Raw genomic sequence first — 208,918 nt, 5'->3', positions numbered from 1 at the left:
CATGTAGTGTGCGTTGCTCAATTCTAGAAAAAATAAACATACAGGTAAATAGATGGATGTTCAGTGTCTGACCGTTCAGACGCTAGCTTGTTTACCCCATGTTACATCATAGTTTTTTGATGTGGAAATAAAATCCAGTGAATTTTTTTTCCCCACCAAAATCATAAATGCAATTTTACCTATGCTCTGATGAAATACTCCAACCTGTCATGTACTCTTCAGGTATTTTATTTATTAACACATCAATAATGAAAGAATGTTACATTTTAATCTAATAGTTTGTCATTTTTGTCTAATTGTTTAGTTTTTGTGTCATAATCATAATCCATTTTTGTCACATTTTTAATGTTGACTTTTTATTTTAATAACCTCTACTCTGTTGTATAATTCTGACTTTCCATGAGTGTTGTTTAAATGTTAAAGTTGTTGTTATATTGGCATAAATGAGCTTCCATACAGTTGTTGTCATCGCTGGTGTCAGTGCAGCCGCTGGCTGAGGGGCAGGACCGGGCAGTGACCGTCCCGCCGAGGACGCGCGGTGGGCGGGCGGCGCTGCTCAGACCGGACCGGACGCCTCCTGGAGCTCGGGTTAGCTGGCTAACTTACTGCTAGCTAGTCCAAAGCCTAAAATGTTGACATTACAGCGCCGTGTTGTTGGTGTCTCCGAGGCCTGAGTTATGCTCTCACGAAAGAAAAGCAAAAACGAAGCGTCGAAACCAGCCGAGGTGCCCGGGAAGTATGTGAAGAAGGAGACGTCGCCGTTCCTGAGAAGTAAGTTACTGGTTAGCTACCGCGAGTTAGCATCGGTTAGCCCGCCGGAGAAAGTTAAATATATAAATAATAAACCCAAAAACTATAACCGACAGGCTGAAGTGAACGTCTGGGATCATTTATCCGCTTTATTGTGGGTCACCAGCCTGTAACCAGTTATTAAATTAACGTTTTGTAACCAAAACCAAACAAGCTGCTAACTTAGTTTCATTTCTAGCTAATTGGTTAAGGAAAGTTGTGAGGTAACAACTGTAATATATGCTCACTAAACTGTACAATTTAAGATTTATTGGAGTTATAGTGTTTGTAAATGTTTTCTGATTCGGTGGTTTATGTCTGATGTTTAACGTCCATTTGTACAAACTGATCGCTGTAAACTGCTGTGGACTGTCTGAACGATGTTAAATAGACAGTAGTACTACTGCTACTACAAGTAAAAATATACAAACATTATTACCAAAACTATGAAGTAAAATATTAAGTAAAAATACATGCATGTGGTGGCAAAGATATATATTGTTTTGTTGTCATAGGTGCAAGTGTCCATGTGGAACTAATTTTAACACAATAATTGTGTTTACTACATCCTTTGTTTTATTTATCTGCTTTTAGCTACAGTACATTCCTTAAACATAGTGGAGTAAAAAGTACTGAAATGAAGTGTGCTTGGGTTTGCCTTGTTCAACTTCAACAGCAGATCTTATGCCATCAGATCTCATGCCATCATTCATTCGTCATGGACCCACTATTCCCAGACGCACAGAGGTCCCTCTGCCAGAGATGGGGCCCTCCGCCTACCCTGTGGCGCCCAGCCGGGAACCTGTGGTTTCCCATAACAAGAGTTTCCTCCGTACCCCTGTGCAGAGGCCTCCCCATGAGGTGGCCCGCAGAGAGAGCCACCGCATGTCAGCACCCCCGTATCTGCCTCGCAGTCTAGGAGACCTGCCCCGCGAGTATGGAGGCTCCTCACAGTCCTTCCTCACAGATGTGAGTCCCATGTCTGAGAATGGAGATGCTGCCCGGTATTATTACCCCTCTGAACCTTACTACGACAGCCAGCAGCAGCAGCAGCAGCAGCAGCAGCAGCAGCAGCAACAACAACAGCAACAGCAGCAGCAGCAGCAGCAGCAGCAGCAGCCACAGCCACCTCAGCCTCAGCGCCAGCCCAGGAGGGTCCCAGACCGCTTTCCCGAGGACTATAGATACTATGAACATAATGAACACAACTTCCAAAGACTTCCCCAACAACACACTCCCCCAGCTCCAAGCAGACCTCCTTCAGGTAAATGGCAATTGGGTTTTTCCTGGGTTTTTCTTGAGTTTCTCAAAAGAGCAATTTTATTTCAGTTTTCTTGCTGAATTAAATATTTGGATCTTATTACTCCACATTGCAAACATCAGGATAAGTGTGTAGTTTTCATGAGATTAAATGTCTTAAGGACTCAAAAGAATTGTCCAGCCCACCCTAAATGATAGAGAACCTTTTATTTTGTGGCAGACCTGCCAGCACCACATACATGGTTTAGCATTATTTCAGGTCTGCCTATCACACATCATAGAGCCTTGTTTGGAGTGAAGTTAAACAAACATTACGCTCTGCATTTTTCACTTTTGTGTTTGCTGAAACTTTCTGCTGGCAAGCTAGTAATTTGCAGACCGCCCCCAGCCAAACTTCTCAGCCACAGAATGCTTACTGCTATGAATCATCTGTGTACACAGGTACTGTTTTGTGCATGCTCACATTGCACATGAAGGCTAATACACTGAGTTGTAATTTGGGCTGTTTTGGTGGACTCACCCACCTGAGCTTGGCAGATTCTTCTTTAATAACCAGCTTATGTATGGACAGTAAAAATAAAACCTCTATAAATGTGTTAATATGGGAAACAGTTTAAATTTCAATGACCTTTCCATGCAAAACTAAAATCAATAAGCTTTATCTGTTTATTATTATTTACAAATAATTTGTAAGAATGCATTGTGCTCACTGACTGTTTCTTCAGTACACTTACTGCATCTCTAGTTGTAAATGTAGACTCTTCCTGATGGTATCCAGTGAAATTCCTGTGATGCACCGAGCTTTGAGTCTGGAGTGAGTATGGCCCTCTGCCATTTTCCTGAAGAAAAGGGCAGATATGATGATGATGAGGTGGTGGAGGAGGAGGAGTGCATTTCTAGAGCACATTCCGTCCCTTCACTCAGCAGCTGGTGAAGAGCTCCGGCTCTGTTGCTGTCACTCTCGTGCAGAATTTGTCCAATTGTAGCCGCCATTTTGCTGAGAAACCTCCACATTTTCAAGCCTTTTTGGATCCCGGCAGACTCATTTGTTTTGAGTTATGATGCTTCTCACTCAGTCTTATTCATCCACACAGCTGCTGGCTCGACATTCCTCGCCAATGTTATCCACCAATAAAAGTGCAGGACCTGTTGGGTGAACCCACTCTGCTGCCTGCTCTTACAGAGTGTTTGCTAGTTCGGCAGTTTGTTCTCTCTCAGTGAAAACCCCCGTGTATATGTCAGGCCATGCAAAGCTCTCTGCCTTCCTGTCCAAAAGTAACGACACTCCCATTTCCTACTATTCATCAAACAACTTTGCTCGGAATAAGATGTTCAAAGAGTGGAAGAGATAAAGCAACCGTGTCCGCAGTCACTGGAATACTTAAAACAACATCGGTCATATTTTCGGTAATGATTCATTGAATTCCAGTCTTATCCTGCTGTATGTTCAGTTGCCACATCAGAATGACCTTATAAATGCTCTGCATTCCTCTCCTGTAAATGACATTTTCCCACACACAGTGTTTTTAAGAAATTACCCAGAATATTTCGTCTTCCCCAGAGACACTGTTAGTTTGCAGCTGATCCTGCTGCATGTTTTGTCAGACATATCGCCCTCTCCTCCAAGGGTTCTAAAAAGAAATGTTTGTTTTCCTCAGGCATAGGTCGAATACAGGCCAAGTCTCTGGGGAACCTCTCCAGTCTAACGGGAGAGGACCTCCCACTTCCAGCGGGCTGGACTGTTGACTGGACCATCCGTGGCAGGAAGTACTACATTGACCACAACACGAACACTACACACTGGAGCCATCCTCTGGAGAGGGAAGGGCTCCCTCCAGGCTGGGAGAAGGTGGAGTCAGCTGAGTTTGGGGTCTACTATGTGGATCACATCAACAAGAGGGCACAGTATCGTCACCCCTGTGCTCCAAGGTATGTTGCTGAAAACTGAAGGATTCTGTGGTAAATTAAGTTGCATATTTTCCACTTCTACTGTTTTTTTTATGCAGTTGTCCCACCATCTACTATTCAGAGGACAAACTGTAGTAGGTTTTCATTTCATTTAAGCTTACTCATAGTAACCCATCTCATATAAGGTATAGATAATCAGTTTGGCATAAAGTACTGTCTGTTTTTTCCAGTGTGCCTCGTTATGATCAGCCCCCACCGTTACCACCGCCTGTGACCTATCAGCCACGTCCTGCAGAGAGAAACCAGCCGGTGCTGGTGCCAGCTAATCCATACCACACAGCCGAGATCCCGGACTGGCTGCAGGTGTACGCCCGTGCACCGCTAAAGTGAGTACAGTGTCTGCAATGCATGATAGATGCATGAAATATAATCAGGGTATCTGTAAGTCTTTAACAGCACTGTATTTAGTTGCCTAAAACAAGTTTAAAGGTATTAAGAAATCTTAAATTTTAATTTCTAAATGGGTTATTTATTGTTTTTTGTTGCCTGTGGTTTACAGTAATGGAAGATAAAAAATATCATGTCTGATCCTGGGCTGTAAATTAAACTTGCCTTTCTGTCTCTAATGCATTATCAAGCAAAGGCTAAAAATAGAAGGCCTGCTAATTAACTAAATGACTCCTTTTTGTCTCATTGTTTACTGTTGGCATTAACCCTTTAAATGCAGCTGAGACTGTAGGCAGTGGGATTTAAGGCACATGGATGTAAATAACAAACGTCATTCCCAAACAAAGATTAAAAAATTAAAAAAACGTGATCTTAAAATAAAAAACTGAAGGTGCAGCTCTAATCTTAATATTGTTTATGGTGTTATGAAGATGATGAGGAAGACATTTAATTGACAACCATAAGTTTCCCTCTAAGGGATACACATACAAGTTTTTTTTAATCATACACATGCATGTACGTGAACAATGCTACCTCTGCCGTAGCATTGGGATCTATCTTGAAGTTATTGCTGTGCAGTGCCAGTAGTGGACAGAAACTCCACATGGTAGTGATCATTTACAGTCAGCTCCTTCCCTTTCACATCAGGTATGACCACATCTTGAAGTGGGAGTTGTTTCAGCTGGCAGACTTGGACACGTATCAGGGCATGCTGAAGCTGCTTTTCATGAAGGAGCTGGAGCACATTGTCAAATCCTATGAGGCATACCGGCAGGCGCTGCTGTCCGAGGTGGAAGCTCGCAAACAGCGGCAGCAGTGGTACGCCCAGCAGCCCAACAAGAACTTCATGGGGAACATGTGATGTGTGTGTGCAGCAGGCACGTCACGCTGCCACACCTCTCTGAGGTTTCCACAGTTTGGGAGCGGTCAGGGTTTTCTTTGAAATCATGATTGACTCTTAATTGCTTCTTTACCAAACACATCTGTGCCTTCGCTTGATCCAAATATATCAGCTAGGATGTCAAGACGCCCATTGGTGGGGGTTGCCCCCCCCCCCATATCTCATACAGTAGTTTATGAATGACTGAAAAACTTTCCAATGAAGAAGAACCTATGATGTTCTACATCTGGGGAAACTGCATGTGGTGCCCTTCACAATGGCAGCCCTAAGAACTGAGTTGCTGTCAGGATCGAGGGGGACGGAGCCTGAGATTGTGCCTTTCAATAAATAAAACAGCATTTTTTTTTACAGCGTCTGCTCATATTGTGTATACACCAGCTGCTCTGTCATGTTTTCCTGTGGGAGCAAACAACAGGCATCTTGAACTAATTTGTTCCCAAATGAAATACATGACTATTTTTTTCCTTTGCTTTGTCACCCTCATAAACTGAAGCCACACTCTTTTATATCAAACAGAAAGTGTGCATTGTTCTTTTTATGACATACTGTATACCAAATGGTTAACAGATATTTAAGTTTTGTTATGAAATGTGTCTTTATTTAAAGACCGTTGATGGATGAAGCATCACATTTGATGCAGTGGTTTGAGCATCTCTCGGCTCTTGGCATTACTGTAGGTCAGGAATCTTCTTGTGTGTGAAACAACGAAACATAAATAAGCTACTGGAACTTTAAAAAACACTTCAGAAGACATATTGCTAAACAAGTGCAATTTAGTTTCTCCTTATTTCATTTTCTTTGGATATTTCTTGCCTTGGTAATGCCTTATTGTTACAGACTGACATGTCTCTGTTGTGATTACATGGAAGTGCAGGTTCTTGGAAGCAGATTGATTCCCAGTAAAATTAAACCTTTTTAGGATATTCAGAAATGCCTGAACTGTCCAGAAGCTAGTTTTGTATTGTTCTTTGTTAAAATGTTAGGAAAAATAAATGGTTTTTGGCACTACCAGGTAAAAAATAATACCACCAGGACTTAGTTTACAGCACAAAAAATCTAGCTTATAGGAAGTCATTGCAAAGAACATACACTTCTGAATGTCCTAGAAGGGTTTAAAGGGCCTTGGGTTTCTCTTCAATGAGTCTTTCACTATGCAAGAAGATCTTAATCACATCTGGTCACAATGATGTTGTTAGTTTGTACATACCTTACTTTGTGGATTGTATATAAAGGACATAAGCAATAAAATCTGCGAAGAAAAAGAAACTTAGGCCCCCACAGTTGTTGTCTCTCACAGCCCCTTTTACTTTGACATGGATACTTCAGTAAATGGAATTTTAAGGTAAAACAATTAGTCAGTGATATTAAGGGCTCATTTATAGAAGCTGTAGAGAAATCTCACTTGAATCTGCACTGAAAATCATCAGTCGTACAATTTGTTCCCACTGCCCCAAATGGCCATAAAACATAAGTTCTGTTAATCTCACCAAATACCCTTTTCCAAAGTCTCCCCAAAATGTGTGTTATTGTTACCTCACTTGATGTTTGGCCTTAACTGTGCAGAACAGTAAGGTCTTTTTAAGGTTTTAAGTGCAGAATGAATATGCAACATTTAAGACTAGTTTGGAAACTGATCATGGCCCAGTGTGAAACTGAGCACACGTATAGTGAGAACAGTTGATCATGTCTTATGTGCATATTGGATAAATTCTGGATTTTTCAATGAGGGAGAAGGAGTAGATGGAATTTTAAGAATTTCTAAAATGTAATTTAGCAAAAACTGTCAGAAAAAAATGTATCTGATTGTTTTTCCATCTCAAAATGAAGGAGAAATCTTTAAAGAAATTACTCAAGTCTAGTTTTCAATAATTTGGTCCAACTTTTATTCATTTCTTTGTAACTGAAATGTCGCGGTGCGTGTGCAGAAACTAAGCAGTGTTTATTTGGAAGAGCTCACCAAGAGGTTGATTCATTTGACCTTTCAGTACGCTGAGGCTCCCACGACATCCGGAGCTGATTTAAGTGTTGATGACGGCAGCTTTAGGAATGAATTGTTCAATCCAAGAAAAGTATGCTTTCTCTGCACTAACTCTCTGTCTAACAAGACAGTCTTCAGTATTTAATCAGTCATGTAAATGCAACGCAGCGTCAACAGATGCTACTTTTCTGACTTACAAATGGGCACAACACTCCAACATAGTCGAGAAAAAATGGGATTTTAAAACCTCACGAATCTTAAACTGGACTTAGATGGTTATCTATGTGAAGGCCTCACTGATGTTGATTATACATTGTGGAAGACTCGAGAACCCACTCTCCTGCACTGCCTTTAAATTTTGAACCCTTGAGGTCAAACCTCAGGATAAACTTGCTAAACATGCACGACAGAGTTTTTTGTCCTGTTGGTGACCAGATCGTCAGAAAAGAAACGATGCTGCAGCTGTAGGTGATGGAGACGTTTTACAGTGCTTTGATTCTGGCTTAGTGAATGGGCTAAAAACAATCAATACACATACAAATGTACAGTAACAGTCTACAAAGCCAAAGTATTCAAACACCAAAAAGTGCTGTCATCAATATAAGCCTTTTTGTTTACAAATGCAAGCTGTTCTGGAAACACAAAAAGACAGGGCCTGAACTCTGTCACCATGCAACAGTTTTTCACACATGATTCGACTTAAGTGTGTGATGATGATGATGGAAGAGATGTGGAATGAGGATCCTTTTCCAAAGCAGGCCTGTTGCCCCGAGTAATAGCATCTAGCTTTGATTCCTCGGTGGCCACAGAACAGCTACATTCCTCGGATCTGCTCGAACATTCAGCGAGAAACACAACAATGGTTGCACTCACCACCTCTACGTCACAATGGAAACAAAACACGCTGTTTCCCTTCAACCTTTAAGGCCAAACACATACAGTGGATCACAGGGAAGCTGTGTAGTTACAAAACTGCAAGCTGGCTGTAAAGTGAAAGAAGATATCAGCTATGTTGTGTAAACTCTAAACTGTGGTTACTGTGTTTTTGCCGTTCCGCCCAGCATAAAGCTACTCCCCTGATCCAGAACTCTAAAGTAACACCAACCTCCAAAACAAAACATACAGTTTACAACTAATAAATGTGCCATTAGGTTTCAGCATGTAGCCAGGCTGCAGTAGATGTGAAATCATTTTTACAGGTTATGGCACAATACCACTTTGTTACAACCATTAAAACATTTTTTATAAAGTATACCTGGTTTTAGAGCTCAAAGATGACAGACATTAACCATTTACCATGCTGATGATGCTTGTAACGCTTCATTATTTAACATACAGTACATATTTTGGCTTTCAAACATCGCAGATCATAGATAATGTTTCTTATAAACAGCACTGAACCTCAAAGAACAGAACAATAGTCACAAATGGAGGTTTCACAGATTTGGCTATACTTTGAAAACCTTCGTCATTGACAAATGAGAAAACCCGTCTTATATGAAATAAACAGCTGACTGGAGGTTGGATTTGCCGAGGTCTGCTCTGCCTACAGCATCTGTACAGGTGTTCGTTTTTTCACAGACAAAAAGTGAAAGACAGTGAGTCATGGAATTTATCGCTGAAAAGCAGGCACCTACTGAATAGATGCTCTGCCAAAGCCAATACATGAACATGATACAGTCTGTTATTAGGTTTAAAGTAGTGAATGCACTGGTGTGCTGCACCAGCTGATACCAGAATAAGAGTCCCTGATGGTTGAGTTGTTCCTCCATCTCCTCCCCCTGTGCCCCATCCATCAGGAAGTCCCTGCTGTGTCCCATCTTATCTAATCAGTCTCTCTTCTTGTCCGGCTCCTCTGCAGCCTCCTCCACCTGAGGCCCGGGGAAGGCGTGGTGGTACAGGTGCCTGTGATTGGCTGCTACATTGTACAGCTTGTAGAGAGCCTGTGGAAACGGCATTGTGGTTAGAGGGAGGAGATTTAACTCCTTCACATAGCGTGAAGTCTCATGATATGTAAACAGTTAATCAACTCTCAGAGCAGTGTGGATGTTTGGAGGAACAGCCAGATATTCATTAAGCTTCAGGGTAAAACTGAGGTGCTGGGTCCTTGTTAACCCTATGTCTTCCACTCTGTATGCAAAGTGTATAATCTTTCCAAGGGTGAAGGTTTTGTTTCAACAATGAGTCAGGCCCTGAGAGGCAAAACCAAAGGCAATAAAAGGCTGCAAGCACTTGCAGTAAGCTTGTTAAGCTCAGATGAGTTTATCATTTTAACATTTCGATCAGCTCAGAGGTTCTAGTACATGGACTGTGGTGGCCAGGAAGAAGACAATTTTTTGAGGAAATCAACTTGCAACTATAAATGTCAAGGGGACAAAAATAGGATTATGAAAAGTGAGAGTAATGTGCCTCCAACCCACAGTGGAAATTACACCCTTAACTGCTTTTGTGGTAGAATCTTACATGGGCTCAGATTTACATTCATTTAGAAATATGACACATGAAAGCATAAGAGTGAAGTAATGAAGCTCTTAAAACTAAATTCATACTCAGTGAGTTGTTTGTTGCAGTGAAAGAAGCAGGACCCACCCCGAGGGCCGTTACCAGGCCAGTCACTGTGCGTCAAAGGCCACAGGGCCATGAGCAGACTAGACAGTGTTTTCAAATATATTCAAATATGTTTCCTCTTTTTATAAAAGTACATGTTATGAGAGTCTCTGTGTGCTCCACCATGTCTTTGTGAACATTAACCACCATTACGTACCTCATTTGTGCTCCCCTGCAGAGGCATTAAAAAAAGAAAATATACATAGTATGAGCAATTTTACACACACACACACACACACACATATATATATATATATATATATATATATATATATATATATATACAGTATAACACATAGGGTCAATAAAGATAATACAGGTAATACAGATTGTTCAATAGTAACCGATTGTTGTAAAGGATCAGGACTTGGATGGATTTTCTGCCACTGATTTAAAGGAGACTCTTGCCCTCTAGTGGTTTAAGGACACTATATCACCTAATAGAGGTGTACTTGTCTTCACTGTTTATTCACTTAGTAAATTAACAGTTTTAACAATGTGTTATTTTTAACATTTTAGCTCTGGGTTCAGCTTTTTAAATGTGAACACTGGTTTTATTTTTCTGTAGTAGTGAACTTAGTATCTTTAGGACAGTTGATCAAACAAAACAAGCAATGTAAATGATTATTATTATCATTACTTCAGGAAAGTGTGATTAATATAGTTTGCAACATTTTATATTTGCAGCCTTTAGCTTTTTCACCCTGATCCAGATCCAGAATCAGGATTGGTCCCATAATCTGGACTGAACTACAACCCTGAGAAACTGATGGAAACAACATCCAAAAGCAGCAAATTAAAACCATAACTGCATCTTGCATTATTAATAAATTTACTTGAACATGGTGAGTAGTGATTTAAGTATTGATCAAGTTAGAGAATCAAATTAGTTTTTAACTTTATTAAAATTCATGTTTTGATTGATTTACCTGATCCCACAGCGCACCAGCCACCTGGTCGATAACGGCGCCGAGTTCTCTGTATTCCCCAGAGTACCGGATGTAGGCCCAGGTGCAGAGAGTGATCAGTGCCAGACCCAGGATCATGTTACACAAGCTGGCAATGATGTCCACGCCTACAAAGCCTGTGATGCCCGCAGCCACGTACATGACAAAGATGACCACAAACAGTGTGGCCGGTGTGCGGGCTGCGTGGAAAATGTTCTTGGAGTCATTGTGCTTGATGTACTGGACAAAGACCTCGTCTATCTCTCCCTCCAGCTGCTGCAGGTAGCGGCGGCTGAACTCCTCGCCTCCCATCTTCTTCACACCCCGAAACACCTGCAGGGCCTCCTCTCTGATGACGCTGTGCCGGGCTTGCAGTTCGCTGGGGGCGAGGAAAGGCCGATCACCACCACAGACCTGCGAGCAGAAAGGTGAGGAAGAATAAAAAAAGCGATCATACAGATGATGGTCAGTTTGTGATTTACACTTGTTACCTACCTCCTCCATTTTCTTGTTGTACAGATCTTTAGCAGCTGCAACTGCTGCCAGATTATTTGCCTCTGCTGTGGCCTGAGAGTCAGCACATGGAAATATAGTGTTAATTTCTTTGGCATAACATAAATAATAACTACAAAATGCTTTGAAAGAACATTAGGGAAATAAAGTTGCAATATATAATTGGAAGTGCTGTAAACAGTAAATAGCATCATAAGTTAGTAGTCATCAATATGGAAAGACACTGACCTGCAGCATGGATTTTGGATGTGGCAGCTCCTCGCCCTGGTAAATTTTGATGTATGCCTGAGAAAACAGCAAAAACAAAAAACACAGATATACAGTTACTGTTACAGGTTATAGAGGGACAATATATGTCGTTGTCTACAGTGCAGTGAAGGGGACAGAGAGAGTATAGTGGCAGATGTACAACAAACATTTAATATTTGGCATCTGTGTTGACTCTCCAGTGTTACAGGAGCAGGAACAGAAGAATTTTATAGATCCTGAGTTGACTTATGTATTTCACTGTACTGTAATCCTCTGACCTTGAAGTACTCCACCAGGCCTCTGCAGGTGATTTTGCTGCCGTTGATCTCCTTCACATCAATGTTACGTGGACTGAGGAGCCAGGGGACCAGAACCTTCAGGTTGTTTATGAACTCACCATCGATTTCTAGACAAAGAGGAGAATCCATGGCTGGTGAGTATGTAAAGTATGTGCTGAAATCTAAGAGTGTTGTGAAATGTACCTTTAATTCTTCCATCAAAGTGTGGGTTCGTGGCCACTTTGAGGCCGGGGTGAGGCATCAGGAAACAGGAGATGTTGGTAAAGCAGGAGTGGATGTGTTTCCGCACGTTCTGCAGCTCTTCATGCTGGTTCTCTGAAATCTGCACCACAAACACATCTACACGTATTACTGCTGTTTTCATGCTGCTCTATCAGCAGAACACTAAACACGTCACTGTGGAGGAAACTGAAAGTCTGAAAACCTCGATAACCTCAGTGACAACTGACCTTCAGTCGTTTCTCGAGGAACTTCATGCCACCTTCCTGTCCATAAGGAAACTCGTAAGGAAAACTCCAGTCTCGAACAAGGAAAATCATGGACTGTGAAAAAGAAGATTGTGTCATGTGACTCTTGCAATAATAACATCTAGTTACATCAAGCTAATACCACTAGAGATGCTAACTAGAAATACCATCTATAAATGTACTAACGTTTGTATTTAACCAACACTTTGCAGTGATTGAAAATAATACAGTACCTGGAATGGTTTGAGGAACGTCTCCTCCATTGCTAGTCTGCCATACTCAGTGAAAAGCTGAAATCAAATGGATAAGACAGAATCAGTGGGGAAAGATCAACAGGTTTGTGCCAGTCTAACACTTAAGATCTTCTGTTGGAAGCTGAATACATGTTCATTTTGCTTTATTACAAGTGGTCACTTTAAGGCATAAAACCAAATATACTTTGCTTTTTGAGCTTTTTACCTGCAAGTGCTGAAGATCGTCCTCTTGTACATTCTGTGAGATGTTGTAAACCTGAAACAGACCATTTATTTACAGTACAACATATTTAAAGTATTTCTAAAGGGGGGAGCCTATTATAGTGATATTTAATACTTTGATTTTAGCATATGACAACAAAGGGACAGCCACAGAGAGGATGTACAGGAATGTCTGACTGGTGCCAACATCTGCGTGCTAACATCCTCACATCCTAATAGACTAACCATAAAAATAATGTTTACCATGTCAAACTAACAGTGAACACAAAGTACAGCTAGGACTGATGGGAATGTGTTCAACTTTGCAGGTATTTGGTCAAAAAGTATTACTTAAGTATTAAACAGATTAAAACGATGATCTGGCACCATGAAAAGTTGAGATGCATGTTACGGTTCATGCTGGGAGGAACATTGTCTTTACTACAGTAACACTGGGTCAGGGGCATTAAACTCATTGTACCTGCATGGAGCTAATCATGGTGCTCAGAGCAAACACTGTGGCTGAATCCCTCAGCGTTGACTGGCTGTCGAACGTGCCCTGGGTGTCCATTAGCAATACAGCCACCTGTGTAATGAGACAGATGAGAACACTGACCTCTGCTGCAGGGCAACCTGTATGTTTCTCATGTTGACATGTTTCTCTGTTGTGCTGAGCAAAAGGAGATATGGTGTAGTGTGTGGAAGATTTGACAGGAGCCGTAGAGGCAAAGTGTGAATGTGTGTAAGTGTAGAAATATAAAAGAGTTTTGTCTGATGATCAGTAAAGTATAAAAGAAGCAGTTTAACGCATTGGAAAAAACATGATCATAGCATTATCCTGCGTCATAGTGAATCATGTCACATTAAATACAAACTTCACCTTTCTTCCATCTGGCTTGTCCACCAGGAAAACCTCACTCCAGATCTGGATCCCAGTGGTCTCTCGCTCTGAGCCCCCCCTCCAGGAGAAGCCAGTCAGAGGCTCGTCTGCATTTCCAAGCCAGTCCTCAGATGCCTGAGCATCATGAGATCAGAGGGGTTAGTTCATCTTATGTTATCAATTAAACATTAGATACTGGTGTACATGTGGTCTCCAAAAAATACTGCACCAACACCAAAACTGCACATGTGATACAAGTAGATGTGTGTAGATGTGTGACACAGACTTTTCCACCCTAAAGAGACTAAATTTATATGAGAAGAATAAACATTACCATGTACATGAAAACAGAATAAGATGAAAACACTAGATGAAAACCCCAGTAGAAAAACAGCAGTACCAGTTATAGTCAATAGTCCCTCTTTAAAACATGGAGCTGTCACATTTTAAGTTTACCTTTGAGCAGCAGAAACAAATGTGTCAGATTTCTAAGGAAGGAGGACCAAAGCTCACCTCCATCACTTGTACAGACCAAGATACCTACGTGGTTGTACATGTAACGCAGCATGAAGTCCATGAGGAAGGACTTGCCCTTGCGGAAGGCGCCGGCGACAGAGATGGCCACCACTTCACGGTCTCTGACCTCCTCTGCCAGCAGGATGCGGCTCAGTGCCGCCTCGTCCAGCTCGAAGGTGTGGTCGTCTTTGACCAGCAGCACCTGGACGGGCCGGGCTCGTCCATCTGGCTCCTCCTCCTCCGAGCTCCAATCATACACATTTTTGTCACTGAGGGACCCTGGGGGACACATCACAGGGGGAAAAGATGGCAATAGAGTAATGCTCAACATATTTTACATGCAAGAAGTAACATGTTGATGATGTTGACGTTGAAGTTTTTCTATAATTACTTGTAAATACCACTCAAAAGTCAACTAAACTGGCATTAAGTGAGTGAGTGAACAACCAGAACTTCTTCACAGTGATGATAAGCAAATATAGCTGTCCATTAGGAGCAGAAACAGGGAAGTAGAGTGCATTATTCCTTCCCGTTTGCCCCAGATCAATAGCTTCGCTTCCAAGCTTGTTAATAATAATAATAATGAATCATGTCATGCTATCCATCCCATCTGTTTGTATCCAATAAGATCATGTGCATTCAGGATCTTTTCCGGAGCTTTCCAGGGAGTGACTCAGTGTATTTCCCATCTCTGCTGTCTCATGTAGTGTGTGCAAGCTGCATCACTGTCCTGATGCAGAGGTTGAGGGAATTAATGTATGCTTAATGCTACAACAAACCTGTGTCAGACCTTGTACGTTCTGCAGAGCACAGAACAGGATCTCTTGGGGAAAACAGGAAGATCCCCTCTCTCTTTCTTACACACACACACACACACACACACTTAAATCTCTTTGGCTGTGATGCTGATTTTAAGGATGAAACTGTGAGTTAAACACACCTATAGGTCTCACAAAGGCACAGTGACAGGCAAAATTTGGGATCGTGCTAAAAGATGCAGGGAGCCAAGAATGCATGGTGAATAATTTAAGGAGGACTCATCCAAGACGTCCCCTCAGGCCTGAAGAGGACCATCAGTTTGTCTTCACATATCCTGCAATGGCCTCACCCGGGTCGGTTTGAGCCTGCCTGGTTAACCCGATCATGTTGCTGATGCTCTTAAAAGAGCCAAAGACGTCAGACGTACTGTCTGCTTAAAGTGGGTCAGAGCAGATAACCTCTCTAATGACAAACAGCAGCATTTTCCCCTTTTCCTTGCTGCTATTACAGTGATTTAACAACCCCCTCCTCTCTCAGCCCTGTGCCTGAAGTGAACCTGAGCCACTGAGTGATGTCAGTGACAATTAGGATGCTGGTTGTCATCATAGTGATGGTGGTGGAGGTGATAATGATGATGGCAATAATGACTAGGGCAAACATGATGGTGATGACTATTATGACAAGCTAGTTACTGATGCAAAATTACATAATTTCATGCCAGATGCGCCAGAGCTCGTCATAAAAGAATCAGAGTCAGTGACAAACACCATAATAGCTGAAGGTTTTTTCAGGCCTTTTGTGGCCTGGACCGCCCCACGGGGCTATTGCATGTGTGCTGATTATTAAAAACATTTAGGATATTTCATGTTGAAAGATATTTATCTTTTAAAAAAGTCTGATTTACCGAGATTCTTGCAGTAGCAAATGCAAACACTGTGTATTTCTAATTGGCAGAGAATTTGATAATAATCTAAATAAATACACACCGGACACCGTTTTGTCGAAACGAAAACAAGCGTTTCATCATGGAGGCTAAAATAAACGTTTAACTGGCTGCACTGCTCCCAGCCTCGCCTCGACAGGAATAAAAAATTATATGTGCGTCAAGAAAAGCATTAATTATCAAATGTACGTACACTCACCCCAGCTGTCTCTGTCTTTACGGTGCTTGGCCATAATACTATCCTTATATCCCTCTGTTAGTCCGGTTAATGATCGACCCTAGTCGGTAGTCATGAGTGGCTGGGAGGATGCCCTATCTCCACCAAAACGATGCTCGTATCGCAGGAAGGATGATGGAGCTTTTTATTCCCAGTGTAATGCAGGGGTCAAACATGTCACCAGGGGGCGCTGGTATTTGCTGTTCAGTCTTGCTCTGGAGTATTCACATACCGGCTGAATGAGAGATATTTGACATCACATTCAAGAGTCAAACTTGGTTGTGGTGGGTGCGCTTATTTTAACAGAAAGCGGGGCGAACCACGCTCATTTTTTCCACATTGTTATGGAAGTGTGGTATCAGCTGCCGTCGACAGGTGGCGCTAATTACACAACCATTAGACCACTTGATGCCTTCGTGAACAGTCATAAATACGATTTGTGGTACAAAGGGTGGAGTAGTGAGGGGAACTAAGTACCCAGGAACTCAAACATGGGAAGAGCCATCGAAAAATCTGGAAATAGTTTTTATCTTCACTAAATACTTGTTTGTGCCTGTAGGTTCAGGCGTTTATTTTGTACTGCACGAACTTTTTTTTATAGCGTGCATAGATTTTACGTGGAGTTCCTGAATGCACCATAAGGATCCAGTTACTGCCACTCCACAGAGATTAGCATACCGCTGCTTTTTCGAGGTGGTTTTTGGAGTAGAATTTAGAATAATATTTGACATTATTTTGGTAGTTCACCGTTAAAGTTCTACAGATTAGTCTGATGCGTCTCTAAATCTGCCACCGGGGGGAAATGACATGTCAGCGGGTAATTTTAACGCTGACATTCTTGGGGAGACTCGACCCGACTGTAACGTCTGTGCTGCGGTTGAGCTGAAGGAGAGACCCGCTAAAGTTTATTACCGTTTCCTCGATAACAAAGGGGGCCGCTCTTCTTTTTGTGCGATTATTCGACGCCATCGTACAACTGAAAGCTAAGAAAAGTTTTAAAATGCAAGACGTACTCATCCGCGGTGTTTATACTGTAAAAGGTAGGCACTGGTGAAGTTATAACTAGCGGTGAAGCTAAGTTAACGTTTGCTAGTTAGCATTAGCTCCTTTGACGCTAAGCCCCTAACTCACTCACATTAATGTAGCCTGGCTCTGGCTAATTGCTGGAATGACCAGTGTTCCTGGCAGCGTAACACACAAATTAATGTTATTTTTTTAGGTCGCTGGTTTGTTACGTGTTTCATTATGAAACTTTGAGAGCTGGTTTAAGTTCAATTTAATACCAGAGTTAGTACTGACTGTCAGATGCTACGCTATGTCACAAAATGTTGTCGAAACAGTCTCATCTTTTGTTTTCCACAGAATAAATGTCTGTCAGATTGCTGTTACTGTTTCATGCAAATGTTGTGTTAAACGTGTTTTAACACTTTGTTCCAAAACCTTTCTTGTGTCTGTGTCAGGATATGGGGCACGGAGAAGAACCGTCTGAGTAACAGTGATTAACTTCTGCTAAGGAGTTTTGCTTCGTCAAACCAGCACCAGATTTGATCAGGCCAAGTGAATGTAAAGCAACGTCAGGCTCAAGCTACCATGGATGCGTTTCCCCGGCCAAGTGGTGAAATCCAGAGGAGAAACCCTCAGCATGACTTTGAGCTCGTCCAGAGGGTGGGAAGTGGCACATATGGAGACGTGTACAAGGTACAGTGGTGTTACCGGTTCCCACTGCCTGTCATTAGCTGGGAAACCATCACATGACTGATCAACTAATTTAAAACAGGGAGTTTTTTGTTTTGTAAGCTGTAACATGTGGAGAACACATTTGATAGTAGCTGATGTGTAAGGGCCAAATTCTGCATCCATTAAAGTAGTTTCTTGCAATAACAGTAAAAAGTCAGTAAGGAGAAGAAACGTGTAATTTTCCATGTAAACTTCCAGAATAGTTGTTCAGTTGAAGATTCTCAAACGTTGAGCTTTGCTAGTTTTTCTAGTCATATATCATAATAAGTGAAATATCTTTGAGTTTTGGACTGGTGGTTGAACAAACAAGTGATTTGAAGGTGTCACCTTGAGCCCTAGATAACTTCGATGGATATTTTTTGGCATTAAAATCTACAGATTAATCAATAATGAAACAGAAGCTGCACCTGTGCTGTTGTTATTGATATTAGTAATATTGTGATACACCTTTTTTATTGCTTTTATGTGCTGCATTGTGGTTAACTGAAACAATTTCCTGAGCATGTTTGACTTTTCAGGTTAAATGAAATGAGCAATGAATGCTTGTACATACTTATCCATGTTATCCAGGTCTCTTTCTATAACGAAGATAATGCCATACATTCTTCATCTAAAGCAGCAGTATTAAATTACTTATTACAACATCAGTAGCCGTTCTCCAAAATTGATATTAACTTACTGTCAATTATTGAAAATAAATACTTAGATTAAAATGTGTAACTAATTGTTAGGCCAAGACTATAAATTGAACTTTATAACAATCACAGGTGATTCTGCCAGACTATCAGCTACAGCATTTACTGTCTCTGTAACTTCTGTGAAAATTGAAGGAAGAATTCATCTACTCTATTTATGTGTTGTCTTTAGATGCCCTTTAGTTTAGTTTTTTAGTTAGTTTAGTTTTTTAAAATACTTGAGGGGAAACTGGGTCACTCAAACCATAAAATGTATACATCACTAGTCAATCAAGACTCGAACACGCCGTACTGCCTAAAAGAGCACCGTTGGAGTCTGTTGTAAAGAAGAGTACACCTCTGGCTTACAATAGCTTTTCAATTTTTAGACTGTGCCACAAATGTTTCAGTTAGTTTATTCCATTCTATACAGTCATAAAACAGTATTGCTTTGTGGCTGAATTAGTGAGTGTTATCATAACTCAGGAATGATTGTAAATCCTTCATTAGCATTTTATGGAGTTCAGAGATAGCAACTGTAAACCATAAAGTCCTCCAGCATGGCCATATTCATGTATTGCCCCAACAACTTAGTGTCATAATAAAACTTGAATGATGTCTATGCAGAAACTGTCTGGCCAAACAAGATTATTTATCCAGTTTTCCCACTTTTTCTAGGCCATAGTGAGGTGTGTTTCTCTGGAGAGGTTTCTTGTTTATCCATCTGCCACAGACAAAGAAATGAGGTGTGATAGTTGAGGCAGCCTGTCATGGCCCCTCTCCATACAAAGCTACTTTGGCCAACCCCCCGCCCCCAGACAAGCCACTGGTGGAATGCTGCGCCTGGTATTCTCCCAGAGCTTCCAGGCTGAGGGCTGCAATAGGCTGAAATACGATCAGGCCCCTGTCTAAACATGCGTTTCACTGTGGGTGTGTTTCTGCACTGCACTGACAGTGGAAACCCCTCAAATTGGGAGAACTCCTCCTTCAGCCTGCTGTGCTCATTTTAATGGGCACAGCATTCCTCACTTTGAATGATTTATTACATCAGATTATATTATTTTGGGAGTCACATACTTTTGCTCTTGTTTACTACTTGTCATACTAGTCAATTTATCTTCATGATGCCATACCCTTGGCTCCCAGGGCATTTTATTGTTATAATATGCCTTAATGTGTGTCTTACTAGACATTAGGCTGGGAGTAAGATTTTAGGACTTGTTTGCGCCAGAAAAATATTTTAGGCAAATGTTTGAAGTTTGGTCTGCTGCATGGGAGGGCAGTAATGTTGTCTCTGCAGTACTGTAGGAGATTGCGTATTGATAAAAGCTGTTTCTGTTGGTGTGTGTGTCACAACAAATGTTAAATAAGGAACCGAAGAATCCTGCAAGGTACCATTTCTTGAACAATATTACACATCAGTGAGCCTTTAGAGTGTGCAACAACTTTGTTGACGTGGTTAAAAGTTGGTTGCAAACAAATATGTGCTTATTTCAGGGAAACTTTTCACGTTTTCACTACAATTACCTTAGATCTCTGTAGAAATCAAGGCACACCTGTGGTCTCACAGCCTCACATCGTGATTGATCTTAGTCACAGCTGAAAAAACACATTTTAAAAGTCTCAAAGCTGAACGTGTCTGCTGTAGCACAGGCCCACACAGCAGAACAACAGTCCCGTTTTATGATTATTAAGTTGTTTTCTGTTATGTTTTTGTCTGGGTTATTTTTTGTACGTGCAAAACAACAGCACATTCCCAGTGTTGAAATGTGGCCATGCTGGAGGATTTTATGGTTTACAGTTGTTTAGCTGCTCATTCCATCACTTCACTCCCCCAGATTAGGTGGTATCCCATCTTGACCCTAATTTTGAGGTCAGTGCAACCTACTTTGAAAAAGAAACTTCACAAATGAGTAATGAGTAATTGTTTGTATTTCTGTACATTCAAATCAAGTTGTTGGCATGATAAAATGTCACATTTTAAAGCTGGTAACGCATAAACAAATAGAAATAAAATGAATGAACAAAAACTGTGTCTCTTAGACTGACTAAATCACAAGTGATGTACAGCAGAGATATTTAAAGATTTGTAGTCATAGTAGACAGTGTTCAACCTCGCCTGGTGACTAAACACTGCCTTTGTGTTGACCTAATGACCTCTGGGGATGATTGTTTAGAAAGACTTTTGGTTTGACATTACTTGGCTTATTATGGAAATAAAGTAGAGGGAACCAGTCATCAGGGCGCTACTAGAGAATCTATTATTGAATTGTCAGAGTTGTTAACAGAGTTGCTACAGTTACATTTATTACTCTAAAAACCCCACAATATTACTTATTTTATTATATAGAAGAAAAGTAAGAGTTATAGGGAACTAGGGATTATACTTGCTTGAAAAATTGCCTAAATAAATAATCATAGTTGTTTCCAATATTATTTTTTCCATTGGCTGATCACTTTGACTCTGAGAGGCTTAAAACTCGCAAAAGTTTCTGATTTTTCCTTTCTAGATGATGAAAACCCTTATCCATGTCACAATTAATCAGGCTAGACTAGTTAAAGGTTGACTATTTTCTGATAATTCTGATATTTATTAAGTGTTATAATGTTTATAGTTTGGATTAATTTGAGTTAATATGTTTAATCCTGCTCACAGTTGTGATGTTGTGACTTTCAGGCTCGAAACATACAAACTGGGGAGCTTGCTGCTGTGAAGATCATAAAGTTAGAACCAGGTAAGAGTGATCATTATTTTATCTCAGGTTTTCTCATCAGTAAAGAGAAAAGATGCTGTTTTCTTTCTTTTCTTTTCTTTTTTTTTGTCAGAGATGAAAAATGAGTAGAAGTCTGGGAAATAATTCTGTCATTTTCCAGGGTTAGAATGGAATGTAGAAAAAGTGCTAAAGAAACAAAAAAATATTGTTGTGTGGTGCCAATACTTACAACAGCAGATATTTATGTGTTTATAGTCCCAGTACTACTTTACATATTTTTTTGATGTAACATGACAATCTTTAGGTTCTAGATACCCTGTGCCCTGCAATCTATAAATCTATAAACCAGACTGAGTTTATGAAGCGAGAAAGGCAAACACGGCTGACTGTCCCCGACTTTGGGGCCTGTGTTGGTGATGACCTGATGACTGAGTTAGTGAGATCCAGATTAGTGAGATTATGAAGAGGGCTTAGTTTCACCAGCAGCCAGACAGAGCTAAAATGATTACCAGGCTGTGAAGGAAGAGATTCACTTCTGTGTGTTTTCTCTTCTCATTCTTCATGTCACTGCTGGTGTAAGGCCTGAGGTGAGAGGATGTGAGACTAGTCTTTATGTCTGAAGTTATTCTGTTGTACATGTGTTTTCAGTTGTCATTTTGTCCAGTGTTCAGTCCACAAACTCAAGATAATCTGTGCTTCTGTCATTTTTTCCCCCTCCCGGATTTGTGTCCATGTGAGTGTGTGTGTGTGTGTGAAGTGAAGTTGAAGATCAAAAGACTTAGCTGCAATTTGCAAGAAAGGCCACGTTTTTTGTCATTTGTTGAGATCAGCCAAAGAAGACGACCCAAAATTATTAACCTAGAGATTTTAAAGGCTGGTTCTTTCACTAGCCTTAACCATCACAACTAAATACCCAACCTCAACCATTAGCCAAACCCTAACTTAAGCTTACTTCTAACCTCAAACCTAAAGCTAAGTGCCAGCTGTTAAAGAGGTGTCTGAAAATGTGACGACGAGCCAAAATGTCCTCACTCTGATGGAAACAGAGATACGATAGTACAAGTACACACACAGCAGCAAAGCCAAGGAGGAAAATATGACACCAGCTTAATGTGAGCTAAGTCATACGCTTACTGCTTACTCAAGTTACTGATACCTAGTGATACTGTAAGTGTGATGCAGCCATTGTGAGCTGAAGCTAATGAGAGTCATTTGTCAAAATGTAATATTTTCAGTTGAGTTCAACAGGCAAACATTTGCAGGAAAACCAACTGTCAGCTGCTTTGCCTGTGGTCTCCCAAGACCTGCTGATAGTAATTTGTTTGTCAACAAGCTACAACTAAAGCTCACTGTTTGAAATGTATCATAATTGGGATGGTTCCTAAATTTGACAATCTCAGAAGTTTAACAGGGAAAAGATCAAGGAAGAGTGGAGAGGTAATTAATAGGAAATTCATGAAAATGGGGCTAGTGAAAGATTTAAGATAATCTGAAAAACCGGTTTAGAGCAGTGTTGGTGTTTCATTGGACAGATATGAGTCAAAAATGTCCAGAGATTATGTACATGTTGCATGTTCTGCCTCACATTCATCATTGCTCTATTCATGTTTGCTTTATCTCTGAGATGAAACAAGGATTAGCTGAACCTGAGTCACAATGTTAAAGCAGAACACACTCTTCTTTATGGCCCTGTTTGAGGAGTCACTCCTTTCTGAGCTCGAGTTCAGGAGCTTTGGGTGGAGAATAGATTCAAACAGGTTTGACCAGGAGGAATGCCACTGCCCTGTATCAAGACAGGGACAGGAGTGGTGAAGTGCTCTGCCTGCAGGGGCTGTAACACACAGAGCAGGTTTATCTGATCAGTTGCAATGTACAAACTTTTGGTACCCAGCATTATTGCGTCCCACTGTTGTACTTATGACAGTTTCTTTTTTGGTTCCTGTTCCTTCCTGTGAGAAATTGTCACCAGCCTATTGTCAGTTTTCATAAGGGTGTGCAACAATGCCTCTGAATTCTGCACATAAACTCATGTTTATTACGTCTTTATTACCTCTCAGCAACTTTGCAGCACATACCATTCAGTTCAATTAAAATTTATTTGTATAGCACTAAATCACAATAAAAATTATCTCAAGGCAATTTACATAGATGAAGCTTGATTAGACATTTGTGTTTAATTTTTCAAAGATGTTATTTTATGACATTATCTTATTGTAAGATTGGTCAAACCTTAACATTGACCTAACTTTTATACAATGCACTGAAACATGAGGTGATGTGCACAGATATGTACATATGAAGCGAGCAGAGGAAGCTCTCCGTCTGTGAGGAAGTGGCTACAGTCTTAGGTCTCAAGTCACCAAGAAGAGAAGATTGTGGGGGGGGGGGCCAAACTGAAATTTTTGTGATTGCTCATACCTTTTGCTCTCTGTCAACAGATATATTTGAAAATGTCTGTGATCAACAGTAGTTCTTAATGTGACTTAACTCTAAATGGAATAACACTGAAATTATGCTGTAATATAAACTAGTGTCGCAAACTGTCATTTTCTTGTCCTATTTTGTAATGTGGAAAAAAGATCAATCGAACTGTAAAGCCCCAGTTTCTCTGAGACAGACAAGACAAAGAATTTAACTTCAATTTTACATGGATGACCTTAAATAATATGAAGTCTTTTTGATGTATCGTAGTTTGACTATTCATGTTACAGATGTAGTCAGCCTGTTAAATAAGAAATACAAATAGACTCATGTGAATTTATTACTGAGGCCATGCCTCAAGCATGGGACTGGATTGTGACAGGATGCTGAGGCAGAAAGGAGGATCCGAAGTGGAAGTTTTTTGAAGTTGTATAATAATAACAATACCTCAGTTCACGTCACACCAGTAGGTTTTATTATAAACGTCAGTCATACTTCTCCTCATACACGACTCATATTTCTTTCTGCACATTCAGCATCTTAGGGCTTTTTTAAAAAATAGTCTGTGTCATGGCTCCTCTCCAGGATCGAGGCCTTGATCTGATGAATCTGATAAAACGAAATGTCCTGTTTCATGTTTACCTGCAATGTATGAAGGTAAACATGGTGGTTCTTTGCTTTACACTAGTCATGTGATGTCACTCAGTGCTAAAATTAGTAGCTGCTGGGTTTACAGTTTATGGAAATTTGCTTGTTTTTGTTTATCAGTTTGGTAGTTATGCATGTACATTCCAGCCAGGCTTTTATTCAGACACTCACATGAGAGAGCCTCACCCCTACCAGACAAATTGAAAACAGAACTGCTCGTTATGCTATACAGCAGTTGAATAAATGAGCACAAACTGTTGATGTGCTTGGAAAAAGAACTTCTGAGGCCCACCAGGTATCTGCAGTTATATGTTCATATATGTCTTGATCTGCCCCAGTAATACCTTATTGCCTTGCTGGTTCAGTTTCTGGAGCTGGGCACTTTGGTAAGATTTAGGTCAAGACCTACTTTTGCTCCTCAGGCCACAGTTGGTGGTAGTTGCGTCTTGAGTCTTGTCAGCCACCTGATTTATTTATTTTTTCCTTTGTAATAGAAATCAGCGATGAAAAACCCTTTGTTTACATGTGACTTAGTGAGCAAAACTGATGTGCTGCAGAAAAAAGAAAAATTGCTTTGTTGACAGAAACTTCCACCTCAAATAATGTGCAGCCTGTTTTGCTTTCAGTGTTTTTGGCTGAGGTTGTGTCAATCAAAAGGCCTTAAACTGGACTGTTGCCTGTGATGGCAGTCTGTTGATAGAGCACTGAAGCTGGCAGTCTGTTAGATCCTAAACCCCTGTTAATGTATTCCAGCACCATATCTCAGCACAATTGGGAGCAGCTGGGCTAACATACTTTAGTCTTCCTACTTCCTACTGGTCAGATATGTTAGAATGTTTTGCTGAAGTGGAAAGTCACCTCACTATTAGCCCATATAAGAGATTAAACAAAAATACAAGGTTCAGTTGTTATTGGCTGGTCTAAATTTGCCGTGTTTACACTGAGATGAAATGTGAAACCCTATGGTGACAGGGATATATTGGAAGATTTGTTTTGTTTTTTTTTTTTTTTTAAGTTTGGCAAATCAAATGGAAAGATTTCATTGTTTTCTAAAACCTAAAGTTTCAAATTCAATATAAGTTCGAGTGTAAAGAGACAGCAGTTTTATAGTGTAGGTGCATCACAATGTTTGTGTTCAAATGTAAAATGCTTCATTTTGAAATGAAACAATTTCCTGTACAGAAAATAAAAATAGAATTTTTTTTATCCATGTGTCTTTTCCCTCTGTTTCCAGGGGATGACTTTTCCATCATACAGCAGGAAATCTTCATGGTGAAGGAATGCATGCACCACAATATTGTGGCCTACTTTGGGAGCTACCTCTGGTAGGGCCTGTTTTAAAATACTCCTGTTTTGTCATTTTATACTTTCCCATCGTTCGCAGCCAGTTCAAGGTGTAACATTTGTGGAACATGTGTTACTGTCGGAAGACTTTTATGAGCCACTGCCTGAAACTCACATGACATGTTTAAATACTTAGTCACACCTGTGTGTATGAATCAGGCTCTTAGGCTGATTGGTGCTGACTAGGCCCGTCAGTGCCAGGATGCAGCTCTGATGTTTTAATGGAGCCTATGTTTTGTGGCTGCTATCTGGGAGGAAGCAGGGCTAGTCCACCCACCACTGCCTCAGACTTCCAGCAGGTTTAACTGGGACATGAGCCTATGATCCTTTTTATATGGCAATTAGTCCAAAAAGATGCACGTCTTATCACAGCAGGTTTGTCTTATACAGTCTCACCACACAGAGAACAAATGGTTTCTGTAAAACATTAATGAGCAGCTCATCATGCATTAATTACTATTAAAGCCGCTTAATTCTATCAGAATAACCACAGCTTTATTATGGGAAGTTCAGATTTCCTTTCAGACCTGCTTCCTGTCCTAATATAATTTCCAAGATGTAAAAAAAAAGATAGAAACAGAAAAAAAAGAGGTGTGATTGGGAATCTGGGGCAGTGGATATTATCATTGCCTCTGGACAAATGTCACAGATTTATCACATTAGCCTTTTTAGCTTTGTATCAGAACATTGTTTTCTACCAACCGTGCTTTTCTTAGATATGTTAATCATTTACATTACCATTCACCTCTTGCTTTTGTTCCTCTGAGTAATAGCAAATATTATTATTTATGGACATATATATTGGAAAATGTTAATATGTGAAGTTATTTCAGGAAGGATGGATAATTTACTTTCACTTACCTCATTAAACAAGAAATCTATGTCAAATGTTTGTGCAATCAAAATATTCATCTCCTTAGCTGCTGGCAAAGTAACACCTAACAATGTTTTTTTTTTTTTTTTTTTTTTTTCAGTCGGGAAAAGCTTTGGATATGTATGGAGTATTGTGGTGGAGGATCTCTGCAGGATATCTATCATGGTGAAGTTTATTTTTCAGATGCAGTCATAAAATAGTTTTAATACTGTGCACATGTACAATCAATTTGTGCCTTTGTGTTCTTAGTTACAGGACCTCTCTCAGAGCTTCAGATTGCCTATGTCAGCAGAGAAACTTTGCAGGTAATGGCACTTTTGAAAATTATTTTTAAGTATTTAAACTTTAGTCATTTGATTGGATTCCCACTAAATAAATTGTTTAACAGGGTTTGGGATATCTGCACAGCAAGGGCAAGATGCACCGGGACATCAAGGTATCATCATTTCTTAGTTGTTTATTTAGTTTCTTATTATTCTTATTTAGAGGAGGAGGAGTGGAGAAAAAAACAACTGTCCTGCAAAACTATAAAGTAAAGTCACAGAAAAAAGCATTGTACTCACCCTGAAGCATGTGACCAAGGGTGTTACTTACTGCAGTTTTGAGGTTGACCTCAACCATGTCTGGTTCATGCACATAGACTGGAGCCTCAGCTTCATGTGTTATCAAAGAAGGTCAGGGCTGGACCTATTATCTTTACTCTGCTCTACACAGCAAGCACTTCCTGTACTTCCTCTGCTCTCGCTGCAGGATGCCACCAGAGACTGTCAGTCATAGCTGACAGAAACTCTATCTGTAGAAGTGTCAAAAAGCTGTGATACCACTGTAACATACCTGAGCAGTTATTGCTCCAGCCAAACCAGATGTTACTGAGGAAGTTTGACACAAAGTTAGCATGTTCTTATCAATCAGTTTGCAAACAGTATTATCTCAGATCAACATTTTATGCCTTGGTTTCATGGTACTAAAATATTATTATGGTCTCTTCAATGTATTTTGTCAATTAAATATTGGTGGGACTTTTTAACAGGGTGCCAACATACTTCTAACAGACAACGGAGATGTGAAGTTAGGTGAGTTGCTCTTTAGCATCTTAATTCTTGAACTTGAACTCCTCAGTAGCATTCAGGTGTTTCTGGATTACATAATCTGAAAAGCCCTGTCAATCCTTGTTACAGCTGATTTTGGAGTTGCAGCCAAAATAACAGCCACCATTGCCAAAAGAAAGTCCTTCATTGGAACACCTTATTGGTGAGTGTGTCACTGTCACGTAACAAGCTGTTGACCCTTTAACATGCTTTGGTGAATAGAAACCATGAATGGCTTTTTTTTTTTTTTTTTTTTTTTAGTCAAAGCATTGATGAAATAGTTTTGGTCTGTATCACCACATTTTATCAAACAGAATCTAGTTTAAGATGACACAGTGTACTTGTGGTTCGACAGATGCTTCAATTGACAAATAGAAGTTCAAATTACCAGGTTAGCTGAAATGAGAAGTACTCTGAATCTACCAGCACCAGGGCCACTGTTACTCTCTAACCATGGCCTCTGAAAACAAACAGGGGGTCGGTATAAGGATCAGTAGAGTTTCTCATCATTAGAATCAGTTTTGGTCGTCACCTCATGGAAACCCTAACCAAGCTTTCTTTGTTATTTTGTCTTAAATGTGTCTAGGATGGCTCCAGAAGTAGCAGCAGTGGAGAAGAATGGTGGCTATAACCAGTTGTGTGATATCTGGGCTGTTGGCATTACATCCATAGAGCTTGCTGAGCTACAGCCTCCGATGTTTGACCTGCACCCAATGAGGTCTGTTGTGCTCAAAAATGATCAGTCAGAGCTTCCTCAAACGATTCTTCTGCTGTTTCCTGCATTTGTGTAAATTTTCAGCACATATTTTAATTACTTGAATGGTCATCCTGTTTTAGTCAAATGATTACTGCTTGTTCTTTTGTCTTCCCTAGGGCCTTGTTTTTGATGTCAAAGAGTAGCTTCCAGCCACCCAAGCTAAAAGACAAAAACAAATGGTGAATGTCTCATAATATTCACAGTATTTTTCTGGGTTAGGAGTATAAGATTTTGTACTTAATTTTACAACACTGTAATTACAAAATAGTTTTGTCTTTCATCTTGTCCCTCAGGTCCACTGCCTTTCATAACTTTGTTAAAATGTCTCTGACAAAGAACCCCAAGAAGAGGCCCACTGCAGAAAAGCTTCTATCGGTAATCATTCTTGTTGTTGTCCTAAGGAGTTAGGTAGATGATGTCACATTTCCAAGAGATTGCACTGTTCAAAACAAAGAAATGCATTGCAGTTTTTGAGCTTTGCAGATTAATCTTTTTTATTGTTGTTAGAAATGTGTATAATTTGTTTTGCTTTTGCAAATCAAGTAGAAGATTTTATTCTGACCAGATTCAGCAGGATCTCAGTTGGCCCACTGAGCTTCTGTGTGGCCTGGCTGAATTTGTAGCTGTTTGACTTATAGTCAGTCTCTGGCTCAGAACTGGTGTTCAAGGTTCAGTCATTATATATTTATTTGTTAAAGCTTTTAACCTAAATAACTAGTGTTCCTCAGCTCATTGAAGAAGAAGAGGAATGGCACCTGTCTCTGAGGACAGGTGTCCCAGCCTAATAGTCTTGGCACCTGATGTAATTACTTTGCAACAATGAAACTAGGATGTAAGTCTTTCCCTTGACAGGTTATGATTCTGCACTTAGTTTGATGGACCTTATATGTCAGATAAGGGATGTCACATAAAATGTCTTATTCTTAAACTGTGCACAGGTTTATAATAAATTACAATTCTTGTTTCTTGCAGCATGTGTTTGTGGCTCAGACAGGCTTGACAAGGAGGCTTGCTGTCGAGCTCCTGGATAAGATGAACAATCCAGAAAACCACCAGCAGTATAGTGAGTTGGACGATGATGACCTTGAGGTAGTGTGTGATTCTTTTGCCAGTACACCTCAATAATACCCTTTGCTTTTAGAAATTGAAAGCTAAATTGAAGACCTACATGCAATGCAGTAAACTAAGATACACATGCATGGAAAAATATTTAAAAGGTATACCTAACTATATAAAATGTTTGCTTCATTTGTTTTTAGCTTGTTTTAGTAAAACTATCTGTTGCAAATGTAAATATTAGCACAGCAGTGAATATAAATATTAGCACACCATGTTTTTGGCAAGGAAAGGTGAGGTTTGCTGAAATGCGTTGTCATGCTCCCCTGAAATTTCCCTTCCCCCTCTTCTTGATTCTCTAAATTATCATTACTATTCCAACTGGAATGAGCCTCACATCTTTGTGGCAGCCAAAGAGGTGGTACCAGTGCCTTTTAAAAGACCATTGTGTTTTTCTCCCCCTGACAGCAGTAGCACTGTCTTGGCCATGATGAATGAAAAAACCCTGAAGGCTATTTACTGCTAGCAATGGAGCTTGTTGCAAACAAACAGCCACTGTTATGCATAATAATGTGACGATGCACAAGATGCAGTACAAAAGTTCTCAGATCTGCTTTAATATAATGTCGAAGTTTCAGAATTTGTTCTACAGGTTATAGATAGATATTTTCTCCAGATGTGTAATAATTGTGCTCTGTTGTCACACAGTTAAAACCTATTTACTTATCGTAAAATCTCTTTTACTCTTGGTTTCAGCCTCTCTCTGCAGTGAGACACACCATCCGCTCCACCAACAAACATGCCAGAGCTGAGAGAACACGTTCAGAGATAAACTGTAAGTGAAGAAAAGGCCTTAGATCAGCCCCCTGCCATGATTCTGATCTGTCATTGGCCGATGTGTCAGTCAGCCTTTCTGGCTGTTCATCTGAGGGTCATGCCACTAATCCTGTACAACTAGCTGGCACTTTTCCAGACCACAACATGTGGTAGTGTGCATAAATATAGTTTCACGGAAGAATGGTGGAAGAATGTGGATTTAGTGGAGCCCATTATACCGTGTGACATGTCTTCTTTTAAGTAGCAAGTTAACCGTCCCTCATCTTTTGCTATAGGAGTAATGTGAAGTAGCTTGTCTAGAGGGTTATTAAGGTTTAAGTCAGCAGTGCTACTAAATTTGGTATAAGATCCAGCTTAATCATCTGTGATGATTTGCAGCCCTTCAGGGAAGTTGCTGTTTGTGTTTGTGTTGTCTTCATTACGGTGGTTGAACACTGTTGTGCCTGTGGTCTCACAAGGCTGTGGCTTTTTAGCAACAGGCCAGTGTTGAGATGTGTCCTTGTTGTGTAGATATATATATTTATATATATTTATATTTATTTATATATATATATATAGTGATACGTTTGTGCTTGTGTGTTTTGTGCTCTTTTTGTACGGCTCTTGTTTGTACGAAATGCACTTCCTGTTTAGTTTTATGTGTTTCTCACATTTGACTTTCCCTCCTATATAAAGCAAACAATGGGCCAGACCAAGGAGGGCAATACTCAAGTCCTAGCTTCACTGTGGTACACAGGGGTGATGCAGGTCAGTGACAGTGTAGTGAGACAGTGTGTGTTTGTATAACTCCTTAGTTCACTCCTAATATATCCTGAGAAATAGGATAATGTAGCACATAACAGACCATTTTGTTAGGGAAACATTGGGCACTAATGAGACGAGTTCCTCTGAATGTAGTGGCCATTTGCTGCAGTTTTAGCTTGAATAAGGTTGAAAAATCAGGGCACTGGGACATTTCAAATCCTGTTAGGCTGATAGGAAATAAATTACTATGTAGCTCTAACAAGGAAGTTTGACTGAGGCGTCTCGCACCCGATTCCTCAACCTGACTTTCTCAAATGTTTCCCTGTACGTTGCTTTCATAAGGCTGTTTGTGACTCACCTCTGCACTGTGTGTGTTCTAAGTCCTGTAGCATGTCCACATTATCAGCATACCTTAAGCAGAAAAACACCCTAAAAAAAGCTTAAAAATACAACAACACAATACAGCGTTTGTTTGGTAATGAGAAGCTGATTATGTGGGGATATCAACTGTTTGACAGAATGTGACCTCAGATCTAAACTAGGAGGAGGCTTTCCCATGATTTATTTCTATTTCTTTTTCTCTCTTTCCCCAAAGTGAACAGGTCTGGTTAGTGTCTGTTGTCATCTGTGTTTGTCTTTGGTGACTAACTTGCCTTCATGCTCCAGACCAAATTGTAGCACAGTAAATCAATGGAGGATCTCTGTGGCGTTTTGGTAGGTATGTTTAATAGAAGCAACTGATTGTTATATTTCATCATAAGAGTGGGCTTCTGGTACTAATACACAAGAGTGCTACTCCCCAGGCATTGTGCCTGTTAAGTGTTGGGCATTAGTGCCCTCTAGTGCGTAGAGCTCTATACAAGAAAATTAAAATAACTCCCCACAATTTGTCATTCGCAGTTGACCAGCTCCAGTTTGAACCACCACTCCGAAAGGAAACTGAGGCTCATTCTGAAATGGTGATAACCATATTCAGTTTAATCAGATCTACTAGTTATCTGTAATCAATACATTTATAGGTGCATGTACAAAAAGAAAAAAATATATATATATATATCCCAATTAAAGAATACAAGTATGTAAAAACTCTATTTTTGCTCATGTGTGACTTTCTACAGGATGTGAGTAAAGAGAATGACTTCCCTTCCCCCTGGAGTCCCTTTGCAGAGGGAGGAATAACAACCAGGTAAGTCATGGAAACTGTTGTCATGGGAACTGCTCCTGTTTAGCCCCGCACTCTCTCTGTCGCCCTGTTCTTACTGGCCCCTTTTTATTTAGATGGATGCATTTCTGGAGATGAATGAAGAGACAGGAAACAGGCACATGGTTAAAATGTTGCTGTCTTTATTTTACTCCTTTGGAGACTGTTTGTAATAATAATAAAAAAAAAAAAAGTAGTCCTAGTGGTAACGTAGTGTACCAGTGCATTAAAACTTGATGAAAAGACTGCGTAAAGCATGTTTAAGGATAGAGAGTCATGGTGTTGATATTGAGGTTATCTTATGGATGCTCCTCACTTTCTTTTTATTAACCTGCTTCCTCACTAACCTGTGTTTGTGCATGAGCCCATTCTTCCCCTTCTGCAGTTCAAAATATTGCTTTGGCCTCATCCTTCTCACTTGTCCCTCTGCTTTGACTGTTTTTCTTCTTCCACTTCTCTGTCCTTTTTTGGCTGTCGGTCTGTCTGGTCTTGTCCCTCGAAGGAGCCTTCTAAAAAGCGTTGAGGATGAGTTGTTCCAACGGTAACACTACTACTGTGTGTGCTGTAGTCTTGTACTCTCCTCCACCTCTTGCTTGGTCACCACCCTTTTTTAGCTTTGAGGTTTAGCACCCACAATGTCCACAAATCACCCTCTGTGACGCCCTTCATTCACCATGTGTAGAATGGTAATAGTTGTTGATCAAAACTGTGCACTATGCTGAATGCATGCTGTCTTTTTCTTCTTTAGTCTAAAGTCAACACAGTAAGTGGTGATTGACCCAAGAGATATTTAAGGTTCTTGTTTAAAAATAGAAAATACTTTAATGCAGTTCCAGAAATGTATTTTTGGGACTTCAATCCAACTGCCCATGTTGTTAGCTAGAGTTTAGTAAGAAAACAAATATATCTCCCATAAACATTTGCATCATTAACACCCCTCCTGAGCATTGTTTAGTATTATTCCCACTAATGATTGTGTTTGTTTCCTTCAGGGGACATGTTGCTCATCTACAAAGTCTCGATAACGAAGCAGAAATGTAAGTGATTTTAGTAGGTTAAAATTTTATAATGGATACATAAACATCAGTTGTTGTTGTTTACACCCGCATATATACCTCTGTTTCAGTTCAACTCTCAAGCCAGGGGTTCCTCCTCCACTGCCCCCGAAGGTGTGAGCTAAGACTCTAAAATGTTTTTACTGTGTTGATTTTTGCGGTTTGTGTTTACGTTAAAATGCTATATACTGCAAAGTGCTATGAATTAACACAAAGTCTTTCCACTCTTCCTTATCCCCATTATTTTCTTAGCCACAGTTCATCAACAGTTCATCAGAGGAGCTTGGCCTTAATGATGAGAGATCTCTGACCGTGCGGAGGTTTGCTAACTCAGAGAACAAACCGAGCCAGGCGGCTCGCAGACAGAGCACACCTGAGCAAGGCAACAAAGTGGCGCACTCGTCTGCAGATTTCCTCTCTGCAAGTGTCAGCAGCCCAGGCCTTTTGTCTCATGCCTCTGATCCTGGTGAGTCTTAATGTTTTATTGGTTTTTTTTCCCCTAACTTGGTCTAAATGCATGTGTATGAATGCCTTCCACTGGTGTCTGCCTTTTAAAATCAAGTGTCTAAATGAATTCTATTTAATTTTTACAAGCTCTCAATAAACCTGAATGTAAAGGTAAGGGGTCCTGATGTAAATGTGTCGGTGCGTGTTTTACAGTATCATATTACTTTAACATCTAATGTAATTTTCATGTGCCTGTTTTGTTTTTGATGATAGATGATGATTCAGATGGCAGTGTGAATGGAGGCAGTCCCAAGCCACTACCCAGCCAGCAGCACCGGAAAGAGAAAAAGGAATTCCCAGTAAGTTTAAAGCTATTTCACAACACAGTATGTTAAAATACATGTAGATGTCATGAATGTCACACTGCTTATTTTCAGCTTTGTTGTCAAAATGTACGTGAGCTTATAATCTGTATTTTACATGTGGCTGACCAACAAGTTGGCTGACCTTCCACTAAAAACCTCAAATATGTTTTTCCTTTGCAAGGTCCAAACACTGGAAGTTTGGAATCCACTCATTTGAGACCATTTAATTGATTTTGACCGGACACACACATTTTTGAATCAGTGTTGAGACAAGAGCTAAATTTGGCAGCAAAATTGAAAATAATTGTTGCTTTGTCTGTGTCCTGCATCTACATCTATTATCTAATGATTTTTTTGTTTATTCTGCTCCTCTTTAGAAACCAGCTATTAATGGCCTGCCCCCCACTCCTAAAGTGCTGGTGAGTTTATCATCTGAATTGTCCAGACCTGCTGGCCTGGTTTCATGGGCACTGTTACACTCTGAAGTGCAGAGTTTTTGAAGTGTAGATATTTGGGGTCCACAGAGCTTTTTGCTCTGTCGTTGCCTCTGCTCTGTTCCACTCATTAAACCCTGGCTGACATTTTAGTGCGTCACTGAGCCTGAGGCTGCCTGTTTTGAGCTGTGCTGCTTTTCATTGCAGATGGGAGCATGTTTCTCTAAAGTGTTTGACGGCTGTCCTCTGAAGATCAACTGTGCCACGTCATGGATTCATCCAGACACCAAAGGTGTCAGCTTTGTGCAGGAAACACCATACACAAATGCATTTAGCATGTTTTTTTTTAAAGCTAATACAATTATGTTTTTTTTTTTCCTCCTAGATCAGTACCTGATCTTTGGGACAGAGGATGGCATCTATACACTAAATCTGAATGAGCTGCATGAAGCCACAATGGAGCAGGTAACAGCAAGTGAAACCAATCGAAATAACCCATATTAGAACAAGTATTTTTTAAAAGAATGACTTACTGACCACCCTCAGTAAACTTGGACTGCATTTGTCTATACCACCCAAAACTAATATAGCTAGTCACTGATGTTCTTTTTGACCCTGCACATAACACTTGGTTACTACAGGAAGTAATAAGTTACTTAAATAAACATGCTGAAAGATGCAGCTTATGCCCGAACAGAAAAAACATATCATGAATCCATTCCTTTAAGTTTCACTGTTTTCTTTTTGGTTTTGACAAGCCAAGAAAGGAACCTTTAAAACCTTTGGGAAACAGTTTCAACCCTGTGCACACGTCATCAACATGTGGAGACATCCAAAGCTCGACTGGCCAGCCGTGTCTTATTGCAGCTGCTAAGCTATGATTCGCCAGTTCAGGAGAGGAATTTAACAAACGTTCAGTATAGAAATTAATGTGCATTCACCCCTTCTTACTCTCTCAAATCAGAACAAATGGCCGACTGTATTGTGATTGTACCGTCTTTTTTTAACTCCCTAATTTAGCTGTTCCCAAGGAGGTGTACGTGGCTGTATGTTATCAACAACAACCTGATGTCTTTATCTGGTAAGTGATGGACTTATCACAGCCTCCTGCTCTACCGGCCACTGTCATAACCTGCTGCTTCTTTGTCCTGTGTTTTTTGACTGCCCCTGAGGGCAACACAGTCACTCCATATCTGCAGCCCTAATTTACCGGTTTCTTTTGTTCCCTTCAGAGAGCCTCAGAAAGAGTTGTGTCCTTGTAGCACAGTGAATCATGAGTGACACGTTTAACTGTACAGCCTGTTGCGCTGAAGAACTACTCATATATTGATCTTTATAGGTTGTAATGTATAATAGCCTCAAAGACTGAATATAGCTGAATCATATATTTAATCAGGCGTGCTACTTGTTAGAAACTCAAATAATTTGAAGCCAAACTGTCTTCAGTTGGCTCTTATAAGAACCGAAGCCTTTTCTCAGTTGGACATTTGAGGATGGGATTACAGAGAGTGAGCTCTACTTTCGGTTTTATCTCTCGGTATACTTAACCTCTGTTCTCTTCCCCTCTTCCCTTGGACACTGTCCATCCTCTTCTGTCCTGGCTTGATTTGATATTCTACTAACTGGCTTCATCAGAAGGTAATCATGCTTCATATCATCATCACACTTCTGTTTTTACCTCTGTTCACATCTAACCTTTCTACATGTGAAGGCTGCGTCAGGGGATCTGGGTTTCATTCAGAAAATGTAGAAATGTCCAGAAAAAGTTATAATATTAAACATTTATGCCTTCAAATTTCAGATGAGTACATTACCCACTGCTTTTACTGAGGAAACTGATGAGTGATTGTATCTTGTTCTGCTCCAGGGAAAACCTTTCAGCTATATTCCCACAATCTCATCGGGCTGTTTGAGCAGCTGAAGAAACCTGGCCTGGCTGCTCAGTTCCAGACTCATCGCTTCCCAGACAAGATTTTACCCAGGTGAGACCAAGAAACCTGCGGTTTTGGACTCAATCTTGTCTCATACTGCATGTGACAGCACAATTTACCAGCATTACCCTTGACATTTTTGTGAAAAGGTCACAACTCTGCCTGCCTGACTTAAAGCCTGTTGCAACACTCACACTGTGCAGTCTTTTTGTTCTTTACCATCTACCATCATGACAAATGACAGCGTTGGTGGAGAAAAAGGAGAACCACTGGCCAAGTTCCCTGATTACAGACGTCATCCGCTTTTTTTTTCTTTTTTTTTTGGGCTATGGTTGTAACAGCTTGACTGTTTTTCCTCCACAGGAGGTTTGCCTTGACAACTAAGATCCCTGACACAAAAGGTTGTCACAAGTGCTGCATTGGTGAGTGGCCTTTCTCTCCCACCTACTGAGTTTTATTTACTCACCCTTCCATCATATTAAACTGTCATCATATTAAACACATCTGGCTCATAGACGAGTCCTTCTTTACATTGCTTTTCTGCTATGCATTAATCTAAGTAATAAATGAAAAAACATTTTCAGTCTCTTATACTTCTTATATAAATTGTTACGTAACTCAGCCCAGTCTCACATCTTAATATTGTTTTCCTATATATTTAACAGTGAGAAACCCATACACAGGCCACAAGTACTTGTGTGGAGCATTGCAGTCTGGGATTGTCCTGCTGCAGTGGTATGAACCCATGCAGAGGTTTATGCTCATTAAGGTCAGTCCTCTACTGTCTGTCCTGTCTGAAATATTACTGTATCCCCACAAATGTCCCCAGTAGGAGTATTTATTTTACTGCTGAGTTCTGCTGTGTCTGATTGTATGATTCATATTTAAATTACAGCTGTACAAAGAAACTAGAAATGATATAACTTGAATAAACTAAAAATTCAAATCACTCTTTTGCTCTTAAACTTAAAATGTACATGTAACAGATGTTTTTGTAAGCATATCACAACTTTAACTAAAAAAAAATAAATTCTAGGCCTTATTAATCATCACAACTATTGGCACTCTCCCTTTCTGTGGCAGCACTTCGACTTCCCTCTTCCCAGCCCATTGAAGGTGTTTGAGATGCTGGTGGTCCCAGAGCAGGAGTATCCTCTGGTGTGTGTGGCCATCAGCCAGGGCATGGAGCCAGGCCAGGTGGTCCACTTTGAGACCATCAACCTCAACTCTTGCTCCTCCTGGTTCACAGAAATGGGAGCAAGTAAGACAAATATGTAGCACTGATGTACAGATCATACTGTATATAGGCAATGTTACTGATGTACCTTTCCCTCTCATAGGTAATCAGCAGGTGGACGCGATCCATGTCACCCAGCTGGAGAGAGACACAGTGTTGGTGTGTTTGGACAGTAAGTACAATCTCTTTTTAGCAGTTTCCAACCAAAATGGGTTTTTTACAGTCGAGATCAGACAGCTAAAAATGTTCTGCCACACCATTCAAATAGACATTTATTTTTTCCAGAAAATTTGAAGATTGTCAATCTCCATGGCAAACTGAAGTCCAACAAAAAGCTGGCATCTGAGCTCAGCTTTGACTTCTGCATCGGATCTGTTGGTAAGCTTTCAGACAGGTCACTTCAACATCTGGATGATGAAATAACAAGGCAGAATAAGAACAGTTCATGTCAGTGTCAAAAGTGAAATTACTAAATGAAAAGGTAAATGCTTAAAAAAACCTCCAGTATGACAGTCTGACAGATCTGCTGAAAGGTTTTTACTTTATCCAGCAACGATGCTTTGAATTTAGGCAAGTGTTTTTTGTAAACACAAACAGAATTGTTTAGTGCACAAACATACTTTGTTCATCTCACAGTCAACAATGTTTGATGTCCTCTCTGTTAAACAGTGTGCCTTCAGGACAGCGTCCTGGCCTTCTGGAAACATGGTATGCAGGGAAAGAGCTTCAAGTCGAATGAGGTAAAATATATTCTACCCACTACAGCTGTAAATTTAACTTTTAATACTTTTCATTAAGCTTCTTTCGTGGTATTCTTGCAGTTAAACATATTTCTATATTCATGTTTGTACACTGTAAGGCTTATAGTTTTTTTTTTTTTTTTTTTTTTCCACAAGATAACACTGGTTCTCTTTGCTCATTTAATTGGATCAATATCAAAACATTTAAAAACAAATGCCACACATCACATTTTTGGCATATAGTGTTGATACAGGCAGTTTTTGTCCTTGTGTGTGAAAATTCCATTGTAGCAGGAACTGTATGCTGGGAGAAAGGCTCCTAGCTGAATTTGATGGTGTAGTTATCATGCAACCTAAAACATGCTCCCTTTTTAGAGAGTTTTGATACTTCAACAGCACCGATAGCAACATTTCAGTGTCATTTTTCATGAGTCTCCAGTGGCTACGGAGTAAAAAGTCTGAATGCAGTTTGTGTCACCCCCGTGAATACAAGCTTGTTTGTTCTACACATGAACAAACACCTCTGGCTCCCATCAACAAAGACCCTGAGTGCTGTTGGTTTGTGTGTGCGGCCACATGATGTAGGTGATCCCAGGAGATTAGCCCTCACGTGGAGCCAGACAAAGTGTCTTTGTGTGAGGCCGAGGTAATGAATTTGTCCACCTTTCAAGAAGGGATTCAATGTTAACCTGATCATGAGTTGCTCTCAGCAGCAATAAAAGTTCAAGAGATCACAGGGAGGTGAAGCATTCTGTTTTTATGAAACGTGATATAGTGACTGGGGCCGCCCTTTAAAAGCTCACTGTGTCAGACGTGGTCCTGCAGCACTCAGATGAAACAGAAGGTCCGTTTGCCCAGCCCAGCTTGACAGTTCTCCATAGCAAGGATTTTTAAAATGTCAGCAGCCATGTAAAATTCATGCTCAATCATAAACGAAACCTGTCACACAACAGGGAGTAGCACTAAATAATTCAGCCTTTATCTCATTATGATTGCTCTCAAAAGCGAAGCCATTCAAAGGGGCCAGGCCTGCTGATCCGTGCTTGCCTCGGCGGGAGCTCCTCTGAACACCCGAGATCTTGTTCTCGTTTAGGCTTAAACAGATCAGATCTCTCCCAAGGCCAAGGACTTACACGTAGCAGGTGTCACCTGCCGACTATCCAACATCTGTCGACAAGTTTTCATGTCACGTCAACAAGAGAGTGTGTTTTGAATGGGTCCGTGTCTTTCCCACTGTCAGGTGATGTGACTAGAATAGGTGAGCCCCAGGATTATACACAGGGAGACTAGAACCAGCACTCAGTCACTTAGAATCTGTTAAAAAAACATGACGTGTTGTTAAAGGCCTGATACGTGAGCCAAATATTTGCAGTTGCTCCCCCCGCCACAATTAAAACGCAGGACAGGAACCTGCTGTCTCTGAATTTGATAGACAGGTCCGAACCTACAGAGACGTCCACTAAACATCTAAATATGTTGTTATTTTGGGATGTTTTGTGATGCATTAAAGGTTTATAGCAATACATTTTAACATTAAAGCAGTTCTGTTATTCAGTTTAAACTAAAGCAACTCTACAGTGTTAGTGCGGATTATATGGTCAAAACCTGCTTGAATAGGTAAAACACTGTCTGCATTATCTCACCCGTCTGCAGCTCTATAGTTTTATTTTCTTTCTCTCTCTCAGTAGAAATGATCAGCGGTCTACCTCTTGTCAAAACTGTCCTGACTGTGGTCATTTTATATTTTATAAACTTCATTGAATGGTCGATGGGGGCAGTGTAAGCCTAAAAGTTGTGGAGCTGATTAAAATGTTTAGTTTGTGTAAATCCAACGCTCGATCAGTAAAAACACACCCAGTTTAAGACAGGTGCAATGCTTGCTGAGGATTTACCTGCATGGCCCTGAGGAGGTGCTGTCATACAAGGCAGATGTGTAACTATGGTTCATTATTCTTTTCCATGCTCCCTCTGCACCACCAGCACTCCTAACATACAAAAACCAGCTGTCATATTAAAGCAGGGTTTTTCCATTCCCAGGTGACCCAAGAGATTTCTGATCCAAGCAGAGTCTTTCGCCTCCTGGGGTCTGACAGGTTGGTACAGAGATATTTCCATCTTTAGCTAAATTGGTGCATGAGTGATCTGATGTGATAAATAGCGCATGTTACACAAAAATCCCTAAGGCCTTAAAAACATTCCACATTATAAAAGCAAAGAACTAAACTGATTTACAAGCGACAACAGTCTCTTCTCTGGCCCTGTGTCTTTTCTAATTTATCCATTTTCCTAAAAACGCGTCTTATGATTGTTTCAGTCCTCAGGTTTACTGTGTTTTCCTATAACCTGGAGACCAGCAAACCACCTGCTGTCACAGTGCTGATGACCTCAGTCTGTTTTTCTATTGCTGTATTTTAGTCCTTGATAGATCCAGCCCAGACTGACCCTGAATGCATCCATGACATTATGACTCTCTCTCATGTGTCTTTGTTTGATGCCTGTTGCCTCAGTAGTTCTGGTGGCAGGGACATGAAGGACGAGCCACAAATGTTAGTAGAGTTTTAAATTATCTTCATCCTGGATTAATAGGTTAACTATTTTTAGTTATATTTTAATCAGTGATTAGGTAATTAGCCCATAATATATCACAAGCTAATAAAAAGCCTGTTCTCAGAGCTCACTCTCACATCTTGCCCTTGTTTTGTCCAACCAACAATCCAAACCCTAAAAATCTTTAATTACTAATTTTAAACCTCACATTTGAAAATCTAAAGTTATATGTTCACTAAATTGCAGATTAGCTTTCTGTCATTCAATTAACTGACAGATTATTTCAGCTGTGTGTGATGTCGTGGTGGCTGCAGTCAGCTGCACACACAGCAGGATGTGATTTAGTTCACGCAGACTCACACAGACACACCCAGTCACTCGGCCCAGGAGACTGTCCCAGCACGGCAGCTCAGGTGGAGCCGCGCTCCCTGTGGTTTTGGAGCAAAGCCTCTCCCTGCCCAGCTCATCCATGTTTTATTCACCACCTCCCGGGCACTGCCAGCTTGGTTTGAGTGTCTCTCCATGCCTCTGTAATTTCATCTGATGGAGCGGACAGTATGGACTCTACCTTCCCTACTCAACTGTCACCACCACGAGACAGGCGACATCCGAAGATGCATCCAACGCCATCCTGTCGATTAACGTGCCGTTTAACATGCACTTCTGTGTCGCTCTGTCCTCCAGCTGATGCAGTTATATGGTTGCAAGTCGTTAGTGCTAATAATTGATGCGATTCAGTTATTAGCAAGTTTCCTGTCAATCACCTTATCAATAAATGACATTTCTAGAAGCTGCTGGTGACACTTTACCCAGCTGACTTCATGTTCATCCCTACAACAACCAGTGTAAAAACAAAGGTTGAGCTTTACGTTCCTGCTTGTGTATGAGTTAGTCTGATCATTTGTCAGTTTTAATATTTGTCTTTTTAGAGTCACGCCAAGTTTTCCCCTTAGTTCTTACGCTAAGCTCCAAACCTGCTGCAGTTATGAAAGTGATGTCAAACCTCTCATCTGTCCCAGAATGAAGATGAGATAAGATAAATGTGTGTTTATAGTATAAACTGGAAAAAGTGATAACTTTCTTTGTAGATTAGTTCATTTCTAGATCATTGCCAGATCAACTTCAACAACAGACATTCTCATCTGTGTTGTTTCATTTAATATCTCTGTGTAACGTTCTCACTGCTGTTGCTGTGCTCCGTTTGCAGGGTGGTGGTTCTGGAGAGCCGACCCACAGACAACCCCACAGCCCTGAGCAACCTCTACATTTTAGCAGGTCATGAGAACAGTTACTGATCCTCTGACAGAGACTGGAGGTTCCCAGAAAGATGGAAAAGGTGTTCCAGTTTTGGGAGGAAACTCCAGACTTCTCAGGTCTCTGTCAAGGGAAATGTCTGGTTTAAGTCGTTATTTGGGAGCTTATGTTACTGATCACAGGATCGTCGGATCAGTAGAAGCGGAGCTTCTTCCGTCTGGATTCATGAGTAGCCTTACACCAGCAACACGTAGCTCTGCTCGTCACGAGCATCGAGGAAATAATAAAAGCTCAAACATTGCTACTTAGCAACTTCCTCACTTCTCTGTACTGTGGACTGAGTTGTAACTGAATTATCTAGAGGTATTATTGACAAAAGTGCCATTAAAAGTGTGATTGTATTAGCAAAGTATGGGAGATTTTTTTTTTTTCTTATTGTATGTAAAAGTCATTTCCCATGACAAACGTCATTAGGCTTGAAAGATTTTTCAACTCTGTATTTACATTAATAGATCAGTTAAAGAAACCCATGAGCCCTGTGGGTTATTTAAGCAATATTTATTAACCTCCTGTTGAGTAATATGGTATATTGGATTTACAAACAGTGACAGCAGCCCTGCTGCCAGAGGATTAACTACCTAGTGAACAGGTTGTGAGCAGCTTTGGGTTATTTTACTACTATGTAATATAGTCGCATCTCTCCTGCTCTGCTGCATTTTTAGACGTTGGGATATAATGTACATTTTTTTCTTTACCCTCTTTTATAGACATTTTACTTCTTATTTGCACCATGTAAGCACTTTTGTACATTTTTTTAATTTAAAGTAAAATGACAAAATGAGGGACAATGCTAGGTTTTGTTAACAACTTTGCATTCCCTTTGCAAAATGTTTAATGTATGCTGTCTGTTTTTGTAATAAAAGCAACGCTGTTGTTAACAAGGTAACTCAATGTGTGTGTGAGACTGGGTTAATGTCACAGGGTCACACCTTGCTGATTCTGGGCTTCTGAGGATGCACTGATTGTTTCCATTATTTCTCTTTAGTCTGTCATCCCAGTGACTTCACCTCTGTGCACTAATTGGTCTCTGTGCGACAGGGTGACCCACTTTCATACTCTTGTTTATTTTCTCACATGCTGAGATGTGTCAAACTAGTGCAGATTTGGAGTTTGACAATATGAAACAGACTTTAATGTGTAGAAAATCAATCATCTGCTGAGCTGCACCAACATGTTTATCACTGATTCAACCTAGTTCAGATGTTTGAGGATTCAGGTTTTTTTCTAGGGCATGAGAGCAGCGAACCGTCCCCTGAGACTGAGTTGTTTACCTGCGCTGGTGTTTTTCTTTTTTTTTTTTTTTCTCTCTGGCTGGAGGAGGCCTCTTTATTTTTAAACTCTGACACACAGTCCACCAGTTGTGAGCATCTACAAAAGCCCACAGGAGTCCTGCTTTTCCTGTTATTAGGTGGAGGTGGAGTCAGCTGTTCCTATGGGGACTAGGATGGAAAAGGGAGAAACGCATCAAGTTGTAATGTGACCATCCGGAAGTGCCTTCAAAATAAAACATACTGTAATAGCAGTTTTGGTATCAGCTGATTGACAAGAATATTACCATACAGTTATAGTATTTTAAGTTAAGACCCACCTGTCTTGCTGTGGACTGGAGCCTTTTTTACAGTTCTGCCATGACAAAAACTGTGACAGTGTTTCCTATTTGAAAACAGGCGTGCAAAAAAAAAAACTTAACACTAAGTAAAATATGTCAAATAAAACTTTGAAAATGAAAGGAAAAAAGCCTTACTATAGTTTTGCTTTTGTAAATATGCCTCAGTATAATGTGAAGTAATTAACTCAAAAGGCCAAGATCATAAATGTGATTAGGACGCTACATGAATACACTGTTAATTGTAGTAACTTTATTTTCATATTTCATACAAAGATATGTAAACAGATCTCTATGGTAAAATTAGGTTTCTAATGTTAAACCTTATATGCTGTGTAGTGACTTGCCCTGCTGACTGTGTTTTATTTTGAAAAGCAGAGCGGGATGCGCTCGACTCGCCCTGACGCCTTTAAACAGCAGACTCTGGATCTGCGGGGACAGACGAGTTGTGATCGTCCACCTCCCTGTCGGTGTTGGAGGAAGAAACAGCTCCTCTCTGGTTCTGACTGAAATCTCTGAAGACATTTTCTCTGAAAGTAGGTTTAATTCTTACCTTTTATGACAAACAGGGAGTGTTGTGACTGAAATATTTCCCATAGATGAATTCAAATGTTTGTACTTTTATGATCAACTGGTTTCATGAGGCAACTTTACTCAGACTGGATTAAAATAACAATTTTTTCATCTTATATGAGCATCAAACTTTATTTGTCCTTTTTGCCGTTTCTTTAAAACTGCCCTGTTGGCTGTTTGTAAGTGCAGCACTTTGATTTTACTGCCGTGCCTGTTCACTCTCTCCCTCTGTGTTATTTGTTTTTGCTCCATATCCCCTCAGGGAAACGACCTCATACACTTTGGGTTGCACATGTTTTTGTGATGCTGTCCAACTGTTGGAAACTTGTGTTATGTTGCCTCTCAGCAATTAAGTCTATGTTTTGGAAACAGTTTAAGAGATTCCCTTAACGTTTACTTCGCCAAGTTCAGGACGTTAAACCAATCTAAGCTTGGATGCAGGTATTTTAATAGGATTTATAAATGAATAGATGCATGCAAAGTCTTTAAATTGCTATTCAAATAGTTTTGCATGACACTTCAGTGGGTTTTAATAATGACTCATTGTCAGTGATGCAATGATGGAAATCAAAAATTCTGATATCAGAACATGAAAAGCCACATAGATGAAGTCTGTTCTACCTAAGAGACTCTGACCTTCGTGTTCTCCATTTTTAGCTTGAATATGATTTTGTGACCTATTAATGGAAGCAGCAGGTGGTAGATTTACCCTCACTGCTCTTGTTGTACCCCTGCTGTGATCACCTGTCTCCCCTTTATCCAATAGGCTGCGCAGACAGCCCTCCCTCCCCGGACGCTCCTGGAAAACAGTTTTTACATTCGATGACAGCTGGAGCACACTGAGGATGGAGAAGTACGAGAAGATTGGAAAGATTGGAGAAGGCTCCTATGGCGTCGTCTTCAAGTGCAGAAACAAAGACACGGGGCAGATTGTCGCCATCAAGAAGTTTGTGGAATCAGAGGACGACCCCGTCATCAAAAAGATTGCACTGAGGGAGATCAGGATGCTCAAGGTAACAGCGCAACTTGGCTAAAGTGGTTATCCTCACAGTTATGATGATAGTACCTCAAAGTTTGTCTTATTATATGTCGTAATTATATGATCTAATCTGATAAAGACAGAATTATAGTTAATTATATCAGTTTCTGGTTGATTAAGTTACATTTATAAAAGAAAATTACAAAAGTATTAGACTAAATTTTGAAAAAGTGTAAGACAGCATTGTAAAAACTACAGGAATATACTTTCAGATAAAGAGAGCAGGAAAAACGCAGTTTAATTATGTCTTGCAATTACAACATAACAGTACCTCCTAGTAGATAGTAGTCCTGTACATACTAGTCCTGTTGTGCAGAGCAGCAGGAGGCTCAGGAAGCATTTCTGTAGCTTTGAACACTTGGATTTAAATGAAGGAAGAGCCCTGCAGGCTCCGGGTTAATTAAAATGTGAGTAATGAGAAGCTTTATAAGGTTCATCTACTGAAACTGCTTTGGCACCAGATAAACACCTTTGCATGTGTTTGTCTCTTTAGCTGTTGAACAGTAAATTGGCAGCTTAGACTCTGACACCAGACAAATATTCCAACAGTTAATTAATTCATCTTTAGGTGCTGTGTGTGTCACCTGGCCCCCAGAGACCTTAAATCAACAACAAAAACAGCAGCAACTGTCTTTTTCTTTGTTTGCTTTGAGAAACATGAACAAAAACATGAAAGTATCCCACTGCTTTTGGGTTTTACTGTCACTTTTGGAAATAAAACCAAGATCAAACCAGTTTTTACTGTTTTCTTGTATGTTGCATGATAATTATCGAAGATGCACTGGTACAATTGTTAGTGGTTTAATTAGTCATGCAGTAGGTGGGAGTGTTAGTGTCCTGCTGGACACCAGGAGCTCATAAATAGGACAGGATGGGGGCACGTTGTCAGGGGCGACGCATGTTTATTACCATCTGTTAACAGTTTGTCTGTTTGATACGAGCAGCCCACAGGCTGTGCCCGTCTCTAAAAAACACACTTCACTGTTTGTGAGGATTTGACTGTATTTCCGTGATAGTGTGTGATATTTAATGTCCGGGCTCTTTGCTTTGTGTGTCTGCAGCAACTGAAACACTCCAACCTGGTGAACCTGATTGAGGTTTTTCGACGTAAGCGAAAGCTTCACCTCGTGTTCGAGTACTGTGACCACACAGTCCTCAACGAGCTGGACCGCCATCCCAGAGGGTGAGTGACTGTTTACCTGTCTGAGCATGAAGTGCAGCATTAAAGCTGCATTGATAGAGGAAGCTGTAAATTCTGCCTCATAAATGGCCAAACAGCTTAATCAGATTCAACATTTCAGGCTGGTATCAGGCATCACTTCCTTACCTGTGCCTACAAAACCAGACTTTAACTACTTCAGGCTGTGGCTGAAAATTGGGCCAGAATTCCTCCACAGCGACGTGAAAGACTCATGGCCAGTTATCACAAACGCTTGATTGTCGTCGTTGCCGCCGAGGGTTATTATGTTTAAGGGGCAATAACCTTTTCACCCAGGGCCAGGCAGGTTTGGGCGGCTTTGAAATACCATTTTCTATTTATCTAATAATAATTATATGAAATAATAATAATATTAAAATGAGTTTGATGATCTGAATCATTAAAGAGTGACAAATATGCAAAAAGAAATAAAGCAGGAAGGCACTGTAGATAGACTGGAACACTGAAGATGAACTTCTGAAAAGGATTTAGCTTCTGGAGGAACTTTAAACAAATCAGTCAAATAATCTGTGGATTAGGAAGATTTGGATCTTGTGGCCGTAAATAAAATCATCTGAACAGCAACTGTACTTTCTCGTTTTAGGTAATTAGCAAGTTAAACATTAAAGCTCTGCTGTTCACACACTCATTGACTCACTTTAGCTTTCACTTTCTGAAACCACTAGTAAATGTTGAAGTGAAGAAGTGGGAGAGAAAATTAGCTCCAGCAGGCTTTACATAAACAGAGAGCAAGTCACTTGTTTGTAGTCTGCTCCACATCTCTGAGTCTCTGTCTGATGATTCATTCTGGTTATCAGGCTGAACTGTCATGAGTGATAATCCAAAGTTTGAGAAAGATTGTTGACTGAATGGTCTCATTTAGTTGCTGTTCTGAGGCTGTCATGGAATCATAGACATTGAAATGTCCATTTTAAGGACTGAAACAACAGCCGCTAAATGGACGGTTGGTGTGATTGTTTTGTCGGCTGCTGTTTCCAAAGTCGTAACAGTGTTAAACACGTGAAACACAGACACACAACATACCAGGCGAAACAATACGAACTTTATTTTTTCTGTTTTATGAAATGAACACACAACTGGCTGCTACTACACACACACACACACACACACACACACACACACACACACACACACACACACACACACACACACACACTGTCACCCTGAAAAACCCAGAACATAAATCTGAGTTTGGGTGTTTCTCGATACACACAGTGCTCTGTGTACTTTCTATTACCTCTACATTACATACATACCATACTCTGCTTTGTCCGGCTCCGATGGGCACCACGCTCGTCTCCGAGGAGGCTGACCCGCTCACTGTGGTATGTTTACTGTGATGCTCTCCCAGAATGCTTTGCAGGCAGAGCACTGTCGGGCCTCTTTAGGTTGGGCCACATTTTATAGGGAGTGTTTTCGCTGTCTGGTTTCCCCCTCCGGTTCTGGCCTGAGGCCTTCTGGGTTCAAAAGAAGAGAAAACAAAGTGTAGAGAAGGGGCGGAGATTGTTATTAATTGCCAGTCACAAGGCTCAATTTATCCATTTCCCTGGTAACAGGGATATATGATGGTCCCTGAGCCAACAAAGACTCAGTGCTGAGGGTCGGGGCTCACAATGGAAACAGCGAAGCTGAAAAACCAGAGCTGCACACAGGAAAAGTAGAAAGCAGACAGAAAGAAGAGGAGAGATTTCCAAGAACAAGGTTATTTCTCCAGTCTGTGCTTCTTTCTTTAGATTCATCTTTTTAGCTTTAGATCCGGCCGATTTTTACCCAAATGTGTGGATCCAGACCTATTTAGTCCTACAGCTGTTCATTCCTTTTGTAGTAGGTTAGATTTTGTCTGTACATTGTCACAGTGAGAATCAACAAAGACATGAAGAGCATCTGATCCCCAAACTAAGACCAGAAACCAGATCCCTGAGCTGCTTCTTAAAACTTTTACTCCCACATATTTAGGTTTTTGTTTTTCAGAATCAGATGAGTAAAACAATTAATGTTATAATCATAAAACCGTTAGTTATTAGCTCCACCTTAACCAGCTGCAACATGGAAGTGATGAACACATTAAATAAATTCATGTGAAGGGGCCATTGAGTTTTTTACTCTCTAATGCTCCTCTTTCTTTAAGAGGCTACAACTCACTCAGTTCCCCTTCACACACTGGGGATTATCAGCTGTGTCTTGAGCTGATGTGGTTTTTATGCTCGGGGTGTTTCTTAGTGTGAGCTTTGTATGAACCTTCAAACTCAAAGTGTTTCCTTTCTGTCCGGCAGCGTTCCAGAGTCCCTGGTGAAAAGCATCACCTGGCAGACGCTACAGGCTGTCAACTTCTGTCACAAACAAAATGTAAGTGACTCACTGTGTAAACTACACTTTCCACTCTTACCTGTGTCTTTGTGTGGGGGTGCAGTATATTCTCCAAGTGTCAGGCCTGCGGTTCAACCTGTTTTTGAATGTTTCCTCCTCCTCCCTGCTCCAGCTCCCACCAAACCTTCTGTTTTATGGCTCTTTCTTAACAAGAATTCCTTCCCCTTGGCTGGCCAGCAGTTAATGTGTCGCCTAGACACAACAAAAGCTGCAAGTGCTTTTATTTAACATGGAGGCATGAAGTCCAGAAAGCAGCGTTTCTCCCACAGTAACATCTGTTTCTGTCCGTGCAGTGCATTCACCGAGACGTCAAGCCGGAGAACATTCTCATCACCAAACACCAAGTGATCAAACTCTGCGACTTTGGGTTTGCCAGGATTCTCAGTAAGTTTTTAATGTTTCATCAACAGTTGCTGTTACATATTTCACAGTGCCACCTACAGGACACGGCTGAACCTACATGTTCTATTCAGTGGTGGTGTATTTGTAGTGGAAATACTGTTTCACATATGCAGCTGCAAAGGTTTTACTGAAAGAAGCTGCACATAACTAGTGTTGGAGGTTTTGTTGCCACAAAATTAGAGATAGTTTGTCAGTAGAAATGTGTAAATCAAGAGCCCACAGGAAGAAGTTAACATGCAGGAGGAGTCACCAAATTATTTAGTGGCTAAAAATAAAAATAACAATAAAAAACAAATACATGATCATTTTCTGTATCCTTAGGAGGTCACTGAACATATTCATCATTCAAAGTTACACAAAAGTGAAAATGTTTGGGTGATTTTCAAACATTTGAATTGTCTCACTGAACAGATAATGATGCAGGTTAATGAAGAACATGTACAAAAGGTCTTTTTATAGTTGTTTACATGACAGAGAGGCTACAGAATAAAAACAGTGAGACGTCACTATGACCTGATCGTCCCTGTGCTGTGTGTGTGTCCTCAGCTGGGCCCTGTGACTACTACACAGACTACGTGGCCACTCGTTGGTATCGGGCCCCTGAGCTGCTGGTGGGAGACACTCAGTACGGCCCACCGGTGGACGTGTGGGCGATCGGCTGCGTGTTCGCTGAGCTGCTGTCAGGGATTCCTCTGTGGCCCGGGAAGTCCGACATGGACCAGTTGTACCTGATCAGAAAGACTCTCGGTATAATAATACACTTTATTTGTAGAGAATCTTTCTAAACAAAGCGAGAACATGTCAAACTAAAACAAACAAATAAAACTCAGATTTAGAAAAAAACATGGGAAAAGTTAACAGGAAGGCCAGTCTGTAAAAATGTCAGCTGACCTGACTTTAATGTGTCATCACAAAGCACACAGCATGTGATCCATCTTTGTTTTACACGTTAACTAATACAGCAAATATGTCAATAAAAAGTGGTTTATTAGGATGAGGACATTATCTGAGTGTGAGCGCTTGTGATTAAAATGTTAAAGGCGGTGTGATTTATGTTTGTAAGAGCAGTGTGAGACAGAAGTGGAATACATCTGAGTCTCTCTTCGTCTTCTACTCTGCAGGAGATCTGATCCCTCGACATCAGCAGGTCTTCAGCAACAATCAGTTCTTCAGTGGAGTTTCCATCCCAGAGCCACAAGAGATGGTGCGAAGGAAAAACTGCCCATGATGCATCTGAGCGCCATCTTATTTCATCATGAGTGGATGCTGTCATTTCTTATTTTGACCTGTGTTTGTTGTTTCTTTGTGTAGGAACCTTTGGAGCAGAAATATCCGAACCTCTCACACCAAGCTCTGAGTCTCATGAAGGTAAACCTGTGGTTTTAGACCATAAAGGTTCTGGGAATGACTGTAATGCTAATTGTGATTGTAAAACAGACACCTACACTGTGTCTCCTCTCACTGATGGTTTGATGGTGTAGGGTTGTCTGAGGATGGACCCGTACGAGCGGCTGACCTGTGAGCAGCTCCTCCAGCTTCCATATTTCGACAACCTGCGAGAAAAGAGCGACAGCATGTCCCGAGAGCAGGAACGCTCCAGCAACAAGAGGATACGTTTGCCTCGCAAACACCTTCCTACTGGGGTAAGAGCAGCCTTCTGCACAAAGCACATCAACAATACGAAGTTAAAAGAATCCATGCAGTCATAACGCAGTCATAACGAACTCCTCTCAGACTTGTGCCTGAATCTTTATATTTGTATTCTACAGTATTTACCGCAGCTGACCGGCAGCAGCATCTTTCCATCTCTGGACAATAAGAAGTACTACAACAACCTGCGCAAGTTCAACTACCACCTACCAAACATCTAATCACACTGAGCCTGAATTTAACTCTGAACACACGTTTTCTGAAAATCTCAGGAAATGAAGCAGATTCTGGTAGTAGCTTGGTTTTTTTAAAGCAGATACCCACTTTTTACAATGTTGATTTTCCACACAGGTCGTGTTGAGTATCTCTTGATACTGTTGTCAGTCTATGCACTATTTCCCAATGTGTTGATAAAACACGTTGGTTTATGTATGTTGCCTACATTTCAAGCTGATGTTGTTGTGTTTTGTACAGATGTGTAAAGACAAAGAGCGACGTGTTGCTCTGTGTGTAGTTACTGAATAGACTGAAGGTAAAATTACGATGTACTGCCTTTACCTGGTTTGCCAAATGTATTTTTATATAATGAAGGACTCTGTGAGTGACAGAGTGACATGTTTTGGTAGAAAATTTTGCGTTGTTTAATCGATGAAGTCAGTTATAATGTAGGACATGAACTTTGACAAAAAATGACTCGTGCGCATTCTGAAAATAATATTTATTGATGTCAGGAGTGAATACAGTTGTAAACATTCATTTAACCCTCCTTTACATTGTACACACATTGTACTTTATCTCTGACCTCTGGTGCTAAGGATGTTTTCATCCATCTCTCCATCCTCAGATATTATACAAATGCCAAATTAATGTAAAAAGAAAGAATCTGAAACTCTCTTCAATCCTTGAAACCCTCAGCATTTTCTTTAAACTCTTGGATGTTGAGCATAAAATAAACTACTATTCTATCAAAGAAAACAGACGTCGACAATATAAAGTGCTTTACTATTTCTCTTTGCTGGACTGTTTCTGTCACATGTAACATACACTTCAATATTTCCCATTAACATTTCCCAGACCTGTTAGGTATGCATAGTGTTACGATTAAAGACCAGCACCTCCAGTCTGTAACATCTTACTTTGAAAATCTTTGAATGGTGTCCATGCATTTGAATTACAACAAGCTCTCTTAAACAACGAGTTGTTTCTCAGTCAGTCCAGGTCCAGCGCTATGTCCAGCCGTGGGAGTGCTGTCTGGAGTCTGTCAACTGTCGTCTGTCTGTCTTTGATTCCCGGCAGATCACTGAGAAACAGATACTCCAGATTCCTGTGTGTAATTTATACTTGATTACTACAAAGGTTACACATTAAATGAACAGATATAAAAGGACAGTGCACTCACCTCAGCTTGTGCAGTGAGATGACGCCCTTATCGGTCACATTTCCACATGACACCACCTCCATCATGTACAAACTCTCCTGCAGATTCTTCAGTGAGCTCAGCCTCTCCAGACAGGTGTCTTCAATGTAGATGCACTTGTTGAACTTGATTTCCTCCACATATTTCAAACCATCTAAAAAAAAAACAAACCCAGCATCAGTATATACTCCACTATTTAAATGAAAGGAGCAGAGAAGGACTTTACACCAAAATAAATGTGTGGACTCTGGCTCCCAGAAAACTTTTTGAGCTCTGCAGCCACCAAGGTCAGGGACAGTGTGTATCTGTGCTTGCTCAGTGTAAAACATCCCGGTCACTTGCGTCACTTTGGGATAATCAGTCTGAGAGGTGCACTTTCACCCTCACCTTTCCTTTCTTGTTAAAACAGAGTGGAATCACTTTCAGCTCAACACTGAGGTCAAGCTCATGTTAACTGTTACTGCAACTTTCTGAACCTGGCTTTAATCAGCTGCTGGCTAATGACTGCTACAGCCTCACTGTGTTTGTACATGACCATATGGAAGCAAATGGTAATGACACTGGGACAAGTCACAAGGACAAGAACATAATATTCTCCACACTGTAACACTGACCCAGGTGGTCAAACCCTCTCTGCATGATGCAGGATTCGGTAGCGTCAATCGCCTGGATCTTGTATCTGTCCAGAGGCCCAGTTGGCAGTCCGTTGTAGTCATGATGCCAGCGATCGAAACCTTGGAACCTCACTTTGGCACCACATCTCAGCAGCCACTCTGCTGCCGCCCGGTCTGGACCTACAGCTTTGATCCTCTCATAGTCCACCCTGAGTGAAGATCAACAAACATTCAAAGTACATCACATTCGGCTGGTGCTGAGAAGCCAGGAGTCAAGAGGGTTACAAAAAAAAACAACCCTGTTAAATAGACCAGCTACTGGAACTTAAACAAACCACCCACTTATATTTGTTTGGTTATTTACTAAGTAAAAATACAAACTTTACAACCATGTTGGTCACTGAACTAAATAAACAAATACTTATTTTTTATAAAAATAATTGTGCAATAAATAATGAGCTAGCTCAAATAAAGAGCAGAGTGAAAACATCAGTGCAACAGCACCAAACAACATCCTCCAAAATTACCACTGAACAAGAAACATCTGTGAAACAGCAAAAACTAAACATTGAACACTCACATGAGGTGGACACATTAATAGAAACACATCTGCAGTCCAATTAATACAGTCCTGTGCAAAGGTTTAGGCACTAAAAACACACAGGAGATGCTTTTAACATAAATGACATAAATAGTTTGTCATTTATCAGGTAACTTCATCCAAAGTGCAGTAAAGGGAACCAACCCCAATCTAATCAGTATTTGCAGCTCTGCCCTTTGCCCTTAAACCAGCAGCAGTTCTCTCTGGTTTGACCTGACACAGTTTCTCCTGGTGCTTTGCAGCACCTTGGAGAAGCCCCCAGTGTTTCTGTCTCTTTGTGTGATCCCAGACTGACCCCACACTGCCCAATGCTGGTCTCTGTGGGGGTCAAAACCACCTGCTGTAGGCTCTTCTCGCCCCTGAAAATAGTTCTTCAAGAACTGTAATGGGTTCTTTATGCGCAGTGGGCTGCACTATGAATCTGGGATCGATCAGATCCCTGATGGTGTGTGATAAGAGTCTATCCTGCCTAAAACCTTTGCCCAGTCGATGAGTAACATCTCTAAAACGATGCCAACACAAAACACATCACCTAAGATGAGGAACACATGTGTAACTAACTAATGTGTGTGTGGTTTCTAGACCATTTTCCTTTGTCTGTTTGTAGACTGCTAATATTAGTGTGCAGGTATCACACGTGTGTAGTTAATGGGCACGTCTCACTTGTTGAAAACCGCATTGAGCCAACCCCAGAAGTGTCTGCAGGTCCAGTCCTTCTGGCTCACAGCCCCCTGCACTGCCTTCGATAAGAGCCTCATGTCTCTGAGCTGAGAGCAGAGAACAAACAAACAAACAAATAACACTGTTGCTGGAAAAATTCAAACCCGCTGAACAAACTAAACAAACTGCGACACAGGAGACACTGAGAATTAAGTCCCTCCTGCCCTCCAACAAACCCGATTGTTTACAACGGGGACGCACTTTGACCTCAGAACGCAATAAAAGACGTGCCTCCCGATTGGCTGGACGCGGTGACGTACAAGCGTTGCGCGGGTGTGGCTTCTCCTCGACGTCCAGGGCCGATAGGCTGGGTGGGCGCTGCCGAGCCAGCTTAGGGACTCTTGTCTGTCCGTTGTATGATGAAAAAGCGAGTCTGAGCTGCTTTTAAGACGCTGTGACGATGATCCGGACACTTTGCGCTGCGTCTTTTAAAGTTGTTGGCGCAGCGCAGCCGAAACTGCTGACGGACGTTACCAGCAGATACCTGCACAGGTAGGGTGGGAGCGGGCTGCTGTCGTCTGGTTTATGAGGACTGATGTTTTGAATTCATGCTTTAACTTCACTCCCTGACAAACAAGCGGGTGCCTGCTCGAATCTTCACTTTTAATTGATCCAAGCTGCTGCCAAAGACCGTGGACGCCAAGAACCAGATTGCGTAACCTGATCTGCACAGCTCCCCGACTGTTTACTCGCACTGTGGCAGGACTGCTCCATCCACCTCTGCAGAACCTTTTAACTTTGTAGTCTGACTTAATTTCAGTCATTGACGACCTGCTCTTAGGAACCTGTGAAATACAGAAGTTCTAATTATTGTTATATTGATTTATACACAATTAGGTAACTTCTAAAACCAAGCAGATTAAATGTTCTTTAAGTTTAAACAAGAACAGCTGTATGAGGTTTTATACGTTGTGGCAGCTCTGTCTTACTTTACTTATCTAAATGCTTTGTCTTCAAAGTTTCTTTCTAGAAAACACATTAAAATCACATTAAAAACAGTCTCTGAGACTTAAACATTGTGTTCTGTGTCTCTTTGTAAACGCTGCATTATTTGAAGTTCAGCAGTGGGTTGTGATCAGGTTGGATGTGTTTGAGTTGCCCCGGGCTGTTAGATAGAGTCAGTCTTAGGTCTTTAAATGGATTTATTCTGGCATTTCTTGTAGTTACCAACAGCCTGTTAACTACAACACCTGTGTCATAGATTTTCCTATTTATCAGTTTCAAAGGTCCGTTGGTTGCTAAAGTTGGACGTTGAACCACTGACCTAAATGTTCTGCTCTGCTTTCAGCCTTTTGGAACCTGTAAAACCAGTTGTCTATGAATAACCATCTTAAATTCATCCTGCCTGAACGCTCACCCCCTCTCTGTCTTTCAGCACATACGATGTGGCCGTGGTGGGTGCTGGCATCGTGGGCTTGGCCACAGCCCGGGAGCTCATCCTGCGACACCCGTCTCTCAGCTTCGTCCTGCTGGAGAAAGAAAAAGAGCTCGGTAGGTGGAGGTTTGAATGTGGGCGTGGTGATGAAAGAAGAAGTGATCCTAATGAAGAACAACATGTTCTGTGTGTCACAATGATTAAATCCATTTACACTGTGAGTATTTTGCTGTGTTGGCTCAGTGCTCCAGGTCTAGGTGCTAAGTTACACCTAGAATTCAGTGTTATTAGGTGACATTACTCCAATCACAGTCCTGTTATTGTCATGTGTAACATCCTGTTTGACCATATAGTTATTGTTTCACTTCAAACAATGATCTGGAGGCCTAAGACAAAACTAAGGAAACTGTGTCATTTGGAAGTATTTTAAAATATGAATTAAAGAAATCTAATTTGTGTGTAGGCATGACAGCTGTATCAAACTGCTCATCTCACTCTACGATAAAGGAAATAAATGTATTTCCAGCAAACATGTTTCCTTTCAAGTGGAAAACTTGTATATTTGAAGAGTTAATAAAACCTCCTCCTGTTTCTTCTTCACCAGCTGTACACCAGAGTGGGCACAACAGTGGAGTCATTCACAGTGGGATCTACTACACGCCGGGGTCTCTGAAGGCCCGTCTGTGTGTGCGAGGAGCCACTTTAGCCTACGAGTACTGTGAGAAGAAAGGACTTCCTTACAAGAGATGTGGAAAGGTCTGTTCTAACCTGCTAAAACATAAAACAGCAGGTTTACTTTGGACGATGTGCAAGAGGTGCACAGGTGTTGGGATCAAGACATATCCATGTTATATTAGTCCTGAGACTTTTGAATGTTTAGAATACAATGAGGCATTGTCAGTTTGCTGCCTCTATTCAGATAAGTGACTCCCAAACAAAATCTGATTGTTGAAAACCGCATTGACAAAACCGCAAGTGCAAACTTATTTTTAAATTGGAATATTTTGTGGTAAATATTCATTGTTAGTTTAAATTAAGTTCCTGACCGTGGAAGTGTCAGGCTCATATTGCAGAGCCATACTTGGGCCTGTTTTCTGCTGTAGCAAAAATAGTCTTTTCTACACCGAATTTGAAAGATCAGGATGTTCTTTAAGAAGCATTTATTAAAAGAAACCAAAGTTCTCACATGTCTAAACATAAAGACATTTGGTCAGTTTCCAAAGTGTATTGAGATGTAAAACTAGATGTCATATGGATGGTTGCACTGTGTGTATCAGTACTGATCACATGTATTTCTGCATTGGCAGCTTATTGTGGCTGTGGAGCAGGAGGAGATACCAAGACTCAAAGCTCTGCACGAGCGCGGCCTGAAGAACAATGTGCGTGACCTCAGTATCGTTGATTCCAAGGGAATCCGTGAGCGAGAGCCGTACTGCAGGGTAAAACATTTTAAGACTTGTCATCTGCACAATAGAGAAGACAGCAGTGAAGGTTTACAGTACACCATCTTTTCAGGGGATAATGGCTTTGGATTCTCCCTATACCGGCATTGTGGACTGGAGGATGGTGGCTCTCAGGTACGGCGCAGACTTTGTGGAGACAGGTGGCAAAGTGGTAACTGAGTATGAAGTCAGTAACATTTCCACGGTGAGGGAGAGCCCAGCTGGGAGCACTGAAGGTAGAAACAAAAAACACATCCTGTACATCAGTGTGTCAACACACATTCATAGTTACCCATAGTAAAAAATGTGTCTTTTTTCATGTCTGTTTATAGGAATGAAATATCCAATCGCAATTACAGATAAAAAGGTAAAGCTCATACTGTACAGATAAAAGCAGATAGACTGTGCATTGCTGACATTGTATTGTTTTCATAGGGTAATGAGGTGCGCTGCCGTTATGCGCTGACTTGTGGGGGCCTGTACTCAGACCGCCTGTCACAGATATCTGGGTGCAGTCCAGAGCCACGTATCGTCCCCTTTAGAGGAGATTATTTGGTCCTGAAGCCAGAGAAACACTACTTGGTCAAAGGAAATATCTACCCTGTAAGTCTGCTAAAGCACCAGTTGCCCTGCTCTTTACACTGTGTAATCCACACAATTCATAAGTTTCTAATTTAGGCTAAATGTGTTGCCGTTCATGGCGTTTTCAGCTGTCCTTGGTCATTTGGTTGAATATTTGAAAATTAAATATTTTCCTGAGTGAAAGTTCAAGAGGCCAGTAAATCCAAATCTGTGGAATTGTCGACTGAAGCAAAAAGAATTTCATAGCTGGTGAGTTTTGAGTATTGAGTATTAACTATTCTTGTATAAGTGGAATTACTTCAAAAACAGCAGAAGCAGATTTGCAGTTTCAGGTTGTAGGTTTTACTTCATCATCATCATCATCATTACAGGTGGGTGTAGCTAGGAACTGAGGATGTTTACATCCATTGACATGGATCATTGTTAGATTTTACAAGCTCATTGATGCAACTGAGCAAACAGCAGCTCTACTCTTGTATGTTGAAAGTCAGTGACCCTTCTCTAAAAATTAATAGATCCAAGTAATGCAGACTTTCTATTCCTATAGGTCCCTGACCCTCGTTTTCCCTTCCTCGGAGTCCACTTCACCCCACGGATGGATGGAAATATTTGGCTCGGCCCCAATGCAGTCCTGGCCTTCAAAAGAGAGGGTTACAAAATGTTAGACTTTAACATCCGAGACTTTGCAGATGCATTGTCTTTCAGGTACGACATCACACCTTATCTGTGATTTTCTGGTTTATGTAGTTTTCTGGGGCTATTTTGAAAAGTTCATTGTACATGAAGATTGTGATGATTATTAAACCATGAAGAAAGACTTTGTCTTGATGGCTCCACTTTACAGTAGCATTAACACTGATTCTGAAATCATCCAGTTACTGTGTAGTTGTATAAATATTTTCTTTTATGCTGCTTACAGGGGCCTACAGAAGCTGGTGATGAGGAACCTAAGCTATGGGATTGGAGAAATGTACAGAGGGCTTAATATCAGGGCTCAGGTTAAAAACCTGCAGAAATACATCCCTGAAATCTCACCGAGTGATGTGATCAGGTAGACAAGTTACACAAGATTTAAACATGAATGTATTTTCTAGAAATATACATATTTGCTTTTTCAAGTTCGGTTGTGCTTGCAATCACCATCAAATAATGTTTCAAGTCCAGCAAATCAAGTCTGTCTTTTTTTGATGTTTTGTTTGCTTTACCCCTTATTCTATCTCAATGGCAGTGGATCCCCTGGTTTATAGAAATACTTAGCAGTTTACTAGGTGCAAATAACTCTGGAGATCAAGTGTTTTATGTAGTTAACTAAAATACTATCTCAAGTTTTTTTTTACCATGTCATTGTCCCCAGGGGTCCAACAGGAGTTCGGGCTCAGGCTCTTGACCGGAACGGAAACCTTGTGGATGACTTTGTTTTCGATGGCGGGGTTGGGGAGGTGGGCAGTCGGGTGCTTCATGTGCGTAACGCCCCCTCACCAGCAGCCACCTCCTCCCTCGCAATCGCTGAGATGATCGCAGACGAGGTGGAGAGTCGTTTCTCGCTGTAGAGGAGCATGGTGAAGGGAAAAGAGAAGAACAGTCCAGCTTAGGGTCGTCACTACAGTGTTGTGTCAAGCTGTCACTACCTCAGTATCAGTGTCACCAATGAGACATTTCCTTAAAGGTCAAGCCTTAATTCAAAGGGAGCAAGTCACATAACCTTCGGTTAATTGCATTTTTCAGACTGTTCTTTTTTATTAGAGGTGAATATTATTTTATTTACTCCCAAAAATGTTTTTCTGTCTAAAACAAATCATTTCTCTTAGTGAATATGTTAATCATATTCACTATTAATCATATTCGCCTTTAGCTTCATTAACTTTACCATCAGTTTGAAACACACAGCCATGTTAAATTGAATGTAAAGTTAACATTTTAGCTGAGGGATTTTTAAGAATTTAATTTTGATATGAAATTTCTTCTTTTACTGCATTATGTTTTTTTCTCAGCCACCGTATATCTGAGAGTGGTTTGTCTGTGTTTGAATATTTTATATACAAAATGCAGTTTTTTCCATTTGGGGAGGTTTTTTGGTAAACTAAATAAATAAACAAGTTAAAGATGAGATTTTTATAAGTATCCTTAATTTTTACCAAAAGCCATACAAGTAGATGGGTGTCATTTTTTTAATGATGGGCCTCCTTTTGGAAAGAAACTCTTCATGTAACGCACATTTATACCTACAGAATAAACAGTTTACAGAGGAAGCTGGTCTCTGCTTACTTGATTTCACAGTTTTATGCACTGGACAGATTTATCTGCCAAAATAATTTTGATATTAAAATGAATCTGAAATTCTGCCAAGACTAAATATTCTTGTCTTGTGTGTTGTATTTACAGTACCAGTCAAAGGTTTGGACGCACTTTCTCATTCATTTCAATGGTAAAGTGTGTCCAAACCTTTGACTGGTAGTGCACATTAAGACGAACTGAGAATAAAAACTGGTTTTTAGACTTTGAGATCTCATGTATTTCAGCTGGAGTTTGCTAAAACTGGCCACATAATGTTCCTACAAAGAAAATCTCATATTTGATTGCTGTTATTTAAAATTTAACATTTATTTTTTGGGGGATTTTAAAAATGTGAGTTTTAAATATAGGCTGCCTATTCTTTGTTATGTCAGTCAGGGGTGTTTTTTTTTTTAATATTAAAAGCTAAAGAAGGATCTTTGGTACAAATTCACATATGAGGGGACATAATAAACAAGAAAAAACTATTGTGTTTGAATGTGTTCTTTAAACAACAGATAATACTTTAGACTTTTTTTCTTATTTTTTATTTTAGCTTTCTAAATTAAGTACTTATACAATTTGTCCACAGGGAGGCAGAATCTCAGCAACAAACATACTATGAGCTCCAATGTAAGAACAAAATGTGCGTAAATTAGTAAACCAGTTCATTTTAAAGTTTTGTACTGTCAGTACAAATATATTAAATGATTATTATTTAAACAATTTGTGCGTAAATCAATTTGTCTAATAAAATGCATGTAATAATGTTTGGACACTTCACCACAGAAACAGGGAAGTCAACGAGTAAAAGCTGATTTTGTGTCAACTACCACATAACTGAAGATGTTTTTAGCATTAATCACGTGTCTGTGATTCTTCGTTGTAACCAGACAGAAGTCCAGCCTCGTTTCCTCTGTCCAATAAAATGTGAAATTACGCAGCGTGCGCGCATGACAGCGGACGCGCGGCGCACGGAACAGCGGAGTTGGTACGAACATCCTCGACTTCACAAACCAAAAACACCTCGACTGCTCTGCTCACAGATATGCCCCGGACCGGTCGCCGTTTGGGGGGTTTCCGCTGGATGTAGCGAGTGCGATCGTCGCGGGAGAAGATGACTAAATGTGAAGCAAACAGCGCCGGAGAAAGTGTGCCTTGTTTGGAGCTGAACGGGTCGTGTGCCACAACATAAAACTCAGAGCGCACCGAGGCCAGCAGCAGCCCCGTAGCACTGGTTAGCTCGTCGGCTAACGCTAGCCTGCTAACGTTACAGGTGTTTAGGCAGCAAATAACCAAACGCAACTTGGAGCTGTGGTTAGCTGACGACAAGCTGAGCTCCCGTGTTGTGACTTAACACTGTATTTACTGTGCCTGTTATAAGACTTTAGTAAACGACAGGGAGCAAGTATAACACTTAGCAGCATTGTTATTAGCCGTTAGCTTTCGGGTTAGCCGTGTTTACAGCAGCGGCAGGCTAACTAGCCACCAAGCTAGCGAGTTAACTTTCTAGCTACATGTGCTTGTTTTGTTTTCTAGCTGATTTTTCGCCTTTTAGCCCGGGTCGACCCAGACCCACAGCGTGGTTTAGTGATACTCGTCACATTTGCAAGCGAGCAAGTTTAACTTTTTCCGCCGTGCCTGCCCTGGACTGACCCACCCACAAGGACTATCTACCCGGGGCCGATGCTGACAGTTCAGCCCGGATCACGGCGATGCCAGGAGCCGCTACAGCGATGCAGCCCCAGCAGATATACGACTTTTCTAGTGACGAGAACAGTCACAAATGGAGAGGCCTCTTCGTGCAAGCTTTACGAAAGGTAACACACTCATACACACACACACACACACACACACACACACACACACACACCAAGAGACTCATTTGTGTGAGATACAGAGCACTGGATTCATCTGCATGCAGACTTTACTAACACAGGGTTGTTTCAAGCTGCCAAAAAAAAACCCACTATATATACTGTTAGTGTTCTTATCATGCCTTATTCAGGAAAATCTCCCCATTTAATTCACAGTAGCTGCTCCTGGAAATCGGATTAATTAAAAAGATTTCTTGTTCTCTTGGTTATTATTACTGCATTATTACATCTGCCAGTGTTAAAAATACTCTTCTCATCCTCTTTGGCTGTGGACGTGTCTACAGGCTGATTAAGACATCCATCAAGTTCCCCATAAAAACTTTTTCCCACATTATGTTTGAAGAAGTTCAATTCTGGCCAGTTTTCACAGTAACTTGATCTGTTCTTTGGTGTTTCTTACATTTCAGTGTCAACAACTATACTAAGAACTTATACTGTACAGATGTTCCCTTTGAGTTACATACCAGTCCTGGGACGAGAACACACACACACACACACACACTTGTGTGTGTTGCTGCCAACCTCTTTATTTGTTTTTTTATTTGGTCTTAGGGCAAAGATGTTTCATGCTTGCAGAGCAGAGATCATCTGCAGCTGCTTACATGTCAAATTTCCCTCCCTTTTCCTAAGAAGTGCAACTGCATTCGCACAAGTCGAGCTGAAGCTTCTAGTACAGGAAACCTTTGGATTTTATTGTCTTTGGTCAGCAGGACTGGCCCGTATCAGTTCCTTCTTGACTGTCCCTCTCTTTCCCTTTTCTTGCATCATCTTGGCGTCTCCCCCTCATCACCAGGTTTATTTTCTGTTTTCTGACCCTCCCCCTTTCCTCACTCCTTCTGCTCAGACTTGTAAACTCATGACAGTGTAGTACTGACTGCTAACTGAAAACCACAACTAATTGCCGATTACGTTTTACCGTCAACGTCTTGCCTTGCTCTTCCATGAGATCACACATTGTGTTCCCTTCGTATGTTCGTTCTGTGTTCGTCTATATCTTTTTATATGTTTACATGTCCTGATGTGGTTGGAGCTCAAAGGGGCATTGATGGTTTAAGTGAAGGACTGTGATGAGAAAGCTGTGTTGTTGTCAAACAGGACTTTTTAGCTTGGTTTCCATGTTGTTGAGATACTTGTGTTGTGCATTAAGCAACTGTAATATAAGCTCATGATGTAATGGTGCAGTAGGATGGCACTGCAAGCAGTGTTGCTCGCCTTGACCTGCAGGTGTTTTCGGTTCACCCAAGCAGCAGCAGCAAGCCCACTGTGATCTGCACATTTTTACACAGCCAGTTGGGTTTTCTCCAATTACACCTCCCAACATATAACTTACTATTTAATCTTAAGAGTACACTTGTGCAACGTAGAGTCACTAGAGTTGAAACTTCACAGCATCTGGACCTTTTTGGAAAGGGATCTTGTTTTCAAATGCTGCAACATTAAAACAGATGAAAGAGTTTCAGACCAAGTTTGTTTTCACAGCAATAAAGTCCATGTCTGTACCTTGTATAACAGACCTCGCAGCATTACTCACTTTCTGTGCTTTGATGAAGTTGGTTAACAGCCTTTTTTGTTTAAAGTGTAGCAGATCAAGTGTCTACTTTAAATTACCGACACACAAAATCTGTTCATTCCCTTTTGCAGTGGTTCTGGATTTGTGTTAATGCAAAGTAATATTAAAACTATCAACCACCGCCATTACTAACATGTCAGTTTATAAACAGTACTTTGTTCATTTGGTATCTAGTCCTCAACGTTGTATGGCAGCGACTACATCAAACATTGTTATGATGTGGGCTTGTAATGTGTTGATCTCAGTAACACAAATAGTGTAAACCAGCCAGGGAATTAGCCATGAAGCAACATCATGTTCATAAGAAACACAGGCCTTTTTCTGTCAGTTGTCCGTTTCACTGAGCTGGGGTGATGAATCAGGTGAAACTGAGAGAGCAGGTGGTGGGCCGTGGTGCAGCAGTTTCTTTGTCTCAACTTGTTACACAACTGCCGGAGGGAAAGCCTGTCAGAGATTGACGCAAGAGAGGTTTGTTATGGTTCTGACAGACTGTGACTCGCTGTTTTTCACAGCTGTCTACTGGGGCGACGGGGGGGTTTCCTTGTCAGAAAGAGCCATGGTGGATGACTCCACCCCTGAGAATGATTTAGATCATTGTTTATATGCTAGATTAAAGAAAACCTGGTAAAAAGAATGCATTCCTCAGACCTGGAGCAGGGAAGAAACTCAAACAGCTGGTGGTTGATCTCTTTCAGAATTGCCTCATAAATGACACAGGACATTTACTTACATTTGACAAATGACTGTGAAATCATTCTGCTGATAATAGGAATAGAAATCATTCATTGATTCATTGATCAATAGAAAATCTGAATCTGTAGGTTGTGTATCAAACACAAATATCAAACATTTGTTAGTTGCAGCTACTCAAGTGTGAGGGTTTGCTGCTATTTTTATCCTTATCATAAACTGAATAGCTCTGTATTTTAGCCAGATAGAGAATCTGATTTGAAGCTGTCACTCTGGACTCTGAGAAACTGTGCTGGGATTTATTCACTTTTTTTTTTTCCTCAACATTTTGAGCAATAATTAACCCTTTGGGACTCAAAGTGCACTGGTGCATTGATGTTTACCTGGTTTAGTGCACAGTAAACCTTGAATAATCAGCAACGTAATTGATAATGTAATGATTTGTTTCAGCTTTGCATGATGGTATTTAAACAATGCTGTTGTTTTACTTCTAAGAATGCAAGCTTAACTGCACATCTGTAATAATAAGGTGCCTTGTAACGTTGCAGCTGTATGTTTACATTTCACTGTAGCTCCACCGTGGCTTCGAGGTTAAAGGTCCCACCAAGTACCCTGATGGAATATGGCTTGGGACCTTTTGTTGCATGTTTTTTCCTCTTGCCCTGCCATTTTAGAAATTACATAAGAACAGTACTTTATAAAAAGGTTAATAATGTCCACATGGAGCCTTTATTACACTTTGATCAATGGAGCCTGTCTGTTATACCACCAGCACAAAGAAGATATTTATTATGCTGAAGGTAAAGGCATAAAGCTTAAATTTCCAGTCACATGTGCATCTGCCTGTGCCGTTCATGCTCCCTGGGACATTTCTTCATGGACCAGTCTGGTGTTTGTCCCCTGGTCTGCTTGTCCTGGTTATTCTTGATCACTGCAGCTAGTGGCCGGTGCTATGCAGGAGTGTCATTTTGCCCCTGACACGCTGGTGTTAATAATAACTGTGCATTCCCCAGGTCTGCTGTTTCACTGGCATCTAGAGAAAGGCCAGAGCTTTGCTGGGAACATGTTCATTCCATTGCCATGTAGAGTTAATGCAGTTTTGTGCTGCTGAGTTCACAGGGCTTCGCTCTATGAGGCACAGGCCCGCATTTAAAGCTGAGATTGGTCAGGTTACAAGCATGCTTTGTTTTTGTGTGTTTTGCCTCGTTTATGTGCTCAACATCAGCAGGCAGTTAAATTCTGACAGGATGACTTAGCAAAGGGCAAAATGGAGCGCTGAGATTGTGTTTTATTTTAATCAGATGGTTTTGATGCCACTTTTATCCAGGCTACACCAAGATGTTGTCACATCAGAATCACCGTGATTTATTACAGGCCTCCGCTCGACTGCTCTACTGCATCAGGTCCGATCCAAGTGTGATGCAGCTGTGCTTGTCATCTGTACGTAACTTCTCATTTAGTACAGTTAATACACTGATTTATTGAGTTTGACACTCATCCTGACGTGAAGCCCAATGCTGTTATATATTAAGCCAACTGTTAATGTAGTTTGTGAGCACAGTGACACACATCCCTGCAGGAACTGTTTGGTTAAGGAAGTGACACAAATATACGCAGGTGAACTCATCCCTACAGCCTCTTTCACCTGATTTCATTTTCACTTTGTTTTCTTGATTTCTTCAATAAAACACAGCGTGCACAAATACTTGAATATGATAAAAGTCCAGAAACTCCCTCTAATTCAGTCGCAAGTTTCATCAGCCAAAAAGGGCAGAAATGCTAAAAATAAATGCAGGGGGTCAGTGACAAAATTAGATGTACTTTCTTTTTGAAACTAACTAAAGGAAAAGACCAGAGACACTGGTTTCATGAATTGCTGTCTGTTCCAATAACCGTCAGAAGCAGAAGCCGGTCCAGACAAGTTCATATAAGTTTATGTGTGAGATTATTTTTAGCACCTTATCTGTCTCATCTTTAATCTGTTGTCGCACTGGATAACTTTCACTGTTTGAAGGTGACTAACTTGCTGACCTGAAGTCACTCTGCTGTGTGCTAACACTGAAACTACATTTGGTGCATTCACAGACTGCTGCATTAGTGAAATACCAATATTGCCGCTGCAAGCCATTAAGTGGCATTCCTGTATAATGACTATATACCGAGGTTGTAAGTTCACTACCGAATGCAGTTTTCATTTATTGTTTTATTTTTCTACAGTCGGTAGTAAATCGAAAATACTACAGTACTTTATACTACATTTTTGACACGTTAGAGACAAAATGATTATCAGAGAAAGTCAGTATTCATTAGTTGCAGTCCTAATACTCCTTCATTCGTATGTTTTTACCCTAAAAAGTAAAACACTGGTTTGGTGAGTGGCCTCAGCATTTAACTAGTTGCTATTTGGCTGTTAATTTCTGCCTGTCTGTGGATGTTTCTCTGGTTTAATGCAAAAAAGTCAAAGCAATAAATACAAAGGAAGTACAGCAGGCAGTGACGATTAGAGCTTAACAGATACCATCTTCTTCTTTCAACACTGAATAATGTGGATTTGTCTGAGGGATGAGCGTTGTGTGTTCGGATGCTCCTGGTAAAAGGGGCAAAAGTATTGTACTGATTAATACACAGTTTCCCAGAATATTGAGTATTGAATCAGGCCTGTGAGCAGCAGTTTGTTCTCAGATGAAGTTCAGACCCAGGATGGGTGGATGCTGGCAGGCAGGGGTCACTGGGTCAGGTCAGACTGAGGTCACAGCGAGGCCACGTGCTGTCGACAGCACATCCACTAGCTATTGTCTTCATGATGTGAATGTGAGGGTGGCAAGATAAATGTCATGGGACGGCTGTGTGTGTTTATGGTTGCAAATTTCTTTATTGTGTATTTAATGTGTGCCAGTGTATGTTTGCTATAAACTGGTACATATGTTTTTATTTTCTGTTGGGGTGTCCAAATAATTATCTCTGTTTGTCTCTTTGTCTTTGAGTGTGTGTGCGTGCGTGCGTGCGTGCATGCGTGTGAGTGCGTGTGAGTGTGTGTGTGTGAGTGTGTGCGCCTGTTGTCTCAGGGTTGATCTCTGCCCTATGGTTCCCCAGACAGTCTGGTTGTAATGGCAGATGATGTCATGGCATGAATCACAAGCAGTGACACATGCTCGGGTATAATAACAAGCCCCTACCTCCACACGCACACGCACACACACGGTCACATTACCTGCAACCTGAGCCTGATGCAGCCCCGTATACACAGCCAGGAGATTAATCAATTAAATTAGAAATGTTAACCCTGTATTAACACCATCCAGCCTTTATTATTGCCTCCATCCTCTCTGTTCTGCTGCCACTAGCACACACAGAAACACCTCATCATTCTGTGTGTTACACTTCAGATGTGCATGATGTTTTTTATACTACACAAAATTCAGGAGTGTGGTTCCCTCTGGTGTAACAGGATGACCTGCATCTCTGTACTGTACATACTACACATACTGCTCAGATTTGAACTACTACTTCATGTTTGGCAGCTCCGTAGTACTTGTACTTCACAGCAACGGTTTTGTCAGTTTCCATTTTTCTGCTGTTTTCCACTTTTAATGATGTTGCATTTTGGGGTAATAAAATCTTATTTTGCGGTGAAATGTCTGTGGTTTGGATATTTGGATGAAAATGCTGTGTGCGCTTTTCCACTTCAGCTCTTACATTTTTCCCTGTAACTTTCACTTATAAGCTGCACAGTTCCCTCCATTGTTGTGATGTGTTGTGTTGCAATGTCATGTTTAAAATACTGTGTCAATATAGAGTATTTCACTTAATCAGTTTTTGTACAGTGTCAGAAAATAGTCAGAGCAGGCATTGCAATTGATTATGTCTAATTATCAATCAGAAAAGAATATTCCACTAATTGTGTAGGTTGCTTGAAAGTAAAAACCCATATCATTCTGTGGTTTCAGCTTTCATAGTGTGATAATTTAAACATATTTTCACTCTTTCAACCGGTTTTTGCTGGGTTTTAAATTGTTGGTCTGTCAAAAGGATGTTCAAACATCTTCCACTATGAATATGTGATGGACATTTTTTACTATTCTGTGACCTTTTATAGACTAAACAATTCAACAAATTCATCAGTTCGATGAGAAAATTATCTGCAGGTTATTTAGTCGTAACATATTGCAGCCCTGCGTTGATGATTCACATTTCCTGCTATAACTAAACAGGACAGTTAAACAATATCAGAATTTGTGTCAACAAATCATGATTTTCCAATTAATCAATGAATTTAGTTTCTTCAGTAATCAGTTTTTTAATTTTTCAGTATTTTGTCACACATTGTACAGTTTGATGTCCTCTCTCTGTAAGCCCAAAGATACTCTGATCTCTGTCATGTTCAACAAAAAGCAAACAGCAATCCTCACATTTCAGTAGCTGGAAGGAAATATTTGAAAAAGGACAGTTATTTGACTAAAAAACTAGTGAATAGTAAAATTAATTAGCTAATTGTTTTAGTTTAATGATGCTACTGTGCTGCTGATTCCCAGGACAATGGCATTTATACATTCATGGATGAGCTTTTGTTAATTATACTGAAGTACCCGTGTAGTGTGTGTATTTATGTGGTCTATTGTTTGTGTTTTGGATACGTGGATGCACTTAATGGTCCTCCAAGATGCTGTGGATAAAAGCTTGATTTTTTTTAAATTTTTTTCCTGGTAGTAGTTTTGTCTCCTTTGTGAATCCTGTTTTCCCCTCCCTGGGCTTCAGCTCTGCTCCAGTCTGTGTGTGCAGTACAAACCTGCTGCTGCCGCCTCCTCGTCCACGCACATCAATACCTCTCAGTCTGCTGCTATGATCTGCTCCCCCCGGGGGCTTCGCTCTGTGTCGGTGGAGAACAAGGCAGAGGGGGGGGTGGACGAGGGAAAGTGAGAGTGAGCGAGCGCTGGGACTTCCTGTACGCTAGCTTTCCCCTCCTTAATGGAGCTGACCCATGAAACTGAACACCTGGACCTGGCACAGGAGGGTGTGCATGAAAGCTCACATAAAATCAGGCTTATTGCAGTGGGAAATTAACTGTTGAATAATTATCTATCTATCTAGATTTTATTTATATATATATATATGAGAAACAGACAAAATAAAAACATTGAAATAGCTAAAGTTCACCAACAAATGTAAAATTCAGTATGAGACCATTAAATATTTGTGATTCTTGCTTCAAAAACGAGCAGAACAATTATTTGTTGATTCCAAATATTTGCTGATTACTCAGTCTGATTGTGTTTCTGACAAATGGCATGTATTTTCTGTTAACTGTACATTTAACATTGTGGAAAATATGGCAAATCAATTAGAAGGACTGCTCAAAGATAATATTTAATTTACTCACAATTACTAGAATTATCCAAAAACATGTGTTTATTCATTAAACTTTGTCAGTTGTCAGATTTGTAAAGATTTGATGCTATAAAATGACCTGTGTTGTAACCAGAGCTGAAACAGTGATTTGATTAAGTCGCTTGGGCGACAGAAATTTTTCAAATTGATGTCGTTTGGGTGCTGAATATTGTGGGGACCAACTTTCCGAATCTTCTGACATTTTATACACTGAAAGGTGTGTAAAATTTCTTACTTTGGTTACACTAATATAGAACAGAATAGTTTTTTTGTGCTTGATAAATGACAATTAATGGATTATCAAAGTTGTTGTTTTGTGTATTGGTTAACTGATTGAATAATGTGTTGATTGATTAAATCATTTCAGTACTAGACATTGCTACTTTCCACTGGAAAAAGCTTATGACGTGTGATAATTTGACATTTACAGCGATTTCCCGGTCGAATCTCTTGTCTTGAGGTTAGTTGAGTCGGTGTACGTTCAGGGTTGCAAAGATGTTTTGCATTGAAAAGTTCTTTTTCCTATCATGGGAAACCCAGTGCCTCTTGTCTCTCATGTTCTGACCTGAGAACTTTTCAAATTCAGGAGTTCCCCTGCTGTTTTTCCACTCGATTGCTTTCACTTTGCTTGCATTTACTGCAGCACCCGCCGCCAACTATATTAGACCATGTTACATCCATCACCCATTAGGATCAAATTGCAGTTGTACTGTTAAATATACCAAGCTGCAGTCATACCTGCACATGGACCTGGTCTGTTTTCACTCCTCAGTTTGGCCTTCATCATCACTCAGAACTGCCAGATTAACTGAGTCCAGAGAGGATCACTTAAAGTGTCATTTCAAACCAAACATTCAGACAGTTGCACTGATTTGGAAATGCTTCCCATAACCAGTTTATTTACTTTAAATCAGGTAGAGCTGCAGCTGACGATTACTGAGTCCAAACTGATGTACATAAATGTCTCGTCTTGCCTGGAGCAACAGTTCAAAACCCCAAATTATTTAGATTGTATTGAGAAAATATTCACATTTTTACTAAAATATCTTAAATGAAAAGTTGATTTTTCAGAGTGCTTTAAAAAAATGACTTCAGAAATCAGTAGAGAATGAAAATTGTTGCAGATTCATTTTCTATTAGCTGACTAATTGTTTCAGCCTGACAAGGACTAAACAAATAACAGGACTTTCATGTGTTGACAGATGGATCCAGCAGTTACTGCAGCAGGTCATTCTCTACCTTGACATCATTGTTACACTTGCATGCATTGTATTGAAGTTCACTTTCTATTATGTTTATATTCAAATCGCAACCAATTTTGTGTATTTGTGTTGCTTTGTGTCCCATCCTGACATTGTTGGAGATAGACGACACTTGTTGGATGTGGGCCTCTCAGAAACAGCCCAACTATTCTGTGAATGGAATCAGGGGAAACCCCCGTAGTTTCAGTGTGGTGACTCACAGCTCCTGGTGTCCTGTGGAATTTGGTCAAGTGCCTATTTGTGGTTGAGAGGATATATCTCATAATCTACTTCTGCTTTGATATATATTTTTTTTCCAAATAGATTTTCAACTTGCAGCTTATTTAAAACGGCTAGGTCTTGTGAGCGTGCATCAAAACAGAAATGACGTACAGGAGCATAAACAAAGCCAAGTTGTGGCTTCAAATTTTCCAGTGCTTCTTGTTTAAAAAGTCTCTGAATGTTGTTAATGAATCAGAATGTGAATCCACAACAGATTTAGGCGAAGAGTCTTTTATAATCACCCTGCTCTGACTTTTCTACCCCTCCCTTTTTCTTCTATTTGTGATTTTATCTAAAGCAAATGAACTCAAACTTCATACAGAGGGGAAATCCTGCATGTCCCTGCATCTCTGTTAAGTCAGAGCACAAGAATGCCTGAAGGCCGGTCTGTGTTGACCTTTTAACGCTCTTCACATTCCTTAATCTGGGGGTAATGTTTTGTCATCATAACGCCCCTCTTTAGTATATGCTAGGGTAATTCCATCACCAGCATGTGAACAGTCCAAGCTTCTGTGAGTCAGTGTAAATGTGAGTCTCTCTCTTTTTTCTTTTTTTTTTATCCACATCTTTTCTCTTTCATTCGCTCCTACAGTTTTTCTTCCTTCCCTCTAAGTCTGCTTTGGGTGCTATAATAATATCTTAACTGACAGCATTCCAGCAAGAGGGCACGGCCCAAATGACAACTACTTCTGGGCGGATGGAGGGTGGTTGGAGGGGTATTCTTCTCTTTTCAGTTGTAGGTCTAGTGAAGCCGCACCTTCTCTGCTAAAAACACACCATCTCCCAGGCTGGTTCCACCCACACAGGTCCCATTAATGAGGAAACCCAGATGACTTAATAAATCAGCAGAAAAGAGCTTTAAATCCCTTTTCTTCTCCCCCTTTTATGTGGAGGATATTGATTGACAGGCTTGTTGCATTGAATTGTGTAGCAGTGTTTTTCAGCCTAATTTGAGACCAAAAAAATGTTCTTGATGGAAATTCTGGCATTTGTCTGTTGTGTTTGGATTCTACAGAAGATGCCTGTGGATTTGTGTGCTGCACCCTCACAAATGGCAAATACTGCAGACAAATCATTGCAGTTGCATGATTTTAATTGATTTTCCACCACTGATTCATTTTAGTACATTGAAACTTTTAGTTTTGTAAACTTTGTCCTTGTGGTGCGTTCAGGGACACACATCCAAGAAACTTCCCACTGCTGAAAAGTGTTGCATCACAAATTATGTCTTTACAAGATCAGACCCAGAAGCTACAATTTACAAATAGTGAATTCTGTTTTCTTGCTTCAGTGTTAAACAGAAACATGTTTATCTCAAATGTACCATAGTGTTCAGAAATTATGCAGTTTTGTGAATATAGTACCTTGTGGAGCTGCAGAGCACTACAAACACATCCCTCATCAGTGATGTTAGATCATGAGCAAGGCAGAAAAAGTAATAAATGAAACCTCAGCCACATTCTTTGGAAATGTAAACAAGGTTTTTACCAGCAGGAATCCAAACACACACCTCCTGCTATGATACCGCTCTGCTAACTGCAACAAACTACAAGCAGTTTCATATAATGTGGAGAGAAAGGAAAAGCATTTCGTATAAAACTGCCTTTCGACTGTCTGACTATTTGAAAGCAGCAGCAGCAAAGATGTGTTACTAAATGTTCCCTTCAGTAAAAAGTGTGTAGGTCAACGACTCCACAGATTAAAGAAAAACTCACCACGATGAACAATCAATCTGACATTAAAATCACTAAGAAATAAAGTGATCTAACAAAGAGTCTGCTATGGAAAAATAACCAGCTATAATGAATGTGTGATTTGTAGTTAATGGACTGAAACTGAACAACTGCAAATATAACCCCCCAGGACCAAGGAAATGTGTGTGTGTTTTCAGTCATTGTCTGTACTTGCTGTCTTGACGTCATTAAATGTCACGTGAGCATAATTGAGGTGCATCACGACAGGTTTTACAATGTGTTTCACATTCATACAGTTTGACAGTACATTACTTTCAGAGAAGACGAAAGCCTCCAAAATTTCAAATTAAAACCTCTTTTTCTCTTGGTCTCAGGTACAGAAGCAGGTCCATCCAAACCTCATGGCGAAGGAAGATGCCCTGCAGCACATCGAGGAGCTGATCCTGCAGCTGCTCAACATGCTGTGTGTGGCCCAGCCTCGCTCTGTGCAGGATGTGGAGGTAAGGCTGTTTCTATGTGACACACAAACTTGTGATAATTTGTGAAATTGATGAAAAGCATAGGAAATGAAGATGATTCAGGAATCGTAACTCATCCTGATTATTTTTCCCCACTTCTACACCCAAATTATTCCACTTAGTGATGTGCTAGCACATGTTTCCTAAGACACACAACTAGTTAATTTATTAAGCCTTAAGAGAAAAATAACTTTCCCTCTTACCAGGAACGTGTCCAGAAAACCTTTCCCCACCCTATAGATAAGTGGGCGATCGCTGACGCCCAGTCAGCTATCGAGAAACGCAAGAGGAGGAACCCCTTACTTCTCCCTGTGGACAAGATACACCCACTGCTTAAGGTAAAGACTCCAGAGGAGCCACACGAAGCTTGACACTTTGAAATGATGCTTTGATGATTTTTGTTTCTAACAACTTTGTAATTATTTAGCTTTGTAAAAATGTCATCATTTTGTCCCAATAAAGTGTATAGATGATCATTTTTCACATTCTTATGACACAGAGTTGACACTGATGTGAGTTTTCCCGAAAGTTTCTGCAGTTGCTGGGAAATGTGTATAATCCAATTTAGTGTGCTGTTTTGACAGCTTGATTCAGACTAATTAAATTGCCCTGAACTGACCTGGGCCTTTACGCAGTTCAGGTTCAGGCAGACACTACAAATAAGTCTGAACTGCTGACTCCCCCCTGTGTAATAACTAATGCATTTTTATCCTGCTGTTCTTTTTTTCAACAGGAGGTTTTAGGCTATAAGGTGGACTACCATGTTTCCCTGTACATCGTGGCTGTTCTTGAATACATATCGGCAGACATACTGAAACTGGCAGGAAATTATGTTGGTAACATTCGGCACTATGAAATCAGCCAGCAGGACATTAAGGTGTCCATGTGCGCAGACAAGGTGAGTATTTGTGTGTTAATCCCACCAGCTCCTTGTTTATTAGATGTAGTTTTTGAGCAGACTATGAAAACTTAATTTGGAAAACACAATGACGGAATTTCAAGTCACTGTTTCTGCTGTTTTGTTTTCAGGTATTGATGGACATGTTTGATCAGGAGGAAGACATCGGCCTGATGTCTCAGTGCACAGAGGAGCCTTCGTCTTCTGGGGAACTCACGTACGACGACCTGGTGAGGCTTGAAATCGCGGAGGAACGGCAGTACCTGCGTGAGCTCGACCTCATCATCAAAGTTTTCCGGCACCACTTCCTGTCCAACCCCAAAATCTTCACGTCTCAAGTAAGAAAGATTCACACAGTTAATAGAAAAGCTGCAAAACTGCAGTATTTTTTATTCTCAAGATGAGTTTAGTCAAAGAAGAAACTATTTTGAACCTGTCGCTCTGGTAAACCTCTATTTATCTAAAAAGAAAATCAGTAGCACATTGTAAATTGATCCACCTTTACTGCCCAACAGATTTATTCACTTACAGTTGTCAGTGAATAAATCTAGTACTGTCCATATAGTACAGACTAACTGTGCTCAGTCTTACTCTAAAGCTCATAAACTAATAACAGGGTTTCCATTTCAGCCAAATCCAGTGTAAGAACATTTAAAGATTACCAACTCAGTAATCAGCCTACTGGTGATCAGTACTATGAAGTACCCAAACAGACTTTACAGTGTTTTTGTTTCGATTTACTAAACCTGAAGTACTGACAGCTTCTTTTCATATAAGACTTTTTAAGGTATTTTTTGGGCCTTAAGACAACTAAGACACTGAAAGTGCTCTCACTGCTTCCACGCTGCATGCTCTGTCAGTGCAAACTCAAATATCATCTGTGATTAAAGACAGTTGTCTTTCCTGGTGGTTAGCCTGGCAGGCATCCTGTATGTGGAGGGTTCTTTGGAGCAGCCTCTAAGTCCATGTCTGATTAAGAAGCCCCCCAACACTTGAGCACCATCTCCTGAAGTACTACCCACGTACTTCGACTCAGTAAACAATCCAGTCGACTGACAATAATATCTGTCACAGGGGGTTTACCAAGGAGACAAATTAGTAATTACCCCGTGTCTTGATATGGTAATTAAATGTTCTAAATTCTCTAAAACAGAAAGGAAAAAGTACGGGTAGTGGTAGGGAATTGAACAGTGAGTGTATGGGTTGAGAAGAAATGAATGGAAAGTTGAGTTTAATGGGTCGCTGTGGCTTTGCATATTTTGGGTTGGGTAATTTGTGGTATCATTGGGTGAGGAGGCTAAACCTTTGTGAGGCCCAGTGGAATGCAGAACATGTAATTATGTTGAGACAGGAACAGCATCTGCAGCTTTCGCCAAAATAACCTCAATTATGTCTGTTGAAACGCAGCATAATCTGAAATTACTCAGAGATGTCAAGAAAGTGTTACAGTCGAACAATGACAGGACTGATGCCGTGTTCAGACTTAAGCAGTCAGTAATCACTCTGTGCTATTTTAGAGCTCTCATCTGCTTGACTAATGATTTCCCTGGGCAAATTAAGCCTGTTGTTGTTGTTGTTGTTGTTGTTTAGAGCTCATGCTCACCACTAGTTTTCAGTGTTTATACATCCAGAGCAGGCTGGCAGAGAATGGGCGCTGTTTGTGCAACATCCTGCAACACGCTCATATGGTCAAACACATTCAATCTGTTTACATGCACTTTAGTAACCTGGTTCTTTTCTGTGGTGAGATTTCATAAACATTGTTTAAAGAAAAACCTGTTTTGCTTTATGGGTGTAAGACAAGGGGTTTCAGATTCTGACAGTGTGGGCCCCACTTCGTTTACATTTACGTTGCAAATTGGCTCCATTAAAATATGCTGAGTTCAGTCTTAGCAGTCTCTCTTTGCAGGAAAAGAACTTAAATATGTGAATATTCCTTGACTCATAAGGTCTTTTTTAATGATTTATATGCAGTTAATTGATTGGTTAGTATTTATCAGATATAGGAGACAGCATCTCTCAGAAAGTGATTCAAATTGCAGCAACTGGTGCTACAGATTTTAAAATACCTTCATTGCTTTCATGAACTTCATTGCTGCAGCTCCAACTGTGAACATATAATACAATACAATACCTATAACAATAATATAACCTGACTCTTTGACCTCTGTCTGGTAGCCCGTGCTGTTTGAGAAACATGGGTGATGAAATTTGATATTTTCAGGGGGAAATTTCTTGGTTACACAGATGCAGAACCAGGTTTCTAGTCAAATTTCTACATGCATGAATGTGCTTGAAATAGTTCTGGGCAGGAATTCTGTGGCGACAGCATGAGGGGGGTCACGGCAAACATTCCCGGTTATAGCCGAATCAAAATAATTGAGAGAGTCTGACCAAAACTGAAACTAAAACTCAAGTTGAAAAAAAAACAAACATTTTTCACAGCTGCATTTATTTAATGGTCAGTTGTTCATGGAGGCAATAAGTCTTCAGTCTATAATCACTGAGCAGTTTAAACACATTTTCAGGTTCATGATGGACAGGTTTTTTGAAAAAGCATCAAAATCGATGCAGCAGAACCAGAAGTATCATCAGAAGGAGCTCAATAGAGTAGTTAGTCCAGTGTCTTAGCTTGGGTAAGGATTCACACTACCTGATCTACCATTCTAACTTGCTAAACAACCTGCATCATGCTGTGTTGCTTTAGGACGTGGAGGTGATATTCAGTAACATCCTGGATATCCACGAGCTGACGGTGAAGCTGCTGGGACTGATCGAGGACGCTGTGGAGATGACAGCTGATGGCAGCCCTCATCCACTGGTGGGCAGCTGCTTTGAAGATTTAGCAGAGGTATAAAGTTTCCCCAGTTTGAAAACCTTAAAAAATGACCAGTTCTGTTTTGTCTGTTTGCATTTCTGAGTTTTAACTGTAACACTTTTCAAATTAAGGTATAGACAAATAATTGTCTTTATTTGTTTTTATTCCCCTTATTTATTTTATTACCTCTTTATAGGAAAAAGATCTTCTTTTTTTTTTTAAGCATGTACAAATAAATTCTATGTGAACCACTGTTCAACTTAAAAATCAACCAAATTCCTACAAATAGCAAACTTGTCAAGTCAAAGTAAAACGTGTTATTTTGCAAATGTGTCAATAATGTGATGTTGCAATGATACATCAGTTTATTCACAGAAAAGCTTTTCAATGAAAACAGTGAGCGTGTAAGTTTAAGGCTCTGTTAAATAAGACACTAGTTAATGTAAATCATTAGTTCATTAGTCTAAACGTCTAAAGTTATTCCCTGTCCATGTATAGGAGCAGGCGTTTGACCCCTATGAAACCCTGTCTCAGGATATCCTCAGCAGGGATTTTCACGAGCACTTCAACAACCTGATGGCACGACCAACCGTAGGCCTCTACTTCCAGGTAAGATGATTAAATCAGCCTCATGAAAGGCATCATCATCACCTGCCATGACCTCTACCGAAGAGCTAAAAAATAAGAGCTAATAAATCTAAAAATGTCATAAAGCTGAAGAGGAAAAAATGTTTTTAATATGAAGGTACAGTACAAATAGGTCATTTTATGTATTTCCACCAAGCAAAGCAGCATTTGTTCCTGTTTTGCCTTTGAAGTTAACCTGGGTGCCTGGTGGAATTCCTCCCAATATCGTTTGAGGGCATGTCATGACATATTCAACCTCCTGTGTACAGTTTATTCACTGCTGCTGCATTGTTTTATTTGGACATTCCTCACAAGAATAGCATTGAATTATGCTCGGCGGGGTGCTGTTTGGCAGCCTTTGAAGGCAAAATATTTTCTGGTGTTTTCTCAGGCCAAAGACCAACAACTGTTCGCATGAAGCAACATCAGAGTTACAAACTCGCCACAGTACTTACACCATGAGGCGGTTTTCTGCTGTCCTTTTCAAGGGTTTGATCATCAGAGTCTCGTGAAGGCTTCATGTTAATAGACTCGATGTATCTTCCTACGCGGTCGGTGCTGCAGTGAAGTCGTAAACGGCCCTGCTGACAGACCGACCTGCAACCCTACTCTACCTCAAACTGAGGCCTCACTGTGTTTACTCTCAAACCACCGGCCTAACTCCAGTTACATCAACACCACTGGCACTGTCCTCCGGTTACCCACACCCGCTGTTTATTTTCATATACTCATTGTATGAGAGTAGGGGAAAGGGCACACGAGTTAAAAATAAGCTTTAAATATATGTTGTTTTGATAATATCAAGGTATTCTGTTAAAAGCCTTAAAAACAGAAGCAATATGTAGTAAACAGATGTTACTACAACTGACTCAACAAATTTCTCTCTATTTTTTGTGATATAAAACTAAAAACAATAAAACAACTAATAAAAATCTCAAAGCAAAGTCTAATTAGTAGTAGTTCTGTGGTTTTCAGTCACATCTTCCTCAGCTGGATGCATTTGCCCAGTTTCCCTGGAATGAACAACTTCCCTTTTTCCTGAACAGTGTGAGGCTTGTGGTTCATTTTGTCCTAGAAGTAGAGGCTGAATTTAATTTATTATTTACCGATTGAGATTGATTGATTCAGACAACATGAAAAAAAAAAGGTCCTTAAGCTGCTCAGAAAAAAATGGAAATTGAGCAATACATGAGAAAGATCTTTGACTGCATCATCAAGATAAATAATCTAATAATCAAAGAAGAAAGTGCAATAAACTATTGAATCTTATATTAAAAACATTTAGTCATGTATACATGTCATAGAAACTATTGTGGAAATTCAGATTCTGCTTGGATGTAGTCAAAAAATGGTACTTACTATGCTGATTGGCAAAATTCATTTCGCTCTGCTGTTAAATCTCCTGTGTGAAAGTGTGTGTGGTTTGATCATCAGTGATCTCAGGGGCTGATGGTGTAATTGTCTCCATTCTCTCCTCTTAAACCTGCTCCTGCCCCATTTCTGCACAGTGGGCTAATCTTATTTTAGAATCTCTTATGTTGTGTTTTGTCTCTGACCTGCTGGATGTTTGCGTCCTCATCAGTGCTCCTCCTTCTCTCAACCACACGAGCCGTGTGGACACTTCTGTCCACAGCACCTGACATACATACATGCATGCTTGTTAGTGTTTGATGTAATAGGGATTGAGCCTCTGGCAGTGGGGTGTCATGCTTTTGCTCTCCCTCTTCAGCTTTTGTCTCACTGCATGTGCTTCATCTTTCTCACTCCATCCTTTTTGACTTTCTCCCCCCTACTCCCCAACGGATAGATGTGTCTGTCGAGCACTCAGCCCCTGCACTCTGCAGCGTCTGGTGTTGTGGGTAAATTACATCGCCTTTTAAAAATAGAACAGGCAGCCATAGTGCAGGCCATTTTTCTCCTGGGGAGGAGTGGGGGGGGTGGTTAGCCCAAGGCGCATTTAATGTTGAAAATAAGCTGCAAATTAAGACGGCTAAAGACTGTGCCGTGGGTTCAAGCAGCTCTGTACCTCTGTGAAATGGGAACATGCTGTTCACATGGTTGGCGTGTACCTTATTTTCACCACACCGTGTGTTTATATTTAGGCTGCTGCCACAGTGATGTGACGGGCTCCTGTAGAGAAAGAAAGTGTTCTATCAATCTTATCTTATTAAAACATTAACTTTACCTCTATTCCTTATCGGGGGTCACGTATAAGTCAGCCTTCACTTGAATTGTAATACTGATAGAAGTTGAAGTAGAGCTCAAACAATACTGTTTTTAAGTAAATCCTGTTATCAGTGTTTGACAGTGAAATGTCACTAAGAAATTATATATCGTTTAGGGCAACTAAAGAGCTGAAACTAATGTCTGTTTTTATTTGTATTATTATTAACTGTAGAGTCTTTGAATGCCATGTAAAAACTGCATTCTAAAGATATTCATTGTCCTCTTCCTTATATATGATAACAAAATCAGCCAATAAGTGAATGTTGTGAAAGCAGTAAAGTGTCTTTTAAAGATAAATATAAATAAAATCAGGCCAAAACCTGGAAAAATCAATTATATTTATACCTGCAAATGTACCTTATAATAGAAGCTGAAGAACAATGATGGTTATTATACATCTAAATGTTCAGCCCTAATGCACATATACAGTTTGCTGACATATCAATAACATGATCTAAACTTAGGTCATTGGTCCCTGGGTGTGCATCAGTGTGCGTCAGGCAGCTGATATCTTTCTTTTCCATGCACACAGACCCTCTTCCTTGTCTCCCCCCCCCCCAGGCTTCTTCCCTCCATGCAGACAGTGTGGCCACTGCTGTGGAGTTTGAGTACAAGCATATTGATTCTGACTCGTCTATCAGGGGAGCAGGAGGTTCAAATGGATACTATGACGGGCCCCTCTCCGGTTACCCTGCAGCCTTACTCTGCCTGTCCCTCCCTTCTTACATCACTCGTCACCCTGTCGACTCTGGTCTGATCTAATTCGGCCTCGTTTATAAACCCAGACGTACACGTTTCATTTCATCTTCACAGTTCTCGTCTATCAGTTGTGAATTTTGCTTCATTTATGCAGAATCTTTATTGAGCAATAACATGTTTTCAGTTCTGAATGTTGTACTTGCTGGTTCTTTTACAACCTGAGACATATTGCACACATTGTTACCCATGATGCATTGAAATATGAATAAAATAAGATGTGTCTTTAGAGAAACTTGTACTAGGGCCACGAAACCCAGGCAGACAGGTTTAAACACATCGAGACATCTAAACTATTTATTTGTAAGTGAAAATGAAACTAGATGTTAGTTTTAGCTTTTATCTTTTCTTAAATCAAACTTCTTATCTCTTCCCTAAATTTTCTCTTTCATTTCATGCTGGTTGTTTTTAAATCTGTTCAGAATTTAACACTGCAATATACTAACTGTTATGTGTCTGTATGTGTCCAGTCTGTGGCAGAAGGCTTTAAAGAAGCAGTCCAGTATGTCCTTCCCCAGCTGATGATGGCCCCAGTTTACCACTGTATGCACTACTTTGAGCTTCTACAGGTATGTCCCGATTTCTGATTGACAGTAGGATCGATTTCCCCTTTTGTTTAATCTTTTCTACAGAAATTATTACCCTTTCTTTGTTTTTGGTTTATTATTTACCTGTCTGGTCAGTGGTTAATCATAAACACACCTGAATGATTTATTTTGTGTCTTCATGTCAGTTCAAAATGCAGGTTATTGAAGCTTTGCTACATTTGTTCAATGAACAGTGATTTGATGCGTGGTCAACAGTTAGCCTTATTGTAGCTGGCCTGGCACTCGTTTGTATTGTAAATGCAGGTTTCTTTAAACTATTATGGCAAATACTTTTGACCTGTGAAAAAGCACATGTGATTCTGATAACATTAACAATGGCTCATTTCCCAGTCAACCACTCATGCACTGGAAAACTTGTGCTGCTCCTGTTGTGACATGTTAAAATGTCTGAGGTGAAAAACGGTGTAAAGTTTTCTGTATTTATAGTTTGTGGCCAAATTTGGTTATCTGATGTTTGTTTGTTTGTTTTTCACAGCAACTCCAGGAGCGCAGTGAAGACCAAGATGACCGAGAATGTCTGAAACAGGCGATCACTGCACTGCTCAACCTTCAGAGTAGCGTGGACCGTATCTATGCCAAGCACCAGCCTCGCCGTAAACCTGGGTACATCTTCTCTGCCAGTGTTTATGAGTAACAGTCATTCACTAAATCAGGGAAAATACATTTGGTTTAGAGTTAAAGCATAAATGTGATATTCCAGTGGTTTAATGTGCGATTCATGTACTGAGCTTTTCAGTTTAGTGATACCACATTTTATTCCTCTCTCACAGTGAGCCAATGTACCGCCTGTACAGCAGGCAGGTTCGTAGCAAACAACTAGCCATCAAACGCATGAACGAGATCCAGAAAAGCATCGACGGGTGGGAGGGGAAAGACATCGGTCAGTGCTGCAGTGAGTTTATCTTAGAAGGGGCGCTTCTACGAGCGGGCGCCAAGCATGAGAGACACAACTTCCTTTTTGACGGCCTGATGATCAGTTGTAAGGCCAATCAGAGCTCACGGCTCCCGGGGTCGGGCAGCGGGGCTGAGTACCGCCTGAAGGAGAAATTCGTGTTGAGGAAGATCCGCATTGTGGACCGAGAGGACTCAGCAGAGCTGCGACACACTTTTGAACTGGTAGGCAAAGATGAAAACTGTGCAGTTTTCTGTGCACGGACAGCAGAGGAGAAGGCAGCGTGGATGGCAGCGCTGGTAACTCTGCAGTACCGCTCCACTTTGGATCGCATGTTAGACACTGTGCTGCAGCACGAAGAACAGGCACATCCTCTAAGACTGCCCTCTCCGGAGGTTTACCGCTTTGCTGTGCAGGACTCTGAAGAGAACATAGTGTTTGAGGACAGGGTGCAGAGCAAAACAGGGATCCCCATCATTAAGGCCGGCACAGTGGTCAAACTCATAGAGAGACTCACCTACCATATGTATGCTGGTAAGCTCCATCAGACCTACTGGTAGAAAGACTTTTGAAGTAATTCAATTTATTTTAAGTTTGTTTATCAAAAATCCATTGTGGTGCAGTTTGTCTGTGTTGTGATCTAATCTTTTTAATCTTTGTAGATCCTAACTTTGTGCGCACATTTCTTACAACATACCGATCATTCTGCAAACCACAGGAGCTTCTCACCCTGCTCATAGACAGGTACGGTTCAGTCAGAGCAGCTGCCCTCTCACCACTGTCTTAATTTCTGTAACTGATTACATTTTTTTATATCAGTAAAGTGGCAGCGTGGCTGTCTTAGCATCTTAATATGTCACATATGATCATTGTTTTTCTCAGAATTGAGATCCCTGAGCCACAACCAACTGAGGAGGACCGTCATGCTCTCTGGAACGGTGATCAGCCGATGGCGGCCGAGCTCCAGAGGTTCAGGAAGGAGTACGTGCAGCCGGTCCAGCTCAGGTACATCCAGTCAGAGCTGATTCAGGCTAAACATGTTGCTCCGTGAAGCTCCCAGAGTCAAAGAGAAGCAACTGCATGGATAGGACAAATTAGGGGAAATATCGTAAACGGGAAATAAAAGTGATTTCAGAGAAAGGAAACTTAATGTCTTTCTCTTTTTTTTGTTGATTCAGAAGTGGTTAAGTTTGAGTTTTGGGTATGACTTCTGTTTACTCGGAATGCAGTAACAAGGAATAATCCTTAATTTCTTTAATATGATTTAAAGTTTCAGTGTCAGTGGAAAATCAACTCAAGCATCATAATTGTAAAGTTACACAACAAAAAAGGCCCCACAAGGCAAAGTGAGGCATTGAGATGAGCTCTTTTATTGCTCTTTTATTGCTCTTTTGACCTTTAATCTGCAGTATTTAACTAAAACTGAAGTCTTAAATCATTGACTAATGTCTGCGAAGATTACGTCCAGACTTTGCTCTAATATGCAGCAGAAATTTGACCATTGGTTCCTAATATCTGGGCAGCCAGTGTTCCCTTGGGCTGTCTTTAAACTGTAAAAGTTAAAGAATCTTTAACTGCTTTCTTTTGTTTCCTAAAAAGGACTTTAAAATGCCACAAGATTTCATGTCTTTGTCTTCTGTTGTTGTTGTTTGACTCTTTTACACTCTCCTGTTAAGGCCTGAATGTTTTCACTGCACCACAGAATTACTTTTGTACTTTGTGTCCTTATAAGGAGCAACAGAGTCAGAGACGGTCTCATAAGAACCATTAAAAACTGAGAGCTCTCAGTGAGAGACTGCTGCTGTAGTTAATGACAGCTGCAATAAAACTCTTCAAACTTTAGTCACAGAAACAGTTAAAAAAAATAAATAATCAATATTTAGTATCCTAATTGTTTTAAGAATAAACAGGGGTAATAAGGAGCTTGTCGTGCATGTGTGTTGTTAAAACAAGTTTTTCAATGTTGTCCAGCCCTTTAACCAGGATCATCAAAGTAGTTGACAGCACCTTTTCAGATGTGACTTTTGCCCTTCAAACCACAAAACATCTCTGCTGTTTCAATATTGAAATACCTGCTCTTTAAAACCAGTTCCGTGATCAGGGTAAGCACTGGGCACCGGCCAAAAACGTACAGGTCTGTGTTAACATCTTCATCAGGTGATCTACTTTCCCTTGGTTTTCTCTCTGCATCTTTACTACCCAGTGTCCAGTAAAAAACACCAAAATACAATGTTTAAAAAATATATCCAGACACTTGAGGGGGGGTGAACATATTTATTTTCCATTGTTATTACTCTGTTGTCCATAAATGGAAAGTATTTTCAGTGTGTGCTGTTGTCTAAATGTCATTACAAATACAACTGCAAGTGTGAAATATGCAACAGAACAGTTAGATCATGCTGTAATGTGTTCTTGATACACAGGGTTCTCAACGTTTTCCGTCAGTGGGTTGAACATCATTTCTACGACTTTGAGAACGACCCGGAGCTAAGAAGTCGATTAGAGGAGTACATCACCAGCAAAATTCAGCTGCGAGGTCAGTCCTACATATGTTATAGAACCTCTGCTCCACTAAATACAGACACTGATACAGGCTGCTGAGCAAGACCACTGACATTATATAAGCAGATTCTTACTGGATCAGGATTAAGAATATTTTTAAGACCATTAAATTTACTGTGATTTTTAGGTAATAAAACTGAGCAGGGTCACTTAGCAACAATAGACCGTTTGTGTTACTACTAAATTATTATTATTACACCTTGTTTCCATTTAGGCAAGTCAATGCGAAAATGGGTCGAGTCCATTAATAAGATCATCAAAAGGAAGTTGCAGACGCAGTCAAATGGTGTCAGTCACAACATCACCTTTGAGAGCCTGCCTCCTCCCATCGAGTGGCACATCTGCAGAGCAGGACACATGGAGATGTTTGAGCTCATGACCCTTCACCCCATAGAGATCGCCCGGCAGCTGACTCTTATCGAGTCTGAGCTCTACAGGTGAGTGGGTGAAGAGGCTGGAGAGCAGGCTTGTGACTAGACTGTCATTCTTTTAAATCCAAATCTGTGTGTAGGAATCTGTTCATTTCGGAGTTTACAGGTTCAGATCAGATGGTTGTTTTCTTGCGTGGTGTTGTCTGTCTGAAAAATGAAACCGCTGCTTCTTTCACAGAGCTGTGCGGCCGTCCGAGCTGGTTGGCAGCGTCTGGACCAAAGAAGACAAAGAGAAGAACTCACCGAACCTGCTCCGTATGATCCGCCACACTACCAACCTCACACTGTGGTTCGAGAAGTGAGTCTCAGGATTCAAAGGCAAACACCAGTTTTACACCCCAGCCAGAGAAACATGTCGTTAACAGTGTGTGTCCTTCTCAGGTGTATTGTAGAGACAATGAACCTGGAAGAGAGAGTAGCAGTGTTATCACGGATCATAGAGATCCTACAGGTTTTCCAGGAACTCAACAACTTTAACGGTGTGCTGGAGGTGGTCAGTGCCATCAACTCTGTCCCAGTGTACAGGCTCGACCACACATTTGAGGTGAGTCACGCTATGACAGTGATTAGGCGTCAGAAACACTGACCAGAAAGAATCACACTAGTAAGTTTACTCCTTTTTATGATTGGAACTATGAAGCTGCTGTTTAATGCACACAAGCTGGGGGCAAAGACTGGGTCCATTTAGTGTTGCGCCCTGACTTTAAGGATCTCAGGCTGAAATATTTGGGTACAACAGATATTTTTAGAGAAACGTCTGCTGTTTGTCAAACATTCAGTCTAAAACTTAATTTATAGGGCTTCTTTCTTCCACTTCTACCCACAGGCAATACCCGAGAGGAAAAAGAAAATCCTGGAAGAAGCTGTGGAACTGAGCCAAGACCATTTCAAGAAATACTTGGCTAAGCTCAAGTCAATAAACCCACCCTGTGTGCCTTTCTTTGGTAAGTCTTCTGCTGTGTGAGTGTGGACACAAGACTATGAGAAGAATATTTGTGTAAAACCTTTTGAGTCACCCATATTTATTAGAAACCTATAAGTTTTGACTCAATATATTCAGGAAGGTCAGTCTCTGACTCTCTGACTCAGTTCTTCTCTTCACCACTGTTAAACCTTTCTTTACCCTCAGGTATCTATTTAACCAACATCCTGAAGACAGAGGAAGGCAACCCAGACTTCCTCAAATGCCACGACAAGGAGCTGATCAATTTCAGCAAGAGGAGGAAAGTAGCTGAAATCACAGGCGAGATCCAGCAGTATCAGAACCAGCCGTACTGTCTGAAGGCAGAGCAGGACATCAGGGTGAGCGCTCATTCACATCATCGGGTTTTGATGGTGTAACACACAGATCCTGAAAACATTTGTCTTTTTCTTGTTGCACAGAGGTTCTTCGAGAACCTGAACCCAATGGGCAACAGGAGCGAGAAAGAGTTTACTGACTACCTTTTCAAAATGTCTCTGGATATTGAGCCACGGAACTGCAGGCAGCCTCCCCGATTTGTAAGTGTTTCCACCACAGTGAGGTTCTTGTTGCAGCAATGTTCTGTTTTAGTTTCATTTTAATGCTTTGTTCTAGCCCCAAGTACACTTTTACTGCAGATAATAGTATAAAAACATTCTTTGGATCCTTAATGGTCATTTTTTTGTTTCTGTGGCCATAACATTGATTTCTAGCAGTAGCAGTAGTAGCAGTAGTAGCAGCAGTAGCAGTAGTAGCAGTAGCAGCAGCAGTAGCAGCAGCAGTAGCAGCAGCAGTAGCAGCAGCAGTAGCAGCAGTAGCAGCAGTAGCAGCAGTAGCAGCAGTAGCAGCAGCAGCAGCAGCAGCAGCAGTAGCAGTAGCAGCAGCAGTAGCAGCAGTAGTAGCAGCAGTAGTAGCAGCAGTAGCAGCAGCAGTAGCAGCAGCAGTAGCAGCAGCAGTAGCAGCAGCAGTAGCAGCAGTAGCAGCAGCAGTAGCAGCAGCAGCAGTAGCAGCAGCAGTAGCAGCAGCAGTAGCAGCAGCAGTAGCAGCAGCAGTAGCAGCAGCAGTAGCAGCAGTAGCAGCAGTAGCAGCAGCAGCAGCAGTAGCAGTAGCAGCAGTAGTAGCAGCAGTAGCAGCAGCAGTAGCAGCAGCAGTAGCAGCAGTAGCAGCAGCAGCAGCAGCAGTAGCAGCAGCAGTAGCAGCAGCAGTAGCAGCAGCAGTAGCAGCAGCAGTAGCAGCAGCAGTAGCAGCAGTAGCAGCAGTAGCAGCAGTAGCAGCAGTAGCAGCAGTAGTAGCCGCAGTAGTAACAGAGCTGGACTTGGCAGCTTTGCTTGGCAACTGCTCCATTAAAAATTGTTGGAGCTTCTCTACCTTCATTTAAAGTTCTAAGTTATGAAGTTATTTATATATAATCTGTTGTTACTTGGCTTTTTTAGAGTTCTGTTTTTTCCCCCGTGTCACCACTTGATTGAACTGAACAGCAACATCTTGTTCAGAAACAATGTCCCTTTTACAAAAGTGACTGTGAAGTGTTTACACAGGCACAGTTTCAGGGACAGTTTGGAAATTTTGCAACTTCATAACAATAGAATTTAGTTTTGGCAAACGGGGGCACTCTACACAATAATCCCTACTGAATTATATGGGAAAGACCGGTGGCTTTTTCTGAAATGTCATCTGTTGCTATGTTGAAAACTTTTCCCAAACCCTGTGAAGACATTAATTTTCATTCTCAGAAAATGAGTCGTGCAGGTGATAAAGTTTCTGTTTCTTCTGCTTCAGCCCAGGAAGACCATGTACCCTCTGAAATCCCCGGGGATCCGGCCTGTGCGAACATCTACCTCTGGCACCATGAAGGGCCATCCCGTCCCTCTGGAGAGGGAGCCCCCACATAAGATCACCTTCCGGAGCATCGCAGAGACCGAGCCAGAGACACCAGCATCGGCCTCAGTGCCCACCTCTCCGAACACGCCGACCCCTCCACAGTCAGCCTCCTCAGACCTCAGTTCAGTGTTCATGGAGCATGACCTCAGCAGCTCCTACGGCGGTGAGCTCAGCTAACGTTCGAGTCCTGCAGCAGTCCATCGTTCAGTTTCTGGAATATCAGGAAATGTTTTTAAGACAGATGGAAAAGTTTCTTAACATCTTTGCAGGAGCCTGCAAACATTAGGGAATATAAGAATGTGACTCTTAACAGTAGAAAACTGCACATTTTAGAGGTATTTTTATATTATTGTGTCCATCCATTGATTTATTACACATTAAAATTTGAACAGGGGACAGTCAAGTTACATTAAACCATTTGAAGTTTTTATTTAACAAAGAGTCTGTAACTGTGGCTTAGTGGACAGGCCTACTCCAAATCACTGAGCTTCACCTTTTTTCAAAAAGTGATATTGATCTAAGACTGAGGTGTATTTTTACACAAGGTCGTAAACAAAAAGTTAGGAAGCAAAACTATAGACATTGAACTGCCCTGTTGTTCACAGCCAAAGCAAAAGCCAAACATACACATTTATCTTTATCTTTGTGTTCACACTTTGCAGGCAGTAACTCCATATTTGTTCCAGTTCTTCTGCCGCCATCAAGTGAGTGTGGAATTATTTTTATTACTGTAGTTTGGTCCTGTTGGTTTCTATTTTTCTGTTCTTTTATTTTATTTTTTTTTCTGTAATTCAATGACTGTTTCCTTTTCCCAGAGTTGCAGTCTGCGTCTTGTGGTAGCCTCCATCAGCTCGGAGAAGAGCTGCTGAAGCCGCCACCTCTACCACCGCGGAGGAAAGACACCATGTCTGACGCTAAAGTAAGAGCTGGGCATCGTTTTTCAACAGTTCTACCCATAATTACAACAGCCAACTTCAGCAAACCAGCATGTGTGGTAACGGAAAATCCAGCGTCAAATTAAGATATAATGTAACTCTGCTAAAACACACTGTGGAGTACAGAGAGTGTCCAATGTGGTTTTATTTATTTAGTATTAAAGTTTAAGCATTTTCTCTGATTGAAATGAAACTGTTCAGAAACATCCAGCTAATTATTTGGCAAATCTCAGACATTGTTGCTTCACTGACACTTTAGACAAGATGAATTGCAGCATGTGGTTCGTAACTTTCTTTGACCTGACATTGTCTGTTTGTCCTGAGATGACTTTACCACCAGCTGTTATCACTTCAGCTAATTGTCTTCAACAGCATTTTGCAATTTACCAAAAATATTCAAAAGAATGAGCAGAACTTTGGACAGGTTGCCTATATTTTTCTGTTTTTGTCGTCTGTTTATCAACTCAAATTTATCTTGTGTGGGTCCAACTCCCTCTGGGACCCACTGCTGTGCCTAAATCGTCACCTGCACTGTGACATGCTTAGTGTTGTTCTCTGTTTCAGCTGAGCTCCATGTCCGACAGCCCTCCTGCCATCCCTCCCCGGCTGCCCCCTCCTCTTCCCAGGATCCAGCCTCGACCACTGGTCTACAACGGCCCCCCCATCGACAGCCCCCTGCCCAGCCCGCCCCCTCCACCTCCCCGCGACCCTCTCCCCGACACTCCGCCTCCTGTTCCCCAGCGGCCCCCGGAAATCTTCATCAACTACCCTCTCAACCTGCAGCAGCCTTCCCCCGTGGGCCGATACCAATGGGACTTCAACAGCTCCCCCAGCTCCCCCAACACCCCGCCCAGCACGCCATCACCTCGCATCCCCAGGCGGAGCTGCCCGCTGAGCGCCAGCCAGAACAGCCTCTGCCCTCTGCCTGTTCCCATCACCGCTCCACCTGTCCCCCCACGGCACAACTCCAGCTCACAACTCCCCAAACTCCCACCAAAGACATACAAAAGGGAGCTGCTGCAGACGCCGCTACAAGGCCTCTCATTGGTGGAGAACACCGACAGCAGCCAGTGAGTCTACGTTGCTGTTTTCTACTTCAGGTGATCCTGAAATGCAAACTTCAAACTGTCTCTTGCAAACTTACATCCCAGTAGACCTAAAGCTACTGATCAGAAAGAATAACACTGCTCCACACACACTCTTAACTCCACCCGCCCGCCCCTCTGCATCGACCAGTCACACCCCCGATGTGCCTCTCAGGCGTCCAGTAGCTCCGCCTTCATCATAAACTCTGTGCCAATGAGAAACCCACACCGGTGTGCCAGCTAATCAACAAAAGGAGTTGAGCGTTTGTGCTGATCAGAGCAAGGGGCCATCCGCTCCTGATAAAAGTTCTCACCCCTCACACACTTAACTCACCCCACGTCACCCCCCCCCTCATCACCAGGGTAGGGTGAATGTGGGGACTTGGACTTTGTAGCCTCAACTGTCATGCTTGGTTTCTCTGGGCATTGACATCTTCTGGAGTCATGCTGCAGCTCACAGATTTTTAAAACCTCTCCCGTCCTCAGCGATCAACGTAGCTCTTGTCACGATGGGTCTGAGCGTCAGGTGTTTCCACTGACTCGTTTCCTACTAACTGAAAACAAACACTTGCCAAAGTCTTATTTTATGCAGAGGGATAAGGGATTTTCTTTTTTTTCTTCTTTTAGACAAATGTGACATTAAAATAAACGCAAACAGGAGGCGACACTGAATCTCACACCTTGTATCTGTACACTGTGACTGTAAAGACGCGAGTCAGACTGACTGTTTTTTGTGAGAAGACAGGCGTCTCCACAGCCACAAAACGTTGCCTTTAAAAATCCAACAGCAGTGACCTCTGACCCCAGGCTCCAGTCCTCTCGGCCCGGGATGGGAAAACGAGAGCCAAGAACACTCCATTTGCACATCGAGCTTGGGAAAAGTCAGCAGGTTTCGATTAGACTATTACAAAAAAAAAAAAAAAAAATCACTCTGCAGTGTGCGACAGAGGGAGATCTGCCACGATATCAAACAGTACCGATCCAGGACAAAGAGACAAGAGAGCACAGGTTTTTCTCTCTTTGAAAGCTGATGTCTTAACTGATCCCCTTTATAAACGTCCACTGCTGTCTGACACTGTGCTCTTCTCCAGAACCCTCAACTTTTTCTTCATCGGTATTCAAACTCAGCACTGGAAGCACGCAACCTCCCACCAAAGCTGGGCCAGCTCCCCCCAGTGGCTGCTCCAAATAAACCCTTAAAGCCCAGAAAAAGAGGAACTTGATAACCCAGCTTCTTCTTCTTCTTTATCTTTCTTTCAGCTTGAGACGGTTTTGTTTCACTTTGGAAAGACTGTAATAATCCATGCATCATGCTCAGATGTGCCTTTTTATTTTCTTTTCTACTTTACAGAAATAAGCAAATGGTGTCTAAAATGCTAAAAAATAAAGTTGCCTATGTAATGTTTAGAACAAAGCTATACACTATGAAATTGTACATGTTTGTGGATACTGTGTATATATAACATGTATACACTAACTAAATAATTTGTATAAAGTGACAAGTTTTTTTTTTTTGTTTGTTTTTTTTTTCCTTGTTGTATTGTACCCTCATCCGCATCTGTTCAGTCAAATATTGCCTAATAATCCAATGCTGCTACAGTCGGATAAAAAAAAACAAAAAAAAAAACAAAAAAACAAAACCAAGAAAAAACAGGTCACTGTCACTAACTTACTTACAGACAATCTCCAGTTGAAACACTGGGAGTATTAACTGAGGAAAGCCATTTTTCTTCCCTGCCCCTTAGCTGTTTTAAAGCAATGAAAGTAATTATACAGTTCGATATGCCAAGCACTTACTTAGACGTGTGCTTCACTTTGTACATCCTACTAATTGCCTTTTCTCCTTTTCAAAGACTTTTTGATGCTAACAGTCATTAAACAGAGGGTTGGAAATGTATTCAAGCTGCAGGTGAATATATATACAGGCATATATTCAGTTGCAAGTATTTGAGCATCGTGAAGAACTGGACTTTTTTTTTCCTGAGAAACACACTTTGTGCACTTTAGGCTGTACTGTTGATGAGCCACAGTTGGTATAGGGCATGTTTGTAAATGCAGTGGTCCTATGCAACTGTTAACTCACTTTCTACATGGATCAGGGCAGAAAAAAACGAGTCTACAACCTCACTTTGAACCCCTCGATGTTTAGACGAGACGCAGGAGAACACCTGACGGTGTCTGATGACCACAAGCTGGATCTCAGCAGATTTTTAAAAGTCACTTGTGCCCTTTTTCCTCCTCGCTTTGCTCTGAATATACACAGAGCCCTCCTCCTCCTTGCTGTGTTTTATGCAGGTGATGATGGATGGTTAAACCTCGGGTTAAACTAGAAATAAAAGGGGTTTTGGAGAATTTTTTAGGGACAGCTGAAGTCAAATCACTTCACCATCTTCGCTCATGTTCTCAAGTTTCCCAAGTCAGTATTGGTTGGAGTTAACTTTTCTTTTTTTGGTTTTCTGTGTTTATTTTGGAAACCCCAGCCCATTCAGAGTGACAGGTTTTCCTCCGGTGGCACTGTAACAGCTTGATCCAGCATTTGGTTTATTTGATGGTATGTGGCCTTTTAACTGCTTTGTATTAATGGTCTTGATGAGATTAATAAATCACCCAGTCTTATTTTGTACTGAACTACTCATTTCTCTTGTTTTTTCTGTTACCTGTAAATCCATCTCTTTTCAGGCTAAAAGCTAATAGGTTTTCCTTTAACACTGCCTTCAAATATTAAAATCCAGTGCTTAAATCTATAGAGTACATTTTAATTTTTTAGTTATGTCTGAGATCGCCTCATCACCATCTCAGCTCCAGTTAAAAAATATCCCCTAAAATATTAAATTGGGATATTTCAAATATAAATCTGGTAGGAAATGCATCAATATTTAGCCTAAGTTGTGGTCAGAATATATGTTGTTTTCATAGAGGTGTGTGACGTCATTTTGTAGCCACAAAATCCCCTAAAAACAGTGACATTTTTATTGAATATGCCAAAGTGTAGTCCTAAAAAAAACAAACAGATGCAGGAAAAAATCAAGAAAAATCGGATGTCTTCAGGTGTTGAAGGTGTTGAAAAAAAAAAAAAAAACATCCATGGCCACTAACGTTTGGTTGTAACGTCAGAGTTTAGTGTGCAGGACTTCTCAGCGAGCCTGGCCTGCCCTGGGTCAAACTGTGCTGCAGGGTCCTTCGCTGTCCTCACTGTCATCCCACAATCCTCCACTGCTCATGGCTGCTGCGTGATTCCCTCGCTGAGCCGGGCCTGGTCTGCAGACACACCACAGGTAAAAGTAAATTCATTAATCGGATCAGGTTTTCAGGCCTCATCCTCTTGAGTGTTTTGATCCGAGCCTCATTGTTTCGCGACCCTACCTGAAATTAGAGAAATGTCATTGCCGATATAATTCGACTGGATAAAGCCTCTCACCTCAGATTTTCTCTGCTCGCGGTGAAATTCTGAAAGCTCTGCCTTGTTGGAGCCTGAATCGGAATGAAGCCTTGTCTGTTGTCTTTTTCTGGGGCAGAGTCAGCCTGGTCCATGAAGTGATGTGGAGACAGAGCAGGTTTAGACAGAGCAGAGAGTATGTGAAATGTACAGATACAACATAGTGCTTGTGTTATGGAAACTTAAATACCTGTTTGCACGGGTCATCCCAGATGGGCCTGAAGGCACTTTTTGGGTGAAGAGGAGGTGACCCCTTCCTGAGGCTGAGCAGCCTCTTCCCGTAGGAGGTGACGAGACACGGTGTCGGCCCGTTCACACACGGCCCTGCTGTGTTTCTTAAAGGAGGATGAGGGGTTAATCTGGGAATCTGCCACCTCAGACACACTGTCCTCTCTCTGGGTGCGTCTCTGGACTGCTGCTGCTGTTGGTTGTATGAGGGCTTTAACAGCACGGGCACCTGACTGTCCTCCTCTTCATCCTCCCCACTGTTGCTGCCCATCATCTCCCTGCGCAGGGTGCCATCAGGGCTGCAGGAGGTGACGGAGGAGTAGTCGAAGGCCGAGGTGTCATCAGGGTCTGTCTCGCAGTCCTCCAGGCTGTTGCTCCCCTGTGGTGCCTCCATCTCATTGGTTCCTTTCCCCGTGGGCTGGCTGAAGGTACCCTGACCAGAGTCGCTGTTGTCCGCCCATCCTGCAGTGTCTGGAGTGAGGAGGGAGCAGTAGGCGTGTCCACAGTCACGGGCCGGGGGGTTCTGCAAGGTCCGGTCCCTGCCACAACTCTTCCTCCTCACTGGACTGCAGGACCAGCACTCCAGACGCATCGAGGGGTGTCCGTCCACCCCGTTGGTGAGGTTAACAGCTGCCTGCTCGTCTCTGGGGGAGATAGGAGCATTTTACACCCAGACGCCGGGGGGGGAGTGGCAATTAGTCTGTTCTATATTTACTCAGATACTGGTCTGTCATTTTCTGACACTAACAGTCACTTGTTACTTTGGAGATTCAGATTTAACATTCAAAATGAGATAAGTTCATGTTTATATCATTTTTTAAAAATGTCTCAACAACCTTTTGTTCCTTCTGTCATTTCCTGCTCCTTTAGTTTATTCTTTTATTACTTGTATCTGAGCCAAGGACTTGAGAGTGTTTCTGTTTTGGGGCTGGGGACGATGAACATCAGAGGGATGGTGCTGCTTTACTTACAGGGAATTGCAGATGTGTGATTTCTCTGCAACTACATGAGTCACAGCTCTGAATGTTTTTCTTTGGCGTTTGGTTAGCAGCTGCAAGTGCACTTTGCAAATGTTACCGTAGATGTATATCAGCCCCTAATCTGCATGATGCTCAAGTCTCTGCAAGTTGATTTTCATATTGCTCTGAAATGGGAGGATGCCACTGATTGCCCGGAAGGTAGGCACTAAAACCGCTTGTGCTAAAGCATGCCACAAATCAGATCAGGCTCCAACATTTTTGCATGTAACTGTCACTGAAAAAAACTCTTGTCTGAGCTTGACAGGAGCATTTTTTTTCTGCAGCTGTTGTTTCATCTGAGGCCAACAGGGGGCGACACTCACCTCTTAGTGGCAGAGCTGGACTCCTCCCTGGTCTTTGTGCAGCAGGTTACAGAGGATCCACCAGCGGCAGCCTCACAGCAGCTGCTGTTCAAGCAAAGGGTAAATATCAGTTTACATTTTGAAAAGGCACTGAACATAAATGTGTCTGAGACCACCAGGCACGGCTCACGAATGAGAATGAATTCAACCAAAACCAGAGACGTCTTTGAAGTAAACAGTGCAGCCACCTGAGACTGGAGAGATGGTTCACCTTTCAGCACGACAGTGACCCAAACCTGGTTCCCATCCAACCTGACAGAGGTTGACGGGATGAACTCACCCAAGACTCAAAGCTGTGACTGCAGCCAAACCAGCTTTTACTAAATAATTAATTCTCTTAATACTTTAGTAAAGCACAGATCCCAGTTTGTCTGTTTAACATTATGTGTGCAAAATGTGAAGTGGTCTGAATATTTCCTGAAGTAACTCTGTATTATTGATGTGACAACATATCCACAGTCATGTCAGGATTTCCTGACCTTTGGCCAGCTCCTTCCTCTTCCTCCCATCGGACGTCTTCCTCCAGGATCACATGACAGCGAGATAAAATGCCCCTCAGCGCTCGCTCGGTGCCTAAAAGGAGGCTGCAGTCAGGGTGCTCTTTCCCAGTCCACTGCAGCAGGTTCTAGAGATGGAACATTTAGCAAAGATAAGTCAGTGTTAAAATGAGCTCTAGGTTGGTTAGATATCATTTTCTTGATTTTCTTATTCTCCTCCTGTGTTTGGTTTCATGTTGGTTTCACCTGATGACTCACCTGAATGTGGCTCAGGTAGCTGTGTAGACGAGAGACAGGTGCCAACAGCAGGGAGAGCAGCTTCATTTCCTCTCTCTCCATCTGGCTACTCTGTACAGTCAGATTAGAGTATTGTCAGCATTTGTGGTTTGTCAGGCACCTCGTGTTTGTGCTGTATCTCCTGAAATACCTGCATTTTGTGGCTTTTCTCAAGATGATTCAGTCTGTTGAACTCCAGTGAGAGAAATGACGCCAAAGTAGTCGTGTATCCAAGGTACATATCTGAAAAAGCTGTCTGAACAACACAAATGAGGATAAACACAAGCGCCCTGTACCTCAGTGCTCAGTGTAATGAACTGAAATGATAACATGCATTTAAAAAGCATCATCTTACATCATTTTGGCCAATAAGCTGCACCAGGATGTCTCCGACCAGAGACTTCCAGTGCTCGGCAGATAAACGCTCCTGCAGGGTGTTTCTGAAGAGCAGATGTCGCTGTAACAGCTGCTCCACAAACTTCACATAAGTCTGACTGAATCAAAGAGAGATCAGACTCACAGTGAAACATCACCGCACTGTTGAACAGTGAGTGGGAACTGTAATCCAACTGTCTCTGAAGTCATTCATTAACAATGTGATATAAGCTCGTCAGCACTTACTGTGGCTCCACAGTCATCTGGTGAGCTGCTGGTGTCTTGTGTTTGTCATACAGCTGGTTTAAGGTTGAAACATACTCCCATTCAGAATGCAGAAGCTGCATCGCCACCTGATGTCGTGCGTCTGTGCAAAGAAGATAATGTTGAGCAACACGGAGCGTAAGCTTTGTCGCAAGAGGTCAACACCTTAAGTAAGGGTTTTTCTGTTTAAGTGCAAACTCTGACATTTATGACTGTACTTTGCTTTGATTATCTCTGCATTAGGTTCATGTTTCTGTGATGTGGGAGCTCACCTGTTCCCTCGCTCAGTCCGGCTTTGAGGCCCTGCAGGAAACAGTGGAGCAGCAGTTTTCCTCTGGACACACAGGCTGCTGCAGCAGACGAACAGTCACACTGGCACCGTCCACTCGCCTCTGCTGGATCACTGCACAGACCACACCATGCATGTAGTCAGTGCTGTTACACCTCTTATCACCACCTCCATTTTACTTCTGCATGTTATTTACAGATATTTACATAATTCTTAATGTTTGCGTGTTTAGTGTTTATCCATCCATCCATCATCTATAACTACCCACTTATTCCTTAACCAGGGTCACAGGGATCAGCTGGAGCCTATCCCAGCTCTCTTTGGGTGAAAGGCAGGGGTACACCCTGGACAGGTCACCAGTCCATCACAGTTTTTAGTGTTTATAATAATAAAAATAATAATTTGTAATTAAACTCACATTTCAGTTCAGCAATGTGTCATTTCACACTCTTAACACAATAGGAAAGTCTTATATATATGTAATAAGACACACACTGGTAGTCCTAGTGGTATCAAGCTGAGGTTTACTTGTGTTTTACCTTTCTCTCTGTTTTGATGTGGAGCTTTTTTCCTCCTGCTGAAGTCTCTGTCTGTTACTGTACAGCTGTAAGATCTGACATCGCATCACACCGAGTTCTTCCTGCAGAACGACAGAGCACTGGGTCTACATTCAGCTTCAGGACATCATCACTCTATACTGAGTCATATCTGTTATGGATGAGAAATCCCTGCAAAGCTCAAATGTTTCTGTTTATGTGGCTGTTTTTAAATGTATGTTTTTCTTTCTCCTTGAGTTATTACGTGTATATAGTCAAACTTTATACATTTATACGTCTGACTAGTTAAACTAATGTGAGCCTCACCCTCAGTGACTCAACCAGAGCTTCCAGGCGAAGAGCTTTTTTCTGACAGCTCCTCCTGTTCTCCTCCAGCTCCTCCCTCAGGAACGTGTCTCCATGCTGGATGTGACTCAGCTCCAGGAGAGCGCTGGTAAAACCAGTCTTCAGCTCCGAGACCATGCATTGTAACTTTAGACACACAACATGTGCAATATATTAGGTCAAAAACATTTATTTTGTTTTTTATTTACATTTATTGACATAACCTGACAGCACTAATCTTTGTTGGACATCAGATTTATCTAATTTTGTAAATAACATGAGCCCAGAATTTAAAGTGAACTGTGTCTTTAACGAAGTGAGCAGGGCTGATAAGCAAAGGTACAAAATACCTTTGAGATTTCAGTGACGAGCTCAGTCTCCTGAGGCTTCATGACCTGTGGAGAGAATCACAAACAAGCCTGTGTGCAAACAGTGTTTAATGTGCACAAACTGGAAAGCCTATAAGTCCTTTTTGAGACGTCGAGCAGCCAGAAAGCTGTTTGTCAGTGTGTTGAATTGCACCAACTCTGTGCAGAAAAGCATGTTCTCTTGTGCAAATCACTCTATCAAATGTTGATCAGATAGAAGTGAACATACACAACAGGAAGAAAGCAGATAAGTCAACCTGTTTTCTCTCAGTAAGGTGAGTCCCTAACCCCTTTCAAGACAAAAGCTCTCAGACACAATAAGAAACATGCATTGACTAATGATTTGCATGAGGTTTGGGAGAGAAACAACAATACTTTCATGTCTATACAGTCATTTGTTTACGGTACCAGGTCAGATGTTGCCCCTGCCAGCAGCCCCTCTGCTGAGGAAGTGGCAAGCCAGCCAAAGAGCTCGGCCCTGCAGGAGAAATGACCGCAGGAGCCAAGATCCCTCCTTATAAGTCTGCTGACAGAAGGACAGGCACAGATCAGCAAAAAACTGGAAAATACAATATTATATTTTCAACTCAATTCAAATAAACCATAGAAAACCATTTTTATAAAAATGAGTAACAATTCTACTGAAGTTATTTTAGCTCAGTTTTCTGGAATCAGACTATGTTAAAAATCTGTTTATTATAAATTAAAAGAATATAATAGACAGTGTATACTTAAAAACATGGCCTGTGGTAATAGGTCTATTTCCAAATGTACCAATAAAATATCAGTGAAGTCCAAATACAACAATCATCCAAATATATGTCTAATCAAAGAGTAGCTGTTGAAAGAAAAGACTCACCTCACTCGAAGCTCTTCCAAGCTGCTTCTGCAGACATTTTAAAAAAACGTAGCGAGTGTTAAAATGTCCAGTTTGTTGTTTTCAGGGGGGAAAGTTGTTTTGAAGGCAGCAGCCTCGTGTTGTGCTGTGGCAGCTCTGTGCAGGCAGCAGAAATCCTGCAGGACGCGCACTGAGCTGCTCTGTGATTTACTGGGGAAGTCACTGCAAGAATGAACCACGTTCATGTCCCCATGGAAGAACCTGTTAAATACAGCAGCAGAGTTTTTGTTGTTCATCTGCTTAACTGTGTCTTGTCAGTTTTGTGTGCGTGTGTTTTTAGTTTGTGTACAGTTTTCAGTATAAAAATAGGAAATTTTTTTATTGGTTGTGAAATTTCGGTGGGAATATAAGATAAGATTAAATTAATTAAACCAACCATTAATTGGCTAATGGCTGGCTAATGGTTAATTAAACCAACAAGTAAACAGAATTTCAAGTTTACAGTAAATTATATTTGTTCTGTCTGTTCTCATTTTAAAAGAAAGTCAGACGAGCTGAATTATTTTGGAGGTTATGCATTGATGGGATTTGCTGGAATAAGGTTTGGCCTCACATACAGAACAATGCAGCAGCATAAACTCTCTCCTATGTTGACACACAGCACCAAACACTTGGTAGTTCATTTATTTGTTCTAATGCAAAAAAAGTCTTTGTACAGAAGCAAAAAGCACTGCAGCAGAAACAGATACAGCTTCTTTTCCCCCAGGACTGATTTGTTATTATCCTTTATCATGTGTGTGCATCTGCCTTCTCTTCATCTTGTTATATTGATGTTGTTGCTGAATTGTAGTTTTTTTTATATAGTTTTTATTGTTCTGATCATGTTTTGCAATAAAAAGTAAAACAGTTATTTAAAACTTATACCCCGCCCGTGTGGATCACTCCGTAAACTAAACCGAACGCACACCTGCATGCGGTGTTTTTGAAAGTGGGCGTGGTCAATCGCGGATACTTGATTCTGATTGGCTGCAGGTGTGATAGCGATTTCAAATAAAGCGGCAGCTGTGTCAGCAGTCAGGACCAGAGGTTGGTGAGGGTTAATCAAAAACACATGGTTGTACTGCGGGTTTTTGATAAATGACTAAAGCATGTTTCAGTCTTTGTGTACTGGTTGACGTGCAGCACCACACCTGTTGTGTTTTTAGCGACTGGATTGTTTCTGTTTTACCTCAGTCTGTCACCTCCTGTTAAGAAGACGTGGAAAGTATCAGCGTCTAAATATCCTCATGGATGTTTGTTATATTATTTCAGTCTTGGTGGATGACAGAGCTGCAATAATGAGTTTACAGAAAGTTTAAAAAACTCAGAAACAAACTCAGTATCTCCTGCTTTTTGAACATGTCACCTTGGACTGAGGGAAACTGTAACATGCATTTGACTATTTTCCGGCAGACAAAGCAAATGAGAAAATAATCCGCAGAATAACTGATAATAAAAATAATCTTTAGTTTCAGGCCCAAAACCTGCATGTTTTATAGTAAATAGACTAAAAATCAAAAAACACACTCAGAGTTGTCAGTTTGTTCTGTGACTGTCAGCACTGAATGTCTTTGTTGTCTCCACAGTTTCGGGGGTGAAGCCATGAGGACGGGTGAGTTTGACTCCTCCTCTGAAGACGAGGAGGTCAGAGAGGAGCAGCTGACTCCCTTCCACGTCTCCTGGTAAGTCTCATCAGTTCTCCTGTCCTGTCCTGTCATGAGCCAGTAAAAGCTGTGGGTCTTCAGTTTTTAAACTCAGAAATAGAAAAGGTGTGTTAATATTCAGAATATTTTGTTTTGGTTGGCTTTGAGGTTACCTCTGTCCACGGTGGAGTGCTCGCAGCTTCTTGGGATTTGTGCACTACCAGGTGAAACCACAGTTTATCATGTCACACCCTGTATTTTGCTCTACTTGTTTCTAAGGTTTAGTGCATCTGATTACAGGTTGCAAATACAAAGATATCAACAGGAGCCTGCCAAGAGATGTTGGTAAGAATACACTGATCTTTACTACTGTTCACACAACAATATGAGCAACTAGAGCCAGTGGCTAATGTGTACATGTATCATAGTACTGTATAATGATTATATTTTGGCCCAGGTCCTGGGAGATGAGAGAACAAGGGTGTAACTAATATACATATATATATATATCAATCAATCTGTAGGTGTTGGTAAATGCTTTGCTGTCTTACATCTTGCTGTTTGTCTTGTTAACAGAGGAGCTCCAGAACCAGGGCGTGCAGGACGTGTTTGTTTTCTGCACCAGAGGGGAACTAAATAAGTACAGGGTTCCCTCCCTGCTGGAGATCTACGAGCAGCAAGGCTTCACAGTTCACCACATGCCCTTTCTAGACGGAGACGTTCCTGAGCTGGACCAGTGCTGCCAGATCCTCGAGGAGCTGCAGGTCAGCCTCAAGAACAACAGGACCACGGTGATCCAGTGAGTGAAACCATCCAGGTTTAGCATTTAACAAAAGAATCTTGCATCGTTATTAAAAACATATGCCTGCAGGAAATAGAAATAACTGACTCAACAATGTGTGGGGGCATTAACAAAAAAAGAGGAGATGTGAAACAAAAATTTGGAAGAAAACAAACCATCCAATCATATTGTAGTGTATTGCTGCCATCATGAGCCAAAGACCTGGTATAAAAATAAAATCATCTTTTTAAAACATGGAAAGTGTGAACAGTGAACAGTTTTCTGTGGCAGCTAATCACTGTTGTAGGAATGTTCTGCTGTTTACATGAAGCTGTTGCTAAAGCTGCTCAACAGGCAGCAGGAGGAAACTGTTGACCTGGACCCACCTGACGTTTGACTGCATTTAACCACGTTAAGGTGAAATACAGCATTGACCGACGAAAACCTATTCCTGGTCCAGTAGAGGTTAAAAATAGACAGAGACACTTTCTATGACGAGCCCTTTGTGTTTTTTGATGCTTGAAGTATTTTTTTAACCTTCTGATGTGCCAGACATCTGTTTTCTGTCAAACACATCAATCAGCTTACACAGTTGTTATTGGGTTTCCAATGTTACACCTTTACACCGTGCATTTGATGGGACCATGCGCTTTTCTTTTCTCTCCAAGCTGTTACGGAGGCCTGGGTCGCTCTGCTTTAAGTAAGAATATTCTCCTTCTGCTCGACCTTCTAAAACTGGTAAATCCTCTGTGCTGGTTTTGTCACAGTTCTAATCACTTGACTGTCTCATGTTTTCTGCTGGTCAGTCGCTGCTTGTCTGCTGCTGCAGCGCTCTTTAACAATGACAGCAAACAAAGCCATCGAAATCCTCAGGGAGCACCGAGGAAGAGGAGCGATACAAACAGTGAAGGTGAGAGATTATGCTTCTTCCACTGAATCTGTTTGTTTTTCTTCCTGTTTGTGTGTTTACATGTTGAACCCCATTAATTAAAAAAAAAAAATGAACACATGCATGTAACGTTACACCAATAAGTTTATAATTTTATTTTCTTCCTGTGAGGCAAAATCTTTAATTTCAATAATCTAAATGAATGAAAATGAATGTATAGAGACTCAAACGCTGCTCAACATGTGTAACCCAGTCCCTGAGAAAATGCAGAAGAATTTTCTGTGTGGAGTCTGCATGTTCTCCCTGTGCTTCCGTGGGTTTTCTCCAGGTACTCTGGTTTCCTCCCACAGTCCAAAAACATGTATGTCAGGTTGATTGGTGACTCTAAATTGCCCATAGGAGTGAGTGTGAGTGTGTGAGGTTGTTTGTCTCTATGTGGCCCTGTGATGGACTGGTGACCTGTCCAGGGTGTACCCCTGCCTTTCACCCAAAGAGAGCTGGGATAGGCTCCAGCCGATCCCTGTGACCCTGGTTAGGAATTAGCAGGTATAGATGATGGATGGATGAGTTTAAGGCTGGTCCAACATTAGAAATCTGGCTGCTTAAAAACATTCATGTACCAATGTAGGAAAAACAATAGGAAAACAGAGTTGGAGTGAAAAGAATATTATAAATTAGAGCGATGGACCAATGAATTGGCAGTTTGATTATTGAGATATGTAATAAGAAAGTTTAGTATAGAAATGCTAAAAATATGTTGCAGTCATTTAAACAGTCTTGACATTGTTTGTACATCCACGTAGAGAAATGAGGTAATAACCAAATTTAAAGGACACATAATAACTGATGCTTACCAGAAATTGTGGCCATGTTTGGAAGTTGAGTGTGATTCCATATTAAAATGACTGTCAGGTGGGAATGCAAAATAAAACATACAAAACTGAGTAATGTGTTATGAAACTGTTAAACTGCTGCTCATGTTCTGTAAAGTGCTTCAGCTTTTCAATAAAAAAAAAAACTAATGGTTTAATTTTGTTTTTGCACAGCAATACAATTTCCTCCACGAGTTTCGGGAAAGATACGCAGTGTATCAGGAGAGCAGAGATGTCTCTTCAGAGTGGTCTGTGTCCCAGTGATCACTGTGTCACTCTGCCAAATGTGAGGTCTGAAAATATCTCTTCAAGCTTTTCAGTGATTGCTTTCTGATTGTGTAATGTAATTGTATTCTGACTGCACTTTAAAAGATTACTCCAAATTATCAAGTAAATGACTTGAGGGAATCTGGTGGTATTCATGTCATTTATAAAATAATGGTGCATTGTTTTTAGCTGAGGAAAGACTGTCTGCTGCATCTATATGCTACTTTAATGCTTCGCATCAAATGTAAATTGAACCAGGTAGGAACCTAAGAGCCACAAACTGAGTAAAATTATAATTCACCTTGAATAATTACGCAGTTATAGGTCTTTCTATAAGACTTTTGTTTTCCTATGTGTAAATGTTTTTACCTACTGATTTCCTCTTAAAAGGTCCAGGGTTAAAACAACATTCAGTCCAAATTAACAGAGTAGGAGTTTTATTTAGTTTGAATAAACTCAAGTTGTTTCCTAGTGACATGATGGACTCTTAATACATAAGTATCGAATTGTATGTGACAAATTACCATCTGATTCCCTGATAAATGTACACATTTGAGAATTGGAATATTTTAGTGCTTCTGGATAAGTTTTAGCGGCCATGACTATAAAAGAAACAAAAACATCACTTTCTAGATTTTGATCCTAGAAATGAGCTTCACTGCGAGGAGTGCTTGATATCGTGGAGACTTAAAAATAAAATGAAAAGCATTAAATAACTTAATGCAGTTCTTAGCTATGTAGAATATTTGGTGCTGAAATGAACAAAATGCACAATGACAGAACAGCTGAGGAATTTCCAAAGGTACATTCAACAGTATGGCACATTGGGGGTTTCTGCCAAAGCTCAAATGCAGAAAGCAGAGAATAAAGTACTGTTGGTTCCTAAAGCTGAATATATTCTCGTACTGTTGAGTCTACCTTTTAGCTGCAAGGACGAGTCTACAGAAATGCAGGTTACATACAAGTTGCTTTCTATTCAGGATTCACAGATGAAAGATAAAGTATTGTCACTGATCTGAACAGGGATTATATGATTTCAACAGAATGATAGATCTGAAGTATGGAAACTGATGTTACAAGACTACAATTGTTTCTGTGCAACACACTTCAACTAGTGATAATTACCCATGCACTTCAGCCCTCAATATATTTAACTCAACTTTCAAGTCCCAAAATGTTCGTTTTATGACCATAGTATTACAGTTCACGTTTTGCTGTTTGTTTTAGTGACGTTTATGAATCATGTGGCAGATATAAATTAGCCGTTAAAGCCTAATTCACAGAAAAAACAAATGCAGTGCAGCACACAGCTTAGATTCTCACAGATAAATGCACACCTGAAAATGTCCTAATCCTAATTTGTAAACACTCAAAAGTTGGGAACCAAGAAAAAAAAACAAAACAAAACAAAAAAAACTATTTAAATCCCAAGCATCAAAAATCACACCATTAAAAATAAAAAGGAAAACTTGTCCATTCTGGTTTGTCCTTATTTTTCCATAAAATTTAAACTATAGTGCTATGAGAGGAACGCTGCGACCAAGATATTCTCTTAAAACGGGCTACATGTTTCCAAAATGACACTCTGCGCTGTGTGTGGGGGTTCAAGAGTTCGTCCGTTTAAAATGTGGTCTTGTGGTCTCCAGCAGGTCCAGTGTTCCAGCACTACGATCATAGTGTCTGGTCGTCTACTGTACATGCAGGTCCTTTTCCTTCATTGTCCGGTTTAAGAGCTCACCAGAACATAGATCATCCTATAAAAAAAAATAATGATAAAGTGGAACAACTGATTAGATATTTTGCTTTGGTTGTAATAATATTACACAGACTCGTTATTACAGGGTTTTTTAAATACATATTTTTATATGTTTTGTTAAACTGAGATACATGTGAAACTATAGCTACAGCTAATTTAGCATTTTGGGAAATACATTTATTCACTTTCTTGCCAAATGAGAGAACTGATGACTTTACAGTAAATATAAAACTAGAGCCAGGAGAGAGTTATCTTAGCATGAAGGCTGGAAACAGCCAAACAAAATTCCCTGAGCAGCACCTCTAAAAGCTGACCAGTTAGTATGAGGTGTCTGATTTGTTTATTCTGTAAAAATACTACGCTGGTAAATGAGTTTTTTTTTTTTTTTTTAAGTTGTGTGCTGGATGATGTCTTGGGACATTGGTTGGGAGCAGTTGCCTTTAACCAGCAGAGACTCCATGAAGAATCATGAAAAAGTTTAGCACATAACCAAACTTTAGCTTTTGTATAGAGTAAAGCAAGGTACAACATGTAAAACACCTTCACAGGTGCAGGGAGATGGATTCTGTCACCTCTGACAGACCCAAACTGGGGGCAGTCCAAAGGTAATACACAAGATTTCTCTATAAATCAGAAGCAGCTCATTAATGCTTAAGGCAGAAAAACAGGATAGAAAAACAAATATGTACCCGTAGAGATAGTAGAAGAATGACAGGAGGTAGAAAGCCAGCTTGCACCAGCCTTCTTTTTGACAGTAGGCCAGGATGTCGGCATTCATGATGGTTGTTGGGTCATAAAGTCCTGGACAGCTCATCACAGGTCTGGTCATATACCTTAACGATTTAAGCAGCATTAATGATTTCAGAAAGGCCGATTTTAATGATATGATTTTTTACTGTAAAGAAGTTGATTTATGTCCGATACGCACCTCCAGACATGGTAAGCCAGCAGTGGTAAGTTGAGACAGAGGGTGAGCCACTCAGCCGCACAAAAGAACATCACGCAGAAGAAGAAATGGATGAGATACTCTGGTAGCACCAGCTGTAAGAGCAAAGGTCAGAGAGAATGTCAGAATCCAGATTTAGTTAACAGTCTAATCCCATTTAGTTACAGAGGATGTACAAGTTCTTTAACTGTCCATAGAAAAGCTTTTTACCAAGTGTAGAGTTGCATGGAGGAAATGTGACATGTAAGAAGTCAAAGCACATAAATCCTCAAAGGCAGTCGGGCCTTTTTACAAAGAGGACGCTGAGCTATTTAAAGAGCAGTTAGCTGAGGGAAGGAATGAAATACAGCGAGATGCTTATTTTAAATCTACTTTTGTACAGACATAGCTTCCTAATTTTTATATCACCAGTTAATCCTCTGGCATATCAGAGAGAAACTGTGCAGAGATGGTTATGGCAAGATATTGTGCTGTAGATAAAATACATGAACTACTTTTTCAAACACCGATCTGACAATGTGTAATACAGACAGGGTGAAAAATTAAGACCTACCATCTGCAAATTGGAGAGCTTTAAAATTTCAAACTTTTCTTTTTGTGCATTTTTGTCTGTTATGGACTTCAAGAATATTAGTTACTGGTAGTAATCTACTTCGACACTGTTGCAAGTGAGAGATGAGGTTAATTTCCCACCCTGGTCATATGTCATGCATCATCAAGTCTGGCCACAAGTAGAAGGGGAAACCCATTAACAACTCTGGAGAGTATTTGCACATGTCAACAACATCATCTTTTGTAGCGAGGGCAAAACTATAGATCACCCCACTTTCTGACAAATGGACTAGGCAACACACTGGAGAAGGACCATGCTGTGAGCAGTAGTAGTGTCAATGCAGCAGCCTGCTTTAGGATGACAGAGTTTGGACTGGTGAGGGGTTGAGGGGGGCAGATGGAGGCACCACATGGAAGCCATGCATTCAAAAAGAGCAGAGGGCGGAGGGGTGAGGGCAACCAACAGCCCACAGATGGAAAGGTGAGGGGCATGTAGGACAACGAAGGTGTGGGGGCTATAGTGTGTTGAAATCCTGCACTGTGCTGCCAAATAAAAAAACAACTGATCACAGCACAAAAACAAGATGTGCCAACTAAGCTGAATGATCCACACGCAAAAAGACTGCCGTGGTCAAAACTGCCAATTGGACTGTGGAGTGCGTCATTGAATTAGAGAAAGGGGAATCTGTACTTTTAACTAAAATAACTCCTCCTACTAGTAAAATCACTATCCAATCAGTGGTCAAAAATATTGCTGAGCTGAAGAGTGTTGGGATTGTGCAGCCATCTGCTCTGAACCCCAGGTGATGTAGGTTAGTGCCAACACTGAGCTCATATTCAGTAGCTTACTTCTGTTAATTGCTGAATCTAACTGTAGCCGCCTCCTCACAGATTAAAGTAATATTAAAAACGTATTTTAAAGTAGAATATGAAAATCTCTTTCTGGCACCACCATGATACACAACTCATTCTATCCACTGTCATCCCCCTTTGCTACAAAATCCAATTACCTAATCTCTCTCCCTGTGATTTCCATGAGTAAGATTATGTAAAGGCTCTCTGGGAACAGTGTCATGTTTTAAAACTTGAGGCAAGTTGCCTAACTTTCTGAGTTTACTGGGAAATTATCTTACCAGTAACTCTAACACTATATGTAAACAAAGGGTAGGTTGTAATAAAGATCATGCATGTTTTGAGCATTTGCAAGTCTTTTCAGTTAACAGCTATACTTGATCAATAATAACTTTGGATAAGGTAACCAAGATAGGGCTGTTATCACACTATGCTACAGTACTTCATACTATTTTTATGCTTCTGATGAACACAGTGGCTGCTATGACTAAAAAGCAGTTTAGCAAAGCTTTGAACACAGAGTCAGTTTTATTGGTTAGATGGAAAAAGACAACAGAAACCAAAATCCAGTATCTTAGTGTAAATGCTTACATCATAATAGCTGCACCTTGAGGCTTACAGAACAGAAAGCAAAACTAATATTCTTGAATTCCACAATTCAAAATGCACAGAAAATTAAAAGAAAGGACAAAAAAAAAAAAAAAAAAAATTTACAGCACAACAGTAAAACCCCTGAAGCACAGGTAGCACAGATCTAATCCCAAACTGAACTCTTTTATTTAGAGATTAGTTAACTGAAAAGACGTTTGCAAACACTTCCCCGTGCAAAATGACAAGACTGAGTTGAACTTAGCGGGCATTTCAAAGAATGGTACAAACCTTTAATGCAATTTTGACTCTTTTAATCTTTTTGACCTTTTCAACTGTCTTTTTGCCATTAAAGTGTAAAAAAAAAAAAAAAAAAAAGCAGATTAGGAAAAACAAAACAAAAAGTATTAGAGTTTGACAGCTGACAAGATCACTAAATTCATAACAGGCAGGTTATTTAGCATAACAGTGCAGAGAAATGATTGAAAAAGACAAGATAGGCAGCTAAAGTTGACCTAAAACAAAAGAAAGATCTTTCAGTAGAGCATATCTGCATGCATCAAAGAGGCAAGAAGGTTTTGTCAGATATTGTAGTATCACTTACCGGATTTAAAGTGTTACACTGGTCTATAGGATTCTTGTAGTCAGTCTTCAGCTCATCAAATGCTATTATCTGGAGGAAAAAGATCACCAGAGAGCAACTAGGAATAAGTGTCTAATTCAGGAACATGCAAAAAAAAAAAAAAAAAAAGTAGCTTTGACGTGAGTCAGGAAATCATGAAAATGGTTTATGAGCAGTTCCTAAAGTCTTATGCTGATGCCTGAACGATAACCTTTATCGACCAACTGACCAAACTATTTATTTTCATTGACAAATGTCAAAAAGCAGCAGATCCTCACATTTAGGTCGCTGGAAATTAAGAACCGGCTGCAAGTATGATTATTTAACACCGATTATTTTCTATGAAACTTAAAACTGACAAAAAAAGCCCATTACAACTTTGCAGAAACTTCAAATGTCTGTAGCGTTATATATTTATTAGTGAGTTGTCAATTATTTTTCGGTTTATTTCAGCTCTAAAAGAATGTCTGCCAAATAGCAGAACTGTTTTGGGTTATTTTTCTGGATGACTAGCTAGCTAATCACTAACTACTAACTGTTACTGTCCAAGTAGCTTAGCGTTAGTACACTCGTAGTAACGTTGGTACTGTTTTACATCTTATTTACATGCTTCTTTTCACAATAATACGTTAACAATGTGCGTTGTGGAAACATTATCTAATAAATTTGAAACTGCTAATGTTGACCTTTTGACAATAAAACCAAAAATAAATATGACCAAGAATGACAGAACCTTGTGTCGCTGGAGGTTAGCTAGCGTAGCTAGCTAAGCTAAGCTAACGTTAAGCCTGCTAACGGTTACTAGCTAAGCCTGCTAACTAGCTAACTACAAGCTATTTGAACGCTAATCATCGGACAAGCTTGTCAAGGCAACACACGTTTACCGTTAAGTAACCAGCGGTTAATGAAATGTGACCGGTGTAAATAATCACTTTAAAACTAAGGTGAAAATGCAGGTGTTTTGTGTTTTTAGTGTAACCGTTAACTTTAGCTCGTGGCTAACGGCAGGGTGTGTTCCATTCATTCTAGAAAGGCTGTGCTCGCCCTGGGCACCGTTTCTATGGCTACGTTCGGTCCAGACGTCGCAACATCGGGGAGAGCTACGTAAAACCCCGAACACAGCTGCGAGTATCGGGGAACAAAGCTGGCCTGGCGTTAGCCCGGGTCTTTAAAAATCCTTTCTCACCTATTGCACTGACAGGCCTGCGGTCTTATCTAAAGTTGTGTGAGTTTGTACTTACATGCCAAATGGCGAAGAAGATAAGCGCCGCCGTTAGCAGCAGAGCAAGCATATAACAAAAGGCCGCGAATGTGAACGCCATTTTTTCTCCGGTTCTGCTATTCGGTTCCTGGCTCGTCCGGCAGATGATGCAGGCAACTTCGCCACCAATTTGAGATTTGTCGGTGTCTTCTTCTTCAGTGAGTGTTTAACTAGTTGGTTTCCTTATTGCTGCATTACTGCCATCTTCTGGAGTTATTGTCTTTCCACCAGTACTGTTCCCCTCATAAAACTCAAACTTCCCCTGATTCCCTTATTGTTTTTGGGTATAACCTTCTTACTCTTCCTTTTAATGTCACTACACAAAATATATTATTTAATATTTATCTTTATGTTTTTTTATGTAATGCTTAGTTAAACATCCACTGTAACTAATTACAAATAACCCTAAGTTTATTAGGTACATCTAGCTAATACAACAGTCCTGATCCTCCATGAAGATGAAAATGTTCAGTTTTTTGTTCAGTCTCCTTTAGATAAATAGCTACTTATTCAACTGTATGTGAATGTATTTTGTTCTACTGAATTGTATTGTCATGTTAGCTGGCGTTTCTTTTTTTTTTTTTTTTTTTGGTCCACCCCGTTTCTATGTCTAAGCTAAAAAACAGAAACACCTCAGTTCACAAACTGTATCATCATCCAGGTTGATGATACAGTTTCAACACAGAAACTGAACATCATCATCTTTATTAAGGGGGATGATTTATTTCAGGGCTGTTGCATTAGACTGCAATAGTTCTAGGAATGTGAACGTAATAAATTGAGTATGTGCAGTTTTATGTTTGTACCATATTACACGATTTATTGAAAAAAGTAAATACAACCCCTGCAGCTGACTGATATTAAATTGCACACTTTAAGATACCAATGCACTATTACTTTTTAATTAATGAGCTAAAACATAGAAAAGAATACCCAGATTTTGACCCTAGTACATCAGTGTGGATTAACCCTCTTTTCTGCTTTGGAGTTGTGTTTTAGCCTCACAGTCCCCTGACTTCAACATAATCAAAAAGCTGTGGGTGGAGCTTGTGTTTGCATGTATTGACTAGTGGGATGAGTAGGATGCTAAAATTTAAGTTCATCACAATTTTAGAAATGTGACTGCACTCTCATTTGAAGGTTAATCTCTTATGTCTGCAGTGGTTGTATTTTACTTAAAAATTCCAACAAAATATATTACTCCCTCAGTGGTATATAAACCAAGTGAATGTATATAAACTTCATTAAATGTTGGTTTGAAAACACCTGGAAACAGACAGGTAAACATCACTGTCATTTTATTTGAACAACAGGACAATAGACACTTTATAAAGTATGGGAAAATACAAATATCTCAAGTTTCACTGATGCCATGAGGCAGCTGGTTATGGTACATGTTTCAGGTGTTTCTGTAAAAAGGAAGGATAATAGGTATTTGATCAGAGGACACCAAAAGCTGAACAACACATTTGCAGGTTAAATAAAAAAAAAGACTCAAGAGGCCAAATATATAACAAGTTCACCACATAGGATGGAAAGCTAGTAGATCCACAGGACATAACCAGATACATGGCTCAAAGTCAGAGAGAGCTCAATAGATCTTGTATTGGAGAAGTTTTTGTTTTTTTTTAACACGTGACCAATGTACAGTCTGTTAAATCCCATTTTTAGGAGAATATATAATAGAAGAGGGTCATTAATAAGTAAATATTTGAGATACAAATAATAACGCAGATGAGATGCACCTGTATCTGTCAAATCAAATTAATTTAATAACTTAAGATAAATCCTCTGCTCTGAAAACATGCAGCAGAATGTGAATTTCTTGAGTGTCACTTTCTGTCACACTGATGCTTGGACATCCATCAAAGCATGCACTTCTTATACAGTAGCTCTCCACATTTTAGAGGTTTTACGATTTTCTTCTTAACAAGATGAACATCTAAAAATGTTTTTATATATTCACATCAAAACCAGTACATTGCACATAGTTTAAATGAAAAACAAAGACTGTTTCAGAACTAGCCATTACTGTGCTTCCCAAACAATCCTTATACTTCACTCAACAGACTTCCTTGAAAACAAAATGACTGTTTAGAGTTTTGCAGGTCTTAGGGTCATAGAATCTCCTCTGCCTATAAAGAATAACATACAGCTAACTGTACTCAAGTAAGAACAGAAACCATTACAAACAGAAGGATAAACCATGTGTTAGTTATGTTTTCTGCAACACTTATAATACTGGAAAAACAAGTGAAACAGTTATATCCCATTGTTCCTGTTGGATTAACCCCTGCCAGACATGTGAATCAGAAATGATTGTCCAACGTTTGACATCAGTAAATGATTTACATGTCATGGTGATTGTACGAACATGTCATCGAGTCTGAGCTGTAAAAAAAATGTTGCTGTGAAATGACCAGGATTATACTTGGCGGTGTCTCAGAAATGTAAAAAAGTATAGTCCCCACAAAGCTTTTTCATACCGTACTGTTTTTCTACATTTGTGCCATGTTTTCATTTTGTCTTCATGATTTTTCAAAACAGTCATAAATATGATTAAAAAATTAAAGTCAAGGCATTGGTATGGTAGACTTAGTAGATGACATCATACATATGTGGCTTACTGGCTTAAGACTTTACATCAGCCACAACCCCCCTTATCAGTTTGTAAAGTAGGAGTTAATAAGAGACGACAGTAATGAGAGAATGTGTGAAATTCATGTGCCTATTATTCTTCATTAGGTCAGACCAATATATTGAGCTGATATTAGTTTTTAATTCAGAATAAGAAAAGTGTGGTCCCACTAATGCCTGCAATACAGTTTTCTTTGCAGATTTTGAGTGTTTTGTAGGTCAGTCTGTATTGAAGAGCTGCTAGGCCTTAAATTATTATTTTTGGTTTCAAAGTGTATAAGTGTAATGTTGTATTACAGGATTTTCATCAGGAAATAATGAACTGTTGTTTCTGGGCATGAAAATAGTCACGTATATAGAACATAGTGTTTGGAAAGTTAGTTTTTGTTGTTTTAGCTTTGTTCTCCAACATACTGGATTTAAAATGTGCTATAACTGAATATCTGGCTCTTTAACCTCAGTCTGTTTTTAATTTGAAACCCAATGAAATAGAAAACAGATCAAATGCAAAACAAAAAAAAAAAAAAAAAAAAAAAAACGGTATAATACAGAGTGTAATTTATATTAGACATTGGCACAAATTATGAGCTGCTGGCACATTCAATTCAAATTTCAGCATCAGCTTTCAGAAAGCTACATTGGTCAAACCCTGTTCTGTATAGAAAATGTAAACCACCCAGATGTAAATTGCTGTCCTTCACCTACCAAGTCTAAATATTAAGCACAACTGGCATTAGGAGACGTTGCAGCCATCATTTTCAAAGCTGTAACCACTGCAAAGCAATCATAGTGGCTTTACATCAGAATTAAGCATAACATTCATAAACACTAATAACAGTAGAAGCTATAATGCACAATATTAGCTAACAATCTCCCTAAAGACACAGTAACCCACTTATAGAGTAGCCCAGTAGATTAAAAAGGACAAGGAATGCCACCCTGTGTGCAGTGTTTTCAAGACTGTCATGGTCACTAAGAGGTTTGTTGTACAAATTGTTGAGTCTGGAATGTTTCAGTGGAAATATTGTTTCCTGGAGTGTGATATTATTGTAACAAATATGCAAGGCAAAGGCAGACTACAGTTTTACCCATGATTCACGCACTTTCTTCTCTGAATAGAGGTGAAAAGATGAGATCTGTTGACGGACTCAGAGGGGCAATCCTGCAGCGTGATAAGCACCACTTCATGGCTTCTGCCAGCCTGTTCATGTGCACAGAAAAAGGTACAACAACTCATGTACACTGTAAGTTTGAGCACTGCTTCTTGTCAAATGGTCTTTGTCAGACGGGAGTGATTATAGAACTAAATTATAATTTAAATGCCCTTAAATATAAACTTAAGGAGAAACTGGCTGAAACAGAACTGAGAATTGTAGCAGTGATTGTTCAGATGTAATGGCAGGAAGTTTGTTTTTCACAACAGAAGGAAATTAATGCTATAAAATATGCTCATAGATACAAGAGAAAAAACTAAAAAGTCCACAAATTATGAAAAATTATTAAACACAAAAAGGTTAAAAATGGTTTGGAGTTGCAAAAAATGCTAGATGTAAACTACTGAAAGAAAGACTGTTGTTAAAATGCTTTTAAATTTTCCTGAATGAACATACTTAGGAAGGGCAAATGAATAATATCAATTTCTGTCCACGTCAAGAGCTATAGGAGTGTTAATGCAATACAGATACACAACTGGCACATGAAGAGATTGAAGGGATACAAAGACAGACCTGTGTCAAGTAGTATTTTCAGTTTTAGGCAGTCAGATGGGTGAAGTTTAGGTAGAGCTCCAGATGTTGGTCACAGAAAAGTAAAATCATTCAAACACCTGTTTACGTGAACCTTTGAGCACACTGTCAGTTGTAATATACCCTAATCTCCACCAAAGATGCTTAAAACTGAGTGCAGAAAGTATCCACAAACACTATTTGAATCAGGTCTGATACAAAGAGAAGGGAAACATTAACTGTGGTTTGTTCGCCCCAAGAGATAACACATGTTGTGCGATCTCAATCCTGCTCATATCCCAGACCTCTGGTGAGACTTTAGCGGAAGAAGCCAAGTTTCTCTCTAAGCCATTCCTCTGTTAGGTCCTCTGTGTTCCTGATCTCAAACACCTGGATAAAAAAAAAACAAAACAAAACATGGCAGCAATTGTTAATGCAATGTGTTAGATAATATGATAAAATACAATTAGATAGATAAAAAAAGGCATGAATTATATGACCACTACAGTATTAATTACCTCAGTTGACATTCATACTAATGTTAGATTATTTTAAAAGGTGACATTAGAAGATGCTATCACAGTACCTCATTAGTTATACCCCAACACTGCTTTGTTATGACTTAGCACTAACACTAGGAATTAGCTCACTAACCTTGGTCAGTTCAACAGTTTGCACCAGTTTGTTTTTGCTCCCTGCGTACATCATCTGCTGCTCTGGTCTGCAACCTGCCCGATGCAAATCCACCAACATACATCAGAGCAGTACAGCAAACAGTATGTAGTTGTCATACTTTTTACGTGCTGCCCTAAATGTATAATCAAAGAGGTGTTCTTACCCACTGGACTGGAGAAGATGAAGCAGAGGGGATAAGACACACGTCCATCATCATGTTGGTACTTATAGCTGTAGACGATGAATGTTCCTAGTGCTAAGGATATTTCACATTTTTCACATCAGCATTGAAAAGAAAACAAATTCACCTTAAAACTATTTAAAATATATTGGACATGTTGCAGGAGGGCGAGGACACCAAAACAATTGCTGTACTTACAAGTGCATTAAATGCACTACATACATACATGGGGAATCATTTAAATACTGTTAAAATAAGGTCATTCATTAGAAGGATATCTCGGCTGTCTCTCAGGCAGTTCATCCTTCAGATCATCAGGAGAAATGTCCTAAAAAACAAAGACATGTAATGAAAAGTTCAGTGTGTGTGTTACTTTTGTGCTGTGGTGCAGTATCTTAAGTTACACTTTATCTAGACAAGTGGTTATCAATTAACATCCAACAGTTGATGAGATTTTACACCAGGGCAAGTTTAACCACATATACTGTGGTTCAAATCACTTTTTAAAAACCAGCAGCATACTGTTTATTTAATTACTAAAGAATTCAGTTTGGTACCTTTACATTTATATAGTAAAAGTTAAACATGGACCTGTGTTGCATTATGTTCATACATAAGAGTAAAGTACAAGATATGACTGTTTAATGACAAAGTAATTAATAACTCACCTCGTGTTCTTCATCAAGAATAACAAGCTGCTTGTCTTTATCGATCTTCACTGAAGGGTATAAGAGGAAATGAAAAGCAGCAATCAGGGAAACTTTCAAATGAGTTCATTGATAGCTGTAAAAGCAGTGGTTTAGTAAGTTCATAACTTTAAGAGAATAAAATATAGAGAAAAAGACAAAAGCAGCAGAAAATCAGGGAACAGGCCTGAGTCTGTCCCTGAATTATAAAGTGCAAAAAAATTAAAAATTAAAAAAAAAAAAACAGCTTCATTATAAACTAAATTCTGTTTCTGAAAATATCTGAGGCAGGAGGAAGCAGTGAATTTGGATGAATTCATTAATCAGTTCAGGAGTTTACAGAGGCAGTGTGTTGGCCTCCATTTTGTTCCACACAGCAGGAGGTAGCGACCAATCTGCAGGCTGTGCAAGCATTGATGATACATTCAGCCCACAGCTACTGGCTTAGAGCTCAGGCTTTATTGAAGAAAGGCAAATTTTGGCAGGTGACCCAATTCTGCAAACTGCCAAGCTTTTAATGCTGGAACAACAAAGATTTGCAATGTAGCACACAATTAAAACACTAACAATATTGGCACCTTCTGACACATTAATAACAAAAATATTTCGGTGATTCCACTTGCACCTGGAACGCCCCATCATCCTTATTATCGTCTGACCTAGAACACATTAGCAGTAAACATGCAAGGGAAGGAAAAGTACTCACTGACGATGGCTGCATTATTGGTCGCCTTACGGAAACGGAACTCCCTCAACTTTTTCACCAGATCTTCATCCACATCACACACCACCAGTGACTCACTCTGGTTAAAAAGGGAAACATGCAAAAACATTTTCATATTCAAACACAGCCAAATTAGCTGGTTAAAATTGAGCTAGCCAAAGTTTAATGCATTTAGCCTAAAATAAAACCCCTAACTTTTTACAAAGATATCACTATGGCCATGACTTTAATGTTCTTTAATTGTAGCTACAGCCTTGTTCTTTGGGTATTTATGTGTAAAATGTGCTTGACTCTGTCCACATTTATTTGTAACTTTATCATCCAAATAATGTACAAAAATGTACAAATATGGAACCAGCAGGACACTGTAGGGCAATAAGTCTGTGACCTTTGACTTTATTTTGTCCATCACGTATGTCCTTGCCTACTGCAGCACTAACTTGACATTGAATGTCAAAATCTTTCAACTGTCTTTCTGCAGGAGTTCACTCTGACCCTCAGGCTCTATCCAGGACAGAAAACCATTTTCAATATGATTTGGTTGGTCTGAACCTCTGTCACGTCCACATTATATAACTCCAGCACAAAGGCATAAACTCTTCAGGAGTCTCTGCAGAGTCTCTGAATTCTATAATTACACCTCCCTGAACAGATGGCTGGTGGGAGTCAGGATTTCACTGAGCTCAGAGAGATCTTCACAGATTAAGAAGGGACTGAAGTATCAGTGGTTGGAACTCTTGCAAAACAGGATGCGCAGGAAAATGAGGAACAGGCAGGACAATAAAAGCCGGAGGTGGCCACAGGTTAACTTCTGGTTTACATTCCTCCAGCCACAGACAGCTAGCTCGCTAGTTTGACTGCTAATTCAGTCAGGAAATAGGAGTCGATTAACTTGGACTATCCAGTTAATTTAATGCATGGGGGTATATAGAAACAGGACAGTAACGCCGATGTGATGTTGGTCTGCGCTGTGCGCGGTGAAGCTGTCATGACACGCAGTCAAAAACCCAGAGGGAGGCATTATTCATGAGGCGAGCTAGCGTTAAGGCAGCTCCCCAAACCAAGACGTGTTGAAACCCATCACTGCTAAGCAGAAAGGCACTTCACTACAGGAAGCCCGGTTGTTCGGCCTTCAAAATAAAAGCATGAAGTGGTCTGAATTTACAGGTGTTTTGTCCACAATACTTTTCAATTTCCAAATTCTTTATTGCAAAGTAACTAAACACAAAGCTCGATAGCGCAGTGAAAAACTTCACATCACATGTTTTAATAGTCTATTACTGTAGCCTCTAGATATAACAGCTTGATCAAAAACTATCTAAATTATTTTTGAACACTGGATTAAGTGTTGCATTAATAGTGTGGTTTATATAATCATCAGAAAGTGATCGATATTGACTGGTGTGATTGACATTGCTGCTTAATATCACTTATTGATACAGATCGCTGTAGTTATCCGTGAACATTGCTGTAGTTCTCTGAGAAGGTTAATATGTAATGTATGATAGTGTTCAAAGTTAGGTGTAAAGCTTTTTGTTTTCAGAGTTTTAATAAGCGAGTCTGATTAGTCAGTGTAATCTAATAATTTCACCACGATTTTATTTTGAAACCCAAACCCGGAAACCCACCTTTGCTTTTCCCACTAACTTTACACAGGACAGAGGGTGGAACTAGTGCTAGGCTAGCAGGCTAACGCTAGCCAATCTGCGATCTTACTTTTTCTCAATAGTCCTGGGAATTTCACATTGTTGAGAGCACACGATTAATAAGCAGGAACGAAAACACAGACGGCTCTTTCTGAAGAAGACTTAACAACTTACCATTGTTGCAGAGTTTAAATGTCTGTGAAGCTGCAGCTGCTGCTCTGAATGATAGGGACGCTTTCTATGTTTTTTTTTTTTTTTTTTACTTCACAGCATCTTGTGACTGCTTTGACCAATCCCACACAAGCGCCCCCGTCCTACAAAAATTGGCCATAAATCTTTTTAGCGTAAGACAATTTGATGTTAACCCCTGTAAAAACTCAAAGAGGTTTGAAGTACTTTATTTATAAATCAGCAGCACTAAGTTAGGTTGCTTGTTAAACTACAAAGCCACACAATTTGTCCTCACTATAGACACTGAGCAACTCTACTTTATGAATATGTAATATACATATTTTAAAAAATCATATTTTGCTATTAATTTAACTGATTATATTAATTTAACCTGTTATAGTTGATATTAATTTTGTTGAATTGAACTAGATTCATATTATTTAGTCAGTCAAACCTCAGGGCATTTTAGTCGTTCACAGTTACTAATAGGCAGTAAAAATGTTGTCTGAGCATTGCTATGGATTTGCAGCTGAATGATGTTTGGGTCTGGAATCTGGTCGTGCTGTCGTGACGCTTCCTGAACTAAGCCTCCTTTCTGCAGGCTCTTTTTGACAAATAGAAAACTGCATTTTACTAGTTAGAAGTATTTTAACTCATCAAATTTAGGTTTGTAGTGTAAAGTATATAACAGCAAAAATGCACTGACTCAGTAGAGGGTCGTCTATTTTATATGTGGACTAAGTACGTAAATAAATAAGTAATAAGTAAACGAATCACTACTTAAATAATTGGACTTTTAAAATGTAATGGCATCCTACATCTAAGCAGTTGTTTTATTCATAGTAAAACACTACACCCGAAACAAATGAACATTTATCACATGCTATAATCACATAAGTACCTATAGTTTATGGTATGTAGCCTACACACAGTAGTCACAGCTGGGGATTGCCTGATTATTTCTTAACTGCTGCGACTTCCTTTACGATTATTCAGTTACAGTTTCCTCAGACAAAACAATGCCTTCGTTTTACCGCACGTTGTTTCTATTTTCAACTGTCCATGATCCTAAAAACTAAAAAAAAATAAAGATTTTTTTTAATAAAAAGCTACAGGCGCAGATAAACCAGGCGCGCTCCCGCGGACCGCAGTCAGCTTGTGACGGAGGATCACCGGAACGCGCCCACCCGTCAGATTACGTCATCAGCCCTTCCTTTTCAAGAGTTGTAGTTGAGAGCAGAGCTAACGTTAGCTCGGCAAGCTAACTGGCATCCATAGCTGGACAAATCATCAGTCACCCACTATTGTCATTTGAGAGGGGCCCAACTTCTGGCGAGGTAACATCAAATATCCGTTTTTACTTTATAATCACTACATGGAGCTAAAATAAACAGACGCGTGAACCATCTGAATGTTAACCTGCAGTTAGCTTCTGTTAGCTAGTTAGGTTCGTAGCGAGCTGTTTAACACCAGTTAACTTGATATTTTATTAAACAAATCCCTGTTAATATGAGGTTAAAGTCAGTGTAACTTAAGTTTACTGAGCCATAATAATAACCAAGCTAAGTCAAGCTATTTCAGGTCTGCTCAAATGGTTTTGTTGATCAAATGGAAACATTTACTCGGCTGTTCGAGCCCATATGTGACATGCGTTTCCGCTGTGTGACAGCTTGTTAAAATCGGTTGCTATAACTGAAAGTTGTGCCTTGTTTTCTTTTAGATCATGGCAGATTTCTCGGTGAGTTCAAAGGACTTATACACAATTTTATGGTGTTTTCATTTCCTGGCAGCCAGTGTTTAATCAGATACTGTAGAGTCACTTTTCCTTTCTCTTCTGTTTTAGCTGGCAGATGCTTTAGGAGATGACTCGCAGGGCCAAGGGAGGAAAGTAGGCAACACTAACCCATCTGCCCCTGCCAGCAATCCTCCACCCCCTACAAACCCAGGGTGGCCTGGTTCAGCCCCTGGAGCCCCCACTCAGCCCTCTGCTCCAGCTGATTTCTCTGGTGGATCATCTGGCCCAGGAGCACCGGGGCAGTTCCCATTCCCCTCTGGTCCTGGAGCACCAGGACAGTATCCAGGACCTCCTTCAGCACCTGGTGGATTCCCCCCTGGTCCTGGGATACCTGGACAATATCCACCTGCACCAGGAGCCCCAGGGCATTTCTCTTCCAGCCCTGGAGCCCCTGGGCAGTACCCACCTGAGGGAGCTCCAGGACAGCTTCCTTATCCATCTGGACCATTTCCTTCTGGCCCTGGAGCTCCACCTGGGCCTTATCCAAATGTGCCTTTTCCAGGAAGTCAGCCAGGCGGAGGGAGTGGGATGTATGGACCAAGTGGTCCAGGTGCATTCCCCCCTCCAGCCGGCCCTGGCTCTTTCCCCACTTTCCCTACTGGAGGCTTTCCCCCAATACCCACTGGGTCATGGGGGCCACCTGCAGGTGGAGGCTTCCCCCCTGCTCCTGGAACCTTTGGTCCTGGTCCTGGGCCTATGGGACCCTACGGTGGACCTGCTGCTCCAGGAGGTATGCTGGTAAGTACTAGCACTGTTTACAATTAAGACTATGGTGCTTATCTGCTGCATTTCCTAGCTGGTGTCTTTTTGTGCTGGTGTGCAGTGAAGGGTCTGTCTTGGTGTGGCAGTCTTTGGGTTTCAGGCTGGGAAATGCTTGTTAACATACTAGTACTAGTTAAATGTACTACAGCCTTTTACTGTCTGCTGGACTCAGACAGTGCAAGCCACTTCAGCACATCACAAATATTTGACTCCACTCTAGCACCGAGTTTGTTCTTAAATACACACTGTTCGTTATCTGGTCTGTGCCTAACACGGCAGCTGGTTGAAATAGGTTTCTTGCATTGTTGGGATTTATTGCTGGATAGTGAATTTCCACTCAGGGCTTCATCTAAGTTGTGTTTCCTGTATCTTGGGTTCTGCTGGCTTGCAAAGCAAAACTTAAAAGAACAACAGATGTTCAAAAGTAGTTTTCAAAATGTATTCTTGTCTTTCAGCCCAGATATAATCCACCATATAATTGAAAGCAATGAGCTCAACTGTTCAGTGGGACAAGGACGTCACTTCCAGAATCAGCATCTGGTTTGATTAGTGCCAAAGACTGAACAGTATCCAGCTAAAGCTCGTGTTGAATGTACCTGGGGATCAAATGTTTTAATGAAGTGCAATATGGTTTAAAATAACACTTTTACACAAAATCTTTACTTTCTCTGATTATATTATTATATTTGTATGTTACCTATTTCCACACTGACTTGTCACTTACATGCATGATAAAAATATTAAAAGGTATTCTTTATTGTCTTTGATTTTGAAGTCTCTTACAGTTGATGCCCTTACATTCTAAAATATTGGAAAGTTTCTTTCACTGTTTCAAATCATCTTTGTGAATTACATAAGAATGGAAAGACACAATGACTCATTAGGGTGTTGCATTAGAAATGTGTACAGGGTCAAAGTTTTGAATAATGTTTAGCTTCCATTTTATTTTTTATTTTAATGGCATTAAGTTCTTTGCTCAGTATTACCAAGTTCAGATTTTTACTGACTGGGTGTATTTCTATATTTGTCCATGTGGATCTAATCAGAAGGGTAAATACTGTTTCCATTTTCTTTGCATTTGTTTCTTAAATACAGAAAATCATAAGATCAGGCATTAACTTCATTTGAAAATAAAACAGTAAAAATATATTGTCATGATCTGAAGTGCAAATATCTCTTGCAGATGGTGCCATATGATCTCCCACTTGATGCTGGAATTATGCCACGGCTTTTGATCACTATAGTTGGGGAGCCCATACCTGGTGGGGACAGGTATGAATAACCTTCAGCTTCTAATTTCGCGGTCAGTGATTCTTGCTGTTTGAGGAAGAAACACAAGTGAATAATGCCCTAAAATAACTCTTCAGCTATCCAAATCCTCCAGATCATGGCAGTGTTGTCATCTTCAACATGTGGGTTAACAGTGGTCAAACACCAGTCTTTGTTTATTAAAACACCCACTCTGCACCATTTACTTTTGCAACTTTTGATGAATGCTGTTGTTGACAATGAGACCACGCTTTTGCAGTGGAGAATTAAAATGGTCTTCCAAAGTTACCATCATTTACCACTTAGCACCATTCTTTTTTTATTTTTAAAGCCATATTTTATGAATTGGATCATGAAAGAATGATTAATCAGCAGCACTGATCTCCCCCTTTTTTCCTCTGCAGATTCCAAATTGATTTCATCAAAGGTTCAGATGTTGTCTTTCACTTCAACCCTCGATTTTATGAGAGAACTGTTGTTAGAAACTCCAATATTGGTGGATGTTGGGGGCCAGAGGAGCGGGAAGGAGATTTCGTATTTGTTCAAGGACGCCGTTTTGAGGTAGTTAATAATAATGGAAATGTAGACAAATCAAATCGTGAATCTTTTACACACGCGCACACACGCACACAGTGTTTCAGTGTCACACCTGTGGTCCTCCCACATAGGTATTTTCACTTGCTGTGCTTCTCAGAACTGTGTGGGTGTGTACAGATCAGGCTTGACTCTCTTGTTTGTTTTTGCTTTGTTTTTTACTTTGTGTTTATTTATTTGATAGTTACATTAGTAGCGGTGACAGGAAACAAAAGTCTTGAATTGAACTAGGAATTAGGGACAACTGTATCTTTTTCATTACAACATGCGGTTTGGCACCTCACATTACTCCAACTATTGCAATGTCCTGCATTAACCTGAGCAGAAGTGTAATCAGAAAACACTGAGTGTGTGGAGCCCTTAGCATCAGACAAATGGCCAATTTCTAGAGCATTTGTCAATCAATTTTCTCACCAGGCATGTCATTGTTAGTATTTATGCACAGTAATATGGGTAAACTAGCAAATGTATGGTTATGCTTATTGCAGTCAGTGGCAAATGCAGGTATTCTTCTAGCTCCTTTGTTCAGTGTCAAAGTGTTTGTCAAGTGTATTTTGTAAAGACATTTTCCTACTGTGAGATGTGAAGCTTAACATTATTACTGTCTCCTACTACCCAAAATCAGTTATTGCACATTTAAAGTATAATCAAAATAATTGCAGATACATTTTTGTCAGTTGAGTAATTGTTCTGGATCTGTTTGTATCACCCAGGATAACATGGTTTGATTTGAATAAGGTTTCTGTTGCTCTCCTCTGCAGCTGAAGATCCTTGTGGAGGAGGACATGTTTAAAGTTGCAGTAGATGGCACCCATCTGCTGGAGTATGAGCACAGAGTCGGTGGACTGGAGGACGTGACCCTGCTGCGAGTGGTTGGAGATGTAATCCTCTATAGTGCAGCCCCAAGCATGATTTAAGTCTCATCCACTATACAGGAGACCTGTGTCAAACTTTACCACTGTATCTCTGTATTTGAAACCTCTTCAAATACATGATGCATTTGATGGAATTTGCAAAGTACAAAGGTTAGTGAAGTGCAGTGTTTGACCTGGCACTTATTACATGGATGGCAGATTAACCCAGCTCTGCACCTTATTATTTTTATTGGATGACATCTCATTTTATATCCATTCACAATCCAGTATATTTAAAGACAGTCCGTAAGAAGTGAATGAGATGAAGTGTGAAAAAATGTTTTAGGAATATTATTACTGGTAATAATATAATATTTCCTTAAGGAAAACATTAATAGGCCCTGTGGAATTTCAGTGTGTCCCAAACATTTCATATATTTTTTAGTAATATGCTTTTTGTTGTTTATAGTACATGTGTTTATTATTGCCATTCATATCAAAATCTTGATAAGCCTTTGTAATGCATGAGTGTGATGCTGAAATCGTCATATGCTGGCTGACCCTCACTGACCTGCAAACATGGAGTAAGCTAAAGATGACATTTCCCATAATTTATCTGAATAGTGACTTTGAGCTCCTACTTTCTCAGTATTAAGCTCTTTAGGGCACTATAATCTAGACCAATTAGAGTGGCCTATAAAGGGTTAATCCTCATGAACTCCTGGACTAGAGGGTCAGGTAATATTTTATAAATCATGATTTCTTGTTGAAGTCAACACTTAACAGTAAAAAAAAAAAAAAAAAGACATCTTGAGGTTTCTTATTTCTTGCCAAACAGTGGTACCATATTTTGAGACTTGCTTTTAAATAAAAGGGCAACAATAAAAAAATATTGCACGTGTTTCATGATACCCAACTGTACATGTAATAATTGCTAGTTCCCCTGCACCCAATTGTTATTTTGCTCAAACTGGAGAAATCTAATCTGTCAGCATGTGAACAAGCAGAGAGATCCCTGTTGTGTTTTAGGTGAATTGCAGTGATTTAATCCCTGTTCAACTTTCTACGGTGACAGTTAACTTGTCCAGGTCTATAGTACAGCTTCAGTCCCTGAGATGAAATCTAACATACAGTATACAGTAACATACCATGATAAAATAGTGTGAAAGAGTAATACATACTGCCTGTCCAAAAGTATTAGATCTTATGGAAAATAACCCAAATCTTGTAGTTAAAACTTTTCAGTCCACCTATACAGTATGCATTGCTTACTTTAAGTGGTTTGGAGTCTATTCAAAAATGAAAAATGTTGGCAGTTTTATAAAAAAGAAAATATGATATGCTAAAAATGACATAGTGTAATATAAATCTAGCATATTACACTTTGTAATCTATATAAATGTCTAGATTGTTTATATAGGATGTGGAATGTGCACTGGTTAAACGTTTTGATTAATTCAAATATGGGTGTGTGTCCTTTGTACTAAAGTGTTTCCTTTTCATGCTGCTTTATATTTCTACTGCATCAAATTACAGAGAAAAATATTACATTTCTTGTTATACTGAATCAGACATCTATAATTATCTTAAAGATCAAGATTTTACATATAAAACAAATGATGAAGGGTGATAAGGGTGATTTCTGCCATCCAACAGTAAATAACATGGAAATGTACTTAAATTGGCACCTAATTGGTTCTAATTAGACATCATTTATATATTTACGAAAGGCTTATTAGCTGGAGTACCTAATAGCATGGATGAAATAATGAACAGGCCTACCAAGCACAGGGGCCTCTAAACCAGAAAACTGAAGGGGCTGTTAACCTTTCCATTGGAAAGTCAATCTAATGATTGAAGGGCTGCTACAAAAAAATTATTCAAAGCAACTAGAAAAAGATAAAAATCCACCAAAAAGCAGAAAATGACACAAAGATAAAAGTTACAGAATCACATAAACAACAAAAAGACAAAACAATGACAAAAAGATGCAAAACAGCTAAACAATGTAAAAAATAGCTAAATATGATAAAATGATTGAATATTCAAAGTAAATAGAAAAAGATAAAAATTCACTAAAAAGCACAAATGACACAGATAAAAGAATAACATAACAAATAGACAAAACAACGACAAAAAAATGCAAAACAGCTAAAAAACAAAAACAAAAATAGCTGATAAAAATACTGACCAAATAAAAGCAAACACAAAATGCCTAAAAAAGACACCAAACAAATAAACACTACACACGATGTGGTGGGTCAAACTGAGCCTTGTAACTTCAATCTGCCTCTTTCTAATAAACAGCCAGGTCAGTGTGTTTTGGTTCCGATTTGACCCCAGCTTCGTCATTCAAAGGTCAGCCTGCAGTTCCGTGTCTACCCTTCGGGGGGCAGCACAAACACAAACCCCCGACTTTGCTGAGAGAAGCAAATCGAAACTCCTCAATGAGCTCACCTTCAGATGCACAGTTGGCCAACGTTTCCCTGAAGACTTATTTTAGTCGTTTGGCGTACTGGACGCGATGAATGGCTTCCTGTACTCTTCACCCAACGTGGTGGACATAAAGCTGAAGCGCGGACCTGCAGGTAAGAAGTTCACGGGCAGGTAGCGGGGGACGCTAACAGCTAAGCTACGTAGCAGGAAAAACCAACGCTGTCAAGCTACTGAAGCTAAAGGCTAATCTGCGAATAAACAATAATTAACCACGTGTTTTCGTTTAGTGCAAGCAGGGGGACGAGGCTGTGGAGGCCGTGTGAGCTGTAACAAGTCAATTTAATTACTAATAACGTGATTTTTGTAGTTTGATGCTGTGTGGAAATCTTTAAAGTGATTAATCCTCGGCCTTTCTTAATGTGACACAGTGAAGGGTGTCACATTAGTCTTCATGAGAGGGTTATGTGGGACACCTCTGAGTACCAGTACACCAGTACTAGTACACCAGTACACCAGTACCAGGACCAGTACCCTGTTTGAAGCAGCGTTTTTGTACTTTGATCCATTCAGATAAATGTTGGAGATTGGATCAGCAACTTCTGCCCTGGAAAACAACGGGGCTTGTGTTGGATGTTACTAAAAAAAAAAAAATCCCTGTCTCATGCAAGTTTTTGTTGTGTTGTTTTTAAGGTTTGGGCTTTAATATAGTTGGGGGCGTGGACCAGCAGTATATCATGAATGACAGTGGCATATATGTGTCCAAAATTAAAGAAGATGGAGCTGCAGGTTTGGATGGAAGACTCCAGGAGGGAGACAAGATCCTTGCGGTAAGAAATGTTGACTCCTTTCAAGGGTGTAAGATGTAGAGGAGGTATTTTGTGTACGTCACACACGGTATTATCGTGCACTTACCAGAGCTGAAATGATTAGTTGATTTGTTGATTAGTCGAGTGACAGAAAATAATCAGCAAGTGTTAAAATAATTAATTATGTTCATTATTTAAGCTAAAATGTCCAATATTTCAGGGTTTCTGTGTCTGTCTTGTGAGGATAAGAAAACTAAATATCTTTGCATGTAGGAACCTAATCAGTAACAGCAGCCACAACTGAAGTTCATTGATTTGATTAAAAGTGACTTGTTTTTGTTTCATGTGTGTTTTTGCAGATCAATGGAGTCAAGCTCGAGGGTCAAACACATAGAGATGCAGTGGAGCTGTTCAGGACGGCAGGGGAGGACGTGGAGCTCCGTGTTCTGAAGAAGGTGGATGGCATGATCCCTTCAAATAATTGAGCTGACTTAAACATAAAAGCAACATGCAACATATACAACAAACATATTTTTACACCTTCAAATTACAAATCACAATAGACCAATAACTAACTGCGGAGCAGCATTAGTGGTTCGGTTTTGCATTTAAAAATGATGAGATGTTTGAAGACATGACCTGTGGGAAATTCACAGTAAATTTCACAATTTGTTGTAATTTTAAAGGAAAAACCATCAGTTGATTATTCAAAACAATAACCGTCACATTAATCAATAATGAAATGACCTTTAGATCTAACTGAAAACCGTTCCAGCAATGTAATCTCAGCAGAGTGTGACTCTACTCTGTCAACATTTGTGTTTTGAACAGATTAGTGCATTTCTCTGTAAACGCCTCCACCAGTGCAGCTTTAATGTTTATTCTTGTTTTCTTGTCTGTGTTTTCCAGTCTCCCTGTCACACAAACGGACCCAATGGTTCCCAACCCGAGCACCAAAGTCCTGTGTCTTACTGGACTGTACTGGCTGCTTTAGCAGGGGCTGCTGCCATATTTTCACTCATCTACATCCGACACCTTAGCAAGCCCTAGCTAAGCTGACAGCGTCTGTATATGTTTTTTTTTTTTTTTTAGATCAAAAACTTTACTGAAAGCCAAAGAAGTGAAAGGGGGAACAAACTCTAAAACAGTAGAGATTGTTTTTTTTGATTAGTCGATATTGTTGTCGCTGATGAGTTTCTCCATGTCCATATGTATTATGTGCTTGATGGTAGCTTTGTGACAGCCTTCCTATGCAACTGGATGCTCTCTTACAGTAGAGGTGACTTTCAGTAGATCATTTTCTTATGGTAAGAAGATAAATGTGGATCTAAATGACATTTCTACTGCTGGGCTGAGCTGGGCTGAGCTCAGGCAGAAACAGCTGCTCGTACACAGAGGTTGTATAAAGGAAATTAAAAAAAAAAAAAAAATGTCATTGAGCAAAGTCAGGCTGACTTCAGATCAGGCTTCAGGGTCCATTTAAAACTGATAGACAGTGTTGTGTTCAGTCATGTGTGGGCCCTCTCTGTACCTCCATCACTACATGGCAGCCCTGTCAGAGGGTGACATAGGGTGCCCATCCCTGTACGTTTAGTCTGTCAAAAATTTTGCAACTGAATTTTCATTGTTATTACACAGAATTACAAGAGGAGCAGAATCCTCCGCTGCTCAGATGGAGATGTGACTGGGAAAAAAAAACTGCGCTTAATGTGATAAATTGCGTCATGTAATGGCCATTTCAGTGCCTTTTTCTGTCTGTTCCACGTAATGCTGGTGTGTTTTTTCTGCCCCTTATGATCAAGGAAAAACCACCCCATTATGTCCATTAAAACCATTAAATTAAAGAATATGGCTGGCGATCTTCTTTTCTTATTGTCAACAGATCTTGTTAAAAAGCCCCAAACTAAACACAACTTATGTCTAAATAATTCTGTTGTCCACGTTTTTTTTTCTTTTTCTTTGAGACCTACTTCTGTATAAACAGATCACAATATATGATTTTAATTTCAAAAACAGTGCAGTAATTTTCTAAAATAGTTGAGCACTGTAGGTTTTGTGACTATAACAGAAGGAAATAGTTCATCTGTAGGGGACTATTTTCAGCTGTGGTATTACATGCTTTTTGTGCTTTAGACAGTATTTTCTGTCAGCACAGTGAATGTGAGTGCCTCAAAAAAAAAAACACTATAGTGCCTGTGTTCATTGTAAAGATGACTTTTGTTTGGTTGTTTTTTTGTTTTCTTATAATCTTTTTCAGACAACAGTGGAGCCCTGTGGTGTACAGGGGAAATTTACAACAATACTTTTTAGTAAAATCAGTTCGCTCGGTTTGTTGACAATGAGAAAAATGTGGATCATCACCAGACTTGTTCAAAGTGTCACCGTGTAGTTTCACTTTGAATGTCACATTTGTGTAAACCACAAAAACAAAGCATTCCTTAAATATCTATTGTCGTGAGCTGCCCACTGAAAACTATGAGATGCTGCTGTAGTTGTGCCACAGATATATTTTAATACATTCTCCTGATTTTGCATCAGCCAGTGCTTGTAATCACACCGTCCAGTAAAAGGTTTTTGCGTGGGGTGAATATGAAATTTGGAGTATGCTGTAAAGGAGTTGTTATTTTGGGTGAGGGACCAGCAGCTTTATGCTGAAAAGCAGCTTGAGCCAATTACTTTGAAGGGAGAGTTTTGTAAGAGATGAATTTCTGTAAATGAGTTTATTTTATTTTATGTTTTATTTCTTGCACTAGCGATAGTCCTCCTTCAGTAACAGCCACTGAGCAGATGAATAATTGCATTGTGTGCTGTGTGTGTCCAGCCCATCAATAATGTAATTCTCTCTGACTGTATTTAGATCTTTTCTGTAAATATGTGGCTCTGCTGAGAGAAATTGTGAATATGTTCAGTATGTCAGAAGAGTAGATCAGAAACACTAATAAATTACAGTGTTTGACAACCAAGCACCAACTAAAAACTCATGTTGGATTTACCTTTTTTTATTTTAGATAGAAAAATAAAAACAGAGCAAACTGAAATTGTCATATGAGACTTTGAATTAAGTCAAAATTGTGACAGTGTCAAGAAAACACTGATTTAATATGTCAAAGCTTTGGTTTATTAAATCAAAGTCAGTAGCTACTATGTCAAAGTTAAGGGTGATTAAGTCAAGTTTGAGTTAGTAAGTGAAGGTTATGGGCTATGAAGTCAAAATTAACAGATAACTCTTGATTTACTACATTAAATTTTGGTTTACGAAGTCAGAATTATGAGTTGGTATGTTTTTAATGACCTTACTAATTAAATTATAAGGGATGAAATCAAAATTATCACATTATGTATGTCCTCAAAGTCTGACAGTAGGTTGAAATGCTGACTGTGTATCTCATATATACTATAACACTGTATAATATAAGTACTGTAATTTTACTTTGAAAACTATTGGAAAACTATTGGTAAAGTTTGCAGATGATAGCCAAAACACCGGATGTGGTCAGTTTACCTTCAAATTAAAAGTGGACTCTATTTGTTATTACAGTACAACGGGGGTAAAACTATAGTAATGATAGATAACTGAAGATTAAATGAATTATGGTGAAGACAACCATCAAATATGTTTAGTTTATTATTCTTTTTTTATCACAAAAAAATGACAAAAACCTGTTGCCTCAAAAGATTTTACTGAACTACAGCGTTAATTTGAAGAACAGTCGGTTAACTAGTTAACTAATTAAATGTATTTATTAGTAGTATGTTTTGCAGAAATAGTGAAATGCTGTGTTCTGTAACAAACTGTGCTCCTTTACACCCACCAGCTTCACATCAGCTGTTGGAGGATGGTGCCTCGGAGGCAGATATGATGTAATCAAACCGGAGACAGAGGCAGAGCTGGACGAAAACCTCACGATGCCTGACGATCTCGACTGTCTTGGTACCTTCTGAAATACATTTTAAACCTGCATAGAGTGGTTTCTGCTGACGGCTCGGTTCGGTTGGAGGAGTCACGTCGCCGGGGTTTGTGCCGGATTTGGGCCAGCAGCAGTAGCAGCAGCAGCGCCGGTGTGGCCGGAGATGCCCCCGCTGTTGGACCGGACTCCTCCGTCAGCTGTAATTACCCACCATGGCTCCGGACTCCTCTTCCACAGCTGCTGCGGCATCCTCCGTGTGAAAATGGCCCGCACTCCGCCTCCATCGTGCACATCGGCCCGCCCTGCCTGTCCCCTTTCCGCCCGTGATGACAGGAGGGCGCCTGCTTCAGATTTCGGCACTCGTAGGCCCCTAATGTCGGGTATGGATCGCGCTATGACCTCTGATCTGATACTCTGAGCTGCTGTGTTTATCTCGTAAATTCACATCCTCTGAGCATATTTTCCTTAAAATAGATATTTTTGGAGCTGGGAGATGCTGCGCCTCGCTCTGCTCTGCTGGGATGAGTTTCATGCTTTCCTGAACTTACTCGCTGTAATGGCTCTGTGACATCCTCCTAAGCTTCACTGGTCCGGTTTTGGACGTTTTCCGGACTTTACAGACCTGGGTCCGTGCAGCAGTTGTTGCCCTGCAGGGGAATGAGCATCCTCCATCCCTCCAGCAGAAGCCTGGCCGCCGCTGCTCCTGCTGTCCCCCGTGTGGCCCTGTGACTCCTGCGGGGCGTGGAGGGTGGAGACGTTTGCCTTTCCAGCTCAGGTGTGAACCATGGCCAATGAACCTGTGATCCTTAACGTGTATGATATGGTAAGAGTCCAAACTGCACTCACTTTTTACTCAGTGTTTTATGCCAGCAGCTCCAGACCTGTTTCACCTGTGCACCTTACAGATATTATGAGCCCAGTTAGACTGAAACATGACATGGGAGTCAGGCAGTGCTGTAACTCATGGATAAGTCAAAGAAAGGTTTACTGCATCTGGGTCACATGTCTGCTGTAGCTACACACCCCCGTCTGCTTTGCTGCAGATGTGAGTATTGTTGCTGTCGACTAATTCAGCCATTATTTAGCAGAATAATTGTATTTAACTTGTGACCTCTGTCACTGTGCATCTCAGCTCACATGATGCACACAAACAGACACGCATGTACACACTCACAGAAACCCACACACATTAGCAAAGGACAAGGGTCCTTATTCAGACATGTGCCCACAGCCTGGTCTTCACATACTGTACTGCTGAACAATATCCTGTGTGAAAATGTGTGATATTAAGACACGAACACTTTACTTCAACTCCATTTATTTATCATAGTCTCTGTATATATTTATATAGTGATTCAATTGTTATTGATTCAGTATAATTAAATAATAAAAAGTTGTAAGCAATTACAGATATTATGTTTATTAATGTATTTGTCAGTTATAGCTTCTGTCCGTCTGTCATTTAATTGCATTTAATGATCTAAGGCTGTTAGTGACTGGAGATTTAAAGATGATCAACTTGATGTAATTATTTTTACTCCCTGAAGTGACAGGAAGCTAAATTCTCTGAAGTGCTGCCATCCTTGGGCTTTAAAGAGTTCGACATATTTGGACTGTAAAACAACAGCGTGATACTTTCATTTCAAACAAAGCCAAGTGCAGCGTTGGGCTCCCTGCTCTCGCCTGATACTTTCAAGCCGCCTCACAGATGATGACCTGAGCAGGGCCAGAAGTGACAGCTGCTCAAACAGCTGATTTAATTCCAGTGTGGCTCTGCAGTGCTGGGATTTAACAGGTCATGCACTGGCTGCTGAGGGGGAGAAAACAGTCAGAGCTGACCTTAGATACTTTTCCAAGTGTTAAACACATGAACACAAGGAGGCAGAGAGACCTGCTGAGAGTGGATCATGCAAAGAGACATTATGATGAATTGATCATCTTCAGTTTGAAATCAACATGTAGATGTGTGCGGTTTGTGCACGGTGTATCTTGAAAGGAGACTGCATGGATCGTTGCAGCAGAGTCGGCATGCAGCATGATTTCATGAATACAGGAGAACTGCTGACGATTCTGATTTATCTGAACAAGAAAGTGACAATCTCATTTCACTTAAGTGGAAGAATTTGTCCTTGCAGGAAGCTGAGGTTGCCCTGGTCAAAAGATTTCCATCCTTCCCTGGTATGAAAGGAGTAGAGGTCACTGCAGAATCATGAGAAGAAAGTGTTGACACAAAGAAAAGCAGCGGAAATGCTTTTATTATATCACTCTGAGCCGGAAACATGTTTTATTATTAATAGGGGACAGCTGGAGTAGCGTGGAAAACTCTTCACATGTTTCCTCAGGGAGACGGGAGTGAGGGAGCTGTGTCCTGTCCAGCCAAAAATTATATCCTCATTGTCTGCAGTGAAGAGCAGTTTGTAACGCTGACTGATGACCAGGTCCTTTTCTTGTGTGTGATTTTTCTTCCAGTAATCTAAAAACCTGCAGATCAGATAGATGTGACACTCACTGTGTGATTGATTGCAGTAAACCAGCCCCTGCAGATGAAGAGTCCTTTGTGCTTCCCTTCTCTTCTGCCTGAATTTGAGTTAATGAGTATTTGCTGTCAATGGAAGGTTAAACATAATGTTTTTTTAACATCAGCTTCTCTTTCCTTGAGTATAATTTATTTAGCAAGCCAGTTTTTTTTCTGAGACTGACAATATGACACGACGCACTAATTGATGTTACATTGGCCTCCAGTATTTTCTGTGGTGCTGCTGCAGTGTTTCTTGCCTTCTACAGCTCTCTATTGATCCTAAATGGTGCCCTCTTCCTAACTGTGTTTCTCTCCCCCTTTTTCTGCAGTACTGGATAAACGAATACACTTCCAATCTGGGTATTGGAGTTTTCCACTCAGGCATTGAGATTTATGGCAGAGGTAAGACAGACTTCTTTTCTGTCTGTGAGAGACAGTTTGGTCAGACAGAGTAACATCACAACACACTCACAAGGTTTGTATGAGGCTGTTTTCACAGACACAGATGAAGTCTGGGTTTAAAAATGGAATATGGAGTTGTGCTCCTAATAACATGGCCCCATTTCTCTTGGTTGAGTCACCACTGACTCACAGTGTGTGTGTGTTATGTGATTTGAAAATAGAGAGACAAGCCAATGTGAAACTAGATCGATGGGTATTCCATTATGCCCTTGCAACCTAAAATATTGGCTCTGCACACAAGAAATATGATGATAGTCAAAATAAAGTTCTTACTAAGGCAGGAGATCACTCTTTTTAATGGAATTTCAGCATAATATACCAAGCTAGCAGCATATTTTTGCATAATGATCCCAAGCAACAATAAAGCTGTTTGATTTGATGCTTTATTCATTGAATTTCTAAACCATCGCTGTCAGATGAAATTCAGCAAACTTCAAAATGTCAACAAGCAGGCAAAATACGGCATAAAATAAACACAAGTAATTTATTGTTTCATGCTGCACATATTTCATCATCTCAACTTGGTCTGTGAATAGTCACCTCCCAGTGCTACAGTTTAACATGTTATGAAAAGATGGGATATTTTAAATGTGGATTTTATACAGTACTATTATTACTTTTTACTATACTTTTTGTGATCCTGTTGATAATACTTTTATAAGACTTTCCGTGCATGATTTTCCCTTGTAGCAAAGTATTTTTTATCCTTCAGCTGATAACTAAACATATTCTAAAGGGTATAATGTGAGGATGGACATATTCTGATATTATTTGACTAACAGCAGCAACACTGCATTAAAAGTGAACTGGGCGCTGCAGGTTATATTATTAGATGATTAATAGAAGTAGTGTTTTACAGGTGTAGTTGGTTTAGGTGAAGGTTAAAGTTTTATGTACTATTGGGCAGTTTACTCTGTAACAGTGCATTTATTTTGATTTCATTTATAATCTCATCATTGTTTCGTATGTATGTTTAATGGAAGTCCTAACTAAAGCTGTCATAAATGTAGTGGAGTAAAAAGTACAGTATTTCTATCTGTGTTGTGATGAAGTGCTGGACTTGCTTTAACATATTATTGATAAAATCATTTTGCATACTGTTCCCATATGGATGAAACGTTGCCATTACAGTGTATAGATTCATATCATATTCAGAAGTCATACATAACTGATGATGTTCAATGTGCGGCTCCCCTAGTGTTCATCCTTGTTTTCTATGATACTGCTGTAAATACAGGGCAGAGAGCTGTAATTAGCCAGGCCTAATGGTTTAAGTAAAGTGCGGTGGTGGTTAATTACATGCTTCTGTGAAACTGCAGTTGTTTGCTGTTTCCATTTGAAAAGTTAACCTGTGTTTTGCACATTTGTCCACACAGAATTTGCATACGGGGGTCATCCATACCCTTTTAGTGGCATCTTTGAGATCAGCCCTGGCAACGTTACTGAGCTGGGAGAGACATTCAAATTCAAGTGAGTGTACTCAGTTGTAGCATACAATCCACTGTGGCGCCGTTAATGTTAATGGTGAAGATAGGTCTGCAGTTATTTCTTTGTCTGCTTTTGAACAGGGAGGCCATTGTTTTGGGCACCACAGACTTCACAGAGGAGGACATAGACAAAATCATGGAGGAGCTGGGTAAAGAGTTCAAAGGGAATGCCTACCATCTAATGCACAAAAACTGCAACCACTTCTCCTCCTCACTGTCTGAGGTCAGTCACATTCTGTGGTTACTGTCGAAAATTTTTCTTTTTGTTCCAACTTGCACGTTGCTCTACAAACGATAAGATACATTACTGTTCTGAGCATCAACCATAAATCAGTGAGACAAAATGTCCCTATTGCGTGAAGGTTTGAGCACATGAACACATATCAAGGGGCAGAAGTTTCACATATAAACATCAGATTAGTCATTTGGATGAGTCCTGTGGAAACTGTCTCATAGCATCAGTGAGGGAAGCTTTCTGAACTCTGTGAAAATAACCTTGTTTATGTCATCAGGGTTATCTTGGCTTGGCATTCTAGATTACAAATGTTTGTCTATGCTATCTGTATGGCCATGTGAATCTGTAAGTGGCCCCACCAGCCTGATCCAGACTGGAACAGCTCAGCTTTTCATGAAATTTAATAAGTTTTTTTCATGGTTCCCATAGGATGAATCCTTATAACTTTTATGATCCCTGACTTCATTTCTTTTATCCTCTCAAAGAGGGTTGAATGGATTACCAGGGTTTGTTATAGACTCTCATGTTCGCCCTCACCAGCAAATCAAACTTTTAATTTTGATTTGTGGCTCAATACCTGAAAAACAAAGTGACACCAGCCTCAGTTAAACTTTCTGCTTTGTGCTAATGCTAACACGCTACCACACTAAACTAAGGTAGTGAACATGGTAAACATTTAGCTCAAAGCATTGTAATGCCAAAGTGCTGCTAGCATGACTGTAGACTGTCCAAATAATAATAATAATCCATAGTGCATCCACGTCCTAAGCAGGTTTTGAGTATGTAGTGTGTTCACAGTAGAAAAGTGACAAAACAGATGACCTTAACTTCAGTGAAGACAGTACATGTAATGTCACATGTTTTGCCTTCTCTCAGTTGCTGTGTGGACGGGAAATCCCACGCTGGGTCAACAGGCTGGCCTACTTCAGCTCCTGCATCCCCTTCCTGCAGAGCTGCCTACCTAAAGAGTGGTTAACCCCGGCCGCCCTGCAGAGCCACATCAGCCTCGGCCTCCACAAAGATGAGCGGAACGAATCGAGTGACGAAGACCCTGCGTCCCCGTCTGGAGCAGCCGCCTCAGGCTCAGGCTCCTCCCACAGTTGTCGCCACACAACGGTGTAACCTGCCCCTGGGCACATTGACCTGTGGACCTTCCTGCCCCTGCTGCTGGAGGCTCAAGTGGCATTAGCAGGCTTTACCAACCACCTGACCTCATACTGTTTGTCCTCTGAGTAAAGAGGCAGGAAATGCAGAGTCTCCTCTTCATGTGCAGAGTTGCTGTCACAGACTTCAGACTTTTGGAGACCCTTCCTGTCCTTTCTACAGATGACAGAGGCAAACTTTGACCTGAGCACTGAAGCATGGCTTAGACTTCAACAACCAACATTATAGACCTGAAGTTTGTAGTATGTTATAGTTAATATTTTCCATGGACTTTTAAACCTTTATGAGCCTTGTTCCCTGCCCTGCCTTCAGAGCTGCTTTTGTAGAATAACTAGATAGATACAGGAGACTACTGATAGTGACATATACAAGGAAACTACTAATCGGCTCAGTCTCAACAAGTTCTTGTTCACTAACCTCTATGTGGCCTTCAGTTGATATTGTTGACTCTGCTCTTTGTGTGGAGCTTTAGTTATTCACTCTGGCCATTTTAGAAGGTTAGCGGGTTAAGGAGGACTTGACTCGTCCTTGATTTCACCCCGAACTCTTAAAACGTTGCATGATGAAAAGATTTGACAAATCATCCCCCTAAACTAAAACTCCTCATTTCTGATCATATCACCAAGTATTTACCTCCCGTTCCTTTTGTAAAACAAATCATCTGACCTGGGGATTTGTTTTAAACAGTGAGCTGGTGTTTAGCTGCCAGTGTAACCAGTTCATCAAGGGTTGTAAAGAGTCAAGGGCATTTACTGTTCAGTTTAGTCTAGTTGCTGTTCACACAGCCTCTAGCAGAGCAGTCACTCTCTGTAAACAGCTCAAACAAAAGAAGTCAAGCTGCTACACTGACAACATTTGACTTTTGACCCAGTACAATTTTTGTCTACATTTTTATAATGAAATAGTATTTATATTATAATGGTGTGATAACATCCAGGAGATGTACATTAACGCCCAGGGTTTGATCCTGGGTGATACTGGTCTCATCACCTTTTTCACCATTAAACCAATAAAGGGTGAGTTGCCATGAGGAAGAAAAATTCAGTGTTACACCTTTAAGTATAGTAATCCTTAAAGCAAAACTTTGACATTTTGGGAAATCAGTAGTCTTATTTGCTTTGTTGCAGAAAGTTAATGGCAAGATTGACACTATTGTAACATCCAAAGGTAAAAAAAATCTGCCCACCAGCACCTCTAAGGCTAACTAATTAAAATAACATTAACTTTGTTTAAATGTGCAAAAACTAAAGTTGTTAGTTGTTGGTTGCCAGATAACCAGTGGAGAGTTTTAAACTTAACTGGTCCCATTCAAGCAATGGTCTGGCACATAACCTCATAAAACTCTCATTTTAGTTTATTTTTGTTACCTTCGGACAGACGCAGGATGGTGTCAATATTTTCTTCTGGCGAGAAGAAAACGACTGAGCAGTTTTCCCAAAATGTCAAACTCTTCCTTTAAGAGCATATTAAAGCCTATATGTTTAAGATCATATTTCCAGCTGTGAACTTATCTGTAACATGTTCTCAGATGAAGTGTTTTAAAGATAAGAGAAGGAACCTTTTTAGAAATGACTTGGACGTTGGGCTTGTTGCAGTGATGAGATCAGGGGATAATATGATGTCAGTTATTTCTAATCATTGTAGATTTATCATACATATGGATAAAAACAATGATATTTGATCAGCTTCTTGGACTCATTTCAACTCATGTTGCTTGATTTTTTTCAATGTAGAAAATCAGTTACGAAGGTAATGTGTGGCTTTAACCTTTTCCCATCTCTCCTGCTGTAGTGTGTTCACCCTTTCTCAGGAAGTGTAATAGTGAAAGTCTAATTCCTGCTAAACACCTTGATAATCAGGGGTCCAAGTGCAAATTAATCATTTGACTTCTTCTTCTTCATGTGTTTAGGTGAGTTATATCGGTATTTATTATTGCTGTAGTCTTACATTTCCCCGAGTGACTTGTGTTCAGGTTTTAGGTAGATTTTGAGATGACAGGAGCTGTACAGAGATCAGTATTCATGCTAACACACTTTCATCAGAGCAGACCACACAGGTATTTTTTTCTATTGGAGTGTGTCCACCTCAACTTGTTTCCTTTTCATAACCCGAGACAATTTTAAGAATGATGACATAGTATTAGAATAAAGAGATGGAATAACAAAAGGTCTTTTGCTTGTTTCATTGTAGTAGTTAATTTTGGTAAAGGTGGGGAAACATAAGATATATACCTAATATTTAATACGGAACACCTGAGGTTTTCTATTTATTTATGGTATTTATTTTAATTTGATAAAGACTAGAATTTGTTTATAAACCTGCTTTAGGAATTTATCTAGAGGTAGATGTAACCAAAGAACAAACAGACTTAAAGAATTTTATCTCAATATTTCTTATGCAGATGGGTTTTCTGTTTTGCAAGCCAGTAACAGATGCATAAAGCTCATATTTATTGGGATTCACATGGACCTTGTAGGTATTTACATGTCTATCAACAGTAGATATGTGAAAAAGCATGTAACATTGAAAACTTATAACAGTTTATGACAGGGGGCATATGTATTTTTACAGCAGGGCCAGATTTGACCCCTATTTTTTGACTCGACTGAACAACCTGCATGCGTTCTAGTTGAACTGGGTTGCCAGATCTGTGTCTCATCCCGCTTTGCGGACTCAACGGGAGCTAATCTTCGATTTTGCAATTATACATTGCAAAGTATTTAACGAGGGATTGTTTAGCAACGTAAACTGTCCTACCACTTGTTTGAATGACAACTAGGGGCAGGGTCTCCAACTTTAACCAAGTGATGCATTAACTGCAGAATTTAATGATCAACCGCAAAACTGGCAACGTGAAGGCAGCAGCATTTCCGGTCCCTGCTCTTTGGACTCGTTCGCCATTTTGTTACAGTCGAGTAGACGACCTCGTTGGAGTTGCAGCTCAGCAGCGACGTAAACAACAACGCAGACGATAAAGACAATAATTTGGTGAGCATCTCATCGACTTGGTGTCTAGTAATTGTATCAACCTCATGGTTTCTGCTAATTAATGGCGGTTTCGTGTATTTTTGACGGTGAGTTACGGCTTTGTAGCTAATGCTATGTTAGCTAGCGTTAGCGCGCTTTAGCTAACTAACGTTAACTGAAGTCGAGGTGCAACCGTTATCGTCGCACCGAGAAAATCAGTAGAAAAATAAAGTAAAATTAATTTATATTCGATTAATATTATCTGTCGTTAAATGGATGGTATTCGGCATCTGTTTAGCATCGCTTCCATCGGGGTTTCGTTAAGTTTAAGGCGATAGGGAGTTTGAGACGTGATCGTTATCGTTAGTTAGCAGGTTGGGCCCAGCGGGGGAGTAACGTTATTAACCAATACCGCAAATAATACTCAAATACAGCCGAAAGTCATGTTAAGTATTAAGTGTTACTACTGATGTGTTGGTGTGATGTGTTCAGTTGGGGTGAAGAGTATTTTAAGTAATTTTATATAAAATTTAATTTCATTACAGATTAAAGAAAAGGTTATTGGTTGATCATTTGCAGTATTGATGTGATGCAGTATTGAAATGACTCAATTTTAATATGAAGCTAACGTTACTATATGGATGTGGGCAGGTTCATTACTTTTATCTATGTCTTTTTGTACACGGGGGACTGTCTGAGTGAGTGGGTGTTGGGGGGTCATTGGTTTCTGCTTTGGGAGGTTTCAGGGCTTTTGTGAAAACTCAACTGTTCCAAAACTGGTTTGACCAAAACTGGATTATCCCGTGGATTTGATCCTCTTTAGGTTTACACAGCTCTTGGTTTTCACTTCAGCCCTTAATGAGACATTTCAGAGCTGTAGTCACAAGTAGACAAAAGTTTTTACAAGGCACACAAAAGTACCTTATCCACAGGATTTATGGAGGTTTGGAGGAAGAGTCACCAAGATCGTCTAGTGATAAGTTTAGTTAGTAGTAAACAGTCTTGTTACCCACGCTCACAGGAAGCACTGCGGCTACTAATTAATTATGAAATGTGAGTCTTCGTACCCGGGTTTAAAATTAACCTCTGGTCAGTGCACTCAGCATACCAACTATAAAATACTGAGCTATCTTTACTCCACTTTCCCTCCCAGTCTGGATAAATGTTTAACGGTTCTTGTTTTTCACTTTTTCAGCAGAGAAACATGAGTGGCTGTCGTGTCTTCATTGGCCGTTTGAGCCCACATGCCAGAGAGAGAGATGTGGAGAAGTTTTTCAAGGGATATGGGCGGATTCGGGAAATCAACTTGAAGAATGGATTTGGCTTTGTGGTTAGTCTCACAGACCATTTTATATGGAAAATTAGCCTTGATTTTGGGGCTTTTTTAAATTAAGTTTGCCAAATTTCCTTTTTTCTCCTTATTTTCCCTATTTTCAGGAATTTGATGACCACAGAGATGCTGATGATGCCGTGTATGAGTTGAATGGAAAAGAATTGTGCAGTGAAAGGTATTAATCCAGTTCATTGCATGGCTCAAAATCTTCCTCATCTTGCAAGGGCATAATTAAAGGAGGAAATTTGAAGATACTATAAGTGCAGTGCTTTTTTTTCTCGTAGCACTGTATTTTGGAGGGCTCTAGTTTTCTGCAGAGATTTCCATATGGAGAGTTTCATACTGTTATACAGTCCTGCAAGCAAATGTTCATGCTTATCTCTAAATTACATTACTACAGTATTTTCCCTGTAGTGCATGAAAGTGTGTATACATCTAACTGCATTTTCCCCCATAAGTTACTCTGAATCGTGTAAAGAATTTCTTGTTTTCTATTTTCAGGGTTACTATTGAGCATGCTCGCTCCAGGAGAGGAAGAGGTGGTGGCCCTGGGATGGGACGGTTCAGCAGCAACAGCTATCGCCCTTCTCGCAGCAGTGGATCCAGGTACATTGGCTTTAAAGTAGCTTGCTGAAGTCTTAGCTAACTGGTTAGTTCTACTTGTTTTAGCACGAGTAGCCAATGTGTATGTACCGTAAAAATTAACAATAAGAATGACTTAAACCTCCTTAAATATATATTAAAATATATTTGACTTTTCAGCCCTAACTGAGGTGAAGTCAAATTATGAATATGTGCCGTTAGGAAATGAAAACCTGTTATTCCACCAAATATTGACAGAGCTCTCAGGCTGACAGTACAGTAGAGTGAATAAACAGCAGAAGTTAAGATGAATTTATGCTTCTGTGTTGTGAGAACACTGCAGCCTGCATCTAATACTCAGACCTTTCTTCCTTCTCACAGAAAATGTTGCATTACAGGCTATTTTCTTTTTTTTGTTTCCTGTACAGATATGGCCCTCCCGTGCGGACCGACCACAGACTCATTGTAGAGAACCTCTCTTCACGGATTAGCTGGCAGGCAAGAGATGACACAGCCTTATATTTCTTCCAGCCTTAGATTTCTAAAACGATATATACCCCCTGTATTGACTTGCTTATCAGTCGAGCAGCATTGATTTGATCGGGCCGGGTCAATTTGTGTGTACTCAGATAAATTTTATACTATTAGTTAATTTGCCATTTGCAATAAAAAAACCCGTTTTTTTTTTTTTTTTTTTTTTTTTTTTTTAAATCTCTCACTATACCTCCGTCTACGTTTTTCCAGACAAAAGCACATGCTACTGCTGCTCATGGGCATTCTAACTAAAAACATTTAACTGTTTTTTAACAGCCACTCTGATATGGTGTATCAGAGACGAATGAACACCCTCCATGGAGGTGTCAGCCCTCTTCTGGTTGTTTTTCTGAATAGTGTCCATTTGGTGCCTCTCCTTACACGCAGTTGCCACCGGTCTAAAGTCTTGGCTGGGCCCCGTAGCGGGTGAAAGTGGTCTAGCGCAGGATACGATAGCCTTAGGAGGTCCGTAGCCACAGTCTGGAGGTTCTGTGGGCTGGCATCCCCGACTACTGTAACCCCCCTCAAATCCACGGTTCCTACTCTCCCATTTGGGTCTTTTTCTGTTGCTGATGGAGCTGGGGGGGTGTTGAGTCGGGCGCACACCCCTCCCCTACTTGCTCTCTGGTGGTTCCTTACTTGTGGAGGCCGGATGCTGAGTCAAGGCCGAGGTCGTTTCTCAAGGGCTTAACACTGCATTGGTTCCCATTTGCTATTTGGACAAGTGGCTCTAAGCTAATATCTTCCTGGGTATGGAGCGGTAAGTAGCATAAAACTCATGTGATTGGGTTTGTTCAGGGTCGGGTGGTAAAGGGAAGTAGAGTTACGGTCTCAAAAGAGCAGAGGGGAGGGGGGCTAGTTTTACTCTGTAAACACTTTTTTTTTTTTTTTTTTTGAGCCAAGTCATTTTTATAGGCAGTATGAAGGCTAGGATACTCCCGATCAGGTTTTTGTCCACATACCCACAGTGCTATGGTCATCCAACCCCTAATACATAACAGCTTTATCTCATTTATGCAGATGCAAAATCCAGTAGATACTTGTATACAGACGTGCAGCAAGTTATAAGCTTTGACACATTAAAAACCCTCACTGCTGTTAGCTTTCAGGTGTCATGCTATGAGGTTGAATTTGGTTTTTGCTCACGGACCAAAAAAAACGTTTTCATGGAGCCAGTTAATGGGGCATAAAATAGTTTCTGAGAAAAGGGAACACTCACAAAGTTTTGGTTTCCGTTCATATGCCCTCCACTGAAATGGGAGTTTATCAAGTGACAAAAGTCAGCATTAGATAACCCAAGTTTCCCTGTGAGCTGGTTTCTTGCTGCTTGCTCATTTCTCTCCCTCCAGGTCAGAAACGTCTCTCACTGGCACTTTGTGTTTTGTTCTGTGACACTAATCCTACGTTACGCTTTGAAACAGGACCTGAAAGACCTGATGAGAAAAGCAGGTGAAGTTACCTTTGTGGATGCTCACAGACCCAACAAAAATGAAGGGTGAGTTCTCTAGTCAAACTGCTCATAGGTCTTCGTCTGCGGAGTTTCATCCAAATTAGTGTTTCTGCTTCAATACAGGGTGGTTGAGTTTGCATCTCGCAGTGATATGAAGAATGCCATCTCCAAGCTTGATGGGACAGAACTGAATGGACGAAAGCTGAAGATCTTTGAGGACAGCAGGAGGTGAGTTTTCTTTACTGTTTTTCTTGGGAGAGTTTTTAGGAAAGTGTCCCCCTTGGCTTTATTGCTCATGGTAAATTGAGTGAACGATCTAACTGGCATAAGAAAGTGCTAGAAACTTCAGACTGTTTGATTAGATTTTGGTGTAGATTGTGCATGAACACAATCATTAATTAGGTAAGACTAGCTATTTCCCTCCAATCTTTACTGCCTGCTAGTGAGTGGGGTTGATTCTCTCATCTGATTCTTTGTAAGAAAGTAAATAAACTGTTCATTTAAAACAGCAAACAGAACCCGAGGTAACTGGGGCTGATTGGGTGGATCTGTAAACAGCTCCTATTTTCACATAAAGATTGTTCCTGCTGCAGTTTGGCTGTCATGCTGTTATTTCTATACTGTTGTTCTGCCCTACATGCTAAAGTTGGATAATAATGAAGTTAAATATGACCCTTCTCTCTGTCACACAGTCACAGTAAGAGTCGCTCCCGTTCCCGCAGCTATTCCCGCTCGAAGAGTCGTTCCCGCAGTCGCAGTCGCAGCCGTTCCAGATCTGCCAGCCGCACCCCAGATAAGAAGACATCAGGAGGGGGTAAGGCTGCAGCCAGATCTCCCTCCAGGTCCAAGTCTCGCTCCAAGTCCCGGTCCAGGTCTCGCTCACGGTCACCAGCTCCAGCTCAGAACAAACAGTCTCGTTCCCGCTCACGCTCTCGTTCTCGTTCACGCTCTGTGTCAGCTGACAGCAAGCACTAAGATGGAGACACCTGTGGGCCCTAAAATAGACTGATAGTCTCTCACCGTAGTTGTGTATGGTCACATGTAATAATTTTTTTTTTTTTTTTTTTTTTTTTTTAAATGAAGGGGATGAACTTGCCTTTTACATGACTTATTTTAAAATATGGCTTTTTGTTATTAATGTGACCAGTTTGGCTTTGATTTCCTTTATTTTTGTTTCTAATGTGCTTCCACAGCAAAAACTTTGATTTGAATTGATTTATACTTTTCCCTCTTTTAAAACCCCTTAAAACATTTTAAGAAGTGACAGGACTCTGGTGAAGGCTTTCCTTAACTCTCTGCCATGTTTGGCTTCTGTCTACTCCTCCCCGCTTCCCCGAGTGTTGGGCGAGATATCAGTTTCCTGAAATATTGATGAACATGTTTTGTTTGTGATGCCAGCTCCTGGCATTGCTGTGAAACTGTGATTACGCTTTTCCACATTAAACTCACTGCTCTGATATGTTTGTGAACAAAAAATGTGAATATAAAAATGCAAACATATCAGTTGGTGATTTATTCAGGTTTATTGTGAAATGACATTAAAATCTGGTGTTAAATTTGACTTTTTTTTTTTTTTTTTCTTTAACACTATTGTATCAGGACCTTGTCTCGTGTTGGTGGTGAATTGTCTGCTTTTATTTTATCTTCAGCTTTGGCTTTTGGGCTGTTGTAGGTCTGAGTACAAATGTCTCTTTCAGCAGGAAAAATGTCTCCAAATAAATTTATTCATTTGATACAAATAAAACAACTATTGTATATTGTAGTTTCTTTTTTAGAAATGTTCAGACAGACTGGTGACTTCTTTTTTTTATTTGACATATTTTGTTAACATGGGTTGTGAAATGCATATACAGGACACTATAGTCTGCAGTATAATTGAATAAAGCTTCCAAAGTCTTAAATCCGTTTGTCAAAGTCGATCACAGCACACATGTAAACAATAGGTACAACAATAAGCAGAAAATAATCTTGTATGTTTGAATAATAGGAGATTTAAGTGTTGGTTTAAGTTGTCGACCTCTATATTTGCAAAATTTCTAGAATATATGTCTGTAAAGTCAAGAGGAAGTTAAAATGACAGATAAAAGCTGCAGGGCAAAAGGTTTTAACAGTGGAAGAATTAAAGTGCATAGAAGTAGAGCTACACTGAGTTTGATGTAGACAACCACACAAAGCACAGGACAAAGTATTTCACCTTAATATGTTCAGGTGAAGCACATTTTAACAACCAGGATCATCTTTATTTGCCGTGGAACAGCAGATTTAAGTGTCAGGTATAGAAGAAAGTAATTTATAGTGACTTGCATGTTTTTCAGCCTGTTTAAGGTGAGACTGTTATTGATAAAATTCCACTTCTAGACAAGCTTTTTATTGATTAACAGAAACGTTAATCTATCACACTAATCCTTAAAGTATTTACCATTCCCCAAACTTTCCTTAAATTAAAACATGTTCAAACTTAATTAAAAAACAAACGAGATGTAACCGAGTGAACTGATAATAAAAAGTCAGATAATTTAATCTCAACCACACAGATGACCGCATGGTGGCAGTATGCGCTTATAATAGAGCTACATGGGTTTACACAGTCATATATAATCGACATGAGTCATCAGTATTTAGAATTACAATAAATGTGCATTTATTCAATCAGAACACGATAATTCAGCAATGCATTGTGGGGAGTGTCCTCTAATTAGTCCTACAGTAAAGACAAAATGTGCCCCACACTGTAAAATACCGCTTCTCTATCTGAGTGTGGTACTTTTCTAAGGACCCTGTTAGATGTGCAGGTGCTGCAGCTGGTAGCAGTCAGCTCTTGGTGTCTGGAAACTGCAGGTGACGGTCACAGAGTCGAACCGACCTGACTCAAGTCCACGGATCCGCCCAGACCTGCACTGATGCACCGCGGAGAGATCTTCAGTGACGTTGTTCCTGGGAGAATATATGAGGGCTGGTTAATGCCACAGACACGCCAGCAGAGGAAACCTGAAAGCTGAGTCCTTCAGCTGTCATGTACAGAGGAACATTGGTGCCACTATAAGAACTAATCTTTAATTCAGTGATTAAAAATAAAGTGTGTTTGGAAATAGGGTTTATATCTGTAAACTTACTTCTGTAGGATAAGTTCATTTAGCTTTGTAGCCTCTCTGCTCCAGCCTGTGACTGGAAATAGCATCATCTCATTGGCTGCAGACAAGGTGGAGGATTTGGGCATTAGGTGGAAGTTGTTTTGTTTCTTTATTTGGAGTGATGCTAAATCAGAGCTAAATCCTTTCATTGTTTCTTTATTTTGTCTTTATTCACTCAAAATCACAGAGAGACAGCCAGGAATAGCAGACATGAAGTACATTTTTTTTATCCTAAACTGGACTGGATTAATTTTTAATCTGCACATCTGGAAGAGTCTGTAAGGATTTGGGACCTTCAGAACTTGGTTGTGTGTTGTCAAATGAGTGTAAAGATTTAGGGATTGTCTGCAGGCCGGCTCCTGCTCCCTGGGTGGCACTACCCAGCCTCCATACCCTGCGAGCAGCGTGGTAGGCACAATAAGCTCCGCGGTCGGCCGGTTCCCTCCTGCGCTGCTCCCACTGCAGTTCCTCCCTGGCACAGAGGACCACACCGACCTGCCCGGCTCCTCAAGGACGGAGAAATGAGTTCGTCCTCCGCCGTTCACATCGCACTAACGTGAGCGTGTGACGGTTCTGCTCCACGGACGCGCACAAACACACAGAAGACCCGGTTTGCTGTTGACAAATCCCCAGCGCGGTGTCGGACAGTCCCACCCGCAGCCCGGACCATGGCAGAGAGAAGTGGCCGATTGAGTTTCCCCGGGAGCGGGGCTCTCAACAGACCGGTGCCCATGAACCTGTTTGCAACATGGGAGATAGACGGATCCTCCCCGAACTGCATCCCGAGGTGAGTCGCTGCAGACGTGACATGTCATTGTCCTTTAAACTTTAAAGCCAGTGTTTCCAGGCTGCAGCAGGTCCAGCAGCAGCAGCAGCAGCAGCAGCAGCAGCAGCAGCAGCAGCAGCTAACCGTGTTATCATGCCAAGCGGATGCCCATGCAGGCCTTGCAGCGGGTAACGCTCATTGAGCAGCTGCACTGCTGTGATGTTGTGGTAAACACAGATGTTAGTTCTGTCACAATGCGGGGCGGTGATTTAATTAAGATGTTTGTTTGTTTTTTGGGGCGAGGACATTTTTCATCTTCCGTCCAGACTCCTGCACCTTTCAGCCTCAGACCAGACCACCCTCACCTGCCGTTACCTTCACCTGCACCTTCTTAGGAGCTAAACGAGTCTCACTTGTGCGTCCTCTTGCTAAAACCAATTTCCAGAACCGTGCGTAATATTGCAACCAGCTGCAGCCTGGACCTTCATTATTTAAACCTGGATTGAAGTGTTTTCTGACCTGTGGTTCAGCACCTGTTTTTCCTCTCAGGATAAAAAGTGGAAATATAAATTAGGATTTTTAGATAAGGAGAGGGGGAGCAGAGCCTCAGAGGTCAGACTGTGTTATTCAACCTACAGGTCCTTGGTAATAATTAGGTTTTCTTTTATCTTGCACTCTGCGTTTGGTTGGTGAGCAGCATTTGGCAGGCAGCCACCAATGCAAACAACTCGTACTCCAGCTCCAGCCTCAGTGTTAAAACAACCTATAAACGCTGAAATCTCTGCTGTCATGATGGAGAACCAGCTTTATGGCAGATGACTGTGCCAGGCTGCACCACAGGGACCATTTGGCTCCTGGGGTCCCCAGAGAGTTCACATTGCAATCAGTGCCAAATCCTGATTGACCTGTGTGTGTTTTATTTGACAATCTCCAACTACAGCTTCACTATCTTCAGATCTGTATCAGTGGCTTTCATACGCGTCATGGGATTGTGTTATTAACTGTGAAGCTGTAAAGCTGTTAGGATTTTAACCACAGGGCTGCAGTTATTTTCATCATGACTTCATCGACTGATAGTCCTTAAAAAGTCTACATGGAAAATACCCATCACAGTTTCCCCCCAGCTTCAGGTGATGCCCTCAGAAGGTTTATTTGATCAGAACATCAGCCTTAAATCAGCAAAAAATAACCGAACAACCAAACCGTTGACAAATTGTTAAGATAATTAGCAGATTAATGAAAATAATCGCGAGTTAAAGCCAAATACTCTCTGCTGTGGTGAACTGTTTCAGTTTCAGTTTGTAACATTGCACTGTGATCTTTTTAGGTCATATTTAAAAAATAAGCTTTCAATAAACTTAATAATCCAAATGGAAAAGCTTTAGAATCCAGGGCTGCAGTTTACTAATCTATTCTATTTTGGATTAATCCGCTGGTCATTTTTTAAAATAATAATTTGTCTGTCTTTTCTGTAAAATGACAGAAAGTTTCCAGCAGGCAGAGGACAGTCATTTTTCTCTTCCACTATCATATATTAAGAAAAGCTGCATATCTTCAAGCAGATAATCTTCTGCATTTATTCTGGAAGGTTAGTGGAGCAATAACTCAACTGTCAAAGTAGTTGCTGATTATTCTGCTGTTGTAGACAAACTGAATAATCAGCCAATTGTTTCAGCTCTGTAGAGGACATTAAACGAACACACTGTCCCTCTGATGAACAGTTTTATCGTCCGTCCCGCCTCCGCTCCTTCGTCAGCATTTAAAACATTTCCAAAAACTCAGTGCATCTACTCAGAAAAAAAATTAGATGAAGACTTTTTATTTTTTGGTAGTTTTTCTAGCAATAGGGTCAGACCTACTCCTGTTTCCTCCCACAGTCCAAAAACATGTATGTCAGGTTGATTGGTGACTCTAAATTGCCCATAGGAGTGAGTGTGAGTGTGTGAGGTTGTTTGTCTCTATGTGGCCCTGTGATGGACTGGGGACCTGTCCAGGGTGTACCCCTGCCTTTCACCCAAAGAGAGCTGGGATAGGCTCCAGCTGATCCCTGGGACCCTGGTTAAGGAATAAGTGGGTATAGATGATGGATGAACGGGATCAGACCTTTTTAACGTCATGTTGAAATCAAATAAATATTCAGCACCTTTTTTTCTTGTCAGTAACAGCAGTATATGCACATTTCATCATCATGTAATAGACGTAAGTTTCCAGGGCTGGACATGAATGAAACCAACATTTGTCAGCAGCTGCCAGCCTGTGGAAAAGGAAACGCTGTAATTAATACAGGAGAATGGGAGATGGGAGTGTACATGTGTGTTTTTTATTTTCTATAAACCCATGACCATCTCTCCTTAGCCTCTCTCTCTATCCTCTTAAGTTAATACCTTCCATGGGTATTATGTTACATGGCTTTTAGCTGAAATAAGACTAATTCATTTCCAGGAACAGCGGAGCTATGATGTTATTCAGCAGAGTGGACAAGTAGATAAAAAGGTTCCTGTAACTAAAAGTGCCAGGTTCGATTCCCTGTGACCCTGCAAGCTGCGTCCTCCCCTTCCAGTGACATGGGTTTTCATGTGAAGCTGATTCACTGTTCAGATCTACTTCACCTAACGTGCTCGCTGCCTCCGCGGTGCATTAGTGTGAACACAGGCTCAGCAGAACAACTTGTGTGAAGTAAAGTGCCAATCAAAATCACTGCTGCTCTCTATTGACCGCCGTCTGTCAGTTTAGACAGGAGGATCTCAGCTTGTTAACCCGATCATCAAATCAAACGTCTCCTCCAGCGATAGCAGCCCATTAAGGTGCTGAAACACACTGAGGGCAGGTGCTCTGTTTCTCTAGAGTGGGTGCTCATATCTCTTAATATTCCCCTTTTCACTGAAACTGTAGAAGAACATCAAGGGAGTCAGCAGGGGAGGAAACATGGGAGAAGATTTTGAGAAGTCAGGCCAGAAAACAGTGCACAATTAATGTTTTTACACAATCGCTTTATTCTAAAAGTCCTGTGCACTTTGTCATTTTTAGAAAGGTTCACCCACACATTCCTTTAGGGCTAAAAGGGTGCTCAAAAGATTCACTGTCACAGCACCCACAGCTGACCTTCAGCACAATTATTCCTCAGTGGGAAATGAAAAATGTTTATATAAGAAGTTAAAAGTTATCTTGAGTCGTGCTTTAGTACAGCAGCACTAAATAAACCCTGTGTGGCCGTGGTGAAGGAATAGTTCAACATTTTGGGACCATACTTCCTCTTCTTTATGCAGAGGACTAGCTGAGGAGGTTGATGCCACTCTGGTATCGAAGCTGGAGCCCGGAGGTTGTTGGCTCAGCACAAAGACTGAAAACAGGGAAACAGCAGGCCGAGGTCTGTCCTGACTCCAGAGAGTCGCTGCTTAAGAAAAAATCCAGCACACTATTGTTTTTTGACACTTTTCAGAAGAGACTAAATAAACATTTATCACATGTTTTAGCGTTCGAGGTGCTGCTAGGAAGAATTTATCTTTGGAGAAATCCAGACTCATTTCCAGTCTGTGTGCTGAGCTCTCGCCCGTATAACTGACAGGTAGGAGAGTGATGATTTTCTCTTGGCGAGAGAGAAAGACTATTTATTTGACGTGCTCACTCTTAGCAAATAGTGTTTAAAAAAATCTTAATTCAAGGTGAATTTATAAACTTTTCACCGAATCCTCAGCAGATGACTTTTACTTTTAAATAAGGGATAATAGATTAGCAGGATACGGTTTGTTTCTTAACTTGTTCCTGGTGTTCATTTTGCATGGGTTCCTCACTGTTCATTTAGCCAAACCACTGTACGTTATAGGGCACCCAGTAGTATTTCTAATAAGTAGCATATTATACAGTACGCTGTGTTCTCCTGATTTTATCAGTTTATCCTGTAATTTCCTCATGCCTCAATAAAACCCACTCGCTGTGGCTCGGAAGTCTCTGAAGCCCAATGCTATTAGACTGGGAGCTTATAAAAGTGCTGCCTCTGCACTGATCTCACGTTTCCCAGTCACTTCAGGACACGTGTCGTTCCACGCCCGCTGAGATGCTTAATAATCACCTAAAACAGGTGAGGGAGGGGCCTTAATCATCCAACTCAGAGGGTTGTTGAATGGTAATTGCCTGTGGTTTGGAAATCCAGATGTCAGATGATGCAAACAACGCCAAGATGCTTTATAAAAGTGGCCACTGAAATGCAAATGTTGTCATGTGCTCTCTTTATTCAGCAGCACAGAGTTTCTGAGGCTCTGGTCTGCTCGTAATGTTAAGTCAGGATATAGAGTAGATGAAGGTTGCTGAAGGTTGTCCTTATTATACTCTTCAGCAGCCTGACTGACATGCTGAGTGGGAATGTGAAATGTGCTCCTTCACTTCTGTCCCCTCATTGTGAAAGGCATTTGGATGAGCACCAGCTCAAACCTTTTCATCACTCAGGGCGTCTGAACATGTTCCAGTAATTGCCCATTTTTTCCTAAAGATGGAAATGTCTTCCAAGAGCCTCTTCAGCTCTCGATCCTGCGTGTAAAATCAGCGACGTTCCTGCCTAAGCTCTTTGCTCTGAAGCGCCGAGGAGCTGCGTTTCATCTTGATATTTCTGAAGTGGGCATCGGCTGCATTTCTGTGCATCAGCCCACAGGCGTGAGGCTAAGAGCTGCAAGAGACGGGGCCAATATCCGAGACAGAGCCGGGATTGAACGGGCCCTTGAGTGGCAGCTGGACCCAGTAGGCTGTCATATTTGGGCCTGTTGGAGGCGAGAGTGCTGAGATGTCGCTTTGAGCAGCGGGGAGACACTTGCTCCTTTGTGCCCTGGCTGCCTGAGATGCTCACACTGCGGGAATTTAGAGTAGGATGAATGAGAGGCAGCTAAATCCTCTCATTGTTTTATGTTCCCCTTGTTGTTTTGTTGTCCTACGCTCAGTGCCTGTTCGGTACCAGTGTTTGAGAGTCTAAATGAGACTCAGAGTCTGTGGCCACTACAGCAGCTCTGTGAAGCTGTACAGTGAAATGCTAACACCAGCGTGTTAAAATGATCACAATGACAACACTGACCTGCTGTAACTGAAGCAGGTATGAAGTGAACTCGACATCATCTGATGCTGGTGCCAGAAGTAGAAATATGACGTCATAAAACATGTTTCACAGCAGTATTGACTTTTAAACTGATTTTCATAGAAACGTCTTTGTCCTGTTCTTTAAATGTTAAGTGGAGGGTCTTATGTAAGACATCCAGCACCCACATTTTGCTGATGCAGCTTGTCCTGGAGCACAGACGGGGCAGGACAAGAAAGGGCAGTCGCCTCCTCACACACATTTGAGATGCTTTGTGACTCTGCAGGCTGATCAATTTAGCCTCCAGCTGACTTTCCTCATGCCTCGGTGCCCAGCAACATGCCTGACTGCCTGCTTTCTATATGCTTTGTATTATTTCCCAACAGACAATATTTGATTTTAAGGAGCCCGTGTTGATAATGTCTGTTCAGCTCATGTTTCAATCTACTGTATTTCTGCAAAATGAGATGAGGAGCATGAAAAATGTTGCTACATGAGAGTCTGTGTATGCTCTCTGTCTGCAGTAAACCTGAAATGTTGAAAAAAAAAAACAGCCCAGGCACAATATGAGGTTGTTTACCTTGAATTTAGCTGATGTACATGATCCGCCAGAAGGGAGGATGCTGACTCCACTCAAAAGTCAAGGCCTGCAGCAGTCTGGTGATATTATATAGCCGATAAAGTGTAGACATAAACAGCAGATTACTTTAAATATCCAGATTTAACTAGAGCGAGTAGTGTCAAGGATATATTTATGCATTTAGTTGCCCATTAGCAGCTACTAAAAAATGGCACAGCAGCACTGAAAGCAGTTAATCTTCTTAAAGGTTGTGAACAAATGAAAGACAGCTTTTGTGTTTAAAGACTTTAATTCCTTTGAATCTGCCCCTGTGTATTCTACGTGCATCTACAGTGCAAACCTTCTCATTAGCATGTGCTCCTCAATTAAACTCATAGTCACGGCAAAATGGAACAAGCACATGTGCCCCTTAGATATGGAGTCGAAACATTTCTGGCATTTCTTTTTCAATGCGGCGGCACATTTACGTCTTGGAAGAAAATGTCAGCTCTGATGCAGCAGAGCTAAACCAACCTCGGCCAATCTGTATGTCACTGTAAATGTGTAGTCCAGGGGCATAATGTCCTCTTTAGAAGGTCTTTTACTCTCAATAGACCTGCCTTTAGCAGACTAAATGGCATCGAGCTGCAGCCGACACAAGATAAGAAGAATTTACTAATATGATATCAAACCATGAGTCGTCCTTCACCAGTGGAAAAGGCTTCAGAAGTTTCAGTTTTGTTTGGTATCAGTAAGAAAGGTGGATGTTTTTGTCTTCAATAACATGTGGATACATTTTTAAAATGCTCAGTTAAAGCTGCGCTGAACAAAATGAGTGACTGGTAATAACAGGCTCAGTCACAGAGACAACCCTTCAGAGAAACAGCACAAATTCTGCAGCTGCTTGGAGCATTTTAGAGTCTTTCAGCTTGTTTTGGTTTGTCACTGGTCTGCTCTTCTCAGCGCTGGTTTCCTTTGTGATGGCTGTTTTCATTTCACCTATAGTGCGTCACCTGCTTTACTCCAACTTAAATGCTCTGCTGCAGTTCAGTTTAAAGGGATTGTTACACACAGTATTTCCTCCATGCATAACTGCAGGTGATTTTCTTCTCAGTTACAATAATTTCCACCTAATTTTATAACCTACATGCATAAATTTCATTTCCATCCCAATTCTGCAAATTGATAAATTCAATTCCTAAAGAGCATCATTATGTAAAATTGGATGTTCTGTGATTGTTGGCTGCAGAAGTGACCTTATTTCCAAATGCAGCTCAGTTTATTAAAATAGCTCCATGATTACAGAGGCCATCCCGGGGCCTGTTTACTTTGTCCCATGTTCCAGCACTTTGGTGGGTAATGTAGAAAATGAGGTTAATGGGCTGAAAGGCAGCGAGAGAGATGTGTCAGAACTTTGTGGCAGATGTAGATGAGATTATATGGTTCGAAACAGTTGAGGCTTAGTATAGTCATTTCTAGAGCTGTGCGTGCTGGCTGCCTTGCTTTGCCTGAATAAAATGTTCCAAGGTGTCTTTGTAATCCAGTGACACATTTAAGAATATGAAGGGAATATTAAAGAGTTTTTCAGAGCTGGTTTTCTGTTCACTTTATGTCCTTTTTATGGGCAGGATTGACTTTTAGTGTTATTTTTCTTCTATAATGCAGGAAAAGCTTTAGGAAATTGAATCAAATGAACATTCACTACCTTCTTTCACTTCCTTTAACTTTAAGTGTCACATGAATGCACAGAAAATTAAAAAATGACATTTCCAGGAAAATGTCCTTCCTCAGTACAGATGAAGCTGCTGTATTGTCAGATGGTTATACAGTACTGTAAGTTTTACATCTACAATTTGCACTCGAGGCTTTTAGTTGGCATTGTTATCCATCATTACTTAGTGTGAGGTTTTGATTTATTTTCAGACGTCGTGATTTATTTCTTCATTCTTGTATTGATTATTCTGGCCTGTGCAAATGTAAATTCCTGCACTCGGTGGAGTTATTGTTTACCCACTGATTTGTGTGCCCAAACAGGGAATTCCAGGGAAATACTTGTGATACATTAGTCACTGATTTCCACAGAAAGTGTTTTTTATTACTTTGCACTTTAGCAGCTGTAATGGAAAAAGCCTCCAGTCTATCTATTATTGGTTGTTGTTTATGAATGTGCATGTTCCACTGGAGTGTTCAGTAATAACTCAGATGCCAGTTTCATAAAGATTTACGTTAGTGTCTTTCTTCTTTCTTCATCATCACTGTCTTTGTATAACTTCTGATGATTAAACTGTTTCATTCCTGTAGTTTAGGTAATTGCAGGAAGGCCCTGTAGGTCGGACTGCGGGTTTGCTTCTTGCAGCCGGCGGCGTGAGAAAAGGGAGTTGTTGAGGTTTCTGAGGTTTAAAGAACCTTTTCTGAATTCACGGCTTTGAGCAGAAATGTAGGTCAGGATCCTTTTAGAAAACTTGCGGCTGGGAGGAGAGCTTAGAAGGTTTAACATGTTGTTGTAATTAGGAAAGCTGCTGTGCCACGTCTGGCATCGTGCTCCTGGGTGGCTGAGTCATATGACCCTGTCCATGTTTCCATCCTCTCGGATGTATTGGCTGGACAGACGGACGGAACAGAAATCCTAAAGGGTGGCATCGGGAAATAAGACCTTTTCGCTTCTGGCCCTGGATGACTGTAGAAATGAGCATTCATTATTGCTGCCAGTCAGAAATAAGCATTTCCTTACAAGCCTGTAAACAGAACCTTTCTGGCCTTGCTGTGGTTTGGTTGAGCAAACCACAGCACTGTGGTCCAGGTAATCTGCTGCAATACAGACTCCGACTGAAAGACGACTGCAATTTAATAATTGAAATAAGTCACTCCAATGATTCATCATGCAGAGAAACCTCACATTCAGTCATGTCTGGTAACAGTTTCCCAATAGCTCAGTTATACAAATATGGCCCAGAAAGGAGGGATGTGTTGTTTTCCTTCGTCTTGCCACCTCTTCAATCAATTTATTCAGCAGATATTAAAATCTTTAGCTACAGCTTAGGAAATAGACAGTGTGATGTATGACCTCATAAAAGAAATATTCTGCCCCATAAACACAGCCAATAGAGTTAGAACAGTACAACTGGTCAGAAACATGGAGCTGGTTGTCCAGAAATGGTGCAATGGTTAACACTCATACCTGACATGTAAGTCAAAGGAACCACATCCATTTATGGCAACTTTTCCTCCTCCTTCCGCTTTCAGATTGTAAGAGAGAACTCTACACTCTAATATTTGGAATAGTCCTTTAAAACATTCTCTATTAATTATAACATAAACCTGAGCTACAAAATCCAGACTCACATTCAGGTAATAACAAAATCCTTTAACAGAGCATGAGATTGTAAAGGTTATAGTGTAAATACAGCCTCATCAGTAAACACATATTGTAGAAGTGGGCACAGTGCTCTGCAGCGACTCAGAGCGATGGGACATCCTGCCAAATGGCTCTTCAACCAAACAACAGACATTAGCAGCGATGTGGTTTCTCTGTTGTGACTGTTCTTATCCAGGCTGCTCTATAATTACTTAGACAAAGGGCTAGGCCACATTTTCTTTTCTTCAGCACTTATATATCCAGTTTATATCTATATATCAAACTCTGCACTGGAATGAAAACCATTATCTGGGACACTTCACGGATCCACCCGGATCTGAAGTGTCTGTTTTAATCAACACAAGAAAAACTTGGGAGGACGGTCAGTTTTGGCTTTTCTATTCTGTCTATTGATGAGCCTCATTAATGGTTTATTTAAGGCATTGATTATTTTTATCATCAGTAATGTGGACAGACATGAATAAACATTTTGTTTTGGGGTTTTTTGCTGAGCCCCCTTTGATGCCACTCAGGGAAATCCTAAAGCTGCAGTATAAAATAATGTTTAAAAGAATGATGATGCTTCATGTGAACAGCTTGGAGAAAGTGCTGCTTCTCTGTGAATGTGACAGTGTCTCTGTGGACAAAGCAGGTTTTAAAAAGAAGAAGTTTTTTCTGAGCTGAGTGTGGAGGACTGGCCTTAACCTCATCCAGCACTGCAGAGGGGAACTGGACAAATGCAAGCCAGAGCTATTGCCCAACAGCAGTGTGGGAGCTCACTAATGTTTTTTGTGGCTGAATAGGAGTGAATCCCTGCAGCCAGGCTCCAAAACCTTGTGCAATGTCTTTGTAGAGGAGGGCAGGTTTTCACAGGAGTAGATTATTCCCATAGTGTAGAGATACACACAGGTTACATTTTTCCTATCACAGAGACAGCACTGTGTCCACTGAACCAACCGGTATTTCAGGAACAAGCATATGCAAATGCTTATCAGTGTTTTCATCTGGCACCTTGCAAACACATTATTTAATATTGATTTGTAAAGTCCTGGATCTGAGCAGTAGGAACAGAAAATACTCTTTCAGCCTAGAGATGATTTAAAGTGGGTGTCCAGCAGCCTGGCATCATGGGTGGAGCAGAATGGATCGCTGCATACAAAGCTCTCATTTGTATTCCAGTTTCTGCTGCGGCCCCCCAGGGCTCTCGGAGGGCACGGATCATCTTGTGTTCTTTAGTGGATTAGATCCTCTGCATTTTGGCTGCGAGACAGAAGATGACAACTTGGCTCTCGCCTGATTGCTTGATGCTTCTCTGCCCTCCTCTGGTCTGTGTCAGCTGGTTTTACCACGGATGTCGCTGCCAAGTCATAACCTACATACCTGCCTTTTCTTCCTCTCATAATCACACATATGTGAAGTTAGTCTTGTGTAACCACAGACACATAAATCAGTATCCATCGTGGTTTGTTTCTGGGTCACTCTTACTCTGAGTTGATGGTGGAGATTGAATTCACATCTCCCCATGCTGCATTTTTAATGGAGTGCTTTCATTATAGATTAAAAAAAACCTGGCTCAGTGAATGTAAATCTACATCAGTGTTGATGCTACTCCAGTGTTTTCTCTCAAGGCTATCTGGCACAGGGCAGAAGTGGGGAGATTTGATTATTTGGCTCTTTCTGTGTGGATGGCTCTTCAGTATTCAACAGCCTGTTATTTGTGTAAGGGTACTTCAGTTTTCAGTGAGCTTCAGAAATAACTCAGAGGAGAGGAAGGTGGATATTTTGAGGAAAAATAGATTAAAAAACAGAACAAGCTTGATGATTGTTTCGTTTTCACTGAAAACCCGAATGACTCATAGATTCTGTATCCAGGGCTCTGTAGCTGAGGGTTTCAAGATATTTGAGATGCCAGCCATGAACCACAACCTCCCTGGTTCTTCCATGAAGCTAAATGCTAACATGCTAATATGTAGCAGGTATAATCTTTACTGTACATTATCTTTACTTTACTGACATTAGCCTAATTAGCACTAAAGACAAAGTACAGCTGAGTCTACTGCAAATTTCATTGGATTTCTGCAGACAAATTGAAAGTTGACCTGATGAAGACGAACCATCAGGGGAAACCCAGAACGAACTGTATTAATCCTCTGAGCACTTTAAATACGGACTCAAAGTAGACTGCCATCCCGAGAGCCACACCGCTAATGTGACCAAAGATTAAACAAAAGTCCAGATCATACATTATAAAACGACAGTATAATATTACACAGCAGCTGCTTTCAAAAATCCATACATTGAGATTTCAAATGAAACCTTTTATTTATAGCCCACTGCCTCTGCAGGATGGAGAACAGGAACCACAAAGCTGCAGGTCTGTGTTTGCTTGAGAGCACCTTCAATAACTCCCCTTGTCTCCCCAGCCGAGCTTTTATAGGAGGACGACCCTCCCTCCACTGGTTTACTGGGATTGTATTCAGCAGCTGTGGTGCCTGCAGGTATTAAAGGACATCAACCATCATCAGCCTCAGTCCCAGTTTACACACACCGGGAGACAGTGAGGGACACTGCTATTGATTTTTGTGTTTTTTCACTGCAGGGTTCAGGGGAAGTTACCCTGCTCAATAACACTGTTTAGAGTCACTAATAAACATCAGTCTATTGATTTTAGTTGGTCAGTTGAGAAACTAGTCAGTGTGGATCCTGTAAATGAGCCATATAATGCAGTGTGTACTCATGCCAGCATGTCTCTGCTTTATATCTCATTCCTTCCTGGTGTCTCATCATATTTTGAGATAAACCTGTGGTTTTGATGACAAACCGGCAGTTGTCAAGTTGTAGTTTGGCTGTTCTCACATAATGGCAGCGTAGCTTTGTGTGTTGTAATGTCACTAATCTCAGACTCAAATATCTAAAAACAGATTGCTATGAAATTTGATTAAGACTTTCCTGGTTCCCAGAGGATGAATCCCAGCATGACCGGACCTCATCCATCCTCTGACGTTTTCTTCAGCTTGACCACACAGGTGACAGTTGTAGTTTTGAGTAAAATGTTTTGACAACTACTGGATTCTTTGCTGAGAAGTGTGTTTCAGACGTTTATGTTCTCCTGAGGATGAACCTGAGGTTTCATGCAGGAGGATTAATTGCAGGACTCTTGTATTAGTGTGCAGTAGCTTCACACAGGTGTAGCTAATGACCTTAATAAAATTAGTTTGTCTTTAAGAAAGTTTAAGCACAGACCAGCAAAATCATTTTCTCATTATCTAAGCATAATGGTTTTATGATCCTGTATAATGACAAGAAATCTAATGAGAAGTAATCTTTGCTTCTGTCCTGGCCTTTGTCTGTGAAATCTGCCAGTGACTGATTAAAGGATAATTTAATCCTGTGATCAATTGATTTCCTTTATTCTGTTTTGTCAGACCAAACTCAGGCGGCAACAGTGAACCAGTCGTGTTTGTGTGATGGCAAAACACTGAATTTGTTATTTTGAGACAATGAGATATTTGAGTTTTGATTGTGAGGAGACTGTTTGATAGGGTTTGAAATCTTTGGTCTATTTGGAGGCTACAGAGGCTGCTGTCATCCTCCTCAGCCTTCAAACATGAAGATTAAAACATCTTTTCCTCCAGAAATAGACATTTTGGGAAGGTGTTTTAACTCATTCATTTTCTGTTGCTTTGTGATGTTGGTGTTGTGGGAAACAAGGTAACACCACTGAGGACACCTCTGTTGTGCATGAGGCTAATTAAGAGGCCCTGCCACAGTGGCACAATGGGCAGATGCCAAAATATGAGACAAAGAGAAAGGAGGAGGTGTTGGACGGGAGAGCCTGCGGTGCTTTGTCTCGAAACTGAACTGTAGACACGGCTCCGTGGCCTAATGGCTCCCTCTTTAATAAAAGATAAGCAGTCAATTATTGAGCTGTCAAAGTGGCGTTAGAAACGGCACGTTCGGGGCGAAGGGACGGATTTCATGGTTTGAGTTTCAGTGGAGAAGGGACGGTCTGTATCCTCGGGGTCTGCAAGTCCCAGGTCTCAGAAGGGGTTGTGTAAAACATGACCTCCCCCACGCAGTTTACCCCTTATCTTTATCACTTTGACTTTAACTCAGCAGGTTAAGGTCCAGCCCCTTTCTCTTCCTCTTTCTTCTCTCTGTCTATTTTTGTCCTTTCCCTTTTACTTCTTGCTGTAAAAACACTTCATTGTACGGTCTCAGCTGGCAAAATATTCTTTAAACCAGCATGTAAACTCCTTTTTCCATGTAACCAGACAAAGACAAAATGAACTATAGATGACACCTTTCATTTTTACAAAGGACTTTTCTTTCTAACATGCTGCTTGAGTCATTTTGCTTCCTTCTTAACCAATTTAGTGTAGATTTTTTTTGTCATCTTGCTGTAGTTGTTTTCTTTTTCACTTTCTCAGTTTGGATTTTGTGCTTTAGACCCCTGGGGTTATCCTATTGAAGCCTGTATGATTTCTTTTTCTGCTCATTATTGCCCTGCTGTGCAAATAAAAAATTAAAATTCATACACACACATTCACAGGTTGTTTACACCAACCAATTACAGTAATACTATGTAAAAATGCAGCTGATGTTTTCTTCTTGTCCATTTAACTGTTTGTGCCTGACATAAAACTGTCAAATGACTTTTATATTTTCATACATTTGGCACCTCCAGTGTTTTATGATTCAATATGTGCAACTGTATAAACACTAGTTTATTTCAGGCTACATCAGTTAGATTTTTCTTTATTTCTGCTCTTTCATGCGCACACATTCACTCATTTGTTTCTGTGAATGCAGTTTCTCCTCCTTAGAGCCAATTAGGAAATACCACAGTAAAAACCCAGCCTACATTTTTTTTCCTCTATGCTTCAAAGATAAAAATTTGAAGTGCTTTCTGTCTTTCTCTGCTTCGCCTCCACCTAACAAGTAATAGCATTCCTGTGTTTTGGCAGTGTGGAGGAAAAGCTTCAGCCTCCGTTCCTTTCTCACCTCCTTTCACGATAAGAGCTTGTTGTTGTGTTGCTGTGCAGACAGAAGGTGATGTGTGAGGAGGCTGAAGCAGAGCTGCATACTGCCGCTCCGTTGGCCTTCAGAGCTTAATGATCTACCAACACAGATTCACTGAGCAAATATGAATGTGATTTATAGGAAGAGAGGGCACCGATCAGGCCGGAGTTTAGACTTTGCCTCCAGTTGTCTGTTTATTATTCATGAGCAGCAGAGAGACGGTTTATGTATGAACTGCTGAGACTTCAAAGAGGGGATGAATGTGTATGAGAGAATGAGTGCGTGCATGTGTGCTTTAGTTTTGTATGTGTGGGATCATATAGTGGTGTAATACTGTTTGTGCACGAGAGAGAAAAATATGCTGAATAATAATGATAATAATAATAATGCTGCTGAAAACATGTCGTAATTCTTAAAGAAGTAGACATTATGACGATGGGTGGTCCCTCACAATGCAGCAGCAAGGTGAAGGAATAAGTTTTTGTGTTTAGTTAAATGAGCAGGTGGATATCACTTTCATATCTGTAGGTCAAATATAAAAGTACAGCCAGCAGCAAGTTAGCTTTTCTTAACATAAAGAAAACAGCTAACCTGGCTCTGTTTGTTTATAGTCTGTATTTGTTTATAGCTTGAAAAGCTGGCACTGTTAACGTTGCTGAATTGGCTATTAGTGGATCCTGTTTACAGTGTTCCCAGGAATGTGCTCACAACTATCACACAACAAGACTTACTTTGACACTGAAAAAAGATAATGTGTTGATTCTGGGGTTAGAGCATATTTTCAGTAGGCGGACACACAGTGAAAGCCGCTAAATTAATTAAAGGAGATATAACATGTTGATTAGTGAGCTTTAGAGGTGCTGGTAGGTGGATTTATTACCTTGGAGCAGAACCAGACTAGTCATTTCCTTCTGTTTCCAAACTTTGAGATAATTCAAGCTAAGACATATTACAGCATCTTCAAATGTTGAGTGTGGGGGGGGGCACACATTCATTCACAGACTTCTACCCTTCCTGCCAAAGCTGTCTTCTCTTGTCAGGCAGGTTGATCTCAAATCTATTTTAGGCTCAATGTGTCCTGAGTTTTGGGACCAATACACACTTGCATGCGTCCCTACCAGGCTCTGCTCCATCACTTCACTACACTGTCTCCCCAGCCAGCCAGTAAATCCCACAGCTGAATATTGCATGAGCAGCTGAGCGCTGGAGAGCCCCCGGCACACGTCTGAATAATGTGAAAGAGCCACAGCAGACTGATCATATTTTGTGTCTGTGATTGCTCGCTCTGCCGACCACAGCAAAGCTCGGCTTCAACCCTTTTCACCTGCTATAACTTGCATGTGTGTGTTTCTGTCTCTGTGTTATCAGTGTGTTAGTAGGCGTCAGTGAGTAGCTCAGGCTGCTAACACTGAACTGGACCAGGATCAGCTCCCAATGATATTCAACTATATGCTAATATAATCAGTCTAGTGCTGAGTGCTCCAGTATTCAGACTGAACTGTGCAACAACTAGAAGGAAAAATTCAACACTTTGGGAATTAACACATCTGTTGGAGCAAGACATCGCAGAGCTTAACTTAGCATGAAGACTTGAATCAAGAAGAAAAGTCTCTCTCTGTTCAAAGATACCAACCTCCCCCTACCAGCACCTCCAAGGCTCAGTCATTTCTTAGATCAGATCTTGAGGCAGAGCAAGACCAGATGTTTTCCCCAAAAACTGAGATTCCACTGCACACTGATACAAACCTACTTCAGGTTTTTTTTGTATGTTACAAAAAAAAAAAAGCATCCCCAAGTCTTTTGGTACATCTGTTGGTGCATGCTGGATAAAGCTGTTTATCTAAGTTAGAAATGACAGACCACATCTGTATTCAGAGCATATCCAGGCTCAGTGTGCACAGAGTCGATGAACAGAAACTATGAGATGCCGTAAAAGTCCACAGACTCTTCCCAGCTGCCTGGGAGGTTTCTGAGCTATCTGCTGTGTGATTGTACAGAATGAGCTGTCTCACTGCAGGGGGTTTCCTCACTCAGTCCTTATCAGTGTTGACAAGAGTCGTTACCCTCTTATCCCTGCGGCTGTAGCTGCTGGCCTTGGTGTGGGCCTATAACAGACCCCTGTGTCTCCCCCTCAGTCTCTCACTGTGAAATGAGAGTGGCTGATGGTCGGTTTTTGCATTTTATTGAACTTGTCAAGGATGGAAAAAGTATTTGCTTTGTTTCAAACCAGCACTGGAGTCGCCCTCTGCTCTGGGTCTAACATCCAATCCAAACTAGCGAAGCATTACACTCCCTGAATTTATAATGAACTGGTATCTTAAAGCCTTAAATTTAAGATTTTGCATAAAAATAACAAGCTTGAAAAATCCAGTCAGTTGCTGGGCTCATTGTCACGTTTCAGATGAATGTGAGTTGTTCTCAGGAAGTGATTTTTCCCTCAGATGGTTTTGTTTAAAAAACAGTTTGGGGCCAGCAGAGGTCAGAGGAGCCAGTATTTCACAACAAAAGCAGAAAATTAAATAAGAGTCCAACAAATGAAAATAAATTTGTGTAGCTGGACCACGTCAATCCATTAATCACAACCCATCAGTTGTGTCTTGTCATTTATACTATTATTATTATGTTTGTTTCTTCTGTCTTACTCTTTTCTTTTTCTATCTTTTCATATATTTACACCCCCTGACCACTTTATTAAATACATGTATACAGTCTGACGCAGTCCAGGTAATATCTCTGCCACATTCCTCCTTTATGAAGTGAGTAATGTTTAACACTTTCACACTCAGTTGTACTGGACTGTGTCGTATTAAAGTGTGTCTCTAATGTTCTTCTCTTCTGTAGCAAATAAAATAGAGCATTTTTTAAAATAATTGTAAAGGTAGAATTTCTAGCTGGGCTGTTTGGGTGCAGTTTTTCCATATGCTTCACTATTTTACGAATAGTTTGAGTCGAGGATTCCACAAGCTCAGTAAATGGTCAGGAAGTGTCTGAGGCTTCAGATTTTATAGTACTTTCACACCACAACAACAGTCATAACAGTACCAGTAAATAATGTAGTCTCTCCCGGAGTAAAAATAACCTTATGTGTGTGTGTGAGTGTGTGTGTGTGTTGCTGTGAGTATACACTCCTTCTCCAGGAAGCAGCAGTAATTGGGAGTTGTAGGCAGGCAAAAGTCAGCGCTCCAAACCAAAACCTCTCACAAAGACAGTCTGGTTGTCAAATGTGATTTGGTGCTGTTTAAAATAAATTGTTTCACCGGGCTGAGACTGTGCATGTGTTGCTCTCTTTCTCTTTCTGTCTTGTGCTTTCACTATTTACTCCTCTTTTACTCACCCCTGCATCACTTTTTCAGCTTTGTCTTCTGTGTTTCTGTCTCTGGTCTCTCTGCATATAAACTGTGTCACAAACCTGCAGCCAGTGGGATGTTACCAGAGGGATGTAGTGCCTGTGGTTTGGGGGTCAGTCTGGGCACTGATCCAGTCCAGGACTGCTCTTCCCTCTCGCTCTACATCCCAAAGCTTCCTGGCATTTCGCCTAAGCTTCATTCCACCAGGATAATACCAGCCCACAGGAGGGAAGGAAAACAAGTAAAGACTGCCTGATCATCACTCTGAACCTTTCTCAGCTTGTATTCATTTATCCTCCACCCATCCAATTTCTATAATGCTTATCGTGATACCTTCAGGGTTGTGGGGGGGCTGGAGCCAATACAAGCTGACACCAATAAACCTAATCCCAGACTGCATGACTTTGGACTGTGGTTACCGATGTACAAGGTGGAATTTGCCAAATGGCAGACGCTTACTATGAGAGCTCCTTGTCTAGATTTCCCTATCATGTGTCCCCAAAAGGGGTCTTATCAGTCCATGGTCTCAAAATCCACAGAGTCCCATGCTGAGACCACTCTGCAACCCTTACCTGTCATACACCTGGACACATACAATATCCTAGGTTGCTTTTGTCTTCTCACTATCCCCTCAACAAGGGGAGAACATCAGACATGGCACAGAAAGGCCCCGACGTCAAACAGGATTCAAATCTGGAACTTTGTTGGAGGCGACTGCTGATCACCACTCGACTGTTCTTTATAGCTTTAACATATTAATCACTTGGCTGTGACATCAGATGTCGCCTGATGACGTTATAGTCCACAGATGATCCTTCAACACGAGGAAAGAATTCAGTGTCATTCGGTTTTTTTTTTTAGGAGACACATTATATTTGGCTCAGTATTAGTGTCCATATATGGTGCTAGATCCACTTCATATCCGATGACTCTGTGAGCGCTATCTGAACGGTCTAATCAGGATCCATGTGTGTGTGTGTGTGGGGGGGTGTTGTTGGTTTGTTTGTTTGTTTTAACACCCCACTCCTCTGCACAGATCGCCTGTCTTCATCATTTAGTGTCGGCCCCTCATGGACCGGTAAAAATAAACATGGAGGGGCGCAACAACAGGGACAGGGGTCAGTGGACAGACCAGGATGTTTCACATTCGTAGGATATTTATGGAGAAGCTTCTGATCAGGCCACGCTGAGCATTTTTAAAGGAAATTTTGTGATTTGAATGTCAAAAAAATAATTTTATTTAGTTTTTATTGTACACACGTGGTTCATATAGTTAAATTAGAACTAAAGGTGAAATAATCATTGATTATATATAAAGGATGGATTAGCTATTATGCATAATATAAAAATCTTCCCTTGTGACAAAGTTGTTTCAGTGTTAGCAGTGGAAACAAAAAATAAAACTTCAGCTCAGCACACCTCAAAACTACATATCCTCTCTAATGGTGTGTGTGCAGATGGTTTGAGTCTTAAAAAACAGCAGCATTGTGTCTTACCAGTGACAGTGACACTGTAAATGGTTTTTACAGGAAGAAGAAATGAAAAAAATCTTCCCAGGAAAAAGTTTGTGGCGGTGAAATGAGTCGGCACTATTTTTTGTTGTGCAGAAATTCACTTTTTTAACCTCCTGTGTCAGAGTAAAAACTTCCACAGAAGAGCAGTGTAATAGGCTGTGGTATTATAGTCCTGTTAGCTTCTATGCTAAACCAATTAGTTTGAACTGAATATTGCACAAAGACCTGCAGATATATTTACCTGCAACTGTGATCAGGCCTTTAGGTTGGGACCCACTGCCCTAAACTGCTTTTGTTAATACTAAGCACTGCAAATGATGCATTAAACCATCAGTATTAATCTAATAAAGTAATGTGTAACATGGGCCATGTGTGTGCAGAATTGTATCTTCACTTTACCTTTAATTTTTAGGATTCTGGATGCAGACCTGTTACTGTAGGTACAATTTAAGTATTTTTTGCATTGCAAGTGTAGTATTTTAGTGCAATTAATTGTTTTACACTCTACCTGCCTAAACAGCGCCTCTGTTTACATGACTGCACAGTGCGTATTTTATAGCATGCCTTTGGAACAGAGAAGTGCAGCTTCTGATCCCTGTCACTGGTCTGTCGTTCCACCTTCTGCCATGCTCAGCAAAGCAGAAGTGTCTTAAACAACTACAGTTGTGCGTCTTGTTTACCAGCTGTGTGTGGTGGTGGTGCTGGTGTGATCTTACAGAAAGAAGGTGTTGGTATGTCGGCCATTCAAGGCTGAGGCATGTTTAGAGTAGGATGCCACCAGCTGTGAAGCACTGAAATGCCACGGCCCTGCTGCTGTGTGAGGATGTAAGAGGGGTTAGTCCTTAAATAGCTGGAATGCAGTATCTGGAAAGTTTGCATCTCCGGTTTCAGTCTAGGCATGGTGGGCAGCCAGGTCACCATGTCCCATGTGACCGCTGATTCTTCTTCTTCTTCACTCTTTGATGTCATGTCTCTGCATGTTCTGTATATATCCAGTAAGCTGCATGTGTGTAGTCCCGGTTGCTCTAGTGACACTAACCCACCCATCGTCCACCGTGCGACACGTGCAGGATGTTTCCTCACCAAATCTCACTCCAGTGTTTGAAAGGCTGCGATGAAGAAGCCACATCAGCTCATCAGACACAGATGGAAAGACAAACAAACAGCAATTACAATCACATCATAAACATTTAGATGGCACACAAAGGTAGCAGAAATAAGTCAGCATTCATAAAGCCTCTAATCTGCTAGCTATTGTGTGGGGATGCAGCAGAAAGTCCAATAAGAGCACTGATTTCTTTTTGAGACTAATGGCAGTTTAAGTATATACATTGCATATATATATTGCAGGCATTTAGATGAGTCATTCAGAGCAATTTACTGAGCAGGTGGGTTCACTTGGTTGAAATATATGACAAGTGATGGATGTACTGTATGAGCTGCTACCTGTGACAGAACTTAACTGCACTGAGTGTTAACTCATGTTGGCTGGTTAGTGTAAGCTGGAAACCACAGCTCATGTTGGTGCCAGACTGCTGGGATTGTTGTGCATGTCAAGAAACTAATGAACACGTCTAATGAACCTCTGTGTTCATTGTTTGATGTGTGGCTGTTCATTGTTGGCTTTTTATTAAATGTAATGTGTGTTTGTTCAGGTGTTTGTATTATTAGATATTGGTTTTTGTTATTTGATGTTCGGATTTTCATTATTTTATGATTTTTCATTAAATGTAAAGAGCTATCACTGTAACTGTAACACAAAAAAGCTTCCATACTTCATCTTCATCTTCCTTATTCTTACAGTAACTTCGACCTCAGCTCTGAAATAAAACGACTGTCTTATTACTGCCTTGAGGCCGATGCAGGTCACTCCCATGTGACATTTCTCAGTCAGTGACAGGTGAAGAGTTTGTGTTCTGTTGGGGGAAAATACTTCCTGCTGAGCAGCTCCAAAGTTTCCTCTTAGTCTCTGGCATTTCTCAAAACAAACTCAATTTCCTGCAGATGTGGGACAGTTTCAGGTTTGTTTTCATGTTTTTTCTTAATGAGTCACAAGGCGAGAGATGGTTTGAATCAGACTGAGGATCGGAAGACTGAAAGATAAACCGACAGAGGGATTTCCAGAACCCTGGGAGACTCTCACACACGACATGCACAGGAGGGAAAAATATGAACTGCATGAGAGCCAGGTCCAAGCAGGGTCAAGGTGCTGATGTTGACTATGAAATATGATCATATTCAGATGCCAGAGGCTGTAACAGCTACAATTGTACAGGCTGAACCAGGTCCATTAACCTGCAGACTGACTCAGATGAAAGATGAATCATCCAAAACTGGTTTTTAAACAACTTCCATGGGACTGATACGTTCAGGACTGTCTTCTATGTCATGGTGGAAAAGTAACACAGGCAGGGTTTAAGAAACTATCAAACTATCGGGGCCAAAATCAAAGTAGTGCAGCACAGATTGTTTCTCAGATTTTTGCTAGTGAGTTGTACTTTGTTTTTAACCCTGGCTCTATGGGGAAAGAGCCACCTTTCAGTTTCCAAACAGATTCATTTCTGAACAACTTCAAGCTGTGTTGGCAGTTTATTCAGTTTGTTGCTCAGATGTGACAACAGTTTGACTGTTGTAAGAAACTGACAAGTGACTAAATAAAGCAGATACATGTGGTAGTGAAATGCATTGCTCTGTTCAGCTGCTCCCATGATGCTTTTCTCCCGACCGTGGTGCACTCATGGAAATGTCAGAACAAGAAGTGAATCGATGTGACGTGCGTCAAATAGGCTCTTAATGCATCCCAGCCTATAAAGACACACACACACACACACACACACACACACACTCTACTTTTATTCATAACTGATTGTTGACTGTTAACCTACATCAGAGGAGAAGGAGGAGAAGAAAGTATTTCCATAGCAACCCAGTGGAAATTCATACACTCAATGAGAGGCAAACTAATGCGTCTGAATTTAATAACAGCAGAGGTTATGGCGACTGTTACTGGTCAATTTGGACACAGTTTTCTGTTTGTCTCACATTAGCAAATCCTGAAGCACATCAAGCTGCTTCCCATCAGTCCTGTGTATATGTATGTGTTGTCTCTGTGTGTGTGTGTGTGTGTGTGTGTGTGTGTGTGTGTTCCTGCTTTATGTGCCGCATTTGTTGATTTACTGCTAGTCATCTGTTTCAAATATTAGAGGTAATCAGATCCTTCTGCTCTTCTTTATTTGGGCTTGACTCAGCCTGCCCACAGTGGTCAAGCGTGGTGGCTGCAGAGTGACCTAAAGGTCATGGGTGTGAATTCCTGAACGGACTGACACACGAGTTTATGTGTACAGGGCTGTGTTCACTAGCTTGTCCCTGACGGCACCTCTCTGCTGTTTTGGTGCTGGCAGATAATTCTCTGGTTTTCACACTGTTCGTAAATCATCAATATACAGGTATTGATTATAGTTTAGGCTAATAGGTTGTGGAACAATCCAGGTGTGGCAATCATGTTTTACAGACTCAACTGTGCATAAAATTGGATTCTGCAGAGGGAAATCCTTCCTCCTAACTTAGAACTGTGGGGATAATATGTATCATGGATCACAGTTATGTCAGGACTGTGTGTGGTCCAGAAAGAGGAGCAAGTGTGAACATATGTACCTTTTTCTCCATAGGTATGAAAACACTGAGTGCAATGGGAAGTATTTGGAAAATGGACAATGCAAAGCAAGATGTGATGAGGCATCACAAGGCCAGGGTGCTGAAATAATATGGCAACATTGGACATGACAGATCTTGAGAAATTTCTGGTCTCAATAAATTATGACAGATCTTTTTTAAGTCCAAATTAGATTCTTAGGACAGAAGAATCAAAGTGAATTTGCAGAAGGTGGTTCAGTATAATTTGATGCAGGCTGCTCTGCCAACTCAGCCAGTCTAAAGCTTATGCAAGGCGTGGGAGCGCTGCAGGTTGGAGAGTTGGGTCTCCTGTGCTTTGTAGCAGGGCCTTGAAATAATTTTCTTCTTTTTACTCAGCCCTGAAGGCTTGTTGAACATCGCAGGGTTGGCCTAAGTCCAATTTCAATTCAGCAGATTCAGAAATTGGATTTTCTGTCACATATTAAAAGTCATGGAAAGAATGATGTGTCTCTTATGATGAGATTTAATGCTTTGTTATTTTCCACAGAACGGCAGCTTCACGAAATATTTTACCTGAACTGAAGCAGTACTGACTGTCCCAAGATCCTATTACAGAAACGTAGAGAGACTTAGCTGTAATACATCTCTGAGCTCTGGCATGTTATCGAAAGGATTGCAGAGATGTCAGATGTCCTCTAGTTCCTCCTTCACCCTGTACGGCAGACTGAGGCTAAAAGTCGGACTTCATATAAACTACATACAGTATTTCTGTTGTTGGATAAATCCAGTGCATCAGCAGTTTGTCAGAATTCAGAAAAGTGGTTTTCTTTGTCTTAAAATTTGACTCTTTGTACAACCAGGATTAAGTTACACACCATGAATGCATCAGTCTGTCTGATGGTGAAATACCCATCAGACAGAAGAGACTGAAATGGAAGCTCTGAGATAGTTCCTCTCATGATATCTGATACAGTATTAACTCTGTTCTGTCCTGTTCTGGCCTCTATTTTAAGTGCCTGCGTGTGTGTGTGTGGGTGGGTGGGTGTGTGTGTGTGTGAGGGTGAGGTCCGGGGCAGAAGACCAGGAAGCGGCAATGTGAAGTATGGAAATCTCATTATCGATGCAGCGAGCTGGTCCAGCAGGGCCCCCAGTGTCCGGTTCCCCGAGAAGGAGCAAATCCAGGAGATGAAACTGAACCTCACATATTTATGTTCTGCGACCTCCACACAGTTGGCATCTCCCCTCACTTTCTGACCAGTGTCTTTTCTCTGTAAAGCCAGTGCAAGTGTAATTTCCACTATGGATGGAAGGGGGAGAAACATTTCCCTCACTTTTACAGTTCCAGGTTGAGTCTTTCAGACTATTGTTGTCTTATTGTTGAGCTGCATCTGTAAAAGAAAGGATTTTAAGTCGTGTTAGAAATCAGAGCTGTACATGCAGTTGAAGCACAGCAGCATTGTGTTGTGTGTAGTAGCATACTAGTCTGATGTGACACCGTTTATGAGTCTTGTTGTTCGTCATTTGTTTCTTTACCTCCAGAATGATGTTGTTACGTTTCTGCATCCCTGACACCAAAACAAATTCCTGTTGCTTTGCTGTTCTTGGCAGATGAAGCGAATGTGATTGTGTTATCACAGCATCATACAGGGTCTGCTGGTCCTCCCCGCGGCCCCTGCCAGAGCATCTGTGCCGCGCTGGCCGCTGGATCAGGATTTGGCAGGGCCACTCCACAGGCAGCAGGCTGTGTGTCTGAGCGGACCAGAGTCCCTGTGGGGCTGCAACCAGGGCACAGAACAGGGAACAGGTTTCTTTGCAGCAGTGCCAAAACGGCAGCTGTGTGGTTTTCTGTGTGTTTAGTGTGCGTCTGTGAACACATGACAGAAGCTCAGCGCACTCACGCATTAGCTGGTGGCAGTGAGCGTGTCCTCAGCTTCAGTTCAGTTCAGAGTGGAAAAGGCAACAGCTGATCAGCCAGAAACCTTTAGATCCAACTGCATTTTTTTATCTCATTCTTTGTTTTGCAGAGAACGAACTGAGAGAACATGCTGAATACTAAACGTACTGTTCAGAGAGGAAGCGTCATGATAAACAAGAACCTCCAAGTCTTGGGTATTTTGTTATAAAATACCTGATCTCAGTGCTATAATGTGCTGTTTTTCATTTCACGCACACGAGAACTAATGTAAACTCCTCCTGAGTCAAATGTGACAGTTGGAAAAACGAATGAAACTCAGCCTGTATCTTATCTAATTGAGGGTTTGCGTCTATTAAAGGTATTCAGTTCATAGAGGAACAGAAATTTACTTTAAACCCTCAAGCTGAACTTGGTGTCACTGGAGTCAGTAGCTTTAACCATCCAGGCTACCTGTCAAAGGGCAGTTGTTGTATCATGATATACAATATGTTACAGGTTAAAGTCTTAGTGAAAGTCTGACATCTGCAGAAACAGAGATGGCTGCTGCTGGTCACATATTTAGGCCTGGGTTTGTACTGAAACATTCAATGAACCTAATGTATCAGGCACCATCAGCTTGTTGCAGACATGTTAATGTTGGTGTATACGTATTGGAATTTGTAGTAGGATAGTTTGTTTATATTCTGTGTTAATGTTTTAAACAAACTACTATCAGCTGACATCAGACTTTATAAACTCCACTACAAACTTAAATAATTGAAATGAAACAGTCAATTACAAAAAATATTGAACTCTGCCTTTAACAGAGGAGTTTCAGTAAAAGAAAACAAAGTTAGTGCAGCAGCAATGATCCTGTATGACGTGCAGTAAGTGTTGGATGATGTGGTCTCTTCTATATTCTGCTTTTTTCCTCACAAAACAAGGTTGAGAATCATTTTGACATTTTGTTTTGAATCGTTTCAGGTGTGTTTGAACCTCAATGTGCAACTTTATGGCAATTAAAATAGTTTTGGTGATACTGAGCCACTTTTGGAAAAAAAACAGAACAAAATGTCACCAACATCAATTTGTCTAAAAAGAAGTGGCAAATGTTCCTTATTTAACTTGAACTTGTGTCTGCTAGTCAGAATTATAGGTCACTAACTAATGAGAAATGGGTCAACACAGATCCTCCTACAAATTAACAGCAGTTTCATTAGAAATTCCATTTCAGTGCTGTTCCTTTAGGCACATGCTGCAAGACAAAGCCACTGTGAGTGATTAAAGAAAATATCTAATCTAAAGACCCTGAGAGCTAAATGTGACTTCTTGGTGGCAGATATGTCAATCGGCTCCACCTTGCATAGCTGAAATAGATGGTGCTGTGGGACTGGAACCAATGGGAACAGGGTAGAATACAAAACAGGAGTCCAAGAATGCTGTGTATTGTGTGTGTGTGTGTGTGTGTGTGTGTGTGTGTGTGTGTGTGTGTGTGTGTGTGTGTGTGTGTGTGCGCAGGCTGAAGACAATGCGAGCCTTCATTGACTTGCGTCCATTGTTCCTGGGGTTTCTTGTCGCGTCTCAGCTGAAGAAGAGAAAGGTCCTCATTCAGCCTGCTGGGACTTCTTCAAACCTGCCATTGTCATCGCGTCTTCTCACTCTGTCCCAGTGTTTTCCTTTCTCTCGTGGCTGATTGATGCCCCTCTGCTGCAGAGACAGCATTATGTCACTCAGTAAACTCTGTGGTTTTGAACGCCCTTGACTGTTAGCGCTGCTGTTTTTCTTTTGTTCAGCCCCTGTCCTATCTGTCCGTTTTATCATCTGTTCTCAAAACAGGAGAATCATAGAGGAGTTAAATTACTTCTAAGGTCAGCTACTCGGTCTTTACACTAAATGACATTGGATATTGGTGTATTAATATCACTCTCTGGGCTTTCTCCATGCGGCACTCAATAAACCTCTCTGTTCCCTGTCACTTATGGCAGTTTTGATACACCTCTTTTACTCTGGGTGCTGTTCCTGCTGCTGAACAACATTCAATGCTGTGTTTTTATGCCCCAGAATAATTTAGTGGTGATGTCATTTTAACCAGCAGCACCGTTTCACTCTTTGCTTTCACCGTAAAAAGAGAAGCAGGATGATGAATGGTGGACCTCCAGATTGTGAGCAGTCAGTCTGTTCTGGGCAGCTTTTCTGAATGATTTAGTCAAAGGAGCCAAAGAGTGCCTGAGAAGAAAACGTCTTTATGGAAAAAAAGTTTCTTTTTCACTTTCGTCTTGTGTGGAAGTGTCTCAAAAAACAACAAAAAAAACGTGACAGGCTTGTTAAAACCCCCGGCTGCCCCACCACAATCCTGCTTCAGTGCCTCAGAGGCCCGTCTGCTAGACAAGAGGATTTAGCTCTGCCTGCCGTGACACCCTTGGTTCACATTAAGTTAGAAAAATGAGCACAGGAATTTTGAGACTTTTCTGTGATCTTTGCCCACTTCCTTCCTCTATTGTTCCAGTGAGCAGTTTTTTTTGGATTTTCCTGAGGAGGATTTTTAGCTGAGTCCGTGACTGCACTGGTTTCTTTTAATGCATTTGTCTTGCAAATGTTAGATGCTGCTGATATTAAAGCCAGTAATGAAGTTTTGAGGCTGCTATGGATATTATGGATATCTTTTTTTTTTTTTTTTTTTGAGAATTAAAAAATAAACTGATATATTGGCTGAGCAGTTTTTGACCTCCTGTATGGTTTTTAGACGTGAAGAACACAGAGTATGACTGTAAATAACAAAAACATTAAAATTAAATCAAATATTCCTGCAAACTGCAGTTATTAGATCTTTATTTTTAAATCAGATACCTCAGAGTGTTTATTGTTAGAAGCAGGGTGAAGCAGCTGGCCTGGCTCTTTCCAAAGTGAAAAGAAAAACCATCTACCAATACCTTTTACATTTGCTAGGTGAATATTTTATCTTTTATTTTTCTGTACAGAAGCTAAAATACAAAAACAAGTTGAAGGTCTGGTTTTGCAGCAGTAGCCTGTGTTGGTGTTTGAATGGATTTAACAAATGAGCAGGACGTTTTACGATCCAGTCAGTTTTCTCTGGTGGAAAAACTACAATATGTAACAGAGCAGCTGTTCCTGAATGACCTCAGACAAACCTTTGGCCATGCTAATGTGTTGGTGGGCTCTGGTGAAACACTGACCTCTCTCCATGCTGTATTGTATGTTGCTCATCAGAAAGGGAATCATATTAACACCTACTGTAGAGTAAAGAGTGAAAATGTCACATCAGCACAGAGTCACAAAACCTGTTGATTCCTTGAGGGCGACATTGGTGCTTCTGTGCTTCCTGACAACCTGGATGTGTTTTGCCTACTTATATAAACTGTTTAATAAAGACACCGTCGGGCTGGATGTGGTGAATGACTCATCTGTTTGTGCAGAAGCATTATTTCTGTCTCCATCCATCTCTGTCTGTCCTGCAGATTGTGCAGTCTGACTCTGAAGAAGCTGGTTGTGATGAGAGAGCTGGATAAAGAGCTGATTTCTGTGGTCATAGCGGTTAAAATTCAGGTATGTTGTATAAACGACTAACAAATTCAGCATGTTTACCTGCAAAGTGAGTAACAGCAGCAGAAGCACTGCTGGAATATGCAGACTAAATTAAACACAAACTTTATTTATATATTTATTTTTTGTTTAACAGGGCTCCAAACGGATTTTGAGGTCCCATGAGATAGTGCTGCCACCCAGTGGGTCAGTGGAGACTGATCTGGCTCTCACCTTCTCACTGCAGGTACAAGAGAAATCACTGTGATGCTGTTTGCTGTATTTGGCACTGTTAGCTGCCACAACATCATTTCTAAGTAGTTTTATGTCTGTATGTTTGTACGTGCACAACAAAAGCAGCTCAGCCCTGAAAATGTATTTTCTCAGTCAACTCACTCTGAGGGATGACGACCTACATGAACACAAGTCAAAACAGTTGTGGTTAAAATCACATCATGAGAGATTTCTGTATCAAGCTGCTTTTCATTTTTGCTTTGAAATGGGTGTGACTGTAGCTACTCTTGGAACAAAACACCATGACATTGTTTCTTATGTCTTAGTTTATTTGTACTGCTTCCTCTCTCTCTCTCTCTCTCTCTTTTTATTTTTGCATCTTCAGTACCCTCACTTCTTAAAACGAGAGGGAAACAAGCTGCAGATCATGCTGCAAAGACGGAAGAGATACAAGAACCGAACTATCTTGGGCTACAAGACTCTTGCGGCAGGATGTATTGACATGGCTGAGGTACAGTAGAAGCATCTTGAATTAAAGGTTGTCTGTCTCAGATGTGATGAAGGGTAATACAGTACAGCCTGAGATATTTGTGTGTGGAATCCATAGACGACAACGAGGTGGTAGCTTTTGTGTTGTACTTTTTGTTGTGTTGTTGAAGTCTGAGGTCAGGCAGGAGCATCAGCTCTACTGGGCTGTTAGTGTCAGATCCGGTGTGAAAATATAATGAGAAGATTGTGGCTGTTGGAGCTGCAGGTTGGCATCTGCTAGGAGCAAGGTCCTCTTCCTCACCTGGGAACTGGTTCTGAGTTTCCTTCCATAACTTTCAATCACACAGTGGAAAGAAAAGCCTTATTAAATGAAGACTTTTGAACTCTGAGTTTGAATGCAGTACTTTTATTTTGAAAAACAGAAGAATTCCACTTTTTCCGATTTGCTCCAATTTCGCTTTAAGAAGTAAAGGAACCCTTTTCTCCCCTCATACGTTGTTCCCTGTGTTTTAAGAAATCCTTGAATACATGAATAAGTGAGTTGCCTCAGATGATATTTTTTTCAGTGCAGATGATGCTGATACACTAAGGAGTTCCCGTATGGCTGACAAAGCTCAGTGGAGCTTATTAAGGTCACATCTCAGCAGCTGAGAGAGAGAGAAAAAACATTTTGGCGCCAGGGAGGAAAAAAAAGCAGAATCACAGAGTCATAGTCAACCACAGCAAAGAAGTGGCTCTCAGTTTTTCAGCTGAAGGAAACAACAAACATCTATAAAAACATGCCACTGAAGATAAAGTGTAAATTACTAGAGGCCATTATGGTCTAATAGGACTGAACCAGAGCCGATGTGGCCTTGTTCTGGGTTTGTATTGAGACTTTAAATCCCTGGAGTGACTAGTTAAGCAAGTGTATGGAAAAACAGAGTGACGTCATCTGTCTCATGAAACAAAGCACCAAACCTGCAGTTCCTTCAAACAGCAGCGAACAGGGAGTTGTCACGCAGGATGCACAGGTGTGAATGAGTGTACCATGCTGATTAAAAGAAGCAACATTAATTCACAGTCTGATGTGAAAGGAAATAACAAACACCTTGCTTTGCTTTCTTACCAGCGTTAGACTAGAAGATTGATAAGACTTTCATGTGTGCATTGTAAATATGAAACTGGAGAAAGGTGATGAGCTAGTTAGCTTAGCATGATGACTGGAAACAGAGGGAAACAGCTGGGCAACAAAATCTGCCTCCCAGCATCGCTAAGATTTATTAAAGCTAAGTAAGATACTTCCAACCAGCACATTACCTCATAAAACCACTTATTAACTAACCTCTTAAACTTTATGCAGTCATATACAAAATGTTAATTATTGCTTGTAGAGGTGCTCCTATGTCGCCACTCATTTCCTGTCTTTAGGCTAGGCTAAGCTAACAAGCTGCTGACTGTAGGAAACATATTTCCAAAAATATCAAGATAGTCTCACAAATCACATGAAGACATTTAGCCATTTTATGTGAATAATGATTTTACAGGATTTTGTTTCCTTCTAAAAGTGTTACGTGGTTGAATGGCCACATGATATGGTGGCTTGAAAACCCTCAAGTATGTTTCTGTTTTTTTTTCCTTTCACCTGTCTCAGGTGATGCAGCACCCAACAGAGGGAGGCCAGGTCCTTCCTCTCTGCAGCAACCAGAAAGACATGCTGGGGAAGGTGGCAGAGATCTGGATCTTTTCCCTCTCTAGTCAACCAATAGACCACGAGGAGGCAACCCTGCAGGAAGGACAGAAGATCAAATGCTCCGGTACGTTTTGACTTTCCTTACCCCTGATGTTCTGAAGGGAAAACAGCATGAAACCTTCACAATCACCTAATATGCTCGACGGACTAAACAGAGCTGAGATAACAGGGCTCTGGATGTCTTTTTCCTTCTCTCATCATCCAGAGAAGTGATAATCGTAAGGCAGCATGCAACTCTGGGTGCACTGTACATCGTGCATATTTACAGCCTCGCTTCATCACAAGTTTTGAAGGGTCAGTGAAATATGCATGAGGCGGCATCCACACTCTTGCCTTTAATCTCTTCCTTGTCTTCTGCTTTAGATAACTACTCTGAGGAAGAGTACGAGAGCTTCTCCTCTGAGCAGGAGGCTAGCGACGATGCTGTGCAGGGTCCGGTGAGTCCAACTGGAAATTAATGCAATTTTCAGGGTCATGAGGCAAAAGAAATCACTTTAGATTGTCCTGGTCAGTGGTCAATAACTTGATAACTAAGCACTTGGTTGGGGGTGAGGCTGGAATAAAACACAAGTACCTGCACTAGGAAAAGTGTAAATAATGCAAAAATAAATAAATAATTGTAATAATAATAATAATAATAATAATTGTTTATTCTGTCTTGTTTTCAGGATCTTGAGGATGATGAGTATGATGTGAGGAAGCCAAAGAAGCAAAGGAGGTCAATTGTAAGGACCCCCTCCATCACCAGAGTAAGAGACCAGAATCCATCTCTACACTCTAACATTCAGATCACACGTTTTTAGCTGTCTAAATCTTGTGGAGAGATGAAAACCACTCCCCCAAAAGATTTCCCCATATTCCATGTTTTTTTTTTAATCATGTTGAGATGTGGTGAATGTCCAGTGAGGCCTTGTTATCTGGACTGAAGCATCTGTCTTTACAACGAATCTCTCTGGACTCACTGATCTTTTTCTACAATGTGTCAACCAGCTGTGTATAATAAATAGAGACTATTGTTAGTGAAGTTTGGGCAGCGCTGCAGAGAAACACATCTGAAGAGTACCCTGACCTACAGATGATCTTAGATTTGAAACACAGTATAATTTCAGCACATTTAAAAATGCATTATGAAAGCTTGTCTCATCTTATTATCTGATAAGTAATCAGCCATTTTCTGAACAAATGTAAGAGAATATCCACCTAATTTGACTCAGGGTTAGCTGGTGCATTATAAGGGAGCAGCGTTACTCTAACTTTAAGCTTTTTACCTGAGGTTTATGGAAGATACGCCGCTGGTCATGCTCACATTCCCGGCTTCCATGAACAAACTGCTGAAGAACTAGCAAGATATTGGTTCTAAAGGAAGTGCAGTCATGAATATGTTTCTAAATAAAACACCCGTTAACACCAATTAACACCTCCTTCAGTCCATCTCCTATGTGATTCATTTGCAGATGGTCGAGTGTGTAACATGCACAAAAAACTCCTTTCAACGAGGGAAGTTTTAATATGTGTTTGTCTCAGAAACAGTATGGTGTTACAGAGCAGCAGTGAGCAGAATCAGGACATGAAGTCACCATAAGGCAGATGAAGCATAATGTTGCTTGATTATTGATCTACATGAACACACACAGCAAAGTCGATACGCAGCCGACACTGTAAATGTATCTACTGCCAGTAATATGACTAAAATGTAGGAGCCCCCGCTCAGCAGTCTTCTCTGTGTTGGACTGCTGCGAGCGTTGTAGTAAATCGTAACTAGGTCACAAACTGACTTGTGATTGCATGTTTTTCCTTCTGTGCTTTAGCAGCAGAACTTTAAGCAGCGAGTGGTGGCTCTTCTGAAGCGGTTCAGAGTGTCTGATGAGGTGGGTGTTTCTGTCTTCTCTTGCTCTGGGAATTTAGTTTTCTCTTGTGACTTTACTGCAGAGCTGCTGGGACACAACAGATGTCTTTGCTTGTGTGGGTCTGTTCCTGCATGTGTGAAGGTGCTGGACTCGGAGCAGGACCCAGCAGAGCCACCTCCTGAGGTCGAGGAGGAGGATCTGGACCTTGACAGCGTGGAGTTTGAGAACCCCAGTGACAGTGGTCCGGAGCTGGATGACGACGACAGCGTCCTCAGTACGCCAAAACCTAAACTCAAGTGAGTGGCTCTCACTGATCAGTGGACGCATCTTTATTTGTGAAAACAAAGATCATGATTGCACAAACCAACTTTAGCTGAAAGTAGAGATAAAAATGTTCAGTTTGAAAATATCTGTAGTTTTACTGGAGCTCAGATCCTGCAGCGTGCTGTCACAAAGGCTAAGATCTTTTTAGCATGAACTGTAGCTTTCTCTTTTGCCAGTATTTTGCACAAATATCCAGAATATTGTAATTTTAGTGTTTAAATAGAATAAAAATATATTATATATATATAATCTTGGGACCTGTCAAAACTGCACATCTATAAAGTTGGAGCATTTGCAGAATGATCAAATATAACAGAGCTGAGACTACAGGCTTTATTGTCTAGAATCAGTAAATCTCCACAAATCCTTTGTTTCCCATAATCCAGTTTTTCTCTCTGCTCCTTCACTTCCTAACACAGGCTTTCTGTGTTGTAAACTGTGTCTGAGTCTCTTAAGAAAGGGTTTAGGGTTTAGAAAGTCCTTTGGTGCTACAAAACCGACATTATATTCTACATTATATGACTGTTTACGTTTTTACTGCTTCAGGCCATATTTCGAGGGCCTTTCCCTGTCCAGCTCTCAAACTGAGATCGGCAGCATCCACAGCAGCCGGAGCCACAGGGAGCCCCCAAGCCCGGTGAGACCAATGCCACCAAACACAGTAAAACACAGTCCTAAATAACTTCAGCAGGGGTGTAGGTTCCCCGTGTGGAGCGCCAAATCATGTGATCACATGGCCACCTCAGACTCCAGCTTCTTCTACATTTATTTCAATAAATTGGGTTATTATCACCACCACCCTGATACAGCTGGAGACAGACCAGTAAAGTGCAATGATGATGAGCTGATGACCAAATCACCTGGAGTAGAAAGGCATCAAAGTCAGGTAATGGTTATTATTCATCTCACTGTTTCAGATTGACCCAGATAAAGCCAAGTGCAGCGGAGCCAAGTTTCCAGATGACAGTGTGTCTGATAACGTTTCCTTTGTGAGTATGAACTCTTCAAGCTGCCAGAGATCAGTTACTGGAGACAGTTATCATGCAGATCAGTATTTTGGGGAAAATATGGAACAAGTGAACATTTTGAAAATGTATAAATTGGATGTTTACTTTTCCGCTGTAGTCAAACACTGACTTTTCATCCAGAAATAAAAATAAAACAAAATGGGTTTGTTTACAAACCAAACATCTACACACAATTATAATAAATCAAAAAGTGTGCAAAGGTTCTGTATATTGTTTTGAGAAGAAAAGTACAAACACACATCTGTCAGCTCTTAACTCAGAAAACCTGTTCCTGTTTTTCTGTTTTTCTTTTTCCCACAGGACCAGCCAGAGGCAGTGACTCCGACCACAGAGCTGGAGATGGACAACATGGACACGTTTTTAGAGAGGCTGCCTCCGAGTGGCAAAATGACCAAGACAGAGTCGCTCATCATTTCATCCAACAGGTAAATTTAGAAGTTGTCAACTTCAATTATTTCTGCAGGTTGTTTTTATATCTGAAATGAATCTTTATGATGGAAGCTGACAGAAAACCTCATAATTAGATAAATCAGACTGATGTAAAAGGAAAATATGGAAAAACAGTGAAGTCTCAGCTTTAATTAATATAGACGGATGAATGCCTTAATGTAATCACCACCCACAGATCAGGGTTTATGCTTTCTGTTGATGATATCTACTTCTACTTCTAACAGTCTATTCCTCCATTTCTCACTGTTGTTTTTAGGCAGGAACCAAAATTGGCAGGTAGGCGAGGCCGCAGCACATCCTTGAAGGAGCGCCAGCCCAGCAGGCCGCAGAACGAGAGGGCCAACAGCCTGGACAATGAGCGCAGTCTGGACACACGCTGCCACCTGCAGGTAGGAGTAAAGAGCTGTGAGACAAATTAAAAATGTACTAGATATTTTCTTTGCTGCTTTACAGATCTTCACCACAGTCGTGTAAGGGATTTTATTCAGATAAAATACATGTCCACCATCTCCAACCCTCTTATTTTAAGATTCTGCATCTGAAATGTTAAACCATTCACCAACCCAAAACTCAAAATGTTGGGTCCTTAATTTAATCTTAACCATTTTGTTTTTACCTTCCAAGATCCCAAGAAAAACTGTGTATGACCAACTGAACCACATCCTGGTGTCTGATAACCACCTCCCTGACAGCATCATCCTCATCAACACCTCAGACTGGCAGGGCCAGGTGAGAAATACCTGCACAATATGTCCTACTCTACATTTATTTCTTTATTACCATATGAGTTTCAAAACTCAAAAGATGTGGATTAGATGTTAACAAGTTGTGAATATGAATAATGAATCATTTTTAACTGACTTTCTGGCTTCTATAAATTATCCAGAACAAGAATAATTAATAAATTATTGGATACTTGGTCATGAATAATTGAAAGCATACATTTTTTATCATTTTCCTCAAGGACTGAATAAATGATATGTTTTAAATGAAGTCAACAGTGTCTTGATTTCATTTGTTCTTTTTGTCCACCTCCCCTCCCAGTATCTTTCAGATATGCTGCAAAACCACCATCTACCAGTGGTCTGCACCTGCACCACGGCCGACATCCAAGCTGCGTTCAACACCATCGTCTCCCGCATACAGAGATTGTAAGTCTGCCTTTCACATTGAATGTGATGGTATTAATTGTAATGTTGTAATATGATTGTTTATTATTTCTTACAGTTGCAACTGTAACTCCCAAACACCTGTTCCCATAAAGATAGCTGTGGCTGGGGCGCAGCACTACCTCAGTGTTGTTCTGAGGCTTTTTGTCGATCACCTGTCCCATAAGACCCCTGACTGGCTCGGCTACATGAGGTTCCTCATCATCCCTCTAGGTTAGTCCAGTCCTAGTATTGCTCTTTTGTATATCTCTGTGTTTGTATATTTAACACCTTGCAAAATGTACAGTAAATGTTTTACTATAAACAGTTAAGGTCACTCTGGAAACTTCTTGCAGCCCGTTTGGTGGTTTTGTCACTTTTTTTCTCAAAAATCAACATCACCTAAATTGGTCCACCGTCCTTCCCTTCTGTCCATTTGCCTTTATTGATGAAGACAAGCATGCTGGAGTTTTTTTTAACATTGGTTATTTTTTACAATCTGTACTCATCAAAAAGTGTAAATCGTGTTGGACTGGTGAAACATAGCCCTCTTTGTGCTGTAAATCTAAATGCAGAGGCTTTGTCGCCTCACTTGTTATCAAGCACGTGAATATAGTTGTTTTCAATCATTTTAATAACGTTTTAGAATTAAGGATGTCTATGATGAAATGCCACACAATGCACCTTTTATGTTTAACGTGTCTGATTTTTGTCCTTAGGTGCACATCCAGTTTCCAAATATCTCGGCACTATTGACTATCGATACAACAGTTTGTTCCAGGATGCTGCTTGGAGGGATTTGTTCCACAAGCCAGAGGCGCCTGTTGTTGGTGGGCTGCTGTCTCACTGACTGCTCTGTTTTGAACCACAAAAACACAAATAGTTCAGCTTAAAAAAACATCTGCAACCACAATTTAAAATATTTTTTTACCCAAAGCTACAGGACTGTGGTTAATAAAGTAATTTAGAACTGAAAGATGGATATTAGGCTGCATGCTTTTTACTTTGTGTGTACAGTCAGTAGCACTTAGAAATGATTATTAATGAATGTGTCATTTGCAGCCCAGGAGAGCCCAGATGTCGTGTCGAGGGTAACTCAGTACATGGTGGGAGCTAATGGGGCTCACCAGCTTCCCATTGCAGAGGCCATGCTGACCTACAAGCAGAAGAGGTAGTTTTATTTTTCCCCATTTCTCATTCCTTCTTCCTTTTAATAATAAAGCTGAGAAAATTCATACAGGTTGTTGTCATCAGCTGCACACAAGAGACTTGTGCTTTTGTGAGCTGCCATTAAATGTATGACTTAGTAATCTGAGGGGTTTTTTTTCTAACAAATGCTTCTAATGAAGAGCTTTTGCCAGTTTTTCAAAAGGGGGTTGAACAAACTATAACTGGACAATCCATGTTTTACATCTGCTGCCTTTCAAAACACGTTTTATACAGTTTTGGACGACAGTGGCAACTTCCGGCAAAATTACAGGGAGACAAAATAGATACACTGAACAACAAACTCAGTGATGGTGATTACAAATAGGGAAAGGATAAGATACTTGGACCAAAGTATTAGAGTTGAAGTTTCAACTAGCTGTCAATTTAGTTTCTTCATGTCTTAAAGATCAGCAGTAAAGTGAAAGTTCATAAATTATATAGGCCTGTTCTTCAATTTCTTCCTGAGAATGAGATGATATTAAAACCACTGACAGTCAGCAGTTACAGTTACACAGAGATGTAATATGTTGATTAGTGAGGTTTAGCAGGCGTATGCTACACTAACCAGTTGCTGGTTGTACTTTAGCTTTACACCCACCAAAATAAAAAGAAAAAAGCTAAACACAACATGAGAAAAAGCTAAAATGAAAAGCTACAAATAATGTTTGTCACAATTTCTATGTGAGATAAAATGTAAATACAGTCAAACTGAGGTAAATATTGTTGTACATCCATGTGTTTTCAAACCCCTTTTGGAAAAAATAAGTTTCACTGTTGTGCAGTTTGTGTGTTTGTGTCTGACGTGGGGAGGTCTGGCCTCTAAACATCACTCTCTCCATCCATGTGTGAATAACATGTTTTATCTTTTTGTTGTATCTTTTCTTTCTTTGAAGGAAAAAGAGCTTTCATTTTGATTTTGCAGTAAGGTATTGTGGTCGATTGAGTTTGTTTCTCATGTTGCCTGGTGATTCATGCGCTTTCTGTGTATTGGAGCCATTTTCCCCTTGAACCTTGTTTGTTGGAGCTTGCCACTTTAACAGCTGCTTTATTAACAGCCATGAACTTTCCACATATGATCTATCTCCATCCTGCAGAGATTTGTTTAGCTAATTAAAGCTGCACCAGGCCATGATTTAATTTAGAAGGATTTATTATATGCAAGAAACCCAATAAAGAAAAGTTATAGACTCATACTAAACACACTTGTGTTTAGGTGGGCCCAAAGGAAGTGATATCAAGTCTAAGAAACTGAAATCATGTTACATCTCCTGCTTCTCATGACTTTTATTGTGTTGGTGTGAAGTTGATGAACTAATGTCAGGTTACATTGGTTTCTGTTTAGTTTTTTTTTTTTTTTTTTTTTCCAAATGTCAAATTACCTGGTGCAGCTTTAATCACCTAAACTACAAGTCCAGATTTAAAGGCTTCTGCTTCTCAAAGGAATAGTTCAGCAATTATGCACATTTAGAGGTCAATGTAGTTACTCCTAATTAAACTAGGCTGGTTGTTACCACTGTTAATGCTAAGCTAGGCTAACAGGCTGCTGGCTGCAGGTTCATACGAGACATGACAGTGTCAGTATCTATATTCTCGTTAAACTTAAACTCGTTCTAAAATATAAATGCAGCTATTCCTTTAAGTGCTCATGCAGAAGTTTGTTGCATGTTTCCTAAATGTGTGCGTTACAGCATAAACAAATCGGGTTGAAGCTTGTAGTGTGTTATAGTCTCAACCCAACATCTGTGTGCTGTTATTGGTGTTATCTTATTTTATCAGTCTCTGTAGAGTTATTATTCATGAGTCAACACTAAAATCTATTCTAGACACCAGAGTTCTCATTGATCAATACGAAATACTAGAAGAAGTGCAAATATGCTGATAAAGTGGCAGGAGACTAAATAAAATCAGCTCTATTCTCTTTTTTTCTTAATTTTCTTCCTCCCTTCTCTTTCCTCTCATCTCCATGAGCTTCTAGCAATCCATGTCTGTCTGATATTTGTCCACTTAGATGCTGGAAACCTGCATTGTTAGTAAAACAATAATGTCATAGTGCAATTAAGGCTTTTTTCTGTGGTTTAATCATGAACCTCAATCACCAGGATCAACATATTTATTGACATACTAACATCAGATGTATTTTGATATAGTTTCTTAATGCTGCTCAGCCTGTTTTTACATTATAGTAATAAAACGTTTCCTTAAGTTTTATTTAGTTGGAAATGCACAAATAGAATAGAAAATCATTGAAGAACCAAATTACAACGGTTTTATTAGGAAATAGAGCCATAAAATAAAGCATTGCCTGGGAAAAAGAATTTATAAATGGAAATAAGGAGAATATGGAGACAAAGTTTCATAATATTACACTTTAAAAGTGAACATTAATGGTTGACAATGACAAAGGTTTTTCAATAGAAATATATGGTAATAACATTTGCTTATTTTAGCGACTCTGTATTAGCCTCCTCAAGAGGAGGTGTTCATCTATTTGAAGCCCATACATTAAAAATATTCAAATATCAAATAATATAACAAAACTGATTCAACTACCACACAACTACATCAGTTGACCACACATCAATATTATCAATAAATTATTAAAGATGTATGAGCAATATTTGAGGTGAATAAAATAGTAATGATAATATATTCTTGTACAACAGTGCAAACATTAAACATTTATTCTAAACACAGTTTTTGATTTGAGAAGTGCATGTGTTGTTTGCAGCTAAACTGTCAGTTTCCATGGATTGAAGTGTGCATGTGCAGCTTTTAACCTAGTTACATCACACACTTAGACAAATAAATGGATTATACCGATCTGACAGAAGTCGTGTGTTCTGTCATAAATAATCTCTGCACAGTGAGACCAACATACATCATCTCATGTACCAGGCCGACATCTGGCTTTGTCTCCCTGGCTGCTCTGAGACTGGTTACAGCCGAGATGTGTTGTGTTGGGAAAACAAAGTGTTCCCTGCTGCAGACTACTACCTGCTGTCTTCTCTCTTTCTCTCCCCTCCTCCCTAGTCTCTCTGTTTCTTCCCTGGGGGGGCGATGGCAGGTTTCTTCAAGGCAAGAGCAACAACCTTTCACGTCATCAAATGTCTTTACATTTAGAAATCATAGACGTACAGGACAGTAGAGCTCCATTTAAGGCTATTTTTCTGCTCATTAACAGGAAAATAGTTCATACCGTAGAAGGCCTGTAAGTGTAATTACAGTATGTACTGCCGCTCACTGGTAGTGCATGGAACCGGAGAGGTTTTGGATTTAGGTTGGTGCTCTTCCTTCTCATCCATGTCTTGATGGTTCAGTGGATTAGTTGTCCCCCTCATGAACTTGCTGCCCTCCTGACTTTGGTTTGGTAGATCCAGTCTTCTCTGCACTGATTGGATGGCTTTGTTGCAGGCCGTGACTTGGCCAATAGTTTGCATGTTTCTCTCTGCTCCAGCTTCAATCAGGAGCCTGCAGTCAGGATGTGAACCTGTTAGTCGAGGTTTTAAGCCTGGCAGCAAGTGCAGCATGCTCTCTTGATTCTGTAATGGGTTGTGTTCATTTGCATAATTCCTACTGGATCACAGTATTTCTAGATGTGAAATGCTGGAAATCAACATAATTGAATTCAATGTGTATGAGATACTAATTACTATTAGTATAACTAACTGTAGATACCATTGTTGTTATTGTAAACCTTTTTCACAGATTTGGAAATGCTTGTAGGAGTTAATTCTATAATTTCTTTATCATGACATTTTTATTTTCTTGCCTCCTTTTTTACCTGAATACTCTTTTGCTCTCTGCTGCCTCTACACAGCCCTGATGAGGATTCGTGTCAGAAATTCATCCCTTTCATTGGTGTAAGTACTTTTTCAGAAAATGAACATATTTTATTTTAGCCTTCGTTCGTCTCCTGTTTTTTCTGTAGGTGTTTGTGAAAGTTAGAATTTGTGATTTAAATAAGAGTCTTTTCCTCCTCCCTCTTTACTTCTTCAGATGGTTAAAGTTGGAATCGTGGAGCAAACATCTGCAGCATCAGGTAAATGACCAACTATTGATTGTTGTTTCACACTAAAAAAATGTAATAGCACGTTGTGATAATAGTAATAGTAATGTAAAGAAGCTGGAAATATTTTTAAATTTGATTTATTTGTGCATTGTTTCCTCCCTCAGGAGACTCTGATGATGCAGCACCCCTGGGCTCCTCGCTCCTCTCTTCCACCCCTCCACAAGTATCCCCTGCACTCAAAGAGGCGTCGCCCACCCCACCGTCCTCTCCCTCCATCAACACCAGCTTCTGTGCTTACAGGTATCAGGCCTGATGAACTGAAATTTGAATTTCTATTCCAGGGAGGAAAAGTAATGAAGGTGTGACACAATTCTCTCGTACATTTAGATTATACAATGGAGTATAGTATAAGTATGGTTTATTTTATTTCAGAATAAAAGGGCACAGGTTTGACAGGATTGTTTTCTGTAGTTCTGGTGGCCAGGCGGAGCTGATGGGGCTTCAGGTGGACTACTGGGTGGCTCCGACAGAAAGGAAGAAAGACGTAGAGAAGAGGGACTCTTCCTCCAAAAACACTCTGAAGTGCAATTTCCGCTCGCTGCAGGTCAGCCGGCTGCCACTGGGGGGCGCAGAGCCGAGTCCCCAGCCCACCATGTCCATGACTGTGGTGACAAAAGAGAAGAATAAGAAAGGTAAAATGCTCACCTGGGTTGTCCAGGGGGATATTTATATGTTTCTTTAATTTAGAGCACTGGGTGTGTTCAGCTATCACAGCGGGAAGCCTTATTTGACCAGAAAGATTCTGAATCCCTCATTTACCCACAGCATCTCTCTTGTTCCCTTCTGCCAGTCATGTTCCTGCCAAAAAAGAGCAAAGACAAAGAGGTGGAGTCTAAGAGTCAAGTGATCGAGGGCATCAGCCGACTAATCTGCACAGCCAAACACCAGCAGACCATGCTGAGAGGTAATTTGCACACACAGACCTCCTGCCCTGCTGTGTCCTGCATCCTCAGTGCAGACATCTTCAGAGAGATTGCAGATGTTTAATTTCTTCTCCAGTCTTTTGTCGTTATTACAACCTGGCTATTAAAGCATGTGAAGCATCAGTTGATTTACAAAACAATCAGCACATGAATTGAAAGTGAGAACACAATTAGAAGTTTATTATACAACCTGCAGCTGGGATTGTTCAGGATAACAATATCATTAACTCTACATGATGATTGTCTCCTCGTTTTCTGTTGCAGTGCTGATTGATGGCGTCGAGTGGAATGATGTGAAGTTTTTCCAGCTGGCGGCACAATGGTCCTCACATGTCAAACATTTCCCCATCGGGATCTTTGGACACACAAAAGGACCTTACTAGCAGCACTTAAGAGACTGAAACACTGAGGACAGCTCACCCTTCCCTCTCCTTACCCTTGTGCCAACAGCTTTTAACCCCCCGTCCATCTCATTTCCCTGTGCACTTCCTCTGTTCTTCTGTTTTAATTTTAAGCTCCTGCTTCCCACTGTTGCATTTGTCCCATTATTTAATCTTTGGTGTGTTTTTTTTTTTTTTTTTAATTTTCTATTTATGTAAAAATATCTCTAGGCAAGGCTGCCAGGGGGTTATTTCTTTACTCTGCTTTTTAAAAGAAAAATCCTGCTGATGTTTTATAGACTTTTGAGAAAAAATCTAATTAAATAAGAATTAGAAATGACTTCTAACCTTTAACATACTGTACGAGTGCCCGAGTTTGACCCTCTGTCATTGTGATTTTTTTTATTTTGATGAGGTTGGTTTTATGCACTTGGCCAGCACAATAAATGATGAATATATAAAAAAGAAACAAAAAAAACAAGAGCAATTGCCTTGTAATGAAGAAGTGACAGTCATGTTATTTTCTAATGACAAAGAAATATTAAGCTCTCAATTTCAGACTGTTGTCAGTTCATCATCCCAAAACCTGAAGAAGAAAAAAACTAATAAATGAACCCTGGCCCTTTGGCCCTCTGCAGTCAGTTAGTAGTCTAATGTGCAATAGACAAAAATGCTGTGTGAATGCGTTTCTGGTGAATAACCTGGCACTGTTAGAAGATTACACACTGCTTTTAGTCATGTTTTTCATTCTCTTTTCTTTCCTCCTCCACATGAACTGGATCAAGGTTTGAAGAGTTGTGATAAAAATCCAGATCAAAAATGTAAAAAAAAAATCAAGTCAAAAACACCTGCTTTTTAGAAAACAATAGCACAAACTACTTTTTAGACAGTAGTGTAAACAAATATAGTGATATTTTGGGAAATAGTTGGAAGCTTGATGCCAGTCTCACATCTGTACAATAAAAATTAAAGTTAGCTTAGCATAAAGAAGGTAAAATAGCCTGGCTCTGTCTAAGGTAACAAAATCCACATAACAACATTTGTAAAGCTCCCAAAACACATTTAGTTTGATTAACCAGGTGGTGTTTTTTCCCTTCAGACTGTTTGTTAGCAGTTTCCTCTCTGCTTTCAGTCTTTAAGCTAAACTAACCAGCTGCTGGCAAACAGCTGGCCTGGCTCTGATTAGAAGCACCAAAACGAACCTACCAGCAAACACAGAAAACAAAACCTGAGCAGGACTAGTTGTTTCCATTCTTTGTGCTAAGCTAAGATAACTGGCTGTAGCTTCACGTGTAGCATAGACAGTGTTGTCACTCTTCCCACACCACAAACACATTTTACAGAGTAGTTTCACTGTATTAAGATCGAAATCTGTTATTGTTTTTCTCCTAAAATATTTAACGTGGAAGAGACTCTTCTTCCTCAAGCCCCACACTCCTCTGACTCACTCCGTACCTTTTGCTAAAAGCAAATGTGACTTTTGCCAAAGGAAATACTCAACTGCAGCTCACTCATTACCTGTGTGGTGTTATATGACGTTAAATGTAGAGGCGAATGTATTGAAGGTACCTTAATGTAAAGCACTTTTAAATGTTTGTCCATTAGAGATTTTAGTGTGTTAAATGTGCCTGTGTGAACCTGCAGGTACTGTGGTTCACAGAGGTCATTATATCTGAGCTCAGCAACAGCACAAACGGTGAATTTGCATAAAGGTCATATGCAAAACAAACCAAGCATTTGTATCTTCTTAGTGCTGTTTAATATCACTTTATGCTCAGTGTGAAGCCTCATCGAACTATTTAGATTTTAGTTTAATGTTCTGTAAGGTTAGCCTAGAATGTGTAGCCGACGTGATGTTAACATTTCAAAAACTCTTTTCTCAGTGGGGTTTGCTAAATCTTTAGTTCAGCATAAAACTTAAAAAAAGTATTTTGCTTATAAAAATTTCTTTCAGGAGCAGTTTCATCATAACGTTTGCCAATTTCTTGATAAGTGCCTAAATTGCTTCATTTTGACAAATCAATATAAATAAATATCCCTGGCTAACATGGTGCTGATTCTGGTCTGATGACGACAAAATATCTCTATACAGTTGATTGATTTTGTAAAACAAACAAATGTGGTCAAACCTGCTCATTGGTGTGAGGGTAAACGACATCTCCAACATGGGTTTGAATAAATTGAAAGGCCACTACAGCCCGTTGATGTTGGGCATACATGTGCTTCTCTAAGATGTTTTGTTTTTTTCATGTTATGTCAGAAAAGCCTTGTTAAAAGTTCCCCTAAAGACTACCACTGTAATTCCACAACCTGGGAGTAATAAAACTAAAATGTATTTCTCTTTCTATGTGTGAGTTACTAGAATTAAATCAGTGTTTTAATGGTAAGTATGACGGTGATTTATATATTTATATCAACACCACATTCCATTTTGCATAATAAGTAGTTTTGCTGATAATACTGTGTTGCATAAGATTTGAAATGCAAACTTAGTATTTTTGTTGTGAAATACAGTATAAAAACTTGTATTGGATGTGAGTACTTTTCCCACTGCTGCTGGTAGAAAATGAGAGAAAATGAGTGTAATTTATATAAATGTGGGCCTTCCTTTTTCCTGAGCGCCACAGTTCATTCATGACAATGGAAACAGCAGCTGAGAAAATGATCAAAATTCCTTTTGTAGCTGTTGAGTTGATAAAGACCATGTGATATGATTGACAGAGCAGCTACTAAATGGATGTTGTGGGTTTTCTCAACTGCTGTTCCAAAGGTCCTGAGCTCATTTTCAGGAAATTGTAGATTTAATTAAAAAAAACAATTTATTTTTGTTTCTATTATTATTATTATTATGACCCTGCAAGCAGCATTTTAATGCTGAAGCAGCTTGGTTTGGGGCCATTGTAACTGTACTGTACACGAAACACAGCATAGCACAGTATTTTTGTATATAAAAATCTAATCTACAGGTAAGTATAGCTGGAATATATATATATATATATATATGGTACAATAGTTCCCTCTGGGATACTGCAAAGTAAAATCTAAAATAGCACAGAGTGAAAATACTCTTTAAACTAGTTAGGTACAGTAGTATGTGAGTAACTGTACTGAATTACTGTTCACAACTGGCAACATGTCTATGAAACACTCTTCAAATAAAATATTTGTATAGGAGCAATGTGACTTCCTCTGAAAAATAAAAATACATAAATAATTGCACCAGTTTTCGATGATACAGTGTCAAAGGTGGTAGTTTCAGGTTTGTTTACCGGGCTTCACTAAACTGTTTTTAACATGAAATCACAGCTTGTGTCTGCAGACAAAGTGAGTCCAGTCAGTCTGGTGATGCTGAGCGACACACGGGGGACGGGGTGAGATCCTCCCCCGGAGCAGGAAGCTGCTGCTGGGACAGAGGAGGAACAAACCGACGTCGACATCAGCAGCGGGCGGCAGGGATCCACCATAATGTAGACCAACATCCGTGTGCGCCACATCCAGCGACCAACACGAGCAGATGTCGAGTCTGCGGTGGTGAAAACAAAAAGCGGGTGGTATTATTGTTATTTTTCCCTCCACTGCGAAAAATGAAGGAGCTGAAGGGCTGCGGAATGCGCTCCTCCGTGGGCTTTCTGTCCCGCAGAGAGCTCACCGGGCAGCCGCTCATGAAGGAGGAATTCCAGAGACGCAGGTTGGCCGGTTGCACCAGCCTCTACAAGAAGGACATGCTCGGACATTTCGGCTGTGTCAACGCCATCGAGTTCTCCAACAGCGGCGGAGAATGGCTGGTGTCGGGCAAGTTGACAAATCCTCCTTCTCCTTAGCTTGCACTGTTTTAATCCGTTAGCATGCTAAGCTAGCCTAGCCTAGCCTAGCCTAGCCTAGCCTAGCTAACGTCAAAACAAGGGGGCACAAGCCGCGGACCAGTCCCGTCTGTCCGGCCACAACACGACCACTGAGGGGTCTTCTTGTGCCCCCCTGCTCATATCACACAGCTGGTTTTTGTCCTGAGGGGATTAAAAACAACCTGGCCTAGATGTTTACTTTGCACAATAGGGCTGCAGTTTAGCTGGAGTGTCTGAGCTGTACTCCATCTGAGCAGTTCAGTAAAACTAGTGCAGCTCGTTAACCCTGTCACCTTCATGAGTGTGTGGACATGACGTTAAAGAAGTAAATACAACCTCTGCAGCAAACACGCATTAAAAACACCCTTTTTGCACAGCGATTCATGGATTCCACTGAATATCTACAAGGTCTGGATACAAACACAAAACATCATGAGATACTATGGCTTTCACAGCAGGGCGATGGTACAAAGTAAAAATCCAACCTGAACTTCTTGAAGAAGCACAGGCTGAAGACTTAGGAGCAGTCCTAAGTCACTGAGAATCTGTTGGTGGGTGGTAAACATGCTGTGTGTGCATAGCAGGAACTGATCTGCATGTAAGAGTTGGTGAAAGTTTCTAAATCAGGAACCGACAGGCTCTTAGCTGGCCACAAAATGTTTCAGCAAGCTGTGATATCTACTGAAGGTTATTTTTAAAAAAAAGCTATATATAATATGCATGGACATTTGCTGCAGGGGTTGTAGACGTGTTCATTTAAATATGCAAAATAGGTAATTTGCCTATGGAGTGCCATGTGTAATCAATAATTCATGAAAATGGACTTCCAGTGTTGCAACAAATCCACCACACAGTGTTTTCCCATTTTTGCATATATGTATTCAGTGTCATCTGCAACAGAATTTAAATATCCCAACTAAAGATTCTTTTTATGAGTAATTCATAAGTTATTGGCTTAAAAAAATCCAGAGATTGTAAAACAATAAATGTCTTCATTCCAGGATCTCACAGTCCAAAGTCATGTCTTGTCTTATGATGATAAACTGAAAAAGAAATCCTCACAGGGAACAGTCTGAGGTTTTCCTTAAAAATTGATTATAATTATTGTTTATTCAAATCTTTGGTGATTAGTTTTCAAATGGTGGATCTTGTTGCGTTTTACACCTTCAAGCCTCTAAAGATTATTGAAATGATTTCACCCTGTGGCCACGACTTTGCCTTAAGTAATTACAAGTCAAACAAATTTGGAGATTATATACTATGAGTAATTTTGTGCGTTTAGTGGTATCAGTTCAACTTTCATGTGTGCAGGAGGAGACGACCGCCGGGTCCTGCTCTGGCACATGGAGAAAGCCATCCATGGTCGGTCCAAGCCTGTGAAACTGAAGGGGGAGCACCTGTCCAACATCTTTTGTCTGGCTTTTGACAGCACCAATAAGAAGGTCTTCTCTGGTGGTAAGAACAAGAGAAACACCATCTGAACTCTGCAACAAGAGGATCCATTCCTGTTCTTAGAACTAACCTGGAAATGTAGAATTGTCTTGTAGGTAAAAGATAAAATATTAAGTGAAACAACTTTTGGTGAGGAGACACTTTGATGAGCATCAAATGACAAACACCAAATTCACTGACAGACTCACTGCAGATGCTTTAAAATGCATGTTCAAAGAACAAACACATTTGAGGACAAGTTGTTGTCAAAATCTGTTTGTACATGATCAGAAAAAGGATTTTATTAGCATAATGTTTAATTGGTACTTTGTGTATTTATGTGTTGGTGGAAATGTTGTTTCTTCATGTGCATGGGTTGTGTTGGATGTAAATTATGGATGTGAAAGTCGAACTTTTCTAAAATGTTGGAGCTGAACTATGTTGTTTTTGAGGCGCATGGTGAGATCTGTCTGCTGACCATGAAAACATGTTGAGTATCAGTAAAGTGCTGTTGAGCTTTAGTAAATCATTGATAAATAATTAACTACCCATGCTATCTAATACACACCTGAAAACAAGCTAGACTTCATTCTCAGCATTGGGTTGACGATTAGATTAGAGCAGAGCATTTGTCCTGCACACACCTGCACACCTTCACTTCAGAACTTGTCTTTGTTGTATAGGAAATGATGAACAGGTGATTCTTCATGATGTGGAGAGGTGGGTAAAATGTCCTGGTCTTGCATCCATTATTGTAACACTTTTTGCCAGGCCATTCATTAAATTTGATGTGGCTCATGTGCGTAGCTTTACACTAACAGAACAGTAAACGTTTGTATGATTGATGGCTCAACAGAAGGGAAACTCTGAACGTGTTCCTGCACATCGACGCCGTGTACAGCTTGTCTGTCAGCCCGGTCAACGACAACATATTTGCCAGCTCATCTGATGACGGACGTGTTCTTATCTGGGACACTCGCGAGCCGCCACATGGAGGTAAGCAGAGATGCATGTGTTCATTGGTTGGTGTGACAATAAAAATAACTTTATATAGCAATGTTTGGTGGGGCCATGTTTAAAGTTTATGTCTAATCCTGGATCAGTCCATCCAACCTTATCCTGGACCATCCAGGGTCCTTCATGTGATCGTGCTTAAAAACTTCACTCCTTTGTACATGGCATGGAGGATTCTAGATAACTTACAAACACTGAGGATAAGATTTCTCAAATTCTTTACTGCAAGTTTCTGAGGATTTACAAGTTCTTCTAAACAGCATGAAAAACATGTTGATGCAGTCTCCCATTTTTCCTGCATTTTCAGCTAGTGGTGGTGATCAAATTGCCAACAGCAGTCTGTTACCAGCTGTGGATCCGTCTACAAAATTAGCTTTATGACATGAAACCTACAGGTTTACTTTTACTCGGTCTCATTATGGTTGCAATTAAAAAGCTGTTCATGTGAAGTCATGCAGTGTATTTTAAGTGACTCTGCTGGAGTGAAATTGGTGTAGTATAATTCATGATGGCATTCAGACTTGCTGATAACTGAAAGTGCAGTGGCTCATCTTGCGTGACGTCCACATCCTTCTATTTCAGAATCCTTCCTTGTGACCAGGTTGTCCTAATAATATGTTTAGCAGTTATCGCGCTTCCATTTCTGCCAGCGTGGATTTCATCTCAGTGTGTTTTGGCACCGAAGGCCCAGTTTTGAAAAGATGAAAGTTAAAAACAAATGTTTTGGCATTGAGCTGTCTGCCTGTGTGTTTGATTGGCAGTCGCACCTTAGCCAAAAAATGTAATGGATTAAAATAAAGTAAACACACTTGTGATTGGGAAATATTTGGTTAAATTGATAATTGACATGTGATGTGTGAAAGTGGCTGTTGAGTTGGAAGCGTTCTGCTTGGATGTAACAGGAGTGTGACTAGTGTGTGAAAATCTATCACATCATGGATGTTTTGGCACCGCTGATGTTCATGTAACTCTTGTTTATAGAGCCATTCTGCCTGGCAAGTTACCCTTCAGCCTTCCACAGTGTGATGTTCAATCCCGTGGAGCCCAGGCTGCTCGCCACAGCTAACTCCAAGGAGGGAGTTGGATTATGGGACATTCGCAAGCCACGCAGGTTAGATGCTTCTCCCAGCTTTCTGTTTATTGGACCAATTTTTAAAATAAGATGAAACTTTATTGTTCTCTGTAGGGAAAAATAAATCCATAGAGTTAATAATAAGAAGGAAACCCATATGTGTGACTACAAATAATAAACCAGTAAAAACAACTAAATTACTGCAGTAAAACAAACTAAAATAATTGTGCGGTTACATTTATACAGGTGGTTCATTTCCTCACTAGGAAATATTTATCTACAGATGAATGTACATTGTTCATTAGATTAATATAGATTTTATCAATTATTTACTTAACTGACTTAGAACAGTAGTAAGCAAAGGTATTGTGTTTATCTCTCTAAAAAAGGTTGAAGGATGCACATATGGTGTACATTTATTTTCTTACTAAAGCAGGTCTTATTCATTGCGCAACTACAGGAGTGTTAACCAAAAATCAGTTTTATCTGGTGACTGTGGAGCATCCATGTTTCTCCACCTGGTGGTGCTGTTGCTTCACTGTTACTCTAATCACCACTGCAGGACTGTCTCAGTGCAAATAGCAAATGTTTACACCAATAAAATGACTCTGAGAAAACAGTGAATTCCACAGAGTACGTGTTTACACATGCTCAGGTTAGCTCAGGTTTAAGTTATTACCACACAACAAATGAAGTGAAAGTAAACACTGAGTCATATTTCTTCCTCCACTGTTGGCTCTGCCTCTCTGCAGTGGGTTCATGTTTGCAGTCACTCATAGAAATTGCCTCAGTTCACTGTTAGTTAAGTTGAAAAATAGCTGCCCAGTGAAGTTTATTAAATGAAATATTTGGTTGGTGTTAATTTAGTATTTACATGTCTCGTTAACAGATGTTCATTTAACCATATATTACAGTATATATTCTGATGTTATGGTTATTGCGGTAATGGTAACATTTCTTATTTTGTGCTTTCAGTGCCTCAAAGTATTTAAAACACATAGGACATCAATACCTAGAGATCATGTTTTTCAACCCACACAGGCCACAGAAGATGTTCTGCAACTGTAGAGTTTTACTTTACCCCAACACGACTGAACAGTGATGTTAGTGGTAAAGGGGCAAAGTCGACACTTAAATCAAAACCCCTTAGAAAGTGTCAGGCAGGAGGATTTGACTCTTCACATATTTAGATAATCTCTTAGTTCTTCTACACCACGATTCTCCCTTTTTTTCCTAGATTAGTTAACACATTACCTCTGGGTTGATAAATGAAGGTCATTTATTGCTCTAATGTTTTTTTCCACTTGTCCCCTCAGTTCTTTGCTGCGGTATGGAGGCAGCATGTCCCTGCAGAGCGCCATGAGTGTGCGCTTCAACAGCACCGGCACCCAGCTGCTGGCGCTGCGTCGCCGCCTGCCCCCCGTCCTTTATGAGCTGCACTCCCGCCTGCCCAGCTTCCAGTTTGACAATCAGGGTTACTTCAACTCCTGCACTATGAAAAGTTGCTGCTTTGCCGGAGACAAAGATCAGGTTTGTCCTCGAATAACACACATACTAAAGTAAAACTACTGTTTCTGCCACTGTCACTACTTTTACTGAAGTTATATTCACTGCACAAATGGGAACATATGTGTCCGTCACGTCAGCTGTTGTGTTTATACACATTAGGATTCTGGCTAGGGGGCGCTCAAACAACAAAGAATAGAAAATGCAGAAGAAGACAGGAATTTTGTTGTGAAAACAAGCAGCAAAACAAGAGTAATGGAGTTATGGACCAGGCATAAATGTTTATATTTCCTCACTGTTGGTGACTCTCTCTGGTATCTGCTCCTTTTTGTTGTTTGACTGTCTGGAACTGTCAGACTGACACACGCTTATCCATAAACCTTATCACCTCCTAGATACACGTCAACATCTATGCACAGTTGTGGACAAGCCTTAAGTAATAACACATTCATAAAAATGCCACAGCAGCAGATTTTAGAGGTATCCCAACAAGAACCATATGTCAACCTTATACATGGGGAAATTTAAAGTGTCATGTGAGATGCCTACAGCATTTAATTTCTTGTACATGTGCAGTCATACAAGCAGTGTTTGGATATAAACTATTGCCCAAGAGTGTGATTTACCTTCTAATTGAGTGAACAGAGAGAGAGAGGTGATGTCAAACAGTAGGGATAATGCTTTGTCTGAGTTTGTGATTGCCTAAAATGAAATTTAAGAGGAGTATTGGGAACATTTAGGTTCAGTAAAAAGAATAAAAACAGAAGAATATTTTAGTTTCTCCTGTGAAATTGGGACTTCTATGTTTTGGAGGAACACCAGAAGCCACTGTACTCAGCCAGTAGTCCTCCTCAGACATGACATCACCCCACAGTCATGTTTATTATGTTAACATTATCCGCGGGTGTCAGTGAAGCTCATGGAGGCTTTAAATTGATCCGTTGCTACATGAGCAAAGGAAGGCCTTTAAAGGTTAAAGAATCACGTCAGGTCTGTAAAAAGACATGGGGCTGAATCCATTTACCTGCTGCGGACAGCATTTGCATTGGTCTGGTGTTCACTGTAGACGTCTTTAAGGCCCAATCAGCAGGTTTGGACCATCTAAATTACAGGTTTATTCATACAACACATACAGCTGAGTCTGACTTTAGGTCAAAATGTGGTTCTTAGATAAATATAGTGGTTTTCACTATTTCAGTCTCAGCGTCCGTTGCAATAAAAGTAAGATGAAGCTTTTGGGGTTGTAGTTATTGGGATCGGGAGTGTGTCAGTTCAATAAACTAATGAGGTGACGAATCATTAAAATAAACATAAAAATGATCTGAAAATCTTCCTCTTCACTTGTCGCCTTGCTACCGTGAAGTCAAAGGTCACCCGGAGGTGTCCATACGCCATGATGTCACCAGTGGGTGTGGCGACAGATGCAACAGAGCACAGCTTCTGACAACATCCACCCACATCTGACTGCACCCAGCAGTGTGTGTGGTGTGGTCGGGTGCAACAGCTGTGAGACTTGACACACAGCTGTTGCACCTGGCATTAAGTTGGTCTTTAATATGTCCATGATTTCTGGATTTAATAAGGATATTTTAATTGTTGGCCAGGCATTTAAAGCTGCAGTTAGAACATTTGCAAACTAGATTAATTTAGTATGTCTGTTGTATTGACCCATTAAACAATTCTGTACCTCAGTTAATAGGACTCCTACTACATTTATGGAGGTTGTGAGAGCTGCACATTCACTGTGAAATCAAAACTGTAGAAAACTAAGCAATTTATCCCCAATGTTACATCGAGTGTAAATGTCAGGTTTAATAATCCAGCACAGTTGGGGGATTTTCTCAGAGTGGTGTGAAAGCAGAGGTGTGACATGGCAGCTTACCAGGTGAAATTGATGGGATGGAAAGTGGAGGGTGTCATGGGTGTAACATTCCTGTTTGACGTGCCCTCTGGGAACCTGCGGCGAGCAAACAGGTGTTCAGGCTGTGTCCATGTGCCCTGCAGCTACACTGCTTTGAGTTACAGTCTGTGCTTGAGAAATAATGATTTTTCATCACTGCAGAGCATTTAATGTATGTTGTTTTTTTTTTTAATGAAAACATCAGGATATAAACAGCTAGTGTCTGAAAGCTAAATGTACACACAGAGACCAGCAGATGTTCACAGATGGAAATTTTTTGGATCATTACAGATAAAAAGCTGCAGAAATATTTCACATCTAATAATAAATTGGCTCTTAGTTTTGCAGGTAAATAAAACTGTTAGCTCTTTGTTTGTGTTTGGTTGAGGCCGGTTTTTGACAGAATTAGACAAAAAATAAAAACTAAGCAGTATTGCTGTTGCACCATATTCTGTGGCCACAGGGGGCGCTCCTGCCTGGATAAGCAGGTCAACAGAAGCTCACAGTTTTTGACACAGCTGTGGTCTTTCTGTGCCCTTCAGGTCCCTTTTTTTGTACCTATTGCGTCAGAATGAACATTCCCCATTCGTGCTCTGTCAAAACTTACCCTAAGTGACAGGTTTAAGTAGAACCATGTGTCTGCCAGTTCAGACAGGGAGCAGGAGCTCTGTTAGGGTCAGACTCCCATGTCAGAGCCCACATGATGAGGCATGGTGCTCTGATAAGATCTGGTGGTTTTGTGCCATATATTGATTTCTGTCACAGAAAAGTGAGCAGACCTAAACCTCTGAACATTCCTCTGTTTTCCCCTCAGTACATCTTGTCTGGGTCAGATGACTTCAACCTCTACATGTGGAAAATACCAAAGGATCCAGAAGCAGGTGAGATAATAAATCTGTCTGCACCTACTGCATATTTGTGGGTGTACGCTCCTGCTTAGGCCATGATTTACCATCATTGTGTCATCTCTGCATGACAAAAGTAGAATAATTTAATCTGGATCCCAGGAAAGGACAGCTAATTTCCTTCTGTGCACAATAGTGGAACATTTTCTTGCATTCCTGTATTTTGTTCAACTTCACACGTCAGTGAACAGGGACTTGTAAACATGAGTTAAAAGGAACTTGTTTGTAGATGACATTTCATTCTCCAAGGTTAAAGATTTCAGTGGCACCAGGGTAGAATAAACAAATGTGCTTCAACCCAGACTGTGGTTTACCATCAGTTCGTTTGGTCGCAATGTGTTTTCCAGGCATGAGTAACTATCCGATATCCTACATTAACATCTGTCTCTTTATATAATCATCCCCTTTGAAGCCTGAGGTTCACTTTAAGTTTATATCAAATGTTCCCACCTGGTATAACCAACTGCAGAGCCAGAGTAAATGCTGCTCCACATCTTCTTACTGTGAACACGTCTCAAATCTAATTACTCTGGAAGAAAATCCCCGAATGCAACAAGAATGTGGTCGTTTGTAGCTTTGTGGCACCACCTGACACATTTAAGGCTTTTATTTTCCCTGGAGTTACTCAGACTGAAAATATGTGCTCTGGGCCTATGTGGTGTCAGACCATATTATCAGACCATATTATTGCATTACTGCTGTTAACACTGGTGTGTTTCACAGTGTTTTCTGTGTTGAAAGGTCCAGGAACAGGTTGAATGATTATGGCTGTGTTTGTTTTGTCATCGTCTTTTGTCTCTGTAGCTGCAACCTTGTGTCTTTGGTCTGCCAGTATCGCATTAACAGGCACACACTGTGCTTTTGCTTTTCAGGAGGGCCTGGGCGTGTGGTGAACGGTGCTTTCATGGTCCTGAAGGGCCACCGATCCATTGTGAACCAGGTCCGCTTCAACCCTCACACCTACATGATCTGCTCCTCTGGGGTGGAGAAAGTTATCAAGGTCAGTGAAGGAATATCATCTATGAACGCTTTAGACTGAAGGTTATCTTTGTTTTTAAGAGATAGTTACAGCGAGGTGAATCTTCTTTCTACTGCAACATCTAGATCTGTACGTGAACATCCGAGTCTGCGTGTTCAGAAAACAAACGTGTCCTGAAGTAAGATATTGATCTCCAATGACCCTGCGCAGTGACTGGCTGTGCTCTGACTCCCCTTTGTATAGCGGCAAATTAAAAAAAGATGGATTTCTCCTATCATTGACTGTTGTCTGAAACAGATGATGGTGGGCAATGTCCAAAAACTGGGTCATGGGAGGATAGAAGTGGTTCTACAGTTGCAGCATGTCCGAAACCAGAGCCATACTGTGATATACTGCCAGGCTCTCAAAGTCTGAGCAATTAGAGGTAGATCAAACACAAATACCTTCATAACAGTGCCAGTAAATCAACAGTGTTTTTAAAGTTTGCACTGCAGCTCGACCAGTCATTAATGTCAGTTCAAATCAAAAGTTTTCCAACATATATATATATATATATATATATATATAAAAAAAGAAAAGCATCTTGTTGTATTTCTGATGGCATAACCTCCTCAGCAGTTCTCATGTGGTTTGTTTTGATGCTTGGAAATCTCTGAGAAGAGTCAGCAGTGTAATGACTCCTAACAACCCCAGGGTTTTTTGGTGTTTCATAGCACACAGCTGCGATCCTGCCTTACACATCTTAATCATTGTAAACTCTCTGACTCACGGTTTCGTCCTAGTCCTGACCTTATGACTAAAAAAAGGGAGCATATGAAGTTGGCTTCATGTCTCACCGTCAGTTATTTTGCTCATGGAACCAGAATACATGTTGCTTTGCTAACCCTCTACTCATATCATGCTGCATGAGTAAGCAGCTCAGTCCCCAGTTCTTCTTTTCTGTCAGTTCAGCTCGACACTTCGTGATCTGAGCAGACAGCATGATGGCTGCTAACTCTGTGGACCACAGCCTGTTTAAAGGACGAGGCTGGTGATTTTCTATGTTAACAGTAATTTCAACACTCATCACACGGACAGAAAAACCAGATTTGAATTAGCTCTACTCACTTGTAATGTCTGCAGCCTGGATTAGCTTGTTCATCTGTGGCCTAGGCCTGCATTGTTGTTCAAAAACGATGAAAAATGCGTCAGCGACACACACACTGCTGCACTGGGAGACATCTATCTTTTCTATGAGACAAGAGCCAAATATTTTTTTACTCCAAAGTCTCTGAACAGCAGAAGATCTCATACATGCGATTTTGACTTCAGGTGCTGTTAAAGTTTATGGCTGTTTGGAGCCTTTTTGGCAAAAATTTTGACAAATATTTTAGTTAGAAACAAACGTTTAGCTTCTTTTGTTAGCACACAACAGCATATGCTGTCTGTTTTGTACATTAGCCCATTTGTACAGGGCCAGGTGTTCTGCAATAAAAGATCCTTACCAGGAAATCTTTCCAATGAATCTGGACCTCTCCACTCTCTCTTCTTAATTTTTTATTCTGTGAATCTGCCTTGATCTGCCAACTTTAAATCTTTCCCTGCTTTGGTCTTCATCAACCCCCCTTTTCTATCTCTTCTCGTCTGCTTCTGTCTGTCCCAGGTGTGGAGTCCCTACCAGCAGCCTGACAGTCTGGGTGATCTGGAGGGCCGTGTGGAGGACAAGTCCCGCAGCCTGTACACGCATGAGGAGTACATCAGCCTGGTGCTCAACAGCGGCAGTGGTCTTTCCCATGACTACGTCAGCCAGTCCATCCAGGAGGACCCTCGCATGATGGCTTTTTTTGACTCATTGGTGCGTCGAGAGATCGAGGGCTGGAGCTCAGACTCTGACAGCGACCTGAGCGAGGAGGCCATCATGCAGCTCCATGCCCGTGGACGACGGGCCACGCGAGCTAATCCGACAGCTCCCACCGCTGCCACTGCTGCTGGTCACCACAGTGACTCTGATAACTCCTCATCCTCCCTTCTGTCTGGGCCGGATGTCTCAGGAGGAGAGGAGCCGGCAGGGGCGGACGGGGATGAGCGGCCGAGGAGACGAAGCAGGCATCAGCAGCACCAGTCTGGCTTTCTGGCTAACGAGGACTCGGACTCGAGTGAGTTTTGGCTTGACCCCATGCCTCGCCCTCGTTCGCCGAGCCCCAGGGACAACTCCACACTGTCCAGCCCCACGTCTTCACCTTCGCTTCCTGCTGGAGCCTCCAGCTCCTCCACATCCACTTCCAGCAGCAGCAGTGACGACGAGGAGCGGCGTAGTGCAGTGAGACGGCGCAATGTCATGAGGAGGCGTCGCATGCATGTGGTCTCCAGAGCTGGCGATCGACCTGAGTCCGTACAAGCTCTGTTTTCAGCCATCGACTCCTGCAGTTACCCATCGATCTCAATTGATGACCTGTCTTCCTCCTGGTCAGACGAGGAACAAAACTCCCTCCAAATCAAGCCCCGCACTGGTGGCGCCAGAGAGGAGGAAAAATGTCTGAGCCCTTCTGACTTTGTGTGTCCAAGCCCAGTAATGTCCCCTGAGAGCCCGGAGAATGAGGAAGGGAGTGACAGAACTGAGACAGAAAGAAATACAGCTGCATCGCCTCTGGACCCACACAGGACTGAAGGCAACGCTGCTGCAGAGTCGGCTTTAGACAGCTCTGATAGTGGAGAGGCATGTAGCAGCTCAGTGGCTGTAGACGGTAACACCCAGAGCCAACGTAGCCCTGGAGTGAATGGCCAGCACCGGACTCTGGTGCCACATGTGAGTGAGAACCTCGCCGTCTCCTCAGAATCAGAGGACGAGACTGACGTTACACTTGGAGACACCCGGCCACAGAGGGAAAAGGTCCCGGCACAGAGCGCTCTGAAACGGACTCATGTGGGATCAGAAGACGGGGGGTCTTGCTCCTCACCCTCAGAAAAGAAGCTAAAAACATAATGACGCGTCTTTTCTTCCCGTCACAGTAATCATTTGTTAACAGACTTAATTTAGGAAGTGGGTTTTCTAAGGGTTTTTACAACGCAGCTTTTTCATTTTTGCCTTGTTGTCACAGAGACACGAACACACGCTGCCTAAGAGCAGAGGTTGTTAAGCAATTAAAAAGAAAGGGTGGTTAAATTTTGGTTCAGAGCAATGAGTCGGACAGTGTCAATCTTTAGGTCAAAACACAGATGACATTAAATGATGGGAATTGTGAAACATAAGCTAAATGTTGTTGACAATGGAGTCCTTATAGAAAACACAGTGGCTACTCATTTATTTTCATGCTGCGTCAGTGTTTCTTTCTCAGGATCTGTTTGTAGCAGACATCTCCACCCAGGATTTGGAGCTTCTCCAACTTTAACAGAAATGGTCTTACAGAGGACAAAAGCTTTCCAGCGTTTTAATTCTTATGTGTTCACACTGAGCATTAAGCTGAATGGACTTATTCTGATTTCTAAGTGATTCTCCGCTGAGGCTGCTTCAGGGCGCCTGGAGAATTGACTGTCTCCATAGAAATCCTAAGGAGCGCCATTTGATTAAGCTTTGCATTGTAATGATGCTTTCAGTGTCTAAACCAGTTGGCTTTTTTTTTTTTTTTTTTTTTTTTTGTCTCATTATCCAGCCCCTGGGCACCATTACAAGTCGGCTCGCTTTTGTTTTTTATGCAATTAAAAAATAATTTGATCTCCAGCGAGAGAAGCACAACTCTTTGCTGCAGAGGCTCCGCTGTTTGATGAGTGAAATGTTTGATTATTCTGACACGTCTGTTTGATGAAATGGGAATCCAAACATTTTATCATATATTTGGGTCTTCCATTAACAGGTACTGAACCAGATCACCATGGCAACACAGCCTCAACTCCCCGACTAAAATATTGTGTGAATACTCATTCTTGACATAGAAATAGTAGTTGACAAAACAATATCTTTGAGTCTGGAGGCTTTTCTGTAAATCTTATTTGGACGTCAGTTTTACTCCACGTTTTCTGTGTTCAGTAGTTTTGAAGTTAATTTTCCAAGGCAGTTGAAAAAAATAAATTTGGATTTGTCTTATTTTTAATGATGTATTTGTCAAAATGCTGCTTGGAAACAGCCAGACATACCAAATGTAGAGTTTAAATATATTTGACCCAAAAATAAATGTCCACCATGTTTCATCTTCAGGTGTGGGCCGGACGAATTCCCAGAAGAATGCACAGGGCATGATGGCATACAGGTGGATTTCTAGAGAATAAGTATAACAACCATGACTGGAGTGTCTCTTCAGCAGATAACTGTGCCACACCTTCTCAGATTTCCCAGCAATGTGATGATTGTCCACGAAGGATGTGACATCATTGTTTTGTGAGAAAACTGCCACGTTCCTGACGCTACTTGAACGATGAGACAGACAAAGCAGACTAACCAGAAGGCACAGCAGCAGCTGCTGGGGCAGATTACAAAAGAAAACACTCCACATGGCACTGCAGCTTCGTGAGCTAGCAGTGAAGTGACAATCTGAGGGCAGGCAGACTTGTAGATGAGGATTATCGACTTGTTTGTACAGCTTTTGTTAAAATAATTTCCTCTATGTCTTAGGACTTCTCAGTGTGGCCATCACTTATCTACAGGAAGTAGACACCCTTCATTTAACCCCCATGCTTCCGCCGGGACAAGTATTCAAATAGGGACATTGTTAGCTTTGGGGGTTGTTTACATTTTGACTGGAGTGTGCCTGCTGGGCTGCATATGGCTTAATGATTAATTACAGGCTTGAATCAGTGTTTTAACTGCTAATTATTAGGAGCATCAGACAAAAGTATGTGGAGAGTTGGATTTCACTAATTCCTCTAAGACTGAAGTCGCATTTTTTACTTAAAGCTGAAGTGTCTTTAGCTGGTCACAACAATGGCACTCGTTAGTGAACCGACAATGGCTGTTTTTATCTTTGTTGACTCAGGGAAGGTTAACTGGTTATATGTGCTCTTTTTCCTACCTCATGTCACATTCACAGCTGGGCCCAACGTGGGCCCCACCTGGTAGGATTTCCACTAGAGCGAGCATGGATTTGGTCAGAAGTATCATACTCGAGTGGTTTAGGAGGGAACACAGTTTCACCTTTTGGTGTCTTAAAGAACCTTCTCTCAAACAGTTTCCTGCTATAGAAGCATAAGTTTTCTGCCAAAACTGGAGGTTTTGTTTGTGTCACATGAGTGTTCTGTATTTCTGTAGTTTTTGTTCTTGCATCTCACGCATGTTTGTGGTGATGTGTTTTTCCCAGAGCCATTCAGGACTTAGCAATATTTCAACTGTGATGGAAGCCGCAGGGTTATCAATCACGTTAGGAGATGTTTCATGATATGTGCAGTGTTGCTGTGCGGGATGGTTAACAGGAAGTAGTGCACACGTCTTTGTCCCATTGAGAAAGTTTTGAGGGTGTTATAAAGTGGTTAAGGTTACAAACTTAGGAATTCAGACAGGTAAATTAGTGTGATCATGGTCACTGCCTCAGACATGAGTATTTTATGATACATAAAAATACTAAAGTGTAACGCTCCAATTTAGCATTGTGCCCGGGTTACAATGGACAGGCAAACACAGATCTATACAATGAACCAGTTGCATTAGTGTCAACTTTTTGATGCCAACAGTTTGTTGAGATGCCTGAAGTTTTTTTTTCACCAAGTGGGACCTATTATGTCTGACTCAGAATTACAAATTGGCTGCTAACATGAACGGGTTTCCTCACTGTGCTGCTCCTAATTATGTTTCATTGCTGTGACCTGGATGCAGCATTATGTCAGGGGCAGCTATCGTAGCCTCGAGCTGCTGGCCCTTACAGTCTGCAAAGGTCTTTCTAACGCCATGTTGACTTTTTTCAGATTTCAGTCCAAACAGACGCTGATTGAGGGACATCACTCGGTTCATTAGATTTTGTCCAGCTCAAAGGTCACCTCAAAAGCAGGGTGCTCTGTTTTAGCTTAGGTTTGGGATTACCATGCTTGTTCTGTAGTATCCCATACAAGGCTCAGCTTTACCAGCAAGGACAGCTATTTAAGAATTCCCCTCCCAACATGACTGGAATACCTTGGACATTTGCCACAGACCAGACAGAGCCAAATGCACCAGTTCTTCACATGACCTGTGCCTCAGAAACAGGCCTCAGTGTCTCTGCAGCACCGCCTAGCCACAAGATATTCAACCGTTCTGCTAAATGTTATAATGGTGACATCAAATAGCTGGACTGGGTCAAATTTCTCCGGTCGGTCCAAACCAAACTGTGCAGTTAGAGTGTGCCACCAGAGTAATTAGACACATGTCACTGGTTAATTACACTGAGTTAATTGATGTGTCTAATACGCCGTCATTTGCAGCTTTGAGAGAGTGAGCTTCTTTTGTCTGCTGGCCAATTACAGCTTCTGATGCTGCTGTGTGTGTTTAGTGTGGCTGAGTGGTGAAAAGGCCACTGTGGAAATGAATGAAAGAGACAAATGACAGAAATATTTCCATGAAATCTTGCTCTGTCACGGTGAATCATAATAATTTTGGTCATCATATCACTTTTCATCAATATCCACTGCTTTGGTTTTACGACCAAATACCTGCTTTATTCAGACAACAGGTGAGCGACATGCAAAACATCTGGAAATTAATAACAAGGTCTACAAATCTCACTGAGCTGTCACTAATTGTAGTGTAATTACTATCTAAATGTTTCTTTATAGGAAAATATTACAAAATAGTGGACCTGTAAAACAACCAAGTAATGCAGGCTGCTCTTTATGTGGTTTATAAATGAATCCAGATGTCCTGCAGCAGTTTGAGGGTCAAATGGTTGATTGGGGGTTCTTTATTTTTTTTTTAATGAATCAAAGGGAGAAGGAGGAGATTGTTCTTATTAATAGAGTCTGACCACATACTTTGGGATTGTCTGGTTGACATCAGAATCTCATTTTCAAGAGAAACAGGAAACATTTATAGAAAAAACACAACTAGCAAATAAAAACAGATGCA

The 208,918-nt window shown here is 40.7% G+C and overlaps 17 protein-coding genes across 29 annotated transcripts; 12 read left to right on the top strand and 5 right to left on the bottom strand.

The window, feature by feature from the left end:
- Positions 1-491: 491 nt before the first annotated feature.
- On the top strand, positions 492-6,585 carry sav1 (salvador family WW domain containing protein 1). Of its 3 annotated transcripts, none has more exons than XM_026299218.2 (5): positions 492-771; positions 1,469-2,053; positions 3,708-3,978; positions 4,188-4,343; positions 5,053-6,585. In XM_026299218.2, exons 1-5 carry the CDS (start codon positions 678-680, stop codon positions 5,264-5,266), a joined length of 1,320 nt encoding a protein of 439 aa, XP_026155003.1. In that variant the 5' UTR covers positions 492-677; the 3' UTR covers positions 5,267-6,585. The 3 variants fall into 3 exon arrangements, with proteins under 3 accessions (XP_026155003.1, XP_026154996.1, XP_026155010.1); XM_026299211.2 differs by having other exon boundaries at positions 1,466-2,053; XM_026299225.2 differs by having other exon boundaries at positions 493-771; positions 1,484-2,053.
- Positions 6,586-8,600: 2,015 nt separating this feature from the next.
- Positions 8,601-16,236, bottom strand: atl1 (atlastin GTPase 1). Of its 3 annotated transcripts, none has more exons than XM_026299140.1 (14): positions 16,118-16,236; positions 14,245-14,495; positions 13,701-13,835; positions 13,302-13,406; positions 12,825-12,875; positions 12,599-12,655; positions 12,348-12,440; positions 12,082-12,220; positions 11,878-12,005; positions 11,579-11,635; positions 11,333-11,404; positions 10,820-11,251; positions 10,048-10,062; positions 8,601-9,226 (listed from the first exon to the last, which is right to left on the bottom strand). In XM_026299140.1, exons 1-14 carry the CDS (start codon positions 16,149-16,151, stop codon positions 9,113-9,115), a joined length of 1,683 nt encoding a protein of 560 aa, XP_026154925.1. In that variant the 5' UTR covers positions 16,152-16,236; the 3' UTR covers positions 8,601-9,112. The 3 variants fall into 3 exon arrangements, with proteins under 3 accessions (XP_026154925.1, XP_026154934.1, XP_026154942.1); XM_026299149.1 differs by having other exon boundaries at positions 16,112-16,151; XM_026299157.1 differs by lacking the exon at positions 10,048-10,062.
- Positions 16,237-16,611: 375 nt separating this feature from the next.
- Positions 16,612-43,191, top strand: map4k5 (mitogen-activated protein kinase kinase kinase kinase 5). 5 transcript variants are annotated; one of them, XM_026299002.2, is made up of 35 exons: positions 16,613-16,828; positions 17,596-17,833; positions 21,224-21,281; positions 25,564-25,654; positions 26,648-26,712; positions 26,797-26,852; positions 26,936-26,983; positions 27,578-27,620; positions 27,726-27,798; positions 28,222-28,353; positions 28,509-28,571; positions 28,686-28,767; positions 29,365-29,481; positions 30,205-30,283; positions 30,961-31,032; positions 31,930-31,988; positions 32,148-32,215; positions 33,223-33,267; positions 33,357-33,399; positions 33,538-33,751; positions 34,006-34,091; positions 34,475-34,516; positions 34,739-34,823; positions 34,917-34,996; positions 35,552-35,612; positions 36,167-36,169; positions 36,399-36,513; positions 36,826-36,884; positions 37,128-37,231; positions 37,546-37,723; positions 37,803-37,871; positions 37,985-38,077; positions 38,369-38,439; positions 40,477-40,532; positions 42,194-43,191. In XM_026299002.2, the coding sequence occupies exons 2-35, from the start codon at positions 17,726-17,728 to the stop codon at positions 42,279-42,281; spliced, it is 2,706 nt and encodes a 901-aa protein (XP_026154787.1). In that variant the 5' UTR covers positions 16,613-16,828; positions 17,596-17,725; the 3' UTR covers positions 42,282-43,191. The 5 variants fall into 5 exon arrangements, with proteins under 5 accessions (XP_026154795.1, XP_026154787.1, XP_026154779.1 ...); XM_026298994.2 differs by having other exon boundaries at positions 16,613-17,175; XM_026299010.1 differs by lacking the exon at positions 36,167-36,169 and having other exon boundaries at positions 16,612-17,175.
- Positions 43,192-44,305: 1,114 nt separating this feature from the next.
- cdkl1 (cyclin dependent kinase like 1 (CDC2 related kinase)) lies at positions 44,306-51,890 on the top strand. Its single transcript, XM_026299273.2, has 10 exons — positions 44,306-44,442; positions 45,246-45,492; positions 46,580-46,701; positions 49,011-49,083; positions 49,398-49,488; positions 50,053-50,253; positions 50,628-50,710; positions 50,818-50,874; positions 50,988-51,149; positions 51,276-51,890. Exons 2-10 carry the CDS (start codon positions 45,325-45,327, stop codon positions 51,375-51,377), a joined length of 1,059 nt encoding a protein of 352 aa, XP_026155058.1. The 5' UTR covers positions 44,306-44,442; positions 45,246-45,324; the 3' UTR covers positions 51,378-51,890.
- On the bottom strand, positions 51,860-54,844 carry dmac2l (distal membrane arm assembly component 2 like). Of its 2 annotated transcripts, none has more exons than XM_026299378.2 (5): positions 54,710-54,844; positions 54,452-54,555; positions 53,188-53,396; positions 52,556-52,727; positions 51,860-52,480 (listed from the first exon to the last, which is right to left on the bottom strand). In XM_026299378.2, the coding sequence occupies exons 2-5, from the start codon at positions 54,544-54,546 to the stop codon at positions 52,366-52,368; spliced, it is 591 nt and encodes a 196-aa protein (XP_026155163.1). In that variant the 5' UTR covers positions 54,547-54,555; positions 54,710-54,844; the 3' UTR covers positions 51,860-52,365. The 2 variants fall into 2 exon arrangements, with proteins under 2 accessions (XP_026155163.1, XP_026155156.1); XM_026299371.1 differs by having other exon boundaries at positions 54,452-54,559; positions 54,673-54,718.
- A 17-nt stretch (positions 54,845-54,861) lies between these two features.
- Positions 54,862-60,156, top strand: l2hgdh (L-2-hydroxyglutarate dehydrogenase). The gene is made up of 10 exons (XM_026299199.2): positions 54,862-55,000; positions 55,884-55,999; positions 56,488-56,639; positions 57,191-57,322; positions 57,399-57,561; positions 57,658-57,692; positions 57,761-57,928; positions 58,455-58,612; positions 58,827-58,958; positions 59,262-60,156. The coding sequence occupies exons 1-10, from the start codon at positions 54,909-54,911 to the stop codon at positions 59,455-59,457; spliced, it is 1,344 nt and encodes a 447-aa protein (XP_026154984.1). The 5' UTR covers positions 54,862-54,908; the 3' UTR covers positions 59,458-60,156.
- Positions 60,157-61,117: 961 nt separating this feature from the next.
- On the top strand, positions 61,118-92,743 carry sos2 (son of sevenless homolog 2 (Drosophila)). Its single transcript, XM_026298931.2, has 23 exons — positions 61,118-61,998; positions 73,292-73,417; positions 73,642-73,773; positions 74,169-74,333; positions 74,465-74,671; positions 77,041-77,184; positions 77,650-77,760; positions 81,231-81,329; positions 81,844-81,971; positions 82,139-82,794; positions 82,923-83,004; positions 83,143-83,265; positions 84,684-84,796; positions 85,037-85,259; positions 85,432-85,551; positions 85,635-85,797; positions 86,080-86,197; positions 86,383-86,555; positions 86,637-86,753; positions 87,994-88,258; positions 88,758-88,799; positions 88,911-89,014; positions 89,595-92,743. Exons 1-23 carry the CDS (start codon positions 61,894-61,896, stop codon positions 90,102-90,104), a joined length of 4,026 nt encoding a protein of 1,341 aa, XP_026154716.1. The 5' UTR covers positions 61,118-61,893; the 3' UTR covers positions 90,105-92,743.
- Positions 92,744-93,273: 530 nt separating this feature from the next.
- LOC113129369 (uncharacterized) lies at positions 93,274-97,880 on the bottom strand. Its single transcript, XM_026305323.2, has 12 exons — positions 97,725-97,880; positions 97,401-97,501; positions 96,845-96,975; positions 96,555-96,675; positions 96,289-96,427; positions 96,085-96,189; positions 95,916-96,005; positions 95,640-95,785; positions 95,122-95,205; positions 93,742-94,423; positions 93,534-93,637; positions 93,274-93,373 (listed from the first exon to the last, which is right to left on the bottom strand). Exons 1-12 carry the CDS (start codon positions 97,878-97,880, stop codon positions 93,274-93,276), a joined length of 1,959 nt encoding a protein of 652 aa, XP_026161108.2.
- A 2,693-nt stretch (positions 97,881-100,573) lies between these two features.
- cdkn3 (cyclin dependent kinase inhibitor 3) lies at positions 100,574-103,436 on the top strand. The gene is made up of 7 exons (XM_026299336.2): positions 100,574-100,669; positions 100,799-100,854; positions 100,931-100,975; positions 101,207-101,429; positions 102,080-102,111; positions 102,218-102,321; positions 103,347-103,436. Exons 1-7 carry the CDS (start codon positions 100,590-100,592, stop codon positions 103,434-103,436), a joined length of 630 nt encoding a protein of 209 aa, XP_026155121.1. The 5' UTR covers positions 100,574-100,589.
- A 423-nt stretch (positions 103,437-103,859) lies between these two features.
- cnih1 (cornichon family member 1) lies at positions 103,860-110,172 on the bottom strand. The gene is made up of 5 exons (XM_026299427.1): positions 109,997-110,172; positions 108,738-108,806; positions 106,124-106,236; positions 105,885-106,028; positions 103,860-105,193 (listed from the first exon to the last, which is right to left on the bottom strand). The coding sequence occupies exons 1-5, from the start codon at positions 110,075-110,077 to the stop codon at positions 105,166-105,168; spliced, it is 435 nt and encodes a 144-aa protein (XP_026155212.1). The 5' UTR covers positions 110,078-110,172; the 3' UTR covers positions 103,860-105,165.
- Positions 110,173-111,297: 1,125 nt separating this feature from the next.
- On the bottom strand, positions 111,298-118,545 carry gmfb (glia maturation factor, beta). Its single transcript, XM_026299431.1, has 7 exons — positions 118,464-118,545; positions 116,626-116,722; positions 115,902-115,951; positions 115,512-115,561; positions 115,216-115,298; positions 115,032-115,105; positions 111,298-114,767 (listed from the first exon to the last, which is right to left on the bottom strand). The coding sequence occupies exons 1-7, from the start codon at positions 118,464-118,466 to the stop codon at positions 114,696-114,698; spliced, it is 429 nt and encodes a 142-aa protein (XP_026155216.1). The 5' UTR covers positions 118,467-118,545; the 3' UTR covers positions 111,298-114,695.
- Positions 118,546-119,649: 1,104 nt separating this feature from the next.
- On the top strand, positions 119,650-125,062 carry lgals3a (lectin, galactoside binding soluble 3a). The gene is made up of 6 exons (XM_026299259.1): positions 119,650-119,797; positions 120,181-120,198; positions 120,304-120,993; positions 122,201-122,289; positions 122,691-122,847; positions 123,642-125,062. The coding sequence occupies exons 2-6, from the start codon at positions 120,184-120,186 to the stop codon at positions 123,795-123,797; spliced, it is 1,107 nt and encodes a 368-aa protein (XP_026155044.1). The 5' UTR covers positions 119,650-119,797; positions 120,181-120,183; the 3' UTR covers positions 123,798-125,062.
- A 1,082-nt stretch (positions 125,063-126,144) lies between these two features.
- Positions 126,145-129,953, top strand: synj2bp (synaptojanin 2 binding protein). The gene is made up of 4 exons (XM_026299416.1): positions 126,145-126,322; positions 126,861-126,997; positions 127,336-127,431; positions 127,886-129,953. The coding sequence occupies exons 1-4, from the start codon at positions 126,259-126,261 to the stop codon at positions 128,024-128,026; spliced, it is 438 nt and encodes a 145-aa protein (XP_026155201.1). The 5' UTR covers positions 126,145-126,258; the 3' UTR covers positions 128,027-129,953.
- Positions 129,954-130,088: 135 nt separating this feature from the next.
- LOC113125702 (deubiquitinase DESI2) lies at positions 130,089-138,431 on the top strand. Of its 2 annotated transcripts, XM_026299358.1 has the most exons (6): positions 130,089-131,264; positions 131,359-131,707; positions 133,732-133,804; positions 135,241-135,334; positions 135,433-135,574; positions 136,463-138,431. In XM_026299358.1, the coding sequence occupies exons 2-6, from the start codon at positions 131,669-131,671 to the stop codon at positions 136,706-136,708; spliced, it is 594 nt and encodes a 197-aa protein (XP_026155143.1). In that variant the 5' UTR covers positions 130,089-131,264; positions 131,359-131,668; the 3' UTR covers positions 136,709-138,431. The 2 variants fall into 2 exon arrangements, with proteins under 2 accessions (XP_026155143.1, XP_026155135.1); XM_026299350.1 differs by having other exon boundaries at positions 130,089-131,707.
- A 1,196-nt stretch (positions 138,432-139,627) lies between these two features.
- On the top strand, positions 139,628-145,371 carry srsf5a (serine and arginine rich splicing factor 5a). The gene is made up of 8 exons (XM_026299295.1): positions 139,628-139,738; positions 140,913-141,047; positions 141,155-141,225; positions 141,552-141,656; positions 142,061-142,130; positions 143,588-143,661; positions 143,740-143,844; positions 144,309-145,371. The coding sequence occupies exons 2-8, from the start codon at positions 140,922-140,924 to the stop codon at positions 144,589-144,591; spliced, it is 834 nt and encodes a 277-aa protein (XP_026155080.1). The 5' UTR covers positions 139,628-139,738; positions 140,913-140,921; the 3' UTR covers positions 144,592-145,371.
- Positions 145,372-147,173: 1,802 nt separating this feature from the next.
- Positions 147,174-191,604, top strand: pacs2 (phosphofurin acidic cluster sorting protein 2). Of its 3 annotated transcripts, none has more exons than XM_026299081.1 (25): positions 147,174-147,534; positions 175,373-175,460; positions 175,594-175,683; positions 176,056-176,181; positions 177,793-177,955; positions 178,255-178,328; positions 178,560-178,640; positions 179,703-179,759; positions 179,880-180,034; positions 180,609-180,699; positions 180,980-181,051; positions 181,391-181,515; positions 181,797-181,929; positions 182,165-182,269; positions 182,585-182,691; positions 182,768-182,922; positions 183,408-183,518; positions 183,751-183,859; positions 184,791-184,823; positions 187,715-187,757; positions 187,894-187,936; positions 188,071-188,206; positions 188,378-188,598; positions 188,757-188,870; positions 189,154-191,604. In XM_026299081.1, the coding sequence occupies exons 1-25, from the start codon at positions 147,416-147,418 to the stop codon at positions 189,270-189,272; spliced, it is 2,670 nt and encodes an 889-aa protein (XP_026154866.1). In that variant the 5' UTR covers positions 147,174-147,415; the 3' UTR covers positions 189,273-191,604. The 3 variants fall into 3 exon arrangements, with proteins under 3 accessions (XP_026154866.1, XP_026154859.1, XP_026154874.1); XM_026299074.1 differs by having other exon boundaries at positions 179,700-179,759; XM_026299089.1 differs by lacking the exon at positions 184,791-184,823 and having other exon boundaries at positions 179,700-179,759.
- Positions 191,605-192,639: 1,035 nt separating this feature from the next.
- On the top strand, positions 192,640-205,615 carry dcaf5 (ddb1 and cul4 associated factor 5). Its single transcript, XM_026299114.2, has 9 exons — positions 192,640-193,061; positions 194,423-194,566; positions 195,226-195,262; positions 195,399-195,538; positions 196,538-196,667; positions 197,945-198,158; positions 200,849-200,915; positions 201,812-201,939; positions 203,561-205,615. Exons 1-9 carry the CDS (start codon positions 192,854-192,856, stop codon positions 204,878-204,880), a joined length of 2,388 nt encoding a protein of 795 aa, XP_026154899.1. The 5' UTR covers positions 192,640-192,853; the 3' UTR covers positions 204,881-205,615.
- The last annotated feature ends 3,303 nt before the right edge of the window (positions 205,616-208,918 follow it).

The sequence above is a fragment of the Mastacembelus armatus genome, chromosome 22 (genome assembly GCF_900324485.2).
Source record: "Mastacembelus armatus chromosome 22, fMasArm1.2, whole genome shotgun sequence".
NCBI lineage: Eukaryota > Metazoa > Chordata > Actinopteri > Synbranchiformes > Mastacembelidae > Mastacembelus > Mastacembelus armatus.
The sequence above is the reverse complement of the archived record's forward strand: the minus strand, read 5'-3'. Positions and strand labels throughout refer to the sequence as shown.

What these genes read in the sequence shown, in the direction of transcription:
- pacs2 (XM_026299074.1), top strand. Translation starts at nt 147,416, where the DNA reads ATGGCAGAGAGAAGTGGCCGATTGAGTTTCCCCGGGAGCGGGGCTCTC. An exon ending in GGTTCAGAGTGTCTGATGAG is followed by an intron (nt 179,760 to 179,879) that starts GTGGGTGTTTCT and finishes GCATGTGTGAAG; the next exon opens with GTGCTGGACTCGGAGCAGGA. An exon ending in CCAGCAGACCATGCTGAGAG is followed by an intron (nt 188,871 to 189,153) that starts GTAATTTGCACA and finishes TTTCTGTTGCAG; the next exon opens with TGCTGATTGATGGCGTCGAG.
- cdkn3 (XM_026299336.2), top strand. Translation starts at nt 100,590, where the DNA reads ATGAGGACGGGTGAGTTTGACTCCTCCTCTGAAGACGAGGAGGTCAGA. An exon ending in ACTCCCTTCCACGTCTCCTG is followed by an intron (nt 100,670 to 100,798) that starts GTAAGTCTCATC and finishes GTTGGCTTTGAG; the next exon opens with GTTACCTCTGTCCACGGTGG. An exon ending in TGGGATTTGTGCACTACCAG is followed by an intron (nt 100,855 to 100,930) that starts GTGAAACCACAG and finishes ATCTGATTACAG; the next exon opens with GTTGCAAATACAAAGATATC.
- lgals3a (XM_026299259.1), top strand. An exon ending in CTGCTCCAGGAGGTATGCTG is followed by an intron (nt 120,994 to 122,200) that starts GTAAGTACTAGC and finishes TATCTCTTGCAG; the next exon opens with ATGGTGCCATATGATCTCCC. An exon ending in CCCATACCTGGTGGGGACAG is followed by an intron (nt 122,290 to 122,690) that starts GTATGAATAACC and finishes TTTCCTCTGCAG; the next exon opens with ATTCCAAATTGATTTCATCA.
- LOC113125702 (XM_026299358.1), top strand. Translation starts at nt 131,669, where the DNA reads ATGGCCAATGAACCTGTGATCCTTAACGTGTATGATATG. An exon ending in TCCTTAACGTGTATGATATG is followed by an intron (nt 131,708 to 133,731) that starts GTAAGAGTCCAA and finishes CTTTTTCTGCAG; the next exon opens with TACTGGATAAACGAATACAC. An exon ending in GGAGAGACATTCAAATTCAA is followed by an intron (nt 135,335 to 135,432) that starts GTGAGTGTACTC and finishes GCTTTTGAACAG; the next exon opens with GGAGGCCATTGTTTTGGGCA.
- sos2 (XM_026298931.2), top strand. Translation starts at nt 61,894, where the DNA reads ATGCCAGGAGCCGCTACAGCGATGCAGCCCCAGCAGATATACGACTTT. An exon ending in CCAAAATCTTCACGTCTCAA is followed by an intron (nt 74,672 to 77,040) that starts GTAAGAAAGATT and finishes GTGTTGCTTTAG; the next exon opens with GACGTGGAGGTGATATTCAG. An exon ending in CCGTAGGCCTCTACTTCCAG is followed by an intron (nt 77,761 to 81,230) that starts GTAAGATGATTA and finishes GTATGTGTCCAG; the next exon opens with TCTGTGGCAGAAGGCTTTAA.
- srsf5a (XM_026299295.1), top strand. Translation starts at nt 140,922, where the DNA reads ATGAGTGGCTGTCGTGTCTTCATTGGCCGTTTGAGCCCACATGCCAGA. An exon ending in AGAATGGATTTGGCTTTGTG is followed by an intron (nt 141,048 to 141,154) that starts GTTAGTCTCACA and finishes CCCTATTTTCAG; the next exon opens with GAATTTGATGACCACAGAGA. An exon ending in AAAGAATTGTGCAGTGAAAG is followed by an intron (nt 141,226 to 141,551) that starts GTATTAATCCAG and finishes TTCTATTTTCAG; the next exon opens with GGTTACTATTGAGCATGCTC.
- l2hgdh (XM_026299199.2), top strand. Translation starts at nt 54,909, where the DNA reads ATGATCCGGACACTTTGCGCTGCGTCTTTTAAAGTTGTTGGCGCAGCG. An exon ending in ACCAGCAGATACCTGCACAG is followed by an intron (nt 55,001 to 55,883) that starts GTAGGGTGGGAG and finishes TCTGTCTTTCAG; the next exon opens with CACATACGATGTGGCCGTGG. An exon ending in CTTACAAGAGATGTGGAAAG is followed by an intron (nt 56,640 to 57,190) that starts GTCTGTTCTAAC and finishes CTGCATTGGCAG; the next exon opens with CTTATTGTGGCTGTGGAGCA.
- dcaf5 (XM_026299114.2), top strand. Translation starts at nt 192,854, where the DNA reads ATGAAGGAGCTGAAGGGCTGCGGAATGCGCTCCTCCGTGGGCTTTCTG. An exon ending in TTGCCGGAGACAAAGATCAG is followed by an intron (nt 198,159 to 200,848) that starts GTTTGTCCTCGA and finishes TTTTCCCCTCAG; the next exon opens with TACATCTTGTCTGGGTCAGA. An exon ending in GGGTGGAGAAAGTTATCAAG is followed by an intron (nt 201,940 to 203,560) that starts GTCAGTGAAGGA and finishes TGTCTGTCCCAG; the next exon opens with GTGTGGAGTCCCTACCAGCA.
- synj2bp (XM_026299416.1), top strand. Translation starts at nt 126,259, where the DNA reads ATGAATGGCTTCCTGTACTCTTCACCCAACGTGGTGGACATAAAGCTG. An exon ending in GCTGAAGCGCGGACCTGCAG is followed by an intron (nt 126,323 to 126,860) that starts GTAAGAAGTTCA and finishes GTTGTTTTTAAG; the next exon opens with GTTTGGGCTTTAATATAGTT. An exon ending in AGCTCCGTGTTCTGAAGAAG is followed by an intron (nt 127,432 to 127,885) that starts GTGGATGGCATG and finishes TGTGTTTTCCAG; the next exon opens with TCTCCCTGTCACACAAACGG.
- atl1 (XM_026299149.1), bottom strand. Translation starts at nt 16,151, where the DNA reads ATGGCCAAGCACCGTAAAGACAGAGACAGCTGGGGTGAGT. An exon ending in TGCGTTACATGTACAACCAC is followed by an intron (nt 13,836 to 14,244) that starts GTAGGTATCTTG and finishes CATGATGCTCAG; the next exon opens with GCATCTGAGGACTGGCTTGG. An exon ending in CTTTGATGGAAGAATTAAAG is followed by an intron (nt 12,006 to 12,081) that starts GTACATTTCACA and finishes CTCTTTGTCTAG; the next exon opens with AAATCGATGGTGAGTTCATA.
- sav1 (XM_026299211.2), top strand. Translation starts at nt 678, where the DNA reads ATGCTCTCACGAAAGAAAAGCAAAAACGAAGCGTCGAAACCAGCCGAG. An exon ending in GACGTCGCCGTTCCTGAGAA is followed by an intron (nt 772 to 1,465) that starts GTAAGTTACTGG and finishes CAACTTCAACAG; the next exon opens with CAGATCTTATGCCATCAGAT. An exon ending in CGTCACCCCTGTGCTCCAAG is followed by an intron (nt 3,979 to 4,187) that starts GTATGTTGCTGA and finishes TGTTTTTTCCAG; the next exon opens with TGTGCCTCGTTATGATCAGC.
- dmac2l (XM_026299378.2), bottom strand. Translation starts at nt 54,546, where the DNA reads ATGAGGCTCTTATCGAAGGCAGTGCAGGGGGCTGTGAGCCAGAAGGAC. An exon ending in CTCAATGCGGTTTTCAACAA is followed by an intron (nt 53,397 to 54,451) that starts GTGAGACGTGCC and finishes ATCTTCACTCAG; the next exon opens with GGTGGACTATGAGAGGATCA. An exon ending in ATCTCACTGCACAAGCTGAG is followed by an intron (nt 52,481 to 52,555) that starts GTGAGTGCACTG and finishes AATTACACACAG; the next exon opens with GAATCTGGAGTATCTGTTTC.
- cnih1 (XM_026299427.1), bottom strand. Translation starts at nt 110,077, where the DNA reads ATGGCGTTCACATTCGCGGCCTTTTGTTATATGCTTGCTCTGCTGCTA. An exon ending in TCTTCTTCGCCATTTGGCAT is followed by an intron (nt 108,807 to 109,996) that starts GTAAGTACAAAC and finishes TTTTTCCTCCAG; the next exon opens with ATAATAGCATTTGATGAGCT. An exon ending in CTGGCTTACCATGTCTGGAG is followed by an intron (nt 106,029 to 106,123) that starts GTGCGTATCGGA and finishes TAAATCGTTAAG; the next exon opens with GTATATGACCAGACCTGTGA.
- cdkl1 (XM_026299273.2), top strand. Translation starts at nt 45,325, where the DNA reads ATGGAGAAGTACGAGAAGATTGGAAAGATTGGAGAAGGCTCCTATGGC. An exon ending in TGGGTTTGCCAGGATTCTCA is followed by an intron (nt 49,489 to 50,052) that starts GTAAGTTTTTAA and finishes GTGTGTCCTCAG; the next exon opens with CTGGGCCCTGTGACTACTAC. An exon ending in CCTGATCAGAAAGACTCTCG is followed by an intron (nt 50,254 to 50,627) that starts GTATAATAATAC and finishes TCTACTCTGCAG; the next exon opens with GAGATCTGATCCCTCGACAT.
- gmfb (XM_026299431.1), bottom strand. An exon ending in CTGCCTGAGAGACAGCCGAG is followed by an intron (nt 115,299 to 115,511) that starts ATATCCTTCTAA and finishes AGCACTAGGAAC; the next exon opens with ATTCATCGTCTACAGCTATA. An exon ending in AAACTGTTGAACTGACCAAG is followed by an intron (nt 114,768 to 115,031) that starts GTTAGTGAGCTA and finishes TTTTTTATCCAG; the next exon opens with GTGTTTGAGATCAGGAACAC.
- LOC113129369 (XM_026305323.2), bottom strand. Translation starts at nt 97,880, where the DNA reads ATGGTCTCGGAGCTGAAGACTGGTTTTACCAGCGCTCTCCTGGAGCTG. An exon ending in AGAAAAGCCACAAAATGCAG is followed by an intron (nt 96,006 to 96,084) that starts GTATTTCAGGAG and finishes CTGACTGTACAG; the next exon opens with AGTAGCCAGATGGAGAGAGA. An exon ending in GAGGAAGGAGCTGGCCAAAG is followed by an intron (nt 95,206 to 95,639) that starts GTCAGGAAATCC and finishes TTGCTTGAACAG; the next exon opens with CAGCTGCTGTGAGGCTGCCG.
- map4k5 (XM_026299002.2), top strand. Translation starts at nt 17,726, where the DNA reads ATGGATGCGTTTCCCCGGCCAAGTGGTGAAATCCAGAGGAGAAACCCT. An exon ending in CAACGGAGATGTGAAGTTAG is followed by an intron (nt 27,621 to 27,725) that starts GTGAGTTGCTCT and finishes TCCTTGTTACAG; the next exon opens with CTGATTTTGGAGTTGCAGCC. An exon ending in CTGCAGAAAAGCTTCTATCG is followed by an intron (nt 28,768 to 29,364) that starts GTAATCATTCTT and finishes TGTTTCTTGCAG; the next exon opens with CATGTGTTTGTGGCTCAGAC.